The following is a 287,366-nucleotide window of genomic DNA, read 5'->3' on the forward strand; positions in this document are numbered from 1 at the left end:
ACCTGCCCCTATAAATAAAGTTTGATTGAAACACAGCTATGCTCTTTTATTTACACGTTGTCTGTCTGTCTTCCCACTATAGCTGCGGAGTTGAGAGTAGTTGTAGCTAATGGTCGTAAATGCTAAATATTTATTATCTTGTTCTGTAAAGAAAGCTTACCTGTTCTTGTCCTAGATCCATCCCTGTGTCAACTTAATTCTTCCTAGAACTCAGAAGCCCTTGGGTTTTCTTTTGATAACAGAACATACTTTTTCATGGATTTCAATGAATAGTTTTAGTAAACTAAGTAATTCTGAACATTCCTTGAACTTAAAAGCCCAACACAAAATTCTTTTCACGCTGGGGTTATGCTTTGATGTTAGAAGACTTGGTTACTACTACTATGGAATAGTTTATTCTAACTCCCAGCATGAGAAAGAGTGGGAAAAGAGTGTGTAGAAAATGAATTTGGATGAATTCTCTAAAGGACATATTATTGAGAGGACTTTTTGGTATGATATTTAAATACTAGCTGTTTTATAAATTTGAATCCCATTTGGTAATCTACATTCTAGAGAATTTTTTTTTCTAAGTAGTACTTCAACTTCTGTATAAATGTCTACTTTTTTCTTGGTTATGTTTTGATGGTGATGATGAGGGCAGATATGAAAACTTTCCTAATGTTGTACAACCATTGATCTCCTGTCTTATGTTTTAAAGAGATTACTTGCCTGGCACATAGTGGATCCTCAATAAATACTTGTTGATTTATGGTATATAATTTCTGCCAAATATTATTTACCAACTAGTGTTTTAAGTCTAATCGATAAAGAAAGTTAAATTCATTATGAAAATACACATTTTAATGCAGTATTTATTTTTATTATGTCTAAAAACCAAGACTTGACTCAGTAAAAATTGAAAGTGATAAGAAACTACAACTTTCAGCCTCGCAACATTCATGTGTAGTCAGATTTTAAACTAACATAGGGACATTAAAGATGATTTGATTGTAAATTTTAAATACGATTTTTTCCTTAGTTACCATAATCTCACTCTCTTAAGAGATCAGTGGCTGGCTAGTATGTTTCAAATAATTTTGTAGTTAGGTTTTATTATCCGCACTGTCTTCAGGATGCAGACTTGTTAAATATTGTGATCCTATGAGGATTCAAGCTATTTTTGGTAATAAGACAGTGTATGTCAATTCTGTATTAAATGTTTCCAAATTGTTTTTAATGTTCATTTATTTTTGAGTGAGAGTGGGAGGGGCAGAGAGGAGACAGAGAATCCCAAGTAGGCTCCAGTGCTGTCAGTGTGGAGCCTGACATGGGGCTTGAACTCATGAACCCTAAGATCATAGACTTGAATTGAAATTAAGAGACAGACTTTTAACTGACTGAGTCACCCATGTACCCCAAATGCTTTCAAATTTAAAGATGAGAAGAAGATTGAAATCAAGTCATAAGCACCAAGAATTTAAATTACATGATGGGAAGACTGAATTTTTGCTCCTCGTTATTTTATACTCTTAATGTCCCTTTGGTTTTGCAATAAGTATCTGAGTTTTAAAGTAATATAAATTAACATTAATTTATTGTGGCATTATTAGAGCCATCTACTTTTAAAATTAAGAATCCGTAATCTTTTCTTTTTCCTTGTACTCTTACCTGTCCCTCACATTTTTGTTGCTATTAAAAATAGGAGTTTGCTGGGAAGTAGAGGTAAGGAGATTCGTTATGCTTATTTTAGGGGAAGCCCCTTGTAAACCTAGTTCAGTCAGGAGTTGCATTTCTGTTTTTAAATGTTTTTTATTTATTTCTGAGAGAGAGACTGCGTGAACAGGGGAGGGTCAGAGAGAGAGGGAGACACAGAATCTGAAACAGGCTCCAGGCTCTGAGCTGTCAGCACAGAGCCCGACGCAGGGCTTGAACCCACGAACTGTGAGATCATGACCTGAGCTGAAGTCGCATGCCCAACCGACTGAGCCATCCAGGCACCCCAGGAGTCGCGTTTCAACTGACAACTTCACTTTTATTTCAGCTGACTTATTTGATTTTACAGTACCACTGGTTTTGGAACACAGTTACTGAGTTAGAGTTTAAAGAGAAGACTTCTTTCTTTCTTTCTTTTTAAATGTTTTTATTTATTTCTGAGACACACACACAGCGTGAGCAGGGCAGGGTCAGAGAGGGAGACACAGAATCTAAAGCAGGCTCCAGACTTTTAGCTGGCTGTTAGCACAGAGCCCAATGTGGCGCTCTAACCCATGAACTGTGAGATCATGACCTGAGCCGAAGTCAGACGCCCAACTGACTGAGCCACCCAAGCGCCCCGAGAGAAGACCTCTTTACTTAATTACGTATTCTTAAGTTTTTGGATGTACAATATTTAGGTATTTTAATAAGGGGTAGCATTATTTAGTGTCTTCTTACATTGAAGCCTTTGCTTTGGCCTTTGGGAATTTTCTAAGAACAGTTTTCCTTAAAAAGGAGATACAAACTGTGAATGTCATAGTGGAAAAATTCTCTTACGTATTCATGGAATGAGCTTGAGCCAGTATGTGAAATGAACAAAAGATGTAGGTCTGTTTGAGGATGAAATTCTTCTCTTCTTTTAATCGTAATTCATTTTTGAGAGCGAGGGAGTGCGACTCGGGGAGCAACAGACAGGGAGACACAGAATCCGAAGCCGGCTCCAGGCTCCGAGCTGTCAGCACAGAGCCCATTGCAGGGCTTGAACTCGCAACATGACCCTAGTCAAAGTCTACCCACGTGTCCCGAAGACGAAATTCTTTATCAAACCATTATTCTTTCAGTATGTCTGTAGGAATTCAAAAGTTACTGGAGAGATGTAGAGCAATAGGGTTTTGATATCTTAACCCTACTCAGTGTTCTATGCTGATCTTATTTGAATGCAAGATTAAATTATCTTTTTATTCATTTTTAAAAGTTTTATTTTGAGAGAGAAAGAGCATGCACGTGGGGAAGGGACAGAGAGAGGCAGAGGGAGAATTACAAGTTGGCTCTGAACAACCAGTGCGGAGCCGGATGCTGGGCTCAAACTCAGAAACCACAAGATGATGACCTGAGCCAAAGTCAGATGCTTAACCGACTGAGCCACCCAAGCACCCCTAAGTTATCTTTCTAAAGCTGAATTTGTCCTTAAATAATTGACCCCATGTGGGGTCATTCCATATCGTATGGATTTTTTAGATTGTTGCTATTGGAATATAAATCGTTTTGGTTCTGTAAGTTTAGTTTGTAGATCTCCATGTACTTTGGTTATTGTGGTATATGGGAATAATAGCTCAATAACATTTATTGAAATCTTTCTATATGCCAAGTAATATGAAAGCTCTAAGTGTACTGGCCTATTTAATTCTCACTTCTTCCGCATGAGGTAGGTACTATTTCCATTTTACCCATGAAGAACTGGATTTTGTTACCAAGAAAATTTCCAGGTTCACAGAACTCATGCCTACTTTCTTTACTTTTTAAACATAATTTTGCTTATTCTTTTTGCAAGACTTTGGGATTCCATGAAAATAAATGGCTTACTCATAAATCCCTTCATTGCTCTTTTAGGTATTTTGATGCTTTAATGAGCACTTTTGCTTATTAACAAAATTCTCACCGTTGTCTTTTTATTGGCTTTGTAGGAGTGCAGACTGATCATGGCTTTTTAATATCATTAGAGTCTGCTTTCTCTTTAGCATTGTCTTTCTTTATTCCTCTTTGTTTAGCTACCTTAAAACCTAACAGTATATGTGATAGAGTGATCAATGTGCTAGTATTTTCTAACTCTATTGTCACACAAACTAGTGCATTTTATTGGGTAATTTTAGAATGATTTTAATGTAATTAGGTTTCTTTTGAAATTAAATTTTTTTAATGTTTTATTTATTTCTGAGAGAGAGACTGTTAGCAGGGGAGGGTATGAGAGAGAGGGAGACAGGGAATCTGAAGCAGACTCCAGGCTCAGAGCTAGCTGTCAGCACAGAGCCCGATGCAGGACTCTAACCCATGAACCTTGAGATCATGACCTGAGCCGAAGTCAGACACTTACCCTACTGAGCCACCCAGGCGCCCCTGTTTTGAAATTTTTTAAGATAATGACGTTCAAAATGAAATTTCATATAACATCCTGGATAAATTTTACCTCCTGTTGTGTGTGGCAGAAGAATATAAAGCATTGAGTTTTTCATTTAATGCACTAAATTGAATATATTGCACCTATAGCTATTGTAATGATTGTAACTTGTTTTCTATACATAGTGTCATTGTTCATCATAATAGTGTTTACATCCCTAGTGTCATTTAGAGCTTGATGATCTGGCATTGTACCAGTAGAGACTGGGGACAAATTAGTTTATAATTAATCGTGGAAGAGAAATGATGGTGTTTTTATTTTTATACTTATATAGGTAGATATGTTCCTTAATTTTAAGGAATAAATAATTCAAATGGAAGGTTTTTTATTGACAATAGTACTGAATGAGTTGTGTAGTTCTTATTTTAGAGTGGATAGAAAGCAGGAAAGCTTGTGAAGGAGAAAGATCTTATATTTGGTGTTTGTAACTGATGTTGTGACATTCACTTTTCAGTCCATTTCTAACATGAGTGCCAGTGTCTCCTGGTTACCCAGTAGTTCCCTGAGTAGATTTTTTGTATTGTATTTATAGACAACAAATCCTAATGATAGTTAGGAGATAAGGTTTAACTACCTGAAAAAAATATTTTATATTTAATAATCTCCTAGTCACCCAGACTTCATCTCTACAGATTTAGTTTGAGCCACAAAACTGATTGAGAAGACCGGAGTTAAAACTTACTTTTGGAGTTATGTCTGATTTTGATGGATCAGGATTATTTAATAGTACAATATCCTGATTTCCCACTTAATACCTTTAGTTCAAATTATTTAAGAAATGCATTTGTTTTTTGATGAACATTTGGTATTCTGGCAATAGGAGTATTTTATTTGTGTTTAATTTGAAAGTTGTTAACATTTTATGGCAAATACCAAAAAGCTAGGTAGATATTTTGCATTTTTGATCTTTCTGCTTCCTAATTGCTACATATTTTCTGTGTTCTCATATAAGTAGCTGAGGATGGTGACATCTTGATTGGCCATTTGTGTTATCTCAACAAAATTAATTTACATCTGTTGGACTGGAAAACTGCTGTTACCCACTGCCTTGGTTTCGTTTCTTTTTTTTACTTAGGATTCTATTCCATAGGTAGTTTTATCTGAAGAAGCTTGGAGACTTTTCTGCATTGAGATTTAGAATCCATAGTGTTGTTGTAATTCAGTTTTCCAGGATTTTGAATTTGAATTTTTGTTTTTTCTTAATATTGACCATATAACAACATTCCATATGTAAAAAATGATTATTCACTACCACTTTTTAATAGTTACATACGTATCCGTGATAGTAGAACTTTGTTACTCGTTTGTAGTCTTTCCATGATTCTCTTCATTGAGAAGTGTGTGCAGTGTATACAACTTTAATATACTATAGTTTCATAGTTTAAAGCCGTTACAAAATTTAAAGCATTGTGTATGGTAAGAGTATCTTCAAGGTGGGTGGATGTTCTCTGTTTGAAGGAATAAGATTATTGGTATTCCAACAGCATTTTTTTCTTTTAATGTTTTCATCAAGCACCCAGTCAGCTTGAAGAGTCTCAAATGGACCCTACCACTGAGAAAACAAGATGGCAGTCCACTGTGGGGAATTGAGGAAAATGGATTAATACAAGAGTGCTGTGATAATATACAACCAAGACAGGGTTCTTTTAACATGGATTTCATGAAATGAACGAAGACCTAGGTTTCTTACCCAGCACAAATGGACAGTGGATTTGACTTTCTAAAGACTTTTTGTATCATTAAAACAAGTACATTTTTTGACATTTGGAGAAGAAAGATGGCACATTAACACAGATAGTTTGTATGCCTGAAACTTTTTGCAATTTGATTTGTATGAGTATGACCTTGTGAAATGTTAACTTTAATAAAATTTCTAACACTTTAAAATTTCTCAGTTTGGGCTTTTTTTTTTTTTAAAGCTGAAGTTTCATTAAATGTTCAGTTATTGCCTGAAATAACGCTTTGACCTTTATAGTTGCCCAGCAGGAAAGTGTACTGAATAAAGCTGGTAAAATGGAAATGATGTGCTGGAAAATGTTTTACTTGGTTGATTAAGACTGGTGTTTTTTCAAAAGTTGGGGAAATTTAGTTGTGTGTTAAGAGATGGGTCATTTGGTTGAAATGCTGTTTTGTGCTTTTTTGAAATATCTTGGGGGGAAAACTTATCAAGGGGTAATATAGGTCTTTACTTTGCCTTGAGAGTGTAATGAGCTTATAAAATAAAATGCCTTTGGCCTCAAAATTGAAGATGAGTGATAAAATATTTTCATGAGTTCTTTTGTGTTGATGGAAAAGGTGTTTTTAATCTATTCTTTTTAATATTATAAATGTCTCACAGTCGAATATTTATCTGAACATTTAAATCAAACTGATGCCTCCTGTTGTTTTCATAGTTAATATTGGGGGAGGAAGTATTGGATTAGATGGAAGTGTCCTTAGGGTATTCACTAAAGGACTCCAAATTTTGGTGGTAATGATGTCTGTAATACATTCTATATAAATATGAAATAGGGCTTTTTATCTTGTATTATTATTCTGTACATTTAGGAATTTAGAATAAATGAATCCAACCTGTCATAGATTACTGTTTGAATTCTAGGTGAATACTGCTGTTTGATTTATTGATAAAAGACTAATAACAGTTTTAGTAATTTATGAAGGTGGAGTAAGGTTTATTTTGATAGACCAGATGACTTGTTGATTATATTTTTCCCATTATACAGACAATAAAGAATAGTTCAGTTTGAATTTTTTGCTTGGTGAAAAATAATCGTTCTGCAATTTGTGATTAATGTCAAATACCGTAGTGCAGATATCTCTGATCAGTACATGTGCAATATTTGTTTTCACTGACTGATTTGAGGTGATTGGTCTGTATAAGTCAAAAGTGGAATTTTGGATTTGGATTTTGGTAAAACATCTTTTGTAGAAAGTACAGAATTGGACTAAGTTCTGATTATGGATTTTACTACCTTAGATGCAACATTGTTGCTTTTTGTTTGGTATAAACTTAAAATGGAATTTTTTCATTGAGGGGAGGACATTGTTCTGGCATATTATAATGTTAAGTGAAGAAAGTTGATTGTTTTTTGGATGTGGAATGTTTTTTTTGGGTGCCTGTTTAGAGAAAAAGTGTTGAATAATTTGTTTTTGGCATTAGTACTCATGTTCTTATTTATTTCCATAGATCTCTTGGTTTTGATATTTAGAAGAATTTGCCCTTTGACATTGCTCTGATAACTTGCCATCAGATAGGACTAATTGTTATTAACTTGTCTTGTTGAAATGGGTATATATAAGTAGCATTTGATTTGAAATGCAGGGGAAGGGTTGGGATATATGTGTTGTGTTGGTTTGGAGGTAGGCTTCTTGGGTTGTTACTTAAAAGGTACCCATGGTAATTCCATGCTCTCGAATTTTAAGAACTTTGTTTTGCATGACTCTGTGTGAAGTAAATATATTGTGGATTTTAGAATTTTTTGGTGAAGTTTGCAGGGATCTATGTAATGGGTTAAACAATTTTGTGAAAGTTTAAAGAAAAATGGAGATTTCTTGGATATAAACTAGTTGCATTAATTTTTGCCCTAATGCAACTGAACACTAGGGAGGCGCTGTTGAGTTGTACCCCTTTTTCCAGTTGGGAAGGAAAATTCCCCATTACACTGTCTTTAGGTAATTTTTAGACTTTATAAAGAAGGCAAGAGTTGAATTTAATTTATGAAATTGAGGTTTTGTTTTTATTTAGACAACCATTTTACCCATGGGGGGGTTAGTTTTTTAAAAGATTAGTACTTAAACTTAGCTTTATATTGTCTAAGAATTATCCCTCTTTCAAAATGGCTTGATAAAACACCACTTCCTGTCCAGAGAGGAAGTTATTTTAGCTCAAGGACTGAAATATTTAGCAGATCTTTAGACAAAAGGAACAAATTACATTTCTCTCTGGCTTAAAAAGGGTGCTTGAGCCAGAGGGGGTTAAGAAACCCTCCCTCCTCCCCTTGATGGGGTAGTCTGGTGGGGCAGGGAGGTGTGGGGGTAGGGGTCTTCAGGCTCCCTGGGATGGAGATTTTTTTTTTTTTTTCTTTTTCTTTTTTTTTTTTTTTTTTTTTTTTGGTGGAGATGAAGGGGTGGGTCTATGGTACATCACCTGAGTTGTGGGGTAAATGTAGAGAGTGTCAATCAAAGGCAGAGCTCTCAGAGCTGGGAAGGAGGCTCTAGATGGCGGCTGTGCCTTAGAGAGAGCGCGCTCTGCTCCCTGCCTTCGCCTCACTTTACGCAACTTTCCCTAACTTTCGGGCAGCCTCAGGGGGCCCCCGCAGCCCCCTGCCTCTCCTAGTGACTTACTGGGGTCGATTCGAACCTTTTTCAGGGAGAAAAGCAGCTTTTAGGAGCTTTCTTTTCGTGCCTTGTTGGAAAGAAGCAGCCGTACTGAGAGCCCAGGTCGTTGTTTTTTCCAGCTTAGAAGCCATGGCGCACCTCCATTTTTGTGCGCTCTCCTAATGAGGTTTTTTTTTCTTCCGGACCCGTTTTAGTATTAATTGTTGCTCTATTTTTTTGACCAGTTAACATATTTGAGGATTATTGTATTTATTTTTCGTTTTTGTAACGGAGAATTTTGTTTTTATTTTTAATTATTTGGGATCTGATATTTTTCTACTACTAGATAGGACTCTTGCTTTGGACCTACTACATGGATCAGGTAAGTCCATGATCATTAGTGATAATTTTAAAGATTTATATGTTTAAGTTTGCTTTATTTTCTGTAAATATGAGAAATTCCTGGATGACGCAATAAGATACAGAGATTGTTATTTGTATCCAGTGTGTTACTTTGAGAAACTTTCCTTCTTGATAGTGATGATTCCTTCTGTTCGGTTTATCCGTTTTTGTTTTTTTTTAAAAGGAAGAAAAATAGAAATATTTTGTTTTTTGGTGCTTACCGCTGTTGTGTTATAACAATCTCGCTACATCGTCAGGACTTTGTTCCTGATAATAAAAACATCGATAGAAGCTGGGACCTTACCTTTCTTTCAACTTTTGACAGTAAATACCTGGGCACAGGACTTCAAAGCAAACACAGATTCCCCCTCCCCCTTAATATTTAAGAATTAAAAGATGATGAGAAATAAGGACAAAAGCCAAGAGGAGGACAGTTCGCTACACAGCAATGCATCGAGGTATGAGCTATCAACTTTCTTCCTTTTTTCTCTCTTTTTTGGGGGAAACCTCAGCTTACATTGTTTACCTTGACAGACAGGGATAGCTGTCTGTTTTATTTGAGGTATTTTAGTAATTTGGATTCGGTTTTTAAAGCGTGACCTTGAGATTGCTAATATGCCACACCCTAATTTTTTGGTAGCAATTTATGAAAGTTGAGTTGTGACTTAAGGCCTCTTACAGCAGTCAAAAGGTAAGGTACCTTTATTCAAGGGGGCCTTTCCTGTAAACGCCAGTTTTTCTGTCAATAAATTTCAGTTTTTAGGTTTTTGTGCTGTAGAAAAATGACCTTGTCGGTTTAGCCATTGCTGCATTGCACCATTTTACATACAAGGCAAATTTTTTCTTTGAAGAATCTAGGGTACCCAAACTTGTAACTGAAGGCCAGAGAGGAGCCTTGTGGTAGTAAATTATAGTAAATAGACGTTTGAGAAAGTTATATGAATGAAAAAATGTACATTTTAAAATGAAATTGAAAAAAGGACCCTTTGACTGATGCCTCTCAGTTTGTATTTTTATTTGACTCTATATTTCTTTTGATACTCTTGACATTTTAGGAAATTTTGTTAAGATTTATCAAAACCTTTACTTGATGGTTACAGTTCCTGCATTTATGAAATCAAACCTGTGATCACAGAAATCGTGGAATACTCTTAATATACTTCTCTTTTGTGTTTGTTACTATGATTCTATTTGTATATTTTACATTTAAAATATTTGAAGGCTTGCATTTATATGCTTATATTAAGACCATGCTTTCTGGTTGGTAGACCTGTGTCTTTGCATTTTAGTTGGAGATGCTTTAAATTTATTGATTTATTTTGACAGAGTCACCTGGAATGCTTTATCTTCTGAAGCTTACAAATACTGTTCAAATCATGATTTGTTTCACATTTGTTGGAGTATATTAGTGACTAAGTAATAAAGCCTCTGAGACATTTTGTTGTATGATGTATATTAATTTTTAAAAGTGCATATGGATATATTTCTTGACGTGTGTTCTTATAAATTGTGTTATGAATTTTAAATCATGCAGTTAAGGATGTGATTGGTTATATGCTTTTTTTTCCTCCAATTTTGCTTTTACTTTTATAATTTTATAGAAATAATTACTTTATTTTAGGGTAGTGAATTTGAAAGTTTTGAACTGGTTTATTACAGAGGATGAGTTTTATTTTTTATTATACTTAAAATATTTGGACCCTTCTAAAAGTACTCTTCTAAATTCTTTTGCAAATTGAGTTGTCACAGTTTGGACTTTCTTTTGAACTGAATTGCCCGTGTAATTACCTAGGTTTGATTTAGGACAGAAAACTTCTCTTACTGATCCTAAGCTGCTTTTTCTGAGAAGTAACACCAGTTTGAAGAAGTAGGAATCCCCAGGTGCATTTGACAAATTATTAAAGATGCAGTACCTAAAATTGTCACTCCCTTGAGTATGTATGATTTGCATAGTCTCACATAGGTTTTGGCTTTCTTATGCAGGGTTTGTGGTTAACATCATTGATGAGACTGCCTTCTAATTTTAAAAACTAAGCAGTGTCGCTATTTCTTTTAATAATTTCCTCACCTAGAAAACTACTTGGAAGTTGTCATGCATTTGCCTTTTGGTGGTGGGGTTACAGCTTAACTGGAAGCATGCACTGTACTTTTAAATGTACTTTGTCAGGTAATTTGATTCACAAACCTGATGAATGTCCAAAAATATCTGAGAGACTCCCTGAAGATGGAGTTTTAAATTAGTTATCCGAAATTGCATATCTTAATACATGTACATAATTATGACATCACTTCCTTTTTAAAATTATAAAGCTGTGAAAGATGCTAGTGGTGTTTTATTGTAGTAGATTAATGTTATTTTTAGGGAGCTAAAATTAAGGAGACTGTTCAGGCACTAGTATTTGTTTCCTTAATCCTTTAGAATTTCTTCCTTAGGACCTAGTTTATATGACACAAAGTCTTGTGTGTAGGGAATAGGGAATACTAGGAAAATCACTTGCAGCCTGAGCCACGAGGGGAAGGGAGGAGTTTGCAGGTTAAGTAAACTTAGAATTACTTTATGATATGAAAGGATTGAGTACAAGTTTAGGTAAGCCTGATACTTTCCTGTTTTGGAAACAATGCACTTAATTGTTCTTATATAAAGTTGTATGTTACTCCTGTGTTCTTCTGTTAATCCTTTGAAGTGTGTTACACGTTGTATATCGGGATTTCTGAGTATTAAAAAGTTCACTTTCAAATAATATGAATTTAAAAATACCTTGGTAGATTTGTAAAGTTTCTAAATACTCAAACTTATAGTGATGGACATACATAGAAACGTATACCACACACTTGTTACCCAAATAATTGGCAGCTTGGTATAACTTCAATAATAAAGAATGGAGACAGGAGAGAAGGGAATGTGATTGGAACTGTGTGCACACAAAGAGTTCTGTGTGTTCTAGGACGCTGCGTTTGCAATTTTATCTAAAAACACTGAGACAGCTTATTAAATTTATCTCTAAATCGTCTGCCTTTGAACCAGAATTATTTTGTCAACCTCCGATGCGGGCAAATTTTAGTCAGCCTTTTAGCAATTTTTCTGAAAGCCTGGGGCTAATTAGAGATGGCATAATGCAGTTGCTTGTGGACTGAACAGGCAGTTTTTAAGTGGCAGCCATTTTATGATGTTGATAATTCTTAAGAATCGGGATTTTTGAGAAGACTGAAAATCGAATTGAAACTTGAAATATCAAAACTCCTTCCTCCCCCCCACCCCCCAGCCTCCCCTTTTGGTTCTCTGGTGCTAAAATAAAGGGCAGCTTGATAGGTAGCGCGGGCAGCAGCTCTGTGAGCCCCTGGCATCTTGGTGCAGGGCCAGCTCAGTCACAAAATGGCTGTTCCTTTGTGCCGCAGCGCTGACAGACATACTGCATTGCACTGTGTACTCGCCAAACAGCAGGAAGTTGCCGTGCCGAGTTCAAAGGCCGGCCGGCGCCGGCGCCTGCTGCTGATTGGCTGTGCGCACGCCTGGTAACAGCGGGTCAACAGCGGCGGCCTCCGGCAGGCCCCGCCCCGCGACGTCAGGCGCGTCGCCTCGCTCCTAGGAGGAGCGAACGCAGTGACGTTGGGCTGCGTGCGCAGCCGGGGAGCTGCGTCTTCGTCCGGCGAGCCCGCAGCCTTGGGGGACGCGGGGTAGGAGAGGGACGGGAGCTCTGCCCCAGGTGGGGCTTCCCGGTGGGCGGCCTCCCGACCGGTTTCGCCTCTGGCAGCCCTCAGCGCCCTCCCTTCGGCCCACACCCTGCGGCGTGTGCTCCTGTGCCCACCCCTCCGGAGGGTTGGCCTCTCAAGCGGCCTCTGCTTGTGGAGAAAGTAAAAGAAAGGCAGTATTCGGAAACCTTCAAATCGAAAACCCATCCGTTTTTACATTTCCCGCTTTCCTCTCTCATGTCCTAACGGGTCTTTTTTTTTTTTTTTTTTTAACTGTTTTTGTTCAGTGTGAAGAGATTATATGAGCTTAATCTTGTTAGTAACCATTGGCCAAAACCTTTTCACTGTCAGGACATATTTTTGTTTTCAGTGAAAGGTCTTAACGGGTGTTATAGCTGTTGTGTGATCATGGCTCATAAACAAAGGGAGGATTATTTGAACTTGTCCCCGTGCATTTTTACTTGGTACCATACATGTTCTCAGTTGGCATTTGATGGAGGAAAACTCAGGTCAGTATGTGCAAAGTGGTTTATTATTAACTCTGGCATAACTAGAAAACAGGAGTTTTCACGTAATAACTAAATACTAAGTTAGCTTTAAAAAAAAAAAATGACAGTACAGCATGAGGCACCCGTTACCCTGCAAACACGTTAGCGAACAGCTTCTTTTAGGTGTTGGTAGCACTTTGCTAAAGAACGGTGACTTCCAAAACTCGGTTGATAGTGGAACGGATCACCTGGACGGACCTTGGGAAACATCTCACATCCCCCGTTCTGGAAATCTTAATTTGGTCCTGGTAAACTGGTTACAGCGCTGTGGTTATTTATGCTCGTGGTCTGTCTCATTTGGAAACCTTTGGCAAGGATTTCTGTTTTAAAAAAAAAAAAAATCAGAAGTTAGCAATGATAACTTCATTATTCAGTTGTAAGTCATGAACTTAAGCCTGCAGGGAAGGCTGTATTACGTTTTGCTTCTGCGCCCTAGCAAAAAAATTTCTCCCATACTTTTGGAGGACCTTTAGCCCAGCCGGGACTGAGTTGTCAAGTAGTTGGCCAGATCTCAGAAGTTTCTAACGGAGTAGAATCTGTTACTTCCCCAGAGCAGGGGACTGTAGGTAGACGGGCTTACCTGGGCATATCTTAACTCTCTGAAGAAGTTTATAAAAGGTAAAATTCACTGTACTAGTTGGCTTTGTAGGTTCCCAGAGCCTCAATTCTTCAGGAAGAATTCTTGGGATAGTTTATGGAAACTTGAGGTGGAAATGGACTTTTCAGGTTTGTTTCATAAACTTGTTTGTCAAAGATTTGATAAGCTCATATATTTTATTATACACGTTACATATTATATGTTCAAGTATAAATTATATACAAAAGAATTAGCTTTAGAGGTAAATTCTCATGGAACTTGATCATTAACTGGTTTTTCCGAACTCCTGCGGTGCACCCAAAGTAACAAGAATGAAGGTCCTTTCTGTGTGTTGAGATTGACTTCTTGTTAGTCATATTAAATTTTTGTTATTTGCTAACTGTCCTTAAATTTCTAAGAACTGGGATAGAATTAAGTAGCATTGCGGTCATGTTCCCGGATATAAACTACCCTGTTGAAGATGTTTTAGTTCAAAACAGATACTATTACTATATGAGCTGAAGTGCATAATTTAATAATAGCAATTTATCTATGAACTGTTTGCATGCCACATGGAGCCAGTGAACTTTTTAAGGAACCAGAGTAATTAGGTTTGTACATTAAGACTTTTGTGCGTTTTCCTTCTGTCCTTAATCTTTCACTTCTTCGTTTTAAAACCTACAATTTCCAGTTGATATTTGACACCTTAGGAACAAACATCTTCTGCAAAGATTAAGTCATCACGGGAACATGGTCAAACAGTATTTGATAAAGAGTTCTGTGACAATTTTAGCAAGTTATTGCTTGAGAGGTGAATCGAAGTTCAGTTGAATTTTACCTGACAGTATCTGAAACTCACGGGTTTTATAGTCATGAAAGCAAATCATACAGCAAATCTCAATGGTGTGAAAGATTCTTCCTGAGGTCACTGAGCTTTCCAAATTCCTTTCCTTTCTCCTATAGAATGGGGTACATTAAACTTGTTCCTAACACAGATTGTGAGTGCTCTGTGTGGCCCCTAATAAATTTTTTCTGGTTATGAGTTGTTTCTGTTTTTTTAAACGTGTTTTCGGTTCTTTCTGAAAACCTTAGATCTCAGTTGGCTTTCTTCAGGAGTGGGGGAGTGGTCACACGAGCCAAGAAACTTTTTAAAGTCACCTAAGAATTACTTAGTATACATATAAACTCTTTTGGCCAAATTATGCTGGGTGCTTATTACAGCTGAGCGATTCCCTCCTGCCTTCCAGTCTGCCTGGGCACTGAATTCAGATTCATACCTTGGTAAAATTGCTGTTGCTTTTGAACTTTAGTGTTAGTAGCTTAAAGCCAGAACCACAAAATTGGACTCAATCATCAAATAGCCATCAAATAGCAAATACCATCAAATATCTGTGCTTAAGGTCTATTATGTATTTGTGATCAGTAACTTAGGACAGTGTTGGAACACAGTGTTTGTGTCTGTTATGGCCTTTCCCCTAAATATAAACTTTAATTGAAAGGGCAAGTCTTGGGAGAGAGAGCTTTATAAAAAGCTTGAATGCAGTTTATGAGGTGGGGAATGAGCCTCTGTGAAATAAATCCTGGAGAACCTAGGTGTATGGAAAGAAGCTTTTCATACTACATTTTGAAACCGTTGAAACTTAGTATTTTAGTGTTGAAATGTTTGATTAGGGTCACCTTTCTTGCTGATTTTAGTGACATCTTCTGGATTATATTTTATACTGAAAAGTACTTTAAATTCCCTTTACAGGAGAGTCTCCATAGTTTGGGGAAATGCTGGAGCTTTGGCTAAGGCATTATTTCAAGGAGATTGGTCCTGGTTTTATACTTTGGATTCAACCTAGGGGATTATTTTGTTACTTGTGATGTGTTTAACTGTTAACCTATATGCCTTTTAAGAGCTGTGTACCTAATACCAGTGCAGTGTTTACTTGAGTACTGAAAATTTTCTTTCCCCAATTTAGCCAGTGAAGTACTTGTTGGATTTGCAGGTTTCTGACTTTAAAAATGTGGATAATGATAATTTTCATTGGGTAATGAAGTTAAGTAATGCCTATATAGTGCTTTGCAAAGAGCCTGTTAGGTTGAAAGTGCTTATTAAATGTCAGCTGTGAGTAATATTTTAATTCTAATGCTTTACTTTACTTTCTAACCCCTTCTGTGATTCATTAGAAGCCAGATTGTTCCATAGAGTTGAAGTTGGTGTTCTGCCCTCCCACAAGAAATCATTTAGGCCAGTTAGGAGGGTTGGGAGGGTTGTTAAAATGATTTTAGAAGGCAGCTCTGGGGGCGCCTGGGTGACTCAGTCGGTTAAGCTTTGGATTTCGGCTCAGATCACAATCCCGCAGTTCCTGCATTCGAGCCCCACTTCTGGCTCTGTGCTGACATTTCGGACCTGCTTCAGATTCTGCGTCTCCTTTTTGCTCTCTACCCCTCCCCTGCTCATGCTGTGTCTCTCTCAAAAATAAACATGGAAAAAAAAAGGGCAAGTCCGTTTTTGTTAGTTGAAACCTTGGGTGTGTTTTGGAGTTAATCCTCTCCTAGAATTTCTTTCTGAGAAAGCCAGCCTTTTGAAGGGAGAGTATGATTCTTTCTGGACCGGAACAGCTTCTTGTGTGAGTCACAGCCCTCTTGGCAGTCACTCTGACTAGATCCCTTTTACCCACCTTCTGGGGCTAGTGATTATTGCACTGGTTTACCTTCTGCCTCATTTCCCCTCTCAAGCTGTACAAGAGTGAATAATGAATACCAAGGAGTAATGCTGTTTGGATATGGATGTAGTTGCAATAACATTTCCAACCAGTGTCTACTTGGCTGTGGCTTGCTCTTAGTAATCCATCCTCAGCACATCATCATATCTTGGACCTAGCATAATGCCCAGAGTCCAGTCTTCTTCTGCTAGGACTGTAGCCTAGGCTTAAGATTTCTTTGTTGTTGTTTCCTCAGCTTTCTTCATTTCCTCTCCTTTTGGGTTGTGAGGGAATTGGGTTCTATTTTTTGTTACTATATCAGATTTTGGAGAGCATCCAGCCCATCTCCCCAGGACTGAGTTAATTTTCCAAAGCTCTCCATGTCTTTTACACTTAACCTGTTTCTATATGTTTGCCTGTGTTTCGCCTTTTTTGATGGAGCACCTCTTGTATTCTCTTTGAACTCTTGGTGTGCCCATTGCCTATCTCATTTTTTCTGTGCCCGTTTTGGGCAATTTTACCAGCAATGTAGGTTTGGAGGTCTAGAAGCAAAAGTTGGTGGGGTGCTTTTAAGGGTTGTTACATGGTTATTGGAAGGTGAACAGTTGATGCATTAAATGCCTTGCTGGATGCAGTGGTAGCATACCTTTAACAGTGAAGGCTGATGGAGTTTTGACCCCAAGACTTTTAAATTCTTGTCCTAATCTCTTTAAATTCTAGTGCATCTCTTTACTAGAATTCTCTACTTAAGCCCTTTTTAGATCCCTCTAAAAGTTTGGATTCCAGAATTAACTGTTAAATGCAGGAATGCATTCCATTCAGAATCCCCTTTCCTTACAGCTAATTCAGGTAACTGTTTAAAGCAGTCGACTTGGGCTATGCTATGAAGCAATTACTTACAGTGGTATTTATTACCTGTTGGTAGGTTGTGAATTGTTCCCAGCATTAAAAAAAAAAAAATGATAATCTCAGGGAATGGCATTTGTATGGCTTAATTTTAAGTCAAGCAGTGCCCGAAATGCTGGTATTAACTTAGTTTTGGATTTTATCATAAAGCAAAGCAGCATGTGGTAAGCATTTTATGGGAAAATACCAGAGTAGATTTATGCTTTTTTGGCGCGGTTACTCGGGGTCAGGCACTGTTTGAAGGTAGGTTTTGTTTTGTTTTGTTTTGTTTTCCTCCAATGTGTATTTAATATGATGGTTAGTGTAGCAGAAATCCTAGCTAGTGACCTCCTGGTTAGCCAGCTCCCCAAGTTAACTGTCATGGAACTGTCTTCTTTGAAAGCCTGTGGGTGGTTCTACCTCCTGCTGAGCTCTTTTATACCCATCTCATTGTGTTCCTTCACCTGAGTTGTGTACATAACAAGGATTTGCAGATATATCTCAGATTAGTTTATGGTTTCCCTTGTAATTCTGCATTCCAGTAACATACCAAACCAACAAATGAGAGGATTATGGGAGGTATTTCACTGAAAACTATGTTCTGTGCTTTGGAAAGACACAATACCTGTCATTTATAGTACCTACTGTCAGCTTGGAACTTGATAGAACCAGCCCTTTTTATGTGTTAATTTGGGCAGTCTTCACAAGTCTGTGATTATCATTACCCTCTTTTGCAGATGGAGAACAGGCATTAGGGGAAGCAAATGGTGGAATTGGATTCAAACACTGGCAGCTTCGTTTCAGGGTCACTTAGCATCTTGTCAAAAGTGCCATCAAGGGGCCCCTGGTTGACCTAGTCAGTGAAGCAACCAACTGTTGATCTCCGCTCAGGTCATGATCTCACATTTTGTGAGATGAGCCCAAGGGGATTTTCTCTCTCCTCTCTCTGCCCCTCCCTTGGCTTGTCCTGTGTTCTGTGTCTCAAAATAAATAAACGAGAGAAAAAAAAGTTGCCATCAAAAGAAAAAAAAGGAAAATTGCCATCTGATTAGATGGTTAAGAGGAAACTGTAGTAGGGGATAATAGTAAGAATCTAGAATAATCCCATACACTATTTCTCTTTAAAAAAATTGTTTAAGAGTAACTGAAAGCTCGGAATGCATTGTAGGGTTGATTGATGCTGGAAACACAGTTCAAGAAGTCATTTTTGCATAAAGAGTTTCTAGTAAAGATGTTGCTGCTGAAGTGATTCCCATGGGGGTTAGTTGGGGAAACAGGAAAGATGGGTGGCTGGGGAGGGGGTACTGGCAGTCTCAGAGGAACCATGTCCTTTTGCAGTCTGACTCCCATTGCTTCCCCTACACACTTTAGGTTTGGCAAGGATTTATGAAGATCAGGTTTCTAATTTGTTGTTTTATTCCAAATTTAGTCTCCATACTTTCTTCCCAGATAGCTTTTATATCGGAATCACTTGAAAATTGAAAAAAAAAAAAAAAAAACCCCAAAAAACAGAACAGGTCCCATACCTGGTTGGATTTTAGGAGTTAAGTAGGGCAGGGGAGATAGCTTCTGGGTAGGTCTGTTGGCAAGATAGCCAGGGTTGGAAACAGTGTTCCATAGACATGCCCTGAAGGGACATAGTTCTTGAATTAGGTGGGTGTGGAAAATCTTGAGTGTCTTCAGTTCCTGTATAGGTTATTTGACATTCAAATAAAGCAGCTTATGGCTGGGAAGTCATACCTTTGAGAGAAGAGGGTGATGGGTCAGATTCTCCATTTCCCTTGCTTGATTTACCAAAAAAAAAAAAAAAATTCCTTCTGAACTTTACAGGGGCGTTTAAGCCCCCCCGATTTACTTGCTAAGAGCCACTTTGAATGCTTGTTCAACATATTCCAGCCTTCTTGCTGGACATTTGAATTCAGTCAGATCTGGGAGGTGTCCCAGGAATCTATCTTGAACAACCATGGTGGGTTCTTGTTCTGAGGCAGCTTTTGGAAACAGGAGCTAATTGGGACAAGAATTTTCACCTCTATTCTGCTTTTTAGCTATATGATCTTGGGCAGAAACTTCTGAGCTTGTTTATCTTTTAATAAAGGAGTAGGGTAGATTATGTGTCTCAGGGACATTAGAATTAAAATAATACTTCTGAAACCAGTGGTTTTCCACTAGGGACAGCCCCCTCCCTGACTTTTGGCAGTGTCTGGAGATCTCTTTGCTTGGGGCTAGGGTGCATCTGGCCTCTGTTACATAGCTGGGGATGCTGATAAACGTCCTGTCTGCCCTTAAATGTATATGGACAATGTCCCACAACAAAGAATGAATTAATTTGGCCCAAAATGTCAATGGTGCCACACTTCAGAAACTGGTCTATAACATCTAGCAAAGTGCTTGCCACAGTGAGCACTGAGGAGGTTGTGAGTTCTCACCATTCTGACTGCTTTATGTGGGTTGATCCAAGGACCCGACTTCCCTGCTATGACTGGGGAAGTTTCTTTTACTATTGAGGTTAGCATTCAGGACTTTTAAATCTTTGAGCTGTTGGAGTTATCTTATGAAAGTCTAAAGACCATAGCCTAAGGGTTAGTAAGGAAAGATAAGACTTTAATGTTTTTTTGTTGTTTTTTTTTTATTTCTAGGAGAGCGAGAGAGCGAGAGAGAGAGAGAGAGAGAGCGCGCGAGAGAGAGAGAGAGCGCGAGAGAGAGAGAGAGAGAGAGAGAGAGAGAGAGACAGCATGAGCAGGGGAGGGTCAGAGAGAGAGGGAGTCACAGACTGAAACAGGCTCCAGGCTCTGAGCTGGCAGTCAGCACAGAGCCCGACGCGGGGCTCGAACCCACGAACCGCGAGATCATGACCTAAGCGAAAGTCGGACGCTTAACCGACTAAGCCACCCAGGCGCCCCAGGAAAGATAAGACTTTAAATAGGCTGAAAGGAATTCATGGTCAAACAAGTCCATCTATCCTCAGGGTTTTAAGTGGCTGTAAATATCCACCTGAGGTGATAGGTTTATAGGAACAGCTTTCTCCCTTGTAACTGTGTTCATTAATTACTTGGTGGCTTAGAAAGTCTTCATGTTCTTACCCACCCAGCAAGCTTGTCCTTTCCTTGTCTAATCTTTTCTTCATTGCCAGATCTGAATTGGGTAGCTCTTTGTGAAACTGTTACCTAGGTTTGTACCTCATCTAGACTTCTTGCTGTAATTCACTTTTTCCCCAATGGTTTGTGTGCCTGGGTGCCATTTGTTTGACGCTTCCTAAGCTATTTAGGACTACTCAGTGTTATTTGGTTCATGGAGGAGCAGAAGTAGAGTGCTCAAGACACCTCTGGCACCAGTTGAAAAAGTTAGGAACATACTTAAAAAGGTAGATGTTTTTTCCCACATTAGCACTGAATATCTTAATGTGGGAGGTGCTAATGAGACTTAACCTTTGACCCCCTGAAACTATAAGCATTTTTGTGTGCATTTTTTTTTTAGATGTGCCTTTTTCTGGAATTCATAGTGTTACCCAGGATTTGAAGTAACTTCCAGAAGAACTGTCAAATCCCAAGGAAGGTCTGCTTCTGAATACTGATCAATTCTGCAATCTTAGAAACCTAGGTCTTTTTTGAGAAATTCAGAAAAATTCAAAGACTACAATTAAAGCTTTAAACAAGTTAGATATGGCTAAAATCCTATTTGTCTCTTATCCTTAGTCACTTTCATGAACGTGGCATATTAAGACCTTGGCATTTTAAAAATGTACATGGTTCCTGTAATGTGCTTTTGTTTTAAAAATTGAATAGTTTTTGAAATTGTCATGGTGACATTTACAGATCGAATCCCTTCTAGGTCTAACTTGTATTTAATTGCATAATATGAATCTAAATTTAGATTATTTCTTTCTCCTCCCTTTGATTTTTATGAGCCGAACAGCGAACATTTTTCTACTTCCCGCCTCCTGTGCAAGTTCAATAATTTGTCAGGTTCTATACCCACAGATTGAATTGCATGATTCATATGCATATTTTGAAGTTTACTGAAAAATGCCAAGTTGCTTTACACAGCATCTGCTGATTGCTTCTTCAGTAATGGTGTATGAATCCTGCCTCCCCTATTTTCTCCACATCACTTAGTATTATGATACATTTTAATTTCTATAAAGCAGAGGAATGTGAAATAATCTGTTGTAATAAAACATTTTTAAATTATCCCTGAGGTTTAATTTCCTTATATAAGTTTCTTGGCCATTTTCTTCTGTAGTTGCATGCCCCTTTCCTTTCCCCAGGTTTCTACTGGATTTTTCTTTGGTCTGTGGTTCATTTTGTGTTCTATGTAGAAATCCTTTGTTGTGCATATATTGAAATTTCTCAATCTGTTACTTGTCTTTTAACTTTGTTTATAATGTAGCTTATTCTTCGGAATAGTAGGACTTGATTGAACCGGAGGTGGAGGAGGTCTTAAAAGTCTTAAATGCAGTTACATTTATTTAAGGAATTACACCCAGCAATTTTTATCAATAAGGGGTTTATAGTTTAATGATATTTACCATTGCATCCTCTTCAGACATGGTAGGAGTGATTGAGAAGGAGTCATTCTGCATCAATCTGCATCAGTCATTCTGCATCTTAAAGATTTGTTTAACTGAAGAACGTATGCATGGTGGGGACAGCAGTACTGAGAGCTGAATAGTGTAGATTCCATAGTTCATAGTGTGGGGGCCGAGGGATAACATCATATGTATGCACATTCTTAAGCCTCTTCAATAAATGAGGATAGTTCGTTGTAGAGGGTTTTTGTAAGGATTTAGAGGACATTTTTTGCAAATTCCCGATGTGTAAGTGCTCCATAAGTATTAGCTAGTGTATCATTGATGGAATTTAGTCTGGAAGTAAGTTTTAAGGAGTTCCAGGTATAGATTGCTTTGTGTTTTTACCAGATTTTGCTTTCACCAACACAAGAAACCATCCTGTGCCAAGCAGTTCAGCCATTTTGTAAGTTAAGGAAAGTAAACACTACCCAAGTGCTGAAATGGCAGCTCTCTGCAGAGAACCCACAGGCTTGCCTTTCGAACGGACATGTTGCCGTGCTGCCCTCTTGTGGACATCCGGGAAATGGTGATAAATTAAAATGGGAACAATAGCTATTCCAGTGCTGCTTGCTCTCCAGTCCAGTTGTGAAATATATTTCATACTACGTTTCTGCCACCTTCAGAAAGGATTTTAAAGAGCTACCAAATCCTCTTCTATCCACAACTGAGAAGTGTCAAATGTTTTTTATAAGCACTTATTTCCTGTTGGAATCTAAAATTCCAGTTTTAATGAGAGTCCCTTTCATTATTTTTGCATTGATTTTCCCGTGTAGTGATTGTTCCCTGAAAAATAACAAGACTTGTTTACAAATCAGTTTTGAAGTAATTTTAAGATATGTTTACTCTTCATGAGGGTTTTGTATATGTGGTAGATTCTTAAGTATTCCTTTTTATTTATATTAATTTTTTAATTTTAGAGCATGAGTGGGAAAGGGGGAGAGGGAGAAAATTTTAAGCAGGTTTCATGCTCAGCCTGGAGTCTGACGCGGGACTGGATCCCATGACCGAGGGATCATGACCTGAGCCGAGGTCAAGAGTTGGATGCTCAATTGACTGAGCCACCCAGGCACCCCTTGAATATTCCAGTTTTATTCCTATTACTTTTCATTTAGTAGTATTCCTATTAATTCATTTTAATAGGAATTAAATTCTATTAATTTAGTAGGAATTAATAGGAATTAATCAAATCCTGTTAGAAATATTGTTCCTTTTTTATTGCTTTTGGAAATCTGGTCATTTTATTTGTTTAGGTGAAAGCCTAATAAAGGTCTCCTCCCCTACTAACCCAATTTGACCCTGGTAAATCAGTATCAGAAGCTACAATTAAGTATTGACAATTATTTTGTATTATAGCTAGGCATAATAAGTCTGCATAATATTTAATCTTTGGAGGGAATAATTAGATTGTCAGTGCTTTAAATGTGGAGGTATTGATAGTTGTTTCTTAAATACTCCTCCTATTACAAAATACTCCTTTTCTCTTTAAACATTTAGGTGCTTATCCTCCTAGGAGAGAAGTATGCAAATTGAGTTATACCTTTATTAAGACTCTTTCTTGTAAAGGTAGTATCATATTTTTTTCCCAGTTTTATTGAGAAACAGTTGGCATATGTCACTGTGTAGGTTTAAGGCATACAGCATGGTGTTTTAATTCACATATACTGTGAAATGATTATCACGGTAGGTTTGGCTAACATCCATCTTCTTTTATTGGTACAGTAAAAAAAATTTTTTTTCTTGTAATGAGAACTCGTAGGATTTACTTTCAGCAACTTTCAGATGGATCCTAAAGCAGTGTTAGCTGTCTTCATGTGTGTGGTACATTATGTCCCTATTACTTACCTATCTTATAACTGGAAATTTGTACCCTTTTGGAAATACCTTCTCCAGTTCTTCCTCCCCTCACTGCATCTAGCAACTATGAGTCTAATCTCTTTTTTTTTTTTCCCCTAGGAGTCTTTTAATGTATATTTTTCAGAGAGAGCATGAGTGGGGGAGGTGCAGAGAGAGAAGGGGATGGAGGATCCAAAGCGGGCTCTGTGCTGACAGCACAGAGCCTGAAGTGGGGCTGGGATCCTTGAACCTGAGATCATTCCCTGAGGCGAGGTCAGGTGTTTCATCAGGCACCCCCCATGAGTTTATAAGAAGTTATTTTATTTACTTTTTTGTTACTAGTTATTTTAGATTCCATGTGTGAGACCGCACAGTATTTGTTTTTCTTAGGTTGTTTCCATGTTTTGGTTATTGTACATGCTGTCATGAACATGGAGGTGCAGGAATATCTTTTTGAGTTAGTGTTTTGGTTTCCTTTGGCTATCCCCGAAGTGGGATTGCTGGGCCATAGGGTAGTCCTATTTTTAATTTTTTTTTTTGAGGATCCTCTATCCTGTTTTCTATAGGGACTGTACCAATTTACAATTACACCAGCAGTGGACAAGGGTTCCCTTTTCTCAGTGTCCTCACCAACACTTGTTACCTGTTTTTGTTGATGGCCATTCTGAACAGGTGTGGGGTGACATCTCATTGTGGCTCTAATTTTTTTTTTTAAATGTTTTTATTTATTTCTGAGAAAGAGAGAGAGAGAGAGACAGCGTGAGCAGGGGAGGGTCAGAGAGAGAGGGAGACCCAGAATCTGAAGCAGGCTCTGGGCTCTGAGCTGTCAGCGCAGAGCCTTATGCGGGGCTAGAACTCACAAACCGTGAGATCATGCCCTGAGCCAAAGTCGGGTGCTTAACCGACTGAGCCACCCAGGTGCCCCACATTGTGGCTCTAATTAGGATTTCCTTACTGAGTAGTGATGTTGAGCACCTTTTTGTGTACCTGTTGGCCTTTTTGTCTGTCTTTGGAGAGCTGTCTGTAGAGGTCCTTTGCTCATTTTTTAATTTATTAACTTCTAATTTACTTTTTTGCTGTTGAGTTATAGGACTTCTTTGTATGGTTTGGATATTAACTACTTATCAGATACATTGTTTGCAGATATTTATTCCCCATTCTGTACGTTGTCTTTTCACCTTGTTGATGATTTCTTTTGCTGTACAGAAGCTATTTATTTTTAAAGGTTTATTTTGAGAGTATGCGTGTACACACGCACAGGGGAGGCACAGAGAGAGAGAGGGAGAGAGAGAATCTCAGGCATTGCAGGGCTCCATCTCCTGGCCCTGGGATCATGACCTGAACCAGAAGCAAGAGTTGGAAGCTTTAATGGACAGAATCACCCAGGCGCCCTCCCCACCACTTGTGTTATTTTTGAGTTTGTTGCTTGTGCTTTAGGTGTTATCCAGAAAATCATGACTGACGCTACTGTCAAGGCGCTTTGTTTCTGTGTTTTCTTCTGGGAGTTTCATGGTTTCAGGTCTTAAATTTATGTTTTTAATAATCCATTTTGTATTTTTGGGAGTGGTATAGGATATGGGTCCAGTTTGATTCTTTTACATGTAGATATCCAGTTATCCCAGTACCATTTATTGAAGAGGAGGTCTATTCTCCCTTCAGGTTTTTTTGTTTTGTTTTGTTTAGCTTTCTTGTCAAATATTGATTGTGTATGCTTGGGTTTATTTCTGGGCTCTCAACATTCTATTCCATTGGTCTATTTGTCTGTTTAATGCCAGTATTCTACTGTTTTAATGCCTGTAGCTTTATAATACAGCTTGAAATCAGGAAGTGTGATGCTTCCAACTTTATTCTTCTTTCTCAAGATTTTTTATTTTTTTAAAATTTTAAAAAATTTTTTGGCTCTTTGGGGTCTTTTGTGGTTTCATATGAATTTTAGGGTAGTTTTTTCTCTTTCTATAAAAAATGCCATGGGAATCTTGATAGGGATTGTATTGACTCTATAGATGGCTTTGGTAATATTGACATTTTAACAAAACTAATCCTTCTAACTTATGAATACCAAATACTTTGCTATTTGTGTCTTTTTTTTTTTTTTTAAGGTTTTATTTTTAAGTAATTTCTACATCCAGTGTAGGGCTCGAATTTATAACCTCAAGATCAAGAGTCACCTGCTCCGCTGACTAAGCCAGCCAGGTGCCCACCATTTGTGTCATCTTTTATTGCTTTCATGAATGTCTTTCAGTTTTCAGATTAGAGATCTTTAGCCTTCTTGGTTAAACGTGTTCCTAAGTATTTTATTGTTGGTGATGCTAGCATAAGTTTCTTTCTTTTTCCGAAAATTCATTTTTAGTGTATAAAAATAGTACTTACTTTTGTAGGTTAATTTTGTATCTTGCAGCTTTAACGAATTCATTGATTAGAGCCAACAGTCTTTCAGTTGAGTCCGTAGGATTGTCTCCGTATAAAATCATGCCATCTGCAAATAGAAACAGCTTTACTTCTTTTTCAGTTACCTTATATTTCCCTTTCTTGCCTGATTCCTCTAGTTAGAACTTAAAGTACTATATTGATGAGGAGCAGTGAGAGTGGCATACTTCACTTGTGCCTGACCTTCTAGGAAAAACTATCTGCCTTTTTGCCATTGAATATGATGTTAGCTGTGAGAAGGCTTTTTTTTTAAACACCTTTATTCCCTAAATATTAGTTTAAGTTTATTAAATATGACTTGCTGGTTTCAAAAATAATTAAAAGAAACACTTAGTCTTACTTTCTTCCAAATCTTTAGCTTATTTTAAGTAGGTTTGAGGGTACTTCTATCCCTTGCATTGCATATGATTCTTGTGTCTGGATTTATTATGAGCCATTTAAATGTTAAAAAGACTGAAATTTCTATAATGAACAACTCTGAACTCACCACTCAGCTTCAGTCATAAAACATCACCAATATCATTCTGTGATCACATCTGCTTTCCTCAGCCCCAGAGGTAAGTACAATTATGAATTTGGTGTTTGTTTCTTTGGAGGTCTGGTTTTCATCCTTATTTGATTTTTTTTTTTTAATTACACAAGTAGTTGATGATATCCATTAGTATACTTGAAATAACTCATCCAACAGAGTAAACCACTGTTAACAACATAGGTTGTGTTTTGTTCCTTAAAAGGTATTGTGTGCACTGTTAAATTTCTAGAGGTCGCTCCCTACACAAACACGAATATACAGCTGCAGAAGGCATATACAAGGATAGGTATAGTTTATCATTTACAGTGAACAGTTTGGAAATCTAAATATTCTACCTAGAAATATAGAAATATGGAAGTATATCAAGGATATTTGTGGCTTATTGGTTAAGAGAACAATTTAAGAATAGTTCAAACGTTCCACTAATAGGGGACAAATTAAATACAAGTAGAGTTTTCATATTAAATGGGGCAATTTAAAGGAAGTGATGTAGAGTATGTATACACATACCCCATTGTGGGTGCTGGCTTGGGACGTTTTCCATCACATCTACAGTAATTCCTGCTTTTCAGCACAAAATGGTAACAGGAATGCTAGCTAGCTGGACTATTCTAGTTTTCTTCAGCAGATGAATGCTGCTATTTGTGGCTTCCTTTTTCTTTTAATTAGGAGTTGAATATTTTCTGTCTGGTTGGAATGTTTTGTGCTTCATGGCACTCTGTATGGATCATATTAAGGGCTTGTGACAATTTTAGTTGGTGGTGACTGCCAAAATGAGATTCCAGCCTTAATCCCTTGTCTGGAGATAATACTCATTACAGTAATTAAAGAAACATTAATTTCAAAAGGGTTTCTAAAAGGTTTCATATTTTAGCAAAGTCAGTAAGTCCCTAGGCACACTGACCATCGGAGAAGACAGTTATCTGTCAAGTCTGTTAGAGAGGTCGGCAAGTGACCAAATTACTCGTATAGGATGAAACAAATGGAGAGCCAAAGGGGCATGGATATTCACAGCTGGGGCTTTGGAGTCTTGTCCTCTGGGCTGGGATATGTGTCATTGCTCCACTGAGTCTACTCACTTTTAGCATGGTGGCTGAAGCTCAGACTGAAATGAGGCTGCCTATGAGTTCCCCGTAAGAATAACTGCTGTGGCAAGGTATTATGGAAGACTTAAAAGACGCTGAGATTAGGATTGGAAAGGGCACACAGGATGTTTTCCTAGAGAAGGTAATACCTGAGGCTTTAAGAATTGGAGAGGTATTTGTCACAAGCAGAGATTGAGGGTGAGCGATCCTATGGCTTATTCTGTGCTAAGTGGTTCAGTAAGGCTGGGGGAAGAATGGTTAAGCAGAGTCTTGGGAAAGGAAGCCAGGTTTCATAGGGCAGGAGGAGACAGGATAACAACAGCCATCAGGCCCAGGGTGGGTGAGAGGAGGTGGCCAGCTGGTTCCCAATTCCCCAGGCCTCTCTAAGCACTCAGGCACTTTGGCTGTGTAAGTGCAACCTCCAGGTACGCTCCTCATTCCCCTTCCAAGTGAAAAGCAGTTTCTTTATAAACTCCTTTCTTGTAAGGAAATCCTGAAACTGCCTCTGTACCTTTAAAACTGTGAGCAAATGGTGTAGGTAGAAGTACTACATTTCCAACTATTGCCATGGATTGTATGATACTGATCACTAATAGCACTAGCTGGGAAGAACTTTGTGTTAGAAGGGGAATCTGAAATTGTGAAATTCTGAAAAGTCTAATGTTTGGATAAGGCACTGACATTTATAGAGTACTGCCGTTATAGCTGCCATTTGGTGATCTCATGACACTACAGAGGATGGCACAGGTTAAAAAGTGGCATAACCCTGAGATAGGCTTGAAGACTGAGAGCTGGGCCATGGATGCTGGAGCCTGCACTTTTTAACTCTACTGTCCAGCCTTCCTATTTCTCTTTGACTGGTGGACTGGCCGCCTTATGCTTGGTCACAGGTGGAGAGTAAGTGACTGAAGATGCCTTAGTCAGCTGAATTAGTCAGCCGGATTAGTCTGCTTTTACTGTTCAAAGGGCCAAGGAGTCAGTAACTATAATGAGGCCTTGGAAGTGAGTCACCTGTTAACAGGGATGTCTAACTGGTTTTGAACATTGTATAACATGGAAAAGGTTTATTTATTTATTTATTTTTTTTGAGTCCCTTAAGGTTTTGTACCCTTGTGGTGACAGAAAGAATATGGGCATTAGAGCCAGTCTTAGGGGTTGGGATCCTTGCCCATCTCTCTGTTTTCTCATCCTTCACTTGGGGATAAAAATTCCCAATAAGGTGTTCTGGGAAATAAGGAAAATAATACATAATAAAGTACTTAGAGTAATGCCAGGTACCTATTAGATGATTAGGTAATTAATAAATGGTTTTAACCTTCTTTTCCCGTCTCCAGGCTAGAACCCCCCCCCCCCCAACCACTCTCATTGATTGCAGCCTCATCTTAACTGAAAGGTGCCTTTGCTGTTATGTGCTTACTGTGGATCACATGGGATTTTGGAAGGGCAATCCCAATTCCCAGTGTATTGCCCTATTCATCATGTGGACACGTTTGTCAACTGATAGGCCCTAATTTCTAGTTGGGGAGATACCTTGGTGGTAAATATGAAGCCTCCTTTAACCTTTTGGGCTTCATACCATGTGCCCTTTATCTCTGGGTTGCTAAACTCAAGGCCTTTTTGTTTAAGTTACAGTTACTCTAGGTTGTAGTTGCTACCAGCCTCCCCTCTTGTGCTTTAGCTGTAAGCAGAAGATTTGAATGAATTGCCCATCTTTTTCTGGAGTCCATCCAGTTTAGGGCTTTTTTAAATATTTATTTTCTAAATATTTATTGTTAAATTGGCTAACACGCAGTGTGTACAGTGTGCTCTTAGTTTTGGGGATTGTTTCCCATGGTTCATCACTTACATATAACACCCTGTGCTCATCCCAACAAGAGCCCATCACCCATTTTCCCCTCTCCCCCACCCCCTCCCTCAACCCTCTGTTCTCTGTATTAAACAGTCTCTTATGGTTTGCCTCCCTCCCTCTCTGTTTGTAACTATTTTTTCCCTTTCCCTTCCCCCTTGGTCTTCTGTTAAGTTTCTCAAATTCTACATATTAATGAAAACATCTGACATCTTTCTCTGACTGACTTACTTCACTCAGCATAATACCCTCCAGTTCCATCCACGTTGCTGTACTTGGCATGATTTCATTCTTTCTCATTGTACGTCTTTCTTTTAAAGCAGCTTTGCTGCTACCAGTATTTTCCTGAAGTGCTTTTTTACTGTTGGAGAGCGGGCAGGGTGAGTAGCCTACTCGGCTCCCAGAGTTGATACTTTGACACTCAGTCTTCCCATAGCTTCTGGTGTTTTTGTTTTATAGCTTCTGCTGTCATCTGCCTACTTAGGTTGCTCTCTCCTGAGGGGTATTTAGAATGAGGAAGGGGTGGCATATATGGTAGCCCATAGCGGTCTTTATTGGTTTAGGCATTCACATCAGACTCAGAATGCTCCTTTTGATTATTTTTTTCCCACTAAGTCTAGCAGGCCCAGAACTCACTGCTGAAGATTCCAAAGGAGGACCTCTGGTTTGGGGGTTTGTGTGTTTTCAGTACTGCTCCCCAGATTTGTACCTGTTGTTGATAACCAGTGACTAGATAATTGCAACCAGATTGCATTCTTACTCTTTGGGGAACTTCTCCTTGGTTTTGTTTTGTTGTGTGTGGATTTTTTTCTTTGTGGGGAATATTTGTCTTGAGAGAGTGACTGATATTGAACAAATAAGACTTAGTGGATCAGACAGATTGACCTGTGTCACCTTGGTAGACTTGCTTAATTATTTCTGAGCTTTAGTTTTTCCATATCTGTCTTTAGGGTTTTGTTTTCAGTTTTTTCCTCATCTGAGTGAAGGAGAAAATAATATCCCCTTTTTGAGTTTAGTAAAAGAGCTAATCTATATAAATTGTTATATGGCATCATCTAAGCACTCAGGAAATGGTAGCTGCTAGGGATGTTGGGAGTGATAATGACATTATTGGCAATATAAGAATGTAAAAGTGAATTCGAAGGTTGTGATTTTGTATTATCAGGATTATTCTCTGCTGTCATTTTACCACTTTTAAAAAAGATTTCTGTGGAATTTTTTAAAAAACAGATTTATGTGGCAGTTCTTAAAACTTGTAAAAATTTATTTATTTATTTATTTTTTTATTAAGTCACTCAGCATCTGAAGAGGCTTCGGGTTCAGACTCAGGCAGCCAGTCGGAGAGTGAGCAGGGCAGCGATCCAGGAAGTGGACATGGCAGTGAGTCAAATAGCAGTTCTGAATCTTCAGAGAGCCAGTCGGAATCTGAAAGTGAGTCGGCGGGTTCCAAATCCCAGCCAGTTCTTCCAGAAGCCAAAGAGAAGCCAGCCTCTAAGAAGGAACGGATAGCTGATGTGAAGAAGGTATCTACTTTGCTATACAGTGGAAATGTGCTGCTGGCTAGGACCAGCAAGCAGAACTTTATTTTGTGTGGAAAACTCATTAGTATATCTGAATAATGAAAACTACCACCACCTTTTGTAATAATATACTGTCTGTAGATGTGAAGATTGTTTTCTGTTCTATTTGATATAGCAGACACAGGGCCATAAGGGAAATAATTAGAATGAACCATCGAATTACAGGGCAAAAAGACAAATTTTTATAGTTTTGGTTTTTAACATTTAAGAAAGGTAATGGTACCAAACAATACAGAAAGAATTACTGACAGATGATTCTGGAATGTAGTTGTGAAGCTTAGTTATGGATAATAAAAGTTCAAGAATAAAGGCAGTTTTTCTTCTCTGAAGGATGGAAGGAAAATACTTCTCGGAAGTTATCTACATCTAGGCAGTGTAGGTGTTGTTTGCTTAACAAAGAAGAGTCTTGTAGCAAAGAATGCAAAAAGGCAAAAATTGAAGTGCATAGTGTCTTCTCACTGATGCATAAACTTTGGAATGCATTCCTTTGGGGGAAAAATTAATGACTTGGCCTAATTACTCACAAGAGCGCAGCTGATCTTTTAAAATTCCATTTTGAGACAATTCGGTGTGAATCACTGAAAATAGAAAAGAATATTCTTTTAGAAATTTGGAAGATTTCCTAATGAAAGCTTTATGCCAAATTAGTTTTTATTCTTCTAAGACAGAAATCTTCATCTGAGCACTCAGAGTTTTGTAGTAGTACAAATAATTTTAATTTACCTGCAGGTTCCACAGAATAGCTTTGATAGATGCTTCAATGGATGTGCCATTAAGGATAAAAGAATGAAAGCTGTCCCTGCTAATTCAGTCATCACCAGTGACTTTTAGACACTCAAGTGTTTTACCTTGTCACCTGCTCGGTGTGCTGGTGGACCTTTCACAAGAGGAGTGCAGAAAGGCCCTGCATATAGAGCACCACTGAGAGATTTTGCTCTGAGGATCCCTGAACTCAGAGGCTTACTCCCCAGGCTTGTAGCAGAAGGCTTTGCTTGGCAATCTTCAGAGTATAATGTCTGAGCCTGGTTTCCTCTACATCTAGACCAGGTATTCTTTTTAGAACACCACAACATACTTTTGAAGGAAGTATAATGGATAGAAAATGTCTGGATACAACTTTCTTCTTCTGTGCAGTGGAGAATTCTTTACTTGAAGAGATTAAAGGAAGCCACAGAAACTGTGACTTAGTGTTTTAAAACTTCACTGAAATCTAGTTGATCAGGATTTACAGCTGTTAACTATAAGACCATATATATATATATATATATACATAATTTAACCTTATGTAAGTAAGATAAAAGGGAATTAGAAGAAATTATTACTAAGATATAAGTAAAGCTTCAGAATGAAGTATTAAAATACATTTTAATTTAAAACTTGGAGAGCATGTGTGCGCATGCGAGCAAGTTGGGTAGTGGGCAGAGGGAGGAGAGTCTTGAGCAACAGGTTCTGTGCTCAGCACAGAGCCTGACACTGGGTTACATTTCAGGACCTTGAGATCATGAGCTGAGCCAAAATTAAGAGTCGGACACTTTGACTGAGTCCCCCAGGTGCCCCTAAAATACACTTTCAAAGTTAAGGCAGTAAATTCCAAAAAGTTAATAAGGTTAACAGGTGGGTGGATGTACTAACTAGTTAGAATGATTGGATTGTGACTTTTCCCCCCAACTTTATTTATTTATTTTTGAGAGAGAGAGAGAGAGAGAGAGAGAGAGAGCAAGCAAGCAGGAGAGGGAGAGAGAGAATCCCAAGCAGGCTCTGCACTCTCCTGATGCAGGACACAAACTCCCAAACCATGGGATCATGACCTGTGCAGAAATCAAGAGTTGGAGCTTAGCTGACTGAGCCACCCAGGTGCCCAGATCAGATTGTGACTTAAATGTTAGTATTCTAAAATGAGAACTTCTGAGGAAGGTTCTTTGTTTTCTGTATACACAGTAGCTTTTTTATTGAAGAGTTGAATTGAATATTGTAGCCCTCAGAAGGACAAAGATGAACTCAAGAGGATTTTATTTATTTATTTATTTATTTATTAAAAATTTTTTTAACATTTTATTTATTTCTGAGAGAGAGACAGAGACAGCGTGAGCAGGGGAGGGTCAGAGAGAGAGGGAGACAAAGAATCTGAAACAGGCTCCAGGCTCTGAGCTGGCAGTCAGCACAGAGCCTGACGCGGGGCCCGAACCCACGAACCGCGAGATCATGACCTGAGCCAAAGTCGGACGCTTAACCGACTGAGCCACCCAGGCGCCCCTCAAGATGATTTTAGTGTGCATGCATTACAGTATATCCTGTAATACAATCTCAGCAGTTGAGCTTGAATGCCTAATATTTTAAAATGATGAAACTAATTGGTGCAGTGACATTTAAATGATTTAGCTACCCCAGTTGATAAAAGCTCCTTAAATACCTGTGTTGAGTAATTTTGTACCTTTAGCAGAAGTCCAGAAAGGGGTAAGGGTTGGGTTGGGGTTGGGGTTGGGGTTGGCAGGGTCAGAGTAAACTTTTTTGTCCCCTTCCTTTCTCTGCCAGATTTGTTGAGAATCCTGCTGCCTCTGTCACCCAATTTTCCTGTCACTTGGTTATTCTTAATTCCTTCTGGTTGGACCCTTTGTCTTCCTGACTCTGAGATTATTGTAAGGCCATTATGGATTTGTCACCTTTATAAACTAGGAACACTAGATTACATGACTACATTGGATTCTTGTTCTAAAGTGCCTTTTCCTGGAACATCTTGCTTATTTTCTTTGGAGGCTTTGGTTTTATTCAGCTTGCTTGGCACTTTTTTTTCTTTTTCTTTTTTCTTTTTTTTTTTTTAAAGATGCTGTTGATAATATCCTCCCTTGCCTTAGTGACATTCTGTTTTTCTGGGTTGTCTTTCATCAATTTTGTCTTTTTTGGGGTCCACTTGCTACACGCTTTATGAGTCTCAGCCAGTGGTTTCTCCTGTGGCCTCACTTTCTAAATATTGTCATGACATTCGCCATCACCTGTGTTTTGACAACAAACCCACATTTCTAATCTTGGCTGTCAGGCATCTCCTACATGTGTAACTTTTGTTAAACATCTTCATTATTCACAATCCATCCAAATTCCTTTTGCCTCTGTGTGACTGATTTCATGAGAAAAACACAGGATATACTTGGCAGGAGTTCTCTCTGGAAAGGAGAGTGAGATTGGGGGTAGGGGGTTTAGACTCTCATTGTTAGAGGTTGGAACGGTCTTTTACATTTTTTTCTATAGATTTATTTATTTGTGCCTTTTAAATAAGATGACGGTGTATTGAGAAAAAAGATTTCAACTAATCTCTCCTTTCACCTTCATTTATATATTTCTGTCACTAGTGAGGATTGTTCCTGAACATCAAGTCCTAAAGACTAGGGTTAATTACTGCTGGAGAATACAGTGAAGTGTACAGAGACAGGGTAGCAGTGGTGCTCATCTGAGAACTTCTATCTGAGTGTCAGAAATGCCTAATTTGTGTGCATCTGGCATGTTACACGTCCCAAGGAATTTAAGGAAATAGACAAATGTGCTGATTCTTACTTCATAAGATGTGTTGGAGCCCTGCTTGATTTTTGATTTCCCAGATGGGTCAGTGTGCAGTCATAGCTGCTACTAGAAAGCATTAGGGACTTAAAATTTATCAGTAAAGACTTTGTCTTTAGTAGAAGCCTTGCCATATTATTCAACTGTAAGTTTATATTTTAATGACGAGCAAACAGTGTGCCATGTAGTTTAAGAGCCATTCGGTAAAGAAGAGGCACTGTTAAACTTCAGTGTGTTCCAGGATAATAAAGATGGTACTTTATTGTCTCATAAACAAAACTGACAAAAACACCCTTCTGACATGTAGTTACGTGAATTTTCTTAAAAGACATGTTCCAGTAATGAAAATAGTAAATCAAAAAAGGATTCACTCATGGTCTATTAATTTTACAGATGTGGGAAGAATATCCTGATGTTTATGGGGTTAGGCGGTCAAACCGAAGCAGACAAGAACCATCACGATTTAATATTAAGGAGGAGGTAAGGAAAAGACGTGTTTTAAGGGGATACATTTAGACTTCTTATCTTACCTCATCCTTTTCAGCTCTGGTACATGCTACCACTGACATGACTGAATTTTATGCCTTAGAGTTAAGTGACTCTAGTGTGAGCTTTCTCAATCTAGTACGACAAGGAAAACCATAGATAGCTTTTAAAGGAAGAAAGTTACAGGAAGATTGTGTCATAATGAATGTCTTAGTAGAGTGCTAGAGTATTGTACAGAACTTGGTCTCACTTTTTTTTAAGGTTTCTGAGTTTCAAGTGAAATTGATTATTATTGCAAACAGTTTACCTTTTAAAATATCTAATTTCTAAATCTCCTACATTTTGATAAATAAGTCATTGCTTGGTAAACAAATGTCATAGTGGAAGTTGTTTCAGATTTATTTCCGAGAAAGGAAGGAGAGTTTGCTTAACTTAATGCATTTTAACTGATTCTTCAAATTTGCTTTCTATTTTTAGTGTGCAGTATAAAATACTTCACACACATTTAGTCTGATCTTACTGTGAGAGATTGAGTAGTTTCTTGGTTTTTTAAAATTGGTAATAATGTACTGGGTTCTGTTGTTTCTACAGAATAGATTTTTCTCACCTTTCTCAGTTTGTGTGGTATTTTTGTCAATTCTTACCTCTGTAATAGGTGTATAGACCAAATTCTGAAGACATGCTCTTTTGTGCTTCAGTGAGTTGTCCTCTTTTCTGTATTCTTAGGAGGACTTTGCTATTCTTAAGTATGTAACATTCTTCTGATGAAAGTTAATATCCGGGGGCTAGTGAGATGGGGGTGGGGTATGGTAAACATATTTTAAAAATCTAATTGACTGTAACATCCTCTTTGCCTTTATGGTATTTTATTTTGAGTGACCTCTGAGCTGGTTTGCCTGAGCTTTCTTTTTCCACAGTGTCTAGGACAAGGTTCCTGAGCCATATTTGTTACAACCAGTCACATAGTTGTATCAGTCATTTCCTCATTTATAGATCCATTAACACATTATCTGTAGGGCACAAGACCGCAATAGGAATAGTTTGCCAGTTTGCCTAATTTTGGGGGAAAAGAGCTGTTTCAATGTTTCTGCCTATAAACCTTACGTGGCCTGGTGCTGTCAGCAGGGCGCTGTTGGCTCATGGTTGAACATGCTCTGTAATGAGTCTAAAATGGAACAGATCAGCAGTCACCGCCTTGAATGACATACCAAATGTTATGGCGTTTCACATGATATTCTGGATCTATAGTATTGAGTATGGTTGCCACTAACATGTGGCTTTTAAAGTTTTAAGGTAAAATAAACTAACATGAAAGATTCTGTTCCTTAGCGGCACTAGCCACGTTTCAGGGGCTCAGCGGTCACGTGTGGCTGCTGGCCACTAGTTTGGAGCCTGCAGATACAGAGAATTTTATTGGGCTGCGCTCTTGTAGAAGTCAAGCTGAGAGAAGGGTGGGAGAAGGGTTTCCCAGTGTAAGAGGTAACCCTGCCATAACAAATTAAGTTTCAAAGGAAAAGAAGAGTGAGTACCACCAAACACAGGGTTCTGTTGTCCGAAAGCTCATAGTGAGTAATGTTATGGGGGTCGTGTTGTCCCTACGAACTGTGAATTAAAGTCTGTAATCATTTTTCCCCCCTCACACACTGAAGGCAAGTAGCGGGTCTGAGAGTGGGAGCCCAAAAAGAAGAGGCCAAAGGCAGCTGAAGAAACAGTAAGTCTTCCATGGGGCAGTTAACTTCCCCCAGGGTTTCGAATGCGTCAGCCTCTCCGGGGCTGCCTTCTCTGTGCGGCCGTCGGCCCGGGTCCTGGAGTCTGCAGCTTCTCTTGCTGTCTTCGGTTTCAGTCTGTCACGACCCACTGCAGCAGCAGCCCTCCAAGCTCGGGGTGGCGTGTGTTCCCACGTGCTTGGGCTGCTTCTTGGGGCACACCCCACCCAGCTTGTTCATTTGGTTAGCCTGGTTAGCCCAGTTGTGTTTTCCTTAAAAATGTGCACCAGTTCTATTCCGGTTGAGGAAGGAACAAATTTAGATGTTCTCTTTTTCCTTTACCGGAACAAATTTAGATGTTCTCTTTTTCCTTTTCGTTTGTTCTTTGTGTGGATATGGCAAAACTGGATTTGTTGGACTGGACATCCAATTTTGTATGAAATTTCAAATTGTTGTTACCGTATAATTTTAATACTGCAGTTTACAAGCCAGAAAATTTTAATTCTTAACATGACATTCCTTTAGGACATAGATTATGTATTCATTAGATTATGTATTCATTATTTAAAAAATTCACAAATTCGACTTAAGGTGAAAAATTTTTGATTTTTGTTTTTTTTTTGAGAATGAAAATCATTTTTGGAGGGTGTCTGGATCTCTTTGACAGTCTGAATTCTACAGCCTGCCTCTTAAGGAGCTTCATTTGAAAATGTAGCTGTTAAAAACTTGGCAGACAAATTCAGGGGTTTCTCATGGTAAACACTTGTCCGTGGTACCTAGTAAAATAGAGCCCCAGATATACATATATTCTCTGTTTGAAAATATTAGTAATCCTTTATAAGTATTTGGTCTAAGGCAGAGGAGTTTGAGTTTTTTAAACCCATTCTCTCATCTTCAAAATAGAGTAATACTCATTCAGCCAACCTAACAGGGTTACTGGGAACTGTGCTAGAAAAAGTCGAGTATTTAGTATTGTCCTCTCTAGAGCACACACACTTTCATTTGTATTTGAAATATTTGTTAGAGTTGGAGGAAAAACTGTAGGCAGGCCTGCGCTTCTTGGGATCTTAGAAGGCTCTGTTCTCCAGTCCCCGGCCTGTGTGGGAGACTACTCTGATCTGGTGGTCTTGGGATCCTTGAGGAAGTCTGTACATGTGCTCTTTCCTCTACCATCTGGCTATGTTCTGCTGGTCTCTTGACTGGAATCTAAATGGTGCTGTGCTTGAAAACTTCCAAGTCCTACTTCAGTGGTGTCTGGGTGTGCAGAACCCCACCAGTCCCTATACTTCCTTTCCTTCTGTCGATCCTAGGATCCTAGAATTCTCTAAAGTTGACAGTTCTCAGAGGCCTTCTATCCCTGAGTTCCTTGTAGGGGATTGTATCTTCTGTAAGGCCACTTCCCTCCCCCGGCCTCTTCCCTAGGAACTTAGCCAGAGCTACAGGAGTTCCCCTCATGCTTGTTTTGTCCCTGGGCTGGCCTCGCTTCCTGCCCTCCTCTGGGCTGCAGGTGAGTACTGGGGCTTATGACGAACTCTTTTCCCAAGGCTGTGTAATCATAATAGTACTATTTGGGGGTGCAGTAGCTGCTGACACTCCTGTTACAAGGCTCAGCACTAAAGGGGGCCTGTGTGATCTGAGTAAGCCTAACAAGACCTAGTGTGCGGGCATGTGGATTTCAGAGTTGAGAGACTCACTCAAAGGGAACAAGAGATTGTAGCACAAGGAAATGTTTTTCTGAAACACTGCACACTGTACCACAGATTTTAAAGTTTTTGAAAAGCTATTTTTTAAAACTTTTTTTAATTCAAACTTTAAAAACATTCTAAGAATAAAAAGTAGTAGTATAAAGACTGCCTGTGTATTTTACCTAGATTTTACCATTGGTTACCACTTTTGCCTCACTTACTTTATCGTTGTGAGTGCTTTCTTTGTAAGTATTTATGCATGCACACGCATAATATTTTTTCTGAACCACTTAAGACTAAGATTGACACACATCATGGCCTTTTACCCCTAAATACTGAAGTGTGGATTTCCTAAGAATAAGGATACTCTTCTTTCTTAAGCACAGAATAGTTTTAATATAAGTAGATCTAACATTGCTAAAATTCTTTTGTCTAATCCATATTCCCATTTTGTTAATTGACCCATTAGTGTCTTTTATAACATTTCCAACCTCCGCTGAAGGGTCTCATACTGGGTTAGGTACTGTGTTAGTGGTCTTTCACAGCCTTTCTGTGCTTTTATGACCTTGGCATCTTAGAAGAATACAATCTTACAAGGAAATAACTCCCCAGAGTCATAATGTGAGTTAGCATTTTAAAAATTTAGCAGTTATACAGCATAATTTTTCTGCACGATACTGAGAACATTTATCAAGTTCGCAATGTTGAAAATTTGAGAGATGATGCTTAAGAATTCAGATTTCTAGGGTTTTGTGTTTTGTTTTTGAGAAAATCTGTCAGTGCTGGTCCCTGTAACAGTGGTCTTTGTAACCTTGAGATGGACTAGGAGTTCTCTGTTTGACTTCATTTACAGTCCTTACCTGGCCCTAGTGGGTACTGGGGATTGTAACCCCTGACCTAGTCATGCTACCCAGCAATTTTTTAAATTTTATTTGACCCACTCATGCTGTTTTGGTTATTGAACCCTCTTTCATGCAGTACTTCTTAATGTTGTCCAAATTTGTGAAATGTATAGGACTTACGCTGACCCATTACAGTCCCATCAATGTTTCAAGCCACTCTGGAACGGTTCCAGAACATTTTCTCCAAACTGGAATTTAGAAAAACAAGAAATGTGTTAGCCATAAATTACTTGAAGCTTTTCTTCTGGGGCCATAGTTATTTTTTTCTTTCCAGTTCTTTGAATTGGAACTCTGTCACAAACTTGTGACACAGTGGAGGAGAATCCGTTTGCCCCAGATTTTTCTTTTTCATTGAAACTTGTTTCTGAAAGGCATTTTTCTCTGGGAAAATATATTGAAAATCAGTGAAGTGTAAGCAGTTCTTTCCTTCTTTTCCTAATCTGCCTTCAAAAGTGGAGGAGAAAGGAATCCCCTTCTGGGCTTGTAGAGATAGTAGGAAGCTCAGTGACTCTTGGCCAGAATTTAGGCCCATTTTATTTACAGAGGAATTTTGTTCGTTCCCTTCTTTACAGTTGTTTAAATTTAAATATGACTTTTTTATGTCTGTTTACATTGCTATGGGGCTTCAGTGGCCAGATCTTTTTTGTTGTTGTTGTTTTATTAGTTTTTTAAATGTTTTATTTATTTCTGAGAGAGAGACAGCATGAGCAGGGGAGGGTCAGAGAGAGAGGGAGACACAATCCAAAGACAGGCTCCAGGCTCTGAGCTGTCAGCACAGAGCCTGACGCAGGGCTCGAACCCACGAACCGTGAGATCATGACCTGAGCGAGATCATGACCTGAGCCGAAGTCGGACGCTTAACCGACTGAGCCACCCAGGCGCCCCCAGATCTTGGTATTTTTATCCCCAGTTCTCTCTTAAGAATCCTGCTAGCACCCTCTTAGAGCTGGATCTGCCTTTTCAAGTCTCCTTTAACATATGAAAAAGTTTTTAATCACAACCTTACATTTTAGACAATGCATTGTAGCCTGACATAGACGTATGGCTTAGGGAGTTGTGCTCATAAAGTTTGCATTATGTATAAGAAGCCAGTGATCTAGGAGAGCCCTCTACATCTGCAAAGTTGGGAAGTAATCTTTTTATAATGATCAGTCTCCTCACCTCCCTTTTATACAAAGTGACTTAGCCTGACTTAGACGTATGGCTTAGGGAGTTGTGCTCATAAAGTTTGCATTATGTATAAGAAGCCAGTGATCTAGGAGAGCCCTCTACATCTGCAAAGTTGGGAAGTAATCTTTTTATAATGATCAGTCTCCTCACCTCCCTTTTATACAAAGTGACTTAGTATTGCTAATCTAACTTTTTCCTCTGTTCTTGAAAGTTAAAACAAAATTTAAAATAATCCAGCCGGTTCCAAATACACATACATACTAACTCACTTAGGTCTTTTAAGCCTTCTCTTGTTCAGATCCTCCCAGAATGTATAAGACTGGCCTTTCCTGATTTTGTGATCTTCAGTGGGTTATCATTGAGAGGAGGAGGGCTGCAGGTTTGACATGTAATGCCAAACACCTTGTTCTCACTGGGCTTTAGTTTCCTTCTCTAGGAGGAGGACTTGGGGCCAGGTGATTTGCTCAGTTTTTATGCATTCTCATACTGGAGGTTTCTGAGTCTTCCTGGTTGTCTGTAAGTCTATAAACCTCCAATTTAACTGGAGGACTCTAGCTTCAACACTGATTCTGTCAGTTTACTGCCATCTTAGTCTCATAAAGTCTTAGAAGTAGACCTTATTAACTGCCCTGATTTAGATTCTTAATTCCTGTGGAGTTCTGTAAATTACAATTAATATATGACTGTGCGTCTCTCTCATCTGATCTCTCTCTCTCATCTTAATTGTTCATGTTCTTTCAAGCTTGTTAACTGTGAAACCACTTCTCTCCAGTTTGACGAAGTATGCCTCTTCTGAGGGCCAAACTGTTCTCCTCCCAAAGAAGACTGCAGTCTCATGTGCCAGTCTTCCAGTGCCCGGAGACACCTTCCTTTCTTCCTTCCTGGCCATCCCCTTGGTTCCTTAACAAATGTTTGTTGTGCTAGGTTCTAGGGAAGGGGGCTAATATGCCTAGAGTATAGTTAGATATAAGGACATTTTTGCTTAAAAAGAGACCTGCAAGGATATTAGTCAATAGACCGTAATGTCTTTAACGGTCTGTGTCCAAAAGTACCCTACTGGTTTGTTAGACTGATATGGTTCATTCTTTAATTATTTCTTTATTTAACAAAGGAGTAGCTCCATTTCCTTGCCTTTGTGCTGAACTCTGGTACAAAGATGAAGACAAGTGGCCCTGCCTGCTAGAAGCAGTCAGTTACTCTAAGTGAAACAGATAGGAAACAAATAGGGCTAGTAGAACTTGAGGAATGTACATATAAGTGCTCTACTGCCTTTTCATGCTTCCTAAACTAGGGTGGCTACTGCACTTTTTAGGAAGATTCTTAGGAATCTGCAAATAAGGCACCTTCCGCTATTCCTTTGACCCATTCTTCATGAAAAATATTAACTTGACTTTGTCATTCTGTGACAGTTGTCTTCAGCACAATCTTATTTCCTGTGCATAGACCCAGAGGCACAGTGTTAGTTGTTTTGTAAAATTTCAGATACTTGCCTGTGAGGCCCCCCCTCCAGATATTTCATGCTCAGTGACTTACATGTTCTTTCCTTTTTCCCTGGAAATGAGCTACGTCCCACGTTTGGTCTTTAAGTAAACCTCAAAAACTCGTTGGGGTGGTAGGAGAAACCTATAAGGTATGGCTCGTTAAAGCCTTCTAAGATCTCAAGGAGCAAAGGAACACCTACTGTATCTAATAATTATTAAAAACTATATCTTTAGCTGAACAGATTATTTAGTAAGTGGTAGGTTTATCATCGAAAAATAATGTTAGGGTCTGTTTTATCAGATCTTTTCTAAAGATGTTAACATATCTAGTAGTTTTAAAAGAAGTTTATAACCAGTATTAGAATGTATTAAGATTCACATTTTTAGGCCTCATAGTAGATTCTGCTAAATCAGAAACTGTGGCAGTAGTCCAGAAAATTGTTTTAACAAGTTCTTTAGGTGGTTCTGATCATCTTACATTTGAGAACCACTGGTCTAGTATATATTACGACTTCAATCTGTTCAATGGTAGTAGTAAATAAAAATAGGGTATAAGAGATTTAACAGCTTTTTTTCCCAGAATAGTTTAAAAAAATAATTCCTTAGTTTCCATTTTCATTTATTTTTGTCACCAGAGGAAAAATAGGAATAGATATTACACAGTCCAAGAAGGAACACAGCCAGAATTTAAATAGAGCTAGAATAAACCTTTTTTAGCCATAATACCTAAAATATACATGTTCTGCCTTGTGGAGAATCTGATTGAAATTGGTTTTGTCAGATTCTTCAAGCTAAACAATCCTGAGGAGTTCTTTTAGAAAAAAATCATTTTGCTTTGCTTTTGATCACAGAGAAAAATGGAAACGGGAGCCCTCAGAAGATGAACAGGAACAAGGCACCAGTGCAGAGAGTGAACCAGAGCAGAAAAAAGTGAAAGCCAGAAGACCTGTCCCCAGAAGGTGCGGTGTTTGCTTGAACATCTCTGCTTCTGGTGGAGCTTAGTTTGTGCTAGTTGGAGAAGGATGGTACAGTGGTAGAATGATGGCACACAGTGTATTGAGCTTCTGGGCTTTAGACGTCTGGGCTCCCTTCTTGCCAGGCTACCTTGTTAGCAACTGGCTGATTAGGTGATGAGGATGCTTAATTTGACAGTGGGTGTTTGCATGGTGTGTTGTGTAGAGTGAAGCTTCTGTTTCTTATTCTCTGGTTTACTAGTTACGAGGGGTGAATGTATCTTCTCCTTTTAAAAAAGGCACCCTGTGTATTGGAGTAGTATGCAGGCTCTTTTGGGAAGAACAAATTCCTAAGTTTAAAATGCTGTTTTGCTGGTTGATAACATGCTTCCCTGTTTTTTACCTTGTTCTTAGAATCTAACATTAAACAGGGAATCTGCTTGTGCAGGGAATAAAGTGGGCCAAGGTGGCAGGGAACTTTGATAACTAAAAAAAAAGTTTGTTTATTTTGAGAGGTGGGGTGATGGGCAGGGAGAGAGGGAGAGAGAGATCCATGCAGGCTTCGTGCTGTCAGCACAGAGCCTGATGTCAGGCTTGATCTCACAAACCATGAGACCATGACCTGAGCCAGAATCGAGAATTAGACACTTAACCAATCTGAGCCACCCGGGTGCCCTAAAACTTTGGTAATTTGATCAGCTGACTGGCAACATAAGATACTCATGTTGGGGAAAGGAAGACAGGAGGCAGAGACAGATTGCAGGGGAATTTTCCTCCTTGCAGAATTGCTTAGGATGGGGGTTGAGGGCTGTTGCCTTTGGGCCATATCCCACTCAATCATCTATTTCTGTATGGCCTGCGAGCTTAGTATAGCTTTTATAGATAAACATTAATATTTTGGAGATAGGCAACACTAAATTTGAACCTCAGTCAAGTGAAGTGTTATCCCTTCAAAAAGAATTCAGTTCTTGTCATTAGATGTGTATCACAAAAGTACTGTGATTATTAATTTGAGTATTGTCAATAAAAATTATGTGAAAATTTATTTTCTTTCATTATGTAAGTGCCTATGTGATGGCCTCAATTTTGCCTTTTGTCTGGGAAAGCCAGCAGTATTTATGCTCTGGTCCTTTGCAGCAAGCATTTGCCTACCTCTGAGTTAGGACACTGTACCCCGGCCCCTCACCGTGGCAGGGGAATTTGTCAGCTGAGTTTGGTCATAGGACTAGAAGGCAACTTCAGCTTTCTCTTCTAGAGTTTACCTGTCATTTATCGAGTCCCTAGTCATCTGTCTGTGTAGTGCTGGTTATGGAAGGTATGAGAGAAACAGATAAGATCGTGAGTTTCCATCTGCCTCTTTCTGCTTTTTTCACCTTTCAGCCCCTGGTAGAGTACTGGTGAGTACTTACAGGAGTGCCCACGCTGTGGTTCTCAGTGGTTCTCAGTCCTGGCTGTGTGAGCGTTCCCCTGGGAGGCCGTGGCAGGGCGTGGTCTCTTGGGTAGTCTTCCAGATCCATTTCGTTCATGTTACAGAAATATATGTGTAGTTATTTTTTTGTCCTTTACTCCTTTTATACAAATAGCATAGCATTTCATGCATCTTGTTCTGCATTTTTCTTTAGTTGTTTTGCAAATCTTTTCATATCAGTACATGGAAAAGTGGTTTTTTTTTCTTTTTTAAACCTACCTAGTTATTCTGTGTCGTGAACTGATTCCCAGTTGATGAAGATTTAGTTTTTCTAGTCTTTTGTTAATTGCAAATAATACTACAGTGAATACTTTATTGTGCCGGTATCAGTGTATATCTGTAAGATCAATTCCCCCGAAATGGAAAACGTCGACATTTCTAAATTTGATAGATATTTTCAAATTGTCTGCCAAAGAAGTACCATCAGCAACATGTTGCATGTATATTTTTATGTCAGGTAACCCTCAGGAATAGTTGAGAACCAGTGTCTCAGAATCCACTGCGTCTCCTATACATGTTTGAGTATTATTAGTGTTACAGTTACTTTGTGTTGAAAATGCACATTTCTAGTTAATTAGAATCTTAGCACATGGGACCTAGGAATGTACATTGCTGACATTTCCCAGGTTAATCCTATGTATGTATTGTGGTTCTGGGCAATTATATAGATTTGAAATAGACACCAAGTGACAGAATAAAAACTTTGCCATTTTTCTTCTCTTCTCATTTTAGAACAGTGCCCAAACCTCGTGTTAAAAAGCAACCTAAGACTCAGCGTGGAAAGAGAAAAAGGCAAGATTCTTCTGATGACGATGATGAAGATGATGAAGCTCCTAAAAGGCAGACTCGTCGCAGAGCGGCTAAAAACGTTAGGTAGGTTATGTCCTGGAAGTTTTTCATTAGTGTAAGGGTGATATGATAGTTGGTTAGAACTTGGTTTGGGTGAGTCCACAATTTTGCTTTTTTTTTTTAAGTTTATTTTGAGAGAGAGAGAGAGTGCTTATGCACACACTTGAGGGCATGAGCCAGGGAGGGCAGAGAGAGAGAAGCCCAGGCAGGCCCTACGCTGTAAGCGTGGAGCCTGATTTGGGTCTCAGACCCACACACCATTAGATCATGGCCTGAGCTGAAACCAAGATTCCAATGCTCAGCTGACTGAGCCACCCAGGCGCCTCCAGGATTTTGCGTTTTTGTAGGTAAAAATAATGACCCGTGTCCTGAGGTGGTTGTTTAGAAATCTGATCAGTGTTCTTGTGGAAAGAATGATGTTGGCTAATGGGAATGTTGAAGGAATAACAACGGCTCTTTTAAGGCCTTCATTCCTGTAAAGAAAAGCGCTTTCAAGTTGATGTTGTATTGAGGTGGGTTAGTGATAACTGTCTTCATTTCCATAACATCCTTTTTCAGGAAAGATGTTTGGATTGTATTCTCACTTCTCTTCTGAGGGTCACTTTATGTAGTGGAATTTTGGTATAATTTTATTAAGCTTGCTAATAGGATGTGGAGCATTAATAGAAAATGAAATAAAGCAACAGATACATGCAGACATCAGTATTTTACTTTGAGTCCCAGGATAGTTCATTTTTCTTTTAGAGCATACACAGGTTTCTTTTGGTCTACCTAGAGATGGTGAAACTAAGTCTTGGAGTATTAACCTGTCCGTGTGTCTAGTTAATGATTCCAGAGTTTGGAGGAGGCACTGATTTTGCCAATGTATACTTTTTCCTCCTGCAGCTGTTGTACATCCAGGATTGTGTTTTTCTCTTGTGTGGCTCCCAAACCATTTGTTGTTTATATATGGTGGAAGGTTACATTTTAATATTTTATTACTGGGAAGTAAGTATGTTGAAGGTTTTAAGAAGGTTGAGAGTACTTATATTTCATATTCTTGTTATCAGACAAAATACAGGGTTAAGACATTTCATCTTAGAAATATTGTTTCTTTTTTTTTGCTTAATGAAACAGCTGACTTTTCTTTGTAGTTGTTTTGTTTGTAGTTGTTTCTTGTTTACATAATAGCGTCATGTTGAAAAACAAAAGCATAGGCATGTCCTTGTAGTTTTCTATATCTTGCTTACACAAATCACTATAAACAGTAGTCTTTTTATTTTGAACTGTGAGTAAGCCTTCCTGCAGCTCTCCATGAGCATGCATTAATACTTAAGTAGGAGGAAATAAGAACTTTGAGCCCACTTTATCTGTGGCTGATCTTAAAACAGTGTGTTGGAGCCAAAAGTGTATGGTTCTTTAAAGGTGTTGTATTTGATGGTGTTTAATTCTGGAAAGGTAGTCTTTCATTTATCAAGCATTGTTTCTTAATGCAGCTATAAGGAAGATGATGACTTTGAGACCGACTCTGACGACCTCATCGAAATGACTGGAGAAGGAGCCGATGAGCAGCAGGACAACAGTGAAACTATTGAGAAGGTCTTAGACTCAAGGCTGGGAAAGAAAGGAGGTTCGTGTCTTTGGGGAGCAAATTACGTCTTACCTACTCAGTGAGGCCCAAATCTTGTATTTAAGCTCTGAGATGAAGAATTTCAGTCCATGCTTATATTGGTTTTGAAATGTGGAAGTTTTCTGATAGAATGTCATATTTCATTGCTGAGGATGTAGGCATGTTTCCGACATACTGTCTCTGAGACTTGAAAATTAAGATAGTAAAGATGTGTTCATAGCTTAAAAAGCAGTGATGTAGCAGAGATTCTGGTTTATAAACCTAAAACAATTTACCTTTAATTAGGTGTTTTCTAAATCTCCTGGATGATAGCAAATGAAGATTTTTTTATATCTAAGTTGGACATGTCTTATAACTCAGTTTCTTTAAAGTAACCTTTCCATGGAGAAAATATCAAAGTATTGCCTAATTCTTTTTTCTTTTTCTCTCCTCTTTTTTTTTTTCCTATCCAGCCTCATTTGAGGTTTAAGAGTTAACAGAGAACTTTGGGTGGGTGGATGGGTAATTGGTGTGGAATGGTTGGGGTGGTGGTGGGAAGTTTTCTTTTTCTTTTCCTTTTTCTTTTTAATGTATATTCATTTTTGAGAGACAGAGACAGAATTCAAGTGGGGGAGGAGCAGAGAGGGGAGACACAGAATCTGAACTAGCTCTAGGCTCTGAGCTGTCAGCACAGAGCCCAACGTGGGCCTCGAACCCGTGAGCCGTGAGATCATGGGCTGAGCTGAAGTTGGACACTCAGTCGACTGAGCTATCCAGGCACCCCTGTTTTCTTTAGTGTTCTTGGAGAGACAGATTTGTTTTCTGAGTTAGTAGCGACCAGACCAAAAGGATGTTTATACACAAGATTTCTTTGATTTTACCAGCATATTTTGGAAAACATTTTAAAGTGTAGAAATTGAGTTTGCATTTTGAAAATATTTGAAATTACAAATCTTGTTCATCCTGTATTGTTTGTGAATTTCTGCTTATTTTTCAGTCAGAGGATTTTGATGCTTCATCCAAAAAGATTCTTTAGCTGAATATGTACTTGAAGCTTTTTTAGGGTCTGATTTAATATACTTTTAAATGTTTACCTTAATCCTTTTGCAGCCACTGGAGCTTCTACTACTGTATATGCGATTGAAGCTAATGGAGACCCTAGTGGCGACTTTGACTCTGAAAAGGATGAGGGTGAAGTCCAGTACCTCATCAAGTGGAAGGGTTGGTCTTACATCCACAGCACATGGGAGAGTGAAGAATCCTTACAACAGCAGAAAGTGAAGGGCCTAAAAAAATTAGAGAACTTCAAGAAGAAAGAGGATGAAATCAAGCAATGGTACATTTTTCAAGCAATGGTATATTTGCAGCCTTGAGGGAAGATTTTTAGATAGTGTGTGGAGCACATAGCCATCTAGGAACTCAGATTTTGCCTTGATTATTTGAACACAGAGCCAGTCAGAATTCCATTTTATAAAATTGGAATTTTTATATAGATATATATGGCTGCCAATTTTGCAGAGTTTAGTAATAAAAATAAGTAGCTTATGGAGCATTTTGTACACCCGGTGTTTTTAATCCTCACAATAAGCCCATGAGGTTTGTACCATTGTACACATTTTGTGGATAGGAAGAGGGAGGCACAAGGCAGCTTTTCCAGGAGGACCCAGGATTGGATTTCTGGCAGCCCTAGTCCAGAGCTAAGCTCTTAGGCAACCTGTTATTTTCCTGTGATTATGCTGGGGTAGCTTAGAGGTCAGGAGTTAATATTCCAGAGCCATCTGGGTTACAATACACTTAACACTGATCTCGGTTTTACACAATTTGCAGAAATGATGTGACAGAAACAGATAACTCCTGAAGTTGTGACAGATCATTGTGTTTTTAGCTTGCTTGCATCTTTGAAGGTGGTTAAGTTGCATATGAGAAATATGTGGGGGCTATAGCACTCACAGACCTAAACTGACTAATTAGAGGTATCAGCTTCAATCCTGAAGACTCACCTGCCAGTGTGATGTGATCAGGTTATTTTGTGTTAGAAATAGGGCTAGATGGGTTCTAATTCCCATTTTACTTCTTTGCAGAATGTGTTCCTTCAGTTAATCACTTATTTTTCCTTTACATATCCCTGAGATGGGGTAGGTTGTAAAGCAGTTACAAATTTAAAATCCTCGAAGTACAGTAATCGTTCATTTCAGGTTGCCAGTGTTGCCCTTTTATAGATTTTTAGTCCCAAGAATAAATAGCTTTCTATAAAAGCGACATTTAATCTCTCCTAAGGCACATACCTATATGAAAAAGGCATGTTTCCTTTTAAATCTGGAAGACACTTTTATGGTCCTATTCCGTTTAGATATTTGAATCTATTACACAAAGTAATTATTTTTAGGTTTCTTTATAAAGAAGGAACAACTGGTATGCTTTATGAGTCTAAGGTTTTCTAAAAGTATGTTTTATATAAAATCTTTGGCTTAATTACTAGTAATGGATTGCTAAAGGGACAGATGGAAGTAAAGACTCAATTTCCTTTGTTCCTTTTAGACTTTGCTTTGATAGATTTGTATGGATCTCCCAAATCTAATTGGTATGTTATCTTTTCTGTCTTCTGTCTAGGTTAGGAAAAGTTTCTCCTGAAGATGTGGAATATTTCAACTGCCAACAAGAGCTGGCCTCAGAGTTGAACAAACAGTATCAGATAGTCGAAAGAATAATCGGTGAGCACGTGGAAACGTTTTTCAGCAGTGTTTGAGCTCTACACATAATGGCTTTTGGTTTTGGGGTAATGTAAATTTAAAAAGGCATTTTGTAGATTCACTTTTTGAGAACAGAGAGATGTGAAAAAAAAAGAGAATAGACAGATACCTAGATTTATTTTGAAGGAAAAGTTAACAAGATTTGCTGGTAAATTTGGATGTGGGCGATGAGAGAAAGAGGTGTCAAGTATGATGCCAAGACTTTTGACTCAGGCAAGTAGGAGAACAAAGATACTGTTTACTGAAATGGAAAGGCTAAGGGAAGAGTGGCCTTTCGGAGTGGAAATCAAGAGCTGTGTTTGATATTTGTAAGTTTGCTATTCTTGGTTGACTAAGTGGGGAGTAATTATGAAGGCTGTAGCATATGTGAGAGTTTAGAACTCTCAGTTTGTGCTGGAAATTTATATTTGGGAATTTTTCAGTATATAGATAGTATTTAAAGCCTAAGATTTACTGAGATGATCAGAAATAGGATACCTAGTGAGAATAGGAAGTCTGAGAGCCTTCCAGGGTTTGGAAGTTAGGGAGAAGCCACAGGAGAAGTGAAGAGAAAGTTCTGTGAGAGAGGAGGAAGGCTGAGAGCATGATGCCCTGGAGGGAAGGAGGACTGAGACTTGATCCTTGAACTTGGGCTGGTTCAGGATCTGTGGAGTGGTGGGGATGAGGCTTGATGGGGAGGCTTCAAGAGAGAATGCAGGGGACAGTGAGGAAAAACAACTCTCCTGGGGAGTTTTGTTGTAAAGGAAAACAGAAATGGGGTCATAGCTACACAAGGCTGTGAGAGCAAGACGGGTGTTTTTTTGTTTTTTGTTTTTTTTTTTAATATTGTGCGATTTTAGAGTATATTTGTATTCTTATTCATAAGACCTAAAATGTCACTCTTTGCTTGATTATAGTGATAATTTTTCTATCTTATTTTCCATTTGTTTAGCCGTGAAGACAAGTAAATCTACATTGGGTCAAACAGATTTTCCAGGTACGCAAAAGATCTGGTTAACAAATGTTACTGAGTGTCTAAGAGCAGTTCAGGTTTTGCAGTGTATTTACAGTTTTGCCACTTGGTGTTTCAATGGTTGTGTGTTAAGCAGTGTCTCTCCCCTTCTTTGATTGACAGTTGCTAATCTATTTTTTGTATATGAAACAGCTCACAGTCGGAAGCCAGCCCCTTCAAATGAGCCTGAATATCTATGCAAATGGATGGGACTGCCATATTCAGAGTGCAGCTGGGAAGATGAAGCCTTGATTGGAAAAAAGTTCCAGAGCTGTATTGACAGCTTCCATAGTCGAAACAACTCAAAAACCATCCCGACAAGAGAATGCAAGGTGTGTGATTACTGGCATTTGGTTTTTCAGAGGAAAGATGTATCGATAGAAGAGGTTGGTCACATAGATATTGGAAATAGAAAATATACAAAAGTAAATAATAATTACCATTTTGATGTGAAAGATGACATGACATCAAAGGAAAATATTAAAACAGAAGGAGACAATAAGTTGTATAATGGCTCTACTGACCTCTTTAATCATAAAATTCACAGAACTGGGTAGGTCTAATTAGAGATACTGTGCAGAATATTTGCAAGAATTTAAGTACTCTAAAGAGAATTGACAGTGTGTGTGTGGGGTGCCTGGGTGGTTCATATGGTGGAGTGACTGATGGTTGAATGATTGATTTTGGCTTCAGCTCAGGTCATGATCTCATGCTTCACGAGTTCAAGCACCATGTCAGCATGGAGCCTGTTTGGGATCTTCTCTATCTCCCTCTCTCTCGGGCCCTCAAACCCACCCCCTCCCACCCCGCTCACACATTCTGTCTCTCAAAATAAATAAATAAACTTGAATAAAATGAAGAGAAGTGACGGGAAAGGGAAAGAGCCCTGAATTATAAATCAGAAACTAAACATACAGGTTTTTTATTTGGTTGATTGTTTGTACAAATTCTTCCCCTTCTTTGGGATTCACACCACATGTAAAGTGGTGTGCTTGGGTCCTTGGCAGTAAAAGTCTGTGTAGGTCATGGGCTGTCTCTGAGGAGTTGAAGTCCAGTTCAGAGCACCAGACCTCCATCTGTGGAATGCAGTATGTACTTGAGGGAGCAGTGAATGTAATAAAGAACTGTGGTCAGCGAAGTACAGAGGGAAGAGTCCCTGAGTTCCAGTAGTCCGTGAGGCGGTTTTAAAGGGTTAAAGAAGAGGTTGCACTACTTGAACTGCCCTGGTTCTTGAAGAATGGGTTGGTGGTGGGTAGACAAATGGAAGGGGTTCCAGGTTATTGCCTTCCCATGAAAGGCATCAGGAGAAAGATGTTCTTGGGGTTGGAAGAGCGGAAGGTGTTGTTGGCAAGTGCATTTGGGTCCGAGTTTGCACGTCTTGAATACCTTGGAAGCTAATTCTGGCTTCATTGGGTGGGTATGGGCATGCCTACCTACCTGAGAGAGAACAGCAGGATGGAAACAGTGTTGTATTCGGGAAACTTCCTGTAATGGCCACCTGCAGGAGCTGCTGGAGCAGGCAGTTAGGAGAGCCAGAAGGTCCAGCCAGAAACATGCCCTAGAAGTCTGTGAGGAAACAACAGTATGCAGACAGGGGAAGTCTCTATGGGATGGGGATTGAATGGCGGGAGATATTGGGGAGACTTGGCAGAAGTGGACGCGGGGTTCAGTGGTTGAGTGCGAGGAGTCAGATTCTCTCCACTACAGGGTGCTCACAGAGGAGAGGTGAGATGATCAGTAATCACATTGCTAAATATACTGTTAGGGTAATACTTCATGTAATAGGGTGCTGATTCCATAGAGTCCTAATCTTCAGAGAACTGCTTGCTGAAAAAAGACCAAAGAACTTTGGGAAGCATTCCTAAAGGGAGTTTTCCTGTAAATTTGCAGTGTGGACAAGCATTTTAGACTTGGAAAAGTCACAGTAATGAAATTTATGTAACTTGTATTACATTGTTTCCCAAATGGATTTAGCCACAGAATCCACATTTTGTGCAAAGCATAGAGACATGACCTTACTAGACTGCTATTCCTCACATCCTTTCCTTTAAACAACCAAACTCAACACTTGGGGGTTCAAGGTCGGGGGGCTGGCATTTTAGAATTTGCAAAGGCTCTCATGGTGAAGTTCTGCTGTGTTTGGCATATAGAGACTTTTCCAGTGGCCTTGCTTTGTAGTGTTTAGGACAAGATCATTAAAGATGATAAGGGAGCACTCCTGCCATATGATGGTGATGATGTACGATTAGTGCTGTGTAATGACCTTCACAGACTTACTTCAGGGAGCCCGTTAACCAAAGACTGTTTCAGGATACATCTGGCTTTGGAGTATAGACCTCAATGAAAGGAGGTGTGGGTGTGGTGGGGTAGGTGGGGTTGGTGATTCAGATGTGAAATTTAAACTTCTGTGCTTTGGGGCACCTGGGTGGCTCAGCCTGTTGAGCGTCTGACTTCAGCTCAGGTCTTGATCTCACCATTAGGGAGTTCGAGTCCCACATCAGGCTCTGTGCTGACAGCTTAGAGCCTGGAACCCATTTCATGTTCTATGTCTCCCTCTCTGTCTCTGCCCATCCCCCACTCATGCTTTGTCTCTCTCAAAAATAAATAAACATTAAAAAAAATGTAAACTTTTGTGCTTTGGTTCAGAGCACATAATCACGGGTAGCATTTTAACATGGGAACAGGAAGAAAGTCTTTTTCAGGGCTTTGTTAATTTTTGTTTTTCAGGCCTTGAAGCAGAGACCACGATTTGTGGCTTTAAAGAAACAGCCAGCCTATTTAGGAGGGGAGAATTTAGAGCTCCGTGATTATCAGCTAGAAGGTCTCAACTGGCTTGCGCATTCCTGGTGCAAGTAGGTAGAAAATATGATTGAAATTCTCTTTACTGTATCTGGTTTCTTTATTTTTAAGTGCAAATAATTATTTCTGTTGTGTATTACAGAAACAAAAATATGTGATTGTGAGAAAGCTCTTGTAGGAGTTCATGTGTATGTGTAATACCATTTTAATCTGAAGAATACTTTGTTTTCATTAGTTATTTGGGGATAATTTGTCATAGCCAGAAACCTGTGTCATAACATGGTGTTCATGAGGATAAATAACAAGTTAATTTGGCCAGGTCTGTGATGTGGAAGGAGTTCTTCTCAGAAGAAAGAAGAAAATGTCTGTTTTCCATTCATTTTCCTTCTAGGGCAGGGAAACCTTTCCCTTCCTTTCTTGTGGTAGCGCTGAAGAGTAGTGTGAAATCTCCCCATCCTGAGGTTGCTGTACATGCTATCTCATTTAGAGGAAGGTCTCTGATGGTTGAACCTTTAAAATTGTCCTTACTTTTTGTAACAAAACCACCTTAATTTTGAAAAGGAAAGGTGTGACAGTGATAGCATTTGAGGTTTAAAGGTGCTGGGGGAGGTAGTACCCATGGATGTTATTCAGATCAGTTGCAAATACAAGTAGTCTCTGATTACTATGTGTTAGGGCCCCATCTAGACCTTGACAGTTTTAACAGTGGACCAAGAGAGACCTTCTTTCCCTGTCGTCCCAGGGAATATACAGTGTGAGAAGGATCTTTAATGCCTACCTACAAACTCCTTCCCCCATGTGCAACTCTGAAGTTCCTTAGTGTTTTATAGTAAAGAAAAAATTCTTATTTCAGAATTGAACTGCAGCCTGGAAATAAAAGCATGGTAGCTGGTTTTCTCAATGCCAAAAAAGTGGTTTCTGGTTAAAGGTACATTTAAAAAGCCTGCTTCCCAGTCAAACTATCTATATTCTTTGTCCTGTAAAATCTAATACAGGATCTAGCATTCAGTCATGAACATTAGAGCCCTTGAGGAGCTTCTGTTTGTGTGACTAAAGATGTAAGTCTGATAGAACTATTCTGAATGGTGTAAAAACTGGTTTTGTTTCAGAGAACAGGGAGATCTAATCTTCCTAGAAGATAGCTCTAAAGCCAGGTGGAACCTCAAGAAGTGGTGTGATCCAGCTGTCTCATTTTGTACTTGAAGGGTCTTAGCCTCAAAGATGTCATGTGCCTTGTTCACAGTCACACTGTGTGCTGAAGAGGACCCAACCAGTTGTTAGGCCCTAGTCATGGGAAACTTACATTAAGTAATACGCCGTTCTGGCCTAGTTTCAGGAAAAACAGGGAAATCTGTTCGTATCTCTTCTATTATATCAACAGTGGCAGTTTGTTAGGGAGAGAAAATGTCAGAGAAAATGAATCCTGTTTCCTCCCCACTAGTGTGGAAAGGTGAGAGAAATAGGAGGGAAATTACACAAAGGAACATACTATATCTGAATAGTGCATAAAATTAGGTGAACCTGAGATTGATAGAGAGGTATGGCCTCCTCCTCCTCCCCTGCCCCAGTATATTTGCCTTTATCCTTTTCCGTTCTTTTCCTATAAAACTAGCCTTTCTATGAAACACAGAATGTATTTTTAAAAATTTAATCTCTTGGTAAATTAAATGTTTTGTATTTGTAATCCATTTAGTTCTTTTTAACTTGTCTATTTTAGTTCTTTTTGGTTTATTGATTAAACATTTGTAATAAATGTGTAAACCTTTAATGACCTGATTTTCAAGAAACTCTTAATGTGTGCACCCTTTTGCCATATATGTATTCCTAATTCCCTGCTAAATGGGCTGTTCTCCATTTCTTGAACATACTTTCCTAGTCTGGCCATTTTTTCAAGTGTTTTTATTCTATCAGAACAATCCTCTCCTGTTAATATCCTTAAAATATCCAGACTGTCCCTAGAGCAATGTTTTTCAAAGTGTGGTCCAAGGAATATACCTGCATCAGAACATCCAGAAGTGTCTGTTAAAAGTACAGCTCTTTGAGCCCTTTCCCAGATGCTGATTTCATAGTTGTAGAGTAGATTCAGAAGTCTGATCTGCAGCCTGTCTTTGCTGTAGATTGTGCTGTATTTAAAACAAGCTCCAAACACTGCAGCACATGGGCCTGGGGGAGGAGTGTATGTAGCGTTAACCCAGCGGCATGCAGTGGAGTCAGGTGGGTGATTTGAACAAAGGCACATGACTGTCAGGCTGTAGGGTTCACCAGCAGTTGGGATAGCCAGTTTGTGCCCCTGCTTTCTGTAATGGTGGAGCCCAAGGTCATGTTGTTGGATACTCCAATATAACAAAACCTGCTTTTTGTGTTACAGGGGGGTAGATGTAAAAGAACAAAATGCAAGGTAAAGAACATAGTCTGAATAAGCTTTTCTAGTATTTCCAAAGCTTGATTGTACTTAGATCACTTGTTCTTCTGCTATTTTGTGGTTCCTACTACAAAGGAAGTACAGTTGAGGCTGGTAACCAGTGTCTTGCTTGCATTGGCGTCCTTGCTGTTTGTGCACATGCTGGTTTGTGTGTGTGTGTCTGTGTTGTGTATAAACTAATGGCTTTGTTTTGTTTTTGCTTTTCTCTTCCTGCAGAAGTAACAGTGTAATCCTTGCTGATGAAATGGGCCTAGGAAAGACCATCCAGACCATATCATTCCTCTCCTACCTGTTCCACCAACACCAGCTGTATGGCCCCTTTCTTATAGTCGTCCCTTTATCCACCCTCACCTCATGGCAGAGGGAGTTTGAAATCTGGGCACCAGAGATTAACGTAGTGGTTTACATAGGTGACCTGATGAGCAGAAATACGGTGTGTAAACAAAAAGAATTGGGATAGAATCTGTGTTATAAATGTATTTTGGAAATTGACCTAAAGCCATTATAGTCTTTAGTAAGATTATGATTCTGACACTGTAATGTGCCCCCACTGTTGGGAGATATATGTATCACAAAAATGCAACTCAGATATTCTTTAAAATATGCTTACTGTATTAAAGAAAAGCAACAGAAGTATGTGAATGGGAATCTATTTTAGTTGGATTGCAGTATTAAGTTTTTCTTCTTTCTGTCTTGTATTTCCAAGACTACTTTATTTATAATGGATTATAAGGTGGAGATAATAGCTTGTGGAATGTTAATATTATTTTTGCTGTGTGAGCAGATATACTACTAAAAATGATCAAGTTCTTAGAGTTTGTTTCCCAGCCTTTTGAAATGGTGAGGTTGCATAACTTAGTAAGGTAGGAATAAAGAGGAAGGACAGTGGACCCTGGTGGGGCTATAGAAATGAGAATTAATTGTCTGTTTTCAACCTTAACTTGAGCATAAGGATCTTAGAACACAGAAGCTTGAGTTGATCTCTGTTTAGCAGATCTTTTCTTGATAACGACAACTAACTTTTTCAAAAGCATCCAGGTGTGTGCGAGGGCCTATCTGTGCTGGGTGCTCTTTACAGGTGTTTTACCTGTAATCCTGATGATAGTCCTCATGGTAGTAGATGGCATTCTTTCTAACCGACTAAAGAAGAAAAGGACTCAGAGAGTCTAACACTTGTCCCCAGGCCAGCCACACAGCAGCAGAGCTGGGCTTGGGATCGACATGTATCTGGCCCCAGACCTTTGCTCTTTCATCACTGTGTGTTAGAGAAAACTGTTTCTGAGATAATTGCTTATCCAGAGAGCAAGTCATCAGGAATTCTCAAACTTTTGGGAGATATGTTATATATTAAGCTGATTGAAACTTATTTTCATTCAAATTGTCTAACCTGAACTCTGACAGATTTACAGATTTCACTGCTCTAATTTTGAGTTTGTAAGCATATAGCAGTTTTTAGCTTTGCTAATCTATTTGTTAACCATTGTACAAGAAAAAAACTTCCTAGATGATGCAGAATGGCTTCAAGCACTGCACTCAAAGGTGAAGACAAAGTGAACTCTGAATATTGTGGAGACAGGGAAGTTTTCTGTGGGGACTCCCATACTCCTTTTCTTTGTTCTTCCCACTTGGTGGTGATCACCTGCACGCACTCCTTGTCCTGTTCTCTGGTCCCCAATTTGACAACTAAGCTGCAGGAGCCTTGTTATGGCCTGTCGTGCCTGCTGGGCATCTGGTCACACTGCAGTACGAGGGGCCATTAGTTTTTGTGTTTACCTAGACATTATTTTCATTCATATTAAGTTATACTTTTGTCCTTTAACCTTCCCTTTCCTTTTTCTTGGCGGCCACATCTTTCTGCTCTAGATTGATGAAATTTCTGACCAAGCCAGAGGTTGGGATTTGTTCTACTTGTTAATAAAAGCATTGCCCTACCAAAGAGCAAGGAATAATAAAACATCCCTTAAGAAAATTCACATTCTGGGAGATCGCTAGATAAGTTCAAGTCCCCAGGGTTTCATTGCAGACGGAATGTATTTTTTTGTCAGATGTATTGGGACGGGGGCAGAGGGAAGTGACAGGGGTTTTGAGTTCTTGCAGTAAAGTTTCTACTGCTCGGTGGCATTTAATTCTCTTCCTGCTCTAGAGTTTGTTGCTTCAGTCAGTTTAGAATGTATAAAATATTCATTAAATTCTAATGAGGTTTATTTTGTATTTGGCATGTTTCTGTTGCATCTGTCACGAGACTGCTGGTGACATAGGAAGGTAAAAGTAGAAATTGTATCTTAATTACCGATGTCTCTTCTAGATTCGGGAATATGAATGGATTCATTCTCAGACTAAAAGGCTGAAGTTCAATGCACTTATAACAACATATGAGATCCTCTTAAAAGATAAGGTATGTAATTTTGTAGTGTGACTTGTCCAAATGGTGGGGTCTGTGCTTCCTGCTTGCCATGTTACTTTTCTTTATTTAGTTAAGAAAAGCAAACAAGTGAACAAACGAAAATCCACAAAGAATATTGAGGTTAAAAATAAAAATCAGAACCTTAAAGTTAAAGGGGACTTTAGATTGCTTAGTCCAATTGAAATATATAGGACGAAAGAGTATTGAAGCCAGTAACTTAACCTGAGATTGTAGTCAGCCGTCAGAACCTGGGCTTGAGTGCCATCTCAGGCATTTCTCATCGTATCATCGTTAAGAAAGTTCTCCCCAACAGATGATGTCAGTGGTCTCTGTGAGGAGGACAGAAAAATGAAGTTCTTTATACATCATCTCTTTCTACGATTACTAAGACGTGTGTGGCAGGTGGTCCCACTGGTGATAAGTGTAAAGAAATTCAATTTGGTGGCTTTTGGTGTTTCTGTGTTTCAGGGTTGGGGTGGAGAATAGGCAGAGAAGAAATCTTAATTAAGGAGAGACTGCAAAATCATGGTTTTTGTTTTCGTATTGTTTTTGCCCAGCATACCGATTTCTGTGTTCTTGCCGTGGGGCATGCAGCAGTACCTGGCATAAGAGATTCCCCCTCTCCCCTAAGACCTTTTGGATGGTGGTGTGCTCTTTGGAGTAGACACTAGTTGGACAAAATACAGAATAAACAGAAGAGTCCAAATATAATTTTAAGTCCAAGAAGAATAAATGTTTCTATGTATACCTTTGTGATGGTATTTGTTCAGAGATAATTAACACTTGAAAGTACTTTGGGTTTCCTTCTGACCTGGTGGCTCGTTCTGTTTTGTTTTTACTTTAGACTGTGCTGGGCAGTATTAACTGGGCCTTTCTGGGAGTGGATGAAGCCCATCGGTTGAAGAATGATGACTCTTTATTGTATAAAACTCTGATTGATTTCAAGTCCCACCATAGGCTCCTGATTACGGGGACCCCTCTGCAGAATTCCCTCAAAGAGCTCTGGTCCTTGCTGCACTTTATTATGCCGGAGAAGTAAGCTCCTTCCTGTGTATTTCGAAAGATGCTAGAATGTCTGAAATGCCAATGCTTTTAACTTTTTAAAAATAGACCTTAGGGAAAACAGATGGCATGATTTGGGGACAGCAAAACATTAAACTGCTGCAGAATAAAATTAGTAAAATGTTCCATAATAAATGTTAAGAGGCACAGAATTCAGCATGTCAAGAAGGAAAGCCTATTATCTACCAGACATTTGAATCTGTTAATGCTTTGGGGAAATAATTGGTAAACAGGAAATGTCAGACATTCTCACTGTTGTTATAAGGTAATCAGTAATTGAAATGAAGTATACAAGAAATGAAGTATACAAGATACTCAGTCTGACACGTGTTAGTATCTTAAACCCAAACCTTTGATAACCAGCAATCAGCATTAGGTGTCACTCTGATTTGTAACTTACTAAAGAATCATGGATGTCTTTATTGAAAAGATTTTTATGGGAGAGATGGTATGCACGTTTCCTGAAACGTATTTATCTAGCAGTATTCAATGATGCCTGAAATGAAATCTGAATCTGTTACCCTACCTTGGAAGACCCCGCTCAGTATGGCCCCTTGATGGTGCTCTCACTCCTCCCATCTCATCCCAGAATGGCCAGCTGTTCTGCCAGCTTTCCATCCCTTTAACCTGCCAAGCCAAGCCACTGCCACTCTTTATGTCTGGGATGGTCTTTTCTTCTCATCTTCACGTGACCAGTAACATTTTAGCCGGAGTCTTTATGACCACCTCTTTACAGATTCTTCTCAGACAGCCTAACCTATAGTAGCCTGTCAGACTTGCTTACCACCCTACCCTGTTTTATTTTCTACGTGGTACTTCCCTGCTTTCCTTCCTTCCTCGTTGGTCTCATGTCATTACATTTATGCATTCAGAAGCAGCAGGGAGCTTCTTTACTTGATTCCTCGATGGTCTACATTGCCTGGTGTAGTATCTGGCATGCAATAAGCAATCAGGAGTTGTCAAATTGACAGGGAAATGCTCCACAATTTTTTCGTAACTCATAAAAGATTTGAGTGCCTACCATGTGCCATAAACTAAGCACGGCATTTCAGATAACATAATGAAAACACTGAGTGGTCTCTTCCCACATGTGTTGTTAACTTCTTTGTAAACACTCTATTGAGCTATAATTTACATATTATAAAATACACAATTGTAAGGATACAATTCATTTTCTCAGTAACTTTCTGGAGCTGTGCAACCATCACCATAATCTAGTTCTAGAATAGTTTCTTCACCCAGAAAGTTCCCTCTTGTCTGTAGTTAATCCCTGATTTTACTTCTAGCCATAAGCAATCACTAATCAGCTTTCATAGATTTAACTTTTCTAGAAGTGTCATATAAATGGAATCCTAATAAGTAATTTTTTGTTTTTGCATTGTTTTATTTAGCATGTTTTTGAAATGCACCTATGTCATAGAGAGTTACTTCTTAAAAAAGAACAATACTCCATTACATGTATCACCAGTTGATGGACATTTGAGTTGGTTCAGTTTGGGGCTATTGTGTCTATGTGTGGATGTTTGTTTTTATTTATCTTGGTTGGATACTTAGTGAAATTGCTGGATTGTTTGGAAAGTAAGTATTTACTTTCCATCTGCCATTCCTACCAGTTGAATTTTCTCTATACCATCACCAGTACTTGGTGTATTATCAGTCTAGTCATTCTGATGGGAGTGTAGTGGTATCTCAGGGTGGCTTTTACTTGCATCTCTTTAATGACTAAAGGTGTTGAACATCTTTTCGTGTGTTCATTAGCCATTTGTAGATCTTTGGTGAAATATCTGTTCAAATCTCTTGTCTGTGTTTCAAGTAGGTTGTCACATGAGTTGAGGCATTTAATTCCTCCGTCTCTTTCTTTCGTATTCTAGATTCAGGTGCTTAATTAATATATGATATGCAAGTATTTTGTCCCAATCTGTGGCTTATCTATTTTCTTAATGTTGTGTTTTGCAGAGCAAAAAGTTTTTATTTTTATTTATTTAAATTAAAAAAATTTTTTAAGCATTTATTTATTTTGGAAAGACAGAGGCAGAGCGCAAGCAGGGGAAGGGCAGAGAGAGAGGGAGACATAGAATCGGAAGCAGGCTCCAGGCTCCGAGCTGCCAGCACGGAGCCCGATACAGGGCTTAAACCCACCAACCTCGAGATCATGACTTGAGCCGAAGTCAGATGTTTAACTGACTGAGCCACCTAGGTGCCCCTGAAAAAAGTTTTTAAATTTGATAAAATATATCAATTTTTTAAGTGTTTATTTACATATTTAGAAAGAAAGCAAGAGGGAAGGGGTAGAGAGAGGAGAGAGACCAGGCAGGCTTCACACTTAGCGCAGAGCCCAATGCAAAGCTCACACCCACAAACTGCGAGATCATGACCTGAGCTGAAATCAAGAATTGGGAGCTCTACCAACTAAGCCACCCAGGCACCCCTCAGTTTTCTTTAATGGATTGTGCTTTAATGTCATATAAAATAAGACCTGATTGTCTAACCTAAGGTCAGAAAGTCTGTCTTTATTTTCTTCTAAGAGTTTTAGTTCTTATGGTTAGGTCACTGTTCCATTCTGCATTACTTTTTGTGTATAGTGTCAAGTGTGAGGGCCTAAGGTCTTTTTTTTTTTTTTTCATTGGGATTTTGGAAGTTCTGACAGTGCCGTTTGTTGAAAAGAATATCCTTTCTTTACTGCATTGCCGTGGTACTTTTGTTGAAGATCAGTTGAGATCATAAATGTAAGGGTCTGTTTCTGGATTCTCGGTTCTGATTGGTTGATATGTATTTGTGTCCTTATGCTGATGCCATACTGTCTTGATTCCTGTGGCTTTATACTAATTTTTAAAATGGTGAAATATTAAATTCCAGTTTTGTTCTTCTTTTTCAAAATTATTTTGACTACTCTAGATCTTTTGTATTCCCATAGGCATTTTAGGATCAGCTTATTGATTTCCGAAAAGAAAAAAAATCGGCTAGAATTTTGATAGACATTGTGGTGAATGTAGATCTCAGTTTGGAGAGAATTATCATCTTAACAATATTGAGCCTTCTAAGCTATCATTACAGAAAGTTTCCTCTGTTTGTTTAGATCTTTCATTTTTCTCAGCAGTGTTTAGTTTTCAGTGTGTAAGTCTTGTACTTCTTTTATTAAGTTTACTCCTACTTATTTTAATTTTGAATGGAGTTGTGTTTTTAATCTAATTTTCAGATTGTAATAGAGTAACTGAGTTTTGTTTTTGATTTTTTTAAAATTGTTTTTTAAGTTTGTTTTTGAGAGGGAGAGAGAGGGAGAGAGGGGGAGAGAGAATGTCAAGTGGGGTCTTATGCACTGTCAGCGTAGAGCCTGATATGGGGCTTGAACTCACAAACCATGAGATCATGACTAAGCAGAAACCAAGAATTGAACATTCAACCGACTGAGCCACCCAGGCACCCTGGTTTTTGATTTTTAAACTTTTTATTTTTGACAGAAAGTTAATGAATAGTACAAAGAATACCTTTTTATAATTTTTTTTGTTAAATTTTTTTAAGTGTTTTTATTTTTGAGACAGAGAGAGACCGAACATGAGTGGGGGAAAGGGCAGAGAGAGAGAGAGGGAGACACAGAATTGGAGGCAGGTTCCAGGCTGTGAGCTGTCAGCACAGAGCCTGATGTGGGGATTGATCTCAGAGACCGTGAGATCGTGACCTGAACCGAAGTCGGACGCTTAGCCAACTGAGCCACCCAAGCACCCCCAAAGAATACCTTTTTCAATCATTCATTAGCATTTCATGAATGACGGGCCTGGGTGGCCTTAGTCGGTTAAGCATCCGACTTTCCCTTAGGTCATGATCTTGCAGTTCGTGGGTTCGAGCCCCGCACCGGGCTCTGTGCTGACTGCCAGCTCAGAGCCTGGAGCCTATTTCAGAGTCTGTGTCTCCCTCTCTCTCTGACCCTCCCCTGTTCACGCTGTCTGTCTCTGTCTCTGTCTCTCTCTCTCTCTCTCTCTGCTAGAAATAAATAAAAATATTTTAAAAAATTTCATGAATGTTAACATTTGCCGCATTTTCTTTTAGTCTCTCTTTCATACACCACTTCGTTTAACGTTTATTAGAGGTTTAGCCAGTGCGGTAAGGTGAAGAAAATATAAATTGAAAAAACATAAGTCTCTCTGTGAATGTCCTGATTATGTCGTAGAAAATCCTAAGGAATTTACTGAAAAAAGTAGAACTAATAATCGAACTTAGCAAGATCACAGGATACAAGGTCAATGAATAAAATATTATATTTGTGTATAGAAGAATAAAAAATTGGAAAATGGGATTTTTAAAGATTGAGACATAATTCACAAACAAAATTCACCATTTTAAAGTTTACAATTCTGTGGATTTTAGTATTTTCATAAAATTTTGCAACCATCACCACTATCTTATTCTAGAACATTTGTATCACTCCTGCAAAATCTCTCGGAGTCCTCATCAAACACTCCTCATTCCTTCTAACATCTGACAACTGCAAATCTGCTTTCTATCTGTGGATTTGTCTAATCTGGACATTTCATGTCAATGGGATCATACATATACTATGTATGGCCTTTTTGTGTCTGACTTCTTTCACTTAGCATAGTGCTTTCATGGTTCATCATGTTGTAATGTACATCAGCACTTAATTCTTTTTTTTTTACCACTGCATTGTATAGATATGCCACATTTGTGTATTCATTCATAGGTTGGTGGATATTTGAGTGTTTCCACTTTTTGGTCATTATGAATAATGCTGCTATGAATACTTATACACAAATTTTTGTGTGAATGCATGTTTTTAATTCTCTTGGGTGTACACCTAGGAGTTAGAAGTTAAGTTTTAAAAATATCATTTTAAATAGTGTAAAAATACATGAACTTCTTACAGATGAAATTCTTAACAGAATATATGCAACACTTATACATTGAAACCTGTGAACATTGATGAAAGAAATTTAAAAGGCCTTAATATCTTGAAAAATAGAGTATGGAATGGAAGACTCATAATTGTTAAGAAGTTGTTACTCGTTTAAAAAAAAAAAAAAAAAGTTGAGCTTTGGGTGGCTCGGTCAGTTAAGACTTCTACTGGGGTCATTATCTGTGGTTCGTGGATTGAACCCCACATTGAGCTCCATGCTGATGGCATAGAGCTTGCTTGGGGTTCTCTCTCTCCCTTGCTCTCTGCCCCTCCCCCACTCGCACTTTCTCTTAAAATAAATGAATAAACTTGAAAAAATAGAAATTTAAGGAGAATCAACCCTTTTTAAAAAGTGTTTATTTTTGAGAGATAGAAACTGGGGTGGGGCAGAGAGAGGGAGAGAGAGAGAGAGAATTCCAGGTGGGATGAGCTGTTAGCTCAGAGCCCAGTGTGGGACTTGAACTCAGGAGCCATGGGGCCATGGCCTGAGCCAACATAAAGAGTAACTGAGTTTTTATATCAATTTTGTATTCTTTGAACTTACAAAAATTATTTCAACGGGGTTGGTTGTGGTTATATTTTAGTATTTTCTAGATAGAGGATTACATCTCCATGTAAAAGAAGTTATACTTCCTTTTTGCAATGTGGACAGATGTCTTTATTTCTTGTCCTCTAAACCTCGGTGTTGAATAGAATTGGGAATAGGACGTTAGCTATAGAATTTTTGGTAATACTCCTTATTGAGTTGAGGAAGTTTTCTTTTATTCCTAGTTTTTGAGAGTTTTTATAATGATTGTTGGATTTTGTCACCTGCCCCCCCCCCCCCCCCCCCGGTCACTCTGGAGATGACTGTGGTTTTTGTTCTTTATTCTGCTGATAGTGGTATATTATGTTAATTAGTTTTTGGATAGATGTTAAGCCAACCTTTCATTTCTATGATAAATCTTCATCCTGCTGTTTAATCTTTTTTATGTGTTGCTAGATTTTTGCATCTGTGTTTTTGAGGGAAATTGGTCTCTAAAGGGTGTGTGCGTGTGTGTGTGTGTGTGTGTGTGTGTGTGTTTGCTTGGCTTCGGTATCAGGATAATATAATGAATTGGAAAGTGTTATTTCTTCCTTTATCTTATGAAAGAATTTATTAGGATTGGTGTTACTTATTTTTAAAATATTTGGTAGGATTCACCAGTATAGTGATGTGGGCCCTAGCTTTTTTTGTGGGAAAATTTTTAATGAGTAATTCAGTTTCAGGATAGATCTGTTTAGGTTTTTTGTTTCTTCACTTAATTTTGTTAATCTGTGTCTTTTCTTTGTCCATTTTATTTAATTTGTCTGAATTCTTGGCATAACATTATAGTATTTCCTCATAATCCTTTTAATTTTTGAAGGATAAATAGTGATTGAAGTAATTTTTTATTGTGGTAATTCTTTTTCCCCCTGTGGTCATTTTAGATAAAGATTTAACAATTTGGGGGATGTTTTCAAAGAAACCAACTTTTGACTTTTTCCCCTTCTGTTTTGTTTTCTTTTTAATTGTTTGTTTATTTATTTGTTTATTTAAGCTCCATGCTCAGCTCAGTGTGGAGCTTTGAATTCACAATCCTGAGTTCAAGAGTTGTATGCTCTAACTACTGAGTGAGGAATGCACCCCACCCTATTTTGTTTTCAGTTTCATGTATTTCTAGTCTCATCAATTATTGTCTTGTTTTTCCATTCATTTAATTTCCTAATTTTCTATTTCTTAAGGTAGAAGCTTAGATTATTGATTTAAGACTTTTTTTCTTTTTCTAATATGGGTGTTTAAAGGTATAGGTTCCCCTCCGTGCACTGCTTTAGCCACATCCCATGTATATTGACATTGTGTGTTTTGGCATTAATTCAGTTTCGCATACTTTCTAATTTCTTTTGTGTTTTTTAGCTTTGGTCCATTTTTTTGTGTTGGTTAATTTGAAATATTTAGGTATTTCTCAAATGATTCCTAATTTAATTTTGTTTTTGAGAACATGTTTTAAATGAATTTACTGTTACTTTTATGTGGTTAGTATGTTTTCTATTTTAGAGAATGTACTTCGTGCACTTGAAAAGAATATTCAAGTTTTACATACCTTTCCTGACATCATGTCTCATTCTGTTATTGACAGCAAACCATTTTAATATTTACCAGTAGTTGTTGCATGATCTACTACTTTCGGTTCTGTGAGTTTTTCCTTCATGTATTTTGAGGGGTTCAGGTGTTAGATATGTACACACTTGTAATTGTTCTGTGTTCCTGATGTGTTGATCTTTTTATCATGAAATCCCTCCCCCTCTTTATCTCTAGTAATATTTCTTGTTCCTTCTATTTTGTGTGATATGACAGTTCTTTGTTTTCTGGTAACTGCATGTTGTACTGTTTTCCATCCTTTTACTTCAATTGCTTTTTATGAGTTTAAAAATGTGTCTCTTGTAGACACATTGTAGATCTTCCTTTTTTAATTGAGTCTGACAATCTCTGCCTTTTGATTGAAGGGTTTAGTTCATTCACATTTAATGTAATTATTGATATGGTTGGATTTATGTCTGTTTTTTCTCCTTTACTCCTTTTTTTGTTTCAATTAAGTATTTTATAGTGTGCCATTTTAGTTCTTCTGTTAACTGATTTTTTTTAAGCTTTTTTCTTACTGGTTATTAGGGTTTTTAGTATGCATCTGATTCCAGTCGTCTTCAGATTAATACTAACTTAATTGTGGTAAAATATAACAAGTTTTCTCAAGGATGGCTTCATTTTCACTTCCTTACTTGTGTTGTAAACCCAAGAATACAGTGATGAAATTATTGTTTTATTCAGGCTTCTCTTTTAAAGAAATAAGAAAAGAGAAAAACATAGTCTTTCATATTTACTCTATTTTCATTTGTTGGTGGCCGTCCTTTTTTCACTTTGATTTTTCTTTCTTTTTTTTTTTTAATGTTTTACTTCTGAGAGAGAGAGAGAGAGGCAGCGTGAGCAAAGGAGGATCAGAGAGAGAGGGAGACACAGAATCTGAAGCAGGCTACAGACTCTGAGCTAGCTGTCAGCACAGAGCCCAACGCGGGGCTCAACCCACGAACTGTGAGATCATGATCTGTGCTGAAGTTGGGCGCCTAACTGACCGAGCCACCCAGGCGCCCCTGATTTTTCAATGATAGTTTAAGACTCTTTAGAAGATGAATAGAGAAACTTGACCACTCTGACTGTGCTGCCCTTATTATCGTGTTAGTAGAATAGGCTGAAATGATTTCCCTATTTTTGCAGGCACCCTCACTATGGTGTGCTTATGGGAGTGGAGCCCCCTCCGCACCCCTCCTTTCTCTGCCTTCTCACAGAGCAGAGTTTCTCAGCCTCAGCACTTATTAACATTCTGAGCTGGATAATTCCTTTTATTTAAAAAAATTTTTTTGTGTGTGTTTATTTTTTGATAGAGACAGAGTGCAAGCAGGGGAGCGGGGCAGAGAGAGAGGGAGACACAGAATCCAAAGCAGCCTCCAGGCTCTGAGCTGTCAGAACGGAGCTTGATGTGGGGCTTGAACTCACAAACTGTGAGATCATGACCTGAGCCAAAGTTGGATGCTTAACTGTTGAGCCATCCAGGCGCCCCTGGATAATTCCTTTTTTAGGGGCTGTCCTTTGCATTACAGGCTTTTGAACAGCATTGCTGGCCACTACCCCCACATGCTAGTAGCTGCTTTTTCTCAGTGGTAACAATCAAAAATGTCTCCATACATTCCCAGTGTCCCCCAGGAATTGGGGAACATGGGAATTACCACCAGTCAAGCAACACGATGTTAGAAGGTTATTTTCCTGTCACACCGCACCCTACATCTCCCAACTCCTTGCTGCTCACTTGCCTGTCCTGTTGCTTCTCACCTGGGTCGTCTGTCCCTTCCACAGAAATCTGTGAGTTGATAGTGGCCTGAGGATGGAGGCAACTGCCCTCTTCTCTACCTGAACAGTCTGTTGTACCTTCTGTAATGAGTACCCTGTTCATGTATTAGCAGAAGGTTTTTATCCAGCATGCTTTTCAAAGGTACAAGTGCTGTAAAACAGATAATGTAGAAAAGTGTAGAAATAGTCAAATTGTCAGTTATTTGTTAATATTAACCTTTGTTTTCTGAAATAGAGTGTTTTCCTGTGTATTACTTTATATTTTTCATATTGGGTCTTTTTGATACACTGGAAGTGTTTAGTTTCAGAATGCTGACTTAGATGATGAAAATGTGTCACTTATCACACAATTAATAAGCTGGATGGGCTGAGGTCAGTTTCAGGTGTTCTTTGACCAAGGTCAATATCTTTGGGCTTCAGATTCTAAGAGAAGAAGTACATCCTTCATAGTACCATTGAGATGAGATAAAAGCATATGATAGTAGGAGTCTTGAGGTACCATGGGACATCTGTGCTTGTCACCTGAAAAAAGAATGTGGTGCGTAGTTGCCACCAATGAATGGTCAGATAGATTTGCTCTTTTGTACTTGACTATTGGAGTGGATGGTAGGGATTTTGGCTCCTAATTGGTCATAATTTTTTGCTGTTTAGCAACTGTGGCATTCCTAGTAGACATGATCATTCTGATAGTTCATCCAAAGTGTTCCTTGTGGCCAGTTGAATTACTTATGGAATGATGGAGTTAGAGTTGGCAGTGCGTGTATGTAAGAGAGCTTTTTCTCTTTGAAAGCTTGTATTAAAACATTGTTTTCAAAAAGTTTTTTATTTTTATATATATATATATATATATTTTTTTTTTTTTTTTTACATGTTTATTTTTGAGAGGGAGAGACAGACTGAGCATTTGGGCCGAGAGACAGGGAGAGAACAAGGAAAGAGGATCTGAAGTGAGCTCTGTGCTGACATCAGCAAGCCTGATATGGGGCTTTAACTCATGAACTGTGAGATCATGACCTGAACTGATAGTAGGACACTCAACTGACTGAACCATCCAGGTGACCCTCAAACATTTTTTAAAAGATTGCTTTTCAACAAAGATCCATGTAATTCCATTAGTTAAGGAATTAAGATTTACCTTTGTTTCTGCCTTACCTTGCTATGCAGGTGACTCAAATCCGATGGAGTATTTTCCCCTTCCTTAGTGGTAGTTCCTTAGATTCCAGGTGGTGCTGCAGAACCACTTGGTCCTTTCAAAGAAATGATCCACTGAAGAAAAATTATTGTACAGAGGGGAATTCAATTTGGTTGGATAACTTTTGAACCATCACTTCCTCGACAGGCTATTACTGTGTTTTTTAAAAAGAATTAATTTTTTAATTTACATCCAAGTTAGTAAGCATATAGTACAACAATGATTTCAGCTGTAGATTCCAGTGATTCATCCCCTATGTGTAACACCCAGTACTCATCCCAAGAAGTGTCTTCCTTAATGCCACTTACCCATTTAGCCCATCCCCTCTTGTACTACCTCTCCAGCAACTCTGTTTGTTCTCTGTATTTAAGAGTATCTTATGTTTTGTTCCCCTCCCTGTTTTTATATTATTTTTGCTTCCGTTCCCTTATATTCATCTGTTTTGTATCCTAAATTCCTCATATAAGTGAAGTCATATGATACTTGTCTTTCTGACTAATTTTACATAGCATAATACCCTCTAGTTCCATCCATGTAGTTGCAAATGGCAAGATTTCATTCTTTTTGATTGCTGAGTAATACTCCATTTTGTGTGTATGTATGTACACACCATATCTTCTTTATCGATTGATTCATTGATGGACATTTGGGCTCTTTCCATACTTTGGCTATTGCTGATAGTGCTGCTATAAACTTTGGGGTGCATGTGCCCCTTCAAAACAGCACACCTTTGTCCCTTGGATAAATACCTAGTAGTATAATTGCTGGGTCAGGATCCTTCTATTTTTATTTTGTTTTTAAGTTTTTACTTGTTTTTTAGAGAGAGAGAGAGACAGTGTGAGCAGGGCAGGAGCAGAGAGAAGGTGACAAAGAATCTGAAGCAGGCTCCCACCTGTCAGTATAGAGCCCTATGCGGGGCTAAAACTCACGAACCTTGAGATCATGACTTTAGCCAAAGTTGGATGCTCAACTGACAGAGCCACCCAGGCACCGCTATTTTTAATTTTTTGAGGAACCTCCATACTGTTTTCCAGAGGGACTGAACCAGTTTGCATTCCCACCAGCAGTGCTAAAGAGTTCCTCTTTGTCCACATCCTTGCCAACTGTTGTTTCTTTTCTTTTCTTTTCTTTTTTTTAGTTTTCAATAATAGCTGTTATTTTATTTTATTTTTCTTTCACAGTTTATTGTCAAGTTGGATTCCATATAACACCCAGTGTTCATCCCAACAAGTGTCCTCCACCATGCCCATCACACCCCCCCTCCCTGTTGTTTCTTGAGTTGTTTATTTTAGCCATTGTGATAGATGGTGAGGTGGTATCTCCTTATGGTTTTGATTTGTATTGAGTGATGTTGAGCATTTTTTCATGGTTGTTAGCCACCTGGATGTCTTCTTTGGAGAAGTGTCTATTCATGTCTTTTGCCCATTTCTTCACTGGAGTATTTGTTTTTTGGGTGTTGAGTTTGAGAAGTTCTTTATAGATTCTGGATACTAACCTTTTATCTGATATGTCATTGCAAATATCTTCTCCCATTCTGTCAGTTGTCTTTTAGTTTTCCTGGTTATTTCCTTTGATAGACTATTACTATTTTTTAAATCCAGAAGTTCTCTTTCTAACCAACTGATACCTATTTCCTTAGCTCATGGTCTGTCCAGTCATCTTTCCTGCATGGTGGCTCTAACCAGACTAACACCCTTTTTATAAATCTGATCACTACCCTTATTAGAAATATGTACCAGTTATTTACTTTGTAAGTACTGTTTTGCGAAGCATGGTGCTTGGTATTAAAGGTACAAAAAGATAAAGCAAGCCTGAAGAATTGAGTTTATAATCACTTGCAAAGTGTACTGTATACCGACTCCACAAAATAACTCAATAGAGCAGATTTCAGAGATGTAACCTCTTGGTATAAGACATTTTATTTCATTTTTGCTTCTACTTTTGCTTTCTAAGCCAATATGAATTTTTTTGTATCTTTCCCTTTGCATATTTATCACATGAATTCTAGCATAGTATTTTCATTCCTTTAATTTTCTTCTTTGTTATTACTCAATAGAGTGAACCTCAGTTTTTCTAAAATTCCAAAGTCTGGAAAATCTAAGTAATCAAAATTGTTCCCATTTTCATGAGAGACATATGTACACAAGTTGATAATAGAGATATATCTAATATTATCTTTCGGCTGTGGCATGGTGTTATTATGAAGTTACCACTATAACTCTATACCTTTTATGTATGTGGTATTTTAAGTTGACAGTTTTCTACCTTAGGGAACAGCAAACTTTTTCCTAAAGGGACCCAATAAGAAACATTTCCAGCTTGTAGGCATTATGGTCTCTGTTACAGCTACTCATTTCTGCTGTTGAGAGGGAAAGCAGCCATAGACAATTCATAAACCATTCAGTATATGTATATAAAGAAATTCTTTTCTTAGTAAGAATACACTAAGTAGGTGAAAATATTTGTTGCCTAAAACAGTAAGGGAAGTTACTCTTATATAAGTACCTTATATAAGGTTTATATTTAAGTTTTTAGACTAGTTTTAGTTAATGATAATGAACGTTAAGTAAATTGAAATGTTCTCTTAAAATTGTCTCCCAGCCCTTCAGAAAATAGCTTGATATTGTGATGGTTCCTGATTTCCAGTTGCTTCCTACATTTTGTGTGGGACGTGCCATCCCTAGCATTGAGGTAGTTCAGTTGGCAGTGTTCCTTTTAGTCCTCTTCCTACTTTTAATTCTGCATTTATTTTTGTTCTTGGAGTATTTTCACAGCAATGTGACAAAATACAACTTAGGTTTTAAGCTTTAGTGAAGCTTTTAGATTTCTAACCCAAAAGATCTTTTTGCCCACTTCCCTGAGGATGGCTGTTTTGTTCATTCCGAGGTGTTACTGAGGTAGATGTTGACCCACCTCGGAGTCCCTGATGAAACGTGTGGCCATTTAGAAATGGCAGCACACGGGGCACCTGGGTGGCTTAGTCGGTTAAGCGTCCGACTTTCGCTTAGTCATGATCTCGCGGTTCATGGGTTCGGGCCCCGCGTCGGGCTCTGTGCTGACTGCCAGCTCAGAGCCTGGAGCCTGTTTCAGTCTGTGACTCTCTCTCTCTCTGACCCTCCCCTGCTCACGCTGTCTCTCTCTCTCCTAGAAATAAATAAAAACATTAAAAAAAAAAAAAAAAAGAAAGAAATGGCAGCACACTCTGTTGCTGGTACACACAAGCAGTGCTGGCATTTGCTCTCTGACTTTCCATCTTATCAGAGAGCAGTTATTTTTGAGTCTTAACAGAGTTCCAGAAAATGTTGAGCTATTCTTTATTCCGGGACGTGACTGGCCTCAGCAGAGGAGGGCTCCCTGGTGTCAGAGGGCACACCATGCAGCAGTGACTGACTGAGCTCCTGGTGCTAGGCTCGGCCAGTGGCATGCTCTCCTCTACTGAACTTCATTCTGCACACGGAACCCAGCTAGCTCCTCCAAGCACATCATTGTCTTTCTGGTGGCAAGACAATGCACGTCTTTCAGTCCTCATGAAATAAATTTCCTTCATTTCTTGGCTTATTTTTGAAAGAAATCTGTTCACAGTGTCCTATTCTGGACTTCTGCCACAGACCCTTTAGTAATCCAAGATGATTGAATTAAGATTGAAACACGAGGAACTTTCCTCTAGAGAGTTGAGGCAGAATTATTATGGTGACAAATTTAACTTATTAAAAAAGTTTTTTTAGTGTTTATTTTTGAGAGAGAGTGGGAGAGGGGCAGAGAGAGAGGGGGACAGAGGTTCCAAAGCAAGCTCTGAGCTGAGAGCAGACAGCCTGATATGGGACTCAAACTCCTGAACCATGAGATCATGACCTGAGCCCAAGTTGGACACTTAACTGACTGAGTCACCCAGGCACCCCTAAATTTTGGAATTTATTATTAATAGAATTTGTGTCCCTAAGTTCTAATACAATTAAATTGGTACCACTTGTATTACTGTTTTTATTTAGGGGCCATAGTCTTGTTTACTGTCATTATAAATCCAATACCTTTTTAATCTATGAACAATGAAGATTATTGATGGAAATTATGTAACTGACTTTTACCTTTGAGCAGTGACAGCTATAATATTGCCACTAATGATTCTCTTACCTTTGAATTTGTTTTCCCAAGAAATTGCAGCTTATTAAAAGATAGCTTATTAGTTTTCCTGCTGAACATTTCATAACAGTAACTTACGTATACTTAGATACTCATTGCATGTCATATAGAAGTGTCTTGTGAACTCTAGATCCAGTCTAAGATTTGGAACCCAGTATATCCAGTGTAGACACATTGGATTGATTCAGTGGGTTTTCCCTTTCCTTATTATTTTCCCCTCTCTTGTATTCCTGAGCTAGTGACTGATAAAATTTATCTTTCCTTAGAGGGAAGAGTCTTTTTTTGTTTGGTGTTTGTTCACAGACTTTTTTTTCCATTTAGTTAATTGAAATATCAGCTCGAAAAAATACTGTTTTTTCTTTTTTTGGTTGCTTCTGTAATGAACGCTGTCCTGTTTTATTTTCAGGTTTGAATTCTGGGAAGATTTTGAAGAGGACCACGGGAAAGGAAGGGAAAACGGCTATCAGAGTCTCCATAAGGTGCTGGAACCCTTCCTCCTCCGTAGGGTCAAAAAGGATGTGGAGAAGTCCCTTCCTGCCAAAGTGGAACAGATCCTCAGGGTAGAGATGTCTGCTCTTCAGAAACAGTATTACAAGTAAGTTACAGGCTGGGTCAGGCCTCAGTGGGATTAACGTCAGTATGAACAAACCACAAGATAGACAGTTGACTGCTTTTTATAGTGATGCGTCAACACAGATTTGAGAAGCAGTATGTTCACGGTTAGAAAGAGGAAGTTTTATTGTCCTTTCTTATTTGAGTGAGAATTGGCATAGCACTTTTCATTATGTGGGAGGTCTGAAGTGTAGGTTAAATCTTAGTGCTGATCCTCCTCCAATAAACAGACATATTTCACTCATTCATGTATTTCTTTTCTGCTGTTCATTCAATCAGTTGTTAAGATTCTACAATGTGGCAGGCATTGTGCTAGATTCTGGGAGTACGACGATGAGAGGAACACGTTCCTACCCAAAGTGTTGCTTGGTAGGGAAGACAGAGTAGAGACAAGTGGCTAAAACATAAAACAGTGTTGTTTAGTAACTGAGGCAGATGCAGGGGGCTGTGCAAGTTCAGAAGGAAAGGTGCTCCCCTCTGTGCTGACAGGGTAAATTGCTCTCCTTTCTGGTACCCCAAGTGGCCCCGCCAGGTATGGACTTGGTTTAGGTTACATTGATTTTAAGGTAAAATGCTGGGTTTGGGACAGGGGGTAGTATATAATAATGTGCTTGTCATGGGCTTTAGTTTTGATGACTTAAAGTTGAATCTGGAATAATTGTAACTAATTATGTACCATGAAAATATAGTGTTCTAAGGTTAAAGGTCTGGTAATCTCTGTAATAATAATCTATGCTTTTTCGTTTGTTTTGTTTTTTTATTAAAACATTTTTTTAAATGTTTTATTTTTGAAAAAAGAGTGTGAGTGGGGGAGGGGCAGAGAGAGAGGGAGACATAGAATCTGAAGCAGGCTGCAGGCTCTGAGTTGTCAACCCATGGGGTTCAAACTCATGGCCCGTGAGATCATGACCTGAGCTGAAGTCGAATGTTTTAACTGACTCATCCACCCAGGTGCCCCCGCCCTGCTTGTTTTTAATGCAACCAAATAGAAATGGGATTTTAATTGTAAAAAATTACTATCTGACTCTTTTGCCTAACACTACCTTGACTTTTAAAAATATTTTTATTCTGGGAAATCTCTGCTGTGTACAGAAATATAATAGGAGGTATTCATGTACCCAGAGTCAACCCAGTTTCTATTACCCACTTACGGCCAGCTTCAGTTCTCCTATGTCTTCATTTGCACCCCCCATTTCTGCCCCTAGATCGTTTGAAACTTGGTTCAGGTACTTATCGAATTAGACAACTTATTTCCGTTTTTATGTTGTGATAAAGAATGCTTTGGTGACCATCCTTGTTTCATATATGTGTGTATATGTGCATATATTTCACTGTTATTTCTTTTTAATTTTTCTGTGTTCGGTCAGGTTGAAATGCCCAGTAGAACGTATTTACCCAGTAGTTAACACTCTGAACCAGGCTAAAGCTGTGTGTGGTCCTCATTGGGTGGCAGGGGATGTAAAATAAAATATCTCTCCATGCTTTCTAATGGTCCTAGGTCTTTTTTGTTTTTATCTTTAAAAACAGTAACTCCACTCTCATTATCTTCCGATGCCTCTGAGTCTCTCTTTCTTTGAATTGAGTGATGTCATTATTTTAATTTGCAGATGGATTCTGACCAGGAATTACAAGGCTCTTGCCAAGGGAACACGAGGCAGCACGTCTGGTTTCCTGAACATTGTGATGGAATTGAAAAAATGCTGCAACCACTGCTACCTGATTAAACCCCCTGAAGACAGCGAGCGAGAGAATGGGCAGGAGGTTCTCCTGGTGTGTGGCCACCTTGTTCATAATTAAGTCTTCAAGCGCTTCGGTGTCCATAGGTGCTTTTTATCAAAGTCTTTTCTTTCTTCCTCTGATGACTCTTCACAGAGCATCAAAAGAAACTTTAAAAACAGATGAGGAAAGTTAAATAGGACAAGTATGGAAAGTATAATATTGCAGATAAATTAGGTGAAGAGCCTTTCCGGGAGTTACTTGTCAGCCAGACTACAGGGAGTTTCAGTAAGCTTAAAGATGAGTTTAAATTTTATTTATTTTGAGCAAGAGAAAGAAAAATCCTGTGAGAGCAGGGGCAGGGCAGGGAGAGAGAGAGGTAAAAAGAGAGGATAGAAAGCGTGCTCTATGCTATCAGCACTGAGCCCAACTCAGAGCTCAGTCCCACAAACCATGAGATCGTGACCTGAGCCAAAATCAAGAGTTGGATATTAAACTGATTGAGCCGCTCAGATGCCCCTAAAGATGATTTTAAAAATAGGAACTCTTCAGGGTGCCTGGGTGGCTCAGTTGGTTAAGCATCCAACTTTGTGTCAGGTAATGAGCTCACAGTTCATGGGTTCTATGCTGACAGCTCAGAGCCTGGAGCCTGCTTCAGAGTCTGTGTCTCCCTTGCTGTTTGCCCCTCCCCTGCTCAATTTCTGTCTCTCAAAAATAAATGTTAAAAAAAATTAAAAATAAAAATAAGAACTTTTCATGATTGAGGGCAAATTGAAGTATGGGTTGGAGTGTGATGATTGGAATGTCTTTTTAAATCTCTAGTCCCTGATCAGGAGCAGTGGGAAGCTGATTCTATTAGATAAACTGTTGACAAGACTTCGAGAAAGGGGGAATAGAGTCCTTATCTTCTCTCAGATGGTCAGAATGTTGGACATCCTGGCTGAGTACCTGACTATCAAGCACTATCCTTTCCAGGTAAGCATGTTCAGGAATTAGAGCCCCTGCCTGCCTCTGTTCCTCTGGCTTATGTGATTTGCTTGTTAAATTATCCTCAAGTTGGGAAACAAGTTTTCCAGCTGGAAACAAATTGAGATTAAGGTTCCAGGAGGGTCTTTATGTTACTTCCATATCTTTAAGTTACCCTGGAATGAAAATGATCATGTGAGGTCATTCTGTTTTGGCAGTAAGGAGGGGGGTAGTAGAGGAAAAGCAGGCAAGAGAAAAGTGTGTCAGATGGTTTCTTATGGCTCCCTGTCTGCGGTAATAGTAGGAGGAAGGAGTGAGGACCTAATTACATAAGTCCAATTCCTGGGAGGAAAGAAAGAGGTTATAGTTCTGTGTGCTCATTGCAGAGGAAGCCGACCCTGGTTGTGAGGCTGGGACTCAGAGGAGCAGCGTATGTGAAAAGCTTGCTGGGCCCTGAAGCAGGTGGCCCCCTCTTCTCTGTGGGATTGTTACTGTGGATTTTTGTCTTCACTCAGTTCTCTCCTACAAGATAAGGAGCAAAACAAGAGGGAAATGAGTTTCTTCCGCACAATATTTTTTTAGGTATTAGACTGTGTGAAACTTCTCTCTGATGTATTTATGGAAGTGTGTGCTATTTATCTTGACTTTTGCCATAACCTTTAAGTGCTTTGATTTTTAAGATTTTCTGGAAAATATTCTTTCTTTAACTTTCAGTGGATGGACTCTCCAACCTGTGTTATTAGGCTGGTATTGAAGAAACTTGGAGCTAGTGATTGTTTCCTAAGAAGGCCAAGCTTTAAATTCACTAACAGATTGTCTTTCAAAGTGCCCTGAAAGGTGTTATCATATCCACAATACCTTGTGTGGTCTTTCAGCAGCTGTCTTAGAATATGGTTTAATGCTGTAGTAACTATTTCAAAGATCAGCACGCTGAGTATGGACAGTTACCTCTCAGTGTGTCTGATCTCTGTGAGCTTTCAGGTCAAGCTCATCATTTGATATCAAGTAAAATAAAAATGCATTTCTTTTCTCCGAAGGGAATGTTAGACTAGAGTCCACTCGGGTCTGGCATGTCTGCTGTTTTCTATTTATTGGAATTTTAAAGGAGAGCATTTGGGTTTTCTGATTTCGAATATAGGCTCCGAACTTGCCATTTAAACATACCTTTGGGCTAAGGCTTTGAGCAGAGTTGGTAAGTCAGAAAGGAGAAAGAGGGTTCCCACGTGTGATTTGACATGTGTTCCCGTGGCTCTGGGTCTGGTCGGCAGAGCTCTGAGCTGGGGCGGTGTAGGTCCTTCCACGGACTATGTCCCCAGCCACTTGCCCATCGCTGGCCAGTTGACATCATCTCTTGGGTCAGTTTGTGAAATGAGGTGTTTTGTTCATCTCAAGTGGTGATTGTGAGGGGAAGACGTGAACATGATTTTAAAGAGTAAGAAATAAATGCTCTATGTGTACAGATGACAGGCGACGATTCTCAAGTATTTTTTTGACATCCGGTTTTCTGTGGTGACATTGGGATCTAGAACTGACATGTACTCTAATAAAAGAACTAGTTAATGCCAGAGGCTCTCTTGAATATGTGTTTGGCTGCTTAAACATTTTGCTCTGACTTCAGAGTTTAATTTTTGGAAAAGCTGAGTTATATGATCAACTTAATTTTAACACTATTAATGTTATGGCAAAATGTTTCCAGACAGAATTGTGTAAATAATATTTTGGTTTGTGTAGCACTTAATAACTGTGCACCTCGTGGTCGCATTAACCAAGAAGGGTCATTTTCTGTATGAGCTAGTCATTAGGTGACCAGTGGTATGGTATAATCTCTTCAGTACCCACAGACACACAGCTTCTGAAAGAAGAAATACAGCTTCTGAATACACTTTGAGTATTGCCATCTTTCTCCTATAGGCCCTAGCAGCCATTCTGATCCTTGGATCAACCTAGATAGCCCTTTGAATCCAAAGTTTCTGACCTTGAGTCTGTAACTGGAGAGCTTGGGCAGTAGGATGTGCCGCCGAAGCACAGTCCCCTAACAGCACATTGCCAGTGCGTTCCGGTTATTTTTACTGAGCGGGTGATGTTGGAGTGATAAAGGTTGCGAGTCTGGTGTTCTGTTCCGAGTGTAGCTGATCTTCCTACCTTATGATTTTCCTGTGGTTTATTTTTACAGCGTCTGGATGGTTCCATCAAGGGAGAAATCCGAAAACAGGCACTGGACCACTTCAATGCAGATGGGTCTGAGGTATACCATGCATGGCTTTGTTATTTCGGCAGCTTTGTGTCCAGAGGAAAGCCTTTCTGGCTTAATAGATTTCATTTCAGAATCAATTCACTGTGAAATTCTCCTGTTTTGAGAATGGAAAGAGAAATCACTAATATAAAAGATGCCTATTAATTTTGTTGTTTGTTATTCCAGAAAAGCAGATGCATGCTTGTTTATCTCCCCTGGTCTGGATTACTGACAGTAGTTCTAATATGAACTGAGTGTTCCCTAGTTGCTTCCAGATAGCAAATTTCTGGGCCTGGGAGAGCGGCAGGGCAAGGGTTGGGGAAGGCTGGCCTGTAGGATTAATTTTGACGTGTATGTTACATCAGAAGGTTCTGATCTGTACTTTTTTGGTGACTCAGTCTTGAAAATTACATTTACCAGGTCTCATATTTGTTGGATTGCTGGTACAATATGGCTTAAATTCTGTTGTCCAGCTTGATTTGCATTCTTAAGTATTTTGGTTTTAAGGCACATATAGAAGGGGTGTTTAGGAAGTTAGAAACCATGGTAATAGTGTAGTTTGTGCCTATCAAACTGTTAAATGCTATGGGATTTGAGAGAAGTCAGGGAGAAGAGGTTTAGTGGAGATAACAGTGCAGCCCCGTGTGCAGATAAAGGCAGCAGTGGAGACAGAAGAGGAACTAGTGTTTCGGAGAGAGCATGAGTGCTTCTGAAGCCTGGGCCACTACTTTGTGTAGATAGAACAGACTAAACGTTCTGCTTGCTTTTGATTTTTTTCAAGTCAGGTATATTAAATTGAAGCATCATGCATATAAAAAAGTACACACATTTTGCCGTGCCTGGTTGGTTAAGCATCTGACTTTAGCTCAGGTCATAGTCTTATGATTTGTGAGTTTGAATTCTGCATTGGACTCCATGCTGGCAGTGCGCTCTCGCTCTCTTAATAAATAAATAAATAATAAAAGTACACACATTTTAAGTGTAAAGTTTCATGGATGTTTACAAAGTGAAAACATCCATGTAACTATCACCAAGAACAAGAAATAAAACATGACTTTGGAGTTTTAAAGAGTTCTCTTAGGGAGCACCTGGCTGGCTTAGTCGGTTAAGCATCTGACTTCAGCTCAAGTCATGATCTCACAGTTTGTGGGTTCGAGCCCCGTGTCGGGCTCTGTGCTGACAGCCAGGTCAGAGCCTGGAGTCTGTTTCAGATTCTGTATCATTCTCTCTCTGACCCTCCCCTGCTCGCTTGCTCGCGCGCTCGCTCGCTCTCTCTCTAAGAAATTAAAAAAAAAAAATTTAAAAAAGAAAACAAAAAAACCAAAGCTATAAAAAGTTCTCTTAGGTCTTTTTTTTTTTCTGTTTAAATTTTTGTTAACAACATTCTGTTTTCTAAAGGGCTTTAAAAATTCTTAGTGTCTGTTCCTCCAAAATGGTATGTCTTCTGCCTCTAGAATTGCATGTCATAGGGGCGCCTGGGTGGCTCAGCCAGTTAGGCGTCCGACTTCAGCTCAGGTCATGATCTCGCAATTCGTGGGTTCAAGCCCCACGTCGGGCTCTGTGCTGACAGCTCAGAGCCTGGAGCCTGCTTCAGATTCTGTGTCTCCCTCTCTCTGCCCCTCTCCCACTCATGCTCTGTCTCTGTCTCAAAAATAAATAAACTATGAAAAAAAAAAAAATAATTGCATGTCATAGTCCTAGTTAAGACTATTGTATTTTGGCTTCTTTAGCCCAAACTGTTAGTGGATTAAATGCAGTAATCCCCACACAGCAAACACTAGGCTCATTGCCTGACACATAGCAAGGACTCCGTAAATGCTATTTTTATTATTTAGTATTTATTGAAATTGGTTTTGTGTCCCCTACTCTTATTAAAAAAAAAAAAGAAAAATAGTATGAGGGTTGCCTGGGTGGCTGAGTCAGTTAATCATCTGACTCTTGATTTTGGCTCAGGTAATGATCTCATCGTTCATGAGATCGAACCCTGCATTGGGCTGTGTGCTGACAGCCTGGAGCCTACTTGGGATTTTCTCTCCCTCTCTCTCTGCCCCTTCCCTGCTTGTACCTTCTCTCTCAAATAAATCAACAATAAAAAAAAAAAAAGGTAGTATGAATGTTTCATGTTACTCTTTCTCAGAGAAAAGCTAAAGTTGTGTTTCTTTTCTTTAATAATTCTTTACCCCATGGCTGTATATAGAATACATGTTATCTACTTTTTTTTTTCTTTGCACACCTGAGCCTTTTTTATTAAGAAAAATTAAATACTTTAACATGGGAAATATGCTATGCACATTTAGAAAATTTAGAAGATAGTGAAGAGTACAAAGAAGAAAAATTGTACAACTCCCCCCCCCCCAAGACAACTTGCTATTCACATCATTGGGTGTGTTTCCATTCATAATGGATGTCACTGATTATTTCTCTGTATGTTTACCTAATTGGGATCCTTTTGTATATAGTTGTCACTTTTCATTCAAAATTCTACTGTGAGCATTTTTCCCATGTCATTAAAGATTAAGAACAAATTAATTTTTAGTATTTTCTCATGCTTATACCATTATTTATGTAACCTAATGATTAAACCTAATCACTTACTTAGTTGTTTTTGTATGTTTAGTCAAGAGTGTATGAGCATTTTAAAAAGGTTTCTGATATACTTTGCTACACTTTCCAAAACCCTTTATATTCATACTCCTTGTATATGAATATTTCCACTTCATGTCACCCCTAGCAGCACTGAATTTTGTTGAGTTTCACTCTTCAGTGTGATAGTAGACACAAATAACATATTATTCATATTATCTTTGATAGAGAACATTGTTTCTATGATTAATTCAGACCCTGGATTTTATTTGGTTTCTGTAAATCAGAGTGTGGTATGTCATTTATTATTTATACCAAGCATCATAAAGTGTGTGCCTCCGCACAGCTGTTGATTAGTCTTTATTGGGATTGTTTAAAGTTCTTCTGAGACTGCCATCTCCATTTTTATTTTTATGGCTGAGTGCTGGTGAGGGTCATTTAATTAGACTGTGGAGAGCTTTTCGTTGTGTCTTTGTATATTATTACACTCATTTATCAAAATGTAACTCAGAACTACTAGTTTTTTAGTGTCACTTGTATGCCAAAAAGGTGTCAATCTTTGACATACATGATCAAATGCCCTAAAAATAGAAACCTGGTTGGCTTTCTTTTCTTCTGACTTCTGTGACTTATTCTCTGCCTCCTGACTCATATTTTCTGAGCTCTCAGGTGCAGGCAGGTATCTGTGCCTGCTCAGGCTCTTCTTGCTGTGGAAACACGCATGTCAGCACCTGAGTCTTGTCCTGCACGTGCCTCTTCAGCCACACATGCTCTGGTTGTCCCTGCGTGTGTGCTGTGCTGACTGGGGGTCGTGTGCTGCTTGCCAGTCGTGACACACACCGTCTGTCGGTGCAGTGTCGCTGTGTTCCTCACCCCCTAACAGTAAAGTCTCCTTGCTTACACCGATGCCTTCCGTGACATAGTTCACCTTTCCCCAGAAAATGAGTGTCTAGGCAACTTGCTGGAATTATGCCCTTGTTAACGAAGTTCTCTGGGTTTTGTTAACTGCTCGTAACACTAGTTTTAGCCAGGAGAGAACACTAATCCTTTGGTTCTGGTTGCATTATCAGAATCGACTTTACTCCTTAGTGTACCGCACTGACTCTTTCTGCTTAATGAAACGAAAATTCACCATCAAGTCCCTGACATTCTTGTCACCTCCATAAAGTGTGTCCATCATATCTCACTTTTCTTCACACCTGCAGGGGTTTCCAGGTATAAGGGCTTATTGGACTGTGAAACTGTTTCTGAGAAGGCCACTGCATAAAGTAGTGTATTGCATTGTGTACAGGACTTCTGTTTCCTGCTCTCGACAAGGGCTGGTGGCCTGGGAATCAACCTGGCTTCGGCAGACACGGTCGTCATCTTTGACTCTGACTGGAACCCCCAGAACGACTTGCAGGCACAAGCCCGAGCTCACAGAATTGGTCAGAAGAAGCAGGTTAGTGGAGAGACACCGTCTGGAGATGGTTCGCGGGGGGCAGAACGGCGGGGGGAGTGTTAGCCCTTCCAGGATGTTTGCAAAATGCTTTTTGTCCTGTTTTGCTTTCATTTCCTTGAGGGTAGATGCCTGCCTGTTAATTAGTACAGAGAAGGTATCTAAGGTATCTTTGGGGCTAAGATGAACTTCTTAGGCAACTATTCTCTTTTGATGTTTGAAAAGTACATCACAAGTGGCTTTCAGATTTACCCCAGGAAAGAGATATGATGAATAGATTTAGAACTGAAATTTTTCTCTATTTTAATATGGGTAAGTTGTTAAATAATCTAATGTTCACTCTGAGCTATGTTGGAAAAATACATGCTTGTTTTTGTTTTTTTGTGTTTGAGACTTCATGCACTACTCTGCACTAGTATTGGGTAATGCCTAAGTTTATATTTGGCCAACGTTCACTTTTGGTGAAATTTTTCATCAGTGAAACTGGTTATTCTTTAGCAAGATTTTTATCATTAGAATAGGCTATAATAACAGTTCTTTTTTTTTAACGTTTTATTTATTTCAGAGAGAGAGCGTGAGCAGGGGAGGGTCACAGAGGGAGACACAGAATCTGAGAGAGAGAGAGAGAGCTAGCGAGCAGGGGAGGGTCAGAGAGAGAGGGAGAAACAGAATCCGAAGCAAGCTCCAGGCTCTGAGCTTGCTGTCAGCACAGAGCCTGATGCGTGACTCGAACCCATGAACTGTGAAATCATGACCTGAGCTGAAGTCAGACGCTTAACCAACTGAGCCGCCCAGGCGCCCCAATAACAGTTCTTTAGAGGCAGTTTTAGTTAGGATTTTAACCGGTCACAGTAAAAATAGTACTCTCCTTAAGCCACCTGTTTGGATGGATGGCTTATAGTCATTTCTGGTAGAGATAATAAATCTTTCTTAATTCTTCATTTTGGCTTTAGACAGAGGTAATTTGTGTGTGTGTGTGTGTGTGTGAGTGAGAGAGAGAGAGAGAGTGAGTTCTGGTATAAACATAACATTTCCTTTTTCTGTAGGTCAATATTTATCGCTTGGTTACAAAGGGGACTGTGGAGGAGGAGATCATTGAACGGGCCAAAAAGAAGATGGTGTTGGACCATCTGGTAATTCAGCGCATGGATACCACTGGACGGACGGTTCTAGAAAACAACTCAGGAAGGTCCAAGTAAGTGTCAGAAAGACAGAGGAGGTGGTCAGAGCCACACTGATTTTACATCAACATTTGATAGAATTCATCTTTCTAATAGGATTCTCTACAACTGATGTTATCTATTACTTACCTAGAAAAGGCCAATTCAAGACCACAAGATGTCATTTTCATTTTTTAAATTTCCTTTTTCCCTCTCAGCCCTGTGCTCTTGTGCTCTCCCTCTGTCTTGCCCATCTCTCTTGCCTTTTGCTTTTTGGCACCACATGTGACATTTGACATAGCAGCAGTGGCAGCCACGTGCCCCTCCATCATACTTTCATCCCAGTGCACAATCTCCTTAAATTTTAGTAGTAAGAATCTGACAGGTGGAGTTGGCCGCTGTTTACCATTGGTGAAAAATGTGTGGAGATTGTTAAAAGGTCTAGAAGGAAGATAGTCCAATTTCAGTTGACTTTATTTAGGAGCACAGTTATTTCTCTGATTGAGTTTATTCCATTTTGACCAAATTGCTCACTGTCTTCTGAGGCTGCCCTGCAGGCTCTGTCACAAGTAGAAGTCAAATGAGCCCTTCCCTAAAAAGAATATTTTCAGATCATTTTCCACTCAAGAGGAACCTAAATGGAAAAAGCTTGGTTCTTTTATTTTGGACCAAAGATGAGAAGGTTGAAAATTCTAGGTAAACGATAACTTTGAGTCAAAGGACAAAGAGGAAAAACAAACAACCCAAAACCTCTCTTCTTTCATGTTGTAATTATGTTTCTTGCTTAACCCTGTAATGGATGAGCCGTCAGGAAAATAATTCATCTCCTAGTCTGCTGCTAGGTGAGCTCTACCAACACAGACTTAGCCTGGGGTAAGAAAAATGAAATCTTTGAGAGATCATTTTTCTTGGGGCAGAATTTATATTTTCACCAGTAATTTGACTCCTTTATGAAGGGTAGCTATTTTATAGTAGAATTCCATAGAGGTTATTTGACATACCTAAGAGATTACAACTACATTTTACTTCTACAGCTCAAATCCTTTTAATAAGGAAGAGTTGACAGCTATTTTGAAATTTGGAGCAGAGGATCTCTTCAAAGAACTTGAAGGGGAGGAGTCAGAGCCTCAGGTAATTAACAATGAGGAAAAAAACTTTTTTGACAAGCATCTGTGGGAGTCTGAATTTTTCTGGCAGCAGATTTTGTGTCTGTGTTAGAGGCTTTTATAAAGAATAATAATTACTTGAAGGATATAGTTTCTTTTTTTTATAGAGCTCAAAGCTCTCACTAAATAAAATAGGAAAAATAAGAAAAGTATTTTAGGATTCTGTCTTTACTCTTTTTAATTCCAGTTTTATTTCCTGTAATTTCCTATGTTTATCTTGTCATTTGTACAAATAATAGTTTGAGACATTAGAGGTAAAAGATATAAACCTGAGTACTGTAAAGGTAAATGCAGTATGAGAAAGGAGAGCTGATTTATTTGCACCAAACATCTGCAGTCCATGCTGATCACTGTTGCCCCTTTACCGTATTGTATTGTTGATGTCTCTTTAGGAAATGGACATAGATGAAATTTTACGCTTGGCTGAAACTAGAGAGAATGAAGTGTCAACAAGTGCGACAGATGAGCTTCTGTCACAGTTTAAGGTATGAAAATATTGTGGGAGGGAGTCCTCTGCATTGATTTATTAACTATTAATAACTATTAGTACTTCTGTGTGCAAGGCACTCTATGTTTACCTCAGTTGACTCTCTTTCTTCTCCTGAGTTCCAAGTGTGCTGTGAGTATAGATTCAGTTTTCTGTGTGGAGGTGGTCACTTACGTGGTCTGTCCTGCCCAGAGTCAGTGGATGAAGAAAAGTTGGTGAAGGGGGCTAAGAATATGCGTTGGTGAGATAGGTGGAGAAGGAGATAGTGTGGAGCTCTGGAAAATGTGGAGGGGGTTGTGGGAGAGACATTAATAGAATCAGATGACAAAAGAGGTCAAAGGTATGAAACAGAAGGTGACAATGCTCTTGATGACTTGGTGGGGTTTTTTTCCTCAAGAACAATATGGAGTGGTATCTGATACAACAAAATTAAATGAGATCAGGTCTGAGTGCAGAAGCTGAGCACGAGATGAACATGAGGTGGCAGCATTGAATATAGACTTAATTTAAAAGCTTATAAAGGGTACAGTGAAGGTGATTTGTGAGGACAGAGGAGTCCGGGAAGGCAAGGGTTTTGAAAGATGTTATGTCACTAGGTTGAGGAAGGTGCTTGAGAATAGAGAGATACTGTAAGTTCTAAGGAAAGAAGGAAAATTTGATAGCACATTGCCTTAGAAGAGAGTGGAAGGGATATAATCAAAAACACGGGTGGTGGAGTTGGCCTTCAAAAGAAAAAGTATACTTCAGGGAATAGGAGGGAGAGAAGATGTGGGATTCCTTCCTTGGTGACTGTTATTACCAGTAAGTAAAGAAAGTAGAAGTGATTTGGGTCAGCCATGGATGGGGCCAAGAGTTAATGGGAGGAACTGAAGGGAATGAGCTGAATTTAGAAGATAGGACTTCACGTTGGAGCCAGTCAGTAGGGTCATATGACTTCCTCCAGCAATACTTGAGTTCAGAAGGATTGGTTCATTCAGTGGTCGCAAGGTGGGAGATTGGCTTGGGATACTGAGGATCATCCATGTGGCAAAGGTTTCAAATTCAAGTGAGAACATGGTTGAAAGGATTGGCTATGGGCTGGTTCCATACAGGTTAGAGAAGCAGGGGAGACATAAAGGTTCCAGTGATGGTTAAGTGCAGTACAGTCTTTAGGATTGTGAGAAAGATGGGTGAAGTGTTTGGAAAGGGGCACTATTGTGTGATGAGGTCCAAGGTTGGCCACAGGTAGAAGTTGTCTCAGAGGAAGAACACAGAAGGAAATGAATAAACCAAAAATATGTAGGATCAGAGTAAGTGTGTTTGAGGTTCAAGGTGAATAATTACTGTTTGTAATGGACTCCACTTCTATGGCTTACTCTTCCCTTTTATAGAGAGGTAATCTTCATTATGATGTTTTGGTCAGAATATGGGATTATTTAGGCATAACAATTTCTGTGTATTAATAAGTTAATCAGAAGTGGTCAGCACATTATTGGTGACTCTTGCTTTTCTAAAGCCCTTTTGGCTGATTTCAGTACTTGGTTAAGTGATTTGATTAACAGTAAGAGTCTGTCTATATATACTAGGGACTTTTTTTTTTTATTTCTGGAGTGCTTCAACTAAATTGACTATGTTTTACCCACAAATCCTTTTTTATATGAATTTAACATGTACTTGATTATTGCCTTAAAGACTAGATGGGAATGAGTAAAAGGATGAGGAGCCTGTGTGCAGGGCTTGCCCAGCACTGCTCAGAGGCTGGCCAGAGCTGGTAGATGTGTCTGTGTGTAGCCACAGTCTGAGTCTTTGAAATGCATATACTTAGATGCTTTCTTTCTGGCATACATATATACATATACATGTATATTTATACATATGCAGGTACATATGTACAAATTGATGCCAGATAGTAAATATTTGATATGTCGTAAATGGAACATTCGTAAATGGAACAGGTTTGTTTGAATTTTTTTGTGTTTTGTGTTCTCATTTTCATTTCTGAGAGGAAAGGGCACTTATGAGTGTATGAAATCGTTACATATTTTTAGTTTCTATACTTCTGATAAAAATGAATAAGGCAGCTAGTTGGGTATTAATTGCTACTGCTTTGAATTATACATTATTCCAATGAGCACTATTTAGTAGCATTTAAATTTCAGAACTGTAAGTTCATAATGGATTGGTATTAAGTATTCAGCAATGTAAATAACTCTAAATTTTTTAATTAGTATCATATTTATTAGAAAATGTGTATGATTTAACAACAGATCTTTGCATAAAACTTCTAAGACCATTTATATCTTTATATCTGTTTCCCTATTAGTAATATTTCTGATGAACTTGAGGGTTTGGCAAGATGAGTTGGGGAGGATAAGGGAGAGATTAGCAGATTATTAATTACCTGATTACGTAATATCACAGGAGTTCTGAAATTACAGCATCTTATTTAGATTAAAAATGCTGGGTGAGTTGGTGGTTTAGCAGATGGTGTTTGGGAAATAGGGAAATGTCCGTCAGACAATGAGTTGTCCATTTGTTTTAAGGTTGCCAACTTTGCAACAATGGAAGATGAAGAAGAGCTAGAAGAGCGGCCTCACAAGGACTGGGATGAGATCATTCCAGAGGAACAGAGGAAAAAAGTCGAGGAGGAAGAGCGTCAGAAGGAGCTAGAAGAAATTTATATGCTGCCTCGAATTCGGAGTTCCACTAAAAAGGTGATCAAGTGAGATCAAGATAGGAAATTACTTTTTATTCTGCAAAGTACTAATTATTAAATTACTGTGGAAGTACTGATTATTCAAGGAAAGAGGCTTTGCCTTGTCTTGACAAGGGAGGCATCTCTTATAACAAACCCCAGAGGAAGAGCGCTGTGCGTTGCTCATGAGTGCGCCAGTTTGACATTGATCTTTATGAACCGGTTCTTTGTGAGATGGATGGATGGGATTGGAGTTTGGCAGAAATCTGCATTTTCCTGTTGAGATTAGAACCAGTAATCCTAACAATGTGTTTCTAATTGACTGTGCCTTTGACTTTTCCTTTGACTTTTAGGGCCAACCTCTTTTTGCCTTTAAGTGTTCATGGTACTTGGTATAAATACTTTGTAAGAGATTATATAACTGTAAACAAAGAACAAATACATACTTCACAGCTTGTAAAGCACCATTACAAGCTCCATCTAATTTAATTGTCACAACAACATTGATGTAGGTAGAATAAGTTTTTTTTTTTGTTATTTTTTTTTTAAATTTCTGAGAGAGAGAGAAAGACAGCATGAACAGGGCAGGGTCAGAGAGAGAGGGAGACAGAGAATCTAAAACAGGCTCCAGGCTCTGAGCTAGCTGTCAGCATAGAGCCCAACGCAGGGCTTGAACCCACGAACTGTGAGATCATGACCTGAGCCAAAGTCGGACACTTAACCGGTTGACTGAGCCACCCAGGCGCCCCTAGAGTAAGTTATATTAGCCAGTTTGTTGGACATAGTAGATTTGCCTAAGATCATAGCAAATCAGTATTAGTAATAATAATTGATTGAGCACTAATTGTGTGCCAGGCACGGTCGTGCTGTTGTGCCTATTGACTCCTTTAAATCTTCATGGAAACCCAAATAAGAGGAAGTAAACATGAACCTACAGTTCAAATAGTTTTATTCCAGTTCACGTACCATTTCTCGATATGTGAATATCCCAAGCAGATCTTCCTTCATGACATGACATCTGTCTCCTTATTTTCTTAAAGGAAAATTGATGTGTTTGATAGGATGAAAAGTTCTGGGTACTAAAGAATTAAGATGGGCTGGCTTTGGTCCTTTCAGCTCTTGTGTCTGGCACTTGCTACAATGTGACTTTGCCTTTTCAGGCTCAGACAAATGACAGTGACTCTGACACTGAGTCTAAGAGACAGGCCCAGAGATCCTCTGCCTCCGAGAGCGAGACCGATGACTCTGATGATGACAAGAAGCCAAAGCGCAGGGGGCGTCCGCGAAGCGTTCGGAAGGACCTTGTCGAGGGATTTACCGATGCAGAGATCCGAAGGTTGGTGGAGGCTCTGCTGCCTCTCGCTCGAGTGTGTTTGGAGGGTGTGCTGTGAGCCGTGGGCTGCTGGGATTCCTGGCATTTAAGATCGGGCTGGCGGAGGCTGACCCCTACAAGGAAGGCAGGAGATGGAACCCTTCCCTGAATCTCCAGGATGGTTCTTCCCTCTCCAGGGTTTCCTCGTTTGAGCGCTCTCTTGTTGGCTGCTCAGCAATTTTTATTTTTCTCCTCTGAGAATTTTCACAAGGGATGTCCAGCCAAGAGAAAAGAGATCATTGGAGGTAAACTTGGGCTGAGCCTTTCATTTTTTTTTGTTTTTATTTAAGAGTAGGCATACAGGGGCGCCTGGGTGGCTCAGGCGGTTACTCATCTGACTCTCAGTTGCTGCAGCCCGGCATACTGTCTCTGCATCCTGTCTCGCTGGTGATCTGTGTCCACACTTACCCGCACATTTGTTGCTAATGTAATTCACACACATCTGCCCTCCAAAAATGCTTTTCCCACTTTTCATGATGTTTTTTATTTTAGGCTGAAGAAAATAGTAAGAAGATAATTATATCAACTAGTCTTTCCAAGTTAATATTTAAACTGTGAGGTCTTTATTTTCCCCCAATTGTTATAACTATCCCTTCTTTCTCTGTTTATTATGGAACGGTGTAAATATATGCAAACATTGGTAGAATAGAGTATATGTTCTCTCATACTTCCGTTGTTATCCTCATCACCATTTGGAATTTGTAGGTGGTCTTCTGTGTCTGCCTCACGTCCTCTTGCGTCCCACCTTCAGTATTATTTTGAAAAGAATGGGGTTCGCCTGGGGGCCTCAGTCGGTTAAGCATGCAGCTTTGGCTCAGGTCGTGATCTCAGGGTTTGTGAGTTTGAGCCCTGCTTGGTGCTCTCTGCTGTCAGTACAGAGTTCGCTTCAGATCCTCTGTCTCCCTCTTCTTCCCCTCCCCTGCTCATGCTCTCTTTTTCAAAAATAGTAAATAAATAAATTTTAAGAAAAAGAATGTATTCTGCTGTCGTTGGACACAATGTTCTACAGATGTTTGTTACGCCTGTTTGTTTCCATGTTGTGTGAGTCTTTCATTTCCTTACTGATCTGCATGAATTAGTCCTTTTATCATAAGATGTTCTCTGTCTCTCTTTTTATTTTTTGTCTCTTATAATAATTTTTTTCCTTAAGTTTATTTTTAAAAACCTGATTCTAGGGGCAACTGGGTGGCTCAGTTGGTTGAGCGTCTGGCTCTGGTTTCAGCTCAGGTCATGATCTTGTGGGTTTGTGAGTGTGAGCTGCTTGTCCTCTCTGCTGATCAAACGGACCTTGCTTAGAGTCTCTCTCTCTCTCTTTCCCTCCTTCTCTGCCCCTCCCCAACTTGCATGCACGCGCACACGCGCTCTCTCTCTCTCTCTCTCTTTCTTTCTCATAAATAAATAAAATAAAAATGTGATACTAGTGTTGCCACTTCAGCTCCTTTTTGATATTGTATGCACATTATCTTTTTCTACCATTTTTACTTCGGTATGATGTCTTTGAATCTAGCTGTGTCTCTCTCTCTTTTTTTTATGTTTTATTTATTTCTAGGAGAGAGAGACAGTGTGAGCAGGGGAGGGTCAGAGAGAGAGGGAGTCACAGACACTGAAACAGGCTCCAGGCCCTGAGCTGGCAATCAGCACAGAGCCCGACGCAGGGCTCGAACCCACGAACCGCGAGATCATGACCTAAGTGAAAGTCGGACGCTTAACCGACTAAGCCATCCAGGCGCCCCTAGCTGTGTCTCTTATAGACAGTATATAGTTCTTTCATTTTTTAAAAAAATCTATTCTTTCAATTTCTTCCTTTTGATTGGAGTCTTTAATTGTATTTGCATTTCATGTTATTGAGAAGATAGAATTTATGTCTGCATTTTGCTGTTTGCTTCTTCATGTCTTACGACTTTTTTTTGTTTCCTTATTCCTAGGACTACCAACTTTTGTGTTATATAGGTGTTTTTTAGTATATCAGTTTAATTCCCTATTTCTTTGTGTTTCTTATAATTTTCCTAGATAGTTTCTTTTACTGTATTTTCAGAGTTATTTTCTTAGTGGTTGCCTTGGAGATTATAATTAGTACTTTAACTTGAAATGGTTTTGTTTGGGTTATCATCAACTTAATTCCAATGCTGTCTTAAAGTTTTACTCCAATATAGCTTCATTCCTTATCCCTCTTCTGTGCTGTTATTGTCAAACAAGTTATATTTTTACATGTTATAAACCCATTAACACAGTTTTATAATCATTGCTTTATGCAGTTATTTTAAAGAATCAGCTGGTGGGGTGTGCACCTGAGTGGCTCAGTTGGATAAGCGTCTGATTCTTTTTTTTTTTAATTTTTTTAAATGTTTATTTATATTTAAGAGAGAGAGAGAGAGAGAGAGAGACAGTGAGAGCCAGGGAGGGGCAGAGAGAAAGGGAGACACAGAATGTGAAGCAGGGTCCAGGCTCCAAACTGTCAGCACAAAGCCCAATATGGGGCCCGAACCCACAAACCGTGAGATCATGACCTGAGCCAGATGCTCAATTGACTGAACCACCCTGGTGCCCCAGATAAGTGTCCAATTCTTGATTTCAGCTCAGGTCATAATCTCATGAACCATGAGGTTATGTCAGGTTCTGCACCCACTTGAGATTCTCTCCCTCTCTCTCTCTGACCATCTCCCACTCATGGTTGCTCTCTCTCTCAAAATAAATAAAACTTAAGAACGAACGAATGAATGAATGAATAAGTGAATAAAATCAGATGGGAGGAGAAAAGTGTTACAATTAAAAATACATTTATGCTCTTGTTCTGTTTATTTAGTTGTTCTTTGTGAGGCTCTTAGGTCTTTGTGTGGATTTGAGTTACTGTTTAGTGTCCTTTCATTTCTGCCTGAGGACTCTTTAGTATTTCTTTTAAGGCTTGTCTGGTAGCAACAGATGCTCTATTTTTATTTATTTCAGAACGGCTAAATTTCTTGTTTGTTTTGGAAGTCCAACTTTTCCTACTTCTGGACTTCCTCAGGGACAATTTTCATTGACTGCTTTTTTTTTTTTTTGCACATGGGCTCTCCTTTTTTGTTTCTTTGTGTTTTCCACATTTTTTGTTGTTGTTGTTGTTAAAAACTGGACATTGTAAGTAGTATAATGTGGCAGTCTGGAAATCAGATTTCCCTTGACAGCCAGAGTTGGTTGTGTTTGCTGTTTACTTTTTGTTCATTTAGTAAGTTTCCCGGACTAGTTCTGTGAAGTCTGTATTTTTTGTCATGTTCAAATGTTGAAGTCTTTGCTTATTTAGCTTAGCCATTAGCTAATGATTGGACAGATTTCCTCAAATGCCTTGAGCCAGTAAGTCTACCAGCCTTCACGGGAGAGCTCTGTGTGTAGATTGAGGGCCTGTTTTCAGTGCTATGGCAGCCAGTGTACAATTCTGCCTTTTTCAGTTCTTGCTTGTACAGAGCCATGGGCCAGCTGGAGGTGAGAGATTAACCACTTCTCAGTTCTTGCATGCAATAGCCCTGCACACGTGTGAGTTTATAGATTCTCAGGAATATGTCAGTGTTTCAAAGTACCCTATGGACATTCCCATCAGTTTTTCCTTTTGGTCATCCTGTTGATATCCCAAACTGGGAATGATGCCTCAAGCAGTTGTGGTCTTAAACCTTTGCCTCCAGTTGTTTTTGACAATGAACCGTGGACAATGCTCTTCACAGAGAGTTAGGTCAAGTAAAGCAAGCCTGAGGATGGAGTTCCTCGGGGTGCTGTCTATTCTTGTGGAAAAGAGTTTTGGGGTATTTCCATACCTGTTCTGTCTCCGCCAGTGGCTGCCATGCCACTGCTTTGGACAGCATTGTAGTTGCAAGGGTAGTGGTTTTCAAGGCTGTCACAGAGGTTTGTCCTCTCCATGGAGAGAGGAGCATGGGAATAGACCCATGCAAGTAAAAATGCCAGAGAACTTTGAGTTCTTCTGAGATCCAGCCATTTTCTTGAGCAAATGTTCCTTAGACAGTTGCAAGCCTTTGGTTAATTTCCAGAGTTGTAACCGAGTGATCTTGACAATATTTTGCCAGTGTTCTTACTGCTTTTACGGAGGAGCAGATTTTCAGAGGATCTTACTGCCATTTCAGAAATGCTTCTCCCTCCAAGTACTATTTGAAGTAATTCCCAAACATCATGTTATTTCATATGTAAAATATTACAGTAGAAATTAAGGAGAAATGTAGAGTTGAGGGATAATCTTCATGTTCATTTTCCCATGTGTAATACTTTCCTAATCCTTGTACCCATGCTGTTCCAGTAGTATTGTTTCTCAGCTCTTGTCTTCCTCATTCCCATGCCTGTTTTCTTTGGTCACTGCGTTCTCGAAGCCCATTTATTGCCCCCACCCCCGCTGCCATTGTATCTCATCTTACACTCTTTCCTAACCAGATGATTTTAGTGATGTGACAGATGACGGTGAGGACTATGATGTATCATGAGATCCTGCTTTCTAGTGACAGTGCTAGTGGTTAGCTGTCAGGAGGGGAACGGATGACGTGTGAGCTGACCTCGAATACAGTTTAGGGTAGAGATTGGTGGAAGGATCGATTGGATTTTTGTTTGCAGACAAGGTTGACCAGGAGGAGTCAGTAGAGTTTGCAAAATAGTTTTGCCTAAGAACTTTTAAATCCTGTATTTATTTTACTTTGCCTTGTTTCCAGAAGTATTTGAGGCAGTCTTAAAAATCTTACAGTTGTGTTATCAACCGGAAAATAATAAAAAACATTACTGTGTGGAATCGATAGTAACAGTATTGGACTGAATAGAGTGGTTAACCATATTGGGGTCTTATCACAAGAGTTGTGGTGGTTGAATCATTTATTCCATATTGAACTCCACAAACTTGTACCTTTTACAAAGGATATTATTAGAGTTAGGTCACTGTTCTCTGTTATGTCCCTTCAATTTCTTGCTCAGTCACTGAAAGTAAGATTGATTTTTGCTTTGACAACATTTTTAGCACTCATTATTTTCAGTTGACAAGTTTCAGAGTCATTCAGCACTCTTTTAGTTGGTGGCACTTGCCAGGATTGGATTCAGTCTGTTTTGACAGTGTGTGTGACGTATTTTATCACAGGATGCGTTGTCTTTGCATCAGCAGAGCTAAAAGTCTCTTTTTAAATCTGTTTTATTGATCCTCTTAGGTTCATCAAGGCATATAAGAAGTTTGGTCTCCCTCTTGAACGGTAAGCTCCTTATCCACCTGTTTTTTATTATGTAGTAAGGTTTTTTGGGGTGGGGTGGTACTCTCCATTTAATACTAATGCTAAGAACATTTTCCTAGAAACATTCTTTTACACGTACATGTGTGTTGTGTGATTGTACATGGCTTTTTGGGGAGGGATGACAAAGATGACCGTCTATCTGTACAGAGATTTTGCTGGAATGGAAGATGAAGCAAGTATATTCAAAACTGTAATACAAAGAAATCATTTCCAGAAGAAATGTTCACGTAATTCCATTTGAAAGAGTACATGAAACTATTTGCATCCTAGTTCTTATTTAGTAATGTAAATTTGTGATTTTGTAGTCTTCTACTTCTTAATTAGGGTGTCATGAGGATTAAATGCAAATAGCTTAATACCTTGCCAATTTTAACTTACTAAAGTGTTGGCTGTCCTTACTATTTTACTATTTTACAAGCATTCTGAAAATGAACTCACAAGTTGGATTTCAACAAAAGACTATTTCAAGCTAGTTTAGTACTTTGTCCAGAATTAGCAATATATCCTATAAATAATAGTACTGATTTGAAGGGAATACCAGATATCTTTCTTTTATTCCTGATAAACTTCTGGAATAGAAGAACATCTCAAGTCTGTGTGTTTTGTTTTGTCTTGTCCATTTGGAGAGCAAGCAGTGATGTGTAGCAGTAGCAACAGTGAAACCAAGAGAGTCAGGTGCACCTTCCCAGGATTGTTGCTGATCCTGCAGGACAGAATGCTGGTCTTTGAGCTCATTACCATAAAAACCACCAGGGTCTGGAAAAGTGTATCTGGCTCCTTTCGGCAGACTGATTTTTAGATGTTCGCGTATTTGTGTGCTTCATGTGAGATCAGTGAAACATATTGGAGCAGTAACTGTACTTTGCTTCTAGGAATATTGTAATGAATGGGGAGAAGGGCTGGAGAAAGGATTGTGAGCATAAAGCAGCATGCAGATTTATCAGTTGACCTGATACCATTGTCAGACAGCTCATCTAGTTAGTAAAGGAAGCCGACTCCTTTTCCCTGTGTTTTTTGAAATTACTTTGTTTTGTGGACCACTCCAAGGCACAGTTCTTAATGATGCAAAATGAATACATTAGCCCTGGCTCACTGTTGGAGGGCTTTTGGTTGGAGCCTTGGCATGACCAGTGAGGGAAAGGAGAGAAAGATGTCTTCGCAGGAGCAAACATGTAGGAGACCAGGTGGTATCTCATGTGACATTAGAACAGTGGGCACAGGGCAATTGATGTGTCCCCATGTCTATCCTTCCTCAGGCTGGAGTGCATAGCCCGTGATGCAGAGCTGGTAGATAAGTCTGTAGCGGATCTGAAACGCCTGGGTGAGCTGATTCACAACAGCTGTGTATCAGCAATGCAGGAGTATGAAGAACAGCTGAAAGAAAATGCCAGCGAGGGTAAGTCTGCAAGCCCCGACCCGTGGTTCTCCTGGACCCGGCATTTGGGAAGGGAATTCTGCTAAGGGGCTGTTTTTGGAAGAACAGACTTCTATCCCATGCGTCCCTAATCCTTTGAGGTGTGTATTCTGACCTGCCTTTCTGTGAGCTCAACGTTGTGAGATCCCAGAGCTCGACTTACAAATGAAGTCGATTTGTAGAAGGTGGAGAGTAATGAACAGTGTGAGTGGTTTCTTCTGATGTTGCTCCAGAAACCTTAGATTCGTGTTAATGCTGTAAAAGTTCTGAGTGGGCAGAGCTGAGTGGACACATCTGTATTTCGGCTGCAAATGAGGACGTTGTTGACAACAAGCATCTCTCAGTATCTGGGATATGCAGACATGAGTTGTGGTGTGGCAAACTTAAAGGATTTAGAGAATTAGAATAAATAAAATATGAGATGAATATTGTAAGCATTATTGTTACGGTGAGATTTTTGTGCCACTAGAATTTGTTATAATTATGCCTGACAAGTTATACCCTCTCAACGGGTCTCATCTGCTGGGAGTAAGGGTGCCAGCCACAGATGATTACCGTGTCATCCCACACCTGTAAAGTGCTTATTAGCATGGTGTCTGCCTTGCAGTGTTAGCCAAGATGAGCAAAGAGGTATTTGTGCTTTAGATTTGTTTAAGGATATTATTGAAACTAGTGGAATTTTAAAATATCTTCAGTTAGATGGGGCGCCTGGTTGGTCAGTTAAGCGTCCAACTTCGGCTCAGGTCATGATCTCATGGTTCATGAGTTTGAGCCTGTGTAGGGCTCTGTGCTGACAGCTCAGAGCCTGGAGCCTGCTTTGGATTCTGTGTCTCCCTCTCTCTCTGCTCCTTCCCTACTCGCTCGTGTGCGCACGCACGCTCTCTGTCTCTCTCTCAAAAATAAATAAACATTAAAAAAATTTTTAAGTATCTTCATTATAGTCAAAAGTTTCTTTAGATGTCTTTTCCTTTTTTGTGAAAGAAACTTAAAGTGGTTTAAAGAGTGATCCCAGTACGTGTTTTTATAGTGCTCAGAAGACACCCAAAAGTAAACTTTAAGTTTACAGTGTTTTCTTTTTTCACTGTAATTGTTGTGAATCAATTTTACTTCTACATGGTTCAAAATTGAAAAACTGGTATCCCTATTTCTTGTATCTTTCCAGAAATAAGAAAATACATATTACAAAAAGTGAATAGATGACTTTTTTCCCCCTTACAGCACAAAAATGCAGCAAGCACACTGTTCTGTACCTTGCTATTTCCATCTCCCAGTATATTTTGGTGAGATTTCGTTGTAACAATCGCCTGCCTCCCACATCCTTCTTTTTTGATTCATGTTGTCATTCTGGATCTGGTTAATTGCTTTCTCCTGCTATTGGGTAACTTGTTCCCTCTCCCTGTATTTGCCATGAACTGCCATGAACTCGGGTTCAGGATGACATTTCTCATTCAGATGTAAGATTATTGATAAGTCTTTCCTTAAGCGGAAAATTTGTGTTCCTGAAAAAGCTAACATAATTATATATTTGTCTTATCCTACATTGGACACATTTCTAAATATGAGTCTTACTCCTCAAACCTCAAAGTAAAGTTTTATTTCTTTGCTTTTTTTGGGGGGGATGGTCTTTAGATTATATCCCACTAGCTCTGTGCAGTCAAAATACTGTGTTTTAAAATTATTTGAAGTTCTTTTCTCTCTGTGGTTAGCTCACCCACTTAATGGTGCAACGCCTTTAAGTTTCATTTATTTTCAACTTGTGGGGATTGCTTTTCTCATTTTGACTTAACTCTCAAACATTTACATGATTGTGAGTTCCAAAACTCTGAAACACAAGATTCATTTGGAGAATCTTACTTTCATCCCAGCCCTCAGTCCTGCTTTCTTCTCCCCCATAGGTCAGTGTTTCTAATAATACTTTAGGTTTATTTTTCCACCGATTCTCTGTAAGAATTTTAGTGTGTATGTATTTCCCCTTCGGTATAGAAGGTAGTGTGCCGTGTGTTGTGTTCCTACATATTTTCACTTGTAGAGATCACTCCTTCCTTCCCTTTTGCAATTGCAGTGCTCCACCATGTAGTAAATGTTAGTTCAGACTTCCTTGTTCCTGAGCAGTGAGTATTTGCGTTGTTTTTAGTCTTTGGCTGTTTTAAAGAAAGCCACAGTGAATTCATAGTCTAATGAATATGCTGTTTATCTCTGCCAGTGTACCTCTTGGATTGGTTTCTGGAAGGGGGATTGCTGGGTCCTGGGGAAATAGGACTTGGTTGGAATTTGCCAAATTCTCCTCCAGCCCTCTGGTACCATGTATCCTGCCGCCAGCAATGGATATTGGTGCTGTTCACAGGCCTCACAAACAGGATATTGTCAAATGGTTGGGTTTTTGCCAAGATGATAGGTGAGAAATGGTATCTTGTTTTTCTTTTAATGAGTAAGGTTTTTCTAAGAGCCATTTGTGAACCGCCCATTTTCTACTTTGTTTTCTTTTGAGCTATTGGTCTTAACTTTTAGGATGTCTTTTTCTGATGAAAGTTCTTAGTTTTCCCCTATAGTTTGTAATTTGTTTTTTTACTTTGCTTACGGCAGTTTAAGAAAACTTAAGCAGATTTTTTTATATAATCAAATGTATCACTCTTCTTACCTTATTGTATTTAGATTGTGAGTCACTTAAAAACATTTCTTCTACTCCCAGGATAATAAAAAAAAGGAACTCACTGTAACTTTTTCCTTTTCTTGTATGATTTGATTTACTTTTATATCTCTGACCCACTTGGACTTTTTCCTGGTGTATCCAATTTTATGTATTTATTTTTCTGTTTGGTTACTATATATCTCAACACCATTAAAAATGATTCATCTTTTTCCCATTGCCTGATTTTTATTTTTTTAAGACTTGCATAATCCATTATGGATATACCATATGTTAAGGGACATTCAGCTATATAATATAATCTTCTGCTTCACAGTGTGGTGGCAGATAATTTTGTATGCATTCCATTTTGTACCATGCTCTCCCACCAAGCACTGGATGAGGGTGTTGGTCTCCTATTGGTCTCACCAACATAATGTTTTCAAATTCTTGAATTTGTCAACATGATAGGTCAGAAATGGTATGCTTATATGTTTAATTTGCATGTTCCTTGTGCATTAGTTTGAGTATTTTTCAAATGTTTAGGAATCATTTGTATTTCCTTCTCTGTGAGTTGTCTCTTTATCCTTTGCCCATATTTCTGTTGTAATCCTTTTGTTTTACAGATGGAGAAACTGATAACTCAGGTTAATAACTAGAAGTGAGAGTGAGGAAAGGAAAGGGAGGAAGGGGTACTATGTGCAGATTTGGGAATTAAATCCCAGAATTCTGAGTTTAGAGAAGTACCTTTCCTACGTTCACACATTCTGTTCTAGCTCTCTTCTGTGTTGGGAAGAGCATTTGCAAGTGACTTCTAGTGGGTTACAGAAGAGTATCTAAATAATGGTTTGTAATTATAGCATCATTCTATCAACTTGAATGTTAAAAAAAGAGAAATCTTTTCTCAGGCTCTGAGCCATTTTTCCTTTCATAGATAAGCATCATCATCTAGTGCTGGACTCTGGCTAGAGTCGATTGGGTTTCATCTTTAATTCTAGGATTATTTTATTCTGGCACTAGGGCTAAAGAAGTCTTTCCATGACACCTTATGTTCATAATTTCAGTTGGTATTAACTTGATCTACTTTTTTCATGGAGAAGATCGTCTGTGTAACACTTGAGTTTTCTTGTGGTGCCTGGGTGGCTGAGTCGGTTGAACATCCAGCTCTTGATTTCAGCTCAGGTTATGGTCTCACAGTTTTGAGTTTGGGATTCTCTCTCTTTCTCTTTCTTGCCCTCCCATGCTCACACTCTCTCTGTCTGTCTCTCTCTCAAAATAAATAAACTTAAAAAAATCGAGTTTTCTTGAATTCTGTTAATAGGGTGGTTAGAACACAAAAATCGTCAGCATTACTATTAATCCTTCCAGATTTTCTTTTTTACTTTTAATTTTAGAACCAAAGTATAAAACAGGAAAATTAAAATACCAGTGGATTAAAAAAATCCTCTTAAAAAACCGAATTGTTTAGAGGTTACTCTATAAACATTGAGAAACTCTTGACTTTAGATTACATCTTTGAACTAACAATAAGCCACAGATCTATTTCCAGTGAATAAGAGTTCAGGGTTTGCTGCTGTGTTTTCTGTGGAATTCCAGCAAATTCTCACTTAACTCATGTGAAACTGGTGTTCTTTAGGGAAAGGACCAGGGAAAAAGAGAGGCCCAACAATCAAAATATCTGGTGTTCAAGTTAATGTGAAATCCATTATACAACACGAGGAAGAGTTTGAGATGCTGCATAAATCTATCCCCGTGGACCCTGAAGAAAAAAAAAAGTGAGTCTGTCCTGTGCACACTTGTGGTTGTGTTGTAAGAAAGTGGATTTGAGGTTCAGTCATGTGTTGTCAGGTCCTGTTTTCACTGTCCTTTGTAATGCATCAGGATACTTTGTCCGTGTTCATTTCTGTTCGTTTCCGTATTTGAAAGGGCCCTCCTCTCATGTCCTGTTTTTGAAATCCCTCTAGATACTGTTTAACCTGTCGAGTGAAAGCTGCACATTTCGATGTCGAGTGGGGGGTGGAGGATGATTCGCGTCTTCTCCTGGGAATTTATGAGCATGGCTATGGAAACTGGGAATTAATTAAAACAGATCCAGAGCTAAAGTTAACTGACAAAGTAAGTAAGTCTGTGATGCTGGAGATTTCCAGAAGATTTGTTGAATAATATTTTTGTATTGATAACTTACTTTCAACTATTTTCTGGGGGGTTGGGGAATCAAATCGGAAATTAGTACAGTAGTAAATTCCTGGGATTTCTTTGTTTTGGGGAATATTACCATCTTTAGTGGACTGGGGCACTATTACATAGATGAAGATAATAACCAGGTGAAATTTTGGGGAAATCACAGGAGAAATCTTAAAATTCTAATTCTTGTACTTCAAATGTCATTGCAACAAATACCAGGGTAAGATTATTAACAGTGCAGGGATTCCTCGGCCTTAATTGTTGGCCCTTGTTTGAAACTGTATTTGAAGCAATCATATTTCTGTTCTGCACACAAAGAGTGAGCCACACCTTGGTATTTTTTGTAATGGGATTAAACCTTGGCTGTACGTCTCCCACATAATCGAGCCTCCCACCCTACCCGTTGTAGTCAGGCTACCAGACAGTGAGGCCGTGCTCAGAGCTGTAAGCAGGGAAAGCTGAGCGGCTCAAACTTTAGCAGGATGCGCTCCTGGCAGGGCTTTTCCTGGCACGTCAAATAATGCTCATCCCACGTGTGGCGTTCTGAGAGGGTGACAGCACCCTGCCATAAGCACTGAGACCAAATCCAGTCTGGCCCGAGAGGCCCCACCATGGTAGCAGGGACGGACCACGTCCTGGCATAGCTCAGTGCTCTCCGGCAATGCTCTAAGAAGCATTTTCAATCTAAAACGAAGCTTTAACCTAGCTCCAGGGATTCCCTGCTCCTGGAAGGAGGAAATCCACGACGGCTGGGATGCTCTAGCAGATGAAGCCAACAAGCCCCTCCTACCTGAGTTGTTCTACCCTGTTAACAGCACAGGTAGGAGCCAGTGGGAGAGCTGGATTTCTCCATCCCATTTTGTAAAACGAGAACGGCTCATGAGGGATTTTCAGTGACCGGGAGCCATGGACATGAGATAGGATCTGAGGCTTTCTCTGTATTTCGGGTGGTTGGGGAGGGAAAGGACTGCTCAGTTCTTTGTTGTTTCTGTGTATCCTGATCCACTAACCGGGACATGGGTGGTGGCGGGTGCTTCTCTTCCTTTCCTGTTGAAGATTCTGCCTATGGAGACGGACAAAAAGCCTCAGGGGAAGCAGCTGCAGACCCGGGCGGACTACTTGCTGAAGCTGCTCAGGAAGAGTCTGGAGAAGAAGGGGGCCGTGACGGGCGGGGAAGAGGTGAGTGGGGCTGCCGGCCAGGCATCCTTCAGGGGGCCGAGGCTCCGACCCTGCAGAGTTAGGTAGGAGAAGGGATGCCTGCCCTCTCCAGGAGGTATGTTCTGTAGTCACGTGTCGCTTTGGAGGGTCCGTTAATGATGTTTTGTTGGCAGTAATAGAAAAGTTCATTCAATAATTGGCCTAAACATCTTGGCACCTTTCTTACAAGCCCACTGTCCTCCAGTTTTGCCTCAAAATAGTCCTCACCTCTCCCAGCCCCACTTCCAGACAATGCTTTTGCGGTTTCTTTATGCTGCTTCCTCAACTTTGGAACGTAGTTCAGTTATTGTATGAATACCACCAGGTTTGCCTGGTGTAGCTAACTCTGAGCTGCTTGAATGATGGGTCCCACAGGTCTAATGGATAGTTAGACTCCACAGCTAATTCAGAAACTGGCCTTCAGCTTCAGGTGTAACTGCCTTACCTACTCAGTGCAGAATACCAGCAAAGTTGCCAATGAACTCATCTAAACCTTATCTCCTTTTATTTTCCCAGTTTTTCATTTCAAATTCAGAGCTAGAAGGATGAGAAACACAGTGAGGAGAGAGGTTACATACTAGCAGCCTTCATGGGTACTTGTTCTTAGCCCTCTGAGAGCTCTGCCGTTTGCATTAATTTCCCTGTATCATAAACAAATTTTATTTTAAAAGTCTCTATCATTTCATTCTTGGTCCTTTTTCATATAATAGTGTCATAAGTAGTGCCATTCTCCAGAGAGCATGGTGAGTATGAAGTGTATGTTAGGTTCTGGAGGGACACATTAGATCATGTTTATACTTCTTGTAGATTTCTGTACCAGGTTAGAATAGATCAACGATATTTTAACCTTTTCCTTAATTTTTAGATAGAGTGTATTTCTAGATTTTTAAATGTTAACTGTTAAGTCTCAAATTTATTGGTGTCTTTGTGCATAAAGGTGTTTTTCCTTCTTTTGTATTCTGTCTTTAATGTGAATTCCAAACACTGGAATCCATAGGTTCAAGGATGTAGATGCTTTTATGTAGTGTAGGGACCTGTATAGGGCCTATGTGACTGTTCTCCTCATCCCCCCTCTACGCCCCCTCCAGCTAGAATTGGTTGCATGCTTTGAATTGCCTTTGAATTTTCTTCTTTGGATCATGTCTGCTCCTGCTCCAAAGTGTCCTGATGTTACCTGGTCGTGCTTTTTGAGGTACTTAATTTGTGGTTTTAACATCATTTCCTCTTTCCAGGCCAAATTAAAGAAGCGGAAGCCTCGAGTAAAGAAGGAAAACAAAGAGCCCAGGCTGAAAGATGAGCATGGGGTTGAGTTTTCATCTCCTAGACACTCAGACAACCCATCGGAAGAGGGAGAAGTAAAGGTACATGGCTGGATTTCAGTTGACGGTTCGCTTTTAGGCTATGTGTATTTTGCCAATTGGTATAAGACCATTCAAAGTGTGTTCGGTTTATATGAAGAGTCAATAAAGTGAAAATAGAATCTGTATGTCTTTGCTTATGAGAGAGGAATCAGTCAGTTCATTTAAGTCAGCCATTGTAGAGTCCTAGATAGTGGAAGTAAATGAAGGGACCCGTGCAAGGTGCAGCAATAAATGGCACATGACATCCAGCCTTGTGGTGAGAAAGGTTAGAAGTAGTGGGAGCTGTGCTCACCAGGAGCCTGGTGCCTGATGCAGAGGGGCCGCAGCTCTGCTGTTCAGTGCATCGTGGGCCAACAGAACGCTTCTGTGGGTCAGGTTTGGCCCAGGGTCTGCCAGCTTGTGACCTCTGGCCTGAGCAAAGTGAAAAAGTGGTAACATTTGGTGTGTTCTTTCAGGGAGTAACAACTTTCTGGTTTTATGTCATTCCCCTTTGGGTGTGTTGGTACTTTGAGATTAGCTCCAAGAGGATCAGCAGTGGGTACAGCAAGTAGCATGGATTTGTCATGTATACGTGAATGAAAAAATTAGCAACCTTGACAGTTACTAGGAGATGGGTATATAACATCTCTGGTCCTCAGTTTTTTCCATCTGTGAAACGAGGATGATAATGCCTATGGTTGAAGAGCTGCTGTGAGAATTAGACGTGAGTGAAGAGGTCTGCTGTTCCAGGCCTAACTGGTTATTACCAGCAACTTGATAGAGTCGTGTGAGTGCGTGCATTAAGGCTTTAAGCATGAAAACAAGCTTCTAAGTGTAGATGTAGTGATGAGCCATTGTGGACAGTTGCTCCTCTCTTAAAAGCAGATGAGTAGATACAAAGTTTGTGGCTAAAGCTCATAGTCCTGTTTGTTTTCTAGGATGATGGCTTAGAAAAAAGTCCAATGAAAAAGAAACAGAAGAAGAAAGAGAACAAGGAGAACAAGGAGAAACAAATGAGTTCTAGGAAAGACAAAGAAGGGGACAAGGAAAGGAAGAAGTCAAAAGATAAGAAAGAGAAGGTATCCGTGTCCTTCTACCTACTGAGATACCCACAGCCTTTGAAATTTGTTCTAGGATTTAGAATGGGGTTTGAGGGTCCGGAAACCATCGTCTCTTTATGGGCACGTTCAAGAAGGAAGGATGGGGCCCTTGGGGATGCCTGCACCTCCTCTTACAGAGAGGGGAATGTGCAGTTTTGGGGTTTTTGTTTTGTTTTGTTTTCCAATATGGAAGGCCTTCGGTTGATCTCTCATATTTCAGAGGGGAAGTTTTGAATGAACTAGGACAGGTGAGAGAATCTGCATTCACAAGTAATGACTTGAAATATGTTCATACGTTCATGGGAGAAGAATCCATAGATGAATTTGAATATTTGACACATCTAGGACTTGAACCAAATATATCAAGAGAGGTTTTTAGAGTGGAAAGAATGTTTTTAGAGCAGGATGAAAAACCTTGCTATTATATAACTTTCACTTTGGGAGTATTAAGAAGTTAATTCCAACCACAAAATTCTGGTAGTGTTGCTTTATACTGACTTCTAATGAAATTATTTTGCAATTCACCCTTAGTCATTAAAACATATAAACAAATAGCTACTATAATTCCACCATCCGGTGATCTCTGTAGTAGATTTCTTTTTTTTTTTTTAATTTATATTTTATTTATTTCTGACACACAGAGAGAGAGAGCGCATGAGCAAGCAGGGGAGGGTCAGAGAGAGAGGGAGACACAGAATCTGAAACAGGCTCTAGGCTCTGAGCTGGCTGTCAGCACAGAGCCCGACGCGGGCCTCGACCCCACGACCGTGAGATCATGACCTGAGCCGAAGTTGGATGCTTAACTGACTGAGCCACCCAGGTGCCCCTATAGTAGATTTCTTGATGAGTCCCTTTGGAACTTGTCTTATATGTTTAAGTACAAGTACAAAATGAAGACCAAATCCGACTCTGGGTAGCCCTTTCTCCGCACTTCAGTAGTACATCAGAAACAACATTCCAAGTGAATAAGTGTTAAAATCACTTTGAATAAAGAAGATTCTATTTGGTTATATATCTTAGAAGCAATTTAAACTTCCCATATTGAAATCACTTTGACATTTTTTATGTTAGGAATACCTGTGCCAGATACCTTTGTATCTGTGCTCCCACAGAAAGATGGTTGTTTTTTTTTTTTTTTTTAAGTGAAACATTTCCAAAATAAAAGCACGGGGAACAATTTACCACTCATCCACCACCCGTGTATAGCTGTTGTCAACATTTTTTCATGTTTATTCCAAGTGCCTTTTGTTTGGCTGGTGTATTTTGTGTTCTGTGCACACCTTACCGACACTGTTGAAAGCCACTCTGTTCCTCTCTGATTTCATTACTCTGCCTCCTTGTTTTCTCCTCTCAGGGTTTGAAACCTTCCTATTTGTGTTTTTACACTTTCACTGTGTTAAAGAATCATAAACAAAGCATAATATTAAGTTTTTAAATGTTCATACGTGAAGTCAGTGTATACATATGTATCTCCATCCTGCACCCTTTCACAGATAAATGAGATTTATCCATGTGAATTCATGTGCATCTCAGTCATTTACAGTACTGAAGTTAATACAGATTCCTTGATCAAAGTGTATGTTCATAAGCTCTTAATAAAAGTTGCTTTGTGATATTTTACAAGAGCTCTGGCAATTTATAATCTTAACCTGTTAATGATGTTTTTGTGCATTTATTGGATGAGGGGATAGAAGCCAAAATAACATCGTTCTGAAGCTGAAGTTATAATTGGGTGTATTTGGAGACAGAAATGGGAATGATGTATGATTAAGCCATTCATTAATTGTGTAGATTTGATTATATGATGTTTCTGAAGACTTTATTTTGCGCCTTCTGTAAACTGCGCCCATCACACTTACCCAATGGCGTGATGTGACGTAGGTAAGAGGTCCAGCTCGCAAGGCAGGATTGCACAAATGACAATGATTCCTTGTAACTCTTTTTTAAAAGCCTAAAGGTGGTGATGCCAAATCTTCAAGTAAATCAAAGCGATCTCAGGGTCCTGTCCATATTACAGCAGGAAGTGAGCCTGTCCCCATTGGAGAGGATGAGGACGATGATCTGGACCAGGAGACATTCAGCATAGTAAGTCTTGAAATTGAGGGGTGCTGGTGTGTGTGGCCACAGTGCTTGCTGTGGCTCTGTCTTCCTCAGATCAGCCGCACAGCTGCAGTGGGCGTGAGCATTAGTATGTGACTTTGGAACACATTGCTCCTACTGTCTAAAGACCTTTTGCTCTGAACAAGCTTGACAGGAAGAGATTTTCTTACTCTCTGGTGAGAAATAAGTTTGGGGGATCGATTTCATATCTTGTGCTCCCAGTCAGAAAGGCTAAAGAGGCCCTTAGAGACATCTGGACAACTGAAGTGTTGACTGAGCTAACATTTCCTCAGTACCTTCTGTGTGCCAGCCCCTGGAGTTACCTGCAGTGTTGCAAAGACAACCGTTTCTGTCGCTGCAGACTCCACATTTGAGGGGGGGACATAGTCAGATAGGCACACGGATCGTGGTTGTGTGCCTGTGATGGGGACGTGCGGGAGGGACAGCAGGTGCTCTGAAGATCCGGTGAGAAGGGAGTTGGACCCAGGCAGGGGCTGTTGGGAAGACATGTAAAGGAGATGATGTTCGAATTGGGTTCTGAAAGAAGAGGAGGAGGTCACAGGAGACGAGGGGAGGAAGAACGTGCCCAGGCAAGGCAGCAGCATGTGCGAAGGCCGTGTGGTAGGAGTGTCTGTGGTGCAGTGAGAGGGGTCACAGCAGGCCACTGTGGCTCGTATGGTGAGAGCTAGAGGACAGTACGACACGAGATACGGCCGGTGTCCCGGCTGAGTGCACTGGAGCAGTGTTGAGCATGGTGTATCTTCCGTGCTCCCGTACCTGTTGCTAGGGGCTGAGTCGTGGCCCAGGTCTCATGTGGAATTGGAAACAGGCCAGTGTGTCCTTAAGGAGCTTAGCCCCTCACCGGACCTGCATGTTCTTCACTGGGCTACGTGCTGTAGGAGTCCCCTCCTCTGCCCACCCTTCCATAAACTACAGCTTGCTGCAGCTAGTCAGTCTCAAAGAGAACCTGGTCTTCCAGATCTCTTAAGTCCTCCTGCTGTGTGGCAGCAGAGGATAGGATACTGACCTCATTCTGTTAGGTGGTCTTTTCCTCGTTACTCCTGTCTCTGCTCCCCAAAATCTTGACACGCACGTTTATTTTTCTTCGTCCTTCTCTCATTTTTCTTAATCCTCTGTTACTGTTCTGAATTCTCTGACGGCAAGCACTGTTTCTTATGTCAAGTACACTTAGGTGTCGGAAGTGCATCTGGAAAAGTATTTCTAAAGTAAGAGGTACATTAGTAAATGAGTAAACTGTCTATAAGGGAATAAATCCACTGTACAGCCAGCCATCTGATCTGTGTCCTGCTTTGTCCTTAGCCCGGTTTTTATGAGAGAAAACCCCAACCTGCGCTTCTGTGTACCAGTTTTGTTTTCAGAATGCTTTTACTTATTGGCTCTTTTAATCGTGTTAAGGATTATGAAATCCTTAAAAAGTTGTGGAAAAATGTAAGGAATATGAGAGACATTGATACAGGTACCATGAAGCCTTGTCAAATGTGAGTTTCTAAGACTCGGTAAAATTGAAGGCCGTGTTGTTTCTCACTCTAAACCCACACCTCTCCTTTCCTACCTCCCCAGAAGTAAGGGTGATTTTAGGTCCAGTTATCAGTCATTCTTGTGCTTGGTTTGAGAGTTTTAGGACTTTTGTTTGTGTATAAAGACCGTGAGGGGTCATATAAACAGCCAGGCACTGTTTGTGTGCATTTATGTCTTTTTCTCCACAGCAATCTTATGAGGTAGGTAATTATCTCCACTTATTACAAAAATAACATAGAGGCACCTGGGTGGCTCAGTTGGTTAAGCGTCAGACTTTGGCTCAGGTCATACTCTCATTCATGGCTTGTGAGTTCGAGCCCCACGTTGGGCTCTGTGCTGACAGCTTGGAGCCTGGAGCCTGCTTCAGATTCTCTGTCTCCCTCCTTCCCTCCCTCCCTCCCTCCCTCCCTCTCTCTCTCTCTCTCTCTCTCTCCCTCTCCCCGCCTCTCCCTCCCCACCCAGATGAATAAAACTTCCCAAAAATTTTTAAAAAAGTAAAAAAGCACATATTTGAAAAACAAAAGATACAGGGAGTCACATAAGTTGTCCTTTGTCAACACAGTTAAGATAGGACGAAGGTTTGACACAGACAATTGGGCATGAATGCCTGGAAAGACTTGATATAAATGCCATGCTGTGTGTATCATGTAACTTGATTTTCCTCCTGCAGCATCTCTGTTTTTGAGGTGTATACGTGTTAGTAATTTAAACTGCTTCGGGGTGCCTGGCTGGCTTAGTTGGTGCAGCCTGCGGTTCTTGATCTTGTGGTCCAGGGTTCAAGTCCCACATTGGGCATAGAGGTTACTTAAAAAAAAAAAAAAAAAAAAAAAAATTGAAAAAAATTTTTTTGGTATTATTCTGTATCAGGACTTCTGCAGCTCATTGTTTCTTCTGTAGATGAACCTTGATGTTTTCCATATGTTTACTACTAAAAGTAGCAGCAGAATTGTTGTAAATATTTTCATTTACACATGTAAATGTTTCTCTAGTTCTGGGTCTTCCGTAAGGCACGCATGCATGTCCACCACTTTCCTAGGTACTGTTGAATTACCCTTCAGAGCAATTGTGGAGATTTATATACTCCTTTTCACGGTGAACTTGAGTTCCAATCGCTTCCCAGTCTTAGAAACACTTGTTTTTTTTCTGACTTCTTAATTTTTGCCAGTCAGAGAGGTATGAGCTATTATTGATGTGGCATAGTTGAACATTTGTTTTCATATCTGTTAGGCATTCATGTTTCTAGTGAATTGCCTGTTCATGTCCTTTGCCTATTTTGGGGTAACTTGTTTATTCTTGCCTTTTCAGTAGCATCCTTTATATATTCACAATACTAATTTGTTACTCATAACAGTCGTTCTAGGTATCTTCCAGGTTGTGGCACTCCTTTCTGGTTTGTGTCCTTTTGTTAAAATTGAGGTATGACTCTGAAAAGTAAACAGATGGAATTACCACAGAGTGATAGACATTTGGGGGGTTTTCATTGTTCCGAAATGTCATGATCTCGTGCCTTAGTAGTTTGTTGCGCCAAGTACCTAGTGATAGTTGACAACCATGCTGTATGGGTCTGAGAAGTTTTCTTGAATTATTTTGTGGTACTTCCTCTTGATTCTTGGTTTAAACTTTATGGAACTTTGTTTTTGGATACTGGACTCTGGGGATGGACCCTAATATTACTATCTTTTATTTTCCATTTCTGCTTTTTAGATTCTACTTTCTAGGAGATCCCCTCTACTTTATCTTACATTCTTTTCTTTTTCTTTTCTTTTCTTTTTTTTGAGAGAGAGCACAAGTGGGGAGGAGAGGCAGAGGAAGGGAGAGAAAGAATCTTAAGCAGGCTCCACATTCAGCATGGAGCCTAGTGCTGGGCTTGGTCCCACTATCATAAGATCATGACCTGAGCCAAAATCAAGAGTTGGACGCTTAACCGACTGAGCCACTTGGATGCACCTCACATTTTTTCTTTCAGGCTTTTTACTTCTCTTGTCATGTTTTATTTCCAAGATCTCCCCCCTCCACTACTCCCTCATGGTTCTCTTGAATGTTTTTATGTTTCTGTTGAATTTGTTTTCCATCACTCATGTTCGGTATTTTTTCAGATGGCTTGGCTATCATTGTCTGCACACATATTTAGGAGTAGGGGACTAGCCATCTGACTGGAGGCTCTGAGCACGTGGGTGGAGCCTGATTGAGTTTGAGTGTTCACCGTGGGTGATGTGGCTGGGCTGCTGCCTGGGAGGCTTCCAGTGGGTAGTTCCACCTCTTAGATGGTCAGATTTTGTGGAGAAGAATCCTTCCATCTCCTGAGTGTGGAGGGTGAAGGCCTGGCTCCCTTCATTCTGGAGTCTGGGAGGCAAATGGCCAGGCAATGGCTCATCTGGTGTGCATATGTCCATACGCTCCTGTTTTGGTGCGGCAGCCTTGCCTCCAGGCTGTGCCCAAGTAGCCCAGGTCCAAGACCTGTCCTTCATACTCTCCAGAGAATAACCTCTGCATCTTTTGCTGGGCAGAGTTGGGAGATTTGGGCGTCTCTTGTGACTCTGGATATCTCTTACTTGAAAGCATTACTGAGAAATCCAGTCCCTAGTTTTCACCCTCTCCTACTTAGAGAGGTGCCTATCGAGCCTTTGGGGGGAATTTTGCAGTATAGACCAATTGGTTCTCCTGTTAGGTCTGTTGAGTGATTTCCCTTACTGCCAATATTTTGTTACTCTTATTTCTCTCTCATTTTCTTGTCTTTGTGGGCTTATTTGTTTTTAAGACACCTCCCTTTACTGTTGTGTCAGTGGAGTTGGGCAGGGGGAAAGTGATTCTTTTGTTCAGCCCACCATCTTTATCTGGAAGTTTTCCACATAGTTTCTTATAAGCCTGAAGGACTTGTAAATATTTTATCTTGCAGTTTTAGATAGTTCAGATGGTGGTGAGAAGTTTCTAGGTTCGGTATGTAATTTTGCTTCTTATTGGATCTTCATAATGGCCTTATGAGGCATTATCATGCCCCTCTTGCCGGTGAGGAAACAGAAACGTTTTGAGCTATATATAATAAAGGAAGAGTGTAGAAATCCTCACTCTATAAGAGATGCTGTCGGGACCTGCACCTCAAGTTTTCCTGACTTAACACTTGTTGCACTGGCTCCATCTCATTCTTCCCCTGGGGTAACATGGTGTGAGGGCGGGCCGGGTTTCCTCTGGGAATTTAGGGCACAGGAACCAAAGACAAGATGTCTTTGCTGCAAGTGTTTTATGTCTCTATTCTGTTGGCCTGTTCCAGTGCAAAGAGAGGATGAGGCCTGTGAAAAAGGCACTGAAACAGTTGGACAAACCAGACAAGGGGCTCAACGTGCAGGAACAGCTGGAGCATACCCGAAATTGCCTGCTGAAAATCGGAGACAGAATAGCCGAGTGCCTTAAAGCCTACTCAGACCAGGAGCACATCAAGCTGTGGAGGAGGTGAGTGGCCTTGGCCTCATGTTGCCCTGTTTGATTTGACAGTGTGTGTGTGGGTTCTGTTCTCGTTTTATAAAGGGTGACATAGCTGCCTAATGAAAATCTTTCCCCAGTAAAAACCATCTATTGGCAACTTACCCGCAGGCTTCAGTTTCATTTTCCTGCAATAGGTCATTCCACTGAGACCAGTCTTTGGAATAGGTAGGATGATGTCATTATTTTACAACAGAACAGCAGGAGGCTGGCCTATTCTCAGAACAAAGACTTGGTCTGTAAACCTGGAAGGGATAAAAATCATCTGGTCTCACTACTTCACCCACCTCAGGTTGCTAGTCAGATATAAGTATTTGATCAGTTCTCTGCTAACACATAAGGTGAAACAAAGGTTGAAATCACCAGAACTATGATTTCATTATTCTCTCTGATAATTAAAGAACTGTAGTAGTCATTTGTATTAATACAGTTTAAACTAAAACTTTAGTTTTTAAGGCATATCATGGCTCATATATCTTCATTTATATATTCACTTAGTATATATTAGGAAAACAACTCTAGTGTCTTTCTCAAAGATCATTGTAACACGGAGTCTCTGTCCATAATCCACAGTCATTTTGAACTCCTATACTTCATGGTTACTGTAATTATCTAGGTATAATGTGCCCAATCTCAGTGGATTGGTTTTGAGTGAAAAAAGGATTCAAGAAAACTTTGCCATGGTGCTATCTGTAGCATGCTTCATACCCATTAAAAAATATTAAGCTTCATAATACTAGTTTTATTACCCTTTACACTGTTAACCAACTTCTTTCTATACCTAGCTAGCCCCTAGGCTGTATTTCTACCCAACTTAATCTCTGTTGGAAGATAACAGAAGGTCATCCTACTACATAGTCTGTAGTATGTAGGAAGCTAGACTTCCTCTCGTGACCTGGGGCCCGTCTGTGTTTACTTGTGCCGGGTACTGTGGCCCTGGCTAGCAGTAGTTCATGAGAAGGTCCTTGCCCACTCTGGAGAGACTGCCCTTCATGAAGTGGTGATTGTGAGACCACATGTGGTGGGTGTTCGAGAAGGAGGAAGGGCCTGCAGAAGAGCAGGCTGGGAGGAAACTCTTCTGAGAGGCGGGCGCGTGGGCTTGAGCAGGGGGCACTTGCTTAGATGACAAGAGTTTTCAGCTTCGGCGAAGGCTTCAAAGTGGGACAGTGAAGGGACCCGGGAGGTTTTTAGAGTTTAAAGCTCATTATAGAGGGTCTTAAAAAGGAAGGGAAGGGGAATGGCTTTGCCCATGATGCAGCAGGTTTACTACTGAGGGAGCAGTGGTCTCTGGGGGGTGGCGTGACGTGGTGAACCTCTTCGCTGCAGTGTGTGGAGGGAGGGGAGACTCCTTTTCCAGCTCACTGCCGGTACCCCTGCCTCCTTGTTCTAGACACCTGTTTTGTCCAGCACTCTCCTGTTGACTGTAATGCCTTGCTGGGGCGGGTGCAGTGGAATTGCAGGGGAGGCGCCTCTTGGGAGTGTTCAGGGAAGAAACTATAGGCCTTGTGGTGACATCTGGGAGGAAAAGGGGCAGGAGCTTGGAGATGCCCCAGTGTATAGAGGTCTCCACCTGAAAATGGTAATGACGGGTTGGGTGGCAGAATCCAGTAAGTGCGGAACCTGGGAAAGACTCCCGGGCTTTCCTGGGTGCCAGTGAAATGGGAGGTTTTAGCCCGGAGATGGAGCCTTCGTCTCCAGACCTCTCGGTCAAACTCTATGGACACTGGTGTCTAAAGGAGTGTTAATGAAACACAGACCTGAAAGAATATTCTGTTACTTAATTTCTACACTTGGAGAATATCCATACCAGAATTTAGTAGCTTGCCAGCACAATAAAGGGAATAAAAAGTTATTTTTAAAATCCTATAATTTACTAGAACTATTATTTTTTTTAGGAACCTATGGATTTTTGTTTCCAAGTTTACAGAATTTGATGCCCGAAAATTGCATAAGTTGTACAAGATGGCTCATAAGAAAAGATCTCAAGAAGAGGAGGTAAAATATAAATTTAATTCTAATTCAATACCAACAGGTAAAAGCCAGTTCCACAGAAAAATTCCTTAGTTACAGTTTTTCCCTGGGAAGAATGTCATGGAATGATACTTGTGGTGCTAGAGGGTCCCTAGTTCTCTGCCCTCCCCTTACAGATGGAGGTGCAGGTGCACCACAGCCCTGCCTGCACTGCGTGCCCCTCTGCCGTGTTCGCCCTGTGGTTTCGTGGCACGCTACATCGGTAGCAAAAGTGAGAGTGAGACACGATGGCTAAAATAGCCAATGTATTAGAACCAAAGACTATTAAAATTCTGAAAAGGTGTTGTTACCTGCATTCTTTTCTTTCCTTTTTTTTTAATGATTGTTTATTTTCAAGAGAGAGACAGAGTGTGAGTAGGGGAGGGGCAGAAAGAGAAGTAGACACAGAATCTGAAGCAGACTCCAGGCTCTGAGCTGTCGGGAAAGAGACCGACACAGGGCTCAAACTCACAGACTGAGCTGTCGGAGGCTTAACCAGCTGAGCCACCCAGGCACCCCTACTCTGCATTCTTATGTCCAGAATCATTTATTCTCTACTCTTGTGGTAGCTTATAAACGTGGCTCCTGATAAGTCACTGGCCAGAAAGTACTTGTTCCGTTCTTTCCTGGGTCATGTACACTCGGTGTCCCTTCCTGCTTTTGTACATAACGTCCTCACATAAAGGAGCCAACATGAGAAGGTGCCCAGAAGTTCCCTCCCTTCTTTGGCGTAGGGGGATGGGCACATAAATGACTTCACTGATTCTGCAGGGGCAGTGTTCCTTCTGCAGGCGTGCCCGTTTACAGATCTGCTGACCTGCCGTAGCAGCCCTACCAGATCAGCCATGTAGGGCCAGTCTCTGGACATTTAACACTTCCTCCTCTAACCTGTCACCTCTGTGGAGGCAGAGATATGCTTCCCATCCTCCGCTATAGCCTCAGTGCCTGGAAAGGTGCTGGGCACGGAGAAGGTGCTCGAAAGTATTTGTTGCATGAACTAAACTTGCTTAGCAATGTGTTGGACTGTAGAATAGTATGCTCAAGTAGTTTATAATTTAGAAGAGTATGATATAGTAGTAATATACAGAAATAATATACTGGTATGTTGACTGTTAATGTAAATTTTAAGCAATATAAAAGTCTGTGAGGATAGTCAGGATAAGACTGAGGAGGGAATGAAATAGTGGGAAAGACCCTGTTTAGTGGGAGTGAAAGTTAGGATGACGGTTTGTAGCTGAACACACGATGGTAGAGGGGCCACGTTAGTCTTAAGTGTCAGCAGTTAGTATAGTGAACAAATGTACTGGTCCTGCTGCTGGGGGTGTATACTGTCACAGTCTTCTGGGGGACGGTTCAGTCACATGTGTCAAAAGATAAAAACAATTCTGCTTTTGACAATGTAATGAGGTAACTAAGGATTTAAACATGTTGTGGAAATGACTTGAATGTCCAACAATAAAAAACAGAATAAATAGATCACGATATATTCATGGTGGGGAATGTTGTTCAGCTGTATAATAAAATAGTGCAAGTAAGTGTTCACATGAGAAGATTCGCATAATATATTAAGTGTAAGAAGAATACCAAATATATTTTTGTTGTTAAGAAAAAAATAACACACACAAACAGAAGCTTAGAAAGTTATGGACCAAATCACAGACATTAATTTCTTTGGTAGTAAGATACTAGGGCACTTTACATTATTTTCTTATTATATTTTCTGGTATTTTTCTATCACATTTTACTTGTGTGGTAAAAAAGTAAACATTGAGATGTTTAGCCTGATGAGTTTGGCATAGGAACTAGTTCCCGCTGGGCTAGTCAGAGGTTGTTTGCTCTAGTTAGTCTAGGAAGTTGTGTTCCTACGTATACATGGTCCAGGATGAATCTCTGAGAAGGCTGACAGCCCAGGCACACAGTCTCACAGGGACTTGCCGGTGGAACGTGACTCTCTTATCAGAGCAGCAGGGGTGGGGAGCTCAGGGGAATTTATGAACATGGTTTATAAGAACGTAGAAGATGGCAGTTTGGAACCTAAGAGAGGGGCAAGAGGGGAATACTTAGAGGCGGTGACCTCTGTACTGTTCTTGGGAATTCAGCCTGGGATCTTAAGATTCTTTGGTTTCCTTTTATTCTCAGGAGCAAAAGAAGAAAGATGATGTGATTGGTGGTAAGAAGCCATTTCGACCAGAGGCCTCAGGCTCCAGCCGGGACTCCCTGATGTCTCAGTCTCACGCCCCGCACAACCTTCACCCTCAAAAGCCTCACTTGCCTGCCTCTCATGGCCCACAGATGCACGGACACCCAAGAGATAACTATAATCACCCTAACAAGAGACACTTTAGTAATGCAGGTAGGTCATTAAGTGGAGTTTTAAAAAGAGATGCCAGAAGAATCATTTATTTTCCAAAGATAGCTAGACCTTTGCACTTTATTCTCCTTCAACACTTTACTGTCTTCTTTTGTCTCAGTGACGCAGAGCATGAAGTAAAGATCCAAAAGGCTCCAGCTCTAAGAAGAACATGGCCACCACCATAAACAAAACAAATGACAGACTGAGAGAAACAATTTACATTATATAGGACAGTCACACGGTTAAAACTGAAAAAGCCCTTGTAAATAGGTAACAAAAGAATAACCAAATAGAAAAATGGGCAAAGGTTAGGAATTGGGAATTCATACAGAAGAGGAAATCCAAATGGCCAGTGTGACAAGATGGCCAGTACTGCTATTAGGGAAATGTAAATTAAAGTGATGGTAATTTTGGTAAGCTAACCAAATTTTTTTTTTTTTTTTTTTTTTGCCATTCAGGTCAACAAAAATTGAAAGGGTGAAATATACACAAATTGCTAAGAGTGTGAATTGCTAGTCTTTCCAGGAATTAATCTCAAGTATCTTAACTCATAAGCCCCTCTTCTATATGAATAAGGATGGCATTCAGTCGTAGAATGGCAAAAAGCTGGAAATAGCTTGAATATCCAATAGTAGGAGAATCATTAGATAAGTAATAGGATGGTTGTACTCTATCATTATCAATTATTAAAAAGAATGACTTGGCTTTATAGGTCAGCAACAACAAAATCTGTGTGTCTGTTTAAATTTATTGAGGTGAGAATCACATAAACTTTACCATTTTATTTTTTTATTTTTTTAAAATTCATTTATTCACTTTTCTGTTTTTAACATTTAAGTTCTATTGTTGTATTTTTTTGTTTGTTTATAAATTTACATCCACGTCAGCATATAATGCAACAGTGACTTCAGGAGTGGATCCCAGTGATTCATCCCCTACATATAACACCCAGTGCTCATCCCAACAAGTGTCTTCCTTAATGCCCCTCCCCCATTTAGCCCATCCTCCCAGCCACAGACCCTCCAGCAACCCTCAGTTTGTTCTTTGTATTTGAGTGTCTTATGTTTTGTCGTCTTCCTTGTTTTTATATTATTTTTGCTTCCCTTCCCTTACATTCACCTGTTTTGTATCTTAAACTTTTACCATTTTAAATACCCAATTCATTAGCATTTCGTACATTCACAGTGTTGTGCAACTATGACTTCTGTCTTAGTTACAAAACAGTTCCATTACTTCAAATGGAAATCCCACATCCATTAGCCCCCACAGTCCCCAGTCTGTATCCTATATGTCTGGATTCATGTATTTGGGACACTGCATATTAATGAAGTCATACTGTGTGTCTGGGTTCCGTTTTCAAGGTGTGTGTGTGTGTGTGTGTGTGTGTATATATATATATATATATTTTTTTTTTTAACAGTTCATTATTCTTAACATAATTTTTAAAAAAAAATTATTCTCAAGTTAGCTAACACAGTGTGCTCCGGTCTTTAGGAGTAGATTCCTGTGATTCATCTCTTACATATGACACCCAGTGCTCATCCCAACAAGGACCCTCCTCAATCATCCATTTTCCCCATGTCCCATAGCCTCCCACCCCCATCAAATCCACAGTTTGTTCTCTGTTTTTATCTGGTTTGCCTCCCTTTTTGTTTTTATCTTCTATTTCTTTCACTTCTGCTGTGGTCATCTGTTAAGTTTCTCAAATTCCATATATGAGTGAAATCATATGATATGTATCTTTCTCTGACTGACTTATTTCACTTAGCATAAAACCCTCCAGTTGCATCCATGTTGTTGCAGATGGCAAGATTTCATCCTTTTTCATCGTTGAGTAGTATTCCACTGTGTGTGTATGTACATATATATATATGTATGCCACGTCTTCTTTATCCATTCATCAGTAGTTGGGCTCTTTGCATAATTTGTTGTGGATAGCCCTGCTATAAACATTGGGGTGAACGTGCCCCTTCGAATCAGCGTACCTGTATCCTTTGGATAAATTCCTAGTAGTGCAATTACTGGTCATAGGGTAGTTCTATTTTTAAGCTTTTGAGGAACCTCCACACTTTTGCAGAGTGGCTGTACCAGTTTGCATTCCCACCAGTAGTACACTAGGGTTTCCCTTTCTCTACATCCTCGCCAAAATCTGTTGTTTCCTGAGTTGTTACCGTTAGCCAGTGTGACAGGTGTGAGGTATCTCAATGTGGTTTTGAAGGCCTACCTATGTTGTAACTGGTGTCAGTACCTCATTCCTTTCTGTGGCTGAATAACTTTGCATTGTGTGGATGCACACCACAGTCTGTGATCCATTCATCTGTTGATAGACATTGGGTTGTTTCTACTTTTTGGCTATTGTGAATAGTACCACTGTGAAAATCTGTGTGTAAGTTACTTTTTGAGTACTTATTTTCAGTTTTTTTGGGTATATACCTACCAGTGGAATTGCTGGGTTATACAGTAATTCTGATTTAATTTTTTGAGGAACCACCAAACTGTTTTCTGTATTGTATATTTGAATACTGTTTTGAATGCTTATTCAAAACAATACTGTGTATGGATAAGCATAGAGTAAGATGTGAAAACACACACAGAACCCGTTACCTCAGGATGCTGGGAATGCAGGGTTGACTGAAGGAAGTTAGTAAGTCCTCCATCTTCTGTTCCTTCACTGGTTATGGTGAGCATGAATTTAAAGATACAGGTAATAAGAAAGGGAAAACATGTAGAATCCAACCTAAAAAGTATATAGTATATATAGGAGTCCTAGCATAGGATTTTGCAAAGAGTCACATATTCCATAATAATCTTAATGAAGTGGTACATTTCTTTCTAAACTTCAGTTTTAGGATTTCCATTTGATTTCTTTTGAAAAATGTATTTCATTCTTCTGGTAAAATTTTCGAGCTTTTAGAAAACTTAATTTTCTCCATCTTTTCCTCTCTTTTTTAACATACGAATTACAGTTATTTAAAAATCTTTGCCTGCTAACTGCAGTATCTGAATTCTTGTGAATCATTTTCTGTTGTATGTTTTATTTCTCTTGGTTTTCAATCATACAGTCCTGTCTTTGGCGTGCCTAGTTATTTTTGATTAAATGGGGGAACCTATGTTTTAAAAATTGTGGAAGCTCCAGGAGCACCTGGGTGGCTCAGTCAGCTAAGCATCCAGCTCTTGATCTTAGCTCGGGTCTGATCTCAGGGTCATGAGTTCAAGCCCCACACTTGCAGGGTATGGAGCCTACTAGAAAAAAAATTATGTAAGCTCCAGATGACATTGCTTTCCCAGAAAGGATTCCTTCTTTCCTTCCCCAGGGCACATGGAGTGTAAGGCCATCATTCTGGTCTAGTCTGCCTCTGGGCCCCCTTGTTCCTGGGGCTTAGCTCTTCAGAGTGCTCAGCGGAGGGCCCGGAGCATTTTCTGCCCCTTACCTCCTACAGGCCTAAGACTCGAATCTTGGTTTTGTCAGCACTGTGCAGCTGCCCCAGACTGCTCTGCTCTTCTGGGGCTCGGGTCTTCAGCCTTCTGCTCCCTGCAGATTCAGCACATATCTTAAGGGAAGACTGGCTGTGTGTTTGAGCCCCTCAAGTCGGCTGTGTCCCTCTAGCCTAGAAAGACCACCAAAGGCCCAGCTTGTGCTGGTAAAAGCTTAAATATTCAGCCCGTCGCCTGTGCTTAGAGTCACAAACCTCCTCAGTGGCTACAGAGGTCACCTCTTACCTCTCTGAAGTTTTCTGCTCTTCGGAGACTTACTTCTTCTAGTCTAGTCCTGATTGCTCTGGCTACCCTTTGATGTCCTCAAACAGATAGTTTTTGTTTATCTGGCTTTTCTTACTGTTCTTGGCAGAGTGTAGTTCTGCTGCAAGCTACCCCGGACTACCTGGAAGCACAAGTTCCAGGTCTTCTGATCTTAAGCATCTAAGTAGTTCAGATAATTCGGATCACCATTGATCACCATTTGATTCAGGGGAAAAGGTAATGACTGTACAAGATGATTGGGAACTATATCCATATTCATAGATATAATTGTATTATTTGTACTGATTTTTTTCCTGGCATCAGGCTGGTTTTGTGTTTTTTGTGTGATGCCACTGAGTTTATATTCTGATCCTTTGAAAGAACTCTTCTTAGCTCACTGTAGTTTTTTATTTAAGTCTTGGATTCTTCACCCATCTCCTTAATAGCTCAGTACTCCTAACCAGTGACCTACCTCATAGCGGGATCAAGAAGAAAGAAGCACTGTTCGGTTCCTCTGGAAATAAATGAATTGGCTTGACTTGTAAGCCTCTCCATGATACCGCAGACACTGACACCCTGTTTGAAATATTACTTTCCATTTGAAGCCACCTTCAAGTGATTTGTTTTCATGTTGTGAAGGTGTCTCTTTTTGTTGTTGTCTGTTAAGTTTTTAGGTTGAATAGTTAAAATTTTTTACTTCTTGGTCCTCTGGCCTGATCCACAACCAGAGCAGCAGGGAATTTAAGCCACTGGCTGACTGTGTTATCAGTTCCTAAGCTGTCAGGTTCCTTCATGGTATTTTTCTTTGGCTCTATAAAAAAATACTTAGAAGACCAGCAGCATGAGTAGAGGGGCATCTACTTGGTGGCTTATTTTTGGTGCTAATACAGTTGTAGATAGAAGATGGGTTTCCTATGAGGCCACATAGTTCCCTCTGGTTAAGCCTATGTCCCTGTTTCCTAAGGCTACCACAAACTGGAAAATGTATTCTTCCACACTTCTGTAGGCCACAGGTCTGCACTAAGTGTCAGTTAGGTTGTCTCTCTCTGGGAGATGTGGGGGAGGATCCAATCCCTGCCTCTCTCCTGGCTTGTAGTGGCCACCAGCAGTCCTTGGTGCTACTTGACTTTGGCTGCATTTTTCCCATATCTGCCTCCATCTCTGGTGTCTGTTTGTCTCACAACTCCCTCTGCCTTTCTCTTAGAAGGTATCTGTCATTGAATTTAGGGCCTAACCTAAATCCAAGATGATTTCATCTCAGAATCCTTAATTACATATAGAAAGACCCTGTTTCCCAGTAAAGTCACACTTAGAGACTCTGAGTAGACATCTATTTTGGGGGGGGGGGGGTGTCACACTTAAACTCAATATTGCCTCCATTCCTGGACTTTTATGTGTTCACTACCTTTTCTGAATAGGTGTGATTCTTCTCCTCAAGGAAAAGTGAGGCTTTAAAAGCTGAAACAGATTTCAGTTTGGCCCATTTCTTGAGAGTTAGCATGTTGAACCAAATCCAAAGTTAGAAGATTCACCTTTTACAGGAGGTGGTTTATTATCCCCTTGGTGTGAGCTAGGAAAGAATAGTAAAATCAGTATGAATAGTCTGGAAATACTTTCAGAGACCAGGCACTGTTTCCGGTAGCAGCAGGTAAATAAACTTGAGATGTGTAAACAGAAGATACTACCTTATGGCTCTGAAATTCAGCAGTGCTATTTTCTTTTTTTTTTTTTAATGTTTTTTTATTTATTTCTAGGAGAGAGAGAGAGACAGAATGAGCAGGGGAGGGTCAGAGAGAGAGGGAGTCACAGACTGAAACAGGCTCCAGGCTCTGAGCTGGCAGTCAGCACAGAGCCCGACGCGGGGCTCGAACCCACGAACCGTGAGATCATGACCTAAGCGAAAGTCGGACGCTTAACCGACTAAGCCACCGAGGCGCCCTCAGCAGTGCTATTTTCTGAATTAATGTTTAGTTTTGTTTTTTTGAGTGAAATCTCATTTTAAGGGTCTGCCCCAGATTGGAAGGTAAAGAGGCATCGAAAATAAAAAGCAATAATTTTTACGATTTCACAAGGAGAAAGGCAGTGAGTTTTCTTTTGCCTTAAAAGTTGAAGGAGAGAAGGCTGGGACTCATTACTGGTATGTTTACCAGCAGCAAAAAAGCTAGGAAGGAGGAAATTTAATGTCTATTTATATAATGTGTCAGCTTTTGAGTTTAAACCAGTGGATGTGAAATTCAGCCATTTTTTGAAACCATGAAACTGTTCTTTCTTTTCCTGCAGATCGAGGAGACTGGCAGAGGGAAAGAAAGTTCAACTATGGTGGTGGCAACAGCAATCCTCCGTGGGGTAGTGACCGGCACCACCAGTATGAGCAGCACTGGTACAAGGACCACCATTATGGGGACCGGCGACACATGGATGCCCACCGCTCTGGGAGCTACAGACCCAACAACCTGTCCAGAAAGAGACCTTACGACCAGTACAGCAGTGACCGAGACCACAGGGGACACAGAGATTATTATGACAGGTAGGCAGAAGGTCCTGAGACACCAGGTGCTGACCTCTGCCAGGCGCTTCACTGCTTGAGGGGAAGAGACGAGTGATGTACACATTAATGTTGACTGAATATCTCATCCTGTGCCAGTCATGGTCCCTAGTCTGAACCAACATTTTTGCCATCATGGCATCCTCAGCGTGTTGGGGAGGAATCACGGTGTAGACAGCTGACACAGTATGCTAAGTGGATGGTTGAAAGTAGAGGTTTTTGAGTTTTTCCTGAGGGCTGAGGCAGAGAGGAGGTTGCTGATTGTTGATTTGGGCCTTGAAGAGTCTACTAAACAGAAATGGAATAGGTATCACAGGCCCAGGCCAAGGGTGGAGATCCGGAGAGGAAAGTCCAGAAGATGGACAGGACACGTTGGATAATGAGGCATTGAATGCCAGATTATAGGTCTTAGGTTGTGTTCTCTGGGACATAGGGAGTCATTTGCAGTTTCATCCTTCTACTTATACAGGAAAAGTTTTCTGTCATCTTCTGAGGAAATGTGAAGAAGTGGTAGCCTTGACACTTAGAGTCCACAATCAAAATTATTGAGCTTGCTGTGAGGTACTCAGATACACTAGGTAGCAGGGACCCTGACATGGGTCCTGGCCCGTGGTCCTTGCCTGCCACCAGCCCACAGTTGAGGGGTGAAAGCCTTTTGAAGTTGTACCCTGTCTACAACTATACACTGCCATTATGACCCACAATTGTAACTTGGGAGAGTTACCAAGTGTAGGAAGGGCTAAACTTTTCTGTATTATTCCTAGAATAAGACTGGACTGTATTTTAACCTCACAGCAGCTTTGGCTTTTCTTAAGCTAATGACACACTTTGCTCGGACTTGAATTTAAACTTAAATCTGGAAAATTTCCTATTCAGCATCTCCCTTTTCCTTTTTGGAGGGTCTGCTGACGCGTATATAGCCAAGTAGCAGCTGTCTCCTTTAGAGGAGGTTTGAACCAAACTCTTACCCCGCCCTTCTGTATCTCCCTGTGCGGCCCCAGCGGGCACTGGCCCTACGTTTCTTCGTGTAGACCTATATTCCTATTCAGTATCACTCTTTATCTGCCCAAGGACTTTTGTTTTAGTATGGGTCTGCTGGTGACAAATTCCTTCAGCATTATACGCCTGAGAGAGTCCTTAGTTTGCTTTCATTTATGGAAGATAATTTGCTGGGTATAAATTCCCACATTAACACTTTCCGTACTTTAAAGATGTTCCTCTTCTGTCTGCTTGCTTTGTTTCTCTTCTTTATCTTTGTTCCTCTTTATGAAACATGTCTTTTCTTCCCCTTCATTACTGGTTTTCAGCAATTTGATTACAGTGCTGCATCGTGTTGTGTGTTTCCTCATGTTTGTTTTGCTTGGGAAGTGTTGAACTTCTTGGGTCTGTGGGTTTGTCTTTACTATCAACTTAGGAAGATTTTTTTTCTACCACTATTTCTTCAGTTTTGTTTCTTCCCTCCCTCCCTGTCGTCTCCTTTGGAGATTCTGGCTATGCCTGTATTAGGCTGTTTGCGCTGATTGCTCTCACAGCTCATGGATGCTCTGCTTATATTTTTAAATTTTGTTTTCTTTCTATCTCAGTCGGATAGTTTCTGTTGCTCTGTCTACAAGTTCACTAAGATTTTCAATGTCTAACCTGCCTTGGGCCCCCTACAGTATATTTTGCATTTCATACATTATAATTTTATTTCTAGAAGTTGTATTTGAGCTTTTCTTTTTTTTTTTTTTAACTTAAATCTTTCTCTAACCTTTTGGAATTTGGAATATAGTTAAAAAATCGTTTTTAGGGCATCCAAGTAACTCAGTCGGTTGAGTGTCTGACTCTGGATTTCGGCTCAGGTCATGGGATCAACCCCCATGTTTGACTCCGTGCTCAGTGTGGAGCCTGCTTAAGATTCTCTCTCTGCCCCTCCCCCACCTGTTCTCTTGAAAACAAATAAAAATAAGAGCAGCAGCTCTTAAAGGTGATAGCTCTTCTTTTATTTTTTATTTATTTTAAAAAATATTTTTATTTATTTTTAGGGGAGAGAGAGAGACAGCGTGAGCAGGGGAGGGTCAGAGAGAGAGGGAGATACAGACTCTGAAATAGGCTCCAGGCTCTGAGCTGGCAGTCAGCACAGAGCCCAATGTGGGGCTCGAACCCACGAACCGCGAGATCATGACCTAAGCGAAAGTCGGACGCTTAACCGACTAAGCCACCCAGGTGCCCCATCAAAGGTGATAGCTCTTCTTTTAAATATTAAAACAACCACCACCACTCAGTTTTTATATCCTTGTTGGCTGATTCTACCATTTGGATCAGTTTCAAGTGATTAACTTATCTCCTCATTATGGTCTTATTTTCCTGTTTTTTCCATGCCTAGTAATTTTTTATTAGATGCCTCACCGAGTGCTGGATGTTTTGTGTTCCTGTAAATATTCTGGACCTCTGTTATGAGAAGGAGGTTATCTAGAAGCAGTGTGATTCTTTCAGGTCTTGCTTTTAGGATTTGTTGGTCAGAAAGGGAGCAATGCTCTGGCCAAGTCTAATTGTTCCCCCTCACTAGGGCAAGAACACTTCCTTGGACTCTACTGACGTCCCTTGAAGCTTGAGGGTTTTTGGTGTGGCCAGTGAGAACAGGACCCTTGTACCTCTAATCTTCTGGCCTTGGGTGGTTTCTGCACATGCACACCCTCTATAGTGTTCAGTTAAATGCCCAAGGGGAACCCTTTGCAGGTGTTTGGACTTCTTTCTGTGTGCAGAATCCTCTTTTGCATTCCATCCTGTGAGCTCCAGCTGCCTTGTTTTGTCCCCACCTCTCAACTCAGGATGTCTCCCCTTCCCTGTGCTGGGGCTGGACACTGGCTCAGGGCAGTGAGTGGGGTTGTTATAAGCCTCGTCTCCTCAGTTTTCCATCCCTCAGGGAATCCCTGTTCTTTGTTACCAGACATCTAGTGTCTTCAAACCGTTTTATTTGCTCTTTCTTCTTGTTTCAAGTAGGAGGGTAAGTCTAGTTCCCAGTATTCCACCTTGACTGGAAGCTGAAGACACCAGCTCTCTCTCTCTTTTGTTTAATGAGGGGAAATGCACATAAACTGAATTAATTGTTTTAAAGTGAACAATTCCATGACCTTTAATATTCACAGTGTTGTGCAACCACCGCCGGTGTCAAGTTCCAAACACTTTCATCATCCTGGAGAAAACCCCATGACCCTTACGCAGTCACCCCATTCTGCTATCTCCGCAGGTCCTGATACTCAGTCTGTTTTGTTTTCATGGATTTACTTATCTTGGATGTCTTGTATAAATGAAATCATACAAGGTGTGCCCTTTGGTGACTGGCTTTTTTGAACACTTAGCATAATGCTGGAGTCTCATTCATATTGTAGCACACCTCAGTACTTCATTTCTTTTTGTGGCTGAATAATATTCCATTGTATGTATATGGCACATTTTGTTCGTCCATTCATTCGTCGGTGGACATTTGAATTGTTTCTTCCTTTGGCCATTGTACATAGTGCTGCTATGAACATGAGTATAAAATTATTTGTTTGAATATCTGTTTTCAGTTCTTTTGGTTCTATACGCAGGAGGGAAGTGTTAGTCGTATGGGAGTTCCACGTTTGGCTTCTTAGAAACCACCTAACTGTTTTCCACAGTGGCTAAGACCGTTTACATTCCTATTAGCAATGTATGAGAGTTGGAATTTTCCCACATCTTTGCCAACACTTACTGTGCACGTGTTTGTCAGTGTGTTTGTGTGTTTTAAACATGGCCATCCTTGTGGGTGTGAATCAGATAAGTAGCTCATTTTGGTTTTGATTTGCATTTCCCTGATGATTAATGTTCTTTAAAGATGTTGAGTATCTTTTCATGCACTTAGTGGCCATTTGTAGAGCTTTGGAGAAATGTTTGTTTGAGTCCCTTCCCTATTTTTGAATTGGGTTGTCTTTTTGTTGATGTTTACTGATTTTCTTTTAATAGGATAACAAGCAGTTTACTGTGGGGCTAAGTAAAAATTTTACTATTCTTTACATGGAGTCAATTTATTAAATTATTTAACGCTTTATTGTTGAATGATTGGATTGATTGTGGCTTTTGCTGTTGCTAATAACTTTTCAGTTAATTTCTGTGGCTCTTTTTCTCTCGGGCCAAGTCAAAGAATTTGAAAATGTTTGTAGGTCTGGCCGGTTTTGCTGAGGGGAGTGCAGCTTTATAGAGCCGCCAGTGATTCAGGGGTGTGTTTGTTTCATTGCACACTTGAGGTGTGTGTCATATTGTAGTATGGGTTTTGCCAATAAGTATAAAATAGCCCTTTGTTATTACTTTTGCTTTTTGTTTTTCCGATTCCTAGTAGTGTGAGCATTTGTGAAGCCTGAGTCCTTTGGAAGGGCCCTTGAGTATGAGCGCGGGAGGGTGAGCTGGTGGGCGAGGAGGAGGGGGTGGGTTTGAGCTGTCAGCTAAGGCTTGTGTCTCTGTTTCAGGCACCATCATGACTCCAAGCGGAGGAGAGCCGATGAATTTCGGCCTCAAAACTATCACCAGCAGGATTTCCGACGAATGTCTGACCACCGTCCCCCAGTGGGCTACCACGGCCAGGGACCTTCGGACCATTACCGCTCTTTCCACACAGACAAACTGGGGGAGTATAAACAACCCCTGCCCCCCCTGCACCCCGCCGTCTCAGACCCTCGCTCGCCCCCTTCTCAGAAATCCCCCCACGATTCCAAGTCACCCCTGGATCACAGGTCTCCCTTGGAGAGATCACTAGAACAGAAAAACAACCCAGATTATAACTGGAATGTTCGGAAAACATAAAGGACGGCCGGGAATGAAGGGGAGAGCAAGAGTCATTAAGCACCTGGATATTTTTGGTCTGATCCAGTAGGAGCCAGTTATCTAGACCAGCGAGTGAAGTTTCTGGACATGCCGCTGCTGTCAGCTCGCCAGTGGAAGGAGCACCTCAAGGAGCCGGGGGCCTTTCACTCGGTCCAGCTTGGGTTTGGGTCGCCACTCCTGCACTTTGACACCCCCTCCCATTCCAGCCTGGTCCTGGCCTCCCACTGTGAGAGGTGCTAGGAGGAAGATGTGACTTTTGCATCCCAGCTTCGTGGGCTGTTTTTCCCCAGTGAAGGAAGAAGGGATCTCAGAGTCACGAGGATTTTGTTGCCGGGTCTGTGTGCCCTGGGCCTGCATGCGGTGGGCTGGGAAGGAGCGTGTGTGTGAAGGTTGCCGGGACCTGCCAGACCGAGCGTGATCTGCTTCACTGTGATGTGACGGATGCTGCTGACAGGGGCGGGGTGTGGGTTTCGCCTCCTAGGACTTGAAGGGGAGCAGGTACACTCCTCACGTGTGTTCTTGGGAGAAGCGTACATTTGGGCCTCCTCGTGACGCCTGTGGTGCAGGGGCTGGTGGGGAGCAGCTTCCGCGGTGGCCCCTATCATACAACACTAACCTTTCCCACACTAGCTGGACATTTCAGAGGTCCGATCTCCTGAGCGGGTCTCCTCTGCCCCGGTGCCGGGGGGAGTCGGCCCGTCTGGCTGACTAGTGCGTACTGTGAGTTGCGGCAGCGTTGCAGCTGGCGTGGGTCTTCCTTGGCTGTGAGTGGGCTGGGGGGCGGGCTCTGGGGGGATTGGTGCGGCCAGGGACCCGGCATCCCTGGTGGGTTTCTGATTCCTGGGACGAGCATTCTGAGGACAGGGCCTGGAGAGGAGGGGAAACGTGCTGCGGGTGTGGGCCCAGGCAGGGGTGTGGGTGGCATGTGCACTTCCTGGGGGAGGTGTGGGGGGAGGGGCTTCAATGTTGAGCCCGGTCAGCGTTTGCAGCCACACTCGTTAGTTTAGTGCCCTTCACACAGCTTGAATAAGTAGACTGCGTAGAACAGAACACGCGTCTCCTGACACCGTGGGGCAGGTGGACACATGAAGTCGGGGTTCCTGTGGGAAACAGGCTCCCACTCCCAGTCGGAGATCATTAGAGTTGAACTCCGTTGTCTTTAGAATGAGATCAAATAAGGTGTAAACCTAAGGTAAAGTTTCTCCAAAATGGGAAGCCTTCCAGGACAGGGGACTGAGCTGCAGACAGTAGGAGTCCTGCGAGGGTTGAGCAGAGTCCAAGGTGGGAAGGTGAGTCGGTTGCACCAATTAATCAGGCTCCTTTCATTTTACTGATTACTGGGCCTTCCGTTTTATTCCCTTTAAATATAGCTTGCCAGTATTGTTGGATTATCCAAAGGCCTTTCTAGATGGAATAACTGACTTGAACCTACACTGTGCATAGTTGCATCCAGGCTCAGAGCTGGTGACCACCTTTCCATTGGGCATGCACAGGGTTAAACTCCCTGAACTGACCTGTGAGGACTTCATAAACCGTTATCGCTTACTTGCTAGTAACCTGGGCAGCACCGTTAATGCCTTTACTGAGAAATTCCCAAGTCAGCACACCCTGGGGAAGCGGATGCGGCTTTGTGGGTCGTCGCTGCACACAGCCTCGTGGCGCTGGCCGGGCGGGACTTCCACCTGAGAGTCTGGGTCCTCACAGCTTGTGTTGGGAGCTTGGTGGGCCTGCCCCCTACTTACTTCTCTCGGGACTGGGGTGGTTCAGTGTGGGCTCGTATCCGGTAAACATGACCCGGACCACGGCCCAAAGGAATGCTGGGAGCCTCTAGCCCCACGGCCGCCTCGCCGGGCACATGCTGTGACCCCCACCAGCTTAACTTCTTGCTGACAGTACTGACACTACCTGGTGTCTTTCTTTTCCCGGCCAAAGAGGAGGGCTAGGCTGACTTGTCCTGTCCTGTGGTAGGAGGGGGGAGGGAGGGAGAGATGAGCCCCAGCCTAGGCTGTGTCCCCTGGGAAACCAGGAAAGTCACTGGAGGCCCTGTGTTTCAATACTCATCAGGGTTTTTTTCTTTGAAGTTGATAGGAGAGTGAGTTAGTCCCAAAGATGTCTCATCATGAAGAAAAAGGAACTTCCTTTTGTTTACATTCAGGACTTGCAGTGCCATATGATGTAGCAAAAGGCAATATTAGCCAGATCAGTGTTAAATTGATTATAAAATTACAGTATCCCCATAAAAGCATCTACTTTAGGTGTTGGAAGTATGTTTGAAGAGTGAGTAGGGGAAAAGGAGACATTTCCTCATTGACCTAAGTCAGTATGAATACTGTATGCTTTTATCAAAAACAGATTTGCACAGGTAGGAATTCTCTCCCCTGCAGATGGGCTGAAGTGCCCGACGAGCCTGGGAGGGTGGTGTTCCGTGGAGCCTCGCTTCGAAAGATTTAGTAACTGGCTGGAGACTGCAGGGGTCGAGGCAGAGGGGAGTTGGTGTCACCTGAAGTCTGAATGTGAACGAGGGGTAGCGTGGTATCCCCTAGCCCTGGGCAGGGGTGCGGTGAGAGCCCCGGGGCCTCGCTGAGGTCTTTCAGAGATGCGGAGAGAAGCAGAGCCCCATCTGATGGCCCCTGGTCCCCCTCTCCTTCTAGTCCTTGTTTTAGCCCGTCCGCGGGAAGCCAGAACACTTCTCACATTGTGCTGCAGACACTCTAGCCTGATGCCCGAGAGCTGCATCGGGACGTGCGGTGCACGCTGCGATTCGGTTATGAATTCACATGGGGACACAGGAATCCTACAGACCAAAATCCACTCGTCAGCGGGAGCGGTGGCCCCGGGCCCAGCACTGGCGGTCTTCGGGGCTCTTCTGAAGGACGCAGTGTCGGGCGGGGAGATCCAGGCCAAGGGTCCAGGCTGCTTTAGTCCTTCTGACCCCACTCGTTTGGGGACAGTTGGTTTTTCTTTATTGTAAAATTGTGGACTTTTCAAACCTGTTGACTAAACAGTAATTAATTTATATTTGTGAAAAATGCCACTGTCCTAGTGATTTCTGATGTAAATAATGTTGTTTATATAGTATGTATTAAATTTTCCTACATTGTAAAACTGCTGTACTTTTGATTCTTGTATATTAAACAGTGTTACTAAGGATTTTTAGAATTGGGCGGACGCGTTGCGTTGCATCAGCGGGAAGTGTGACCGCACACCCGCCCGGCTCCCTTCCCCTGGCTGCCAGATCGTTCAGCCTGTTTGACAGCTTGTGAAATGGAGCCTTTTGAAGTCTCGCTGTTCTTCCTACCAGCACCAGCGTGTTGTTGGGTCCAGGGCCCTCACAACCGCAGGTTCCTGAGATTTTCCCTGCGTAGCCACTGCCGGGGTAGGGGGAGCATGGTGCCTGGCCCGGGATTACCCGGACGGGCTGCAGACCCTGGTGGAGCAGAGCGGCCCACCCCTTCCCACGCTCGATGTGCCGGGGAAGGAGCCCGGGAGACCTGGAAGGTGCATTTTGAAGACCTGTGTCATCCAGACAGGGGTCCTGTACCCCACCCCGTCTTCCATCCAGAGGAAGTGAAAACACCGCGTCTGCCAGCCCACAGCCGCGAGGGGAATTTAACAGTCGGGTTATATATTCGTGCAGAGGGAAAAAGGCATTTTATAATGGAAACACTGACACGAATGTTAACTCCAGCAATTTGGCACGGGGGCAGGCCCGGCTCCTGCGAGGCCCAGACAGGAGGGGTGGCCCAGCCCGCGGGTGGAGATCCCGTCTGAGTAGGAGCTGGAGAAGGTCACCAGACCCAAGGGGTTTTGCTCGTGATTAGGGGGCTTCAGACCCAACCTCTAGGCTTCTCGAACCTCTTAATTCTTGACACCCAATACACCCCTAGGCTGGCTCCGTTAACTCCCGGGACTGTCCACCCGGGAGACCTGGCCTCGCTCAGCCTGGCTGCGCGGGAGGGGGAGGCTGGGGTGTTTGGTGCACGGAGTTCTTGAGTCCAAGACTCCAAAGAAGAGCTGAGGGCTCCTCCTGCCGATAAACAACTCACAACTCACAATCGTGTTGCAACTCACAGCTCGGCTGGAACATCTCTGGGAAACTTTGAAGAACAGCACTGCAATAATCAGCTTAGGATTTACAATAGCAACGCGACTTCTAAACCAACTGCTGCCAAGAAGCCCGCCTTTTACTGGAAGAAGCAGGCGCGAGGCCCCCTCCCTCCTCCCTGGCGGGGCCTCGAGTGTCTGGCATGAAGGCAAACCCTCCTCAATTAGCACCAACTGAAAGGTCACTTGCTGAAACACAGGGCCCCGCGGTTTGCCAGACCAGTCTGGACTCGGGATGCCAACCTGTGGCTCTTTAAAGGAGCAGCACCAGGTTTGCTACAGAGGCTGTGCCTTCACTGTGGCTGTGCACCCCCCACCCCCCGCCTCGCCCATCACATTCTGAGGCTGGAATCCCACTCAGCCCGTTGCCTCCCAACCTGTGTCCACTATTGCTGTTGGTTCCGCTGCGTAAATTGGGGAGGAGACGGAGCCCGAGTGAATAAAAGCTCTTCATCCCGTAGAAACCTGGGCCCTCGTGGTGCTGGGGGACCCCGTCCTAGGCCTGACGTCTGGGGGTTTCCCAGTCAGTCCTGTGGCCATGTGATCGGGCTTTGTGTGGGAACATGACCCGTGCTTGCCCCTGTCACCTGGAAATCAGGATTATCTGCTGCTTGGGGCCAGCTGCCTCATGGAGTGCTCGCACGCGGTATCTTCTTAATTTTTTCTGTGGCCCCAAAAGGGGCTGTCCTTGCTAAAGCTCAGGCCTCTCTGACCACGTGCACCATGGTGGCTTTGGTGGAGGGGGTCTCGATGGTCTAAAGGGACTGGCAGGAAGGTCAGTGTGTTGTCGCCACAGGGCCCCGCCCTGTGTGCAGTTGAGCAGACGGCCTCCACACCCACACCCTCATCTGCACCCCAAGGAGGCAGCTTCTAGAAGCTCACACAGGGGCAACGGCAAAGGTTTGTAAGCCCTTGAGGCTGCCCAGAGGGAGACAGTGCTCATCAGTCCTTGCTGGGAGCGGGGGGATGATGGGGACATGGTGGAGGGCACTTGCCGGGCAGGCCGGGCTCAGCATTCTGCCCCAGCAGCCGCCGGCCCAGAACCAGCTCACCAGAGGGGCCCAGGAAGAGGCCTTGCTCTAGTGGGGAGACCAACCCCCAATAAGAAGGCCCTGCAGGGAGCTCACAGTCTGTTTTTTTTTTTTTTTTAATGTTTTACCTATTTCTGAGAGAGAGAGAACAGGGGAGGGTCAGAGAGAGAGGGAGACACAGAATCTGAAATAGGCTCCAGGCTCTGAGCTGGCAGCACAGGGCCCGACATAGGGCTTGAACCCACGAACCGTGAGATCATAACCTGAGCTGAAGTCGAACGCTTAACCGACTGAGCCACCCAGGCACCCCAGGGAGCTCACAGTCTGACGAGGACTGGACAGTCACGAGAGAGTTTGTCCCTCCCAAGATCTTGAGCCCCTCCTGTGGGCAGGGCCCTGTTCTAGAAGGCGGGGACACACCCACGGCGAACCATGACGAGGGCCCCGCCCTCCGAACGGAGAGGTGGTGAGGCACACCTAGACCAACAGTGCCAGGACATGGGAGCGGGGACAGGTGCCGGTAGCCGAGCCCTGGGGCGGTGGGGAAGCCATGCATCTGGGCAGGGGACAGAGCTGGGGCTGCACCAGCTGCCATTCTTGGGCTTACTCTCTGAGCCTCAACTACCGAGAATGCCAGGCCATGGAGGGGTGAGGGACACGGCTTGGTGGCTGTCACCAGTGTCGGAGGGCGGCGCTGGAACATCCCGAGGCCCCTCAGAGACCCCCCATGCCACCAGACCTGGGACACGAGCTGTATTTGGAAAGTGAGCCGTAGTTCATTCATTCCCTGACTGAGGGTCCCGAGTGGATGTAGTTCTAGAATCTTCCTGCAGGGGGCAGAAGATTTCCACAAACAGCCTGCCTGGTTGCCAACACCTACATTTACAGAACCCCCTCTCCCGCCCCCCACCCGGGAGGCTTCCTCCACCCTGGCAGGCCGCCTCCCTTGGCCGCAGAACCCACACTGGAGCCAGAGACGTGGAGCCACCTCATCCCCGCAGGAAGTGTGACGGGATGGGGAGGAGGAGAGGCTGCAGGAGGAAGCCGGCCTCACCTGCACCTCACGCAGGAGGCCCAGGGCGCGGTGCTGGCCCAGCCCTCTCAGCCAGCGGGGCGGGCTCTCTCCCCACCAGCCAGCCCCAATGCACTGACAAGTCCAGCAGCTGTTCAGGGAAGCACAGGCTCCTTCCTGCCCCTTCCGGGTCCAGCGTCTCCTCCCTCTCCCCACCATGTGGCCACCAGAGGGACGTCCTGAGCCAAAAGGCCCAGGCATTCCTCTGCTGCTCCCCGTGACCCTCAACCGTAGCCCCAAGCTCCCGTGGCTTGGGTCCGAAGCCCTCGATGACCTGCCCTTGCTGGCCACTCGGACCTTCCCCCTCTATTGGAGCCGCCCGCCTGCCGCCAGCCAGACCTTCAGGGAGCTGAACCGAAGGGCGACAGCTCAGAGCGGGTAGTAAGTAGAGGCAGCGGGCCGGCCACTGCGGTACTGTCTCCGTGTTTCAGGGTCTGGGGCGGCTTTGCTGGGGCGGGCGGCGGGCTCCGTGGCCCCGGATCCGTGGCCCGGGACGCTGCACCAGGCAGAAGGGTAAGGAGGCAGGACAGTGTGATGGTGGCAGCAGCAGGTACGAAGCCGAGTGGGCCCACACGGGAGGGGCCTCAGTCGCAGCGAGGAGACCGTAGGAGCAGCTGAGCTGGGAGCACAGGCTCCGTAGACCCCATCCACCTTCAAGTCAGGGTTCACCCCGGACCGTGGTGAGCCGGGCCGGGAGTTAACCTTCAGGGGAGAATAATACCACCCAAACCTGATGGGGGAGCCCATGCTAAGGACGATCGATGTAAGGTCAACCATCATTTTTTTTTTTTTAATTATATTTTTTTCTGAGAGAGAGAGAGACAGCGTGAGTAGGGGAGGGGCAGAGAGAGAGGGAGACGCAGAATCTGAAGCAGGCTCCAGGCTCTGAGCTAGCTGTCAGCACAGAGCCCGACACAGGACTCGAACCCACGAACCGTGAGATCATGACCTGAGCTGAAGTCGGTCGCTTAGCCGACTGAGCCACCCAGGCACCCTAGTCAACCATCATTTCTATGGCCAACTCCTAGAGGCTAGTGGTCTTTAGCGTGGCCCAGCCTAAGCCTGGTAACCTGTCCTGAAGTCAAGCCTATACTCTGACCCTCCCTGCCCCCCCCCCCCCCCGAGAGCCTGGAGCTGAAGCCTCTGTGGGCCTCCCTGGCTCCTCTCCCCACATTTCAGTGGGCCCCACCACAGGGGCTGTGGGCCTCCTCTGAAGCCCATCCCACATGTCACTGTGTCCCCACTGCCCTAGAGCGCTCATTGCTTCTCTCGAATCCTCGCTAAGGCCTGCTCTGCCAGCAGGTGCACCCAGGAATCAGATTAGCTAATTCCCTCTCGGCGGCGCACTGGCTTGATGTTTCCCAAACCCGGAGCCTACAGATGTATGATGGGGTGGAAAGCTCTTAGAGATATCTGGAAGAATTAAAATTTTTTCTGTTGGGGCACCTGGGTGGCTCAGTCGGTTAAGCATTTGACTTAGGCTCAGGTCATGATCTCACAGTTCTTGAGTTCAAGCCCCGTGTCGGGCTCTGTGCTGACAGCTCAGAGCCTGGAGCCTGCTTCAGATTCTGTCTCCCTCTCTCTTTGCCCTTCCCCCACTCACACTGTCTCTCTCTCCTTCAAAAATAAATAAATATTTTAAAAAATCCTGTTTTCATTTTGAAGAACATTTAAAAATTTATTTTGAGAGAGAGAGAGCAGGGGAGGGGCGGAGAGAGAGGAAGAGAGGGCTCACTACAGAGCCTGATGTGGGGCTTGATCCCATGACCATGAGATCATGACCTGAGCTGAAATCAAGAGTCGACGCTTAACTAACTGAGCCGCCCAGGTGCCCCTTGATGAGCATTTTATTTTTAATGTATTTTTAATGTTTTATTTATTTCTGAGAGAGAGAGAGAGTGCAAGCAGGGGACGGTCAGAGAGAGAGGGAGATACAGAATCCGAAACAGGCTTCGGGCTCTAAGCTGTCAGCACAGAGCCCAATGAGGGGCTCGAACCTATGAACTATGAGATCATGACCTGAGCCGAAGTTGGACGCTTAACCGACTGAGCCACCCAGGTGCCCCTTGACGAACATTTAAAATTTTTTTTTTAATGTTTTATTTATTTCTAAGAGAGAGAGAGAGACAGAATGAGCAGGGGAGGGTCAGAGAGAGAGGGAGTGACAGACTCTGAAACAGCCTCCAGGCTCTGAGCTGGCAGTCAGCACAGAGCCTGACGCAGGGCTCGAACCCACGAACCGTGAGATCATGACCTAAGCGAAAGTCGGACGCTTAACCAACTAAGCCACCCAGGCGCCCCTTGACCAACATTTTAAAGAATTAATCTAAGCAAGTCTGGATGATCTGGAAGAATGGGAAGAAGAAAGGAACCCAGGACTAGGGTTATATTGGCACCAAGCAGTCAGTGCTACTTACGCAGGTGGACGGGGATACAGGCAGCAAGTTTTACAGGGGCTGAAGAGTGAAAAGAATGGGTGGGGGGGGGTGTCCGGAGTCACCTCCTGGCAGCAATGACAAGGGCCTGGACAACCCCACCTTTGTGAAACAAAGAGGGCCCACTCGACGTCTGCAAAGCAGTGTCACTCATCACTGCAATTTAATGCTGTTTGTTTGCATTTTGTTTGGGCTTAATTGGTAAATGTGTCTGGACTTCTAGTTGAAAGGAGCTGTAATTACAATTTATTACAATTAAGAATTTATGCCAAGCCTTCTGAATTATAAAATCTCCAGCCATGGAGGGCCTGGAGAAATCCCGGCTCCCAGAAGGGGTCTGCCCCCTGAGCTGTTCGTGACCTGAACTTGGGAGTAAATGAAGCAGCCCTGTGGGATGTGCCTGTGGGAGCCAAAGCCACCATCTGCAGATGGCTACTGGGTGTCACTACAAGCCCTTTGCTTTATGGTATTTTTAAATATTTATTTTTGAGAGAGAGGGAGGGAGAGAGAGAGAGAGAATACAAGCAGGGGAGGGGCAGACAGAGAAGGGGACAGAGGATTCAAAGTGGGTTCTGTGCTGACAGTAGTGAGCTTGAGGCGGGGCTTGAACTTATGAACCATGAGATCATGACCTGAGCCGAAGCCGGATGCTTGACCGACTGAGCCACCTGGGCACCCCTGTTTATTATTTTAGAGAGAGAGAGAGAGAGAGACCACGAGCAGGGGAGGGGCAGAGAGAGGGGGACAGAGGATTCAAAGGGGGCTCTGTGCTGACAGCAGCGAGCCCCATGTGGGGCTTGAACTCATGAACGGTGAGATCATGACCTGAGCCGATGCCAGATGCTTAACCGACTGAGCCACCCTGGCGCCCCTGCTTTATTGTATTTTTAGAATCACGTCCTCATGAAAATGCAAGGAGGCAGGATTTATCCCCATTTTTCAGTTGAGGATCATGAGGCCCCAAGGCCTTAGAAAATGTGCCCCAGATCACGCTTGTAGCGAGGGGCGGAGCTCAGACTCCACCCAGGTTCCTCCCACCTCTCAGGGCCACCTGTCACTGCCTCCTTCAATGGCTTCCCCTACAGTCACCCAAGTGCCTTCCCCAGGACTCAGTCCCAACCTTCCCCCCATAGATGAGCGGGCTCAGAGGCCATGTGTGACCGGCTCGGGGACAGAGGATTAGTAAGTGGGGACAAGCAGCGTGCCATCCCCATGGCCATTCTGCACCCCCTTCCCTGCTCTGCTCACAGCAAACTAACTCATGCACCGTCTGTCTCTCTCTCAAGAAGTCGGTCCCGCTCGGGCAGGCACATTCATCAGCGGGGGTCACTGCTCGATCCCCAACACGGGGCATGGTGGCTGACACCTCATAGGGCCTCCCTAACTATTATGTGGGGTAAACAAATGGATCCCCCAAACCCAGACCATGATGGGACACAGAGGAGATGCAAGGAAGGAAGGGAGGGAGAGAAGGGAAGGCAAGAAGGACTTTGCTGCTGTGTTAGACCAACCGAGTGGACACCCAGAGGGCCGACGCTGTGGCCACTTGCCTTAGGGATTCATCCCCAATTGTTAGCAAAGGAAAAGGTGTGTTAAGTCAACATGCAGTTGTCCTGAAATGCCCAGGGGAGAGGGGCCCTGGTTTCTGATGGTCCAGACCCCCCAGCCTTGACCAGAAGGCCACTCGGGAGCCCTGCTCACCAAGCCCCCCTCCTAGGAGGAAGCCTGGGCTTCAAGCCACCTGAACTCCAGAAGAGAGGAGGCTGGAAGGGGGCTCCACCGTGATGAATCACTACTGGGATCAAACACTTTGCAGGGTGCCTGGCAGGTGGCCAACACCTGTAGCCGTCATGCTGGGGTGACTCCAGTCTCCATGCAAATTAATGGGAGTGGGGTCCATTCCAGCGGCTGGATCATGTCTGGGATTGCTGGAAAGGCTTGTCCCCCACTTGGGGAAGCTGATGACCACCCCTGGACTGTGGTGACCCAACGGAGAACTCTCTGGACCCCTGGGGTCTCCTTCTTGGACTCAGCCTCTCAGACTTCAGATCTGAGGGAACCTCTCTCCCATCCCTCTTTTCAGGGTCCAGGTTTGAAGTCCCTCTACCCACCTAGCCTCCAGGCAGGGGTCTGGCCCCACTCCCTGCTCACCCAGGACCAGAACCCTGGGTTGACTCCACCGCTGTTTGGGGGGGTCCTTGAGCCCCTTCTCTGTCCTCAAGAGAAGAGCAGGTGGGTGGCATGGGGGTGGGTGTTCATCTAGAAACGAGGCAAAGGCATCTACCTTCCAGGGTGTTGTGAAAATGTCAAGGCAATTGCAAGACTCAAGGTCAGGTCCGTATGTAGGTATTTCATCTTTGGGAGAACAATGTGAGGGAGGTGCTGTCATTATTCCTTCATGGCTGAGAGAGAGCGAGGCTGAGAACAATTACATCTCACCCCTGTCATACGATCAGTAGGCTTGACCACTGCTTTGGACAAAGTGAACTCATCTGGCCTGGGGAAGGCGCTGGTTCTGGCTCTGGCCAGACGGAGGCTGGAGGTGAGCAGAAATGGCTTCAAATATGGAAGAATCTGCGGGCCATCACTTCATTCCTCTGGGCAAGGATAAGCTGAGGCTAGGTCGTGTGCCCTCCTTGGCCTCGGGATCTAGGCTGCCTGGGATTGTGTACCCTGATCCCAGAAACGCCCCCACCCCCACCACACCATGCCTTGTATATCTGCTACTGCCATCTCTTAATCAAGTCCGTTCTGCTGGAATTTTCTGAGAATGTTCCTCTCTGGTCCTCTCCTTCAGAGCACTAGGCACTTCCCCATGTCGCAAGTGGGAAAAGATTAAATGGTCAAAAGTGCAGAAAGCCCAGGATGGGCAAGGTAGCTAAAGGGAAATTGCTGAAGCAGCTGGTGGGGTCTGTTTCCCCAGGGCAACAAGCACCTCCATGGAATTAGAGGTCCTTAGGCTCCTGGTTAGGGCGTGTGGGGTTCCCACTGACCCCCTGCCAGAACACCAAGCTTCTCTGGCCCAAATAGGAGCTGGATAAAGAGGTCTTCAATTCTTTCTTTTCCTTTTACATTTTTATTTAATTTTCTTTTCTTTCTTTCTTTTTTTTTTTTTTTTGAGAGAGAGAGAGAGAGAGGGAGTGAGCACATGAGCAACATGTGCTGTCAGCACAGAGCCTGGTGTGGGATTCGAACTCACGAACTGTGAGACCTGAGCCAAAAGCAAGAGTTGGACACTCAACCGACTGAGCCACCCAGGCGCCCTGCTTTTCAATTATTTTAAGAGTTGGGCCACTAAGGCTAATCAGACTGAAGAGATGTAATTTGGGGACCACACCTAAGGGACAGATGCATGGAGCAAATTAGGGTTCCCACTCACCCTTAGTGTCTGGTGGGAAACCGGTATGTAAGGCTAGAGGCTAGGCCTTTGCTTCGAGTGCCCTCTCTCCAGGTTCTCAGTCAGCCTGGGGGCATGGTAGGCAGGGCCAGGGGCTTCCCCCTGGACGCCAGCTCAGGGGAAGGGGGTGTGACCCGTGAGACCTGACCGACCTGACCAGTGGGACAGGACGGGACAGGACCAGACCAGATGGGACAGGGAGGGAGTTGATGCTTGTTGGGGTCTATGCTTGCTTGGGGAGCGCTTCCTATATTGTGTTATTTCCCGCACAGGTCTTCTCAGGAAGATCCTACGAGTCGGCCACCACCTTCATAGTGCAGACAGGGATGGGGGTAGGATGGGGGGTGGGTACTGAGGCTCTGGGTCACACAGCCAGCAAGTGAGAAGGCCAGGAGTACCATGGGCCTCCTTCTAGCCCACGGAGGCTCACCAGCCAGTAGCCTGGGGTGTTGATACCGCCCCTCCCACGGTTCCTTGCTATTCTCTGAAGTTTCCCTTTCACTGTTTTAACACCACGCTGCCCATCCGGGTCAGACTTCGATCCCTGCACTAGTTGGTATTTGGGGTCGAGCCCCATCTTGGTGAGCCCAGTTTGTCCTCTGCCAAGCATGGGGCCCAGGGTCACCCAGAGGCGCGGGGCTCCCGAGATTCTCTGCTGGAGCGTGGCCGTGGGACTAGCCACCAAGTGACAGCTGGTGGAGGCCCCTCCCAGCCTCACCAACCACAGCTCGTTCAGCCGCAGCAACTTCCCTCTGCTTCCGAAGCTCCTTCTGTGAGCGGCGCACTCCTCAGACATTGGCTCCCGGGAAGTGCACATCGTTTAATTAAAAAATTAGTCCAGCTGCATTTGGTTTCTGATGTGTCCCAAAGTAAAATTTTTGTCCCCAAATAATGTGTCCCAAACCCGCTGCTCCCGTGGCTCAGTAAGTGGCGCCACAGTGTACCCAGGTGCTCAGCGCCCGCACCGGGTTCTCCCCCCTAGCCAACCCCGGTCTGCAGCTCCTCTGTGTTCTACCCCAAAGCGGGTCGTTCCTGGCGCCTCGGGCACCGCCCCCACCACCCCACTTCTGACTAGCTTTGTGCCGGAGCCCCCAGCGCCCTCTCTCTCGCCCACCTCCCCATGGCTGGAACGACCCCTTTAAAAGCCAAGTCGGACACATTCGGCCCTTGCTCAGGGCCTCAAACGGCTTCCTTGGGCCCCTGGAACAAAACATCAAGTCCCCTCTCCGGTCCGCTGGCGCGGTACTCCCTCCCATGGCCCTGCAGCCTCACGTGGACCCCGGTCCGCCCACTCGCTCACCGATATCTCTGCATACACGGCTCTCCCCAGACCTTTGCCTGGTTCATCTCCAAAATTCATGCAGGTGATCTGGACAAAGGTGCTCCCCTTCCCGCCCCTCCCCCCCACCAGATGGAAGCTTCTTCCCGCCTCCCTCCACTCCAGGTGCTCCTCTTGCAGATGAACCTGCTTCCCTTTCCTTTGGGTGCTTGTCAGCACGTGACATTGAGTGACCCGTCTCCCCAGCGTGAACGCGCGGGCTCTGCTGAATGTCCTCAGTGCCAGCGATTATCCAACGACGGGGCACCCGGGTGGCTCAGTCCCTTGAGCAGCCAGCCGACTTTTGGTTTCTGCTCAGGTCACGATCTTGGAGTTTCAGGAGTTCGAGGCCCCCGTAGGGCTCTGTGCTGACAGCATGGAGCCTGCTTGGGATCCTCGCTTCCCCACCCCCCACTTCTCTGCCCCTCCCCCACTCGTGCTCTCCCTGTCTCTCTCAAAATAAATAAACTTAAAAAGTTTTAAGAACGGTCAAATGAGTAAAAGAGCACCCGGCCCTGCAAGGGGAGAGGACTGCCGTTTTGGGCAGCCTCGCTGGGCTGCAGTAGGGCCCATGTGCGAGGCAATGTATGAGCAAGAGCTCGCTGGATTTCTATAATGACCTTGGGAGGTAGGTACTCATAATTCTGTTTTACAAATAAGGAGTCTGAGGCTCCAAAAATCCAAGGGAGACCACACAGCTAGTGACAGGCAGAGCCAGTCTGGACGCCAAGTGGGCCTGCTCCCCGCGGCTGGCTGGCACCACTCTGATGAGCCCCACTCGTGCCCGGTTCCCACGCAGCTCTGCCCAAGGGTCCCCAGAACTCTTTTCACCCCAGAATGCACTCCCTTCATTAGAACGGACCCTCATTTCATTCATTTTACCTTTCCTCTCCGGTCTTCTCACTTTACAAATTCTGGCTCACCACCCAAGATCTCCCAAGAGTTCTTGCCACACGGCCTGCTGGGATGCAGCGAGGAGATGTACCTCCATGTGCTAATGCATTTCCCTCCAGGCCGCCTGGCCTCTGTCATCCTGGCCGGCACGGAGGACGCCGCTCCAGACCCAGCCCGCGGTACAAGACGAAGCCACTTCTTGGGCATCTTTTAGCTGAAGACTGTGTTCCATATTCATGATGAAATGCAAATTTCCATGTTCATGGGCAACTACTAGCATGGTACTGGGAAAGAATTCCAGCTGGTTAAATTTAGGGGCCTGTACAGATTCCAAACCAAGAATATTTTCTGGCAAGTGCCGGCGCATTTTCATCTGATGGCGAACGGGAGTTTTTATTTCCAATCTTGTGCGTCCTGCTTGGCTTCTCAGTAATCGGCTTTTGTGCGCTGGCCCAGCGCCAGGGGCTCTGCTGGCTCTGCGGCACGTCCCCTGTGTCGTTCCATCCCGGCTGCTACAGAGAACAGAGAGGCCTGTGGGTACTGACAATTTGGGCAGTGGGGTCAGATGCATAGGTACGTTTGGACTTGTTTTGTCCCTTCTAGTCTGGTTCTTGGAGTCCCATGTTCCCTCTGGGAGCCTGTGTGAGAGCTGGGTTCTAGAATGTTCTCCCTTGCTGCCTTTGACCTTCCTCTCCCGTGTGGACTGGTTACATTCTCATTTGGTGGATTTCTTCCCTCACTAGCTTTTCCGTTTACTTCTGTCCCAAGCCCCCAGGGTCTGTGTGGCCTTCCCGGCTCTCCTCCCACTTAAGCGCCTCGCTCAACCCCTCCTGCTCTGGGAAAACAGCAATACCAACACTGGACCCCCACCCCCCACCCCCCGTGCCAGGCCCCGTGCTAAGTACTTTTATAGGAGTTAACTCCTTGAATCTCCAAACCACCTTGTGTGATAGACACTCCCCACTTCACCAAGGAGGAAACAGAGGCTCAGAGGAGTTGAGTGACTTGCTCAAGGTCACAGGACTAGGAAAGTGGACAACCCAGGATGTGGCCTGGCTTAACCGTGCTATTTTGCCTCATGACATTTGGCGTTAAGAGCAGACACAGGGCAGAATGGACCCGGGTTTATACACATCTTGGCCCTGCCCTCGCTAAGGACTGTAGGCAAGTCAATTCATTTCTCTGGAGTCTCTTTCTTTGTCTATGAAATGGGCATGAATTTGCTCCTGATTCACTGGGTAGTTTTAAGAGATGAAAGGTGATGACGGCCAGCAGTGAACCTGGCCCCTCAAGCAAGCCTTGGTCCCCTCTGCGGAGCCATCACTGTGTCCCTGGGGTATGTGAGTAGGGGACCTGCGGGGAGGGTGGCGGGGCAGAGCCCACCCAACCTCGTACCCCCCACCCCCTTCATGCTCCTCCGCCACGTGGCCATCTGTCTCCAAAGCTGTTCCAGCCTTACCCGGGCAAGGAAGCTTGGACGCCTCACGCCCCATAAGGAGGAAAAGTAATTTTTGATGAGTAGGGGGCCTGTGTTAAACATCTTTGCCCTCCGCAAGCATCCACGACAGCCCCGTACTCGCATGCGCTGGGCCACGCCCACAGCGCTAGGCCACGCCCACACCGAGCGGGCCACGCCCACACCGCGCGGAGACGCCCCGCAGTGAGCCCCACGCTCCACCCCCTCCCAAGGAGCCCGGCTATTCCGAAAGCAAACTCCATCACACAGTCCGAAAGGAAGTAACAAAACAAAAAAACCCCAAACTTTACTTGCATTGAGCCGTTAATAAATAATTTACAATATGTACACGCGGTGACACTCTACACAGGTCGCAGAACAAGGACGCAGTGAGGGGTCCCCACTTCCAAGCAGAACGCGATCAAACACAACCAAAATAAAGTGCTTCACTTTTTACTTCCAACATCGGGACCATCTAAGACCAGCAGGGCGGGCCGGGGCTGTGCCTCTGCCCGCCTGCGCCTGCCCGGGGCTGGGCAGGGAGAGGGGACCTCTTGGGGAGGAGGTGGGGCGCCTCCGGGGCCAGTGTATGAGAGGTCCCTGGGGGACAGCAGAGGGGCCGGCCAGGGCCGGGCCGCGGGCGCCGCACCCTCGGGAGGGGAGCCCAGCCCGGTGTCGGCCCCTGGGTTCTCCGGAACAGCAGCAGAGGCGGGACCGGCTCGGGACTCCTCGGATGGGCGGCCTGGGCTCTCAGAGGCAAGTCTCCCCTGGTGGGTACGGCCATGGGCTTCAGGGAGGGGACGAGAGGGAGGAGACCGTCCAGGGACGCTCAGGGCAGAGAGGCCGCCGGGCCCTGCTCCTCTCCCCAGTGCGCAGACCTGGGTGCATGGGTGCGGAGCAGGCAGGGAGGACGAAGAAGACCAGGGCAGGCCAGCTGGCCCCGTCCACTGCGCCCCCTGCCCACTCCCTGCAGCCCGAGCCCCCGCCCCCCCCTCCCTCCAGGAGGCTCTTGCCACCCGCTGTCGAGAAGGGAACAGAAATCAAGGTGTGGGGGAGGGGAGTTCTGTTTAGACATTTAGAAATGAGGACGTGTCCTCCTAAGCACAGTGGAGAACGGGGGCGGGGAGGGAAGGAGCCAGGGCAGGGCATCTGGGCCCAGGAGTGGCGTCAGCTGCGGGCTGGCAGGCGGGGGCCGGTCACCGAAGCAGGGGCGCAGCGGCCACGCCGCACACAGTCGCCTGGGCTCACAGGGAGGCCGGGGGCGGGTGGGAAGGCACCAGGCGGGCACAACCTTCCGGTTGAAGGGTTACGATCTGCTGACGACGGCGACGCCGCCGCCGCCGAGCAGCCCCCGGGGTTGTCCTAAGGCCCATGGGGAAAGGAGGCCCTGCCTGGGGAGGGAGGGGTCCAGCCTCTCGGATGCCTCAGCCCCTCAGCTTAGTGTGCGCGAGTGTGCTCGTGAGTGTGTGTGCGTGTGGCGGGCGTGGGCAGCAGTCAGCTGGGCCTGTTTCAGTGCATTGCAGGGGAGGGAGGAGCTGGACTCTGATCAATCCCAGTGTCTCTGGCGGGGAGGGGGCAGGGGGGCGGGCTTCGGCCCGAGGGGCTCTGTTTTGCACATTCACACTGCGGGGCGGGTGGAGGGGGGCGCTCCCCTCTCACACAGCTCTATTGTCACAAACATCACAGCACCGGTCACCACAACCTCTCTCGGACTCCCCCCCACCCCCGCACCCCCGACGACGACGTTGGGGGCGCGGTGGGGGGTGGCCCGATGCCCCAGCCTTTGCCCGCAGATGGCGCAGGGCAGCTGCGAGGTAACCGTCCACAGCCCACCGGCTGGCGGCCGCCTCCACCCCTGACACCCCGGCGGACACTGCCCCCCCCCCGCACCCCCCGACGGCCCCAGCCACCCTGCAGCCACCCGCTGGCTCAGGGACACGCAGCGCCCCGCTCTCTGGCCTACGCGGCCACGGCCTCCAGGATGGCGGGGAGCAGCGTGAGGAGCAGGAGGCTGCCCAGGAGGGGAGGGGGGGCGGGGGGCAGCCCCGCGGCGGCTGCCCGGCCCGGCGGCTCCCGAGTCCTCTCGTACAGGTGGAGCCTGTCTTTGTTGGAGTGCAGCATCTTGACGTCCTCCAGGGCGTAGTAGGCGGCCAGCGTGAAGTTCACGTCGCCCGTGGTGAGCAGGTCGAAGACGCAGGCCTGGTAGTAGAGGTCCTCCACGGGCAGCTTCTCCTTGCACTTGGCCACGGCCGTCTCGTAGGGGAAGGTGTCGGCGGCGGCGGGCGCGGGGCTGGCGGCCGCGGGCCTGCGGGTGCCGGGGCCCTCGGCGTTGGCGCGGAAGGCCTGGAAGTCAATCTGCTGGTTGAGGGGACAGCCGCGCAGGCAGAGGTAGAGGCCCTGGCTGTCCCGGTCCTCCACGGCGTTGACCACCTCCTCCGGCATGCGGACGGCGAAAGTCAGGTACCGGCCCACCTGGCGGACCACGATGGTGGTGCCGATGTACTTGGCCTGGATCTCCACGTGCTGGCCTGACACCTTCTCCGTGATCTTCAGGCTGTTGGCCCCGTGCTTGTCCCCACCGTTCTTGGAGCCATCGGCGAAGGCTGCCGGGAGCTCATCCATCTCAGCCTGGTACACCTTCTGGTCGACGCACTCCTGAAAGTTCTTGAAGATGATGGTGAGCTGGGGGGGAAGGGGGGGAGGAGGAAGGGGCGGAGAAAGGGGGTTAGGTGGTGCTGAGATGGTGGTGGTGGGAGGGGGGAGGGCCCAGGCCCATGCTGGTGATGCTGGGGACAGGAGGGGCCCCACGATGCTCCAATTCCCCATTCTGGTCACCTTTTGGCATCACCTGCATTACTATGCACTTAAATTTTCCCTTAAAACAACTTGTTTTACTAGAGGACAAAGAGGGGGGAAAAAGGAGAGAAAGAGAATCCAAGAAACAGAAACCGAGAAACTATAGAGAACAAACTGATGGTTACCAGAGGGGGTGTGGGAGAGGTGATGGGGGAAGTAGGTGATACGGGTTAAGAATACACTTAATGGGGCATCTGGGTGGCTTAGTCCGTTAAACGCACAACTCTTGGTTCTGGATCAGGTCATGGTCTCATGGTTCGTGGGTTTAAGCTCCATGCTCGGCTCTGTGCTGATGGTGTGGAGCCTGCTTGGGATTCTCACTCTCTCTCTCTCTGCCCCTCCCTGCTCTCTCTCTCTCAAAATAAATAAACTTAAAAAAAAAACTTAAAAAGAATACACTTAACATGATGTATAGAATTCTTGAATCACTATATTGTACAGCTGAAACTAACATAACACTGTATGTTAACTACACTGGAATTAAAATTTAAAACTTTGGCACCTGGGTGGCTCAGTTGGTTAAGCATCCGACTTGGGCTCAGGTCATGATCTTACAGTTCGTGAGTTCAAGCTCCGCATTGGGTTCTGTGCTGACAGCTTGTAACCTGGAGCCTGCTTCAGATTCTGTGTCTCCCTCTCCCTCTGCCCCTCCCCTGATCACGCTCTGTCCCTCTCTTTCAAAAATAAGTACACACTAAAAAAATTTAAATTAAAAACTTAGTAAAAAAAAAAAACACTTGTTTTACTTAAAAAAAAAAAAAAAAAGACTTAGAAAGGGAACTTCAGGTCACTGCCCTAAATAGGAAACCACTGACTGTATATAGAGAGGTGAACTGTAAAAAGAAACACATAGCTAATTAAAAATAAAAGTTCATTATCTATTATAGTAGGCTGAGTAATGACCCCCAAGATATCAGGCCCTAATCCCAGCAGCTGGTGAATGTTACCTTATATGCCAAAGGAACTTTGCAAACATGATTATGTTAAGGATACAAAGATGGAGAAATGATCCTGGATTCTCTGGGTGGGCCCCAAATATAATCACACGTATCCTCCTGAGAGCAGGGAAAGGGTGAATGGACCACAGAAGAAGGGAGATTCTCCACCGAAGCAGAGACTGGAGGGATGTGACCACAGCCCAGGGGTGCCAGCAGCCACCAGAAGCTGGAAGAGGCACTGACCAGATTCTCCTGGGAGCCTCGAGAAGGCCCGGCCCTCCTAACACCTTCGTGTTAGTCCTGAAAGCCTCATTTCAGATTTCTCGCCTCCAAAGCGACGGGCGAATACGTTTCTGCTTGTTTGAAACACGGCGTTCGTGGTATTCGTTACAGCAGCCGTAGGAAACGAATACTGTCCACAGTCACCTAGCACGATCTTTCAAGCTGCAGACCTGCAGCCAAATTCCTTCCAAATGACTGTAAGCCACACGCTGAATGTAACAGACTCCTGCTCAGAGAAAGAATGAGCGGACAGAGGCCAGCAGAGGCAGGGCTCCGTAGGGGCCACCTAGCTGGGCCCTGAAGGTGAGCAGGAGGAAGAGGAAGAGGAGGAAGGCAGGCAGAGGTGGGTTCCATGCTGAGCAGAAGCCCTGACCGGGGCCAGAGCAGGAAGGCCCGTTTCCGCTGGCGCCTGCAGCTGGGGGTGAGGGACTGGGCTCAGCTGCTGGGGCAGGAGCAGGCAGTTAGGTGTTTCCACTAGTAACTGTCCTCCTGAGAACCACAGACACAGGCGCTGTCGCTCCAGTGGGTGTGCTGGGCACCGTACGTGTCACTTCTGGTCCTATGAGGCACTACCAGGGAGAATGACATTCCCTCCCGTTTACAGTGCAGAGAATTCAGGCTCAGAGAGGCACAATGACCTGCCCAAGGTCACACAGCCAGCAACAGGCAGAGCTGGGTTTCGTCTCTCGGTTTCCAGCCCCTGGGCTCTTTCCCGCCACAAGCCCACACAGGGTGGGAGGCCCTGGGAGAAGGGCGGGAGATGCCCGGCCCAGGGAGGGCGTGCGTTTCCCCGTTACCCAGGCTGCAGTGCCAGCCTGCGCCTTCCTCCATTATCCTAACCGGGAAGCCTGCATGGGTTGGAGCCATGAGTCAAATCTGGGAGAGAAACCACCACTCTTCCTTCATTCCTGTTCCCGGGGTGCCAGCTTTTAACCGCTGGTGGCTCCGGGCGCCTCAAAGGCCACTGTCCACCCCCCTTCTCCCCGCCCCGAGCCAAGGGCAGCTGGAACCCGGACTCCAGCCCAAAGCCAGGGAAGCAGGTGGGGTCCTGGGGCAAGATGGCAGCCAGGCCTTTGGGGGCTCCCTGCTTAACCCCCCACCCCTAACCACTGTTCCTAGAGCTTGTCTCCCCACTCTCAGCCACCAGGCCCCAGCCTCCTGTCCCCAAGAGCTGCGCTCCTGGCCAGCTGAGCGGGTAACACACCTCAGAGGGGCTGCAGGCCCAGGGGGTCCCAGCAAAGGGCAGGGGGCTGCTGGTGACACGGATGCCCCGGCTGTGGCTGAATTCTGTGCCTGGCACCCTGGTCAATGCAGCAGCGGATGACTGCCTGGGGGGGCCCTCGGGGTAGAAGCGGGGGTGATGCCGCGAAGCGCTAAAGAAGTTTCTGGTCAAACAGTGGCTGTGCGACACGGGGAAGGCCCAGGCACACTAGGAAGCGCAAGCGGGTCCTGCAGGCAAGGGGAGGAGGCGGGATAGCTGTGGGGGACCTCAGCTCAGGCTGAGCGGGAAGGCCAGGGCTGAGGGTGGGGTCTGGGGCCGGGCCACAGGCCAGTTGGTGCGGCTGCAATTCAGTGGGTGCGGGGTTGGCCCTGCGGCACAGACAGGAGGCTGAGGGGGTAGCAGCACTCAGCTTGGGGCCTCAGAACTACGGAAACAGGCCTGAGGCCTGGACGGGGTGGCCCAGGGGCCACAGAGAGTTCTTGGCTAAGCAAACCAACAGGGTAGCCAGGGCCCAGCTGGGGGTGCCCAGGGCTGTCTCATCGCTGCTCTGTGCGCGCCCCCAACACTGGTAAAGCGTAGGGGTGACCAGGCCGGGAGAGCATGAGGGGCCTGGGCCTTCAGCGAGAAACTCCCCCTTCTCACCCTGATACTCAGAAAGGTGAGGATGAGGGGATGAGAGAGGGGCCGCAGTTAGACTTTTGGGGGCTCCCAGGCTCCTGGGCCTTCCTCCACCCAAAATTTGAAAAGCACATTTTGTGACCTGCATTGCTGTCCAGACTGTTAACAGTCCAGACTGGCTCGTGCTGAGCTTTCCCATCTGACTTTAAAACAAACGAACGCTTCCTCGTGGGGCCCCACGGGGCCCGGTGAACGGTCGGGACTGAGCAGGACACATTCCGCTTGCCCCGTCCCTCCCTGAGGTCACCACCTGGCCCCAGGAAGCGGTGCCCTTCTGGTTTGCTGCGGGATGTCAACAACGGCGGCCGCGCCTCCCCGTCCAGCTTGGAGCCCTGCTCTCGGAGCCCGGGGGCCTCCGCCGGCTGCCGTCGCCGGGCCACCAAAATGGTGACTGCACGGCTCTACCTCCTGCCACTTCCTTCTCTCCATCCTGTGGCTCCAGCCCTGACGTGGAGGCTGCCTGTGGGGGGCCCCGGGGGGTGCAGCCAGGGAGGTCTGGACAGTGGGTGGTCCTGCCGCTGGGGAGGGGGCGAGGGTTGAGGGGCTCTGGTGTCCCTGCCTGGTGTGCCGGTGGGGGGGGGGAGAGGGGGTGCCGCTGCTTTCCCAGTGCCCTCAGCCTCCTGGAACAGGAAAGGCTGCTTTCCCTCTAACCGTCATCTCTCGTGGAGACAGGCTCCTGGAAGAGGCTGCTAGACGCTTCTCGGCACCAGTGCCAGGGACTCAACCACAAGTAACAGCATGAAGGGGCCTGTCGAAAGCCGGGCGGCTCGCTGCCAGCACGGCCACGGGTGCGGCTGCCACTCCTGTCTTTCCTGCCCCCCTGCCCAGAGGGGTCTGAGCAACCCCCCAGCCCCCACCTCGCCAGGCCCAGCACTGGAAGCTGATCCACACCAGGGGAGAGTCCAAGACCCTTCACACTCCAGGGGTGACACACCAAATAGGAGAGTGAGGCAGTGTGACCCAGGGTAAGTTCTAGAGGGAAGGCAGAGGGCAGAGCAGAGACCCAAGTCCCTCTCCTCCCCGAGCCTCGGTTTTCGCATCTGTACAATGGGGTGCTACCAGCACAGTGAGGCTGGGGGCTGGGCAGAGAAGGAAGTCGGGGCAAGTGGGGGTGGGAACCCAGCTAAAATGCCGGCTTTGGTTGGAAAACCCTACATCTCGATCACCTACAAGAACAGTGTTGGACCGGGGCCGGATAATGCCCGGATTCCAGGAAACGAGCCAAGGCCCCCTGGGCGACAGGCGGGCGGAGAACAGTTGGGTTCAAGTGGGCAGAAGAGGCAGGCAGAACGCCCTTGTGGGGAGGCACGAAGGCCCCTCAGAGATAACAGCCCCTTGGCTTCGGGTGCTTGTCCCCAGGCTCCAGGCTGCCCTCCCATCTCTCCCCCAGGCTTCTGCTCCTGTGGCTCCCATCCCCCCACCCCCCTCTGCAGAAGGACTCGGAGGAGGCCCCGCCCAGTGCTCTGGGCAGAGCGGGGCCAACCAAGGCCCAGGGCATCCCGCACCCACCCCAGGCACCCCAGGCCAGCTTTGTTCTCCATCATCAGCCTGGAACTAGCCAGGAGGGGAGGAAGCACCCCTAGGGTTTTGCGCAAACGTTTGTGGAATCAATGAATGAACAAAACCAACACACCTGCGTCGTGGAAACCTAAGGAAACAGGCGCGGGCAGGCCCAGGGCGCTGGAAACGGGCCACCGATGCCTCCACCCGGGTACCCCCTCTGCCCCGAGGCCTGAGCAGACGGGCCCCGTTGCTGTCGGGTGTCCAGCCGGGCCCCCTGGCTGGTGAGGGTGAAACAGAAAGCGGCTGGGCTCTCAGCCTGCTGGGATGACACAGGTGACGCGAGGTCACAGCAGATAGGGGCCTGGTTGGTGGAGCTCTGCGGAAGAGCTCCCTACTTTCTAGAACCTCGAAGCCGGGACAGGAAGAGAGGTGCTCCCATCCCCGTCTGGCACTTCTTTCGGCTACAGGGCCTGGTGGCGGGCCGGCCACAGAGCGCGTCTGAATGGGTGGCACACCAGAACGAAAGGAGGACTGATCCATTTGGTTTGGGGACAGCATTGCTGGGCTCGGGCTCCCAGCGGGTGCCCGTGAAGAGCGGGGGGTGGCATCCAAGGCTTCTAAGCCGAGGCACGTCACCCCAGCCTGTGCGACCCAACAGAATGTGGCCTAAAGGCTATCACTACAGCCGGTCCCCGGTCAATGGGGAGCAGAGGCCCCCGATTCTTCCCACAATTCTCCCCAGGTCTGTGCTTGGCTCTGTTATCACATTTGGTGCTCGCGCTGCCCCGGGTTAGGAGTGGCAGGGCCTGCAAGGTCCAGGACGCTCTCACACCCTCAGCCTCCTCTGTGTGTCCCCGCCAGGACGGGACAGGGAGGCGCGGTCCCCTCCTGCAGTATGTTTGCTGCTGGATTTAGAAGCTGCAGCCTCAGGCTCCTGGCGTTCATTTATCTTGGCTGTCGGGAAGGAGGGAGGTGGGTGGGTGCAGGGGCCGCAGGGAAGGCGGCTGGGTCCTTGATGTGCCTCCCCGCCCCACCCCCCCTGCTTGCGGAGGGCTGAGAGGGCGGACGGGGTAGAGAGAGCACTGGCCACAATTCTGCCGCCCACTAGGCTTCACGGCCCGATGCCAAGACCCTGCTGGGGCATCCACGGGGCCAAGACCTACTTGTTTCCGCCCCTGCCGATGGGCCCAGTAGGAGACCCTCTGGACGCACAAGAAAGCCCCCGGAGTGGGGGGGGGAGGGGTGGCGGGAATTTTCCTGGCTGCCAGGTCACCTCACTGTCCTCCTGGGCGTGGGGGGACAGGAAGGAACAGAAACAGCCTTGTGGACCAGCCTGGCACTGCCCAACAAGCCGCCTCGCAACGTGCTTTTCTTAGGAAAACAGACCCAGTGCCAGCCTGGAAAGCCCTGGGGGCCGCGGTGCGCCAGGCCCCGAGGACGCACACGTACCCTCACCGCCCCCCCCCCCCCCCCCCCCCCCGCACTCCCAGAGCCCATTGGCCTCCTGGCCTCGAGGCTGCGCCCTCTGGCTGGCTGAGTCTCAAGGGGAGGCCACGGGAAGCCCTCCTGGAAGTGGGGAGGGGAGGGAGGACCTGGGGAGGACGGGGGAGTCCAAGTGCTTGGGCCACAGGCCACATGCGTGGCTGCCTCTGGTCCCGCCACCCAGATACTGAGGCCTCCTCGGGTCAGAAGATGACCTGCTCCCAGCGGCCTCTGGGGCTCCAGATGGTTCGGAAACGCCTCTCATGGCAACAAGAACGTGGCTGGTCTAGAGCCCCCCGGCCCAGGTCACTGCTAGCTCGTGGTTCCCAGCCGACCGAGGGTGGAGAAGCGCCTCCCATTTGGGGGCTGGCCCGAGGGAGGAGAGAGAGCTGCGTGGGTGGCCTCTGGGGTGCTCAGTGGGCTGGTTCTCTGCCCTCACCTGTTCCAAGCCACCACAACCCTGTCTGCTTTGGGGCTGTGGCTTCTCAACACAGGCGTGGGGCAAAGGGAGGGCAGGAGGGTACCCCACAGCTCTGCTGACCCCATCAGCATCCTACGGCCCTGGCGTCCCTCATCCCCTCCACGAGCCAACACTGGGGGCTTTAAAAAAAGAACACACGCCTGAACCAATCCACAGATCTGGTGTCATACTGGCCCGGGCGGGGGTGGGGGGTGGGGTAGCCCAGAATCATCATTTCTAAAACTTGTTCAGTTTGTAACTGTGCAGCCATGTGAGATGCCCGGGGCAGGATGTCACCTCCAGGGGCTGGCTGGGTCCGCTTGTCCAGGGCGGATAGGAGTTTGTCCTCTTTGAGAGTAAAAATGGAAACCTATCTATAGAGAGGCTCCTCTTTTATCGGGGTTTTAATACTGGAATTCTACCACAACACAGATTGGGGGCAAGAAAAGAATATCCCACAAGTCCGAAACTGAGGCTCTGGAGAGTGCTTCTAAAATTTGTGCACAAGGTGCCTGGGTGGCTCAGTTGGCTAAACATCCTACTTCGGCTCAGGTCATATCTCGTGGTTCGTGGGTTCGAGCCCTGCGTCGGGCTCTGTGCTGACAGCTCAGAGCCTGGAGCCTGTCTTCGGATTCTGTGTCTCCCTCTCTCTCTTCCCTTCCCCTGCTCACTCTCTGTGTCTCTCTATCAAAAATAAACATTAAGAAAATTGGGGCGCCTGGGTGGCTTAGTCGGTTAAGCGTCCGACTTTCGCTTAGGTCATGATCTCGCGGTTCGTGGGTTCGAGCCCCGCGTCGGGCTCTGTGCTGACGGCCAGCTCAGAGCCTGGAGCCTGTTTCAGTCTGTGACTCCCTCTCTCTCTGGCCCTCCCCTGCTCACGCTGTCTCTCTCTCTCTCTCCTAGAAATAAATAAAACATTAAAAAAATTAAAAAAAAATAAAATAAACATTAAGAAAATTAAAAAGTAAATAATAAAATTTGTGGACGATCATCTCAGGAGGAAATCTATGTTACTCCCAGACCCAGCATTTGTGCTGGTACGGGCGTACGCACGCACGCGCACACGCACGCACACACACACAGAAACTGAGCCTCCTGAAATGTGTCCCCTTACCACATACAATGCATTCACAACTTGCCTTTCCTATCCGTGCTGGATTATGCCATCTTGTTCTACCCTGACCAATTAAAAAAAAGGTGCCATGTGTATACCGGTTCCTGACCCCAGAAAACTGACTTCACAACCCCTGGTGGGCGGTGTCTGGCAGTCTGAGGAATGTCACTCTCCAGGCAGCATGAAGAGGTGGTTCCAGGTTGGCTGATCTCATGACAAAGATTCTCTGGAACATTCCTAACTCACCAGCCCATTTACTGAAAATAAGAACACGGGGGAGGGTGCAGGAGGTGCCTGGGTCTGGGCCCTGGTCACAGCCCGACGCCCACGCCTCAGCCTTACCTTGCTGGTGGCGGTGGCGGCGGAGCCGGGCAGCACAGGCGTGTTGGTGACCTGCACGTTCAGGTAATTGTTGTCGATGAGCGGCCAGGCGCCCTGCACCTTGCAGGTCTGGAAGCGGTCTGTGAAAGTCCTGAGGTGCGGGTCCCCGAAGAGGCCGCAGTGCGTGTAGTTGGGGGCCGCCGAGTGCTTGTGGAAGCTCTTCTCGTAGTGGCAGATCTCGGGGCTGTCGGAGCGCTCCTGGCTGTCGCCCGGCGGCGGAAGGGTGCGCAGGCGCGGCTGCGACGTGGGGCCATCCTTGGAGCAGTTGTACTGGCTCATGAGGTCCTCTATGCCATGGACGGCCGAGTGGTAGGCCAGGTCGCCCCGGCAGGTGCGGGCCGTGCGCCGTGTGCACAGGGCGTAGGTGCGCAGCGCCGCGCAGAACTCGGGGGCGTCCTCCGAGGCCGGGGAGTGGCTGCCCGCCGTGGCGCTCCAGAACTCAGAGTTGCACTTGAGGATCTTGCACGGGGACGTGGCTGTGGGGAAAGGAAGGGACGCTCCGTCAAGGTCACTGGGCCAGCTCCGGCCCCCTTACCCCTGGGGGCCAGCGCCCCAGGCACACGCACAAGGACGTCTCTTCCCAGGGGGCGCCACCGTGCCGCACGTTGGCACGCAGATGGCGAATAGTGCCCGCAGGTGGCAGTGCAGTGTGCGACCTGCCCTTCCTAGCCTTCTGCCCAGAATGACCCCGAGTGGCCAGACGAGCAGGTCCGCCCGCCGCCAGGGCTGGTGGAGGTCCCTCCCACTGTCCCCAGCCTGTAAGGAGGAGTGGTCAGTGGGCAGCAAGACTCTGCGAGCTCGCAAGCCACCCTGCGGCGTTGCACATCTGCTGACGCCTTCACAGCGATCCCCAAATACTGAAGCTCGACTATTCAGTATGTGTCCTGGCCTCTACTACCGTGTGACCTTGCAGAAATCACCGGACTTCTCTGTGCCTCATTATACTTCCGTAAAACGGGACAATATAGTATGTACCTTATGAGGCTGCTCAGCGTGTTACGAGACTAAAGACGGCAGTGACGCAGATCAGAAGCTCCATGAATGTTGGCTAGTTGACTCTAGGAGCTTTGGTCACAGAAGACCTGGGGCCACCCTGTCTGAAGAGCAAGAGAAGCGTCCCTGTCGGTCGCCACAGCTCCATCCCTCCTCTATCCTGCTCAGCTCCACAAGCTGGGAAGCAACGGACAGTACTAACCTTGGATCTGCCTTAATTCACATTTCTTAAAAAGTCACCGACAAGCTTTGAGGCCTTAGCGGTAATTAGCTACAAGTGACCGCACCTGAGAACTGGGGCTTTGACACACCTGCATCTTGTACCCGGACACGTAGCACCTGCCCTTTCCCCGCCTCCCAGATTTCTTTGCACAGTCCATCTGGCTTCAGTGACCAGGCGTGCAGCCCGGCAGCAGGAAGGAACCTTCTAGGCAGGTTCAAGCAGCAAAGGGGCTGGCGGACCAGTTGGGGGGGGGGGCGGGGCAGAGGGGATGTGGGGGCAGCTGCAGCCCGGTGCTGGAATGATCAACAGGAGAATTGGGCTGTTGCTTCAGCCAGTCCTGCCACTAGCCTGGCTCATGAACCCTTGGAAAAATCAGTTTGCTCCTCTGGGGCTGGCTCTTGACCTATAAAATCAAGCTGCAAATAAAGGCAGGGACAGAAGTGCTCCCGGGCAGGCGAAGGAAACAACCACCTGAGAACCTGTCACCTGGATAGCCTGTCTCTGGGGGGATCTATGCCCCCACGGCCACCTGCCGGAGCTGAAGCTGACCGGGCCGGCTCACACCCCTGGCGGCCGGCGCTCCTCTCGTCCTAAAATTCAGGCCCCTCCCCGACTTCTCTTGTGTATGTCACACTACTGGCCAATTTGGGGGTTTCAGGTGGAAACTGGGTGGCCATTTTTTTCTTTTGAGACGTTTTCTTTCTTCCACGTGTATTAGGACGAATAAAACCAATACGGTAGAAAAGCCATGGATTTTTCCATTTTAATAGCTTTAAAATTGAAGACTTCAGCAGACCTGGCTAATAAAACGCCACCTGGGGGACGCGGGAAAAGCTGTGGGTGAGAGAGCCACCCCACCCCCCACCCTGCATGGTCTCCCTCCCACAGGGATGTGCTCCTGGGGGCAGGTGTCCTTTGAAAGGCAGCTAGAAGATTCTCCAGCCATGCTCTCTTCGTGTTTCTTTTCTCCTCCCAATTTTTTCTTAATGTTTATTTATTTTTGAGACACACACACACACACACACACACACACACACACACAGTGAATGGGGGAGGGGCAGAGACAGAGGGAGACAGAATCTGAAGCAGGCTCCGAGCTGTCAGCACAGAGTGCAACGCGGGGCTTGAACTCACAAACACTAAGATCATGACCTGAGCCCAAGTCAGAGGTTTAACCGACTGAGCCACCCAGGTGCCCCTGCTGGAAGACAGCCAAGACCCAACCTGGCCAAGATGCTAACGTGGACTATGTGAGAGAAGGCAGAGGAGCCCCTTGTGATGGAGGGGAGGGGAGAGGAGGGGAGGGGAGGCTTTCTCAGGATCCTGGAGACACGATACCAAAGAAAGAAACTACCTGAAAGGGACACAGGTCAGTGCAGAGTGGCAGCCGCCTGGGCTATGCCCACCGCTCGGCCACCAGCCCCGGGGGCCTGGCCTGCCGCCCGGTGTGGGTGCCCCTCCGGCCCTCACCATGCCCGAAGTGGAGAGGGACCACCACCAGCCCCTTTACAGCCAGATCACTGCAGCCCACGCACGGCTTGCACTGGCCTCCACTCCCGCCAAAGCTGACCCAGGGACAGCAGAGGGTAAAGTCACGGCTCCTTACTGTCTCAGGCCGGGGCCTCACCTCAGCCAGCCCTCCTGGCAGCCCCGGGGTCAAAGCCAGGCTGGGCATGGCTGCTTCTCTTGCCCAAAGTCTCCCTGAAGAAGTGGAAGCAGGATTTGAATCTGGACTGTTGGACCTGAGAGCCCATGCCAGGGGGAGGGGTGGGGGGGAGGGGGGCATTTCCAAGTCCTCACATAATTAGCACATTCACGATCGCCTCCGGCATCCGCCCAGCGGTTCAAGGGTACACTTCACCGCAAAGCGGCCCTCAGCCTCTCCCTGAGGACCCCGCCAGCTGGGAGCCCCGCGGTCTGCAGGCTCTCTGTGGCCTGGTCCCCAGTTCCCAGGGGCCCCACCTCAGGGTACGGCCCACAGGTTGGCCAGGGGCTGGAAGGCAGGGGTCAGGAAAGGGGCCTAGGGCAGGACGTGGCTGCACACAGACAATGTGGGACAGGCAGGGTGTCTCACCCCTGACTCTATTTGTGGCTCTAACCCACTAATGGGGGACCCCCCCAGATGGTGATGACAGTCTAGTATCTTCGCAGCCCTGAAAATGGCCCCGAGCAGGGTCCCGGCCGCAAGCTCTCCAGTGTGTCTGGACTTCATGCTTGAAATCGTATGGAGATGCCCTGAAAGGGGGTCCCTCACATGTTCTGGGGATATCAAGTGCTATCTGCCGGCACAGATGTGACCCTTGATACTCCGTTCAGAGCAGCGCGCCTGGGGCATCACACTGCACACCAACCGACTGGGCGGGGGTTGCGGGGGCGGGGGGAGCAGAGAGAGGGGTCAGCTCTCCCAAGGAGTGAACCCTAAGCAGCCCCGGGGGGGCTGTCTCTCTGTCTCTCAGTTCAAACTCCGCAGGGCTCCTTCACCTGCTCCCCTCCCCTTCCCAGAGCCGCTGGGAAACGGCCACTGGCAAAGCAGCCCCGCCCACCACCCATCACCGGGTGACCCTGAGGTCGCTCTTGGGCTGCCCTTGCACCCAGGAGCCAGGCCTTCCATCTGAGGCCAGGTCTCCACAGAGGGGAGCTCGTCCACACCCCGCTTCCCCTTAAGTCCTGCCCATCCCGATTCTCAGCCATCGGCAGAATGTTCTCGATGCTGTCACCCAGGACCAGGATGGAAATGGGGAGGTGTGAGGGTGACAGCGGCCAGGTGGTGTAGTGGGCTGTGGGCACTGGAGGGAGAGTGTCTGGTTCAAAGTCCCGCTCTGTCCCTACCAGTAGTTGTGGCAACATGATTCTACCTCAGTTTCCTTATCTGTGAATTGGGGGTAGCACCTGCCTTAGGGAGCTGCTAAGGATTAAATAGGATGCACTGAGCGGGCCCGGGACCCAGTGGGCATTCACAAACAGGGGCCCTGACAAAGGTCGCAGAGGGAGATGACCTCCCGCACCCCCACGGTGAGGTGAGAGGTTAGAAATCACAGGCGGGGACAGGAAGGGGACAGGAAGGGCACTGGAGCGTCCCTCCCTCTACCCCTCCCTGGGCACCACACTTCCCAAGGGGGGCACCCGGGATAACTTTGCCGCTACCTCACTCCCCACCTTTCACCAGGCGTGTCCGCCCCAAATTCCTACGCTGCAGCCCCAGCCCCAGTGTGACGGTACTTGGATTGGTGGGGGGGGGGGCTCTGGGAGATGATTAGGTTCGATGAGGTCACGAGGTGGAGCCCCCATGATGGATTAGGGCCCTTCTAGGAAGAGGCACAGGACTCACACTCTGCAACGTGAGGACGCAGCGAGAAGGCGGCCGCCGCAAGCCAGGAGAGCTCTCACCGGATCCAAAGGCGCTGGCACCCTGACTTCCAGCCTCCAGAGCTGCAAGCCTTGCTCCCGTCTCTCCTCCCCTTCCGGGGCCCTCCCGCACCCACCCCTGCAGAAGCCACGCTCACTGGAGACATTTGTGTGGCCAGAGGCCAAAAGATCAGGTGGGCTCCACTTCACCTGATTCCACTGTCCCTTCTTCTCGCAAGGACCTGTGGTCACACAGGGGTGACCCAGGCTGGGACGACTCTCCCGGCTCTTGAAGGGGGAGAGGGCGTCCAGGAGGCAGAGACGAACCCAGTTCTCATCTCCCGCTGGGCGCCCCTCTGTCCTGCCAGCCTGGGTGACCCAGTGTCCGTGTGTGGCCCTTCCCCCTGCCCCCCTTGTTGCCAAGGTGGCCCACAATGCCTCTTCCACCCATTTCCTGGCAACTCTGGGTCCCAGAGCACAGTTTCCACAAGTTCCCTTTACTCCTGTTAATGAATAAATGCACAGACCCGGGGGTCCGTGAGACCAGGCAAAATGAAGGCACTTGCAGTTGCCCTGCTCAGAGACCACACCGGGGTCAAGTCCGTGCCTGTGACAGATTGAGTGTCACCGGGCAATGCCGACTTGGAGATTCTCAGGAAACGGGGGACCTCACTTTGAAGGGCAGTAGTGGTGGGGAGGGTTTAATGGGATGTGCTCTGGGGGCAGATGATCGTGGTCAAATTCCAGCTGTGCTGCTCAGTGGCTGTGTGGCCATGGGCCATACGTTATGTTTCTCTGTGCTCCCGGAATACATCAGTGCCTTGGTCAGTATCTATTTCAGGGACCAGTGGAGCTGACGGCAGCAAACCCTGAGAACACTGAAGGAAGCTTGGCGGAAGTCACTTTTGTGTTAACTTTGGGTAAATGATCATCTGTGGGGGAGGCTAAGGTCTACGTATCACCTAACGTGTACTGAGCGCTTACTACGTACGATGCGTTGTACACGTATCTCCATTAACCTTATGACAGCCCCAGGACTACCTGTTATCCCCATTCCACAGACAGGCAAACTGAGTCCTAGAGGCATTAAACAGCCCCCTCCTCCCAGGTTCTCTGACACAGGAGGCAGGTAAACCAGGGCACTCAGCCCTGAAGCCATTCGCTTTCTCCTCCTCTTTCACCTTTTGTACTTGCACGCACGCGCGCGCGCACACACACGCACCTCAGGTCCAGCCCATTTGCTGTGAGGCGACAAAGACAGTAAAGAGGAGGCTCTGCTCTTGGGTGCAGGGGGGGGACACATAGGCCGGGTCTCATCTCCAAAAAACAATAATGATAATAATAATGCCCAGACTTCCTTCACCTGTCAGACTGCAACTGCTTGAACGCCAGGCCCTCACTGCTATTCTGAATCGACGGGCAGGAATTTTACCTTCATTTCATAGATGCGCATACATCTGGCTCACACAGCCGCAGGCTTTGAGGCTCTTTCTACACTTTTCTTTCTTTTTTTATTTTGTTTTTTTTTTTGTTTATTTATTTTAGAGACAGAGAGGGAAACAGAGTGTGAATGGCGAAGGGCAGAGAGAGAGGGAGACGCAGAACCTGAAGCAGCTCCAGGCTCTGAGCTGTCAGCACAGCGTCCGATGCGGGGCTTGAACCTACCAACCGTGAGATCATGACCTGAGCTGCGGTTGGACGCTTAAACCGCTGAACCACCCAGGCGCCCCTCCTTGTATGCTTTTCAAAGCACATTTGCCATACCTTTCTTGGACACCAGCCAAGAATGATCCAGGTCCTGAAATCCCCAAAAACAACAAGATGCGTTTTCTTTGACCATGCCCAGTTCTTGATGCACAGTCATCGCTGCCTGCCTGTCCCCAGGGCCGTGACCATCCTCCAAATGGATGGCAAGGCCTCCCTGCAGAAAGGCCAGCATGGAGATACAGGCGCAAGTCCTAATGCAAAATGACACCCCCCGCCCCCACCCCCGCCCCCGCCAATTGCTGGGTTTCCATAGCTGCCCCGAACCCTTGGGGGACTTGAGCCAGCCTTTCACACCTTCCTGAGAGTTTAAGGGGAAGTCCAAGTACCTCCCACCACAGCTGGAGGAGCTATCGCTCAGGGTGAGGGGGTACAGGAGTGACTTCCAACAGGTCAGTGACTGCCTGGGACCAGAGTTGACGGCTCCCGTCCCTCCCTGCCTCCTCTCCAGGTGGTAATGCAGCTCTCCAGGGCCGGTCTGCCCAAAGTGGTCACGCATGAGTCGTCATTTCCTGGGGGTCGGGGAAGGGCTTTGGGCACGCCTGAGCTGGAGGGGCCCCCACGGGTGGCGAGCCGAGGGGCCCTTGACCTCTAGCTGGAGTCCTCCGGCAGCCCCATATCCACTCCACTAAATCACGGGCTGAAGGCCACCCCGGGTCAGGGACCTGAATGTAACCTGGCCCAGCATCAAAAGGAAAAGCTCGTAGCTGCGGGGTCACCTGCCAAAGAAACCACAGAGGGGCTGATTTTTATGTACCGCGTCTTAAAAAAAAAAAAAAAAAAAGAGAGAGACCTTCATTCCAAGCAGGAAACCTCGGACTTCTTTCTGATGTGAATGTCCAGGGAAGGAAGCAAGGAGAGGAAATTGTGCGAGTTTGAAACAGAACAAACTCCAACTCCCGCGGGCAGAAGGGGACACCAGTGTTCAGGGCAAGCCGCCCTTGCTGCTTCTGGGGTGACGAGAAGGCCCCGCCTTCCCCCTCCCTGCCTGGCTCCTGCAAGCGGCAAAGGGGATCCTTCTGGCCCGCTGGCCACCTCTGGGCGCATCCAGGACAGCCCTGTGCACAGGGCCAGGGGATTAAGAACCTGATGGGAAGTAAGAATTCCTCCCGAGCTTCATTTCCATCTTAGCCACTCCGGTCCCCGGGCGAGCCTCCCCCGGGCCCTCTGCTAAACCCTTGGGACCTGGGGCTCCACCTCAGACACCCAGGGAAATGCAAAGCTGCCGCACAGAACTTTATGCTCCTTAGAAGCACATTCCACGGGTCTGGGTTTGACCCAGGCCTCTGGAGACTGAGAACTTGAGGATGAGATAGCAGGGACACACGGAGGGGAATGCAGAGGTAAAGCCGGTGGCTGGCTGGGACTCATGACAGGGAGCCCCCGAACTCCCTCCAGCGCCCCCTGAGGTGGGTGATTGGCTTTAAGGGTGGGGTGTAGGCAAAGCCTGGGGGAGTGGCCCCTTCAGGCTCAGACGGGAGACACCCCCTTCCCCCAACCCCGGGCAAACATCAGACTCATCTGTTTCCAACTCTGCAGTTGGGGCGGGCATCCCTTGCCTCTCTGTGCAATCTACTTAATCAAGGTCACTTTATCTATGAGCACATGGTGACCAAACTATGTTGGTTTCTCAAGACGCGCCATGGAGTTTTAGAACCCGGGGCCGAGAGCTATCAAGTGTCACTGTCACTGGTTGCCACCTCGAGGCAGCCTCCAAGGCAGAAGCAGAGACTCTCCCTGTACCATCCGTCTCTGGTGGGCATCCGGCCTCCACTGCCACCACCACGGGGAATCTGCCAGGGCCAGGCTGGCCCCTCCTGCTCTGGACAGGTCCAGCTGTGGATCCGCATCTGCCTCCGGGCGAGTCCGGGGGCGGGGGCGGCGGTGCTCGGCTCCTCCAGAGCCACCCAGAAAAGTCTCAAATGTTAACCACCCTGCAAATATTAAGGACGGTCCCCGGCTCCCCTGTGGAGCCCTGGCTGCTGTGGGCCTCACGGAACGGACTGTGTCATCCAGCAGAGGTGTCCCCTCCTGCCAGCAGACCCCGAGAACAGGGGTCCCTCATTTTCCACACCCTACACTCAAAGCATCTTAGGAGGCTTGATGCCTTTTTACTTATTATTATTTTTTGTTTATTCACTTGTGAAAGAAGGAGAGAGAGAGAGAGAGAGAGAGAGAGAGCAAGCAGAGGAGGGGCAGAGAGAGAGAGAGAGAGGGAGACACAGAATTGGAAGCAGGCTCCAGGCTCTGAGCTGTCAGCAGAGCCCAACACGGGGCTCGAACTCAGGAACCATGAGATCACGACCTGAGCCAAAGTCAGATGCTTAACTGACTGAGCCACCCAGGTGCCTGATTTGATGCCTTTTTGACGCCCCCAACCCAGTGCTCTGCAGGGTCTCCGGGGGAGGCTGGGGGCTCCCATGTGCCCTGACACCCCACATATGTAACATTTCACTTTTTGGGGAGGTGGGCTCCGGACCGCCTCCTTGGTGCGCTATGTGCCAGTGAGAGAAATCACAGCCTCACAGCCTGCCCAACTTTATTCCTTTCCTGTAACGAGCCGCCTCTCAGAAACAGACGGGGGCTGGAAGCTCGGAGCCGGCGGGAGGGAAGTATTTATGCACCAGTGCGGCATTAGCTGCTTTCAGAGACCTCCTTTGAACTGTTAATCAAGCCCAATCTTTCAGAATAATAGCCTGATTATTACCGCCCTGTTTGCATAACAAAGAGGCCCAATAAAACTTATTTCACTGTGCACCGAGGGGGTGTGAAGGATCGCCCTGAGAAGCGAGTCTCAGGAATGCGGCGAGCCGCTCCGCAGCCCGAACCCAGGAATAAAGACAATGCAATTTGCCACCAAGAAAAGCCCAATAGACCAATAAATTACCCGCGTGCAAAGGGATTAGATCAGGTTTCAGTCGCTGTGCGGAAGGAGGGGTGGGGTGAGCGGGGAAAGGGGAGAACCTGCCTCCTCTTAAAGGGGTAGTGCTCGTTTTGAATCCAAGCCCCACGGTCAAGCTGGTTCTTTCCCACTCTGGGGCTGGCATGGCCCCTGCCTGGAGTCATTTACTTGCTGGAAGTTCTGGCCCCTACCCTGCGCTCCTCGCTGTTCCCGCAACAGCCGCAGGTCGTTTCTCTGCTCAGGTGGGGAGAGCTAGCAAACTTCTAGAATGCGGACCAGACACGTTTCATCATCAGAAGACTAGATCACAAGAAAGATGTAAGGATGGAGGCACCAGAGGGACCAGGGAAGGCAGCAGTTCAGCCAGGTCCTGGAGGGCCGGGGGGACCGGCCAGCTGGGGCGAGACAGGTGCGGAAGCACAGGGCCTCCGACGCAGCGGAGGCTGGCTGGAGGTGACACGCTGCTTGCATGCCGGTAGCAAGTGTCGCTCAGCTCCAAAGTGCTTTCCTCGGCTGTGTGCGCGCGTGTGGGGGGACCCGGGGGGATTTCAAATCCCTTTCCTCTCGTCCCCCAGCTCTGTGAGACTCCACCACAAGGGGGCGCTGTCCTCAGGCTGTTTCATCACTGTGCTTTCATAGTACCCTCCACAGAGACCTGGACCCCAGCTTCTCTCTTCCTTTGCCCCCCAGGCGAAGTCGCTTCCTACACTGTGTGTGTGTGTCCCTCCGTGGTCCCCGGTGGCCTTTCCGGTGCTCCCACAAACGCCCAACAATCCCCTACATTAAGGTCTCCCCGGGGAAACCGCTCACGTGCTTCTGTTACCCTGACCGGACCCTGACGTACCAGCCTACGGATTTCAGACTAGATGCGGTGGATGGCGGGGAGCCCCGCGGTAATTTTCAGGAGGTGCATGGCATGATCATAATACTATTTTAGGAGGTGGTGGCTTTGGTCGGGGTAGAAGCAGGCAGAGCACATGCACAGTGAGCGGTCGCTGCTCAACCTCTGTGGCAAGGTCAGCACTGAAGCCTGCAGCCTCCTGGTCCTGTCCCCTCGGCCTGTCCCCCCCCCCACCCGGACAGCAGAGGCCCTGGGGCTCCCCTCTTACCATCAAGCTGTGACAGGGGGTCCTGAAGGAGGAGGGGAGGGCAGCACCAATCCAGGAGCGCAAGCCCCCGCCGGCACTCAGCATGGGGACAGCTGGCCACTCCCCACCCTCTTCGGGAATCAGGGAAGGGGACGCGATCAGATCTAGTGCCAACATGTGGCAAACTGGCCTGGGCGGCGTTCTGGAATCTTCTTAAGAGACGCCTAAAGCACCTTGGCACCTAGGTGGCTCAGGGGGCAACTGAACATCTGACTTTGACTCAGGGCATGATCTTGCGGTTCGTGATCAAGTCCTACATCAGCTTTGGATCCTCTCTCCCTCTCTCTGTCCCGCCGCCACTCACACGCTCCCCAAAATAAATAAATATGTAAATAAAGAGATGTCTAAAGCTGCCTGTTTGTGTCACTCCTGGCGTAAACATCCAGGTGTTTGCCATCAGATGCCTACAGGCACACAGCCAGGTGACACACTGAGTATCTCATCAGGTGCAGCAGATATCACCCTACTTAACCTGCAAGAAGCCAGAAATAATCATCTTTTTTTTTTTTAGTTTTTTTTTTTTTTTAATTTATTTCTAGGAGAGAGAGACAGCGTGAGCAGGGGAGGGTCGGAGAGAGAGGGAGTCACAGACTGAAACAGGCTCCAGGCTCTGAGCTGGCAGTCAGCACAGAGCCCGACGCGGGGCTCGAACCCACGAACCGCGAGATCATGACCTAAGCGAAAGTCGGACGCTTAACCGACTAAGCCACCCAGGCGCCCCAATAATCATCTGTCCTAAAAAGCATTCCTCCCTACGCAGCCCAAGCTGGTTTGGGGGGAACTGGCCCTGGCTGTGAGTCCCTTGAAGGCGCTGGGACTTTTCTGGAAACCTCGTCATCCAGGAACTGGCCTGCAGGTGAAAGAGCCAGGCACAAGGAGAGACTCTTAACTGGTCTAGGAAGGGGAAGCAGGGAGACTGGGGAGCTTGAGGGTTAAGTCCCTGCCCAGAGTGGGAAGAGGTGACCGAATGCCACCCACTGAGCTGAGGCAGGAGGCACTGCCCCCTTGTCACACTCAGCCAGGGCTGCTCTGCCCCAGCCACCACACGCGCCAAGCTGCTGCAAGGAACCATGCCGAGTGCCAAGGAAAAGGGCACACCTCAGCTTTCCAAACTGGGCACCCAGCCCCCCCTCACACGAGGCCACGTGGGGCCAGATCAATGGCAGACAGGATATTCAGAAGCGCCAGTGTTCACCAAGGGCCACAAGCAGACCTGCCGGTCAGGTGGCTGCGGGCTTCTCTGGGTTAAAAGGGAGCCCTGATGGGGGCGCCTGGGTGGCTCAGTCGGTTAAGCGTCCGACTCTTGATTGCGGCTCAGGTCATGATCTCATGGTTCATGGGCTCGAGCTCTATGTGGGGCTCGGCGCCGGCAGGGTGGACCTTGCTTGGGATTCTGGCTCTCTCCTTTCTCTCTCAAAAGAAACAACAACAAACTGAAAAGAGGGACCCATGATGACCAAGGGCTGCACCGGGTGCAAGATTCGAGCGCAGTCCCGCCTTGTCTTTGGGCGTAGAACTAAGCTACCCCCGGGGTTCCACCGGTTCCGGGCAAAGTCATCACTTTTCAGCTATCAACGAAGCCTTCAGGTGAGCAGCATGTTCTTCCTGCTTGGAGGCATCACCCCGCTTCCTGAGCCCAGGGCTGGCTCTAGAAATGATCATTTTCCATCCTCGCTCTGCCTCCAGCAACCCCCGGCTCATCTGCTTGGCCGCTCCAGATCCAGATTCATTTGAAGTGGCTTTTTCTCCCTCACCGCCATCCGCAGGCAGGGCCCCCCACCCCTCATGCAGTGGGAGGGCACACGCACGCCAGCTGGGCACACGCCCGGCCGGCGCACACATGTGTGGGCCTGTGTTCATGGGACATTCCTTAGCATGGGGAGCAATAATGGGCTCCTTTCTGCGAGGACCTGGGTGCAGACGGATCACTTTAATAGGCGTCTCGGTATTTCGACTGCTCGGGTGAAATGGTGCATGAAATGAATAAATAAGCAAAACCCAAAAGACATAAATCTGACTTGGGAAAATTTGCACCCTGGCAGCCCTTGCCAACTTATTTGCCTGACCTATGGCTGGATGGCATCTCCTCTGAAATGCTAAGCCGGAGACGGACAGGGAGCAGAGAGGGCCTTCGGGACGAGGTAAAAGGGCTCTAGGTCCACAGAACAGGCGGTCAGCGATTCACTCTGCTATCTGGGACCTCCAAATCTGGGGTCTTATTTTCCCCCCACCTGGAAGCACAAACTCGATTATGCTACGAAGCAAATCTAAGGTTTATTCACAATCTGGTACATGTGAAAAAGGGGGGGTGTCTGTGTTCTACCCCGGCTCTTGGTCACCAGCTAGCTGTCAGGCAACCTCTCTGACCCTCTGTTTCCTCTTCGGTACGGTGATGTTCGTGAGGAAGGTGTGGTGACTTCACGAGGTGGTATACTTCAAGCGTTTGGCGAAGTGCCCAGTATACCGTGGCCGCTCGATAAACGAGGAGAGCTTTAAAAATTATTGTTCTCCTTCAAATGATCATACTTTGGAGAGAACAGTGTAAGGTATTATGTCTCAAAGGACGTTCACAATCTTTAGTGATGTGACAGTTGTCTGTGGGAGGTAGGAATTTGGGTTATTTTCATGTACTTATTTACCCTTTTCAGTGTTTGCCTTTAAAAAAGAGTATTGCTTTTATAACCCCCCAAAATTATTTTAGAAAAATTATTGGGGCATCTAGGGGAAAAAAAAACCCTGTGGCCTCTGTCTCTTGAGAAAAAACCTAACAGAAATGCAAAAAGACCCAAGGGCCCTTCAGTTACCAGGATGGCTCTGTGTTCAGCAGGGAGAAGGCACAGAAAATGCAGTTCTGTCCTTATAGACAGAACTGGTGATTTAGAAGAGGCAAAACCCCAAGACCTGCGAACCAGTGAAACCAGGAGGAATCACAGGTGTCTGCAGCCAAGGGGACAGGCGTCTAGGTCATTGGATGGATGGCACTTGACCCCAACAGACAGCACTGAACTTGGGCCTTGATCAGGTGGGCATTCATTCCCCTTCCAAACTGGGCAGTGGAATCGGACAAGGAAGGCCTGGGGGCTGCGCCCAGGGAAGGTGGGGTGGGTGCTGGCAGAGTAGAGGGGCACGCACGCACGAAACGGAGCCTGAGGATGTTCCAGAAGCCACGCGAATGAGGCCTGCCAAAAGCGTGGGGCCAGACATCAGAGGGTCCTCCCTTTTGGATGCTTCAGAGGGCTATGAGGAAGGATGAGCTCCTGAGCAGAACTTCTGTTCTAAAAGGGGGTTGGGGGGGAGGGCTAGAGGTGGCTCTTAGGGCTGGACAGCTGTTTGTAGCAAGGTGACAATGGGAACAGGCAGGAAAAGGTGATGGAAGGAGGCCCAGCCCCAAGCAACTGGATTGAATGGAGACGCCCACTTGACATTCAGGGTCTCAAGGTTCTGGGCTGCGGGCTCCCAGGCGCTAGTCCCGGAGGTGGGGGTGGGTGGTGGGTGGGGGGTCCGGCAGGGAGGAGTCTAGGCTGACCAACCATCTTGGTCTGAGAGGGTTGCCACGGACTCAGGATTTTCAGCTTGAAACCTATAAGAGTCTGGGGGCGGGGCGGGGGCGGGGGGGGGGGCGGGGTGGGTGGGAGATACTAAGATGACCTGGCCACCCTAGAAGAAACTGCCTGCAGGTTGAATTCAGCCGCGCAGGGAAACAGCATGGTGGCTAATCACTCCCCCAAAACACCAAGCTGGGGTTCTCCGCCCAGTTCTGCCCAGCGCCTTGCACATTTCACTAAAGAGACGGTTTGGCGCAGGAACCACAGATTCCCCAGCGCGCACAATGGTCCCCACCCCCATCCTCTCACCTCCACAGGGTCCTGGGGCCCCCTCCTCCCCATCTCACGGAGCATCCTCACCTCTGCCTGTCCCCACCTCTCCTCTGAGAAGCGGGCGACTGGAACCTCGCAGACAGGGTTCCCTTCTTCAACCCCAAGTCCAGAGATCCTCTCCTCACCTCGGGGACCAAAGGATTTTACATCTCACTCTCCCCGGAAGCCCAGGCTCTGCCCTGCAGACCTCTTCTTAGCTGCTAACTCGCTCGGCTGTCATCGGGCTCTTGCAACCAGGCCTCACTTCATTCTCTGTCTTTGGGACACAAAGTCCCACTGGGAAGACAAATATGTGGCAAGCAAATGGACTTGCTGGCCACGTTTCTAAACAGCGGCTCTGACAGCGCTATTCTCATCTCCATCATGACATAGATGCGCTCGGACAGAGCAGAGAGCCTTGGCCTCCCTAAGCCTTAGTTTCTCCCGTGAGGATTAACGTTTCTGTGACAGGTGCAATCTAAAAGGAAAAGAAACGAGGGAAGAAGAAAGACCGCGGGGCAATAATTCTTAGAACGGCAGCCCTCACACCTGAGCGTGCATCAGAACCCCCTAGAAGGCCTGGTGAAGTACAGAACCAGGGTCCCACCCCGGAGCACGGGCTTCAGTGAGTCTGGGGACGAGGGGCCTCCCAAGGGAGTGTGGTCCACGGACCACGCTGTGCTCGGAGTTCAGCATCCACATGAAGTTAACGGGAAGATGCCAGCGTGTCTACAACATAGGTCTTTGATGGGTTTCTCTTAGAAATCTGAGGGGCACCCGGGTGGCTCAGTCGGTTAAGCGTCTGACTTCGGCTCAGGTCATGATCTGGGTCATGGTCATGATCAGGTTCTGGATTCCAGCCCCGCGTCAGGCTCTGCGCTGACAGCTCCGGAACCTGCTTTGGATTCTGTGTCTCCCTCTCTTTCTGCCCCTCCCCTGCCTGCGCTCTCGCCCTCTCTCTCTCTCTCTCAAAAATTAACATTAAATTTTTTTTTTTAAAAAACCGGTTCTGTTAAGTCACAAAGCTTTCAACGTCTAAGAAGGATCTATTAGGTCTTGAACAAGATGTTATGTGTGGAAGATTCCTCCTGAGAAGCCTTTTTTTGGGGACCTCCTTCTTCCCTGCCCACCCCCCGCCTTGCCCCAGCTAGATGTAGTCACTGGTCCATCCACCGTGGGCATGGCATCGTCCGAGGGCGCATCCTTAGAGCCCAAGGGACACTGCAGACCCTTTTGGGGTTCTGCTGGCCCTGCACGGAGGAGGGCCCCGACTGCCGTCACCGAGCCCGGAACACAGTAGGAGTGTCATACCCACCGGGTGAGTCCGTGCAAACACTCTTAAAAGACACAAAAACCCTCTCAGTCTACAGAGGTGAAGGCATCTTTCTCCACATAACTATGTCCAATTTAACTTGCACTCCTATGGGCTTGCTCCTGGCAGCCGTTCAAGTTCACCAGCCCTGAACAAACCTATGCTTTCACGTGGCTGCGCCAGCCAGATGCCACCTGTCTTCAGTGGCAGCTCGCAGGGCCCCTGGGGGTCTCCGTGCCTCATACTTGCCAAGGCTTTGTGTTTTTCCCAGCACCCACCCTGCCCTGCCCCTCCGTCCCTCACACCTGCAGCGTCTCTGACTTTATTCCAAAGCAGCCCCTCCGGCACTGGGTCAAAGAACAGGACAGCCCATCTCTTCGTTGCGAAAACGGCCCATTTCATCTCTTACTTAGGGAACGGTCTTCTGACCCGGGTTTCCCGGGCATACAAGGTTTTGGAGCCTGCGGTGCATCTGGTCTGGGGAGACCTGGAAGCTGTTTCGGGTAAGGTGGGCCACTTTGACGAAATGCAGCTGTCAAGGCCTCAAATTAGAAGAAACAGGAGCCAGCTGGCACAACAGGGCAGCAGCTATCTGTTCTGTGTGCCAGGTTTTAGTTACAAGCCTGAAGCCAAAAAAGAAATGGGCTTCTAGGAAACAAAGTGATGGAATTCGCGTTCTGAATTCTATAACCCACCAGCTTTGTTCGGACTAGGGGGGCGGGGCCGGGGGGATACTTTAAAATAAAGTTTTTAAGGTGGAGACATGAAATCAGCAACAACCCCCCCCCCCCGGTGGGGGGCGTTTGGCAGCTGCCCCCGACTCCTTCCGGCCAGCCCTCCCTTTCCTCTCCCCAATTCAAGAAGTTAACAAGTCCTACCCCTTTAAGAGCGGGAAGGTGTTGTTCTACGGGCCTCTAAGCCCCCCTTCTCAATTTCAGCTCTGAGCTGAGATCACATCCCCCAAGGCAGCCAAGGGACAAAAGCTATTTATCAACCCATCTGATAAAACTTCCAATGGGCCGGATCTTTATCTAGACCAAGCCGAGAGGTTCACGAATTGCAGAGTCCCGCTTCTCCAGAAGGCGGATTTCTTATTAAAGGTGACGGGTCCTTATTATTATTATCATTATTATTATTATTATTTTCAGTTTTGGGAAGAGCACCAAATCAGCCTTTCAGCCAAACCTTCTGTGGATGGGAAAACTGCCTTTTAAAAGGTATGTGTGTGAAAAGGCAGCAGGCCACCCCACTGCTGGACTCACTACAGAGGTGTTAATATCCCGGGGCGGGGGTGGGGGGCGCCCACGGGGTCCAAGGGCTCTTTGGGGGCAACTGACACCCCCCATCTTGTCCTTAGCCAGGGCCTCCCCGGTGGAATCCAGAGCTGGGAGCAGGTCGAGGCCGTCCCGGACGCCCTTGGGGCGCGCAGCTGCTGAGTGAGCTGGGCGCGCTGGACTGGGCTGGCGCCGGAGGCCCCGGAGCAGGGCTGGGGCGAGAAGGTAAACTGATCCTTTGCCCCTAACTGCTGCCAGCACGGTCCGCCCGCCCGCAGCCCCAACTTGCAGCCAGGCTGAGCCCGGACTGCCCAGTTCTGCCAGTTCCTGAAACCCAGTTGGCTGGGAAGCAAAACAAAACAACCCAATCCCAGTCTAACTGAAATCCTTTCTTGCAAAGAGCTCGGCGGCGCGCTGGGGGCTGCGGGTCCGCGTCCGGCCCCAAAAGACACCTCGGCACCCCCGCAACACGACGGAGACCGCCGGCAGGTCCCGCCTTGCAAAGGGGGCCGTTTGGCCCGTGACACTGCGTTTATTTGTATTTTTAGCAAGAGAAGAGTGGGTATAAAGGGTTTAACTGGCGTTTCCAGGCTGTAAGGAGCATATGGCCAAAATGAAATAAAGTTTTATGAAACATTATAAAGAAAACAGACCGGGGATTTAAGTTTCGTGCCTTCCCCCTCCCCCCCCAAAAGGGGGGGGGAAGTAAAGAAACTGGAGCGTTTGGGAAGGAACAAATGCTTCTCTGTGGAGTTGGGTCTCCCTTCCCCCAACAAAAACAAGAGGTCCGGGCTCGGAGGAATTTGAAAGCAGCGATCTGCCAAAAACATTGTGAAAAACTATGGGGGATTCATTGGAAACAGATGGCTTTTTCAGCTTTAATTCTGAAATTCTCTCCCTTTCTGACACAATAAAAACAAACTGGGGGCGACGCGGAATGTTATCAAACAGGAACCCGGGCTCGCGGGAGCCCAGTCCGTGGGCTTCCCCGCGTGGGCAGGCGCGTGGGGGCGGGACGGCGTCCCGGAGGAGGGGGCGCCCGCGACCCGCCTGGGACCTCCAGGGCGGCCCTGGCTCCACCCCCGGGCACACGGCAGGTCTGCGCCCTGGTGGGCGAGCAGCGGGAGAAAGTGCTCCCCGCTGCGAGTCCGTGCTCCCCACCCCTCCTTCGGGGGCCCCTAAGGGGCGCGCCCTCGGCACCCCCTTTCTCGCCAGGAGGGAGGCGCCCCTGGCCCCTGCGACCTCCCGGCTGCGGGCCCCTCTCCCTGCAGCCGGGGCGGGGGGCCTGCCACCCCCTCGCGCCCTCGGAGGGGCGCGGGAGAAACAAAGACCCGTGGAGAAGGGAGGCGGGGGTCCCGGGGGCGCCGGCGGACTTCGGCTCCGACTGGCTCGCGGACGCGTGGCCGAGCGCAGCGACGAGGCCCGGGGAGCGGGCCCGGCGGGCCATCCTCGCGCCGAGGGCAGTGCCTTACCTGCGGGGAAGCTGCAGAGAAGGAAGGCGAGGGTCGGCCAGAATCCCAGGGCTGAACGTCCTGCCCCTCTCCCCATACCCATCCATCCAGCTCGGCCTGTTACCACTAGCCTCTCCCTGGAAGAAGAGTTTAGAAGAAAAGAAGAGGAAAATAAATCACGCTGCGGAGAAAGGGCAGCCTCGCTCCGCCGGCGGGAGCAGCGAGCCGGGAGGCTCGGTCCCCCTCGGCCGCGGGCGCCCGGCGCGCCCCCCCTCTCCCCGCGCGCCCCTCCCTCGCCCTCCCTTCCCCGGGGTCCCCTCCAATGTCGGCGCGGCCCCGCCGCCCCAGCCGCCGCGCGGCCCGCCCCCTCGAGCTCGGGTTTCAGCGCGGCACTCGAGGGGTGGGGCGGGGTGGGGTGGGGGGACAGGCTGGGCGGGGACCGTGGCGGCCGGGCTCCGAGGCTGGCCGCGGGGAGCTCGGGAACCCGGGCCCGGGGGCGCAGGGCGCGCCCCGGCTCTCCGACCCCAGCGGCAGCCCGGGCAGAAGAGGCCCAGCCTCCGGACGGCCTGCAGACACCCCCCCCCCCACCCCGCCCCATCCAACCTGTAAATATCCAACTCGTGTAGACACTGCGCTTGGAGACAAATCCCAGGACCCCTTTCCAACCAGACTGCCGTCCGAAAGCCGCCACCGACACCCCCTGGTTCTTTGCTCTACTCGGATGGGTCCCCCATGCAGGAGACGGAAAAATCCGAGGGTGTCCGGGTTGGGCCGCTGGATCTCAGGCACTAACGCACCTCGCGGATCCCTCCCAGGCCCTGGCGGGCCACCCACCCGGCCCGGGCTCAGGGTCTCCAGCATCCTTTTCAGGCACCTCGATGCCTCCCCAGTACTTGCCCTGGCTGCACTCCCGAGTTGGGGGCCTTCGAGCCTGACGGCGACGGCAGGCCGGCTGCCACCCCGGAGGAGGTGTGGGCACTGCGGTCCACTCGGTGCGCAGGCCGCCTGGGGTTGCCAGGGCGAGGCCACCAAGGTCGCTCCTGGGAGGGCATCAGGGTGGTGACTTCCCTTAACTTGGCCGCTTATTTTTCCAGGAGAAAACTGTCTCCTCCCCAAGGTTCCCTAGGACCTGAGGCTCTTCTGCCTCTGCGTTGGGATATTTAAGAGACTGGCAACGTTCCCTGAGAAACATCTTTTGGACGGAACACCAATAGGCCAGAGCAAGTGTTTTGAGTCGAACCAATTCCTCCCGTGGCCCCCCTTTCACCCCTCCTCCAAGCCTGCTCATCTGGCTCTTTGGGAAGAAAAAAAAAATCTGAATTTTTATCCAATTCTTATGTTTCCCTTAAGCACTATCGCAGTCCTCACTCGCAGAAGGCCACACAGGCTGCACGCAGGCCTGTGCTTGGAGCTCTGGCTGCCAGGAGGGCCGTGCGGTTCTGGGCGAGCAAGCCTTGGGCAAGAGGAAGAAAGCCCCGTGTCCTTGAGGTCCCCAGCCAAGCAGTAGTACCTCTGGATCTGCCTGCAGAACACGGAAGGAAGGGGACCGATGACCCTCAGCCAGGGGCGCCACGGGGCAAAAGGAAGCTGTCTTTCCTTGGCATTTCCAAAATGCCATGAAGGCAACTTGTCGCCTTTAGGGTGCCGCGGCATTTCCCCCAATAGTTAGCGCTCAATCCAACAGGCTCTACTTATCCATCCAATCGGGGTTCACTTTAAGCCCCGATTTGCAAAAATGCTACCGTTTTGCCCAGTGAGAGCCCAGCACCTCACCATCCAGGGCCCCAATGGCATTCCTCTAGAGCGGGGCCCGCTCTGGGGCCAGACCTAAGGATTCAGTCCACCGGATGGGAGGATTAACACTGGCACACGGAGGCAGGCACAGAGCCAGGGTCACAGAGGCACCTTTGCGGTCCATCAGTGAACACCATTTGCTGGACTGTGCCTTTCCCGGTTAGTTCTAAAGCTTCTCGCTAATGAGAGAGAAGGGACCCGTCAGCATCTGCAGCGGTGACGCTGTGGCAGCAACTCCAGTGGCCAACTCGGCCCGGCAGAGAGGCCGTGCAGCCTTCGGAAGACCTCAAAGCACGCCTTTCCAACACAGTCCTGGCCTGAGGGTAGACCTTTGGGAAGCAGGACTCGAGGCCTCTACACCTCAATTTCACTGTCTGTAAGGGGCAGGCTGATACTATTGTCACCCAGGGACTGCAACTGACTACAGTCTGGGAGGGGCCCTGGGAACTCCCCACAGTTCCCGCTACAAGACTGGCCGCCATTTTGTGAGGAGATCCGATTCTTATGACCTAAGCGAATAATTTGGGAAAGGGACGTGAAGGACTTCCCCCCGGCCCTCACGAGGAGAGATGTGTGAGGCTGAATTTGGACATCACCGAAGTGGAGATTTGGCTTTTACATAGTTTAGACTATCAAGAGAAATCCAGCCCCCCTCCCCCCTCCCCCCCAAAGAGCAGTATGGGGTTGTGCTGACCTGGAGCAATCTGTCTCTACTGGCCAAACCAACCAGCTTATTGACAACTCCCCAGGTCTTTGCATTAAGAAATCCTTGAAACACTGGGTTGTAGAACTCAGCACTTCACTGGCCACAGAAACTCACTTAACTCAAAAGTGTAGCTGACTTGATACAAACAGTTCCCATTATAGTCTGACCACTTATGGGTTCTCCTCTAGACTGTTCTCTGAGCTTCGGGTTAGAGATTTTCCCTTGCATGGCTCTTGTTTCCTGGGCCCCAGGACCGAACCCTTCTCCCCAGCTCCATGTTCCAGGCACTGCGGCTGTAGGGGGAGGGGCATGGGGCTTCTGAAAGGCAAGGTTCTGCATAAGGCTAAGGCCCTGCCAGGAGTGAGGCGTGTCAGGGACTCCAGCCTTCCCTGCTTCTGGGTACAAACAGGGTGTTCCCGAATCCAGGCTCCGGAGTCATCAGTCAATAAATATATATTCAGGACTACCGCATGCTAGTCCCTGGGGGATAAAGGAATAAATAAGACAGTTCCTGTCTTTGAATCACTGGTAGAAACCGATATTAGAGGAAGGTGAGGGGTAATCGACTAACTGCCCTGGGAAGGCTTTCCCAAAAAAGTGCTGTCTTGTGAGTCGTCTTGAAGGACTCATTCTTAGTAAGAATGACAGCAATAATGGCCGAGGTTTCGATGTGCTGTCACATTATGTCAAGTGCTGCCTAAGTACTTTACATTTCTAGACACTTTAAGCGAAGGTAGGTTCTAGTATCATCCTCATGTTGCAGACGGGGAAACTGAGGCTGAGTGCAGTTAAGCACTCACCCAATTATTGGCTAATAAACTGTAGAGCGGAACACACCAAGCCCATGCCCGATGTGCTCTATGCGCCATTAATTCCGGTGACGCAAGTCCGCACTGGGCTTGAAGTCAAGGCTAGACAGATAACTTAACAATCACTTTCAATAAAGCATAAAACAGGCTCTGACAGCGGAGACGCGGAGCACAGGCGCCAGGGGCCTCCAGCCCAGGCCCGGGTGCAGGATGGGGAGGGAAGTTTTTCCCAGTGTGGGAGGGTCCCGGTGGAGACGGTGGGCGAAGGAGGGGGGCAGGGCAAGGATTTCAGGCAGAAGGAACACTGAGTATAACATGTACCCAGGTGTGGCCTCCCTGAGGGGCTGGAAAGCTTGAGGATAGCTATAGGAGGAGATGAGGCTGAGAATGGCCAGCGCAGGCTCGGAGAGGGTGTCCATGTTTAGCGCACCTGCGAGCCCCACCTGAGGTTTCAAGAGGAGAGATGTATTGTTTTGGGAGACCACTGTGGGGGGCTTAGCAATACGACTACCCAGGACCCGTTCCAGAGCAGCTGAATCTGAATCCCTGGGTAGAGGCTGGGCATTGGCATTTTTAATGAGTTCTCCCAGGTGACTAATGTGTTAGGGATTCGCTAGGGTTGGAATTGCCTCACGCTTCATCAACCCTGGGTGCACATTAAGACTCAGGCTGAGTCAATCAGTTTATCTCCTTGGATTTAAAGGCAAGGCAAGGCAGAGAAATTAATCAGCACTTTCAATAAAGAAGCGATGGGCACATGACCCAAGCTGACCAATCAGAATCTGTCATGAGACTGTTGCTATGGGAGAGATGCGATCCAAGCCAACCAATCAGAATCTGTCCTGAGACCGTTGCTATAGAGGAGCCGCTCCTGGTCTCTGATTCCTACGTGATGGGTCTGCGGGTTGCAATCTGATGCGAAGACCGGTGTTTATGCATGTTGCAGGTAGAGGCTGGGTTTGCAGAGTTAGCATACTGTTTTTTGCTCTAACTGCATTTTCTCTGGTGTGCTTTTCTGGGACAGATGGAGATTTTCAAGGCTCCTCGTACCACTCTCCAGTGTGTGATTCTCCCTGAAGCTCCTCCTCCCTGGTCCAGCCATGGGAGCCAAGGAAGTTCCTCATTTTGCTGAAACTGGTTTGATTTAGGTTTCTCTCCTTTGTGTGCACAGGGTCCTAACAAGGAGGAAGCTGATGGTCTGACACAGGTCCCAAGAAGCATTTTCACCAACCTCACACGTCCAGGGATGTGTTGTTAATGGCTCCCAACCCATCACTCGTTTACTGGTAAGACTTCTTGAGCCCTACCCCCATTGTTGAAAAAATTTTGCTTATACCAAGTCTTGAGGAACCCAGCTGGTCTCATCTACAGCTGAGGGTGGAACCCACTCCTCTTTCATTGAAATAAAACTTAATTTCAAATTCCTCTTTCAAACTTCAAGGGCTCCCGTGGGCCTGGGATTTGATGAGCCAGACCTTGTTTTCTCTCTACATAACTGTACTGAGAAGCCAGAGCTGGTGTGCTGCATTAAGAATATGCAGATTAAAGGGCTGCTTGGGTGGCTCAGTCAGTTAAGCCTCTGATTTCGGCTCAGGCCATGATCTCGTAGTTCATGGGTTCAAGCCCTGGATCGGGCTCCGTGCTGACAGCTTGGAGCCTGGAGCCTGCTTCGGATGCTGGGTCTCCCTCTCTCTTTGCCTCTCCCCCACGCATGCTCTGTCTCTTTCTCTCTCAAAGCAAATACACACTAAAAAAAAAAAAAAAAAAAAAGAGTATGCAGATTATGATTGCCTCAATGAGGGGGCATAAGCCACCCACATGGGGTCAGCAGGCAGGGAGTTCCCTCAGCACCCAAGCTCCCTGCTTTGGGCAAGTGAAACCCCTAAGGTTATTTTGATGGAAGGTGTACTTTCACTAACATGAAAAAAGAATTTGAGTCGCAAGATTTATTGCTCACAGAACCCAGAAAGAGTGGGATGATGGGGTGTGCAGTGAGCCAGGCGAGGGCAGCCTTCCATCCAAGTTCATGAACAGGAGACAGACAGCGGGACAGCAGGCATCTACTGCTTACGAGGGGGTGGGGGTGGAGGTCACTAACTCTTCTTTGGGCTCAACTCTAAGGGTTCTTTCAAAAGGTACCCTGGGAAAAGCAAAGCAGGAGCAAAAGGCAGCAACCCTAAACCTGAGTCCTTACCTGAATGTCCACAGCAGGTTCTCATCATGTAAAACACAGCAGCTCAGAAAAACTAAATTGTTTTTCTCATCACAGTAACTTCCAAGGTTCTATAGGCTTCGACCATATCATTTTTGGGGCTTCATCTTTCCACCCTAAAGCTCTTACAGGACAAAGCAGCCTAGCTTCTCAGGAAAGTCTTCTACCTGGGTGATTACTTAACCTTTCTACACTGCTGAGGTATTTTTCTCTAGGGGAAAGTCATAAAACCACCAGATTGGGGTACAGCCCAGGGAGAATCCTATCTTTGACTTAGTTCCCAATGCGGTTTCTTTCTTTTTTTTTTAATATTTTTATTTATTTCTAGGAGAGAGAGAGAGACAGCGTGAGCAGGGGAGGGTCAGAGAGAGAGGGAGTCACAGACTGAAACAGGCTCCAGGCTCTGAGCTGGCAGTCAGCACAGAGCCCGACATGGGGCTCAAACCCACGAACCGCGAGATGATGACCTAAGCGAAAGTCGGACGCTTAACTGACTAAGCCACCCAGGCGCCCCCCCAATGCTGTTTCTGAAAGCACTTTAGCACCTTCTGAACATTTGGCCCTGCACGCCCATTAGCCCACAAACATTACGCAAAGACCCCCAGGATCCCGTTTGGGGGCTCTAAACAGACCCGACAGAGTCCATTTTGCTATGATTTGGATGATGTTCTCCCAAATGCATTAACTGAAGCCTGCCCCGCTGAAGCTCAAACACGCATTTGCTTGCTAACTCATAAGCTTTTCCTCCAGTTTATCCACCATCTGTCTCCAGACCCTTCATTTCATCCACAGGCCTGGAACTATGTGAGCATTCACTCCTTCAGATGATCTATGGACATTCAGGCTAAGTCTGGGAGCACCAGCGATCCTTGGGGATCCCCACTGTTTATAATTCTTCATCCAGAAAAGTACCTGTTTATCCTATCTTTTGTTTCCTGTCTCTAAGGGCAGTTCCAATCCGTGGCGATTCCCCGCCGCGCCCCGCTCCCCCTAAACACACATTCTGGAGGGACTTAACTATTGCGAATGACCCCCTGGGGTGGAACTCTGTCAGGAGGAATTTTGAAAGTCTAAACATAATTCATCCCTGGGTTTCTCCCTTGTCTCCAGGCCTGTTTGTACCTCCTCAAAGAAGGCTGATAGATTTCTCGGGTTTCACATTCTCTTTGCAGAAAGCCTTTTGTGCTCTGCCCAGTTAATTGGGACTTTAAAATGTGCTTGGTGATACTACCTTTTTAGTGTACGTTCCACAACGTGGCTATTAAAAGTGCCCCTTCCTAGATGGGTGGGCTCCCTTCGTAGGCAGGGGGACCCAAGGTTGTACGCCCTTGGGCGCAGGCCTGGTGTGGAAGGTTAGTGCGCACTGTGACCACTAGGCCATGGCTGCCATCTTTAATTCGCCCTGCTCCTCTCTGTGCAGATGGTCGGGGGTTGGGGGTCATAGGGTTTCCTTGACCTCGTTGTTTTCATGACGATTTAGGAGACGGCTTTTCTTTGCTTCTCTTCTTCCCAAGCACGTGTGAGTCTTGGACTCTGGCAAGGAGGACCCCTTCCCTGTTGATCTCAGAATGTCTTTGCATCCTACTATTTTTTTTCAATTAAAAAAATTTTTTTTCTTAATGTTTTATGTATTTCAGAGACAGAGAGAGAGAGAGAGAAAGAGAGAGACAGCGTGTGCAGAGGAGGGTCAGAGAGAGAGGGAGACACAGAATCTGAAACAGGCTCCAGGCTCCGAGCTAGCTGTCAGCACAGAGCCCGACACGGGGCTCGAACCCACGAACTGCGAGATCATGACCTGCGCTGAAGTTGGATGCTTAACTGACTGAGCCACCAAGGTGCCCCTTTGTGTCCTCCTTCTTTGGCCCATCTTGTTATCTTCGCTCTTCCTGCAGACTTCCTTTCTCTCCGTGTGCTGCCTCCCTCCCTCACCACGAGGGATTCTTATTCTTGGTAATTAAAATGGAGAGATTTCACTCTAGCATTTTGGTGGTGTTGAAATAGATTTTCCTGACATTCCAACGGCTCTCTTTAGGAACCTAAGAAGTATCTCACTTTTCTCTGAAGTCTTTCATGTGGATTTAATACATAAGCAGACTTTATTTGCTCTTGGACATGGCGTTAAATGCATGTGATCAGATCAGTAACACTGTTTTCGCCCACGCAAGGGAGATTCTTTTTATTTATTTATTGTGTTTCTGTTTTACTCATTCGAGGAGCACTCATCTCTGGAAAGCACTTGGCTCTGGGATCTGGGGGGCGGTTGGGGATTCTTAGATGAGCAACGGACAGTCCTGGCCCCTCCTGGAAGCCCAGAGATCGGTAAGGTGTAGAGACAAGTGATTCTCACCACAAAATGCTCAGAACTCAGAGATGGGTGTCTATGAGGCTTCTCCATGTCTCCTGAGCTGAGAGCCCTGCATTGACTCCCCGTCATCCTCACTGCAAATCAACTAGGGACCTTACAAAACCAGTGAGTGACTCAGAGTTGGTGTGTGGGGGTCTCGGTCCCTAACTTCCTTACCACACAGGACCACTGACGGCAAAGACTGGTGACATCTACATTGCCATCAGCCTCACCCTTCTGGAACACCTTCTGTTAAAATCTCACCTGTTGGACATCTACCTCAGACTGTCCCGTGGGCTAGCATTTCTGCTCGTGACTCCACTTGCAGGAATGGAGCCTGGAGACATTCAGAGCTTGCTGAACTAGCTGGGCTTGGGACATCGGTATGGATTGCCCCACTTGGAAACTCCCAGAAACATACCCCGATGGTAGGCATGGGCATACTTGCTGTGCTGGGAAGATATACCAGGGATTTTTTTTTTAAAAAAAGAAAATGCTAGAAGAATAAATTTTCTGGGCTTTCCATTTCCTTCCATCCAGCATCAAATTTAGTAAAATTGAAACAGGAATATATGTGCATGATTAAAACAAGTCAACTTCCCGTCAAATGAAATTAGGTGGCAATGACTATTCAGTTTCACGTGCATCCTTCCAGATATTTCCACGTGCATGTAAGCACATATAAAATCAATCGGACTAGCTCATTCGCTATCATTTCGCCAAGAATGACTAGCAACCTTCTGACTGCTTTAAAGATGCTTATTCCGTCCCGTCATTTGGAAGTCCGACAACTCACATCTACAACTCCCATCTTCTACTTACGCTGTAGAAGGTAAGTAACCAGCCTGATGTCACCCTGCTGGCTGGGTGGCAGAGCGGGGTCTGGGCGACTCCTGGCCTTCATGTCACCTCTGCTGAGCTCGCCAACCCCTTCCCAGACTGAGACGTCACGTCTCCCCTCTGCCTCTACTGACCCTACTCCACCTTCTGTGTTCACCCTCTTGCTCAGATTCTCTTGCGTCCTCTCTGCCTACCCCAGGTTGGGCTGGAGGCGCTGTTTCTGGCGGCGCCTTTCCACGGTGTTTGGATTTGAGCAGTCCCTCTGCCTTTCCTCGCCTCTCTCTCTTGACTTCTGAGTTTCCTAGGCAACTTGGAGCAGCCAACACTTTTTCTTTTGTGACATCTCCCACTCCTTCTTGCAGGGATTACAGACTAGCGTATAATTGGAGTGTCACCTATGAAAGTCTCGCTTCCCCTCACTTCCTTCTTGGGACTCAGGACCGTGACTCTGGCGCACCTCTACCGTCTGGTCTACAGCTTGCAAATTCTTCTGCCTACAGAGCCAGAATGAAAATGATGGCATTTGTGAAGTGCTTATTTGTCAGGGTCGAGACTGAGGCTTTCTAGACATTGCAGTGGATCTGGGGAAAGAGAGAGACGGAGGATTTGGGGCGGCTCCACCTCTAACGTTGTGGCCCCTGAATGTTCTATCTTGTCTCTGGACCCTCAGCCTTGCAATCTGCAGAAGTGTGGCCGGGCTGCCCCCAGGAGGGGTCTCTAGGGACCCAGTGAACTGGCATTAGCTCTGTAACTAAGTGACCTCACCTACACCTGACTCCAACGGGCCATGCCCGGGCCTCATCTGTAACATTTGGGGGCTCCCCAAGTAAAAATGTGGCTGTGCGAATTCCTCAGCTATAACCCCCAACAATACCGCCCATGCCTTACGAACATGTAATAATCTCTGTTTTAAAGAAACTTTAGGGTACCTGTGCCCAAACACACCAGGTTCCTGTAACAGAGAACAGACCACCCAGTGTTTACTTCTTCCCACTCCAGGAAGTACTGGGGAGAAGGACCAGCTTGGAACCATTTACCCACCAAATGGCAACTGTCTGAGCTGACAGTGAGGCTGTCTCTCTCTGTCTTAACCAGCACCGGGCTGGAGTATTTGGATTAATGAACAATTTGGTGCCAAGCACAAATACCATACACATTTAGTAATCGGGACAGATAACCAAGTTATTCATCAAATTCAGAATTGTTTAGAATGACTAACGCAAAGCCGAAACACAGAAGATCCTGGCCGATGGGAGGTGCGGAAGAATGCCAACACAGAGGCAAGAACAAATGTGTTGCTTTATGTGACATCCTCTGCCTCCACCATTGTTTTTACATTTGTCAGAGGCTTCACTTGGACGTGACAGAGTCAACACAGCCTTCTGGCTAAGAACATGCAGTCTGAGTACCGGCCCTTTACATCTGGTAAGTGGGGATATACTTGAGCCTCTGGATGTGTGGGATCTGGGGGGTGGGGGAGTATCTGTAGAATCCTGCAAGGACTAACCTTGACTCCTGGGTGGGTTCTAAGTGCATTGCCAGTTACACGCAAGTTCTGCTGAGCAACCACCATAACACAAAGTCTCCTACCGTCGAGTCGTCTCAACCGTGTTCGAGGATACAGCTGTCTCCATTTCACACAGGAGGGCGCTGGAGCTCTGGGAGATGAAGTGATTTGTCCAAGGTCAGTAAGAATATCGAGGGCAGGGAGAGCCTCAGAACCTGGCCTCGTGGTGGCAACTTCAGTGCTTTCCCCACCAAACTACAGTGGCTTCTCATCTTCACCTGGCATTTATTTTTTTTCTGTTAGTCAAATAATATGCTCCATTTATAAAATAGTGGGTCATGTGTTAGAAACGAGAACATGTTGGGGCCCCTGGGTGGCTCAGTCAGTTAAGTTTCTGACTTCGGCTCCAGTCATGGTCTCACAGTTTGTGAGTTCAAGCCCCACGTTGGGCTCTGTGCTGACAGCTCAGAGCCTGGAGCCTGCTTTGGATTCTGTGTCTCCCTCTCTCTCTGCCCCTCACCTGCTTGCTGTCTCTCTCTCTCTCAAAAATAAATAAAACATCAAAAAATATTAAAAAAAAAAAGAAATGAGAACATGTTTAGAAATATGTTGTTTTTCAGAAACAAAACTTTCAACATGTTTCAAGAAAAGAACAATTTTCCTGAACAATCTCCCCCACCCTCTTAAAGACTTAGGAAGTTGAATTCCTCTTATTTCTTTAGGCTACTAAATGGTATTTGGGGGCCAAGTTTTCATAGAGTGCTTACCTGGATGTAGCCTCTGAATAACGGGTAAATATTACACAGCACGATGGTTTGGTAAAACTATCTATAGTATCAGTTCATGCAGTCCCTTCAGACAAGAAGCCATTCAGATGGTGCCTCCAATTCAGAGCTGGGCCACTTCCTGCCCCTAGAGATTGGTCACTGACCCAGAAAGGGAGGGCTTGGGCGCCATCTTGGCTTGGGTTTGCTTTGTTCTCACGGACTCTCGGCTCAGGCTTAGGGGCAGCAAATATATTTCTAACTAGACCCGAAGTCTGTAGATCCTGCCAATAGCAGAGGAAAATAAAAGCAAGCTAAAATCCTTACAGTGGAGAAAAGGGTGGCATCTGGCCTTTCCTTACCATATGCTTTTGAGATATGGAAAGATACAAAGCCAACTGTGTGTTTCAGGATAGTAAGGTAAGCAATTTTGAAATCAGTATTCTGAAATCTCAATATCAGACTATTTTAGTGGCACAAAATGATGTGAAACAACTGAAATTAATGTCCCATGATTCCCTTGTCCTGAGGAAAATGACCTGCCCGCCTTAGCAGTGAGGGGGTTACTAGTGGGTCCGGACCTGTGAGGGGATGTCACTGTGAACTTCACAATGTCTCCAGGTAAGCCTGGCCTCTACGCTCTAGATTTTTCACTACTTTGCCTTTCTGGCAGAAATGGAAGCCCATCTGGGAAAATGCAATTGCACTAAAAAAAATCCATTTATTATTTATACTCTACCTCTTTCCCTAACGGATATTAAATTAAATGTAAATGAAAGTATGCCACACAGCCAAATTTCCAAAGCCACGCTAAATCTTATTGTTTCCAAGGTACCAATTGTTTTGAGGAGACCCTATAGTGCTTACGGTTCTGTGAAGGAGATACGCATCTCCATGTCCTTTTCTGGTTAAGAATCTGTCAAATGAACACTTGTCAAATGGGGCATGGGGTGCCGGGTGGTGAGCCATGGTTGAACGACAGATCACAGGAGAAACTGAAATGGAGAAGTTTATTATTCACAGACCCTAGAGAAAGTATACCGCATACCTTGAGGGGCCATGTGGGGTGGTCAAGGGAGGGTGCAGAGAGAGAGAGGATTGGGGCTCATGCCTTTATTTGGGTCCATGGGACAGCGTTTGAGGGTTTGTGTTGAGGCCAGATTGGTCAATTAAGACCTGTAGAGTGGGCTTCTGGTGGCCCCACGGGGGTCTTTTCTAAGGGATGCATAAAGGGAAAGATCTGGGAGGTGGGGGAGATGGTTTATCACAGGGGCCGTGGGGGAAGTCATCAGAGCTTACATTTGTTTGGGGCTCTGTGGCTACTGTCTAGGGCACGCGCTTGCACAAGAGGGCTGTGGTCAATTTAAGATCCTCACAGGCCACGTGGCCAAACCAGACGGCCGCAGAGATGGTAACACCATGGAGAAGCTTACACTCTCCATATCCAGGGGACACATTCTTATGAGATCAAGCTATTCTCCAGGATGCCGGTGTCCGTGTCAGGAGCTGAAAATATACCCTGGCAGCAAATTTTGAAGTCACTTTTGCCCAGCAGATGCCTTCTGAGCAAGCCTCTTTGACAGTCAGTAAAATAGCATCTGGGGAGGGGGTAACTGGTAACATCGTGGGATCTCCCAAGAGGATCAGACTTTGATAGAGGATAAAACGTTGTGGAAGCGCGTGGAACAATGAGGGATTATGGTTTAAAAAAACGGTTTTTTAATGTTGACTTATATTTCAGAGAGCGAGAGAAAGGAGAATGAGTGGGGGAGGGGCAGAGAGATAGGGGGACACAGAATCCGAGGCAGGTTCCAGGATGGGAGCTGTCAGCACAGAGCCTGCCTGACACGGGGTTCGAACTCACGAACTGTGAGATCATGACCTGAGCGGAAGGCGATGTTTAACTGACTGAGCCACCCAGGCGCCCCAAGGTATCATGGCTTTGTAAAGAGCTAACTGGAGGGAAGAGATCCATGTGGTACAGAGCAGTGAAATGTATCAGAGACTAGTAGTAGGAGACTGAACTCCCAGATAGAGCATCACTGTTGTGGCCGACAACGCTTATACACGAACGTTCAGGAGGCCATTGGGGCAAGTCTTTGTACATTTGTACCTAATCTTGTTTCTTTCTTTTTTTTTTTAATCTTTTTCTATTATATTTTTTAAATTTATTTTTTAATGTTTTATTTATTTCTGAGAGAGAGAGAGATAGCATGAGCAGGGGGAGGGGCAGAGAGAGAGAGAGGGAGACGCAGAATGTGAAACAGGTTCCAGGCTCTGAGCTGTCAGCACAGAGCCTGACGCTGGGCTCGAACCCACGAACTGAGAGATCAGGACCTGAGCCAAAGTCAGATGCCCAACCAACTGAGCCACCCAGGCGCCCCAACCTGACCGTGTTTCAAAAAGTTATCAGGGAGAGAAGTCCTCACAGCTCCTGAAGAGGATGAAAAAATGGTCTGTGTCCACTGTCAGAGGAATGGGGTACTAAGCATAAAGGAACAGTACTGAGATTCTTATTGCGAACTTGGCCATAATATCTCTGCTCACGAGGGCAGGAGAACTGAGTATTACCAGGAAACGAGACAAATCGTTGCCGTCAGAAAGGCAAGCTGCTGCTGCAAAGACTTGGAGTCTGAGAGGCCCCGAACATGGAAAAATGAAACATACTTAGTAGCAGTCAGGAGGGCTGGTAACTACCAAACAATGCCTCACACATACTATGCAGTAAGTCTTAGGGCATTTTTTACTCCTATCTGCTGACCTCTGCTATGCCCCGTGGAGGAACAGAAACTACAGAAATTAGCCCTGGTCCTCCAGATGGATGACAGATGCTTTTGTGTTCAAGTTTTTGCCAGATTTTCAGACTCTGGCAGATCTAGTGTCTTGATTCTAGAAAGTTCTTCATCTCGTAGTGTTGCTTTAAACAAACAACTGGAGAACACGAAGTAAACTCAAGTAGTAGTTTTGTAATTTTCTTCTGCATCAACAGTGTTCGCTACACTTGAATTCTTCACTGTAGTGATCTGCATATAGTTTTATAAGTCAAGTAAGTACATAGGGCATTCATACATTCATCAAGTAGCAGTGACTTGAAATTCTTTAAATGAGGCTATAAAAGATACTTGCATTTACTTTGCTATTTTCTGCCCAAGTTTCAAAATGTCTTCTTCTTACTGCCCTTGGAATTATAAAAGGTTTCACAACTCAGCAGTCATTCTTGCTTCAACTGCTAGGCTCTAACAGGATACTGCGTTTTTTTTCCTGTAAAGTTTATTTATTTGTTTTAAGAGAGAGAGAGACAGAAGGTGAGAGACAGAGAGAGAGAGAACAAGTCGGGAGGGGCAGAGAGAGAGGGACAGGGGATCTGAAGCAGGATCTACATTGACGGCACAGAGCCTGACTCGGGGCTCGAGCCCACGAACCGTGAGATCATGACCTGAGCAGAAGTCGGACACGTAAACTGACTGAGCCATCCAGGCGTCCTGATACTGCATTTTCTACTCATAGGGTCACACCTGGCTAAGAAACTGGGGATCCTTTTAAAAGATGTTTATTTGTCACCAAGGAAACTGACTTCTGCCTGACCTTGTACGCACACTTGGGTGAGACAGTCCTTAGTTTTTCCACTGCTCTGCTCAGTGCTCTGTCATAACTCTGTTGCTGTGAAAGGAAGAGAGGCTGTAAAACTACCGCCGTCTGGTCACAATGAGAAAACCAGGACTCTGTCCTTTGAACGGGGCTGGCTACCGGACAGGTGGGACAGCCTGGCGCCTCCCTTCTTCGGGTTAAATTTATATTAAGTCTGTTGATTGAATAAACGATGGACGTTGTCTGAAAAGCCAAGCCATCATCCGAAAGAGCCACAGAAACACCGCAGACGCTGAAACGTTATTTGAACTTACCTTTGGTTTATTATAAGTCAGGCAGGTTCTAGAACAATGATCTTTACGGAGCAGTGCCTTTTCATTTCACAGAGCTAACAGCTTCACATGAGCCTGCACTGGTTTCTGAAACCCCAGTTTGTTTATGTTCCGTTTCACTTGGAGATATCCCATTCCCTTCCCTGGATGCAGACCTCTCAAGAGATCGGTGATCATACCTAAGGCGTGACTGAATTTGGGGACCATCCGTGGGAAAAGCAAGCGCTTGAATTTAATTCATTTGGTAGCAAGGTTGAAGGCGGGGAGAAGCACTTTAAACCCACAGAGCCTGGGCTACACTTCCCTGGACATCCATTTCTTTAGAGAGGTGTAAATGCCATCACCGGTCTGGTGAGCATCAGTATAACAATGGCTTGAAAACCCTTCCTGTCCCGGTGTCAGGGACGCTCAGTACCCACTCATCTTATTCCGCATCTCTTCATCTAAGAATTCCTGTGTTTGGTCTCACGTGGGGTGGCTGGCCGAAGGGCCAAGTCAAGGGTTGCGCTGCGTTCAATAGGAGCCTCTGATGGCCCCACTCTGTATTTTCACACACACTAGGGAGGCAGCCTCGTAAGGCGTTTCTTAGCGAAGGTCAGAGAAGCCCTCCTTGAGTGAGATGCCAGGTCACCGCAAGACCCTTTCTGTCACAAATCTGGTTATTCAATAAACGCCTGCTAAGGGTGAGGCAGCATGGGGAGGCAGATACGCCACCTACCATTCCACACTCTATTTGGAATGTAAGCACCTGTCTGTCACCAGGAAGGGAAAAGGGAGGAGCTGGGCTCTTGTTTAAAAGGCATCTGGGAGGGGGGCCGGGGCTTGGGTGGCTCTGTGGGGTAAGCTTCCACTTCTACTGAGGTCATGATCTCAAGGTTTGTGGGTTCCAGTCCTGCCAAGGGCTCTGTGCTGACTGCTCGGAGCCTGGAGCCTGCTTCAGATTCTGTGTCTCCCTCTCTCTCTGACCCTCCCCTGCTCGTGCTCTGTGTCTGTTTCTCAAAAATAAATAAATGTTAAATTTTTTTTTTAGTAAAACAAAGGCATCTGGGACCTCCCCCACCATCACCACGGGGAAGAGGATCTCAAGGGCGCAAGGGTCTTCACCACAAGGGGACACCATGCTGTGCTCCAAGGAACCAACCTATCCCTTTCCCTTAGAATCGGGAGAACCCGGCTGCTTGCTAATATCATCTGGCCTGTAAGGTGGCAGCAAAAACCAGCCACGGAGAATGTGCAGCGCGCCTGGGGTGTGGGCGCTCCACCCAGAGCCTCTGTCGGCTCTGCTGGTCACCCAGCAAAGTCAGCGCCTGTTGTTCCCGGGAGATCATCTCCCTTATAAAGGGGGCTTGCTTGTCACCTGCCGTGGCAGTGAAATACTAGGAAGCCCTCTGTATATGTAAAAAAAAAAAAATGCTATTTCGGTATGATCTGCAAGATCATACCTTTCCCACTTCTCCTTCAGAGCCTTCAGCCAATCTCTTTCTAGCGGCCCTGGCTTGAGATTAGCCTGAAAAATCACTCAGAGCAAGGTGAGAAGAGCAAGGTGCGCGCTTGGGTTTTCTCTCTCTCTCTCTCTCTCTCTCTCTCTCTCTCTCTCTCTCTCTTTTTTTTCCCCTGCGACTGATGCCCGAACAATGAGTATCCACTCACCCGCAGGTAACATTTTCTGTTTTTCCTGGAGAACCTAAAGCCAGATGGAGAAGGTGACGGATCTCCTCGAGGTGACAGCCTGCCACTCGGTACAACCTGTGATTCTGTCCCTTGAGCTTGGCGCGCTGAGCTGGGGGTGTCGGGGCGCTCCCGCTCATCCAGATGCTAGACACGCGGATAACTAGGAAAACCACTCTTCCTGGGAGGACTCACCCCCTCTCTACCTGGCGCTGGGGTCGCCTCCTTTGAGAACGCGCAACTTCGCGGCCTAAAAGGAGCGCGCGGCTTACCACTTCCGCTAGATGGCGCGATTTCCCCAACTGCTCCCTCAAGACACCCGATTTATAAAATAAATACAACCCAACGCCTTCCGAAACCACACCACATACATAATAGCAACTCGCAGGCTCCCATTAAAAATCTATATTTTGGGGGAATTGATTCTGCCCCGGAGCAAATCTAATGCAATTACATTAACAGGATGCAATCAAGAACTGCGACCGAGCGTCCCCCCGACCCCCACCCCAACACACACGGGTCCTCCCCCTAAATACACCTGTCCCCATGCTTCAGCTAGTTCCCAGGCGTGCGCCTGGCCCGTCGGGCCCACCCCTCCACTTAGGAACGCCCGGGCCACTCAGGCGGTCGCGGCCACCCCTTAGCACTGAACCCAAGTCCCGCACCTTCCTGCGTACTGATGCTCCCAGTTCAAAGGACCGCTGGGACCCAAGTGCCCAGAGGTGCAGCGCCGACGTCCCCCCCCCCCCGCCCCCGCCTCCCGGGGGCCGGCGCTCGTCCCGCGGCTCTGCAGCTGACCGAGGCAGCCAGGCGCGGAGCTGGGCGAGGGGGCCCGGGTGAGTCGGGCCAACGGGGGTTCACGGCGGCACAGCCCGCCGACCGGCTCCGTCCCAGGGTGTGCGGGCCGGGCGGTGACCGCGCGGGGGAAACAGAGCTCCCAGCCCGCACGCCGTGGAAGGGACGCTCGCCGGGTCTGTCCAAGCACGCGCGCCGCCGGCTGCCCGGGGAGAGCATTTTAGGAAAAAGGAGCACATACTATAAACCACAAAAACTTTACTGCTGCCAAGAGCTAAAGCGATCGAGGCGCAGCATAGCTCCAAATGTGGACAAGACGCGAGCAAGAAGAGAACGCGGGGCTGGAGAGGACCCGCAAGTGCCGGCGGCGCTCGGGGATGTCAGAGCCGGGTCTGCCCCGCGCCCGGCCCGCGCTTACCTTGGCGGCTGCATCAGCCCCTGCAGCCCGCGGTGGGGGGGTGGGGGGTGGCGCTGGCTGGGGTGCGGGCGAAGAGCGGGTGCCGGAGCGCAGCTCGTGGGGCCCGGGGCAAGGTGGGAGGGGCTCGGCAGGCGCGGGTCCCCGCCGCCCCGGCCGGCTCAGCACCGGCCCGGGGCGCGCCGGCTGCTCCCGGGCTGCATGCCCGCGAGCGCCTGGAGGAGCCGGCCCGGGAGCCAAGCGCTAGTGCTTCCCCAGCCCAGCGGCTCGGGCGGCGCAGCCCGCGCTCCGGAGACAACTGCGGAGTCCGGGCTGCTCGGGCCCGCCCCCTCCCTCGCCCGGCCCCCGCCCGCCGCCGCCGCCGCCGCCGCTGCCGCGCGCGGCGTCGAGAGGTTCGTTTGCGCGCTAGGGGAGGGGGCGGGCCGGGCGCCCCGGGCGCGGGCGGGGGGCGAGCGCGGGCGGGGCGGGCGGGAGAGGAGGTGGGGGCGCGCGCTCGGCCGGCCCCGCCCCGCCGCGGCCGCACCCTCCGGCACCCGCACCGGCTGGGTGGATGGGGGTGCGCACGCGGCGGAGTCAGGACCCGCCGAAATGCACCGGGAAGGGGGCGGGGGCGCGGGCAGCAAGTGCGGCGACCCTCGGGGCGCCTCCAACTTTCCAAATTTCCCTGTGGGAGGCTGCGGAGGGCATGTTTTCCACCCTGGTCGGCGGGGGAGTTCCTCTGAAATTTCCGGAATAGGCAGTCGCATCCAGAAGAAACGCTTCTCTCTGCGGAGACGCACCTTTGTTCTCCTGAGATGTTAGTTTAAGCTTTTTCGTTTAAAAAATGCATACACATGCATCAAACGTGCAATACACGAACAGGTTCTTGTGCACAGTTTTACGCCACTCAGGCGGATCTAGAGTGAAAAGCTGACCGTATCACGTCCCCTTTCCACTGCAGCAGCTCCCCAGGGGTAACCTCGGGTCAGTGTGGGATCCTCTGCAGACCTTGCTTTTACATGCAAACGCACAGACTGCAAGTGGATTCTCACGGGCATTTCAAAGGAATGTTTGACCCTGCAGCACCGCAGGCATACACTGGCGAGCACGGCGGTAAAGCCCCCGAGGCTTCCGGAGTCCGGGGAGAGACCCTTGCCGTGAAAGGGTAAAGAACCACCCAGTCGCCATGTGCGAATCTGAAACCCCCAGCTGGGCCGTGAAGTCAGCCTCAACACACAGCTCTCGCCCCAATTAGCGTCGCGCGGTTAGAGAGATTTTGCCAGCGCGTTTCAGACGGGTTATGACCTTCCCGTTCGTACAGAAAACAAACTGTCTCGGATTTTGATATGAGAACTTGGATTTGCAAAATGAAAAGGTACCATCCACATTAAAACACGATCGTTATTTATGCTTGTGGTCTTGAGGGATGTGGTTTTAACTCAATATTCTGCGATTTATTGGCCAGATGTATTGAAATAATCTATGGTTGGGATGTAAATAAAATCCATGTGATTTAGCGATTTAGCAGGAAGGGATTAAGATATTGGGATCGCCGGTTTCTAGAATTAGCTCTGGGCCCTGGGTGGGCCTCGTTTCTTCCGCTATAAACAGAGGGGTTGTACTAGACGTGTGTGCATGTGAGCATGCGCACTTGTGTGCAACTGTGTGCTCCTGCCCTAATTGTCGTTGAGTAACTAATTTCTCCCTACGTTCATCTTTTCAGCTCAGCTCCAATCTCTCTCCTTTAGGGAATGGCTCTCCCAGCACCCCACACGTTGCCTGCCAAACGCTGATCTCACTTCGAAGTTGCCTTTTCTTTAGGGTGACCTTTCCATAAATGTAGGGCTCTCCCACCAGACTGTAAGCACCATGAGGACAGGTCACCATTGGATCCCCAGGTGCCCTCCAGCACATAATAGACATGCTGAATGACTGTCACCCAGATAATGGATTTCTTACTGCTCTTCCAAATCGCTTGGCATTTGTAAAAGATGGGTAAGTGGAAACATCTCGTTTTACAGTGAAGCCTCCGGAAAGTACCCAGCAGGGTTTTCCCATCTTGGGGGACAAACAGTTGGCTGTCTGGATGAGGACAGACAATTCTGAGCCCAACCACAGACTGTGGATACAGCCAACAAATATTTACCTCGATGTGCTAGGCTCCCTTGGAGGTGACGACGAATATTAATGCTCCTCATTAAGTACTTGATGAAGTTGGAGCCATGCATATAGTTACAAGACACACACGGGGGCTCAGAGTTAAATGAGGCCACGGGGTGTGTTTAAGGTGCAAATTAACAAATGTACATGCTTTCAACCAACACTCTAGAAACATTCCTAATATAAAGTTCCCAGGGATGCTGGTCTTTCTTCAACCGCAGAGGGCCTGGATTCCTTACAATATGAACAGGAAACAGGCTAACCTGGGCTCAAGTGTTAAAAAAAAAAAAGGCCATTAAGGAACAAGGGGTGGGGGGAGTGAGTGTCCAATGCAGTACAAGAGTAATTCTGGAAACCAACTTGACAATAAACTACTTAAGAAAAAAAAAGTTAAAAAAATTTTAAAAACAAGAGTAATTCTGTATCAGCTTCTCTCTTGTCCAGTATGCAGTTACCAAGGGAGAGGTTAAAATCTGGCCTCAGATTTATTATTATTATTAATGTTTTTGAGAGAGAGAAAGGGAGAGTGAGCGAGTGAGCAGGAGAGGGGCTGAGAGAGGCAGAATCACGGAATCCGAAGCAGGCTCCAGGCTCTGGGCTGCCCGCACAGAGCCTGACTCGGGGCTCGAACTCATGAACCCTGGCCTCTCATTTTTTTTTTTAAATTTTTTAAAAATGTTTCTTTTATTTCTGAGAGCAAGAGACAGCGTGAACAGGGGAGGGTCAGAGAGAGAGAGAGAGAGAGAGAGAGGGAGATACAGAATCTGAAACAGGCTCCAGGCTCTGAGCTAGCTGTCAGCACAGAGCCCAATGCGGGGCTCGAACCCATGAACCTTGAGATCATGACCTGAGTCGAAGTCTGACGCCTAACCGACTGAGTCACCCAGGTGCCCCTGGTGGCATTTTTGTAGAAAAACGTGAGAGCTGTGGCTTCCACCCCTTCTTGGCTACTCTTTCTTTTCCCTTTCTTTCTCTCTGTCTCTTCTTATTCGCTTTTTTTTTTGGTCACTGATATGTGCCATGGCTGGATGCCCCTCCAGGCTGCTTCTGGAAACCCGTAGTTCGTGGGGAGAGCTTTAACCTGCTGAGAGGGGCACAGTTATCAGTCGGGGCTTGGGGGTCCCCTGGTGGAAGGAGGCACCATGCCCTGGTGCTACCCGGGTGATCTGCTGTCTCTGGCTGTTTCAAATGCAAGGTGGCGCTTACTGGTGGGGAGCGCCCCCTCAGAAGGTGGGTTCCTGGGGAAAGCGATGAAGGATTTCTTCCCAGCTGACAAAACAACACAGAGTGCGTCGGTGGGACCCTTCACGCAGGGCTGGCGTCGGGGGCTGTCTCTGGATTGGGGGTCACCCCACTATGTTTGGGTAACAGCAGGTTCAAAAGGAAAAGGGGGCAGCTTGCAGGAGAAGCGGGGCAGGAGCTCCGACGGGAGCCTGTTAGAGAAGGAGGGACTGACTGTCTCCCACGCGGCCTCTGTGAGACGCCAGGAGGGACTGGGTGCTGGGGACCTGCTGATTTTGCATGGCAGAGGCTGCGCAGGCTGAACGCCTCCCAGAGGCCTTGTCTGCTCTTATAAATCCCGCCCGCTTGCTGTTAGGAAGCTTCTCCACTAGCTGGTGTTTGTGCTGCCCCCTGCAGCAGGTGGCCACTCAGGGAACACAGCCTCTGCCCTTAAGCCGCTTGCAGTCCAGGGGCGCCTGGGTGGCTCAGTGGCTTAAGCATCGGACTCTTGATTTCCGCTCAGGTTATGATATCACGGTTTGTGAGTTTGAGCCCTGCGTCGAGATCCACACTGACAGCGCAGAGCCTGCTTGTTAGGCCCTCTCTTCCTCTCTCTCTGCCCCTCCCCAGCTTGCATGCACGTGCTCTCTCAAAATAAATAAGCTTAATAAAAAGAGGTGCTTGCAGTCCAGTGGGAGAAAGCAAAGAAGAGCAAGAAGGTCTCAGTGGCTGTGTGGCATGGGGAGGGGGCGGCGGGGGGCGGGTTGTGCCTGAGCAGCTCCATCTGATCTCCCTCCCCATGGAATTCTAGTGAACCCAGTGCTTTTGCAAGTATGAGATTTAATAAGCCCAGTCTCCCGATCTTCCCTTCCAACCAGAAGCATTTGGGAGCTGACTGTAAGGTAGAGGGGAACAAGAGACAGAAGGAAAGTGCAAATACAATGTCATGAGATTTAGAAGTTAGGTTGGAAGGATGGAGAAAGTCCTTATGGAAGAGGCGCCCCTTGAGATGGTCTCCGGTAGTTGGATCTGAGTTTAGTGTGTGAGCGAATGGGAAGGAGGCTGAGGATTCCAGGCAGAGGAATCACATGAAAAAGGCATGGAGATGGCGAGAGGTGGGCGAGTTCAATAAGGAGCGATGAAGTCTGGTTGGAATGTGGGTACCGGAGGAGGGATGTGATTGAGAAGCCAGGCTGGGGCCATATCGTGGAAAACCTTGATTGCGGAATGAGCGACAGACAGCCATCGAAGGTTATTGAGCAGGGGAGTGATATAAATGAAGCTGCACTTTTGGTAGGCCAATGGAAGATGGTGTGGAGAAACGGGAGGTGGAGACCGGCTAGAAAATCCCAATAATCTTGGCATGATGTCTTCTAGAGCGTGACTCAAGGGGTTAAGGGTATACAGGGAAATAGCAGCTGATGGAAGACCCGGATACTTCGCTGGGAGATGGAGGGGTATCAAAGCATCAGAGAGGGCAAGTGCTCAGTACAGAGGCTGGGAAGTCTTGGAGACTTGGAGGAGAGGCTTGGAAGGAATGGAAGTGGATGGCCGTCAGACCCAGTAGCATGGTCTCAGCATGGGGGGAGAGGGATCAAAACTATACTGAGAAAATTACTTGCTTTTCCATGTTCGATATTATGTACATATGTTTAAGCTGAAAACCCAGTACCTGTGCCCATTACAAAAAAGACCTAATTAATCTGTTGTTTCTCTTAGCCTCTTTCCCAGAGACCAGTCATTTGCTGTTTAATGGTAAAGACCATAATTAAGGACGATTTTGGGGGCACCTGAGTGGCTTAGTCGGTTGGGCGTCCGACTTTCGCTTAGGTCATGATCTCGCGGTTCGTGGGTTCGAGCCCTGCGTTGGGCTCTGTGCTGATTGCCAGCTCAGAGCCTGGAGCCTCTTTCAGTCTGTGACTCCCTCTCTCTCTGACTGTCCTCTGCTCACGCTGTCTCTCTCTCTCTCTCTCTCCTAGAAATAAATAAAAACATTAGAAGGACGATTTTGGTTTGGTTTGGTTTTGTTAAAAAGTGAACGATCAGCTTCGGGATTAGAAAGCAAACAGGGCCTTCCCTCGTGGTGGTTCATGAATTTGGACAACAGAATAAGGTGACTGGAGAGCAGACTTTTCCACGAGGCCTTGACGGTGCTTTGCTGACTGGTAGCATATCCACCTGCCCCACACAGCACCTGCAGAAGCCCGTCCTTGACAATTTAGAAACCTTGAGGCCAGCTGGCCTGGTGTGTCCCCTCACGATGACGTGGCAAAGAGGCCGGGCTTGCTGACTTCCTTATCTCAAGGCAGGATCGGCTTGGGTTTTGTCCTGAAGTCATTTCCCGAGGGCTGCGCCCACCGGAACATTCTATCTGTGTTATGGATGCTTTCTTAGTCCCCATAACTAAGTCCCCACCTCTATGAGGTGGGTATAAGTATTGACATTTTATGGGGAGCTGAGGTTCAAAGAAGTTAAATGAGTTGATGAGCACATAGTCAAGTCAGGATTGGGACCCATCTGAGTCCCATTAAGCACGTGGCCTCTCTTTTTCTTATTGTCCTTTCCCCATTTGGATGCTTTGGGAAGAAACTCACTGGCTGACATAAATACATTCCCATTGTGATCAGCTAGGGTTTTTGTCTTGCTCCCTGCCTAACCCACCACAATTCTGAAAAGTAAAGTGATTCATTAACATAGGAAGACCACATCCTACATTACCCCTGAGAGCTGGCCTCTCTGGAATGATCCCAATTCAAAAAAAAAAAAAAAACCTCTTTTTTTTTTCTAGCAGATTTAACATTAGATTACATGAATTTTAAATTTTGCTTTGTCAATTGTTGAACATTTATTAAGAAAGAATACAATACTTCAAATATTTTTTTTAAATAAATAATGGTATGTAAAACATTTGTTTCTCATGCTTGGTGATCGAGGTCTTGTTAATTTCAGTTTCCAACTCAAACTGGGTTTGAAAGGTGCTCTTCCAAGAGCATGAGGCATTGACCTGAGTGCTCGGACTGGAGAAATTCAGCCATGGACAGAAGTGGGGAAACTCAAGGATCTATGCATTGTCTAGAAGTATTGATTGAAGGGCTCAGTGACTTTAACAAAAGAGACCACTGGTATTCAAAATCTGTGGATCACGCTGAGGTGATGCATCGGTTAAGGTAAGACAGGACTGCTGTGCAAAGAGACCTGACAATAATATCACTTAAAGATTAAAATTTATATCATTTCTTTTCCATAGGATGGACTGCATGGGCTTTCCAGGACTGTGGCAGACTCAGCTCCGTGGGGCCATTCAAGGGCTTCAGCTTCCTTCCAACTCATTGTTCCGCAATCCCCCAAAGCTGTATTGTGATCTGCAAAATTGAAGCTGGCTTCCCACCAAGCCTGGCGTGCTGCCTGCAGGAAGGGGAAAGCGTGTGGAGGGACCGCGGCTCCTGTTTGCATCGTCATTTCTCCTAATATTCCACTGGAGAAAGTAGCACGTCCACACCTAGCTGCAAGGGAGGCTGGGAAATGAATGTAGTCAGATAGCCATTGTTCTTCTTTGGTGGAACGGAGGACCTGAGACTTCAGGGCATAACTAGCGGTTATCTTGGTCATCCAGCATGGCACAGAGGAGGACGTGCTGGCTCTGGACCCCGAAGACCTGGGTTTGAATCCTGGCCGGCAGAGGATTCTGAACTGGGCAAGCTGCCCCACCTCTCTGAGCTTTGCTTGCTGTGTCCCCCTTGAAGGGCCGTTGGGATGATTGTAACACAGAAGGTGTCTGATGGCCTCGGTCAGGGTTGCAAGAAGCGAAGACCAGCTGGAGGAAGGTTGAGGAAAGGGAGATTTAGTGTACGGGGCAAGTCACCCCACAGAACCTGAGGGCAGAAGGGAAAGATGATCCTTGGTTGGCAAGGCAGGACTGGGCGTAGAGCGAATGGGAAGTCCTCGGAGTCATCCATCCACCAGCAGATACCGTTGGTACTAACTCCAGAATCAATCCTGACTGTGTCCATTTCTCTCCACTTCCACCTCCTGCCTTAAGCGTGGCTCCAGTGGCTGGTCTTGCTGCTTGCATTCTTTGTGCTCTGAAATCCATTCTCTCACACAGTGGCCAGAGTGAAGTTTAGTAACATTAATGAGATAATACCTCCTGTTTCAGACCTGCAATGTCTTCCCATCGCACATAGAATAAACTCCCAGCTCCTTACCCTGGTTTATCAAACCCCACATGACCCAGCCCCTACCCCCACTCTGGCCTCACCTACCACTTTGCTTTAGCTACAAGCCCTGGCTATATCTAAACATGTCATTTGAAGCCTGATCCTGCCTTAAGACCTTTGCACTAGCTGTTTTTTTAAAATAACGTTTTAATGTTTATTTGTTTTTGAGAGAAAGAAACAGAGCACGGGTGAGGGAGGGGCAGAGAGAGAAGGGAGACACAGAATCTGAAGCAGGCTCCAGGGTGTCAGCACAGAGCCCGACGCGTGGCTTGAACTCACGAACCGTGAGATCAGGACCTGAGCTGAAGTCGGATGCTTAACTGACTAAGCCACCCAGGCGCCTCTGCACTAGCTGTTTTCTATGCCTGGAACACTATCATTGCTTTCTCCTTCTCGTTATTCAGATCTCAGTATAAAATTCAGAAAGATCTCTATTATGTCACCAACATAATTATTATTTATTATTATTATTATTATTTATTTGAGAGAGAGAGAGAGAACGTGCATGAGCAGGGGAGAGGGACGGAGGGGGGGAGAGAGAGAGAATCTTAAGCAGGTTCTGAGCTGTGAGCAAGGAGCCCGACTCAGGGCTCAATCTCACAACCACAGGATCATGACCTGAACTGAAATCAAGAGTCAGATGCTCCAATCAACCAAGTCACCTTTACAAAAGATGTCTTGTGTGTTCTTTTTTATAAATTTTTTAAAAAGTTTTATTTATTTGTGTGAGAGAGAGAGAGAGAGAGATAGCATGAGCAGGGGAGGGTCAGACAGAGAGTGAGACACAGAATCTGAAACAGGCTCCAGCCTCTGAGCTGGCAGTCAGCACAGAGCCTGACGCGGGGCTCAAACCCACGAACTGTGAGATCATGACCTGAGCCAAAGTTGGACGCTTAACCGACTGAGCCACCCAGGTGCCCCTTGTGCATTCTTTAGTATTTCCTAGAACACATTTGTGCACATGAAATAATGGAGTCGAAACATACGGGTGTTTCTGAGGTCCGCTAGGTAGAGAATAACAGACTTCCAGAAAGACCTTAATTGTTTCTATTCCTGCTATGGGGTGGGTTTCCTCAGACCCCAGCAGACAAGATCAATTGTAACATTGTTTTACGCACGAGATGTACCAAACGTCGTAACTCACTGTATCAGTTTACATTTTTTAAAAAAGTTACCATTGGTAGGAGCCTGGGTGGCTCAGTTGGTTGGGCTACCAACTCTTGATTTGGGCTCAGGTCATGTCGTGAGTTGAAGCCCTGTGTCTGGCTCCATGCTGTCAGCTCAGAGCCTGCTTGGGATTCCTTCCCTATCTCTCTTGGCCCCTCTCCTGTTCGATCTCTCTCCCCATCCAACCCCCTCAAAAAAAAAAAAAAAAAAAAAAGTTACCAGTTGTGCTAGATATTTTAGATCTGTTTGTTGGCCATTTGCATTTACGTCTTCAGTCTTTTTTCTAATGGCCTGTTCATCTCCTTGTCCCCTTTTAAAAAGAGCTTTGTCTTCATGTATTATTTCTCGGTCGCCAGGTTCCCCCTTCATCCTCAGAGGCACACATTCAGGTGGGTGAACATTTGCAGGAAGAAAGGAAATTGATTCTTGCCACTCACACCAAGCTCCCAAGGGGCCTGTCCTTCCTCCCATTAGAATATAAATTCACAAGTGCACCTTCGGTGTTCGGAACGTGCGCTTGTCAAAAAAAAGTCAGCTGTGACTAAGAAGCCAGTATTATACAACCCTGGTCACGGGTGCCTCCCCCTTTCAAATCCCTTACAAATTACTTTGGAATGACAATGGGGCTCCCCCGCCTGGCGCAAAGCTGGGGCCTCTGTGTCTTTATTAGAACGAAGGCATCCATTTCTCCATTCTTTAGGTCTGCATTGCTCTCCACTGGGCCCCCAAAGTTTTGCAGACTGGTTGGGGTCTAGAGCTGCCTTCCTGGGTCTGTGGGGGTGCACTTCCTTCCACAGCTGACGCCGGAGCAGACCACACCACAGTGCCGACCCCCCCTTGGGCCAAACCTCTATCACCGCTGAGATGGAACCAAAAGGTTCAGACTTAAGCTGACCTTGGAAACCCACACTGACGGTGTGGTGAGCAATAGGAAGGGATGGATCTCACATTTTGGTCATTAGTCTTTCATTTTTCTGCTCTCTCTGCAGGGAGGGGATGACTTTCAGAGGAGCTGATTCATTTTTTTTAATGTTTTATTTATTCCTGAGAGAGAGGGAGGGAGAGAGGGAGAGGGAGGGAGAGAGGGAGAGGGAGAGAGAGATGGCATGAGCAGGGGAGGGTCAGAGAGACAGGGAGACACAGAATCCAAAGCAGGCTCCAAGCTCTGAGCTAGCTGTCAGCACAGAGCCCGACACGGGGCTCGAACCCACGAACCATGAGATGATGACCTGAGCTGAAGTCGGACGCTTAACCGACTGAGCCACCCAGGCGCCCCGAGTTGATTCACTCTTATGTACCTTTCCTGGAGCAGGTCACAGCACATCAGGGCCCTCAAACCCACTCATCTTGGCTGAGATGGAGATGTAGCCGAGGTCCCCACACACTGCCAAGGGAGGGGACTGATGCCCATGTCAGGGCTTCTCAAACAGTGGTTGGTTCACTGTTAACTCACAGGCTCTTTCTTACTCTGAGAGTTTCTCTTGCTGCACGTGTGTGCGTGCATGTATGTGCATGAGTTAAAGCATTCCTTTTCCTTCTTCTTCTTTTGTTTTTTTTTTTTTATTCCACAAGCATTTATTGTGCACATTAACAAGGCGGATGCTCTTCCACGCACTACAGCACAAGCTGGAAATATGACAAGGTCCCCAAGAGATATGCTAGACAAAAAAGTAAATACTCTCAGATAGTTTTAATTGCCAGGAAAGTGTTAAAAGACAAAATTCAAGTAAATCTGGAGATCTAATTGCTAAAGCGTTCCTTCTTAAAAAGTGCTAGTAGAAAGTCGTCGTCTTAAAAATATCCTTTCTTGGCACAATAAAAAGTTAGCAAATGTGTCTATATTTCTACATTAAAAAAAAAATCTGTGAACTCCCCAAATCATTGGATCTACTGATTTCAGTGATAGGGTGTCCATGTAATTGTGGCTGTGACATTCTGTTTTGATGGGAAGCTTGAGGGGACTTTTTGAAACAAGCCCCCAAAATAATGACACTAACTCACGTCAGATGCAGGGAAGGTCTTTTCCTTACCCACAGTGGGAAACAGGGCTCCTTTGGCACCACTCCAAGGGGGGTGCAATGCTGCCGAACTCAGGTGGGCCCCCCTAGACCCACAGCTGTGGGAGGTGCTATAGGGTGAGGCGGTGGCAGTGGGAGGTCCTTTGATCACAGGCCTGAGAAGATTCTGGAAGGAAAACCAAGGACGCAAAATGAGGGCAATATCTCCTCAATTACCATTTCTCTTCCTTTCCTTTCCTACCTCCCAGCTTCCTCAGATGGCTTCATTTTAGGAATCTCGGGGTCCCCAGGGAAATTATTTAAGGGGCCATTTTCTGCAGCGGAAGTTAACTTGCCCTGCTTTTAAATAGCCAGGGTCTGGACATTGGATTTTTAATTTTAGAAAACTCCAAAAATAAGGCAAAAAGATAAATCTAAGGAAGACGAAACTTCACGATTTTTCCTGGGGTTGGAAAAGCACGGAAGGGCTTTTTGGAGCCCAGAGCTGGAAAACACCCATAGTCAGTTAAATGGAGAGGCAGAGCCATGGCAGGCAGGGGGCCCCTTGCCCCCGTGTCATCATCCGTGCTGATTCTCAGTGCAGGAGACTTGAGGGGTTTTATTACGAGATAAAAGGCCTCATATTCCTGGGAGAACAATTCCCTCTGGTCTGCAGTAAGATCTTGGATTTGACCTATGGTTTCTGTGTCACAAAGGATCAGTGATTGCAATTCAGTCATAGAACAGACCAAGCTTGCAGTTCTTCCCTTCTCCTTCCCTCCCAAGGATAACCTCACTTTCTTTGGAATTCTATTTAGGCAGCCATCTTATAAGATACCAGAGGCCAGGCTGGAGCCCACATTCGTAACCCCCTGCGTGCTGTATTAGGCATGGAAGGCACAGCTCGGTGCTTCCCAGCAGCGCGGAGTCCTTTGGAGACCCAGTGGTTTGCGTTTCTGCCCATCTTGGGGCTTCTCTTGTTTTCATCTTCCAGAGCTGGGGATAGAGGTAGGGTTGGGGTGCGGGCATTGTACACTTGGGGATCAGAAGGGCTTAGAAAATGTAATTTTATAATCTTCGTAAAGGGAGCAAAGGAGACCTCACAGGAGTGCTGACCGCACCAGGGTGCATGGTCGGCACTGTTTTCCCCAGAGGGCCAGGGCCCAGGGGTGGATGCCCCGCAAAGGGGGTCCAGGCACAACTCAGGGGGAGGTTAGAGGGGATCAGCGCTCGGGCTGGTGGGAGAGAGATTCTCGAATTCAACCGGAAGTTCTGCAGCCACCTGTTACCTGCAGAGGAGCTGGTTGGGGGCGGGGGCGCCTGGGGGGCAGGCAGAAGGCAGGGAATCTCCCAGGAAGACAGACAGCAGGTGGAAGATCGCCTTCAGTGAAAGATTTTCCAGGGGACCCAACAGCTGGCACAGAGCCCTCTTCTCTGGGAAGACGAACTAGCCAGAGGTCAGGGCCGCTTCAAGATGATGAAACATCCTGCAGGCTTTTACATGAATTTGGGTGCTTTTGTTATCTGATTGAAACATAGTCCTTATGGAAAAGTCTAAAAGTCAACAGTTTTAAATGGGCTTGTGCAATGATGAGCAAATCTGCATACAACTGAAAAATAGCACGTACGTGTGTGAGGTGTGTCACAGGCTTTGGAAAATGCTCGGTGTGCGCGTGGATGGGTGGGTCCTCTGCCGCAGTCTTCAGACTCAATTTTTGCAAAAAATCGATAACATTTGAAAACGTACTTGCATTAAAATTTATTGTGGCGTGGCGAAATCTACATAATGTGAAATTTACCACTGTAACCGTTTTTTCAGTGCAGACTTCTGGGGCATTAAATACACTCACAATGTTGTACACCCATCCCCACTATCTATTTGGAACTTTTGCATCTTCCCCAACTCACTCTCTGTGCCCATTAAATACCAAGCACCTGCTCTCCCTTCTCCATACATTTGGAAAAACGCCCCCCACAAACTGTCCTGATCTCAAGCCCTGAGGCCTCTGTTGATGTTGTCCCCTTGTTGGGACACCTTGCAGATTCTGTGTCAGGGCCCTCCCAAGGACTGGAGGCGACCAATGTGTTCCCATGGCCATAAGGTTTTGCAGATTTGCAAAAATAAAATATTTTAGCTGCAATCAGGAGTCAGCTGGGGCATTTCCTTTCTTTGTCCCCCGCAGCCCCTGCCTAAAGGTGTTGACTACTTCCTACCTTGTATCTGTTACATGTTTTCTTTTCCGGTTGGCCAAGCTTGGATTTTTCCTTCGAGGGTGTCATGAGGATGTCTGCCCGTGACAAAGCGGTGTGAAGGTTGCAGTGTGGGATGTGTTAAGGCCTCTAGAATATATTTTTGAAGACTTGGAAGAGGAGATTGAACATAAACGAGGGGCACAAAGCTCATTTGAAAAATTGATAAACTTTAAATATGCATTTTTCTTAGAATTTGGAAAGATGTTTTGGAACATTTCAATAAAAGAAGCAAGAGATCACAGACTCCTAATTTGGGCGAAAGTGAACCTATTGTGTCATCTTTACATTTATTTATTAAAGAAGGGAGGGGCGCCTGGGTGGCTCAGTCGGTTAAGTGTCCAACTTCGGCTCAGGTCATGGTCTCACGGTTCATGGGTTCGAGCCCCAGCATCGGGCTCTGTGCTGACAGCCAGCTCAGAGCCTGGAGCCTGCTTCAGATTCTGTGTCTCCCTCTCTCTCTCTGACCCTCCCCTGCTCATGCTGTCTTCCTCTCTCTCTCTCTCAGAAATAAAACATTAAAAATAATTAAAAAAAAAAAGAAGAAGCGAGAGCAGCATAACTTCTAGAGAAATGGGATCCCTATGTTGTGTGCCCCAAACCAACCTGACATCGGGGGTCAACTCTGCTCAATAAACAAACAAAAACAATGCAAAACCAAACAAAAAAAGAACTGAGAGCAAATTCAGGTAAAGACCTAATGGATTATATACAAAATATGGTTTAAAAAAAAAAACCCCAAACCACAATGCAATCAACAGAAATCATTCTGACCGTTAACAATTGTAAAACATAGGGCACCTGGGTCAGTTAAGCTTCCACCTGTTGAGGGCTCTGTGCTGACAGTGTGAAGCCTGCTTGTGATTCTCTGTCTCCCTCCGTCTCTGCCCCTCCCCTGCTCATGCATGTGTATTCTCTCTCTCATAAATAAATATTAAAAAAAAAAAAATTGTAAAACTTTTTAGAAGATACGTCAAGGCAAAAATTCATTAAGAGAGATTTCCTTTCTTTCCTTTTCCTTCCTCCCTTTCTTTCTTTTTTGACTGGGTACAGTATACTTGATTGATGGTACATGACAAGGTGAGACTCCCTAAGTCCCCCCTCTTCTTCAGGGGGTCTGGGATGGAAGATGGTCAGCAGATTCTCAGTGTGTTGGAGGATGAATTGGGGGAAGGACTCCCCATGGCTGAGGGCCTCTCTCTTCCTCTTGCAGGATTTGGTGGTCCAGGGGGCTCTTACACCATGGAGGCCATTCTATTTCTTCTTTTTTTTTTTTTTAATTTTTTTTAATGTTTTATTTATTTCTAGGAGAGAGAGAGAGACAGCGTGAGCAGGAGAGGGTCAGAGAGAGAGGGAGTCACAGACTCTGAAACAGGCTCCAGGCTCCGAGCTGGCAGTCAGCACAGGGCCCGACGCAGGGCTCGAACCCACGAACCGCGAGATCATGACCTGAATGAAAGTCAGACGCTTAACCAACTAAGCCACCCAGGCGCCCCGAGGCTGTTCTATTTCTAACGGAAGTGATGACTAAGCCCTCAGATTTTTTTGGATAACCCAGCTAATTAAGAAGAGTCAGTCATTTGAACACATTGGGAAAGATTTAAGTTTCCTGCTGATTTGCCCCCGAATACTGACATCAACAACACAGTTTAAACTTATTTAAAAACATGTTTATTTATTTTTGAGAGAGAGAGAGAGCATGAACAAGGGAGGAGCGGAGAGAGAGAGCGGAATGGATCCAAAGGAGGCTTTGCCCTGACAGCACAGAGCCCAGTGTGGGGCTTCAACTCACAATCTGTGAGATCATGACCTGAGCTGATGTTGGATGCTCAACTGACTGAGCCACCCAGACACACCATAATTTGAACATATAATACCTGCTCTAAAGAGGGAATCAGCAACAAGCTAGTTAGTGAGTTTCACCAATTCATAGAATTTGAGGACCACAAGATTAGTCACTGTGTAAAAAAAACTTGGAACACCCTGAAATCTCACAGCTCATATAGAAACCTTCAGTGGTTTTCTCAGTTTTGACAACAATCCTGAAATTTACATGACCAAACCAGAAATCAGTGGGAAGTGCAAAGAATTTCTTCTAAACTGTTAAGAATAAAAATAAAATTTCTATCGACCATGTCAGAGAGAGGGCTCCATTATCCATTTTCTCCATAAAAATTACTGCATTGTCGTAAAAGAAATAATCAAAGAGTGGGTGGGACAAATATATGGTGATCAAAGTATCATAGAAGTGGATTAGGCAGATCCAGAATAAAGAGATTATGCTTCTCTCTCTCTCTCTTTCTTTAGATAATGTAATGTTTGCAGTAGTTAATCAACTTTTAAAAATTTGTGGTGTGGTGTTTCCTTATTCTAAGTAAATATTCATTTGGGCACCAAATTTTGTGCTCATAACTTCCTATTTTATCTATCTACCTATTTATTTTAGTTTTTTTCAGTATTTTTAAATATAACTGTCTATTTGGTTTCTGTACAACACCCAGTGCTCATCCCAACAAGTGCCCTCCTCCATGCCCATCACTATAACTTCCTATTTTATTTATTTAAAAAATTTTTTAATGTTTTATTTATTTCTGAGAGGGGAGGAGAGACAGCGTGAGCAGGGGAGGGTCAGAGAGAGAGGGAGACACAGACTCTGAAGCAGGCTTTAGGCTCTAAGCTGTCAGCACAGAGCCCGACGCAGGGCTCGAACCCACAAACTGTGAGATCATGACCTGAGCCAAAGCCAGATGCTTAACCGACTGAGCCACCCAGGCGACCCTATAACTTCGTATTTTAAAGGATCCCCCCACATTATGTTAGCTTCAGGTCCCACACACCTAGATCGACCCATGCCCCCCCTTCTTCGCTTGCTGTCGTAGCTGCATGACTGTCAGGCACCTGCTAAGACTCCTGTCTCATATCGCCTCTCTGGATACATTAAAAAAACAACTCCCCAAAGGCCTTAGCATTTGCTCCTCTTTTCCTTACCATAAACAGTATCATCTGGTGGACAAGAGCACATCCTCAGGTCCCTGCAGCCTGGGTTTGAATCCCAGAAACTGGTCTGGTGGCTTTGTGACCTCAGGCAAATCCCTTATGCTCTACACCTCAGCATTTTCTTCTGTGAAGCAGGGATAATAGTTACATGCCTTATAGCACCATCGTGACAATAGATCGTGATCTGAGAAAGTGTCCCCAGTACTTAACAAGGTGTCTGGCAGAAAGTCTGGCATATTCCTGGTGCTTCATAAGGGGTTAGATTAATTTGAGGGTGTGGCCTGATTGCACAGAGGCTGAGGTCCGTGGCTTAACAGGGTCTGACCTTCAGTAAATTTCTCTCTCTAGTCCTAGATTTCATTGACATGAAGCAGTGGTCTCCAGATTGAGATCTTCCTAGTTCCAAAGTCCTGTGACTTGGTGGGCATAAAACAATATGTGATTTTGTTACTCGCTAGAGTGAATGTTCTGTGAAGCTCAATTTTGGTTCTCTTGACAATTTCCGGATTTTTGCTCTTGACTCTGTATTTTCTGTAAGCAACCAGGGGGTAAATAGAAGCAGCATTTCAACTCCAGACTCTGTAATTGCAAGTTCATAGTCATCTTATTATTAACAGTTGTTTGTCTTTAACACCCTTAAACGTCTTCCCTTGAGTAGTATTCATAGTAATTTGCATTTTTTAAAATAAATCTTTAGATTTGGGACGTGTGTGTGATAGTTAATTTTGTTTGTCTACTTGGCTAGGGTATGGTGTCCCATTGGGTCAAACACTAGCTTAGATGTTGCTGGAAAGGTCTTTTTTAGATATGAGTAACATTTCCAGTCAGTTGACTTTAAATAACGCAGATTATCTTCCATGACGTGGGTGGGCCTTATCCAACTAGCTGACGGCCTTCAGAGGAAAGACAGGCTTAGGAATAAAAAGGGGTTGTGTCTGACATTGAAACATAGAAACCTCGCTTGAGTTTCCAGCCTCCTGGCCTGCCCAGCAAATTTTTTGCTAGCCCCCACAATCAAGTGAGTCAATTTCTTAAAATAAATCTCTGCTTCTATATATAGGGTTCTGTTTCTTTGGACAGCCTAATACAGCACTGAAACAGGTCAGCTCAAAACATGTGAGGAGTATATACTCATTCATTCATTCATTCATTCATTCATTCACCTAGCCAGTAACCACTTACTGAGATAAACATGTATATAGCATTCTGGAGGGCATTGGACACTATTTGTAAAATATCACAGGAAGCACACGATGGATTCATACTATGTTTCCCTGAAAATGCCCCATAGAATCTCATTTAAACAACAAGGAGAGAGGCACCTGGGTGGCTCAGTTGGTTAAGCGGCCAACTTCAGCTCAGGTCATGATCTCACAGTTCATGGTTTCAGGCTCTGTGTTGGGCTCTGTGCTGACAGCTCTGAGCCTGGAGCCTGCTTCCGATTCTGAGTCTCCCTCTCTCTCTGATCCTCCCCTGCTCACACTCTGTGTCTTTCTCTCTCTCAAAAATAAACATTAAAAAAAATTAAACAACAAGGAAAGAAGTATTAGAGGAGCTTGGGGGCACGCTGCAAGTTTAGTCAGACAAAGGTCCTCTTTCTAGGAACTCCAGAATCTAAATGCATCAGGGCTGGAAGATGAGAACTTTTTATTTATTTATTTATTTATTTATTTAACCTTAGTAGATAGCATTTATTAATTTATTTTTTCTTAAATAGTTTATTGTCAATAGTTTATTGTCAAGTTGGTTTCCATATAACACCCAGTGCTCATCCCCACGAGTGCCCTCCTCCATGCCCATCTCCCCCCTTCGCCTCTCCCCCACCCCCATCAGCCCTCAGTTTGTTCTCAGTCTCTCATGGTTTGTCTCCTTCCCTCTCCCCAACTATTTTTCCCCTTCTTCTCCCCCATGGTCCTCTGTTAAGTTCCTCCTAATCCACCTATACGTGAAAACTTTAGCAGAATGTTACAAAAACGAGATGCTGACATTTGCTTTAACATGGGTGGACCTTGAGGCCATTGAGCTAAAGTGAAATAAGCCGGTCACAGAGGCACACTTGTAGGAGGTGCTGGGGGTCGTCAAATACATAGAGACAGAAAGGATGGTGGTCGTGAGGGGTTGGGGGAGGGAGAATGGGCCATAGTTTGGGATGACAGGAACGTTCTCGAGAGAGATGGTGGTGAAAGTGGCACAGTGGTGTGAATGCACTTAAGGCCACTTAACTCTATACCTTGAAGGGGTTAAAATGGTAAAAATGGTAAATTTTATGTCATATGTATTTTATTACTCTCCCCTGCCCCCTTCCCCACCCGCCCCTACCCCGATACAGCTGAATAAGCTTTTCTAGCACAACGAGTAGTCTGGGAACTTAAAACTAAGACTACTTCACCATCCCCAAAGCTTATTTTCCATTCTTTTGCCCCCTAGCTTACCTTGCACCCTTCTCCCCAGCACCACCCTCTCAAGGCATCCATTTTCTAATTTCTTTCTTATTAAAAATTTTTAATGTTTATTTATTTTTGAGAGAGAGAGAAAGAGACAGAGCACAAGTGGGGGAAAGGCAGAAAGAGGGGGAGACACAGAACCGGAAGCAGGCTCCAGGCTCTGAGCTGTCAGCACAGAGCCCGACGCGGGGCTCGAACCCATGAACCGTGAGATCATGACCTGAGCCGAAGTCGGACGTTTCACTGACTGAGCCACCCAGGCGCCCCACAAAGCATCCATTTATACAGGAAAATGGCCACAATTAGGGCAAACCCAACGTGCCGAGGACAAAATGGTAGCAGCACTGGGAGGCAGAAAAGTGCAGCCGGGAGAGCTGGTGGAGGGCTTTCCTTCAAGCCACAACACCCCCAGCTCCTGCCTGTCATCTTGGAAGGTAAGGACAGTAACGCTTGGGGGAGGGAAGGCCAGACCTCCTTGGGTTTCCAGGACCACACTCCACGGATGGGACCCAGTCTTCTCTCCATCACTGAGCTGCCAACTCTTATGTAAAGCAGTCGGGACTACCATTTCTGGGGCACCTTGTTCTCCCCTCCTTGCAGAGCTGGAGGAAATTGGAGCCTGTGGCCTTCCTCCTGGGAGACAGAACATGGCGGCCGTGGGAGATGGAAGGTCAAGAAGGAAACGCAGGGCAGATTCCCAGGGACCGCAGCTCTCTCAGCAGCCGTCCGCTGCTGGCTGAGGCCAGGGCCACATTTTCCTGCAAGCTTCTCACTTCCCCCGACTGGAAATGTTGCCCTTGAATCAAGACAATGGTTACATACCTCTAAATAATTCATCGTTCTCTTGAACTGGTGTTCTCTGCCTGCTTATGCTTTTCTGGTTGATTTTTGCTTGTCTTTTCTCCTTTTTGATTCAGAGGTGGCATTAATAGTTTATGAGGAAATGTGTGGTCACACACACTTCTGCTCACATGCGCAGGGAGGGGAGGCCCCTCCTCCACTCTGCATGTCAAAATCAATACGAGGGAAGTTAGAGCCCCCAACATCAGGCTCTTTCCTGCTCTTCTTGGAACAGAAATCAGGGTCAAGTCTATGTATAGGTTTGGCCTGAATCAAGTTCAAGAGCTTTTTATTCCGTTCAACAACGTTGACAGGCACCGGGTCCCAACAGACCTTAAATAGAGCAATAACATTCTGTGACAAAGGGCACCGAGGGAGAGAAGTTAGGAAATGGAAAATGGAATGTTATTTTTCATTCAGCTAGGACTTCAAAAGAGGGGGAGTAAGGGAATCTAGTAAGTTGGTACCCGGAGACAGAGTTGCTGGGGAGAAGACTCTGGAACATTCGGAGTCCTCGTTACTGAAGTAGGCAGCTCCAGAGAAATGGGAAGTGAGGCAGGATTGGACCAGGCACAGGGAGCCGCTGGTGAACATTTGAGGCAGGCAGATGAGGGACATCGTAGAGAAAACAGGATCATGACCATGTGCACACGATGCCCCATTTACAACCTATCTGTGGGGACAGATGAGAAAGTGGTAAACGGTGGCTCTTAAAGGGCAACAGGGCCAGGAGTCCGGGTAAGCAAGAGATTCACTTTTACCTAGACTGTTTCAGAGCCTTAAATATTCGTGCCATTTGCATGCGTCAGTTTCCTAGAAAAACCAGGAAAGAGATAAAGACCCGAGAACACGAACAGGGGTGGGGGGAGGCAGCTTTAAAGAGTTTTGTTTGCAGCGAACAAAAAAGTCAGAACCGCACAGATTGAGAGGGGGCTTTTTTCTGGCTTGCAAGTATTTTTTACAAAATAAGTCATATAGACCGAAAACATAGCTACATGAGGCCGCGCCACCCCAAATGACTTTATTTGTAAGTCAGAAATGGTAGAATATTGGCAGTTGCACCTGGTTCAAGCCAGGTTTCCTCCATCTTGGCACTGTGGCCATTTTGAGGATTTTTTTATGGTGTCGGGGGGGCCTGTCCTCTGTGTAAAGGCACCATCCCTGGCCTTTACCTGCTAGGATGTCAACAGCACCTCCCAAGCAGTGACCATCTTTGATGTTCTCTATGTCCTCAGTAGGGCTGGCCACAGAATTTCGGGGGCTCAGAGCAAAATAAAAATGTGGAGCCTCTTGTACAAAAACTATTAAGCATCTCAGGACAGTGAGAGCAGGGCATTAAATCAAGTGTGGGGCTGGGGCCTTTCTAATTACAGTGCCTCATGGGACTGCGTAAAATATACGCAGTCCCCAGTAAAATATACCCTGGTCTCCAGACACTGCCAAACATGAGAACCACTGGTTTAATCCAATATATTTAGGTCTACTTATACTCAGAGTCATAGACAAAGTCCATCTTTGTTTTCTTTTTTTGAAAGAAGTCTTTAGAAAGCTATAGTGGACCATCAAATACCAGAAAGTTGGGATGGCAGCCAATTCTGGCCCAGCACTGTTTTTGTAAATAAAGTTTTATTGAGACACAGCCACGCCTCTTTGTTTACATACTGTCTGTAGCCACTTTCTCTTACGATAGCAAGTTTGAGAGGTGGCAACAGAGACCATAGCGCCTGACCAAAATATTTATTATTCATCCTTTTAGAGAACAAGTGTGGTGACCCTGTTCTAAACAATTGAGTTTTCAACCTGTGATGGTGGTAGTAGTGAAGCAGTTGGAATTAGCTAGAAGCCCTTGGGCATGTGACCCTTTAGCCCGTATCACCCATGCAGGGTAGAGCAGATAGGGTTCTTTTCTTTTTTAATATTTATTTATTTATTTTTGAGAGGCAGAGAGAGACAGCACAAGTGGGGGAGGGGCAGAGAGAGGGGGACAGAGGATCCAAAGCAGGCTCCGTGCTGACAGCAGAGAGCCCGATGTGGGGCTCGAACTCATGAACTGCGAAATCATGACCTGAGCTGAAGTCGGATGCTCAACCAACTGAGCCACCCAGACGCCCCAACTTGGTGCAGAGACATTAGAGAACTACTCTGGCTTATGTGAGGAGAAGAGAATTAGTAGGAAGGATATCGGGGAAACTCACAATCAGTGGGTGGCTTAATTAATGCATGAAATGTATGGAAGGCACGAGAAGTAATGCCTTGGTTTCTTTTGGTGTCCAGTTTCCTTGCTCAGTTGGTACTCAGGGTGCACAGGAGAGAAAATGATCAGGATGGAGCTGGTTTGAGTGTTAAAAAGAGCCACGGGCTGAGAAAATGGAGGGTCTAGGTTAGTTTTTATTTTATCTGAACAGGTTCATTTCATTCCTAATATTCTTCGGCATTTCAGCTATCTCTCTCCACTCCCCCCTTTAAATAAATATTACATTTCTTCGAAGAATTGTTTGGTGAAAGCAATGGAAAGCAAGGAGGTCTAATGGAAACTCAAGTAGTTTTGCAGGAGTAATAATAATTATGTTGATAGGTTTCCTGCCTAAGCCTTCTCAGTGGGCAGTATTTGCAAATTAGCCACACTATGAAATATTCAGCCCCTTGCCACATCTTAGTTGATTTGTATAATCCCCTGCCCGGGCTCGGGGGTGAGCTGTTCCCTAATTAATTATTAAATTCCCATCTGTACAGTGTGAACAGAATAATGAAATTCCAGCAGGCCCTAGGAAAAGCCGAACACCGCCTTCTGGAGAAGGCTTCTGGTTTTGCGGGGTTGGGTCCTTCTTTCAGCCCAGGGTCCCTTCCCGCGCATCTCCCCCAAGGACTAATTGTAGATTCGGCTGGTGGCCAAAGCAGTTCCGACCTTCCTATAACCCAGGATTCCATGGTTCTGGTCTCAGCCCCATACCACCCACAGCTTGGCCACCAAGGAGTCACCATATGGCTTTATAAGGACATTCTCAAACCCATTCATTCTAGGCTTGCTTTATGGACAGCCCCCAAGGTTCATGGCTATTCCCTTATTACTTCATTTTTGGGTGCGTTTTTCCATGTGGCAAAAGATCAGTTTTTCTGTAGTCATTCAGCAAGGAGTTTGAAAGCCACAACATCCTACCGCTGTGAAAAACAGACCCAGAGCACTTGCAGAAGGTTCCGTGGGCATGTTGGGTGAAGAGGCAGGGTCGCCGTGGCAGACGACACTAATGGCTGAGTGTAGGGGAACTGAGGACTCAGGTGTGTTCGGGGCCCCCCAAAGTGGGCTCACTCATCTGCAAACTGAGGTTTCTGAGACATTTCATTGTGGTCCCCTCGGGCTGTTCTTGCTTGGAAGCCATGTTTCTGGGTCCCTTATTTTGTGTTTAAAAACCACCACACAGCAGTCAATATCATCTTTAGAAACAACGAAGAGAACTGATCACAAGATGGTTGATATTTGAGATCTCTTGGGGTCATGGAGTCCAGTTCTCAACCTTGCCCATGCACACAAATCACCTGGCAATTTTGGGGAGTTCATGGGTAGATTCTGATGCATTGAGTCTGCGTGGGGTCTGAGACCCCACATTCCTTGGAAACCTCCAGATGCTGCTGCTGCTACTGCTGGTCCATGGACCACACATTGTGTAGCGAGGGGCCGTGAGGCAAGAGCGTACTTGTAAAGAGAGAAGAAATCAGACTCACCAATAAGGGGAAAGATCCAACATGTTAAGCTCATGTGTACGTACCTTCTGGTAGCTTTTTAATTAAAGGCATGATTCGTAGGGATTAGAGCAAAGCCAGCATTAAACTTTTCCTTCTGTTTATTATAGTCAGTTTTTTCATTTCAACTAAGCCTGTGTTAAAATTTAGAAGTGGATCTAGAACTACTTCTTGGGCCTGAGCCTATGATGTAGTCGCGAACTCTGCTGTTTTACAGGTTGGGCGAGAGGTTTAGGAAGTTTTATAAGCTCGCTGTCCTCTTTTGCGGTCTGTAAAATGGGGATACCAGTAGCACTCATGAAGGCTGTACAGCTGGTATCATTGGGGGTGGACTCTGGAATTGCTTTGACTCGGGTTCAATTCCTGGCTTGACTATTTGAGTGTTTTTCCCCCCTTCTCTGGGCCTTGTTCTTCTCATCGGTAGTAGAGGACAGGCTGGGACCTATCTTGGAAGATTCCTGTAAAGATTGGGTGGGGAGAGGACCTGGTGCAAGTAGGCGCTCCGTGACGATGGGACGAGCAGAGATCTATCAAGTCTGCGGAAACCTGACCTTGCAGCTGGTCTAAGATGCCTGTAAAGAGGCAAGGAGGAACGAGTACATTGAAGGTGAGGGAGGTCATTTTGTTCTTCCATTTCGCATTTATGGAATGTCTACTAATGTGCAAATACCGTGTGAAGCTCCATGGGGCACGTGAAGAAAAAGCAGAAAGGGATCCAATAAGAAAGTAATAGAAATTCTGATGGAAGGAAAAGAAATGCCAAATCAGACACAAACTGAAAAACAGTCTCCTTCTGAGAGGCTGACTGATCTGTACGGTCTATTGGTTGACCCAAATCCTGAAGTTATTCTACTGGGAGCTGTGAGGACGCAGGAATTATGGAAGGAGAAGAAGTTATGTTTAAGTAGGCACCCTTGTTGCCGAAGGCCGTCATTTGTGTGTTTCAATCCTCAGAAACTCTGGTTCTCTGAGAGCTCGCCATCAAAGCGATGCAGGCAGCACGCTAGAAAACCTTATGTCTTACCCCATTCTCCACAGGGCAAGATGGAGCCATGTGAGTTGGCAGGGGGCTCTGGAGCTGAGTTAGATTAATTTGCACTGGTTGATCCGATGTCCCGGGAGTGGGCCTGCATCAGAGACTACAAACTGTGAACTGGAGGCCAAGTTCAGCTTGTAAATGTATTTGGCCCTCAGTTGTTGTTGTTGTTGTTTTAATGTTTGTTAGCTACCAACATTGAAAATATTGGAGATTTTTTACTAAAATTGAGATTTCCAGCTATAAAAATAAGTCATCATTCTGGGCCTGTGTTCCTCTGTAGTAGCAAGCCGTCAGCTCTGAAGAAAGGATGGGCCCTTCAGGTGAACACACCTTCTCAGGTGGTTAGTCCCTGCCTAACCTGCTTTGACCATTCACAGACCCTGCCTGGCCTGTCTTTCAATTTGTGACTATGTTATATTTTGTGCACCTCTCCCCATAATTTATCATTTAATCTTCTCTTTGAGGGCAAGGAAGCTATGTTCTAGATTTTCACCTTCTCAATATCTTCATTTCCTTAAAGCCTTGTTTCCTATAGCCACTGAGCGATTGAAAGGGACGCCAGACTCAGACCCCAAAGATCCGGGTGTACGTGTAGGAACGGACCCTTGACCAGCCTTGGGACTCTGGGCAGACACAATCTTTCCAAGTCTCAGTTTCTTTCTTTGTAAATCCCAGGCTCATAATCATAATGACTGACTGGGCAGTAAGTGACAGGTCTTTGTGAATTCTAGAGGGTGGTGGGGGAATCGAGAACCTAAGTGATGCGATGCCTTCAGGCTGGTGAGGGAGATAAAACTGACGTAGGTAAGTATATGAGATCGTAAGTGCGATTATACGAAGATGTTCGTGGTGGGAGGCGGTTCAGATAGGGAGGTGGGAGACGTTCAAGGTAAGGCTTCATGGAGGAGGCGATCAGTGCAGACTTGCAGGAATGTTTGGCTTTGCCAGCATGACCAGATAATCTAATGCTTCTAATAACTATAGCACATAGGCTTCTAAGAGGGATCGTTAGGAGGTAATCCTAGAGCCATAGGTTACCCACTAGCTGTGAGGCAAAGAAGGTTCTGGTCAACTTTCCGGACACCTCCCTAGATGTCCTGGTGGAAGCCCGACCAGCTAAAGCTGGCTTGGGAGGTTCAAACTGACAGACTGACATTCTCCCCACCAAATCTCCTTTACGTTTGGTGAGAAAAGATTATGGGCATTTGGGAGACAGTAACTTTGTGAGAAATTTTAGACAATTGGTTAGTGTGAGAGACAAGACAGAGTTAAAAACAGGATTTTGGCCCTTTGCATCTGGAACCATCGCTGTGCATTGATGGCTGGAGAAAATAATGTAATCTGATTGTTCCATTGGGTCATTTCTGGGAATATGAAGACATGTTTCCAAAACTTGAAGTCCGTGTGCATTGGGAGAGTATTTCAATGCTTGATCTCCCATCCTCCCTTGGCCTCCCCTTCTCTGGACCCCCTGCTCTGTCCACAGCAGACACTACTTCCCCCTGAAACTCAACTTAATTAGATGTGACCCAGTTTTTGCTACATGGGACTCTGTTGGGGTTGAAGGTGGATTTCGTTGCCCAAGAAAACCCCAGCCTGCTTCTCCTCACTGCATTGCATTTGGCAAATGTCTTCTGCAGAAGGAATGCGGAGAATTTCCCTTTTCATCATGTCAGATCATCTGGCTTGGGCTGGCCCTTCCCCAAGAGCCCAGTGGACACAGCTGGAGCAGGGCGGGACCCAGGCGGATTGTTGAGCTGGGAGCCGTGGCCTTCCCTTGGCTTGAGGGCCACAGTGGAACGGGGCTAAGGCCAGTGCATCCCACGGGGCTGGGGAAGGCACCCAGCCTGATGTACACGTGGAAGGAGACCGGGAACAAGGAGACCTCGGCTTTAATCCCAATCTAAACTTTAATCCTGAGACTATGGCCTATACATTTCCCAAGAATGCCTCACTATTTCACAAGGAGATCTCCAAGAGAAGTCATTTCTCCAGGGGTGGATCCAGGTTTTGGGTGGCCTGAAGTTCTTACAATTTTTGGAGTCCTTTTTGAGAAAAGAAATTGTGGATACAAAATTAAGTACAAGGGCCCTTGCAAGGGAGGGGCCTTGACGCCTAAGCCTTGTTAATGTCATGGTGAATCTGCCCTTTCAATTTCCATTCTAATAGAAAAAGCAGCCACAACAGGAAGACCTTTGGGATGGGGCTTTGGTTGTTAATTTATGGACCTACCCTTGCTGGCCCCCCTGCAGCTGGAGGAGCCCTGACAGGTGGGAGAGGGTGGGTGTGAGGCTCAGAGGCCCTGGTGTTTGTAGGATGTCTGAGGGAGGTAGTACATGCTGGGGAAAGCCAGGGGGAGCAGCCCAATGTCAGCTGACAAGGTCCACCAAATGCCAAGTGCAGAGGAGCAGGCTGTTATTCAGAGAGGCCAGACTTGTGTTTGCTAGATTTTGTATGATAGTTTAGAGGTCCAGAGTTATCATTTCAGAGTGTCACAGACCTGCATTTGAATGTGGGCCGAATTTGTCTTTATTTGCCCAGGTGGCTAGATCATTTCTTCAGTTGCAGACACGACTCCTGGAAGAACGTTTGCCTTTGGAAGCTGACCGTTTCCAATCCTGAGTCTGTCACTTCCCGGCATTGAACTCCATGTTTCTTCATGTGTAAGACTCCTATTGCACACGTTTCTGCAGAGCTGTGCTAATCAAAATAACTGATACAGGTGAAGTCCTATTACTGTAATATTAAACACAATTCTTTTTTTTTTAAAGGAAATTTTTTAAAATGTTTTACTTATTTCTAGGAGAGAGAGAGAGAGAGAGAGAGAGACAGCGTGAGCAGGGGCGGGTCAGAGAGAGAGGGAGTCACAGACCGAAACAGGCTCCAGGCTCTGAGCTGGCCGTCAGCACAGAGCCCGACGCGGGGCTCGAACCCACGAATCGCGAGATCATGACCTAAGCGAAAGTCGGACGCTTAACCGACTAAGCCACCCAGGTGCCCCTAAACACAATTCTTTTTAAAAAAATTTTTTTTACATTTATTTATTTTTGAGAGAGTGAGACAGAGCATGAGTGGGGGAGGGGCAGAGAGGAAAGGAGACACAGAATCCGAAGCAGGCTCTAGGCTCTGAGCAAACATTCAGCACAGCCTGATGCTGGGCTCTAACTCACAAACTGTGAGATCATGACCTGAGTTGAAGTCGGACATTTAACTGACTGAGCCACCCAGGCGCCCCTAAACACAATTCTTTAGAAACCAGATTAAATAGACACACATTCGTAAGTATATGCCACTTACACGCTCCACCTAATAGATATAAGGCAGAACGCCATATACAGAGACAATGCATGTTCTCAGGCCCACATGGAACTTTTCCATGAACTGACCGCATCCTGGGTCTCTAAGTCTTAAGCCTTAAAAATATACATCTTACTGGGGTGCCTGGGTGGCTCAGTCGGATAAGCATCTGACCTTGGCTCAGGTCATGATCTCATGGTTCATGGGTTTGAGCGCCATGTTGGGCTCTGTATTGACAGCACAGAGCCTGGATCCTGCTTTGGATTCTGCGTCTCCCTCTCTTTCTGCCCCTTCCCCCACTTCTCTCTCAAAAATAAATAAACGTTAAAAAAATTTCTTTAAATATACATGGTGCTGACTCCATTCCTCAGCACAAACTCAGCAATGTTGCTGAACTCACTAGTCTACACTGTCAATACCCAGAGTTCTTGAACACTCAGTGTCAAATGAGAACATTAAGTGGCAGAATATAAATAAAACGTGATACCAATTATGTAAAATTTAAAACATAGCATTATTTGTTTTTTTATGGATAGATATTTAGATTAGTTTTAAAAGCATGGAGACCTGGACAGATTCATCCAACTACAGGTAAGTGTTTTGAAGTTACCTAATATATCAGAGATATTGTGTTTAGAAAATAAAAAGGTCTGAAATAAATGCAGCAAGTCTATATATGTTAAATCTAGCCTGTTTCTACTGGGAGGATTGTCATATCCCTGACTGCATATCCCTTATGTTCAGAATTAGAAAGAAAAAGGTCAAGTTTGGGCACATTAATGGTGTTTAACAAGTGCTAAGTTTTGACTGGACCCCTGTTTTTTTTAAGTTTTTAAATTTATGTTGAGGTGGGGGGAGGAGCAGAGAGAGGGAGACACAGAATCAGAAGAAGGCTCCAGGCTCTGAGCTGTCAGCACAGAGCCCGACGCGGGCCTCGAACCCACGAACCACGAGATCACAACCTGAGCTGAAGTCGGATGCTCAACCGACTGAGCCACCGTGGGGGGAGGGGCCCTGACTGGACCAGGTTTTAAGAGAGCTTTCGATGAGCTAGTGTGGACGCAGCTTCCTAGGGCAGGTACCCAGGATGGGTCTGCATTCTTCTTTCCCATCTTTGTGTTCTGGTGCAGCCTCTCCCCCATAAGGGCCAGACTGACTTCCGGGGTTGCACACTGGTCTTCTCTCCCATGGTCTGGAAGGCTCCCTGGGTACTGGAGACATCAGAGAGGCAGCAGCAAGATTGAGAGGCTGGGGAAGTTGGGCGTCAGTCCATGGCTGATCCTCACGCCCCTGAATCCAACGGGTCCGTGAGACACTGTACTGTCCAGCCCTGCATATCACCCCTCATGGCAGGTCAAGGAGAGAGAGACACCCCTCGCCACCCCATTCTTCCTTTTGCTTGCTATATTTCTCATTAATACCCACCCTGATCTCTCCTGAGGCAGTGGGCTTTCTTACCTTTTTAGGATAATTAGCAAACCTATTATACAATAAAAACATGGCTCGGTTTCCATGGTGATTTGCATGTTCCATCTTATGATGCTTTCTAAAAAGCCTATCTTAATCTTCATCAGCCCTACTGAGACTAGTCTCTGCCATATCTCATTACAGGGAAGTTTCTTTATGAAAACATTGGATTTTCCTAACGTTCCTTTCACTGGGGCAGAAATCGCCATGTATTGCACGGTGACTATAGTTAACCACTTTGTATTATATCCTTGAAACTTGCTTGGAGAGTGGATCTTAAGTGTTCTGAACACACATACATACACACGATGGAAACTCTTAGGGGTGATGGATATGTTAACTGACTTTATTGTGATAATCATTTCACAATACATACGTTATGTCAAATCATCACGTTGTCCACTTTAACTTTATATAATTTTATTTGTCATCTACGTCTCCATAAAGCTGGGAAAAAATAACATTTGCACTTCGGAAACAAAGACATCTTACTTTCAAATTCACTGATTTGCCTCTAATGCATCCTGTAATTGAGAGTAACTTGTTTCGAGTCACGAGTTATATTATCATCAAGAGATAGTAAACACTTAACATATGTGTTGTGAAGCAGTTTAAAAACACTTAGGATGTGCGTCTGTGTGACCCTGCCACAGATACGTGCAGTGAAGCCTTGAAGGCTGTGTTCAGAGACTTGTAGGACATCCACTGAGGGCGTTCAGTCTCCTCAAGCAGCAAGTCTGCAGATGGGCAAAGCGCTGAGAACTGTCAGGGTGGTGGGAACAAAGCAGTCAGAGCCAGACCCAGTGGGAGCCGTGCAGTGTGGGCAACCTTGTAATGAATATACACTTGCACCATCCTGTGTGTTATTTCCCAGCCTGTGCCTAATACTATTTCAATAATTGAAGGCAATTTGTTATAGGGGTACCTTGACTGATGGCAATCAATAAGCAAGAAGTCTAGAATCCAGTCCAAGCTGCACGAGGGTCCCAGCTGGTCTTCTAGGAACACAACACCTCTCTCTTAACCCTTTCTGCTCCTGAAACATCTCAAGAGTGGTCTTTCCCAAAGGCCTGTTGAAGAAAGCTCAGCACCTCGGTGTCCAGAGCCCGGCTGCGTTTGACAGGTTCCCATCATTGGACCACTTGGTGTGGTCCACGGATTGGCTGATTCTATTTTAGTGTCAGTATCCCCTGGTCTTTGGGAGGCCAGATGTCAGTCCTTGGGCCCTGACCCCAGACCTACTGAAGCAGAAACTTCCCTGGTGGGGCCCCGGAAGCTGTGTTGTCACAAACCTTCTGGATGATTCTGATGTCCGCTCACGTTTGAGAACCACTGGATGAGGGGGAAACCAAGTGTTAAGATAACAACAGAAAGCATGAGTAGAATTCTGTTTTTTAATTGCCAGCAAGCCTGCTTTCTGGTTGCAAGGCACGCATCTGCTCCTCCCACCGCCGGCAGGTCCCCATGCCCTGCACCCCACATGCCTTTCCAGCGCCGTCTCCACCGGGGCAGCCTGCCTCCCTCTCGCTTTGCCCCCAGCCCCGCCAAGCGTGGCTGTCCCTTTCACACCCCGCGGGGAGAGTTCTGGCTTTGTGCATATTGCAACTGCCAGAAGTGACAGAAGTGACACTTATTATAAAACATGTATTTCATTTCATCCCATCTCCCAACCAACCAGCCATGACATTCCTCCCGACTCCCAGATGGATCTAGGAATGGAATGCGTTCGGAAAGTGGATTTTGAGAGCAACATTTCTTGATTAGCCTCTGCTCTCCTGTGACAAAGGAGTGGCTCTTACTTCAGTAATTGAATGAATAGTCGGCGTTTCATCTATCATCACTTAGAATTATTCACAATCTATACTCCACCCCCCAACCCCCCAATACAATAAGAACAAGAGTATCAACGTACTTAAAAAATATAGGACTGCTTTAATGAGATATAATTCACATACCATACTGTTTCCCCTTCGAAGTATTCAATTCTGTCAGTGACAAAAAATTTTTTTAATGTTTATTTATTTTTGAAGGAGAGGGAGACAGACTGTGAACGAGGGAGGGGCAGAGAGAGAGGGAGACACCGAATCTGACACAGGCTCCAGGCTCTGAGCTGTCAGCACAGAGCCCAACTTGAGGGCTCAAACTCATGAACCATGAGATCATGACCTGAGCCTAAGTTGGACGCTTAACTGATGGAGACACCCAGGCGCACCCCCCACCCCCACCCCGTGAGTTTCAGTATATTCCCAAAGTTGTGCAGCCATCAGCACCATTAATTCTAGAATTAATCATCTCGAATTTTCGTCCCCCTCAAAACACACCCTGGACCCTTTCATCATCCCTCTGTCCCAACAGTCCCCCTCCCCCGTGTCCACGAACCCACCTTCTGTCTCTATGGATTTATCTATTGTAGACATTTTGGTTATTTCATGTCAGTGGGCTTCTGTGGTGTCTGTTCTTCCGGATCTGGCTTGTTCCTTTCACCTGGGAGGTAGCAGGCATCGGCGCTCCTTCTTCTCACGGCCGAATTAGCCAGTTTTACCCTTCTGCTCCTTCATCGTCATTGCCTTGTCACTTGCTGACTTGGATTTTAGCCCCAGACCATGTGTGTGCGTGTATTTAGTTTATTTTTTTTAAATAATCAATGGTTATTTATCATCAGTTTCAACAGCAGCCTCTTCTCCCCTTCTCCTGCCCCCATTCCCCCTCCCACGGGGGGGACCAGACTCTTACACTGAGTGATCGATTACCCAGCAGTTTGGATCTAATGCCAGGCTCTGAGCTTAAAGAATCAGGACTCACTAGGTAGTTTTCTTAAACCTTCCCACTTGTGGACTTCCTGGTGGCCTTGCCTACATTGCAGATTGTAACACACAAACTACAGATGTGTGCAACCTGCCTGCTTCAATGACACCATGCAACGCCGGTGTCTCAAGCATAAAATGTCCAACAGGAGACGCTGATTGTCCCCTCCCTGAAAATGACTCCTCCCTAACTCGTCTTGTCCATCTTATAAAAGGCACTACTGTTCCCTTTGCTTCTCAAGTGAGGAGGCATCCTTGATGCTTTAAAAAAAATTATTGTTGAAGTTTCAGGTGCACAACAGAGCGATTGGATGATTCTCCACATTACTCCCGATGCCTTATCTTCTCTCACCTCCCACACTGCATTCACTGGCGTTCCCTGAAGGTACCCCTGAAATCCGTTCCCAAACCGCCCATCTGGTTTGGGACTTCCTTAGTTGCCGGGCCTACAATAACCTTCACTGATCTTCTTGCTTCTACTATTGTCCTCCAACATCCATTCTTTCCCTACCTGCCCAATGGCCCATTCAAAGCATGTACCAGAGTGTCACTTTCTAGCTTAAGAGCCCCAATAACTTCTGGTTATTCCTAGAATGAAATCCAGACTCCTTTCCCTAGTGCCCCCCCACTTTTCAAACATTTTTTTAAAACTTTATTTATTTTGAGAGAGAGCAAGAGAGCGAGCAAGCTGAGAAAGAGCAGAGAGAGAGGGAGAGAGGTCCCTGACAGTGCAGAGGCTGATGTGGGGCTTGAACTCACGAACTGTGAGATCATGACCTGAGTCAAAAAGCAAGAGTTGGATGCTTAACCAACTGAGTCACTCAGGTGCCCTAGACTCCTCTCCCCTTCAAGGCACATCCCAGTCTTATCCACTGCATGTCACCTCTCAGTAGAATAAGTCCTCTTTGAGCAGGGACTCCTCTCATGTACATTGAGCCTGCAAGGTCTGGTAAGTAGTAAGAACTTTTGTAGCTGTTCACTGACTGATCCACTGTGTCTACGCCTGCCTCAGCCTCCCTGCTGCTCAGTCAGACACCTGACTCCAAATTTGTTGTGGGCTTTGGGATTCCAGTTTTGAGCAAAGACTGATGGTGGGGTGGAGACTTTTGCGATGAATGCACTCATCTGAGAATATCAATTCAAAGTGTCTTATGATGTCTTTTGATAAGACATCACTTGGTGTTTTTGGAATTGTTGAATAGGATGGATTCTTTCCCTTCATCTCTTACTTCGTTTTCATCTGGGAGCTAAGTTGTCTTCTGACATGGGTCTCTGGGGTCTCTGGGTCTTGGGGGCCATGTCCTGGTGATTTTTACAGAGGTCAGGCTGGGGATCTCAAACAGTCCATCCTGTAGATTACATCCAGGGGAAGTGACCCTCTGGGAATGAAGACAGGTCTTCCGGGTAAGGAGCCACTCACATTTCTGCATTTGAGAAGAATGGCAAGCATGAAACCATAACAGGTTTCTGGCTAATGGAATAGACGGAACAAGACCTGTGAAAGCAACATTTCCTACTCTCATAAATACCCAGCAATGTTCCTAGGTAACCAGAGGCAAGGCATGGGGACAAGAAATGTTTTCTGGGGCCATATTGGGTTTGGTAGGGGTAGGGAAGGGGCTTGCACCATATCCTTTCCCCCTAAAGGGAAGGCTCTCCTACTGTAAGCTTTTGGGGGCACTTTCCTTTAGCCCAACAACCTGAACTACCCCATGGGTTCTTGCCCACAGGGGTCTGAGCACCAAGACTGGCTGTGTTCTGAGGTCAGTTGGAAGGCCATTTTAAGACCAAGGGCAACATTATTGATAAGGCAGAAACTCTCCTTCTGATCCTTGGTTGGAAGGGATTTTCTGAGTGCTGCTTAGATCCTGGAGATCCAGTCAGGGGTAAAACGTTAGGGCTCACATTCCTAATGAGTGAGACAGACCCAGAAGTTAAGGATCACAAGGCACATGGCAAGTGTAATGCTAGAGGAAGTTTTGAGTTATGGGGGACACAAGACAGAGTGATCAACACTGTGCATGAGGAAAGGTGTCAGGAGGTGGCCCAGAGGAAGGCTTTCTGGAGAAGCAGACAGGCTGAATGAGGGTCTGCAGGCATGAAATATCTTGCGGGAACTGTAGGCAGATCTATATGGCTAGAACCCAGATAGATTTGGTTTTGGAGGCAGGGTTAATGCAGAAGAAGGTCAGCACGTGGCAGGTCAGGGTTGGGTTTGCACTTTATTTTATTTTTATTTTTTGTTGAAGTTTCTTTTTATTTTAATTATTTTAATTATTTAATTTTTAATTTTTAATATAATTTGTTGTCAAGTTAGCTAACATACAGTGTATACAGTGTGCTCTTGGCTTTGGAAATAGAGTTCCATGGTTCATCGCTTACATATGACACCCAGTGCTCATCTCAACAAGTGCCCTCCTCAGTGCCCATCTCCCATTTTCCACTCACCCCTGTGCCCCCATCAACCCTCAGTTTGCTCTCTGTGTTTAAGAGTCTTTTATGGTTTGCCTCCCTCCCTCTCTGTTTGAATCTATTTTTGCCCTGCCCCTTCCCCCATGGTCTTCCGTTAAGTTTCTCAAGATCCACATATGAGTGAAAACATATGATCTGTCTTTCTCTGTCTGACTTATTTCGCTCAGGATAACACCCTCCAGTTCCATCCACGTTGCTGCAAATGGCAGGATTTCATCCTTTCTCAATTGCCAAGTAGTATCACGTTGTATAGATAAACCACATCTTCTTGATCCACTTGTCTGCTGATGGGCATTTAGGCTATTTCCATGATTTGGCTATTGTTGAAAGTGCTGCTACGAACATTGGGGTCCATGTGCCCCTATGCATCAGCACTTCTGTATCACTCGGGTAAATTCCAGTAGTGCTATTGCTGAGTTGTAGGGTTTTTAATTTTTTGAGGAACCTCCACACTGTGGGTCTGCATTTGAGAGATCACGCCGGCTATAGGGTGAAAAGTAGATGCGAGGAGAAATGAGGGATCAGTTGGAAGGCTGTGCTCTGGCTGCAGGGATGGAGAAAAGTGAGTGGCAAAAAGACAATAAGCATTTAGCACTAACAGGCTTGGTGGCGGCAGTTGGTCATAGAAAGAGTTGACAATGATTTTCATGAATTCACCTTGAGCTCATGCATGGTTCAACAGGCTGAAACAGGAAACATGGATTAGGTTTTGGGGGAAGACAATGAGTTCGGTTTGGACAGACTGAGTTTGTGGCACCTGCAGGTCATCTGAAAATGTCCTGAAGGTGGGGGGCTGCAGTCTGGGGCTCAAAGACATTGTCACAAAGACCTGGGCACAGAGCTTCAGAGCAGGGATGGAGTCCATGGTGGATGAGATTGCCCAGGGAAGTTACAGATAAATGGACACCAAGCCTCATTCGTCTACAGTATGTGCATTTAAAATTTCTCCCCCAGCATTGCCCTGATCACATTGAGAGAGGCAGAAGAATCCCCAAGGGCCAGCCCCTTGAACAACATGGAAATCTTCAATGCCTAAGCAGGGCCACAGTTTCTGGGTAGAGGGAAGCGGCTCTGACTTTAGTGCATTTAGTATCAGAGTGGCTGTGTGTGGGGTGAATGACTACCTAAGCTGGGAGACCCCAGTAGCTAAATCTTGGGCCCTTGGGATGCGGAGCATTTGAAACAAAGAAAATCTGTCCCATGGGCTTCTTTCCCAGGGTCGGGGGTGGCTGCCCTCGCTCTGGCTCAGCAGGGAGGAGGGCAGGTTGCTCAGCACTCAGGAGGAGGCCCTGATGAGCTATTGATACCCTGAACTTAGCAGCATGTCAACAGTCAATAGTTTCCTCACCAGTTAAGGGTCCCCCCTCAGCCCTGCCTCAGATGTTTCTACTCTGGAGTGACAGGTGCGCCCATCGGACAGGACTGTGCAGCGGGCACTGAAAAGAAACACATTGAAAGAATGTCACCATTTGCTTTTGAGTGATAGTTTCGTTTTCATTTCAGCCATCAAAATCAAATAAAGCTGAGTGAAGGGCTGGGAAAGGTGGCATTGTTGATTGTAAGAGCCTCAGCTACCTTGTGGCGATGGCCCCTGGAGGATGAAAAGGCAGCCGATGTTCCCGATTGGCAGCGGCCCAGGAGGCGAGGTGCTGGGGACACGGAACTCAATCTGCCTGGGGGAGGAAGGGTCCTTTTCCACCTTACGCTTTAGGGGACATATGACCTCTAAACGAGGTCAAGGAGAGTTCAGCTGTTAGAGGGATGGTATTCAATCCCAACTCAATCTGATTCAAGGGAAGGAAGGTAATATTATTGGCTTCTCTTCCTGAGAAGCCCAGGGGTGGGCCAGCACCAGGCATGGTGGGATACAGAGTCTCAGACTTATCAAGATACATGTCTCTCCATCTCTTTCCTCTTCTTTGTGTGTGACTCCTCAGCGGGACATGCTCTTCTCCCTCAGAGGCCACAGCTGCTGGGCTTTCTTTCCCGCAGCCTAGCAATATCAGTTGGAAGAATGTCCTGGTTGAAGTCCCAGAACGGAATCTCATTTGTGCTGGTGGGTACAGGGGCGGATGCTCTCATCGATCCAGCCTGTGTCGGATGTCTCCACGTTGGGATGGGGAGAGATAGAGTCAGCCCCACCCACATCGCAGGGAATGGGGGGCATCTTCCCCCAAGGAATATCAGGGTTCTGAACAAGTCGCATCAGTAAAACAAAACAAGAGGAGCCTAGCAATGAGATGGGAAAGGTAATTCTGGGCAACATCTCCATTCATGGGAGGGCCCTGGTGTAAGGAGGGCTGGAGCCTGCTGGGAGCAGGTGGGGCCTGGCTGGTTTTACCCAGGCTCAGTCAGGACCCTGGTTTTAGAGGGACGCGGGGTAGCCGGAAAGATGCCTGAACACTTCCGGCGGGTGGAAGGACGTCAAGGCCAAGTCCAGGCTCAGGATGACGGCAGTGGATTTTAGACTTGAAGCCACAGAGCCCTGGGGCCTGGTGATGTCTCAGGGTTTGGGTGGCTGCTGGTGGGGGTGGAGGGGAATCTGGCAACTCAATCCAGCTTCAACCAATGTCACCCCTTGTGTGACTTTGTATAATAGGCACCCATCGGAAGAAAGGATTTCATGGTGCAAAAAGTCTCAAAAAGTCTACTGGACAAGGGTGGTAGGAAATTTGCATCTCAGGGGCCAGACCTGGGCCTGCTACCCCGCAGAGGCGGTGTCACATTGCTGTCACCGTGGCAGGCTGAGGCCCTGGGGTAGCTCCCAAAGGAGGGCCCGGCTGAGAAAGAAACAGCGCGAGAGACAAGCAGGGGCTTCTGGGATCCAAGGAGTGTCCCTAGCGGTAGGGATGGATGGTGAGGGGCTGGGGGCATGGGTCGGGGTCCCCTGTGCTGCTGGGGACACATGTAGAAGAACAAATTCCTGTCGGTGGCCTCTGCCAGTTGCAGAGGATTTGACAAGAACTGTGATTTCATGCCAGGAAGGTGGGAGAGGTTGGGAATTGGGGCTTCCAACCCCACGGCACAGAGGACACTTATCCAATAGCTGATATATTATTATCATTGTTGCTGTACTGTTATCCTTTCTTTATTTCTGTCATTTAAAAAAAATTTTTTTAAATGTTTTATTTATTTCTGAGAGAGAGAGAGACAGCGTGAGCAGGGGAGGGTCAGAAAGCAGGGGAGGGTCAGAGAGAGAGGGAGACATGGAATCTGAAACAGGCTCCAGGCTCTGAGCTGGCTGTCAGCACAGAGCCCGATGCAGGCCTCGAACCCACGAACCGTGAGATCATGACCTGAGCTGAAGTCGGACGCTCAACCGACTGAGCCACCCAGGTGCGCCTATTTCTGTCTTTTACAATGATTGGAAGTGACTATGGGAAAGGATCTGTCCATTCGCGCATCCGTTCTGCTATCCGGCTATCCCCCCGTTTGAGACGAGTTTCCCCACCAGGAACTGGGCTAGGTCTTGGGCACGTGGAGATGACACATCTGGGCCTCCAGACCTGGGCCCTCCACGGCCCGGAGACGAGACTGATGTGTGAGCAAACAGTTGGCGAGATAAAGGCGATGATGGTGGGCAGTGAAAACCGTCCCGGGCTCGCCCAGAAAACCTACCTCACAGAGTGCAGATTTGCAAAGAGCATGCCGTTTGAGTTCAGGCTGGAAGGAATGGGGGTTGGAAAGAGCATCCTGGGCTTAGGGAAAAGCAGTGCAAAGTTGCTGAGGTCCCAGGAGGCACGCCCCATTCGGGGGCGTGAGCCCTTGCGCCTGGGACATGACTGCTTTGCGGGGGGATGAGGCTGAGGCTAGCCCGTGAGATGCTTTGACACTTGGACTATATTTCTCAGGCAGTGGGGAGCCACGGAAGATCTTGAAGCCAAAGGGTGGAATTGGCTGGTAGAGAATAGATTGGCTGGTGGCAGGAGGGGGGTGGGGGGTTTGGGTGGGGATCCAGACCTGGGTTGAGGGATAATGAAGGCTGAACTTTCAATGGCGGGTTTCCAGCATTTCTAGGATTCCAGAGATGGTCAGGAAGGATGTGCAATATAAATAAATGTCACTAAAACAAAAAGAATAGAGGAGCGAGGGGGAGCGGACATTGTTAGTAAAGTCACCCAGGCGTCCTGGATGGCATGTTACCAACAGGGTGTTACAACTGTGGATTCTACAGAGTTCCAAGTAGGCATTCTCTCTCTGTCTCTAGATATATTTGGATGCTGTCTATATATTATATACATGGGCCCTGCAATTTGTCTTTTTCACTGAAAATGTCTCTGAGCTCTGTCCACACTAGCACTTAAGGGACTTACTTCACTGCTTTAAACTTGTATAGGTGGTTCTCTTGCTTTATAAATAACCCCACAGTGTAACTTTTATTTTATTTTATTATTTTATTTTATTTTAATGTTTATTTATTTTTATTTTTTTATTTTTTTTAATTTTTATTTATTTATTTATTTATTTTATATTTTATTTATTTCTAGGAGACAGAGAGAGAGAGAGAGAGACAGCGTGAGAGGAGAGGGTCAGAGAGAGAGGGAGACACAGACTCTGAAATAGGCTCCAGGCTCTGAGCTGGCAGTCAGCACAGAGCCCGACGCGGGGCTCGAACCCACGAACTGCGAGATCATGACCTAAGCGAAAGTCGGACGCTTAACCGACTAAGCCACCCAGGCGCCCCTATTTATTTTTAAAGCTCTTTTTAAATGTTTATTTTTGAGAGAGAGAGAGTGAGCGGGGGGAGGGGCAGAGGGAGAGGGAGACACAGAATCCGAAGCAGGAAGCAGGCTCCAGGCTCCGAGCTGTCAGCACAGAGCCCGACTAGGGCCCGCCTTAATGACCACATTCACCTTAATTCGCTCTTTTGGTCCCATCTCCAGATACAGTCACACTCTGAGGTTGGGGGGGCGGGGCGTGTTAAGACTTTAACTTATGAATTCGGGTGGGTGAGCAGAGTTCAGCCTGTAACAGTGGCCAACAAGAGCCACGGGCTGGAGATCACAAGGAGGAGGGACCCGCACACAGTCCACCCCTTCAGCTTCTGCACCTCCAATGGGCAAAGGCAGCGTCCCCCCCCCCCCGCACCCTTTCTGTACATCCCTCCCCTCCCCTCCCCTTGAGGGGATCGAAGTTCCCTACAACACTGCATTCGCTTTCGGCATTTGCCTCTGGGTGGCTGAGCACGCTTGTTCCCTGGACCCTTCCCGCACCTCTGAAGCTCCCCTTCAGTAGAGTCTCAGTATCTGATCCACCTTGTTGGATTCTGTTTTCTGCTGGATCGCTGGTGGGTACGGTTCGTGCATTCACAACTTTCTTCCGGAGCACTTGTGTGCTTGTCTTAGGTGCCCAGGACGTCACTCCCAGCTAACACAGAGGGGTTGGAGCCATTGGTCATGGAACACCTCCTTTAGGAGAGATTGTTCCCTTCTCTAATGTAAAGGAAGGCTTCCTGGAGGAGGAAGCACTGCAGCTCTATGGGGGGCACAGTTTGGTGAGTGAAGAAGGCAGGTGAGATGACACAGAAGTTACAGCAAAAGCCAGAGCCGACAGTTCTCAAAGCAAGTGCAGCTTTGCCCATGGTGTCACCATCCATGTGATCACAGGGCTAGAAACCTTGGCATGGCCATCACCCCTTCCCCTTCCCTCCTCTCCCATGCCTGGTCTGTCACTGAGACTCTTTCTGATATGCGCCTCCCCTGGCCAGTCCCCTTTTCTCTATCTTTTCTGCCACTTTCTGCACGGTAGCTGGGGTTGGGGGTGGGGGGTGTGATGGGGGGATTTAGTCCAGCCATTGCATGGCCTGAACAGATGCATCATGGGTACCTCCTTGATGCCTTGTGCTATGCTAGGTGGGTTAAAGGTATTATCTTAATTTTTCATAACTTTCCTGAGAGGTAAGTCTGGGGACTAAGGGGTTAACTAACCACATGGTTCCCCCTGCTTTTTTTTGGTGTGTGTGTGTTTTAAAATATAATTTATTGTTAAATTAGCTTCCATACAACACCCAGTGCTCATCCCAACAAGTGCCCTCCTCAATGCCCATCACCCACTTTCCTCTCCCCCCCCCACCTCTGTCTGCTTTGAAGGTGCCTTTGCACATTGACGGGGGAGAGGGGGGAAGAGAATTGGCCAGCATCTGTGCTTCCCCACAATCTCTGGGACTGGACTTGCAAGTTCCTGGGGCTGAGGCATTGCTCAGCTGCTTAGAGACAGAGCTTGCGGGAGGAATGTCACAACACGCCATCTGGAGACAAAACCTTGCAGGAGATCTGGAAAGTCCATGAAGGGAGGTTTTATTTCCCTGGGCAACTCTAGGTGCATTTTCACCCAGTGGGCCCCAGGGGGGAGACTAGAGCAGACTGGTTTTTTTTTTTTTTTTTATTTCTAGGAGAGAGAGAGACAGAGTGAGCAGGGGAGGGTCAGAGAGAGAGGGAGATACAGACTCTGAAATAGCCTCCAAGCTCTGAGCTGGCAGTCAGCACAGAGCCCAACGCGGGGCTCGAACCCATGAACCGTGAGATCATGACCTAAGCGAAAGTCGGACGCGTAACCGACTAAGCCACCCAGGCGCCCCATGTTTTTTGTTTTTTTTTTTGTCCTGACTGCTTGTGAAATTGAGAATATTTTTAGCCGATTTGAAAGCTTTGGAGACAGATCCCATTCCTCAGTGCCCTCCTGATAGCAGGCACTCAATAAACCTTTGTTGAATGTTGCTGAATATTACCCATCGGCGCAAATGATCCTTCGGTGAGATGTGCACATTAGGGCGTTTGATGAAGATGTCAGCCAGCCTAACCGTAAAAAGTAATCTTTACGACGCCATAAAAAGGAACATGGACAATAGCTCGAATGTCATTCGCGAACGCAATAAGTATTTCCCTGAAGTTCCTCTGCCCATCAGGAAACCACATCATACTTGCTTTCAAAACCAGTGGCCTGTTTCAGCTCTGTGAAAAATGCCAGTTTTTGGGTTTTTTTTTGAGAGCTGATTGGGTTTGCAATTAACCAAAGTGCACAATAATCGTGTCCACCTAGATTGATTTATGGGGCATAGAGCGTGCTTTAGAGAGTTATGAAAGCGATGGTGGGCAATCAGGATTTTAAGCCAAATGCAGTCACTTTGGCTTCAGAATACTGCTCGCTGAATGGATTGCAGCAAAGGGCACATCTACCATGAGTGGTGTGGATGCTTTACCCACCCGCCTGCCTCTGGCCTGGTGCTAGGGACGCAGAGTTGAGAAGACAGAGGTCCTACCCTCAGGGACCCACAGCCCAGCAGCAGGAAGGGGGTGACAACAAAGTGTCATCAAGGCTGAGAGAGGGGCATGCCCAATTCACTAGGAGAATACGGGAAGGGAACAATCAAATGCGTCTCGAATGGGCAAAGAGCCATTCAGGGCAATTGAAGGGATGATTGGGGGTTGCTGCAGAGTGTGGGCTGGGGGTGTCCAGCCAGGCACAGACATGTTGGAGGCCTGGCACTGAGGAGGCTGGATGGAAGGGAAGCTGAGATTGTTGAGATTGGACAGGTAGCCAAGGGCTAGTGCAGGGTGTCCGTGACTCTGGTGGCTTTACCTCCTAACCCTGGCCATGATCCTGCCGTTACTTTAGGGAAGTGCGTGTTGCTGACAGCGCATAGCATCAGTGGCAGCTGGTGCGCTCGAGTGTCCCAGCAAAGTCAGGCTCTGCGGCTGCCAACCAAAACCACTGCTTTTACAGCCCACGTGAAGTGCACTTCCTCCCAGCTGCTTCGGCTTCCTGAATGATCTCACCGTCTATTGCAAAGAACAGAGGGAAGGAACTTTGTGTCACTCTCCCTGGCATCCTTGGCAATCAAGTGTCACTTGGGCGAACGTGTCCTCTGCTGAAGGACCTGCCTGGGGAAGCCTGATGTGCTTGGGGTGAGGAGGCATTCAGTGCCACCATGTCCCTTCCCTTTGCGCTGGAAGGTGGCCAGGGTCTGGCTGAGAGCTTAGAGGCATGGTGTAGGGCTTTTGTTTTCCCAGTGCCGATAAAGGAAGGGTCCCTGGGCCTCTGAGGGCCAAGCTTCCCATCTGGCCAAGGGGCAACTCAGTGGGACGTGATGACCTTAGTTTCACTTCAGAGAGGAGTGTTCTGGGCACCACTCCGGGCAGGGGCGTCCTGGCTGGCCATGCTGCCCATCTCTGGAGAGAAGGGCACGTTTGCTTTCCAAACTTTTCTAAAGCCTGGGTTCTCCTGCCTCCCTCCCTCCCCGAGCACGCTCCATCTTCCCCCCCTCCCCCCCACCGCACATGAGCTGTTTAGGACGGCATATCCTAGGAGCAGATCTCAGTGACTATTTTAAATACATGGCCTCAGGTATGCGAGTTTGAGATGATCTCAGACCCACGCCGTTTGCCGATGGTACTGGAGAGCCCTTCTCGGCTGGATTTAACATGAAACAGCCGGTCCTAGGCAAGGTCTGGAAGGCAGGAATCCTGACATGCTGGGGTTGGACGGGCCACGGAGGCCACTCTTTAGAAGGCGGTGAGACGGCTGAGTGCGAAACATGGACTGAGAGCCGATCCATGTGGACAGAAAGCGTCCTTGGGTGGACCTGAACTCCATCTCCCTGAGGCTAGAAATCAGTGACCCTTGTTCTGACACCTGCAAGCCCCCAGAAGAAGCCCCTCCTTTCTTCAGTGGTGACTATTATTATTTATAGTTTACCTTTGTATGGAGTTGATGGTTACAAAGGATACCTCTTTTTTTTTTAATGTGTTCATGTAGTTATTTTATTTTATTTTTTAATTTACTTTTTAAAATTTACATCCAAGTTAACATATAGTGTAATAATGATTTCAGGAATAGAATTTAGTGATTCATCACTTAGATATAACACCCAGTGCTCATCCCAACAAGTGCCCTCCGTAATGCCCATCACCCATTTAGCCCATCCCCCACCCACACCCCACCAGCAACCCTCAGTTTGTTCTGTGTATTTAAGGGCCTCTTATGGTTGACTCTCTCTCTGTTTTTATATTATTTTTGCTTCCCTTCCCTTATGTTCATTTGTTATGTATCTTAAATTCCACCTGAGTGAAGTCATATGATATTTGTCTTTCTCTGGCTGACTTATTTTGCTCAGCATAATTCTCTCTAGTCCCATCCATGTTGTTGCAAATGGCAAGATTCCATTCTTTTTGATCACCGAGTAATATTCCAATATTCCATTGTATATCTATACCACGTCTTTATCCATTCATCAGGCGGTGGACATTTGGGCCGTTCTTTAGAAATGTGATAAGTGCCTTCTAAGTCTTCCTTGGGTCAAATATCACAGCCTCCTCTGCACATTGCTTCAATGGCAAACTTTTCCTTTCCATTCAAAACCACGGTATCCATTTTATGTTCGAATTTATTTCCTAGGGGCACCTGGGTGGCTCAGTCGTTTAAGCGTCCAACTTTGGCTCAAGGTCATGATCTCTTTGTCTGTGAGTTCGAGCCTCACGTCAGGCTCTTTGCTGACAGCTTGGAGTCTGGAGCCTGCTTCAGATTCTGTGTCTTCCTCTCCCTCTGTCCCTCCTCCCCTCTCGCTCTCTGTCTCTCTCTCTCTCAAAGAAAAATAAACATTGAAACAATTAAAAATTTATTTTCTGTTTAGAAAAGTAATATATGCTGTTTGTAGAAAAGTAAGAAAATAAACAATTAAAAAAAAAAAAGAAAAAAAATATCTAGTTCGTCAGGCAACTCTTCCAGCCAAGCTCTGGGATTGTCTGGACCTGAAGTGGCATCTGAGTTTTTTTATTGCTCTGAGTTTGCAATATTCGGGCCGGTTTAATACTTCAATCTCAAGTGCAGTTTAAATCCTGCCTCTTTGGCTTCTTCTGCACAGACTCAAGCAGGGACCTCTGCCCCTTGGACCTCTCCCCCACCCTCCCCTCCATTTTGAGGCAGCTCCTTCAGTGCATCGGGAAAGAGGCAGCTTCCTTCCATCACTCAGTCCTTGGTGTCTCCTTTTCTACCGGGCTGCTTGTACTCCCTCTCCGGCAGGTGTGAGAATCCTGGTGACCTTGCGGGCACACAGAGGGGTTATTTGGGGGAAGCTGGGGAGCCCCTGCCTTCTCTGGCAAGGCACCAGGCCCTCACATGGCCCACAGCAGGTGCAGCCATCCTTGCTGTGGCAAATGGCAGGAATGTGTGTACCCTACTGTCTCCCAAGAAGCTGTCATTGTCTTCTGCGATGCTGTTGAATTCGGTGTGCTAATATTGAATTAGGATTTAATTCGAGTCTTTGTCTCTTTATTTCTCTTTTTATTTGAAAGTTTATTTATTTTGAGAGAGCTAGAGCTAGAGCTAGAGCTAGAGCTAGAGCTAGAGCTAGAGAGAGAATCCCAAGCAGGCTCCACACTGTGGCACAGAGCCCTATTCGGGGATCGAACTCCTGAGCCTTGAGATCATGACCTGAGTGGAAACACAGAGTCAAATGCTCAAATGGGCCACCCAGGCACCAGGCGTCCCTTTATCTTTATTTCTCATTGAAATTAATTGATTCACTTTTCTGCTGTATCTTTTTTTTAAAGGGTTTGTTCTTAATGCTGTGCTAGATTTATAAAATACATCGGGTCATTTTCCATCTTTTTCTGTACTTTGGAACAGTTTACATAATGCGAGAATTATCTGTTCCATGAGCATTTGAAAGAACATGCTGTGACGACTGTCTGACCCCAAAGCCTTTTTGGGGAAGGCAGTTCTTTGAAATTAATTTGCTTTCCTCCAGGCTTGTTGGTCAGTGCAGATTTTTAAAATTTCTTTTTGAGACAAATTTAGTAATCTGTGTCTTCTCAGAAGATGATTCATTTCATTGAGCGTTTCAAATATATTAGTATGAAGTTGTACCATTGTATTTTCATATAGCAAGAAAAAAAATCTCTTCATATCTGTTCTTTTTTTTTCTTTCCTTCATATCTGTTCTTACATCTCATTTTCCATTTTCTTTTAGAAAAAAAATTTTTTTTTGTAGTTTCTTCATTTTTGAGACAGAGAGAGACAGAGCACGAGTGGAGGAGGGGCAGAGAGGGAGGGGGAGAAACAGATCTGAAACAGGTTCCGGGCTCTGAGCTAACAACATAGAGCCTGATGCGGGGCTCGAACCCATGAACCGTGATATCATGACCTGAGCCAAAGTTGGACCCTTAACCGACTGAGCCACCCAGGCGTCCTCCCCCCCATTTCCTTTTTTTGTGTGATCTCTTTTACTCTTTTCTTTCTTTTTTAAACTCTCTTAGGTTCTTCAGATGTTGTCTGTTGAAATGCCTGTTTGTAGAAGGTGGTCTTAGAAATTTTGATCATTTCTATTAGCTGTTAATTTCCTTCCTCCCTTCCTTCCTTCCTCTCTCCCTTCCTTCATTCCTCCCTCCCTCCCTCCCTTTCTTTCTTTCCTTCCTTCCTTCTTTCATTCTCTCCTTCTTTCTAATTCCTTGATTCCTGCTATATCTTTATCATACCCTCTCATCCACTCTCTTTGGGCTTAAAAGTTCTCAAGTTGACTGTTTAGTTTCTATATTATTTTAATTAATGGGAACATTGAAATCTATGGCTTTATTCCCAGACTACAACCTTGCCCCTTTCTATTGGTCCCCAGCGTTCAGCCATGACACTGACACAGTCTTGCCGATCTTCTGTAGATTCAGCAAAGCCCATTCTCCTCCTCCCAGACTACCCGCAACCCCGCCCTCATGAATCCTCCTCATTTTAATGCTCCTTGCTTTGGGGTGGCTATTGTTGTGCTTGGTAGGTGGCCTTGGGCCCACTTGGGCTGCATCTGCTGCCCTTACTTCTCCAGCTGGCCCGTCCTGCAAGGAGCTTGCACACGCCTTAGGTGTCCTGGCTTCTGCAGTGATGCTTCGCGGAACTAAATTCTCAAAAGGTAGCACACATTCTAGAATGTTTCACTGTGAGATGGAAATGGCACCTCGAATTAATGCCCAAACCCAGCTTTACCCATTGCACACAACTTGGCTGATGACCTAACTGTATGGCCGGCCCCCCAGACATCCAGAATTGGACCACGAAGATCAGACTCGTGAAGGCAGTTGTCCATGGAAATAAATGCAAGAGGCCGATCACAAATTTGATCTTTATGCTACTCACGCACACGTTCTACATGTTACACATGTCACAACTGTACCCAAAAGGAAGCAACCAGTCAACACCGGAGACTCCCACCTCTACTCCAGCCCTCCAGATGGGTGCTGGAAGCCACTGCCGGAACAGAGCCCTCATTCTGGACAGGGAGGCTGACAGAGAAAGCCTATGACTACATGGCATTGGGCCAGCTTCTCCAGCGACGACTTCCACGGAGCCTGCTGTCCTCACTGGCTCTAGCAACCATATGCTTTTCCTTTCTTTCACACAGGACACATTTAAAGAGGAACTGCACACTTCTTGCTCTTCTTTCTTGTATCTGCTTTGACCTCAGTGGATAGATGATAATTTATGTGCTTTGTCATCTGAGGGTTCATATTGCTCCGGTTGAGGCCATCTGAATAGACATGAACTTGGAACTGACTTTGCCTTGGGTGGTTCTGCAGGCCCCTCCCCCATCTCCAAGATCACTTAGGATGACAAATGGCAGCACCTGGGTCCTTAAAGAATTTCTCACTGGGGAGAGAGGAGAGACTGCCTGGCTCAGCCCCCAGGCTAGGAGAGAGAGGCCTCGATTAGAAAAGACATGAGCATATCTGTCCTGGGGAAGTGTGGGAAGGGCCGGTGGGGGTGTATGAATAATTGTTCTTCCAGGCATGGGTATGCAATGCCCAAAATGGTTTTCCATGAGTGCCCCGGACAGGGTCTCGATGCCTTCTGCTCCTCACGGGGGATGTGTGCACCATCCATCTGACATAACGGGAGAGAAACTTCTCGATGCCTTGCTCCCAGACAAAGCTAAGGAAACCACTAATCCCAGTGTCAGCCAGAGCCTGTGGATGAACATGGAGTTAATAAATCTTCAAGAGCCCTGGGAGTGGACTGAGGGGAGCCTTGTCTGCACAGCGTGGGGCTCATTTCCTCCTCCCTTTCAGCTGCATCGCTGAGAGCCAGCTGAACAGCAGGCCTGAGCAAGGTCAATGGCAGGACCGAGCGCTGTCTGCGTTCTCTGAGCAGGAATTCCTCTTGGCACAGTTACCAAAGTGCAGTAAACACCTTGGATTGTGAGTAACTTCTGCACGTGCTTCTCAAGGTGAGCAAACATTTCCAATCCGTTTTAACTTGATAAGTGAGCGATCTCTTGCAATATGAGTAGTACATGATGCTCAATGTCGCGTGACCACAGCTGAGCCAATAGTTCTCTCTCTCTCTCTCTCTCTGGGATTGTGGATGATCATCTCCCATGCTCAGATGCTCAGCCTCAGGCTGAGGTGTTGGGCAGAAATCAGTGATTTTTTAGAACGCTGTAAGGTGACAGAAGTGTTTTTTTGTCACTTCAAAGCACCTACGGACACTCCTTTGCATTTGCATCCAAGAGTAAGCTTAGGAATGCTTCGCTTCATTCTAGGTCATTGGATAGGCTCCTTGTTAAAGTTACAAGAAAAAAAAAATTCCACAGAAACATATAGATGAGCCAATAGGTAGCAGTGATTCCGTTAGTTATCGTGAAAGTCGTCCTACACAATAACTTTCCTCTCTCTTGTCTCCCTCACACCAGCCACAAAAGTTTTCAAAGGTAAGTGCAGGTTAAGTCATTTATTTTTCCTTATATTTTGTATTTTCTTTATTATTTTATATTATATTACAGTATTGTAACCATTTTATATGAATATTTTTGGGATGTGGAACCAATCATCTGAGTTTCAATTATTTCTTTTTTTTTAATGTTTGTTTTTGAGAGAGAGAGAGAGAGAGAGAATGAGGGGAGAGGGGCAGAGAGAGGGAGAGGGAGAATCTGAAGCAGGCTCTAGGCTCTGAGCTTTCAGCACAGAGCCTGACACGGGGCTCAAACTCGTGAACGGCAAGATGATGACCTGAGTTGAAATTGGATGCTTAACCATCGGAGCCACCCAGGGGTCCCAGTTTCCATGATTTCTTATGGGGAAATTTGCTCTGATATACAAGTGCTTTGGATTACAAGCATGTTTCCAGAACGGATTATGCTCTCAAACCATGGTTTCACTGTACATAGCTCTAGCTGCCCATGGCCCTGTAAATATGTGGAGCATAACGCGGAGGGTTTCTCTCTTCCTGGAGTTTGGTCTTGGGGCACGCAGCCTGCCCTCGCCTGACCTAGGCTGGGGCGACAGGTTTTGGGCTCCCATGTGCCCCACCATGTCCCCCGCTCCCAAATTTCCCCTGAAGAACCCTGCTATCTGATATCTGCCACATGGTGCTAGTGTGTATTGTGTGATAGTGCTAAAATTGTGGCTGCCACCCTCCTGTGCCGATAATGCTGTAGTCTCTGTCCTTCTGTGGCCGTGAGTTTGTCTCTAATCAGTATATGATCTCTCACAGTAATAGCTAAGAATTTACTATGCTTCCTAGAGCTTCATATGTATTAACTCACTGAAGCAGATGGGTACAGTGATCTTTTCTTTTCTATGCATTTCCTTTCTTTTTCTGTTTTTAAAGGAAACAAGCAAACCCTTGGTTCCTCCCTCTCTCAAAAATAAACAGAGAGGTTAATAATTTGTCCAAGGTCGCACAGCTGTTATGTGGTAAGGTCAGAATTTAAACTCAGGCAGTCTGCTTCTGGAGCAGGCTATCAAACTTTGTGCTGATGATTTGCAGGTGGGCTGGAGGGAGGGTTTCAGGATAAAAATATAGTCTTCTGGTTATCATTAAAAATAGTACCCCAGAGTCTGAGATGGGTATGCTATTTTTCGATCCCCTAGAAAGATCTCCTTACTTCCTCTTAACCCACAGATTTGCTTCTTGTGCACGACAAAGCTCTCTGCCTGCCACCGATCGTGCCCCCAGCCTCCCCCCCAACCCCGAGGCCCCTTCATTTCACTTCTTCCAAGATTTTAGGAGACAGATCTGCTAGGAATCTCAGACTCCCAGTGGTGCTATAGTTTTGGCGTTTTTTTGTTTTTTTCTGTTTTTGTTTTTGTTTTGCTTGCTTGCTTTTCTGTGTTCCCAGATTACCTAAGTGGGAAGTGGGGGATCAGCCCCTGCAGACAGAACTTCTATTCCCCGCATGGGAGGCTGCTGAGCTGCCGGCTGCTGACCACGCATCCACGTGCCCCCCTTGCAGCTCAGGCTTCCCCTGCGCGGACGCACCCCTGGGACGTGGAAGGAGAGGGTGCCGGCATGATGTGGGGGGGCTTTGCTTGCCCTGCTTCTTCCCGATTGTGGCGGCATTGGATTTCCCTGCGTCCGTGGGGTCCGACACGGGCAGGGGGGGCTTGAGCAGGGCGTGAGGCGCCCCCGGTGCCAGCAGCCGAGGCGGTGGCCTCCTCATTACCCGGCTTCTCAGGCATGGCCGGCTGCTTCTCTGTGGAGGTTTCTGGAAGGTCGGCCCTGGGCCTGCTCGTCCAGTCCCGCCGCCTGCTCTGTAAGGACCCGAATCCCTTTCCGTGTTGACTAGGTGGAGCGTTTCATGTTTTCTGAAGCTTGATGCAGCTATATCAGGATGGATTTATCTGTTCTTAAACACAGTTGGTTCAGATTGAGCTCACGAGGAGCTGAAGCCCTCAGATCTCTTTTCCCATGGATACTCTGGGGATAGGCGTTTCTATTCTGGGTGTGTTGAGAGACATCGAACTCTCCTCCACTGGGCCCTCAACCCAGCAGGTGAGGGCCTTCTGAGTCACCGCCTCTGTGGGCAGCCTGCCACCAAGAGCCACACTGTTCCCACCGCCCGAACCTTGTCCAAAGGCTCCATGATTCTGTCTCCAACTAGACGTCTGGCAGGGATTTTCTTGACTTGCTCTCTTCTCCTGGGAAGGAACAGCCCGATGCCTCCAGCGCTGTGTTCCCCGGGGAGCCCATCAGCGTGTCTGCCTTTCTCTCTGTCTCTCAGGTTACTGACGCTGGTACCTCTCCTCCTTGCCCCTGGGGGTTCACACGCACCCACATTTCTCCAAAGGCTGTCCTGCAGAGCCTTGCCTATGCTATATGGGCAGGACCCTAGAGTACAGTCTGATTGAGGGGCGCCTGGGTGCCTCCGTCGGTTAAGTGACTTGATTTCAGCTCAGGTCATGGTCTCACGGTCCTTCAGTTCAGGCCCCACATAAGGCTCTGCGATGATGGCACGGAACCTGCTTGGGATTCTCTGTCCCTCTCTCTGCCCCTCCCTGCCTCTCTCAAAAATAAATAAACCCGCTTTAAGAAAAAGTATAGTCTGGTTTCATCTTCCCTCAACATCCCTTTTGGAAAGGTGTGTTTTCTAACACAGACACCTCCCAGGGCCGTGGGGGCGGGGGGGCAGGTTCACTATCATTATATAATTTTTTTAAAAATATTTTTATTTATTTCTAGGAGAGAGAGAGAGACAGCGTGAGCAGGGGAGGGTCAGAGAGAGAGGGAGATACAGACTCTGAAACAGGCCCCAGGCTCTGAGCTGGCAGTCAGCACAGAGCCCGACGCGGGGCTGGAACCCACGAACCGCGAGATCATGACCTAAGCGAAAGTCGGACGCTTAACCGACTAAGCCACCCAGGCACCCCTCATTATATAATTTTTCACATTGCATGTTAGGACACTTTAATAAGATATAAGGTGGATTTGGAGAACTGGATCAACACTGAATATAGGGTTCATTATAAATAGGAAGAGTAAGTGTTGTCTTGAGTATCTTTTGTTTTAGTTGTAGGTGTGTGCATATGTATAGCTTTCAGGGTTCCACCAGCGAAACAGAACAAGTAGGAAATACATATATAATATATATGTATATTTATGAATATATATGAAATATACATATGAAATATACGTATGTGTATTTCAATGTACATATGAAATACACATGGATCTGTATACATGTATCTCTCTCTATATATACACATATACAGACCTGTATATGAGAGAGAGAGAGAGATTGATTTATTGAGAGGAATTCGCTCATGTGACTGTGGAGGCTGCCTAGGCAAAACAGCACAGGTGTGGAGCGAGAGCTGGCCAGACCTCTCAGGCACAGGCGAAGCTTCTGTCTACAGGCGAGATTTCTTCTACTTCAGGAAAGATTCAACTCTGATCAGCTGATCAAACCAGGCCCGTGCAGATTATCTAGGATGATCTTCCTTATTTCAAGTAAACTGATTAGGGTCTTCCGTCACATCTCCAGGATACCTTCGTGGCGACACTTAGCTTAGTGTTTGAATCACTGGGGACTGTCGTCTGGACAAACTGCCCCATAAAACTGACCGTCAGAATAAGTGTGAGTATATGCTGAGTGGTGATGAAACATGACTTCCTTCCTGAAAAATATAATTTGAAAATGCAGGGGGAAAATCATGACCTTCTCCCGCCCTCTGTTTTGGGGCGGATACACGCAGATGTGTCCCTGTTCTTCTGTCACACACTGCAGGACTTCCAGGCCTCGGGAGAGAAGCAAGGGGCCGATGTTTATTTCAGTGACACCGGACCTTTCAGCTTCCTCCAAGGGCACAAGGTCACACACGGAGCAGGGGCACCCAGCACACAGGAACGGGCTCGCTGGACTGTGGGCAAACTGGAACTCGGTGAACGCCCACATCCGAGCTCTAGGAGGGAGCCGAAGTGTGGTCGGCTAAAATCCCAAGCCTCACGAGAGGAATCGGTGAGCAGTCCCTGAGTGGAAAAGCTTGCGTTCACGCAAGACTTGGAAATCCCGATATGTCAGAAAAGGAAGCATCACGAAGGAAGCAATTTGGGGACGCTATGAAGAGTATTGCTTCCCTGTCTGGGGTTTCCCATCTCCCCTGAGTTGTTTTATAAAGGAACAGCTTCCTCACCGTTCCCAAGCCGGAGATACTTCCAAGGAAGGAATATATGACATCATGGATAAGCCAAGAAGTCCTAAGTTGTTAGTGTATATAGTAGGAAAAGATCACGAGCAGGGGCTCTTTAAATGGTGGGTCTTCCTTAGGGAGCCATTCATCATCCCAGAGCGCTGGCGGGCCACGCAGCATGTGAGGCGCTAGCCCAATGAGGCTGCCCAGGACCGGCCTAGGAGCTGCCCGCGGGGAGGCAGACAGTGCGGCCAGAGCTGTGGGGCGGCAAGCACATGCTTAGGACAGTGGTGGGCCAGGCCGGGCGGTGAAGGTGATACATCGTGAGCCCCTGCTCTGCTCCAGGCCCTGTACTAGGTGGTGGGGAGTGAGTGGCCCGTAGGACAGTGATAGAGCTCAGGATCCGGGTAGGGAGACACTGTTGGTCACCCAACAGATGGGAAATGGCCCCGGCGCAGGCACACCCTGCCACGAGGCTGTGCTTCATGTCTAGCATGTGCCATTGTGCCAAGGTTCAGCATCCCATGGGACCCCCATTCTGGAGGGGCCCTACCAATTCCCTCCAGACACCAGCCCGTGTGGGGTCTTATCCAAGGAAGTAACACCCCCCCAAGTAACGTCACTGGGTTGGAGAAATTCCTCAGCGTTTCCTTGAAAGTCAGGTCCCTGTGACCAACAGGCTTAATCGATGAAGCTCGTGCGAAAGAACCATTCCATTTGGTTTTAGAAACACACTCCTGATCTTTTTCTTCTCTGTCTCTCCAAAGAGCTTTCTTGGCCTATTGCATCTGAATACTTATTAGATTTTGCTTCTCCATCCCCTCCCCTCACCCCCCGCCCCCCATTCTATTTATAACGTTCGGCTCTTGGCAGGTCTGGAGCGCTGAGCCTCTGGGGAGACATACATAGGCCCAGATGCCTGTGAGTTGCCTGGGAACACGGGGTGGGGTGATGTAGACACCCAGGCCAGTCTTCTCTCTCAGAATTTATGGCAAAAAGTTGGATTTGAGAGCCAGGGGTCTGTGACGGGCAACAGTCCTGTGCCTGTAACGTGGGGAAGGGGGGAAGGCACATTCCACTTCGGCTGGAACGGGCTGAAACCGGCTTTTTTGACTCCCGAGTTAGTCAATCACTTTCTAGCAAAAATTAGAAATAGTGGTTTCAGTTACAACTTGCCTTGGCGAAAGTGACTTTGGTCTTTAACACAAAGTGGGCTATGTGGGGTGACATTTAAACAAGGATTCTGGGCAGAGAGGGTTTTCTGGACAGATGAATGGCTCATTTTGTGGTGTATAAATGGGTTGGTGAGAAGTATGCTTGAGGGAAGGCGGGCTTTAGTGGAGCTGGAGACGAATGGATGCCTTGGACTGGATTCAGGTTTAAATCATCCACACTAGGCCAGCCTTGATTCGCATAAATACGGTAGTCCCCCCTGACCCAGGATCGCTTTCCACATCAGTCACCCGACGTCGGGTGAGGGCTGGAAGCAGATGACCTTCCTTCTGATGTCAGAAGGTCAGTTACTCTACATCACAGTACCTATGTCTTCCACTGCCCCCTATCTCACCCCGTGGGCATTTTATGGTCTCTCATCAGCCCAAGAAGAAGGAGGGGTATTATAAGGCACTAAGAGAATTTGAGAGAGAAAGACCACATTCATGTAACTTTAAAAAACATTTTGAAAATGTTTATTTATTGATGAGAGAGAGAAAGAGAGAGAGAGAGACAGTGTGAGCAGGGGAAGGGCAGAGAGAGAGGGTGACACAGAATCTGAAGCAGGCTCCAGGCTCTGAGCTGTCAGCGCAGAGCCCGATGTGGGCTCAAACTCATGAACTGTGAGATCATGACTTGAGTCGAAGTCAGGTGCTCAATCGACTGAGCCATGCAGGCGCCCCTCACACAACTGTTATTGCAGTATGTTGTTATATGTTCTATTTTATTATCAGTCATTGTTGCGCATCCCTTACTGCGCCTAATTTATAACAAATTTTATCAGAGGTATGTGTGGAGGACACAGTGCATACGAGGTGTGTACGATTTGGGGTTTCAAGCATCCTCCGGGGGCCTCGGAACATGGTCCCTGCAGAGAAGTGGGGGTGGGGGGCTCCTGTCATTCTAACTTGACTCATTCCCAGGTGTTGGGAAAGCTACCTGCTGATTGTCAAGACCCAAGATAAACACCGTTTGAGGACTTGACTCCAGAGGTCTGACTTTCTTCATCTGGAAAGTCGCTGGTGAAGTTCTTCCTTTTAACGATTTCATTTACAGTTTTGGCTGACAGTTCCATTTGGGTCCTGATTCTTGTTTGGACAATGAATGAAGAGACCCTATTGTAGCATTGTTACCCTAACTTCTGGGATTCTTTTTTTTTTTTTTTTTACATGTGGGATTTATACTGATGCAATTTTTTTTTCATTCCACGGAGTCTCAGATTGAAAAATGTGTTTCTGATGCTCGATATCTTGGCTTGTGAGGAGTCCACAGGGAGGCCTTCCTTCCCCAGATTTGTCTCAGCCTGTAGCATGTTGAAGCTGGTTACAGTCAGAGTCAGCAGCGCCCCAGACCATCAGTCTGGGAGAGTGGGGTGTGGTGTGTTGGCTCATTTGGTGGGGAGCCCCGCGCACTACAGAGCAGCCTCAGTTCATGCACAAACCCAGACAAAGTGCCTGTAGGTCAAGATATTGTATCCAGAAAGCCCAGTCAAAAGGGACCTATGTTCCCTGGAAAGAGAGAAGTGGTACATTTTTGTCTCCAATTGTGTAGAGTCCCTGATGTGAACAAGACAAACACGTATTACTCCAGCTTCAGTGCTCTTTGTTCATACAGCCTGGTGAGTTTTCTTTCTTTTTTTAAAAATTAAAAAAAAAAATTTATTTCTGACAGAGAGAGAGAGAGACAGCATGAGCAGGTGAGGATCAGAGAGAGAGGGAGACACAGAATTCGAAACAGTCTCCAGGCTCTGAGCTGGCTGTCAGCACAGAGCCCGACACAGGGCTTGAACCCATGAACCATGAGATCATGACCTGAGCCGAAGTTGGACGCTTAACTGACTGAGTCACCCAGGCTCCCCTGGGTGAGTTTTCAACCCAGAGAGTCTCAAGTATTTGTGCACATACTTCTCCCTTCTGCTGGCTAATACTGGCCCCCAGACTCCCAGACTGCACGGTGTATGTTTTAGGCCAATCCTCAGTCTCTGGGCTGGCGAGTGAGGAATAGTTGGCATCGATAGATGGTTGTTGATGACTGAGTGAGTGTATGATGGCTAATTTTATGTACCACCCCGACTGGGCTGAGGGATGCTCAGATGCCTGATAAAACCCTTCTGGGTATGTGTGTGAGGGCATTTCCAGAAATGAATAGTTAGCCGACTGAGTAAAGAAGATCTTGGTCACCAATGTAGGTGGGGCATTATCCAATCCACTGAGGACCTGAACTAAATAAAAAGGTGGAGGAAAAGCAACTTTCCTCTCTCTACTTGGACTCTGTGATCCATCTTCCCTTGTCCTTGGACATGGGTGTTCTTGGTTCTCTGGCCTTCAGACTTGGGCTGAGACTTAGAATATTGTGCCCCTCCCCCTTCTGATTCTTGGGCCTTTGGACTTGAACTTACACCAATGGCTCTTCCTGTTCTCAGACTTTTGGGCTCCAACTGAATTGTACCATTGGCCTTTTTGTTTCTCCAGCCTGCAGATGGTAGGTTGTGGAACTTCTCAGCCCCCATAAGGGTGTGAGCCAGTTCCTATAATAAATAACCATTTACGTATCCTATTAGTTGTGCTGAGAACTCTAATGGAGAGTGAATGATCCAACCCTGGCCTGTAGGCCAAGGTCATCGGTATGCTGTTTACTTCATTTGGGACTTGTCCCAAACTAGGGAGGTTCTGAGTAGGCCATCAGGGGAAGGGCCAGTCTGCAGGGGACACAGGAAACAGAGATGGGGGTTTCCAGGTGTGCACTGGGTGACACCCACCACTTTATCTTGACCTCTTAGTGCCCCTGTTCCCTCTTTCCTGCAAGAAGCTAATCGAAGATGGCTTCACCCAATCCTGGCATAAAAAGTCCTCTAAGGAACTCATTGGGTATCTAATTACTTTTTATAATCTTTCTGTAAAGCAGAGGGAGAGAGGGGACCTGACCATTTGTGCCCTGCAGCACTGGCCATGAGAGAGTGGTGGTGGGGGACCAGGCCGGTGACAGGCCACCCTATCGGGCCCACCTCCCCTCTCCATGGCAATCACATCACAATGCCTTGTCCACTCTCCTGAAATGAAATTCATAGTCTGTATGGCCTATTTACCCAGGTAATTTTAATTTTTAAAAAATTTTTATTCATTTATTTATTTTTGAGAAAGAGACAGAACATGAGAAGGGAAGAGGCAGAAAGAGAGGGAGACATAGAATCTGAAGCAGGCTCCAGGCTCTGAGCTGTCAGCACAGAGTCCAACGCGGGGCTCGAACCCACAAATCGCAAGATCATGACCTGAGCCGAAGTCGGGTGCTTAACTGACTTCACCACCCAGGCTTCCTTACCCAGATAATTTAAAAAATTATCTTTCAGTGTCATATAAAGGAGAAATAAGTATTTATGGAAGATATTTTATATTTAATAATGAAGTAGAAAAGTTACAAGAGAACAAAACTTTGTATATTTGAAATGTAAGGTAATATTTAACTAAATGATTTTGAAGCTTTAATAATATTTGACCTTTTGGGGCACCTGGATGGCTCAGTCAGGTAAGTATCTGACTTGGGCTCACGTCATGATCTCATGGTTTGTGGGTTCGAGCCCCGTGTCAGGCTCTGTGCAGACAGCTGAGTCTGGAGCCAGCTTTGTATTCTGTGTGTGTCTGTCTCTTTCTCTGTCCCTCGCCTGCTCATACTTTGTCTCTCTTTCTCTCAAAAATAAATATTAAAAATATTTGACCTTTAAGAAATAATATTTGATTCTACGAAATTTTTTTAATTAAAAAAAATTTTTCTGCATCGGGCCCTGTGCTGACTGCCAGCTCAGAGCCCGGAGCCTGTTTTGGATTCTGTGTCTCCCTCTCTCTCTGACCCTCCCCTGCTCACGTTGTCTGTCTCTCTCTCTCTCTTGTTTATTTTATTTCTAGGAGAGAGAGAGAGAGAGAGAGAGAGAGAGAGACAGCGTGAGCAAGGGAGGGGCAAAGAGAGAGAGGGAGACACAGAATCTGAAGCAGGTTCCAGACTCTGAGCTGTCAGCATAGAGACTGACATAGGGCTTGAACCCATGAACTGCGAGATCATGACTTGAGCTGAAGTCAGATGCTTAACTGACTGGGCCACCCAGGTGCTCCTATTTGACCTATTGAGGTAAGGGCTAAATATGCATATCTGCACATATTCATAGGACACCTGTGCATATAATTACTTCAAACTGTGGACCTACTTCAGTGTGTTAACTTCCAACTGAAATGCAGTGAGTGGCATTCCCAGAGGTGATTAGGATTTTCTAAAACGGTGAAAAACTTTTGCAAAGTTTTAAACAAAACACTTTTTATTATAGTTGCATTTTTGGAAAACTGTCTAAAAAATGACCCTTGTTTTTATATCTAAACTGAGGTTAGATTTTTTTTTAAAGATTTTAAGTTTATAGAAGTAACCTCTGTACCCAACGTAGGGTTTGAACTCACAACCTTGAGATCAAGAGTTGCACGGTCTACCAAATGAGCCATTCAGGTGCTCCTAAAGTTAGGTTTTAAGCTCAGATGTTATAAGTAGATATTTTAGTGCCATGAGTGTCCCTAAGTACATTTGAAAGTTGTGCAGGATGCTGAAGAGTCCCTGCACTGAGACCTTTGACATCCTATCTCCTGGCCACTAAACGATGGACAATGTGGGGCACCTGGGTGGCTCAGTCGGGAAAGCGTCCGACTTTGGCTCAGGTCACCACCTTGTGATTTCTGACCCTGGCATAGGGCTCTGCACTGATGGCTCAGAATCTGCCTCAGATCCTCTGTCTCTCACTCTCTCTGCCCCTCCTCCACTCAGGCTCGCTCTCTCTTAAAAATAATTAAACATTTAAAATAAATGATGGACAATGGCAACCACCCCTTCCCGACATTTCTAGCACGTCCCCTCTGAAAATTTCCTGCCCTTGTTGAGAGTATCCGCTCTGGATGGGCGCACAAAACATCTAGACTGGATTGATTATGGACTCAGGATCATCTCGAAAAGAAAGCAATAAAATCTTTCAGTGAGGGAAAGTGTGGTCAAAGGGGTAACAGGGAATGAGAAGGCAAAAGATGAAGATTTTGATCGATGCCCCTATTATCAATTAGAATGCTCTGGGGTGCAAGTAAAGAAAATTCACCTAGAGTCAGCCCAAGCCATAGGAAATGCGCCGGCACGGAGAAACGGAGACAGAAAGAAAGGATGTATTGCCAACCGTGTGGCCAGTACAGCTTCCTGAGCCAGATTACCTGGGCTTGCACCTAGGACCGGCATTCGTTAGCTAGTTGTACTGCCTTTGGCGAGTTCCCTAACTTTTCTCTTAGTTCTGTCATCTGTAAAACGGGCTCAGAACTGTATGCTCCTCATAGGATTAAGTGAGTTAACACAGGTAACAGTGCAGAACAGTTCTTGATAGCGAGTGCTCTTATTATTTTTATAATGATCATAATAGCATCGTCAAAACAACTGGCTCATTTAGAATCACCTTGATTTCAGAGCGCAGAATCCAGCCTCATTGTAACCAGACTACAGAAATTGAGAAATGATACATTTTTTAAATGTGTATTTACTCACAAGAGAGAGTGAGAGAGACAGAGCACGAGCAAGGAGGGAGCAGAGAGAGAGGGAGACAGAATCTGAAGCAGGCTCCGGTCCCTGGGCTGTCAGCACAGAGCCTGACCCGGGGCTCGAATTCACAAACCATGAGATCATGATGTGAGCCGAAGTCAGACGATTAACCGACTGAGCCACCCAGGCGCCCTGATACGTTTGTCTGTTAAGCTGTTAACTTTGTGGTAATTTGTTACACAGCAGTAGGAAGTGAACACAGCTGCTTTCATGCCGAGGCTGACCCTCAGGTGTTTGAAAGAGAGCTTCCAGGAGTCACTGGTAGATGTACATCCAGAGGGAGAAAGACGGACCACTTTGCCCTCTGATCTTCCTTAAGGACAAGAACACCTCCCCCAAAGTCCCCAGAGCACATCCTCTCACAATTTAGTGACTGACAGTGTTGGGTCAACGTGCTCGCTCCTGAGTCCTTTGCCAACAACCGGACTGGTATTTACCATGGTTTCTTAGACAATGTCAAGTTTCAAAATGAGACAATGAAAAACATACTTGGAATTTAAAAAAAAATTTGGCAGTCAGGTGATAAGATGAACATCTGTCAAATATTTAAGCCTCTCTGTGTATTCCCTATTCCCATAGTGATCTGCTTTCTAGGCATATATAATATCCCCAAATCCCGTGAAATATGGATCTTTGGGTTTAGTGGATTTTTAAGATGTTTAGGAAGATCTGATAAAAGTGGCTCCTTATGGGAATGGAAGGGAAGAGTCTGGGTTCCGGGCCAGTGTTGGGTATGTGGCGTTTTGAGGCATTTATGAGACACTGAGGCAAAAGTGTTCAGTGTGCAGTTGGAAATAATGAGTCATCAGCTCAGCAGTGAATGGCGGCGACAGACTTGGGGTCCCTGGGGCCTCTCTTTTAAGAGATACTCTTTTTCCTGTGCAGAGCCTCAGCCTCGCTGGGTTGGAGTGTTGAGGGCTCTTGGGTAAAAGTAAGTCCTCCGTTCGTAAGGCTGCTTGACAGCAGACTTAAAACATCTTTAACAAGTTACGTATTTACCCAGGATAAAGCTATCCAATAATTCTACAACGGCCAACGTTTTCATCTATCTCATACCTGCCCGTAGGTCTACAGTCTATGAGCTAGTATTTTGTCTCTCACCAAGAGTAAGGCTTGCTTTCTTTCTTTCTTTCTTTCTTTCTTTCTTTCTTTCTTTCTGTTTATTTATTTTAAGAGAGACAGCATGTGAGTAGGGGAGAAAGAGAGACAGAGAGACAGAGAATCCCAAGCAGGCTCCATGTGGTCAGTGATCAGAGCCCGATGTGAGGCTCGAAGTCATGAAACTGTGAGATCATGACCGGAGCTGAAATCAGGAGTCAGATGCCTTTTTTAAAAAATTTTTAATGTTTTATTTATTTCTGAGAGAGAGAGAGAGAGAGAGACAGACAGACAGACAGACAGAGAGACAGCGTGAGCAGGGGAGGACCAGAGAGAGAGGGAGACACAGAATCTAAAACAGGCTCTAGGCTCTGAGCTGTCAGCCCAGAGCCCGACGCGGGGCTCGAACCCCTGAACTGTGAGATCATGACCTGAGCCGAAGTTGGACGCTTAACTGACTGAGCCACCCAGGCACCCCAGGAGTCAGATGCTTAACTGATGAACCACTCAGCAGCCCCTGAGGTTTTGTTTCTAATGGAACAGGACAAAGTAGGTGTGGCTTGCAGAAGATTCCTGAGATCCATGTGAATCTGGTGTCAGTCAGAGCCCTCACAGGGTGCAGGTGTCCTACACCAAACGTGTGGCTGGCGAGCTTATCAGAAGGACTATTTAAATGCGAGCAGTGCTGCGGGGAACTAGCTGGGAATGGTGAAGCGCTCAGGCCAGAGGCAGCAGGGAGCTGTTAGCCCCCAGCGGATGCGGGTACTAGAGTTCTAGCAGCAGGAAATACACAGCCACTGCCCAACCTCAGCCCGGATTGCGGGGCTCTGGACAGCAAATGCCCTGACTTCTCTGTTCTTTGACCTGCAATCTTCAGAGGATGTGAAGCAGTCTGTAGGGACAAGTCCCCTGGGCACCGCACAGCAGGTGGACAGTGGATTTGGAAAGGCCAGTGAAGACTGTCCAGCCTAAGTTATGCAAGACACATCTGTACATACTCTTCTTTGTGATGTTGTTTGGACATAGAAAGACATTATTGGTCTATTTATAATCTATCTATCTATCTATCTATCCATCTATCTATTTTCTATCTGTCTATCTATCTATCATCTATATCCATCCATCCATCCATCCATCCATCCATCCATCCATCCGTCCATCCATCTAGCCATTATTTATATATCATCTATATTCAGCCATCATCTATGTATGTCTGTATATATGTATGTAGGTATTGATATCCATATCCATCCATCCACCATCTATATCCATGTACCCTCTCTCTCTTATTACAATAGTAGCTTTATTAAGATATAAGTCACATAAAATTACCATAAAACTTTCCATTTTATTTAAAAAAATTTTAAATGTTTTATTTATTTCTGAGAGTGAGAGAAAGAGAGACAACATGAGTAGGGGAGGGTCAGAGAGAGAGGGAGATACAGAATCTGAAATAGGCTCCAGGCTCTGAGCTGGCTGTCAGCACAGAGCCCGACGTGGGGCCTGAACCCACGAACCGTGAGATCATGACCTGAGCCGAAGTCGGACGCTCAACCGACTGAGCCACCCAGGCACCCCAAAACTTTCCCTTTTAAAAAGTTGTACAATTAGATGACTTTTAGTACATACATAGTTTTCTTGATTTTTTAAAAAAGGAACAGATGGGTTCCATTTGATTCTGGAAACAGAACTATTCAGGTTAAGGATTATTTTTTTTTATTGTGGAAAAAGTTATGTAAGATCTGCCATTTTAACTATTGTTAAATGTACATAATGAAGACTGCAAGTGTCGTGCTGTGCGCCCCGGAGTGGGCAGGCAGGGTGGGGAAACCGGTGAAGTAGTGGTTCTCAAACTGAGCACAGGGACCAGTGTTCACATTTCCAAATGCCAGAAGACTGATATGTGGTCCTAGCACACATGATTGGCCGCAGCCTGGGTCACGTGCACCCCCTCCACATATGAGTTGAACAATGCCCAAACGGGTCTACACCGCGTTCAACCAGTCAGGGCCATTGATCTCATGCTGGCGGCCACAGCAGTTTAGCATGGCTACCCACGTCCCTAAATGCTCACTCTCCATTTGCAGGACGTGGGGACAGGTCTCCTGCCAGCACTGATCCATGAATCACACTTCCAGTGACACTGCACTAGAGACTTCTAGAGAGAATTCGTATCCTTATGGCTTTCATCCTGGTTCTCTTTCTTACATAAAGATTCCTTTCTCCTAGAGGAATCCCATGTGCCTTAGTCAGTCACTTCCTGGGCTCAGCGGTGGCGTCCGGAGCTGCCCAGCAAAGCCACAGAAAGCCCGCTTTAGGAGGTGAGTCCTGAACCCCAGTGACAAGCGGGGCAGACGCAGAGCTGTTGCGCCTCCAGGAAGCCCTTCCTCGTCTGCAGGGTCCGGTCCTCCTGTGCAAATACACGGTCTCTGCATTCTTCTGATCTCTGAGGTCACCCATTCATTCTCAGATACTCAGCAGTCAGGGGACCAGGGGAAGAAGCAGAGCAAGGAGCTTCGAGGCCCTCAGGCAACAGTTAAAGAGAGGGCCGTGGCTCGGTGAGGACAGTTGCCCAAGCGCAAAATTGTACTAACAACAGAAGGCTGGGAAACCTTTATGGAGATGTAGCAGTCAAACCACAGTTGTTAAACAACCATAACGAGGTCTTAAATAATCAGTTCAGCTGGTCTCTATTTAATATAATAGCTGCCTATTAAACCTAAATTAAGTACAGAGTTGAAATGTCTCTAGGATGCAGAAACCCCAACGTGCCTGCCAAACCCAGAATGAAATTTCTGGCTGGAGTAGCCACGAGCATGTCTGCCTAGTCTGGGCGTGCTCTGGTTTGGATAAAGCAAGAGCCCCATCCCAGTGCCCAGCTGCCTGTGCTTCGAGAATAATCCTTCCCCGGGTTGGGGTAGGGTGGAGCGCAGGCTTTGCAATGCTCTGCAGCCCTGATTATGTCCTATAAAGTTGTGAGTTTCACACACAGTACTGATGATGCCAGAAATATAGAATCGCCTTCAAAGAGCACTGCAAGGCCTCTCTGGCCTCGAGTGTGCCAGAATGATGGTAAGTTCTGTGCCTCGTCTCCACGCCCACTCCCCTGCCACGGACGGGTCCCTACCCTCTGCTCAGACCACAGCAAGAGATGTCCAGCCCCCTAACCTCCCACCAAACCACTCTGTTCCCTGCTACGGTTGCTCCCTTCCTTCTGGAAATGCTTTGCATCCCTCCCCTTCCCCCCGCACGAACACGTGGGAGTCAATACAGTAGCCGTGAAAACGGACCCCGGGAGCTTCTGTTTTAGTGGGAGAGGCAGCCATTGATCAAAATGCTCCAAGAGGCTGTCTGACCTCTGACCCTTTGGATTTTTCTCCACCATCTCTGAGCCTGCAGGAATACAAGGCCCTGTTTCCCTCTCTTCTCTCATTTCCTGAGTCTTTCTCCTCACGTCCTGGGGGACGGCCATGCACGCCCACTTAGTGGTGTTTCTCAGGGCTCCTTCTGAGCACCACCGGCCTAGAAATGATCTGGGGTGAGAGCTAAAAATGCATATTCCCAGGTTCCTCCCTAGGCCTACACACAGCTAGCTTCTGTCATTGTTGTTGATAGGCCAGAGAATCAGGCTTTAATTTGTAATCAGGTTCCCAGGCGACTTTGCTGTGTGCTAAGACCAGTGTCCCACCATGTTTACTGTATTCTTCGGGCCTTTGCTTCAAGCCTCCTTCTGCCCGGAAGTGCCCTCCGACCTCTAGGTTTGACTGGGGACTCGCATCTGTCAAGGTTCACCTCAGGACCACACGCCTCTATGGCTTTCCCTGACCCTCTCCCCTGGTGTCCTGCCCCCCTCTCTCCAACCCACACGCCTGGAGAGATGGCTGGCAAACACCCTTGGGGCCTGAACTAGTCCAGAGCTCTGTTGACGTTACTGTGTTCACCAGTAACGGAGCCCCACAGACAGGCTCCTCCCCACAGCCCAGCCCTTAGGTGGGAACAGGCACGCGGCCAGCTCCCTCAGTTCACAGCGGAGCGAGGCAGGAACTGCAGTGATTAAGAGAAGTGGTTCAAATCTTGGCTCCTCCACTCTGTGGCACTGGGGACGTCGCCTCTCCGAACCTGTTTCCCCAAGTGTAAGTGGGGGCAATCCACCTGACTTACAGGTGTCCTGAAGAGTCAGGAATAAATGCATATACAGCATTCTCCAAATGAAAGCCTTCAGACCTGAAAGTGCCCATGAACCACCTAGGTGTCTTGTTAAAATGCTGCCTCTGATTGAGCGAATCTGAGGCTTTGCATCTCTGGCCAGTTCCCAGGTGACCCCAAAGCTGTTGCTGCAGGGACCCCACTTTGAGTAGCTGTGGCTCCAAAGGTTGGTTTTTGGCAGTGTTATTGCTATGAAAGGCGGTGGGCGTATGAGAGAAGACAGTGAAACTTTTCATTAAATACAAAGAACCCTAGTTTGGAAGGGGAAAGCCCCAGAGGTCTGCTACCAGTCAGCTGGGCTCAGCACAGGGGCCAGAAAGTGGCCCCCATTTCCTGTCAGTAAGGCACTGCCAGACATGCTACTGTTGTGTCCTCCCTGCTCCCCTGGGGGAGGTGGGCTGAGTGAGTGGGATCAGGACCACTCTCTGCCCATGACCTGAGGACCAGGGCGCAAGGTGCGGCGTGCAGAGCCCAGCCTTAACCCCACCCGCGTCTTCGATTCGCGCATGCACGGGAAGTTTGTAATGTATCGCGTTCAAGTGCTATGGGAGATACAGGTAAGGTACTGAATCCTTCTGCCATCTTGCTCCTGCCTCGTCACACCATGGAAACTATTCTTGCTAAAAGCACGAATGACCTGTCACTGTAACCACTGAATATTTTGTGGTCCTCTTTCTTGATCACTCTGCAGCATTGCTCAGTGACGGTCATTCTCTCTTTCTTGAAACATTCTCTTTATTTGACTACTGTGGAGTAACACTTCCCTAACTTCGCAGCATTACAGGCTTGCGCTCCTTTAATTGGCATTAAATATTGGGAGTTCCTCAAGTACTGGATCCTAGGTGCGCTCCCCGACTCTGTCTCTCTTAAACCTTGGGCGATCTCCTTCACCCTAAGGGCACCTGGCACCATTTACGTGAGGATGCCCAGTCATGCGTATCTCAAGTCAGACCCCTCCCCGGAAATCCTGACCAATGCTAATCGCCTCTTGGACGGCTTGGCTTGAATTCAGAATGTCCACAACCACAGCTGAGATCTTTCTGCCTCAATCCTTCATTTTCCCAAATCAGTGATTAACCCCATTTCTATAGGTGGGCACCTATATGTCATCCTCAACACTGTCTCACTGCCCACATCTTGTGCGTGTACAAGTCTTGTTGATTTTCCCTCTTGAATTCCTCTCAAAGCTGAACACTTCTCTTAATCTCCATCACCACCACCTCCGTAGGGCTGTGATTATTATTGTGATTTTAAAAAGCTTTTTAAAATTGATTGATTGATTGATTGAGAGAGGAGGAAGGGGCAGAGAGAGAGGGAGAGAGAATCCCAACAGCTGTGCAGTCAGCTTGGAGCCCCATGCATGGCTGAGTCTCATGAACCATGAGATCATGACCTGAGTCGAAGTCAAGAGTCTGACACTTAACTGAGTGCACCACCCCGGGCACCCCTGTTATTTTGGTTTTGAGTATCACCTGATTTCTCCTCTACTGAAGGAAACTGGCAAAGCCAAATGTCCCTCAAAGTTGAGGACAAGCTATGGATTTCATCTCCTTTCTGGAAGGATAATTTGTTGCATTCACTATGGCAGGACACCATTCTCGTGGGATAGCTTGAACCAATTAGTCTGTACTCGGTTTTCTCTTATGGAATGAGATTGGGATTCTTCTCTTACTACCAGTCCTGAGTGTAGGCATTGCTGTTTCATGTGGGTAACCAGACTGCTAAGGATAGGGGCAGGAAATCATTAGTGTCAGTGATGCAGTCAATTTTGCTTTCCACATTTTTGTAGCAAATTCATTTGCCCTATATATTAGATTGGACTCATGTTTTCTTTGTTCATCCAGTTACTCATTTGGGGACATCTATTTGGGGGAGTAATTCTTGCTTTGTTGAGAAGACAATATAATCCACAATGATAAGCTTTCCACCTTCATGCTTGTGCTGAGGACCACATGAGGGTAAGAATTCTGAATGGAGGATGGAGAGTGGAAGAGCTAACTCTCATCCTTGGCTCTGAAGGGCTTACCTGGAACAGGTATTATAACCCTCAACTCAACTGTGTGCTCTGAAACCCTGGTTTTTCTTAGCATTTTGTGTTAAATTCTAGGTCCAAGGCACAATTCTTAGTCTGTAGTTTAATTTAGCTGAAGGGAAGAATATAGACTTTGTGGTCAATCTACTCTGTTTCAAGTTCTAGTTGTGCCTCTTACTAGCTGTGCCACCTTTAGCAAGTTACTTAGCTTTTCTTTGGTGTGGTTTCCTCAGGTATACATTTGGACTCATGATATTACTTCCTGTTAATGTTGTGAGGATTCGACAAGATGGTGTACACTGTAATACTTCACAAGAACTTGTCCTTCATGGCTTTTCTTCTTTTTCACAACATTCTCCATTTTTCTCCTGCTTCTTCCTTCTCATTGTTCTTTTTTGGCATTCTGCCTCTTTCTGACCCCCATGGACTTTCCTGAAGGTTCTTTTATCTTTAATCTGTATTCCTCCCCACCCCCCAATGCTCCATTTATATTTGGTGGTGATTTAATTTAATCTTGTGTCAAATCTCTTATCCTTCATTATAACCCCCCAATCTGAGCCTCTAGCCCACCCCCTTCATCACAAAGCTCAGGCCACTTTGCCAAAGGTCTGCTGGACATTTCTTTTTTTTAAATTTATTTATTTCTAGGAGAGAGAGAGAGAGACAGCGTGAGCAGGGGAAAGTCAGAGAGAGAGGGACTCACAGACTGAAACAGGCTCCAGGCTCTGAGCTGGCAGTCAGCACAGAGCCCGATGTGGGGCTCGAACCCACGAACCGTGAGATCATGACCTAAGCAAAAGTCGGACGCTTAACTGACTAAGCCACCCAGGCGCCCCTCTGGTGGACATTTCTACATGGATGTCCTTGTGCACCTCCAAGTCTGAACTCCTTTTTCCACCCAACCCCCTGTCTTCAACACCACCAACTCAGTCTTTTTTCCTCCCTTGGTGTCTAGTTTCTTCTTCAAGACTTGGTCATTGCCTTGGAACATCCATCAGTCCTTTAATGTTTCCCTTAATAATAATAATATTAGTACCTGACATCTAATAATTTCTAAAAAAGTAAATCAGATGCTAGAACTCTTTTTCTTAAAACACAGCAATATCTTCTGAAACAAAAACTGTTTCTATTCACTGAATATTTCTGACATCAAATGGGAGGATTTTCCACACCAACCGATTCTCAATTCTGTTCTGACACTATCTACCAGGGGTTAGCGCAGACCCTGCAGGTTAAGGGATCACTCCCACAAGACATACTCCTCACCCCCCTAAACCACCCAGTTCAAATGCCAGTCCAAAGTAGTGGGTCTTCAGGTTACTTACAACTTCTGTCCAACTTGGCTACCAATTGGAGGTCCCTATAACCTCCTCCATGCGTTTGGTAATTTGTTAGCATGGCTTAAAGAACTCAGGAAAACAGTTTGCTTGCTAGAGTATTAGTTTATTATAAAAGGATACAATTCAGGAACAGCCAGATGGGAGACATGCATGAGACAAGATATGGGAGATGGATGTGGAGCTTTCATGCCCTTTGGGGGGTGGGAGTAGGTACCACCCTCCCAGTGGTCCCAGTAGCTCTAAGCGTTTCACAACTGGGAAGCTCTTTAAACCTTTCAGTTAGGATTTTTCTTAATGGAAACTTTGTTACTCAGCATGACTGATTAAATCATTGGTTGTTAGTGATTAACTCAACCTCCAGTCCCTTCTCCTAGGAGGCCAGGGGGTGAGGCTGGAAGTTCTAACTCTCTAATAACATCCGTTGGTTTCCCAGGCAGCCAGGCCCCTTCCTTTAAGAGTCCCCTATTAGTGAAATACAAATCAAAACCACACTGAGATACCACCTCACGCCAGTCAGAGTGGCTAAAATGAGCAAATCAGAGAACTCTAGATGCTGGTGAGGATGTGGAGAAACGGGCACCCTCCTACACTGTTGGTGGGAATGCAAACTGGTGCAGCCCCTCTGGAAAACAGTGTGGAGGTTCCTCAGGAAACTAACAATAGAACTCCCCTATGACCCAGCAAAAACACTGCTAGGAATTTACCCAAGGGATACAGAAATGCTGAAGCATAGGAGCACATGAACCCCAATGTTCATAGCAGCACTCTCCACAATAGCTAAAACATGGAAAGAGCCTAAGTGTCCATCAACAGATGAATGGATCAAGAAGATGTGGTTTATCTATACCATGGAATACTACATGGCAATGAGAAAAAATGAAATCTGGCCATGTGTAGCAACATGGATGGACCTTGAGGGTGTTATGCTGAGCGAAATAAGTCAGGCAGAGAAGGACAAATACCATATGTTTGCACGTATAGGAGGATTAGGAGGAACTTAATGGAAGACCGTGGAGGAGAAGAAGGGGGGAAATGGTGGGGGAGAGGGAGAGAGGCAAACCATGAGAGACTCTTGAATGCTGAGAAAAACTGAGAACTGATGGATGTAGGGGGGAGGGAGGATGGGCATGGAGGAGGGCACTTGTGGGGATGAGCACTGGGTGTTATATGGAAGCCAATTTGACAATAAACTATCTGTAAAAAAAAAAAAAAGGAACCTAAAAAAAAAAAAGAGTCCCCTATTAGCATAAACTCAGGTATGGCTGAAAGGGGTTTATGAATAACAAAAGACATTCTCCTTAACCCAATCATTCGGAGAGGAGTCCAAGGATTTTAGGAGCTCTGGCCAGCAACTGAGGATGAAAATCAAATATATATTTCTTAATATGTCAGAATATCACATTTTTTCCTTGCTCGTCAATCACATAAAAACTCTTCACTGTGACCTCCTATAGGGTTTTATTCTATTGTCCTCCACTGGTTGAGCATTAATAGTTTCTATTGGTGAGCCATCCCAAGCGAAATAAGCAAGTAGAGAAATGATTCTTTTCTTTCAAGAACGATGCCTTTCTACCAAAAGCAGGGCTTCCAAAGGGTTCACAACTCAGGGCACAGATAAGAAACCTCAGGCAATCAGAAATCAAGGTGACTTTTGAAAACAGGCAAAGGGGTGATACATAGAAACATGGATAGTGTCCACACATTTCCTAGCTTGCTGTTCAAACATCCAGAGAGCGAAGGGGATTCACAAAGTTTCACCTAATGCTGTAAGCGCTACCGTGAGAGTTGGAAGCGTGTGAATTTCATCTTGGCTTTTCCCTGAGCAAGCCACTTTTTAATCTCTGAACCTCTGTTTATACCTTTATAATGAAGGAGGTTGAGCTAAATACAGGTGCCCCTAGGAAGCAGTTTGGAAATTGTGGGGACATTTCTGATTGTCACAGTGATGGGGAATGGTTGTACTGGCATTTAGTGGGGGGAGGCCAGGGAGTGAAGGGGCCTGTACGACGCAAGGTCTCCTGGGCTGTGTCCAAGCACCTTTTCCAAGGAGGTAAAAACTTGTATGGAATCACCGGATCTCAAACCCGACTCTGTTTTGCATATAAACTCACACCATTGTTTCGTGGTTTGATATACACTGAATGTTTGAGAAAGGCAAGTAACATGTAAATGGAGAAAGCATGTACTTTGTCTTCTTTGTTGCTTTGCCAAGACTTGTTCACCATCTTGAAAAAAATCAAGTCACTGATAACTATGCCATTCTTAGTGTTTAAGGGGCCAGTATAGTACTCTTAAGTCTGCACCTGTAGGCAGAGAATTCTTGGTGATGCTATACCTCTTGTTAATGCACTTATTTAGCTCTTCAAAATGTCAACTCGAAAGAATACATGTTGATAATACATGAAAACTAGATAAAAGCATCTGATTTATTCATTGTGTCTTGTAAGTATCTTTTTTCACAAGCATTGACAAAGTGAAATTAATCTTATTTCATTAGAAATTACTTTATTTCTCAGTTATATTATTTATATTATGACGCATTATATTTATGCTTAAAATTATGTGTGTAGGGAGGTTATACATCTATAATTCCATTTTAGAATCGCAAGGATGGGGCCCCTGGGTGGCTCAGTTGGTTGAACGTCCAACTCTAGATTTTGACTCAGGTCATAATCTCAGGGTCGTGAGATCAAGCCCTGTGCACTGGGCTCTGCACTGAGTGTGGAACCTGCTTGATTCTCTCTCTCTCTCTCTCTCTCTCTCTCTCTCTCCCCCTTCCCTGCTCTCTCTTTCAAAATAAACAAATGAATAGCAAAGGGGATATTGTAAAATATTGGCCATACAAATAGGATGCTGGGTCTAATAGAAATAGAAACTTTGGGCTGGATAATTTTTAGTTCTAATATTTAGGAAATTGAGTTACCGTCAAATAAAACAAAAAGGTCAGCCAGAACTCATAACAAAAGGGATGAACAGCACACTAACCAGAGATTTTACATACCCTTCATAGGGGCAAGCCCCCCTGCCCTCCCGCCCAATTCAAATGAATACCAATTATATGGCCCTCTGTATCTTCATCTCCACTGGGACTTGAGTCCACCCTCATAATCTTGCCTGACAACAGTTGCTAGGAAGATGCAGCCTCTCCAGCTGACCTTCCAAAGACTTGAGATCATAGCCGGTTGCTCCCCAGCTGCTGATGAGGAGATCAAATCTGCTCAGAGCCATGGAGAAACCTGCAAACAGCACAAATAGCAACAACATGCAGAGGATGCCAGGGACGATATATAAGACGTGGAGATCAGGAGATGCTTGGCTATTGCCTTCCATTCCTGGAGGCTCAGGAGGAAAAAGGGATAGATTAAAAATCTATCCATTGTACTTTCGTTTTAATTCAGTGATAGAGGCACTAACAGACCATCTGCTAATTCGCCCCTTTTGTTAAGTCTGTCGGCGGTCCATGGTCCACTGCTTCAACTTTGGCTACTCCATTCTTTAAATAGAGCTGAATAGAGATAATGATTTAGATAATGATAATGACAGCCATCATTCATTGATACCTGCTTTGCTCCTAGCATTGCCCTAAGTGATTTTCATGAATTCCCTGCCTCCTTTAGGCAGCCCCTAAAAGGACACATCACCAGCTTACCTACTTTGTACTCTATGCTTTATGTACTGATTTTGATCATTTGGTCAGCCACATACAAATGACAGTGCATGCAGCAAGATTCATTCATTCACCTACCACCATATATGACCATATTGCTGCCAAACCAACTGGGAACTTGGTGAGTGAGACCTGCACTCTTCCCCAGGGAACTGAGGGTCCAGTTCTGAGCAGAATTGAGCTTTGACTGCATGCTTGTTCGTGGAAACACGTGGCCTCTTTGAGCCGGTCGGCTGTGTGAGGAGCGGGGCAGCGGGGGAGTACCTGAATGCACTCTGCGGACTGGTTGGATGTTTGACCAAATAAGTGGTCATGTAATGTGGCTTTATTGCTTATTTTCCACCTTCAACCCACTCCGGGATGCAGACCTTACAATCAAGGGACTGTGAGCCAAAGTCACACTGACAAAATGTCAGCAGCCAACATTTGCCTGGTGCTGATTGGGTCTATGCATTGAGCTTCATCTCACTGAACCTGCAGAATGATGTAGATGAAGCAGCATAGGCTTTGAGTGTGGGGCTCAAGAGGAAGATTGCTGTACAAAAGGATAGGACCTCTGTCACTTTACACTCTACTTGGGCTCAAATGGGCATTCAACCCAGGCTACTGATTCTGCCATGAACTTTTGGGTTCTTTTCTTGACTTCTCTATGCTTCTGTTTAAGAGGATTCGGGTCAAAAAGAAGAGAAATGGAAAACTGAGGTGCATGTGCCTACAGACATAGGGAGTTGCTAGACCAGGCTGTGCAAAGGGCAGAGTCAGGTGCTGGAAGATGGCTTACTAGGTCTTCCTGGAAGGCACCCATTGGTAGGACCAGTGATTCCAGGCTTCCCTTTGCCCACAGGCCATGGGCTGGCAGGTGATTTTCCATCAGCTTCTCCAGTAGGGCTTCTGCCTCCACTTAGCCCCATGCTGGACCCAGAGAGACTTGCTCTTTGGGCTGAGCAGGGCTGAGCTCCCCACCATGTGGTCTAGGCTGTAACGTTTGTGTGTCTTTCTTTTTTATCCTTCTGCTATGGTTATTAAAGACTTTTAAAAAATTTTATTTTAAAACATACATACAGTAAAATTCACAGTTTGGGTGCACATATTTTGATCGCTCCCCCACATCAAAATATCCCTTATGCTGCCTTTGGTAGTTAATCCACTCTGTTCTATACCTAACACCTAGTGGTTTGGACTTTTCCAAAATGTAATATAAATGGAATCCAACAGTAAGTAACCATTTGGGTGTGGCTACTTTCACTTAGAAAATACATTTGCAATTCATCCATGTTGCCATTATCAATAGACCCCTTCTTTTCTTTTCTTTTCTTTTCTTTTCTTTTCTTTTCTTTTCTTTTCTTTTCTTTTCTTTTCTCTTTTCTTTTCTTTTCCTTTCCTTTCCTTTCCTTTCTTTTGTTTTCTTTTCTTCTTCTTCTTCTTCTTTTTTTTTTTTGCTGAGTAGTACTCCATTGTATGGATATACCACAGTTTGCTTGTCCATCCTCCAGGTAAAGGGCATTTGGGTTGTTTCTAGTTTTGGGGGGTTGCTGATAAAGCTGCTATAAGCATCTAGATATAGTTTTCTATATGAACATACATTTTTTAAAGTTTTTTTATTTATTTTGAGAGAGACAGCATGAGCTTTCATGGAGGAGGGGTCGACAGAGGGGAAGAGAAAGAATCCCAAGCAGGCTCCACATTCTCATTGGGGAGCCGGATGTGGGGCTTGAACCCATGAACCATGAGATTGTGATCTGAGACGAAACGAAGAGTAAAACCCTTAACCAACTGAGCCACCCAGGTGACCTTGTGTGGTTTTTTTTTTTTTTAAGGTTTATTTATTTATTTTGAGAGAGAGAGTGAGAGAGAGCGGGATGGGAGGGTGGGGCTGAGAAGCAGAGAGATGGAGGCAGAGAATCCCATTTGGGGCTCGAACTCACAAATTGTGAGATCATGATGTAAACCCAAATCAAGAGTTGGACGCTTAACCAACTGAGCCACTCAGGTGCCCTTCACCTTTTCTTTCCTAATTGGCTTCCTTAGGTGCTTTGTCTGTTTTTCTCTGGGATAATTTTAAATTCTTTATTTGTCATGCAACAGTGCCCTGGACAAGTGACTGAAAAGTTATTTGCAAAACTGAATTAAATCTAGTCCAGATATTTTTCAAGGGAGCCATCCAGGTACATTCTCTGGAATTATATACATTATATATACATAATATATTTTATATAAATTAACCCACACTTACCTTTGAAAACCTTCATGGCTGGTGTGAGGGAGACTACAGAGGAGGGTTATTGTGTAAGACAACTTTCACTGTCCGTAACGGATGTTGACTATAGCACAGTATTAATAAACTCTTGTCATAGACTGTGTTGAATGTCACTTGCAATAAGGCAGTAGAGGAAAGGGTCTATATCTGCAGGTAGCCCGACTAGAAAGAAGCAAAGCATTTCTAGGCTCACTCTTGGATGAAAAAGCAAAGGATTATCCATAGGTGGTTTGAAGTGACAAAAAATACACTAGTGCCAGTTGCGGGCACCTTCCAACGTTCTGAAAAATCACTGATTTCTGCCAAACACTGCGGCCTGAGACCGAGCATCTGAGCATGGGAAATGATCACCCACAGTCCTGCAGAGACAGAGAGAGACAGAGAGAGAGAGAGAGAGAGAGAAGAACCATTGGCTCAGTTGTGATCCTGCGATGTTCGGCATCACATGTGAGTTGTATTGCAAAAAATTGCTCGTTTATCAAGTTAAAATGGATTAGAAATGTTTGCCCACCTTGTGAAACACATGCAGAAGTTACTCGCAATCCGAGGCTTTACTATATATATATAGTAAATACATAGGAGCTACCCTGCAAAATGTTTGCTGGCCCGCTAATCTCAATGCGCTGGAGGCCTTGGTTAATAACACTCGATCACAGGCCAGAATTTAAGGCGGTGTGCGGGCTGCCCCAACCCTCTTCCGGGGGAGTCCATCGTGGGCTTATTACAAATTAGGTTTTCAGGAAGGGGCTTGAAAACAGAATGAGACAGGCTCTCAGGCATCGCTCTAGGGGCAGCTGGGAGCCATAGCTCTGCCCTGAAGGGTGAAAGTTTGGCTGTTCTAGAAAGATGCTCCAGTGCTTCAGAAGAATAAAAAAATAGTCTCATCTCTGCACAGCCCTTTATGTTTACAAACCGAACCCTTCACTCTCACAGAGGCCAGGCTCATGTTTATCTCACGTTTGCAGGTGTGGAAATTGGGGCTGGGGGAGACCTCGTGATTTGCTACTAAGGAGCCAGGACCTGAACCTTAGCCTCTGGTTCTGGGCCTGCTGTTTCCTCTCCTGGCATCACACTCGCTGGAGTCTCCAGAACAACGTGGTTTTTTGTACAACTTGATGGGATGGCGTCTCTCTGTCTTTAAAGAGCTTCCCGCTACTTAAGGGCGAAATGGACGCTGGGTCACTGTTATCTTTCGGAGTTTGGCGCTCAATTCCTGACGCTTCTGTTCTAAATGCGACGTGGCTGTGCAGTTAAGAGGCTCACCTCGGTGTTTCGAGTTTGTTCTCTGACTGTCGAGGGGTCTCCTCGGGGTGACTTTGGGGCCAGGCAGGAGGAGGTTCTTGGGTTGCACTGAGGAGAAAGTTGGTATTTTTGCTGTTCGTTTTGGTTTGTCTAGCCAAGGTGTGCAGTCCAACAGGAACCAAGAGATCAGGTCTTCTGAGCAGAAAGGGGGGGTGGGAGAAAAGCAAGGGGAGCTGTGAAGGGGGGCAGCTTGGGGGGCGGAACACGGACAGGACAGGGTCGGAGCCAGGCGAGAGAGAACGAGAGAACGCATGTGTCAGTACTCGGCTGGTACTCCCAGGGCCTCGCCTGGAGCCTGGCTCAGTGTTTGCAGGGTGAGGTGCCACATCCCCAGTTACTCAGGGAATGAGGCTGAGGGGACAGGAATGCTGAGTGGTGATTCTGGAAGTTTCTTAGGGAGAGTGCGACTGAAAGGCAGGGGCACTGACTCACATGCCTGGACTTTCTAATGTTCTAGGAGGGGTGTAGAGAGTAGAGGGGCCAACAGACCGCCTCCAGGATCCTTCCACCCACATTCTCTTCCTTCCTCTCCCTTCACCCACGGCACCCCCAGCCCCACCCCCGCCACCGCATCCAGCTCTGCCATCCTTAGCGCCACCACTACCACCACTGCCTCTGACACGACCACCACCAACACCTGTCACTAATGTCACCGCCTGCACCACCACCAGCTCATCAAACGCAGGCGCCACTGTTTAGGGCCCTTGTGACGTGCCCAACACTGTGTGACGGGTTTCTGTGGATTTAATGCTCACAACAGTCCTCCACCGTGGGAATTAGTAGTCCTGTTTTACAGTGGAGGGGACTGGGGTTCAGAGAAGTTAGGTAATTATGTCAAGGTCACCCAGCAGAAAGCTGTAGAGCCAGGATTTCAGCCCGGGCTGGCAAGTTCTTCGATGGGCAAGGCATGCGGCGCCTCAGAAAGATGCACGGTTGGGCATGAGGAACTTTCTAGGGGCTTCTTTTATGTACTCTTGTGCCACAATATTTGGGTCTGAGAGGCTCCTGGTGGGCTGTGACCAGGCCTGACCATCTGTTTCTCCTTCCCTTTTCGGCCCTTCTCTCACACATTCTGGATCATATGGCTTTTTAGGTCAGAACAAATAAAAATGTCTTATGTCCCCTCTTTTTCCGAGCTTTGGATGTTATTGTTTGCACACAGTTCTAGAAGCAGATGGTGTCTGATGGAGATCCCAGATGAGAACTCTGTCGTGAAAGCTCTGTGGAAACACCCACATAGCATAAATACTTCTGAGAATACGAGAGAGGGAGGGAGAGAGAAAAGAGAGAGATAGAAATAGAGACCGACTGGGGCGCCTGGGTGGCTTAGTCGGTTAAGCGTCCGACTTTCGCTTAGGTCATAATCTCGCGGTTCGTGGGTTTGGGCCCCGCGTCGGGCTCTGTGCTGACTGCCAGCTCAGAGCCTGGAGCCTGTTTCAGTCTGTGACTCCCTCTCTCTCTGACCCTCCCCTGCTCACGCTGTCTCTCTCTCTCTCCTAGAAATAAATAAAACATTAAAAAAAAAAGTTAAAAAAAAAAGAAATAGAGACCGACTGGGAGGGAGGGATAGAGACACAGAGATAGACAAAGTGAAAGTAAGAGAGAGAAACAGACACACATGGAGAGAGAGAGACAGAGACACATATCCAGAGATATAGAGAAAGAGATGAAGGGACAGAGGGAGAGAGGGAGAGAGAGAGAGAGAGCATGAGCGTGTGCACACATGGCTGATGGCGTCTTTCACTGTTTATGGTCTTGGGCTAGTTCTGGGGGCACCACCCCTCGAGCACCTGAACCAATCAATCTACAATAGTTTCTGTCCCTTGCTGCTGAAAGAATACACTAGAAAGCACTTAGCTGAATGTCTGGCACCCATGAGGGTTCAAAGGGTGACTACTGTTTGCATGAACAAAGCCATTGCTCCCTGGGTTGGTGCTGGCAGCTGACACCTGCTGACCACCCTCTGTGTGCCTGGCCTTCTCTCAGGGTGAGCGGGACAAGGGTCCTGGCAGAGTCCTAGGCGATGTCAGAGTCAGGAGCGTCCACGAGGAGACCAAGTGTGCTGTCTGGTACACAACATGAACTTTGGGGACACCCGGGAGTCGGGGTGGGAGAAACACGCCCTGAGATTGTTATTTCAAGTGACTTGCTCTGGCAAGACAAAGGCGGCTGGGAGCGAGGTGCTGAAATCACCCACAGTTCTGAGTTGGTTAGGGTTCTGACCCATAATAAGTCATCTGGGGGAGGGCTGTGAGGCTGCACATTTGGTCCTGGGGGGAGGGGCCCGGGTTCCCTTACTTTTCTGGAAGCAGGTGGCTCAGAATCTGTTGTGATCATTGGCGTGGAGACCTCGCTGTGGACAACCTTGCTGGAGAAGGAATTGTGGGCAGAGATGCGTTTTCTGCTGTCCTCACTCTGGATTTTCCTTCCGCGCTTCTCTCTTGCCTCTTGTTCGATCCATTTCACTTACTTTACTTCTTTCCCTGCCTGGGCTCTTTGGGGTGGCCCAGGGCCATCAGAGAAGGCGACGGGTAGAGTTTAGAGGGGGAAACCCTGAGTCACCCTTCACCCTGCCTCCATCTACGCGACTGTACCCTCATCTGTAGAAATGGGCACAATGGTAGCCTTTCCGCTTGTCGCAAAGGGCGGTTTGAAGGACAGGAAGAAATAACAGTCTTGAAAGTGCTTCGCAAAGAGTAAAGCCCAAGGTAATATTTAGGTATTTGTATACTTGAACAGGGTAATACTGTTCAAAAGTCCAGGGGTAATACTTGTGTTGTTTTTATTCACGGCTGTTTGGAGGTGGGAGGAACCATCAGCAGTTAGTAGAAATAACGCAAGTGGCTCTTCTGTATGACCTTGACCTCTACCACTTTGGCCAAATTATCTAGAGCCTAGATACCTTCATCAATAAAATTGGGAAACAGTACTATCATTTTTCTGTGCTTATGACCCTATAATGTCAGCCTCCAAAGCCAGGGAAGAAAGAATTCACCCCCAGGGGCTGCTCTCCAGATGGGGACGATCATGAAATCCTAAAACAAATCCTGATCATGAAATTAAAAAAAAATTTGTTTTACTTGGTCCTTCCTAGATTTTCCGTAATGGCTGCCTAAAATTCCCGTCAAGCATTACCTTTAAAGTTAGGAGATTTAATGCAACGTCAAATTGATGTCTGTAGCTAATTTCCCAGTCTCCTTCTGCTGACACCAGGCACCCTTCCCCAGCCCCTCCTAGAGCCAAGCCTAAGCCAGTTCTGCCTTAGGGTCACTCGAGGAGGGACCCAGCAGAGGAGGATCCAGAGGGCACCGCCACATGCCTGCCTGGGGCACCACCGTGCTCGAAGGGCCAGGCTCTCTGCTGAGCTCCTCCCCTGCACCAGCACCCTTGGAATAGGATCTTGTTTAATCTTGTCATCAGCCCAAAGAAGAGCTGATTGACTGCCACCAACCCCATTGATTGCCACCAGCCCCATTGGTTTTGCAGATGAGGCTACCGAGGCCCAGAGAGGTTAAGCAACTTCCCTCAGTCGCACAGCCAGTAAGGAACTGAGCTGGAATTTGAACTTGGAGGACCGGAACTCCAAAGGTGGGGCTCAGGCCACCAGCAGGAAGCACTCAGGGCTGTGATGCAGGAGAGGTGCATAGAGATGTGCATTGGCGGGGAGGGGACATAAGGAAGGAGGGGCAGGGGAGCGTTGAGGGAGGGGCATTTGAGGTGGGGAATAGCTATAACACCCCCAGTTTCATCACGTCTCCACAGCACACCGCGTCTCCCTCCTGGCTCGGCAGAAGGAAGGGAGTCTAGTCTTTGCAAGCAGGAGCAGGTAGGGGCTTCCAGGTCCTGTAGACTCTGCCTCTTTCAAATCCCCACAGGACGGAGTACCCTCAGTCGTGGTAAAATTTGTATTTATAAGTTGATATGTCTACATTTCTTATTAAAAAGAGGATCTTCGTGTTGAACACAAAACGTACCAGTGTGGCTTCAACAGTGAAAAGAAATCCAGGGCTTCAGAGGTTTTTGTGGAAGGACATGGGGCCTACTTTCTCGGGCAGCTCACCTGGGACGTGGCCCCGCGCTGGGAGGGGCAGGCCAGGGGTGAGCGTCTGTGCTTCTCGTTCCAGTGGTTTGGTCCCTGTGGGATGGAGTGGGAAGGCACCGGGCACCGGACCTGTCACCTCATCCTGACAAGAGCCAAGCCCAGGTGGCTGTGCTGTGCCAACTTCCCTCACGTAGGGTCCCTCATTTCCTGAGGAGGAAGGTTAAGGATGGCTAAGAAATCATGGCCGGGGCGCCCAGGTGGCTCAGTCATTTAAACACCCGACTCTTGACTTTGGCTCAGGTCATGATCTCGAGTCTGTGAGTTCGAGCCCCGAGTCAGGCTCTGTGCCTGCTTGAGATTCTCCTCTCTTTCTCCCTCTGGCCTACTCATGCTCTTTTTGGCTCTCAAAATAATTAAACAATTAAACTTAAAAAAGTTAAAAAAAAAATCAAGGTGTAGGATTTGAAGCCATGACACTCTGGGTTTAAAAATCACTCGGTGGTTCCATATTACTTTGTTTCCCTAGGCCCAGACAGGAGAAACAGCCCTTCCGAAATGAAAATAGTCCAAGGCAGGGAGAAAGCCACCGTCCGTAGCAGGCCCCCACGAAGGAGCACAGCTTTTCCTCTGACCTCACTCCTGGGATGCGTCTCTCTCTTCCACGAGGACAGGCACCCCAGGCCTTTGATGAGATGGGGCCGTGGTCCTGCGGAGACAGGACACGTACCTGTGGTCTGGGGCCTCGCTCACACCCCGAGAAATGCCATTTGCAGACGGGGAAGACAGAGAAAATGTGAGAAGACAGGAAGGAGAAAAATCAACAGACACATGGCAGGCGTCCTGGGAGGCAGGGTCACAGCCCAGGGAGAGAAAATAGGCTTCGATCACAGGTCAGGGCATAAATGCAGAGTCACCAAGGCCTGATTTGTTGGAAGAAACCGTGCTGGGCTGGGTGGGGAAGGAGATGTTTGCCCCGTGTGCCAAGTGGAGCTTCAGAGGGGTCCCAGCTGCTGAGAAGTAGGCCTTCTGAGCCCAAAGCAAAGGGGAGTAAACCTTTCAGAAGGGCCGGGCCCCCAGAGTCTCCCCATCACTGTGCTTCTGTCTCCGGCCTCCCAAACACAGGCCTCAGTGTGGGGAGTAGAGGCCTGCTGTCTCTAACCCTGTCACGGAAGAACATTCTAGCCAGGAGTGACCCAAGGAAGAGATCTGTGGGGGCCGTGCCTCAGACCATCTCTTTCTCCTCTGCCTTTTCTCGTCAAAAACAACTCTGTGGACCTGCCGATACTCTGAGCTGCCCATCTGGGTGTGGAGATGGCTTCCAGTGCTTTCTTCCTTTGTCCTGGGACTGGCTGACTGTCCAGCAGCTAGTGCCTGCTCAGTTCAAGGGCAGTGTTGGGTGCCGTGGGGTGCAGTGGTGGGGGGGAAGGAGACAAGACTGCCTCCTGGGAGCACCTTGTGGAGCTGGGTCCCCCAGTCCCCAGGTAACCCTCTCCTCAGGTGTGAAGAGATGTTTCCTGATGTGGCTGGGAGTGGCCACCCGGCTGCGTTGGGGCCCTGAACCACACTGGGACTGTGGGGGCTGCCAGGAGAGACCTTGCCCAGGGAGAAGAACCGTCTTGGGGGCCTGCTTTCCCCCACTTGTCAACTAAACAGAGGCAGCTCACGGCATGTTCCCTCGCCTTTCCTCGCCAAGAGCAGAGGACATGGAGTCAGGAGGCCTGGGCCGCGGCCCTCACTCTCCTGATTGCTCCCAAAGTAAGGCTGCAGCCTTCACTCCAGGAAGTGGGGGCTGAGGTGGGGAAGATGATAGTAATCATCATCATCATCATAATCATCATCATCATCATCATCATCATCATCATCCTACCTGCTCCCCCTATGGCCCTGGCTGACTCTACAGCCTGATGAGGTAACAAATGTGATTCTTCCCCAAGGACCGTGAACCATGATTCACATGTATTGCGGGCTGAATTAATTCAAATTCACGGGTTGATCTCCTAATCCCCGCTACCTCAGGATGTGATTGTATTTGGAGGTAAGGTCTTTAAAGAGAAAATTCAAGTAAGATGAGGTTTGAATTCAATATGACTGGAGTCCTGGAGCACCTGGGTGGCTCAGTCGATTAGGCGTCCGCCTTGGCTCAGGTCCTGATCTCATGGCTCGTGAGTTCAAGCCCCACTTCAGGTTCTGTGCTGACGACTTAGAGCCTGGACCCTGCTTCAGATTCTGTGTCCTTCTCTCTCTGTCCCTCCCCCGCTGTGCTCTCTCTCTCAAATATAAATAAACATTAAAAAAAAAAACTTAAAAAAACCAATATGACAGGAGTCCTGATAAAAAGAGGGGATTAGGACAGATACACGCAGAGGAAAGACCATGTGAAGACAGAAGGAGAAGACGGCCATCTACAAACTGAAGAGAAAGACCTCAAGGGAGACCAATCTTGCCGACCCCTTGACCTCAGACTTCCAGCTCCCAGAACTGTGAGGAAATAACTTTCTGTTGTTTAAACCCCCTAGTCTGTGGTAATCTTGTGACAGCCTGGGGTTGCAGAGAGAACACATCAGACTCCAGACATGCTCAGATACAGACGAAGAATGACACGCCAGCACCTGGGGTGGCTATGGTAGGCTCCCAAGAAGGGTGGGAAGTGACAAGAAGGCGCAGGACTGTCATCCAAGGGGCAGTCAGGGAAGGCTTCATGGAGGAGGCCAACTCAACTTTGGTTTTCTGTAAAATGGGGCTGACAATAGTTCCTTTCTTAGAGCGGTTGGGAAGACAGAATGAGGGAATCCATGGAAAATGGCCCTAGAGGGTACATGGAGTGAATTTCGCTACAGTTTTTGCTATTATTGTTATTGAAGTGTGCCAAGAGCTGGGGGTAGAGAATGGAGAAGTATGGGGAAAGGCAGAACATTGGGGAGGGGACAGAGACACCCTGCTGGCCCGGGAAGGGACACCTCATATGGTTAGTGGAGGGCAGGATGGGATTGCTACAGACATTCGGAGGGTAGTGATTATGGACGTAATCATGTGAATGGAACTTCTACCAGGGCCAGTTGTTTTTTTTTTAATGTTTTTATTTATTTTTGAGAGACAGAGAGAGAGATAAAGTGAGATCAGGGAAGGGGCAGAGAGAGAGGGAGACACATTACCTGAAGCAGGCTCCACGCTGTCAGCACAGAGCCTGGTGTGGGACTCGAGCCCACGAACCATGAGATCATGACCTGAGCCAAAGTCGGATGCTTAACTGACTAGGCCACCCAGGTGCCCCATAAGACCAGTTTTAAATGTTTCTGTCTGACCCAATTCCCTAGTTCCCCATAAAAATGGTACAATCTCAAACAGTAGTGAAAGAGGAAATCACGGTTGTACACGGGCAGACCTTCAACATCTCCATGGATCCTGTGAGATGGGTGAAAATCCTCATTTGGGATTCCTCAGCCACTATACATGAGGATCTAGGGGACAGGCTGTTCGCAGCCTGCTTATCACTAGACTGGCCCAATACCAATTCATTCATTCATTCATTCATTCATTCATTCACATCACAGATATTTATTAGTCCTTTTAGGCACTGGGCCCTTCAGCTGTGTGCTGGATGTTGGGCAGACAGGTGCACAAGCTGTGCACAGCTCCTGGTTTCATGTGGCATTTGTCTTACTTTGGTCTGTGGAGGACTGACTGCCCCCTGTCTGGGCCCCCCTGGCTGGGGGAGTCCCTGTAGAGGAGCAAGAAGAACAGAAAGTCTCTTCCACCACCCATGACACCCGGGCGCCGGTGCTGAGCTTCTGAACGTACGCTCAGTTGGAGAGTGAGTTGTCTGTGGGCCCTCCGGGGAGAGCTGTAAGAGGAAGGCGTGAACGTAAAGGCAGATCTGGGATGGTTGCCATCAATAACACTCAGGCTTTTAATCCTGCTTTCATCTTAATGACTGCTGTGACAACAGTTGTGTGATGCAGGCTAATAATAGTCAGTGTCTCATGGAAGGAAGAAGTATAGTTTATTATGGTAAGACCTCTTTCCAGAAGCTGCAAGAAGACTAATATCCTGCAGTCTGGAGTGGCTATGAAGCTCACCTTGGCCCTTGATCAGGGTCAGCAAATACATGGTAAACATATCCTTATTACTCTCATTCTTGCACCCCCATGGCAGGCAGCACTGATCTCACCTGCTGATCTCACGATCTCTCTCAGAAAAGCCACCTGCTGAAATTAGGATCAAGCTGATTTATTGTCTCCCCTGGGTGCTAGGGGCTTGCCTTAGTTTATACCACAGACTGGAGAGCTTATAAACAGCGGAAGTTTATTTCCCGCAGTTATGGAGGCTGGAAAGTCCGAGATAAAAGTGCTACCATGGCTGTATTCTGGTGACAACCCTCTACCTGGTTCATAGCTGGTGTCTTCTCACTGTGTCCTCACATGGCAGAAGGAGCTTGGTGGGGGGAGGTTGGGGGGGGTCTCTTTTATAACAACACTAATCCCTTTCATAGGGGCTCCACCTTCATGACCTAAGCACCTCCCAAAGGCCTCACTTCCTAATACAACTGCATTGGGGGTTAGGATTTCAATGTAGGAATTTGGGGGCACACAAACATTTAGATCATAGAAAGGCTTTTAAGGTGACCTAGACCCAAGATGCCAGGACTTCATTTCTCGACAAGTCCATCAGAACATTAGGGCCCTGGGAACTTGTTAAAATGCAGATTTCCTGGGATCGACCCCAGAACTATGGAATCAGAATCTCCAGGGTGGAGACCTCAGAATTTTCATTTCACAGAAGCTGCTTAGGTAGGTGACTCTTCTACAGATACCTCTAGCCACCACCCAAGGGACCAGGACTCATACTAGGTGCTTTCTTTTTGGCTGCGTGCTGGAAGGGGTGTGTGCTGAGAGCTGTAGGGAAGTCTTGAGGTTCTCTGTGCAGGGTCAATTCCGGCGATGATCATTTTCAGGCACAATGTCTCGTTCTTGCTGCTCTAATAAATTGTTGGCTCTTAATGCGTGTAAGAGGCAAGATCAGGTAAGAGTTAAGAGCACAGGTTCCGGCTGCCTTCTGTCAGGTTCAAGTTTCAACCATGGCACTCACTAGGGTTGAGACCCTGGGCAGTTTCCTTAGCTCTTTTTGCCTCAATGTCCCCATCTATAAAATGAGAATGTTCATAGTATTCACCGCAGGCTGTGATGAGGATTAGATGGGTCCATAGGTCCATACATGTGAAGCACTTGGAATAGAACTCAGCCTCACCTGATAAGTGTTCACTCTTTTAAAATGATCTTTGAGGGGCACCTGGGTGGCTCAGTAGGTTGAGCATCTGACTTTGGCTCAGATCATGATCTCACAGTTGTGAGTTTGTGTCCCATGTTGGGCTTGCTGCTGTCAGCACACAGCCTGCTTTGGATCCTTTGTCCCCCCACCCCCCTCTGCCTCTCCCTTGCTCACACACTGTCTCTGAAAAATAAATAAAACATAAAAATCTTTAAAAATTATCTTTGAGAAGGAAAGAACTTCCCGTTTGTCTTGTCCCTTCTATAGCTTCCCGGAAACCCACCATGTAAAGCAAGATGCACCAAAGTTAATAGCTTACATGGTCAGTACATTCTTACCTATTTCTGGCCAAAATAGTGCTTAAAAAACACATCCTTAGGGGAAATGGAGAACAGGGGGCACTCGACATGGTATGAACTCCCTCTACGTCAGAGGTTTTTAACCGTAGTTGATTTTGTCCCCTGGGTCTTGATTTGTTTGGGTCTAGAGACATTTTTGGTTGCATAGCTTGCAAGGATTGGAGATACTACCAGCTTCTCATGGGCTGAGGCCAGGGGTGTTGCTAAACGTCTTATAGTGCACAGGACAGCCCCCACAATAAAGAATTTTCTGGTCCCAAATGACAATAGTGTCACTGTCGAGAATCCTGGCACCTCAACAGGAGGCTGTCTTTAAAGGGTTAAAGTTATGGACTGTAGAGCCCATGAGCACGGGGTTTGCTTTCTGACTCTCCATGTGTCCACGTGGGTCCTGGAATGAGTTCCCAACCCCCACAGATGCCACATTACCCATAGGAAAGCATGGAAATTACTACAGCCTGCTTTGGAGGGCTACTGTAAGTTGTGTGAAATAATATACATAAAATGCTAGACATGGTGCCCAGCACATGAAATTCACTCAAGAAATTCCGTATTCCTTCCTTCAGTGGAAAATGATTTCTCATTGTCTCTTCAGCCTCCTACATCAGGAGAAGACTCCTGGTTTGTGTTAACCTACCATCACTGCTCTCATTTTGTAATTCTTTAGTCATCTTTGTGGTGTTCTACTGGATTCTGTCCAATTTTCTCAAGTCTTTCTGCTGTGGAACTAGATTCAGATCCCCAGGGCTACGGAATGGGCGAATCGTTGCAAATTGCCCATTTATACAAGTGTGTGCTCCTTCCAAATGGCAACGTTGCCTTGCTGATGCATCATAATCTGGCCAGCCCTCTGGGCTTTCCACTCTCTTCATTCCTTTTAGTTATACAACTTCTTGGTCTTCCGAGTTCCCTGAAGAATTATCAATGATCATTGATAAGGAGATAGAGATAAAAACAGGTGAAGAGACAAATGTAAACAGATCAGCACAATAAAACTATAGTTAAAAGAAAGAAGACCCAGGGAGGCTTCTGGTAGGAAAGAAAAGAGAACTAAATGAAGAGAGAATTATATAGGAAGCTGAAGGGCAACATTGGAGGTCATTAATCAGCCTTCACTGTGCATTGGAGAGGTGTGATGGTGACACAATGGAGTCATATGACTGGGCGGGAATGCCAATCCGACCCTGTGGACTCATGGCCAGTCTGCCTCTTGGGATTCCCTTGGCAGCCCTGAGGTCTCACTCCCTGGCATGATGCTGTAGGAGAGAGTAGTCATCAGAGCTTGGGTTCTGTAATTAGATGGACCTTGACTGGATCTAGCCTTCACCACTAACCGCCCTGAATGACCAAGGGCAAAGTATCTCCCTCATCAAGACCCCAAGTTTGTAATGGTGAAATTGCAAAATTGGCAGTAGAAATGATATCTCTTCCTAGGAGTGAGTTGTAAAGTAATGCATAAGAAACATTGAACACAGGGCCGGACACATTGTAAATGCTTAATGGATATTATTGATGATGAAGAAGATGATGGCCACATGATTGCCTACTCATAAGTATCTGCTCTATTTTGTCTGGTTATTTATATCACATACATGACTACATGTGTTTGAAAAGCTGAAATACAAACATATATACATGTATACACACATATACATGTATATGCACGCACGTGTCAATATGTACATATAGGTACATATTTTAGCCTTTCAAGCACATGAAGTTTTGTCCTGGAGCTGCTTTATTGGAATCTCTTCTCACTTCTGGGGTCATTGGCATTATGTTGGTAGCTTGGCCATGGCAGGAATATTTTATAGCATGGAAATTGTCAAACCCATACATCAAGGGTTTTTTTCCCCCCACAGAGAGCCAATTTACCGGCATACCACTGTGTACATATCCCTTGCATCTCCAATTAGATTCTGAATTCCTTTAGGGCTCTGAATGTGGTGCATTCACCCTTTGATCCCCACAGGGCTTTGCGTGTGTCTTTTGTACAGTAGGCTTCAAAGGATAGAATGAGTCAATAGGACGAAGGGTGAGTGGATGAAAGCAGAGAAGAGGATATAGCAGAAGTGGACTTAATAAAAGGGAAAGAGAAAGTTATTTCAGAAAAAGTGGTAGATGAGTCACCAGGAAGGGAATGAAGATCAAGAAGGGGGATGTTTGGATGCATAACATGGTTTTGTGACAGAAAAGAAGGAGTCTAGAAATCTTAAAAAATCCAGAGAGAAGAATGAAATGTAGGTCAAGAGTGGATTCCATCTGGTTTCAGACCACTGTGTGTTTTGAGTTCTATTCTTTTAGATGAGTTGCACTGTTTCAAAATATTGAGACAATTAAGGGATTATTTATAAGAGTGAAAAATTGGAATCCATCTAATGCCCAAGACTAGGAGGTTCATTCATTTTATAAAATGCTTTGAGGTCATAAAGAAATGACAAATTCCAGTAAAGTGCAGTGCAAGCAATGATAAAAAGCATGGAAAACTAGAACAATGTTATTCATAATGTTAAAGCAGGTTAAAAACAGTACGTACAATCGCACATTTATGTACATATGTATTTATGGAGAAATGTCTGGGAGAGAGTTCACATTAGAACATTCAAGGTAGTTACTTCTGGCAGCGGTGATTTTTTTCTTCCTTTTTTGTTTATTGGAATTTTCTATTTTTTAAATCCTATTTACAATATGTCTTTAGTTAAAAAATAAAAACATTTAAATTGTGTTTTTCAGTTTGCCCCCCATATGTTTATGTATATTTGGATGTGTAAATACATGCACACACATACGCACATTATTATTGATTTTCTCTTAAAAAAAATTTTTTTAATGTTTATTTATTTTTTAAGGAGAGAATGAACGTGAGCTGCGGAGGGGCAGAGAGAGAGGGAGACACAGAATCCGAAGCAGGCTCCAGGCTCTGAGTTGTCAGCACAGAGCCAGATGCAAGGCTTGAACTCACGAGCCATGAGATCATGACCTGAGCCAAAGTCAGACGCCTAACTGACTGAGCCACCCAGGCACCCCATTATTGATTTAAAAAAAAAATATTCCTTTAATTTTCATTAAGAGAAGTTTAAACATGCATCCAAGGAGAGTAATTAGCATAATAAAACAACATGTATCCATCATCCATCTTCAAAAATTAAAAACTCGGCCAGTCATTAAAAAAATATTTTTAATGTTTGTTTATTTTTGAGAGAGAACATGAGTGGGTGGCGGAGGGGCAGAGAGAGAGAGGGAGACAGAGGATCGGAAGTAGGGTCTGTGCTGACAGCAGAGAGTGAGGGGCTCAAGCTCATGAACTGTGAGATCATGACCTGAGCCGAAGTCCGATGCTCAACTGACTGAGCCACCCAGGCTCTCCTTGGCCAGTTAGTTTTAAACTATAGATATCCCTTATATCCTTTCCATCTCTTTATTGGCTTTCGAGGTCATGGTTCCCTTAAGATTATTAGCAGGGTGACTAAGAAGAGATTTGTGGGCCAACAAAGGATTTTCTCTGACTTGAGAATTTATCTCTATAAAATGATTTCTATTGATTTAACAAAGCACAGTTATAACTCTGGAACTCTTAGCAAATTGCTTTGATTGGGAAAAAGTCATCTTCATGAAACTGGGACTGTCCTAAACAATTACAGAGTCTGCATCAGCACTGGGGAGGCGGCATTGTTGAACCATGACTCCCCAGAGCAGCTGGAAAACCTGGCGGCTTCCATCAGAATGACAAGACAATTCCAAACACACCAGCCTCTCAGCAAAGAAGCGCTGGTAGGATCTGAAGACCTCCGGATCCAGGACAGCACCACTGCATTCAGGGTGTGGTGGATGGCAGCTGGGAGAATGCCTGCAGAGGTACCCGGGGCAGATCCTGAGTCACAGATGGAAGATGCATTTCTGCCCTCCAGGAACAAGTTGAGTGTGAGGTAGACCAGGAAGCTGTGATTTCCAGTAATGGTGGTTAGAGCCATGAATGAGCAGGCAAAGGGTAGAGAGCCTAGCGGGTTTCTCAGTCTATCTTCTGGTCAAACGATGGAAAAATTGGGAATTTTCTTGATGTTCCACTTTTCCGAGAGGTAGAATGGCACGGTAGCAAAGAGACAGGTGTCTAGAGCTGGAGTGAAGAGGTTTAAGTTCTGGCTCTATGCGCATCTTGGGTAGATGACTTAAATACTCTGTACCTCAAATTAACGGTCTTTGGAATGGATACAGTAAGAGTCTTGGCCTCATTGGGCTTTGTAAGGGTCAACGGAGGCAATGTCCATGAGGCACTTAGAGCAGTGCCTGGTGCCCTGGAAATGTTCGGTGTATTATTATTCCTCAGTTTCTTCTTTCTCTTTCTCTCCCCCCACCATTCTCTTCTTTTCCTTCTGCTCTTTCTATGCCTCTCTGCCTCTCTCATCTTTCCTACCACGTTGATTCTATTGTCAATAGATTAACCTTGAAGAACCTGCCTTCTTCAAGAAATGGAATCATTCTCTGAGATTCTTTTCTTCTAGGGTAAGACCTCACCTTTTGATATTGGTGCTGACAGGGCCAGGTTGCTTCTTCACATGATTTACCAAGTGATTTTACCAGCAAAATACTTATTTGCAAAGTGACTATTTACTTACTTTCCCCAGCACCTTGCATATGCTGGGAAACAGACTGTTTGCCCAACATTATTTCTACATTATCATCCCAGCCTCAGGAATGTTAGGTGACACATTCAGGGTCTAACAGGTATGAGTTCCTGCCATCTGCTGTCAAGGTGAGAGCTGGTGCCACCCAGTTCTCTATGGGGCAGATGACCTCCTTGCATGGCCATGTGGATCAAGCCCAAGGTCTTTCTCCAGAGTCCCTCAGTGATGGCACAGTGGTGAGCATCCTGTCCTCGAGGGCTAGCCAATGTTGGTTTGCTACAGCTCTTATGAATTCACCAGCACGTGAACTAAGGAAAGAATATTCTCCTGCATCAGAAGAGGGATCTTTGCATTTTTTTAAAACCATCTATATATCATAGGAATAATCTAGCTGATGGAAACTCCATGTTGTCTATGACACTATTAACTCAGTGAGGGAGAATATCGTGTGTGCTTGGTAGGTGGTAGTCGGTGGGCATATCACGGGGCAGCGAACGTGTGTGTGGGGGTGGGCGCACACCCTGGAAATACATGAGGACTGGCATTGGACCCAGGACTTAAATGTGATGGATCCCCAGTTCGAGATAAATTTAGTAATGCTGCTGCTGAGTTTTGGGGGTAATGGTGAGGGGGTGAAGAACCCTGGGGCAGATACACCATAATGTATCAGCCTGTTTTCTTCTTTCTTCCTCTCCTTCTTCCCTGTAACGTTTCCCCTTGTAAGCAGAAGAGGCCTGTCCACATTCAGGCTCTAGAAACTCAGATCCTACCTTAAGAAGGTTTTTAGCAAAGAATTTTCACTTTTTCTCAAAGTAGCTGCATCTTTTTGCAAGGATAGATTCTCCTACTGCCGTAACAGGCAGGCAATGATGACAACAGCAAAAGGAACATTTTACTGTATTTTTATAAAGCTTAGGAATATAGAAAGTATTTCTATGTTTATCATTTTGGTCGACTATCAGGTTTTTTTTTTTTTTCCTTTAAAGATGTTCAGAGACGTGTCTTGCTCGGGGTCATATTGTCATTGGGTAAAAGAGCACATGCAATTTAAATATTGATGTGCTCAATCAAAACACCTTCCCCAAAGGCTGCATCAATTTTCACTCCCGTATCCAGCGTACAAGGGTCCTCATTGTCTCATATGCTGGCAACAAAGTCTTTACGTTCTGCTAATTTGATGGATTAAAATTCTCTCACTATGTTAAATAACACTGCTGCATGTACTGCTGAGGCTGATGATCTTTTCACCCATTTATCACCTACTTATATTTAGTTTTTGCAGATTATTTATTCATACTCTTTGGTCATTTTCCTATTGATGTGCCAAATTGATATACTTTCATGCACTATTTTAATTCCCTTGTTTACCATATATCTCTGAACTGTTTTCTTAGTCGTTGCCCTGGGCTTATCATTAACATCTTAATTTATAATTACATAGTTCAGATTAATATCAATTTAATTACAATAGGGTATAAAAACTGTGCTCTGTGATATCTTTGTTTCTTCTCCCTCTTTATGCTGTTAATACCACAAATTACATACCCTATGTGACCATCAACATAGCACATTTTCAATCTCTATCTGTCTATCTGTCTGTCTGTCTATCTATCTATCTATCTATCTATCTATCTATCTATCTATCCATCCATCTATCTATCTATTTTTGGTAGGCTTCACACCCAGAGTAGAGCCCAACATGGAGCTTGAATTCACGACCCTGAGATCAAGATCTGAGCTGAGATCAAGAGTCAGATGCTCAACCAACTGATCCACACAGGTGCACCTATCATCACTTTTAAATACACTTTTTTTTATACTATTCTAATTTTTGTTATACTTTTATAAAATGTTAATGTATTTTTATAATTTGTAGAAACATGTATAGTTTATTTTACTCCATTGTCTCTTAAATCAGGGAAGGGGGAAAAAGGACTTACAGACAAAAAATAAATTTATACTATCATTTGTATTTACCTATATAGTTGCTTTTATCAGTAGTCTGTCTTTCTTCATGTGGATTTGAATTACTGGTTAATGGCCTTTCATTTGTGTCTTTATTATTTCTCTTTATTATTTCTTTTAGAGCAAGTCTGCTTGTAAGAGTTCTCTCAGTTTTTGTTTATCTGGGAATGTCTTAATTTCTCTTTCATTTGTTTTTCCAGATAATCCTCTGTGGCTTAATATGATGAAGTCTCTGTAGCTTAATATGATAAAAGTTGACTAATGTTAGCATAATAAAAGTTAAAACTGCAACATGAATGTACTGAGGAGGCCACTTGCTACCTACATCCCCCTGCAATTCAGACCCCAGCATTCTTTTGATTGTGACCTTTGGCATCTTCCCAGGCTGCCTTGCCTTTTTTGCTTCAGCTACAGTAGAGGAAGAACACAAGATTCCCACATGGGTTGAATCCGTGTTACTTCTGTTCATCTTCAGTTTGTCTGCGCTCAGGCACATGGCCCGCCTAACTGCATGGAAGACTGGGCACTGTGGTCTTGTTGTGTGCCCAGAAGAAATGGGAGAGAGTCGTGATGAGCTGGCCAGCCCCTGCCTCTTCTAGCAGTAAATGGAAGGTTTGTCTTTTATTCTCTTGTGTTGATAATGACAGATTTACAGGGAAGGGACATCAGATGGTACCATTTTCTCTTTTATTTTTGAAGGATAGTTTTGCCAGGTAAAGAATTCTTGGTTGATGGATTTTTTTCTTGCAGCTCTTTGACTATCATTCCATTGTATTCTGGCCTCACTGGTGTCTGATAAGAAATCAGACTTGATCGGGGCGCCTGGGTGGCTTAGTTGGTTAAGCGTCCGGCTTTCGCTTAGGTCATGATCTCACGGTTCGTGGGTTCGGGCCCCGCGTCGGGCTCTGTGCTGACTGCCAGCTCAGAGCCTGGAGCCTGTTTCAATCTGTGATTCCCTCTCTCTCTGACCCTCCCCTGCTCACGCTGTCTCTCTCTCTCTCCTAGAAATAAATAAAACATTAAAAAAATTAAAAAAAAAAAAAAAAGAAATCAGACTTGATCTTATTGAGGGTCCCTATTGATGAGTAACTTTTGTCTTGTGGGTTCAAGTATCTCTTCTGTATTTTGACTGCTTTACGAGGATGTCTGGATGTGGATCTCTTTGAATTTATCCCAAGTGAAGTTCATTGTTTCTTAGATACATAGATTAATGCTTTTCATCAAATTTGGGAAGTTTCTGGTAATCATTTCTTTAGGTAGCCTTTCTACTCCTTTCTCTTCTTTTGGGACTCTCATAATTCCCATGTTGGTACACTTGATGGTACCTCTCTGAGGCTCTGTTAATTTTCCTTCATTTTTTCCTATTTCTTAAGATTGGATGAGTGGAACTGACCTATCTTCACATTTGCTGATTCTTTCTTCTATCTGCTCCAATCTGTTATTAGGCCCTTCTAGTGATTTCCATTTTCTTTTATTTTTAAATATTTTTATTTATTTCTAGGAGAGAGAGAGAGACAGCGTGAGCAGGGGAGGGTCAGAGAGAAAGGGAGTCACAGACTGAAACAGGCTCCAGGCTCTGAGCTGGCAGTCAGCACAGAGCCCGACGTGGGGCTCGAACCCACGAACCGCGAGATCATAACCCAAGCAAAAGTCGGATGCTCAACCGACTAAGCCACCCAGGTGCCCCTAGTGAGTTCCATTTTAGATATTGTACTTTTCAAATCCAGAATTTCTGTTTGGTTCCTTTTTATGCTTTCTGTGTTTTCACTGATGTTCTCTACTTGAGGAGACCGTATCCTCTTACTTTCCTTTAGATTTTTTAAAGTTTAATTATTTATTTTGAGAGAGAGAGAGAGAGGAGAGAATATGAATCCCAAGTTAGCTCTGAGCTGTCAGTGGAGAGTTTAATGCAGGGCTTGAACTCATGACCCATGAGATCATGACCTGAGTTAAAACCAAGAGTCAGATGTTTAACTGACTTAACCACTCAGGGCCCCCCCTTTTAGTTTTGTAGACATGCTTTCCTTTAGCCCTTTGAACATGTTTATTTATTTATTAATTTTTTTTAATGTTTATTTTTGAGAGAGGGAGAGAGAGAGGGTGTGAGTGAGGGAGGAGCAGAGAGAGAGAGGGAGACACAGAATCCAAAGCAGGCTCCAGGCTCTGAGCTGTCAGCACGGAGCCTGATGTGGGGCTTGAACTCACAGACTGTGATATCATGATCTGAGCTGAAGTTGGATGCCCAACCCACTGAGCCTCCCAGGCACCCCACTTTGAACATATTTAGAATAGCATATTTAAAATATTTGTCTAATTAGTCCAATGTATGGACTTCCTCAGGACCTGTTTCTGTTTATTTCTTTTTTTCCTCTTGTGAATGGACCCATACTTTTTTTTTTTTTAACTTGTTTGCATGTTTTGTAATGTTTTGTTAAAAACTGGACACTTAAAATCATATAATGTGGCGATTTTGGAAGTCAGATTCTCTCCCCTCCCCATGGTTTGTTATTTTTTGCTACTTGTTGTAATAGTAGTTTGTTTATAAGCTCTTTTGATATAATTCTGTAAAGTCTGTTCTCTTTTGTTATGTGTAGCCACTGAAGTCTTGTACTCAGCTTAATGGGCAGCTAATGGTTTGAATATTTTCTTTGTTTTTAATTAAAAATTTTTTGTTAACATTTATTTATTTTTGTGAGAGACAGAGACAGAGACAGAGTGCGAGCAGGGGAGGAGCAGAGAGAGACATGGAGACATAGAATCTGAAGCAGGCTCCAGGCTCTGAGCTGTCAGCACAGATCCCCATGCAGGGCTCAACTCACAGACCATGAGATCATGACCTGAGCAGAAGTGAAATGCATAACAGATTGAGCCACCCAGGCGCCCCTTGAATAGAGATTTCCTTAAATGTTTGGAACCAATAAACTTTCCAGTATTTTCCAAAGGGCTCTGTGTATGCACAGAGAGCATGCGTTATACTCAGGCAGGAAGTTCACAGCCCTGTCTTCACCTTCTATTTGTGCACAGCATCAGGGCCAACCAGAGGTGAGAGCCACAGCATCCTCAAGTCTTTACCAGACACGCACATGACCACAGATATGTGCACAGCCCTATGTGTGCACGTGGCCTTTCAGATTCCCAGGAATATGTTGGACTATTTCAAAGTCCCTATGGACATCTTACTCCTCAGCTATTCCTTTTAATTGTTTGAAAAAGGTTTTGGCCAGGTGGTTGTTTGCTCCAACTGTTATTACTGCCTCGGGCAACTCTTATGTTAAAAAATTGCTGCTGATGTTTTTGATAAAAGTTCAGGGAAATCCTATCTGTACGGGGCAAGCTCTGAGTCAGGTCAAATAAAGACAGACTCTGTGAGTGGGATTTCCCTGGGAGGTATCAGATAGGATAAATTACGATTGATCTCTGGGTATGAGGCTTTGTAGGAGCTCCAACCTCATTCTGTCTCTTCTAGTGGCTGCTGGGCTTCTAGCTTTTACTGTGATTTCAGGGGCTGGTTTTCAAGGCTACAGCAGGGCTGGGGAGAGAGAGCTGGGAAGAGGGCAAGCTGAAATGCTATAAGGATTACCGTTCGTACTGAGATTTAGTCATTTCTTCTTTTTTTCTTTGTCGAGAGAGAGAGAGTGAGAGCTTTGCAGAGAGGGAGAGAGAGAGAGAGTGGGAGAGGGGCAGAGAGGGAGAGAGAGAGAGAGAGAGAGAGAGAGAGAGAAAGATTCTTAAGCAGCCTCCATGCTCAGTGCAGAGCCTTACACGGGGCTTGACCCTATGACCCTGGGATCTTGACCTGAGCTGAAACCAAGAGTCAGATGTTCGACTGACTGAGCCATCCAGGCATCCTGCCATTTCTTCTTGAATACAATCTCCATGGACTGCTGCAAGCCTTTGGTAAAATGTCAAAGTTCTGAAAAAGTTGATTTTGACAATTTTTTGCTAGGTTTTCATTTCTTTAATAGAGGAGAGGAACTCCAGAGGTCCTTATTCTATGATTTCTGCTGATGTCACTTATTAATTAAAACAATTTTTTTATGTTTATTTATTTTTGACGGGGGTGTGGTGTGGTGCGGAGGGGCAGAGAGAGAATTCGAAGCAGGCTCCAGGCTCTGAGCTGTCAACAGAGAACTTGGCTTTGGGGCTTGAGCTCATGAGCTACGAGATCGTGACCTGAGCTGAAGTCAGTTGCTTAACTGACTGAGCCACCTGGGTGCTCTTTATTAATTTTTAATTGTACGTGTAGATATGAATATGTGTTATGCAAATAAACACACGTGCACACACACATATGCAGAGTTATACATTTCCCCCTAAGAGCTACCATGGCTGTACCTCATGAGTTTTGATGTGCTGTGCTTTCATTATCATTTATTAATAAATATTTTCTCATTCTCTTAGTTGTTTTAAATTTATCATTCTCCTCATCTGCTTTTATCTTCTTGCATATACTAATGACCAAGGGGGAGTTATCATTTCTTCTTCTTGCATTATGCTTCAGTATTTATTTAGACTAAGTTATAAGTTTTATCCACTTATCTGTTAACCATCCACCATTTGGTAACCCTGCATCTTTCTGGTTCTTAATTAATTTTTCATTGTTTTCAATATTCTTGTATAACTCCCAGCCAGAGCCTGTATGTAAACTTTCTGATTTAATGACTAAAAATAGTCTTCATCTTATGGTATAACCATGGTTTTGCAGGATGTAGAATTGTAGGTTCAAAATAATTTTCTATGGAGGTGCCTGGGTGGCTCAGTCGGTTAAGCATCCAACTTCAGCTCAAGTCACGATCTTGTAGCTCATGAGCTCAAGCCCCGAAGCTGAGCTCTGTGCTGACAGCTCAGAGCCTGGAACCTGCTTCAGATCTGTGTCTCCCTCTCTCTCTGCCCCTCTCCCGCTCTCATTCTGTCTTTCTCTGTCTCTCAAAAATGACTAAACACTAAAAAAAAAAAAAAAAAATTACAAACATATTCTCTGTGACTTGGGTGCTCTTTTCTTTCAAAATCCAGCATTGTTGAAGAAGTTTTACTTCAGTCTGTTTCTTATTTCTTTAAAGGTGAGGTGCTTTTCTTTCTAGATACTTCTTAGAAATTTCTTGGTATCTTAGATGTACTAACATTTCATCAAGAATAATATTCCATTTGGGGCGCCTGGGTGGCTCAGTCGGTTAAGCGTCTGACTTCGGCTCAGGTCAGATCTCACGGTTCGTGGGTTCAAGCCCCACATCAGGCTCTGTGCTGACAACTCAGAGTCTGGAGCCTATTTCAGATTCTGTGTCTCCCTCTCTCTCTGACCCTTCCCCACTCATGCTCTATCTCTATCTGTCTCAAAAATAAATAAACTATAAAAAATTTAAAAAAAAGAATAATACTCCATTTATTACTCATCATAAGGACTTGGGCTGGTGTTTTAGTATCTCTGTAATAATTGCCTCAACTATAGCATGGGGAAAATGATGATTCCAAACTCAGGTTTGCTGTGAGAATTAAAATAAATACTGCATATGAACCAGTCAGCCCAGTGCCTCTCTCTGAAAGAGATCAGTATTTTTTTTTTGTTATTATTTACTCTGTTGTTTTCAGTGGGCTATTTTATTTATTTTTTATTAAAAAATTTTTTTTCAGTGTTTTATTTATTTTTGAGAGAAAGAGACAGAGTGTGAGTGGGAAAGAGGCTGAGAGAAAGGGAGACACGGAATCCGAAGCAGGCTCCAGGCTCTGAGCTGTCAGCACAGAGCCTGATGTGGGACACAAACTTGAGCTGTGAGATCATGACCCGAACCAAAGTTGGATGCCCAACCGACTGAGGCATCCAGGCACCCCTTCAGTGGGCTCTCTTAATCTGAATACTCAGCCTCTTCTTCCACTGAGTGTTTTCTCCCCCTGTTTCCTGATTTCTCTCTTTGCCCATTTGTCTCTTTTCTCCTTGCTGTGAACAGAAGTTGGACATCTCAGATAAATTCTTTAAATGTCTTTTTCTCATATTTGAAAATCTGCCTTTTCCCTATGTACTGGGAGTTTTTACCTTCATTCTCATCCTTCACATGATTGCTTTTCTCTAAGTATCTAGGGATCTCATTTACTTACTGTATTTCTTCCTGGATGGCAACTTTCTGTTTTTCAGAGCTTTTATGAATTTA

At 45.6% G+C, this 287,366-nt stretch overlaps 2 protein-coding genes and 2 long non-coding RNA genes across 6 annotated transcripts in view; 3 read left to right on the forward strand and 1 right to left on the reverse strand.

The window, feature by feature from the left end:
- The window catches only part of LOC120220548, a 14,631-nt gene extending 8,608 nt beyond the window's left edge, over window positions 1-6,023 (forward strand). The window contains exon 5 of the long non-coding RNA XR_005525610.1: window positions 5,646-6,023. This is a non-coding gene — a long non-coding RNA (uncharacterized LOC120220548). The remainder of the gene's footprint in view (window positions 1-5,645) is intronic.
- Window positions 6,024-7,557: 1,534 nt separating this feature from the next.
- Window positions 7,558-130,718, forward strand: CHD2 (chromodomain helicase DNA binding protein 2). Of its 3 annotated transcripts, XM_039217674.1 has the most exons (39): window positions 7,561-8,831; window positions 9,177-9,309; window positions 30,823-31,054; window positions 35,054-35,140; window positions 36,796-36,857; window positions 42,942-43,049; window positions 45,244-45,384; window positions 46,836-46,969; window positions 48,059-48,284; window positions 49,559-49,659; window positions 50,630-50,674; window positions 50,843-51,021; window positions 53,417-53,541; window positions 56,127-56,343; window positions 58,216-58,305; window positions 59,159-59,349; window positions 73,922-74,110; window positions 75,735-75,897; window positions 76,666-76,818; window positions 78,983-79,054; window positions 82,917-83,066; window positions 84,110-84,258; window positions 85,258-85,354; window positions 85,782-85,874; window positions 88,399-88,569; window positions 89,711-89,886; window positions 95,085-95,126; window positions 96,422-96,561; window positions 100,842-100,980; window positions 101,170-101,320; window positions 102,446-102,568; window positions 103,819-103,947; window positions 104,865-105,005; window positions 106,977-107,111; window positions 111,934-112,112; window positions 114,038-114,137; window positions 116,292-116,505; window positions 122,524-122,770; window positions 127,255-130,718. In XM_039217674.1, exons 2-39 carry the CDS (start codon window positions 9,248-9,250, stop codon window positions 127,586-127,588), a joined length of 5,487 nt encoding a protein of 1,828 aa, XP_039073605.1. In that variant the 5' UTR covers window positions 7,561-8,831; window positions 9,177-9,247; the 3' UTR covers window positions 127,589-130,718. The 3 variants fall into 3 exon arrangements, with proteins under 3 accessions (XP_039073608.1, XP_039073605.1, XP_039073606.1); XM_039217677.1 differs by lacking the exons at window positions 122,524-122,770; window positions 127,255-130,718 and adding an exon at window positions 116,624-116,762 and having other exon boundaries at window positions 7,558-8,831; XM_039217675.1 differs by lacking the exon at window positions 42,942-43,049 and having other exon boundaries at window positions 7,562-8,831.
- A 14,520-nt stretch (window positions 130,719-145,238) lies between these two features.
- On the reverse strand, window positions 145,239-190,334 carry RGMA (repulsive guidance molecule BMP co-receptor a). The gene is made up of 4 exons (XM_039217673.1): window positions 190,279-190,334; window positions 172,523-172,638; window positions 154,194-154,708; window positions 145,239-145,998 (listed from the first exon to the last, which is right to left on the reverse strand). Exons 1-4 carry the CDS (start codon window positions 190,290-190,292, stop codon window positions 145,276-145,278), a joined length of 1,368 nt encoding a protein of 455 aa, XP_039073604.1. The 5' UTR covers window positions 190,293-190,334; the 3' UTR covers window positions 145,239-145,275.
- Window positions 176,702-193,168, forward strand: LOC120220546. The gene is made up of 4 exons (XR_005525609.1): window positions 176,702-176,756; window positions 176,982-177,096; window positions 178,091-178,193; window positions 193,142-193,168. It is a non-coding gene; the product is annotated as an uncharacterized LOC120220546 (long non-coding RNA).
- The last annotated feature ends 94,198 nt before the right edge of the window (window positions 193,169-287,366 follow it).

This window comes from Hyaena hyaena, unplaced genomic scaffold, assembly GCF_003009895.1.
Source record: "Hyaena hyaena isolate Hyena2069 unplaced genomic scaffold, ASM300989v1 scaffold_702, whole genome shotgun sequence".
Lineage (NCBI taxonomy): Eukaryota > Metazoa > Chordata > Mammalia > Carnivora > Hyaenidae > Hyaena > Hyaena hyaena.

Excerpts from the sequence above, each read along its gene's own strand:
- CHD2 (XM_039217674.1), top strand. The coding sequence starts at position 9,248 with ATGATGAGAAATAAGGACAAAAGCCAAGAGGAGGACAGTTCGCTACAC. Across the intron at positions 35,141-36,795 it reads GATTTAATATTAAGGAGGAG|GCAAGTAGCGGGTCTGAGAG; the intron begins GTAAGGAAAAGA and ends CACACACTGAAG. Across the intron at positions 88,570-89,710 it reads TTCGGAGTTCCACTAAAAAG|GCTCAGACAAATGACAGTGA; the intron begins GTGATCAAGTGA and ends TTGCCTTTTCAG.
- RGMA (XM_039217673.1), bottom strand. Across the intron at positions 154,709-172,522 it reads TCTCTGCAGCTTCCCCGCAG|CCACGTCCCCGTGCAAGATC; the intron begins GTAAGGCACTGC and ends CTTTCCCCACAG. Across the intron at positions 145,999-154,193 it reads CCGCCACCGCCACCAGCAAG|CTCACCATCATCTTCAAGAA; the intron begins GTAAGGCTGAGG and ends CTTCCCCCCCAG.